The sequence below is a fragment of the Phalacrocorax aristotelis genome, chromosome 4 (genome assembly GCF_949628215.1).
Source record: "Phalacrocorax aristotelis chromosome 4, bGulAri2.1, whole genome shotgun sequence".
Classification (NCBI taxonomy): Eukaryota; Metazoa; Chordata; class Aves; order Suliformes; family Phalacrocoracidae; genus Phalacrocorax; species Phalacrocorax aristotelis.
The window spans coordinates 81,509,716-81,781,312 of NC_134279.1; the positions used below are offsets into that span (position 1 = coordinate 81,509,716).

Consider the following 271,597-nt stretch of genomic DNA (forward strand, 5'->3'; position numbering starts at 1 on the left):
GCATTGCTTGTAATGAAGATGTTATATAGTGCAATGGATCGTTGATCTGTACAAATACAGCATCCATCACATCCAAACAAGGGCTGCTGAGTGCTTTGTGTTGCTGTGTCTGGTCTTGTTTCACCTTCTCCCTGGATTTCTGGATCGATTTATCATTTAAAACTGAACAAAATAGGCCAATCTCAAATCTGCTGTCCCCATAGGTTGGTGGTTTTTAAGTCTGTGTAGTGGGAGTCACTGAGGTAAACTCCTTTGTGCAGAATATCTGTAAATGTTAGGAGAAATTGAGCAATCCAAATCCTTGGAAGAAACAGCAATAATTGAGAATTTGATCCAAACTTTGTCCTGAGTCCATTGTAAGGTGTGAAAAAGGCCAGGAATAGAACAATGAAGTAATTAAGCCTTAAAATAGTGCTCAGCAACAACCATGGGTATTAGCCTCATCTCTGGGGAAGGTTCCTATGACCACGTCTGCATGTTTGTAGGACTCACCTAAGTCAACATTAAACGCCTGGCGGGTAGATGCATCTGTCTGAGCTTCTGACCCTGAGCTCCCTCTGAGGTTGGTGGAGTGAAAAAGCTGCTGAAAGGACAGTTTGTTGGACTTATTCTAGACATGTTTCTTGCTGTGCCCAGGAAATGTGGATTTGCCTCTGTTGGCTGCGGAGTGAGGCAGCAGTGTCCAGCTGAAATGGAGACACCCATGCGGAAGATACTTGCAATGGGGCAAAGGGATCATGCCCACAGCAGCAGTGTCTCTGCCTGTGTTCCCAAACAGCTCTTGAGCCCCACATTTGAAGGAAGGGAAGTTATCTCAAAGCTATTTATTTTGCGCATGCTTCATGAAAAAAAAAAAAGACCAAAGAGAAACTTTAGTAATGTTTCCACTGAGGAGAGGGTGCAGATTGAGCTCAGCCATCCCAGATGCCCAGTAACTCCTATTGGGAGCACAGAAACACTTCACCCAGATCGCTCACCTCTTTCAAAAAGCAAACCCAATCATCCACGAACAGAAATCTAGAGGGAAAGCCAGTTTTTTTTCTTCATTGTGCACACAAAATGATGCATTTTCAACCTAAGAACCGATGAAGTATTTGCCGTCATAATTGCATCATGGCTGAAGAGCCCAGTGGGTGTGATCTTGTCCAGAAGAATAAAAGGTGAGGAAAAGAAGTGAGAACCCTGAATCCAGACTGGGGAAAGTCTGTGGTTCATTCCCACCTCTGTAAAAACAAAAATCAGTAGAGGGGTAAAAACCCAGCCACAGAGGTCTCTGGTTCTCTGAATGTAGGTGTTATAATGCCATTTGAGGTGACCTGGGGTACCTGAGCCTCTAAATGGGCAGCTACAACAGGGGATTTGTGGGAAACTCTCACCCTTTTTGAGATGTTGCTGGAGGTCAGCCGGGATAACGCAGAGCATTTCCCATGGCTCTGTGTTTAGAGAGCTGAACCCACTCTCAGTGACTGCTTGCTACTGGAGTTAACTTTCATGCTTATTTTTATGATTAGGTAGTGTAAGGCTCTGCAGGAACTGGAGATGGCATGATGTGATTGGCAGGGCGTGGGAGACGTGAATCCATAAATCTGTGCCTAGACATAATTGCTTGAGTGAGGTTTTATTTTCTTAGCTCCATCCCAATGAACATATATCACAGCATTTCTGGGTGGGCCCCCTGAGGACTTGAGAAAATCGCTTGCTGTGTACTGTGGGAAAACAGCACACAGGGACGAGGAATCATGCTGGAAATACTGATCCTTAGCTGGGGGGCAGAAACAATGTCCTGTGAGAGAATGAGCTGTACTGGGGCACACTAGGTATGGCTGCATCTTTTGGAGTGAACCTAAATGTAGGGGTTTGAGGTGAAGAACCCCCAGGTCAAAGGAGACAGACCCCTCTGGAGGGTGACTCTTCCCCTTTCTTCCCAGGGTTAATCTTTGGACGGTGTGAATATCCCCTGCAGGTCCCCACTTCTTCTGTGCTGGAGATGATGGTCTGCTCCCGCCGGGACCCGTGCTTGAAGCCTGTCCCTGGGTACCAGCAGGTTCCCTGCACCAACTCATGGCCTTGGCCATGACATGCCAACATTTACATGGGTCAAACTCCTCTGTGAACATGGCACCTCACCATTACCAGCCCCTACCAAATTGTCCTTCACCAGGAAGCTCTACCTCTAAAACAAATACCTGTGGAGGAGCGGGCAGGTCTAGGCTCAGTCCTGCTGTGGGCAACAGTGCAGAGCCTGCAGACTTATGAAACCTCTTGGTCTCATGTGACCGATGCAAAATAAATACTTGAAAATGTGCAAGATTGTAAGGTAAAACCATACAAATGCCAAACTGGGCCATGCTGAGGATCAGAATTGTCTATGATCTGGCAGTGACCAACAGCAGATGATTGAGGAGGAACATCAGCAAGTGGTATGAATAGAGGAGTCCTTCCTCAAAAACCCTTCAATCTTTGGCAGATTAAGTTAAAGGTTTCCTAAGGAAGGATAAGGCAAACTGGATCAAAGTTAAGGAAGCAAAAATGCATTTGCCCGTGTATTATTCCCACCTGCCCCACTCCATCCTCATCCTGTTCCCAGCACATGGCAGTGCAAGACCCGACAAGTAGCATTGCCAAAATGTAGCGACAGGGGACTGTCAAGAGACCTCTTCCATAAGTGGGGAGCTGTCATGGAGTTGCTCTTGCTTCTTGGATCGTAGGCTGGTTTTCAGTCTCCAAGAGTGTGTTTGAACACTGAGGTGAAGACATGAACTGTGGAGTAAGTCACTGTTCTTGAGCTCTCACTGTTGGGTAGAGACTTTGAATATTTGGCAAAGCTGATGTGGTTAGTCACAAAACATGAAGAAACATCTTACCAGCTGTTCTCAGCTTCCTTAGCTGGGCTCAAGACACAGCCTTGTCCTTGCACAGACATGGCAGAGCTATAAATAAATCTTTCTAGACAAGCAAAAAAAGGTTCCTTCCCCTATTTTTGATTTCCTCCCTGTAGCATTAGTTGTCTGAGATGCCGGTTGCTGCTTTGTTGTTGTTTTTGTTGGTTTTTTTTGTTTTCAGACCCAAATCCTCAGAGGCCAACTTTGCACTGTAACAAGCAAAATCCAGCTGACAGGTAAAGACAGGCCTGGAGAGGCAAGCTGGGTCATATGGGCTCATATGACTCATATTTTGAGAAGCAAAAAATCTTCCTCCCTCACTCCTTTCCCATCTCGTCCTTGTAACAAAACACACTCCATGACATCAAACCAGTCCAAGAAGTCTCTTGTCAGAGCCACTCATGGTAATAATGGATGTATTTCCCACTGGGTGGCCAAGCCTGTCTCAGCAGAGGTACTCTGAAAGGACAGAGCTCTACGGGCGGCGACACAAAGTGCTAGGAGATGTCTGAAGTGGCAGGAAGTGGCTGCCGCTGGAGATTTGTCTGGGTCCTGGTGATTAACGATGAGATGGGAGGAGAGACGAGGTCCCCGGAAAAACGTCGCACGTCTTCGTAAATACAGAGAGGGGCAAGGCTGTGGCACGGTAAAAGTGTGGGTATGGTTAACAGGGCAGCCCTTTGTGTCCACATTTTGGATGCCTACATGTCTGGGTCTGAGAGCTGTGTGACCCCGATTTCTACAGGTTTTTCCAGCTAAGGATTAATCTAAGTAACCCAACTTCCTCCCCTTCCTCTTCTTTCCCTGCAGATAATTTCAAATAGTTTGGATCCTGGGTGCCAGCTGTGGCTGAAATATGAATGTTGAATTCATATAATAGTCCTTTAGCCAAGTCGCATGGTCCCTGATGAAGATTGCTAGCTACTAAAGAGAAGTAATCACGCTAGCACCAGAGAAGCATCTCATATATCATCAAAAACATCTTTTCTGGCCTAAACTTCATCTGTCTTCCCACAAACTCCAAATTTACAGAACTTCACCAAGTAGTTTTAATGTAAACCACACATCTCACGTGTTTGTGATTTCCACAAGCAATGGGGACATTTCTTGGGCATTGGTTGAGTTGGATGAGCAATTGCAAACATCGCCCATCCAAAGAAAAGCAAATCTGGCGGCAGAAATAAGGCTGTGATGGCTGTGATGTGAAAGCTCTTCTCTCAGAGAATGGAGGTACCATTTGGGGTGAGATAGCTGAAGGAACAGGGGCCACCAAGCAGAGGGCAGGAATTGGAGAGGACAGGGAGCAGGGAGGGTGGTGGAGTTGGGATGCGTACGGCTGTGAAGGGAGCTGTGCACGTGGGAGAGAGCTCTTGGTTGGAAACGGGAGACCAGGAGGAGACCCAGCTTTAGCAGGACCCAGAGGAGGGAGAGAGGGGAAAAATTGGGGAAAAATGGAGGCTTGGAGCACTGATAGAAAAACCTGACTTTGTCCCAGCTCCTTCACAACCAGGGAAACATTTTCATCCCTATTTTGCTGCTGTGCAAATTTCTGAAAGACCTCTTCTAATAACTAATTTATCCCACTCCAGAGGAGACAGCAAGATCCTGAATATTGGCTAGGAGGGGCTACGATCCATGGCCAAGCTTGCAAGAGGGCTTGCAAAACTTTTCTTTGCAATATGCTTTGAGGTGCCTGGATGGAAAAGGCCAGGCTGAGGGAGACGCTAAATGTACCTGGCTGGCTGCTGATGTGGGGTATGAACTCAACTCTTGCTGTTGTAGCTGATTTGTTAGCGGAGGTTTCAACCCCAAAGCTTGGCTTTTTGCAGTCCTGTAAAGAGAATTCACTGTTGGCCACAACTTGTGGCCACGCCCTGTAAAACAGCAGAAACTTAAAGTAAGAATTTGGGCTTAAAAATTTCATAAATAGCTGCTCATAGACACAGATAAGCAGCCGGAATCTTGCTGAAGTAGCTCCAAAAATACATGGCTTCTTGCTCCTTCAGCTCAAGAGAAGATCAACAACTTGTATGGGTGAGTAAATTAATTTTTGCCACTTGCAAAGCCCATGTGGCGGATGATTGCATGTACGAAAGCAGCACCATTAACAGGATAAAGGGAGGGGTCTCCCCAGGCTTTTGGCCAAGCTTCCCATGCTGCCCATGTTTTTCTTAGCATTTCTGCTGGAGTTAAACTTCTCCAGCTGCTTTACTGGCAGCTTCCTCAAACCAGTGCTGCTGGGACAGTTTCCTGCTGTTGCCCATCACTGCCACATGCAATGCCCATTTCTCCAGTTCAGGGAGCCAGTGGCTGGGTGATCCTCAAGACATCTTTTTCCAGGTGCTGGTCCATCGCTGAGCCCTGGAGTCCCCATGGCTTCTCACCTCAGCAACAGAAAGGATCAAATCAGCCTGTACCCATGGGTGAAAGCCTTCATAGACCCTTATATGTGGCTCTGTCTGCTGCTCTTCAAAAGCTCATGAAGCCTAAGGCATGGTTATCCCAGGCAGACCCGACTGATCTAGCTCTCTCTAAGCCTCCTCTCTTCATGCTTGGCAGCACTCCTCTCTCTCAAAAAGGGAGGGAAATAAAGAAATGCAGAAAGTTAAGAGTTTTGGGAGCACCAAGCCAGCTGGATGTGGGTTCCCAGGGCTCTGCACCACACTCAGAGCAGCAAGGACCCTCTCTTCTGTGTTCCCACAGGGTCTGTGCTACCCAGGTCACCCCAGACCTGGACCCTGACTCAGTGCTCCTACATACGCTGCTTTTCATCTGCCAAAGCACAAACATCTGTCCTGCTCTGCAGCCGCCCCAAGCTGGCAGGGCCGTGGGACATCTCCTGTGGCTGATGGGTATTCATGCCCGATGTGGTGGAGGTGCTCATGAGGCCACGGCAACCTCATCCCACCATGACGAAGGGGACCATCCCTGCTCAGCCATGCTGCAGGACCCTTTAGCAAAACAGTGCCCTGCTGAATTATGCAGCGTCTGCTCTGGTGCCATCAAGGGCTCAGAAGGATGCGGTGATTTTCCCTTTCTGCCCAGCGTCACACCTTGGGGCCCAGGTTTAAAAAGTGCTGAGCATCTGCCCAGCCTATTAGTGTCAGCGGGGGTTGCTGGCACTTAGCCCCATCAAAAATTGTGCCCATTTAACATGACTCAGCTGAAATACAAAATTAGCCAGGAAGGTAGGGCTGATTTGGAAGATTCAAACTGTTCTGCCTTGATATTTGTTCTGGCCACACAAATCCTTGCAATGTTAGCAATGCTATTTTAAAGATTGTGGCAGGCAGAGACACATATGCATCTTGTTTTCACCGTAGTACAACAGGCAAAGGGAAAAGCTGGGTCATACTGTCCCCCAAAAGAAAAGGTTGGCTTCCAGATGACTCAGGAATGTCCTAGAGATCAGCTTTGTCTATTTATATATTTATTCCAGCTGGCATCCATGAATCACTGCTAATAGCAAAGGGTTGCATAATTGTAAGGAGGATGCTTTTGTGATGCCTCTGACCAGAGAAAATACATCTGTTTTGGCTTGTCTCTATGAATAGGTACTGCGCTCTGACTCCGTGCATTTGCAAACCACAGATACTACTGAAAATAAGATATGATTGGCAGGTACAACCTGATTAGCATATACAAATTGCTGTGGCCTTTCTCCAAGCAATCATTTGTACAAATTATTTCCTCTGTCTCCTATCTGAAAAGAAACAGAGCTATTGGGTAAGTTGAGACTTTAAAAGAGTCAGCACAAGGCTAATGCTCATGCCATCTCATTTCACACCCTTTTGAATGTTCAGCTTTTTCTGAACCGTGTCTTTTTTCCCTTCCTGAAGAAAAAGGCCAAAAACCATGGGCTTTGGGTGAAGAGGCGTTTTTTTCCCCCGAAGAAAATCCTTGCTTTTTTCTTTCTTTCACAGCTTTTTTTTTTTTTATTACAGTAACTGTTCCTAAAATATTTGCTCATTGTGGTTTTCAAACAGATGAAAAATTTCTATAACAGTTTAGATTATATATTTTTAAAATCACATCAAAATGGAAAAAGAGGCTTACAAGGGAAAAAAAACCTTGCCTGAAGAAAAGTGCTTCAGAGTGGGCTGGGATTATATCCCTCCCTCCATATTCAAGCCAGGAATAGGTCTTGTGGCATTTTTGGACTGAGTACATTACTGCAAGCTCCTCTTAAGATGTTTGATAGCACCAGTCATAGAGGTTCAAGCCATGAGTCAAATATGCCAAACAACTGAGGCTGGCTCCAAAGACGTGCAACCCCTCCCAGACCCAGGAATAATTTGGCTTTTTTCCTTTGCTTTGTGCACATTGGACCTGGAGATGGTGTTGCACGCTCCCTTGTAATCAAGAGCACTCAGCTGTTGTTATTTTCATGGTAGTGAAAGTTCCCATGACTCCAGGAGCCAGAAGCTTAAGACCTTCGAGACCTTCCTGATCTCTGTAGGCAACGCGAGGGTCAGCTGGAGAGTCAGTGGGTTACTGAGTCCTTTTGAGTGAGGACGTCGCTTCAGAAATTTTATCCTACCCAATTTAATTACAATAACAGCAGCACTTTGCAGAACAGCCCATCCAAATTTCATAGGCTTTTGAATCGATAATGAGGCATCTTAATGCCAGTTATGAATACCAGGCTGAGTTCTGGCTGCAACCGTAATTAAAAACATCTCACAGCAGGATAAATAAATAATTCCCTTTTAAGTCTGAGGCCATTTTGTACTTCAGACCCTGCTGGGCTGCAGGAGTGCTGGTGTGTGGAAGAGGCGTGATAGCTCTGCCTCGATGCGATAAGTGGTGGAGAGGCAGTATGAACCTTGCAATGCAGCCCTAACCACAACCCTTTCTGGGCTCTGCAAACCTTCTGGCCAGAATCGCTTTGCTTTTTCTACGCTGCCTCAGAGATAATTTATTTCTCTCCTGGGTTGTTCTCTGTGGGCTTAAATAAATAGCGTGTGAGTGGGTGGGTGGGTGAGAGGAGGAGGCAATGGTGAGAAGCCAAGCTGAGCGTGTCACTTGGTGCAGGAACGTTGCATGGTTCTGCCTGTCCAAAAATCACGGGTCATCCTCCAACCCCACACTACACGAGAAGGGATGGGTCATGCATTTGCTCCTTGGCTTCCTAGCCAAAATCAGTGCGGAGCTGATGCTGAAATAACACACGGACATTGCGGATCCCCCTGAAGGGCTCTTTCTGGCCATTACATTTTTGCCAATAACCCAGCCAACAATATAAAATCATTGACAGTGTTGTTTTCAGCTGAGAAAAAGATTACTGGTGTAATGTGTAATGAGGCAGGGCACATAATATCACAGTGAGTCACAGAGGTGAAGGTATTTTAGACTTTATTTTGGAAAGAAAAGAAGAGGGTTTAGAGACTTCGATTGCAAATGAGCTTGGAACCAACATGCGTATGTCAGTTCAGATCAAGCTGGGCAATGGAGGCAAAGCAGGAGCCCACACTGAGGTTCCTTAAGGAGCAGCGCTGAGAAATTCCAGTCAGTGAGACCATAAAAAGGTTTTCAAAATGCTTTACTGCATGTTGGAAGATCTTTGAAGATGGGTACCTGGGTGACAGGTCCAGACTTCACTGGACAAATCAGAGGTTTGGAAAGGTAATTGGGCATATAAGGAAGGTGGGGATAGGGGAAATAAGTGGTAGAGCCCAAGCGGAGATGGAGAAGGAACATATGGCCCAAATAAACACTCAGTGTAGTCTCTCTTTCTGAAACCTGGGGGAAATCTGGGTCATGAAATGGGAATTACTGATCTGAGGGTGAAAAGTCAACTCTGCTTGGGATGGATAAACCTGTTCTTGAGTGCGGAAACACCCCAAATCCGAGGCAGCATGGGAAATTGAATTAAAGTCAAACACAGGTTGGAGTATGGCTGGAGAACAGAACATAGCATCTCTAAGGCATGGAAGAAAATGATCCGTGCGGCTACAGGCCTGCTGGTCTGACTGTAGTGTCTCATGGAGAAGCAGTGTTCAGACTGGAAGAGGTGGTGGTGTTGGGAAGAGAGATGGAGAAGAGACCTCAGGAGAAGAAGCAACTCAGGCCCAGCTTTGGTCCAGCACAAGATGGGCTGAGCATGAGGAGGAAGACTTCCATCACTCATTGCTGGCAGTGCTGCCACCAGGCTGGTACGAAGCAGCCGAGTATTGGGTGCATACGCCACAGAGTCAGCAGTCTGTGGTTCCAGAAACCCGGTGCTGCAGTGAAAATGGTATTTGGACAAAACATCGTTCTTCTGCACGGAAGAGGAAAAGCCATGGTGACTTACCATGTGCTGCATGAAAAGAGAACAAATCAGCGTTGTTGCCACAGTCCAAGGGATGCCTTTTAGAGACAACATCTTGTTATCCTAGGAAGTCCACCCTTCCCTGTGCTATACCAGGAACCACAAGAGCCTTCCTGATCCCTGTGGAAGGCACATTCGACGGTGACTGATTAATGTTGGAGCTCTTGAGCAAGGTACACAAAGCAGGAGTGTAAATGAGGTTTTCCACAACTGCTGGGTGCACTCTTCTAACAGCCTCCCTTCATTAAAGTCATAATCAGTGGGCAAAAATGCACCTTTTCCTGCAGCCAAATGATGCGGTGAAGCATTAGTACAGGTCCAACGCAACGAACACAATCCACAAGTTGTGGTCAGGTTCCCTTTCAACCTCTTCTGGTGGGACCCACAGGTCTAACACTCAAAATCTCTGAAACCGCACAGGTTTTAGCTCCTGGCTCCATCAGCGTGGACTCCAGGACAAGGATGGTTGAGAAGTGCTGCAGACAGGAGCTTCCTGGTCCCTTGGGAGAAGGAGCAAAGCATGGTCCCTTGCTCGCCCGACCCATCCCTCTGACACCTTGCCATCTAGCTATAAAGCTAAGCAAAACTCTGAAGGAAGGCATTTCCACTCCTTCCGGTTCTTCCTTGCCCCTTGATTAATCATGGAGCATGGTATCTGTGTGGTTTGCTAGCCATGGGATCGGTGGGAGCAGGTCTCCTCCTCCCCAGCAGCCAGAGGGATTGGCAAAGGTTGGGAGCATGCGCACCGATGCTTTGTCCCCTAAAGGGACCAGTATCTTTTTAAGCCTTTCGTGTGGATTGGAAGCGCACGCTTATTCCCCTGTGATATTTGGTACCTTGCTATGGATCCTGAGGAATATCTGCCCGCTTGATCATTGTAATTAATAATAACACCGCACTGCAGGGAGAAAGACTTGTCTAAATGCTTTCAATTGTTAATGACTCAGACCTTAAGGTTTAATTCATCCTATTCCCTCCTTGTTAATTAAAGGCGCTCGGTCTCTCATTGTGTCAGCCAGATTAAGAAGAGGAGATGCAGAACAGTGGTTACTGCCGTGGCAGGGAAATTGCTGAAAAGTTATCTCAGCCTGGGACACCCTGGGAACAGGGATGGCTGCAGACAGTAGTTTGCTTCATCTGACAGCAAAGATGGAAAATGTGCAACGTGGTGATAAACTCCTTTCCCGAGCTTCTTAAGTCCTTTTCTTTACAACCCAGAGATTATGGCTATAGCTTGATTTCTGCTCCGATTCCTTGATAGCCAGGAATTATTTATTTTGCAGCTGTCAGACTGTATTTGCCACATGCGGTGCTTTTCTATTTCGTCTGTCTCGGATATCCTGGGGTTTTATACCTGGGTTTATGTTGTTTGTGGCTCTCCTAGAAATACAATGAAGCCAAAAATAATTGTGTTTATTACAACTCGTATTGAAGTTTTTCTGCCAGAAGGTAGCAGAGTTCAGGACCTGGCGGGATGTTTTCCAGGCAGAAAAAGGGTAAAGTGACAAAAATCAATAGATTTTGAAGCGTAGGTTATTTATTTGCAGCAGTGCTGGATCAGATCATAACTTCACAGATCTAGGAAGAATCCTTCCTGGGATCCATTCAAAATAGCAAAATTAATATTCATTAACTTATTTGGCAAGATGAGGGTGGAAAACAGAGTCACCTTCAGTTGACAGCAACCTCTCTGCCCCATTCAGTATAACCTTACACGTTTTTTTGTCCTCCCAACCTTGTAGTGGTTTTGTGCAGGAGCCAAGTGCTGTTGAGTAATGGAAAGCTTAGTCAATCCCCTCCAGGGTATACATGTAAATAGGGAAGGTTTGGCATGGGGACGAAATGATGGCGTGTTCCTTGGGCAGTGCACAGAAAAGAAAAAAAATCCCAATCAAATAATTTTTCTCTGCTTGAAAAAATAAGTGGTGCTTTCATGTTAGGCTGAAAATATCCTCCTGGTACTTTCATATCTCCAAAGTAGCTTGGAAATTAAAGCAGCTTTGCAGAAAGGGCGTCCGAGGAGAATTTGTAGCAGTCTGAATTATCTCCCTCGGTCCTGCCTGGATTCAGGCAAAATTTGGAATATTTTGCTGAAAAAGTTAAATTCTGCTCATGGATTTGAACCTGCCTCCCTCTCCCCTGACCCCTGCTGCCATGGGAGAACCACACACCCTTTCCCCTTTAATAGCAAAAAAAACCATACACACAAAAATCGATTCATCCTCTGCCACTTGGAGAATAAAGAGAAATTTAAAATCTCTGCACGTTTCACAAGATGCCACTTCTCCAGTGTTGCTTCCCTCCCTGCAGCAACTGCTGCTTACAACTAACTCAAAACAGCAAGAACCAAATTTTATCAGTGGTTAATCCTGTTAGAGTGGGCACGAGCTGAGGGATAAAGTGCATTTCTCTCCTCCACCAGCCACTGTGCCTGCCAAGCCCTGGGACACTGTCATCTGTAAGGCCCTTTTCTTTGTCTGCAGTTTTGTTGAAAACTTGGCGGTCCACCAGGTTCAAAAGTTCCAGAACAGATGGATGGACAGACATTTCACCCAAACTTCATGGCTTCATTTCATTTTGAAGGAGAAAGCAAGTAATGGTCAATATTTGCACTGGTTTGAGCTGGTCTGAGCACACACATCCGGAGTATTGCTTATACCTACAGCCAGCCGGTGCCTGCGAGTCCAGTTTGCTTTGCTTCAGGTTCATTATTCCATGTAAATAACTTTGGCTTGGAGAAGACCTTTCTTACCAGGAGCTCAACCATGATTTTATGCCATATACCACATTTTGAGTTCATGCCAGCCTTCAAAAATGTATGTTTTGGGTGAAATCTCATGAGTACAGTAGGGGTCTTTCAGTCCAAAATTTTGCAAATCATGTGCAAGGCAAATATGGAGATCCTTGAATCAAACAAGTTGGGAACGTAACCCAGGGGGAGATCTGGAGAGAGCAAGGAGTTCAACAGAGCTGCTATGGCAGAACACCAGGTAACTGGGAAAGTCAGAGTCCTGTTGAAGAACTTTTTAAATTGACCACAAGTCACAAAGAAGCCCTTTCTCTGGAGGCATAGAAATCCAGGAAGAAAATGAGAAAGATTTGGGGTTTTTTTAAGCTGTCTTTCCAGGATGACAACCTACTTGGCCTCAGCATTCCAAAAGAGAAGGAAAAAAATGAGAAAGCCTCCCCAGCCTAAACCTCCTCCAGAGTTAAGGGTTGGTGGCTTTTTAAGATGAAGGCAGGGGTGACTTACCCTGCACCCAAGTGTTTGGGACACTCTGGTGTGAGGGAAGGCTTTGCTGCCTGCTCATGTATGAGCTGTCTGCAGCTAAACGGGGTCTCCAGCCCTTTGAACCCCCAGTCCCACTGTCCCACCACATCCTCAGATCCCCCACATCCCAACAGATGATGCTTCTGGGGGGCTATAACAACATACCCACATGTGGCATGGGAGGACAAGTAGAAACCCACCTACAGCCCCAGACCCAACGGCGAGCTAAAGCAGCTTCTCTCTTCAGACTCATCAGTGCCTGCGCCTGTAACGTGCTGCTTGGCAATTCGTGCCCCATCTGGCATCACGCTGCGCACACGATTCATTGCCGGCGTTCATGTGTTTTTAGTGTGCCATGAAAGGCAGATGTTAAAATCAAATAGCCCCGCTAAAGCCCCCAAGACTTAAGTATCTGCAGTCTTTATAGCGCTAGGAATGCATTTTGCACAGCTGTTTTAGTTCGTTATAGGGTGGAAAAGAGATTGAGGAGAAAGGAGGATTTCTTTAAGGGGTTTTGGGTGCAGAATTTAAGAGACGAGCAAGCTGCATGCATCTGTGAGAGGGCTTCAGGAGGAAGCTGCCGTCATCACTTGGGCAATTTAATGTGATAGGGGACTTGATCCCATCAGCTCCCATGATGGAAAGAAGCCACCATGCCTGTCCTCAAGCACCGCAGCCTCTTTCTGCATTGCTCTGGGAATGCCCGTAACAGGGCGTGGGTGACCTTGCAGAATGGCCAGTGCTGTCCAGCATGGACGTTTGGGAGGAGGAAGAGGGTTGTGAAGCCTCTGTGAGAACTGCCTGGACTCGTGCTGGTGAGAAGAGGAACTGGGACATGATAATTTGGTGCTGAGCTGGTCCGCCTGCCTTGGACTAAGGATTGGTGAGCTGGGATGCAGCCTTGGAAGAGATTTGGGTCCCATGTAGGGATGCTAAGGAACAGAGCAGGACAGTTCAGATCCTGTGTAACGTTGCCAGAGGAGGCAACGCTACTGAGAAAAGGGAAAATATTCAATTTCTTAAATGAGTTCAGTAAGCTCTGGCTTGCTTTGCCACTGTGGTCCTGGGCTCCCAGCAATGTGGGAATGCCAAGGAAGGAAGGACAGGAGCAGTCTTGCCACATTACGCAATTGTCTTCTGCGTTCAGCTCATTCTCTCCACTGTAAATATTCCCAGGGAAAGGAAAAATGTCCTTCTTTAGGACAAACTCCCCTTGCAAGACAGCAAAGTGCTGCAGGGCAGGGAATCTGTTGGAGGAGCCAGGTGCTGTTGCAAAGGAGAGACAACTCTGCTACGCATCGATTTCAGGAACTGCCAAGCATCCTTTCCCCTTCGCTGCTCTTGTGAGGGTTGTCAGCAGCACAGGGTGGAGAGTGCAAGTTTTTGCTGGAAGTTCAGAGCAAGGTTTTGCTGTGGAAGGATGAAAAGTAAAAATTCCCCTGTGGAAAGAACATCTTGGGGAGAGGCCAGCTTGGAAATGCCTTTGAACTATTTTATTCTGACAGTGTCTAGCAACCAGGAACAGATATACCCTGATATAATAATACTGGCATCAAACGAGTAAGATAAAACCCAGAAGCAAGGAACTTCCAAGCAGGGGTTGTCCCTCATTTCATTTTATAGGGCCAAACGTTTCCAGGGAAAAGCCATCCTTTTTGATTTCCCTCCCCACAGTGAACATCAACAACATTTGCCCTGAAACAGTGATGAACCCAAACCATTCCCAAAGGGAAACCACTTCAGGAAATAGATTTTCAAGCAGCTTTAGCTAGGAAGGCCAATGAGCCGGCTCTGCTCCATCACATGCAGCCCCCAGCGCTCAAACACACCACGAGGTCCCAGCACTGGGTAATTAGGAGAACATATGCTGGAATCAAGCCCAGTGAAAGCAAACATGCGCTTCTTAAGTGTATTGACATATATTATGGTAAAACTGCCTTTTCTTGTCTCTTGGTCCTTTTTTCCACATTTTTGCTCCCCAGCGTGATGGCCTGGAGGCAGGAGGGGGTTGCTGAGGCGGTTACAGTTTTTTCAGCAAGTTGAAAGGAGGTGAGCTGTTATTTTATACATGAAGGTGCACATACTTGCTCTGCAGCCTAGGAGGAGAAGAGAAGCGGATGAAGATAAAAGTGGAAATAAGCCCTGCCAGAAACTTTACCGCTGTGACAGGAGAAGATTGTCTCAAGCATTTAACAGAAGCAAACAAAGGCAAGGCCTAGAGAAAATGGGGTCATTGGGCATTTCAGCAATTCCTGGACCTCTAGATTAGGTAGCTGGTCGCACCACCCATTCTGCAGGGCGGTCCTCTGGTCCACCAGCCTTCTCCTAAGTTACTGGCAGTGCTGATGTACACTTTAAATTATCTGGACATCTGCTGGTAAAACAGTCCAGGAGGACTGTGACAAAATCCTCCTTCCCAATCTCCAGGCCAAATGGCAGAGACGTGGTGGAGATATTTGGACTGGAGTCTGCTGGCTTCTTCTCCCACAAGGTGGAGGTGAGTGACCCAGTCTCTGCTATGAGACATGGAGGACGGCGACGGGCTGCACAATGAACAGGTCTTGGATGCAGTTTGGTGTCCAGACTGGGGCGCCTTCTATTGCCTTCCCTCCTGCCCTACTTCAATCCCAGCCATATGCAGTTTGTATAAGCTCGTGGGATCATCCTGCTGGGACATCCTTTAGACCCCTGACAGAGGTTCTGCTCTCCTCTGGTGGGCTGAACGTGGCAGGACACCAAATGCCCACCAAAGCTGCTCTATCACACCCCTTTTCAGTTGGACAGGGGAGAGAAAATATAATGAAAAACTCATGGGTCGAGATAAGGGCAGGGAGAGATCACTCAGCAATTACCATCATGGGCAAAACAGACTCAACTTGGGGAAATTAGTTTAATTTATTACCAATCAAATCAGAGTAGGGTCATGAGAAATTAAACCAAATCTTAAAACACCTTCACCCCACCCTTCCCTTCTTCCTGGGCTCAACTTCACTCCCGATTTCTCTCCCTCCTCCCCTCCAGCGGCGCAGGGGGATGGGGAATGGGGGCTGGGGTCAGTCCATCACACGCTGTCTCTGCTGCTCCTTCCTCCTCAGGGGCAGGACCCCTCACACTCCTCCCCTGCTCCAGCGTGGGGTCCCTCCCACGGGAGACAGCCCTCCATGAACTGCTCCAGCGTGGGTCCCTTCCGTAGCGTGCCATCCCCCAGGAACAGGCTGCTCCAGCGTGGGTCCCCGTGGGGTCACCAGTCCTGCCAGCAAACCTGCCCCAGCGTGGGCTCCTCTCCCCACGGGGCCACAGCTCCTGCCAGGAGCCTGCTCCGGCGTGGGCTGCCCACGGGGCCACAGCCTCCTTCGGGCACCCACCTGCTGTGGCGTGGGGTCCTCCAGGGGCTGCAGGGGGATATCTGCCCCACCGCTAACCTCCAGGGGCTGCAGGGGGATATCTGCTCCTCCGCTAACCTCCAGGGGCTGCAGGGGGGTATCTGCCCCACCGCTAACCTCCAGGGGCTGCAGGGGGATACCTGCCCCACCGCTAACCTCCAGGGGCTGCAGGGGGATATCTGCCCCACCGCTAACCTCCAGGGGCTGCAGGGGGGTATCTGCCCCACCGCTAACCTCCAGGGGCTGCAGGGGGGTATCTGCCCCACCGCTAACCTCCAGGGGCTGCAGGGGGATATCTGCCCCACCGCTAACCTCCAGGGGCTGCAGGGGGATATCTGCTCCCCCGCTAACCTCCAGGGGCTGCAGGGGGATATCTGCTCCTCCGCTAACCTCCAGGGGCTGCAGGGGGATATCTGCTCCCCCGCTAACCTCCAGGGGCTGCAGGGGGATATCTGCTCCCTCGCTACCGTCCAAGGGCTGCAGGGGCTCAGCCTGCCTCACCATGGTCTTCACCACAGGCTGCAAGGGAACCTCTGCTCTGGTGCCTGGAGCACCTCCTCCTTCTCTTCTTCCCTGACCCTCATGTCTGCAGGGTTGTTCCTCTTACATATTCTCACTCCTGTCTCTCTGGCTGCAGTTGTGTAGTGTCCGTGTCTGTCCCCCCTCTTCTTAAATCTGTTACCCCAGAGGCTCTACCACCACCGCTGATGGGCTCGGCCTTGGCCAGTGGCAGGTTCACCTTGGAGCCAGCCGGCATTGGCTCTGTCAGACATGGGGGAGGCTTCTAGTGACTGCTCACAGAAGCCACTCTCGTAGCTCCCCCACTACCAATCCCTTGCCATGCAGACCTAATACATCTCACCAGTCCTTCTCCTCTTGCTGGCAAAGCATTTACTGCCACCTCTGTCTCTGCCCATGCTATTAACCTCTGGAGGAGACTTCAGCCTTTTCCAGAGGACTTTGAACGGGCGCATCTTGTTAGTGACCAAGCCTTTCACATGATGCTAGTTTTGAGTAATATTGCTGTGGAGCCAAAATTACAGGACAAACTCCACTGGCTTTCATCTTGCAGAGGAACGTCTCCACCCCAGCAAGAAACCAGAGTGAACAGATGCCTCTTTTGGCCTGTCCAGATGGCTGAGTAGCTGCAAAAGGCATAAGAAGGATCATAGCCTACGGCAGCTTTGAAGTGGCCAAACTGATCTGAAATGAGCAACGACCTTCATAAACCCACTTAATGAAAAATACATCCTTGCAGCAGGGGGAAGAGGAGGAGGAATATCTTTCTCTGCATCTCTTATGCCACAGATATTTTAGCCTTGCAAACATTTTAAAGTGACACCAGCATGCAGTTAGCTCTCACCACTGGAAAATCCATTTTTCCAGCCCAGTTTTTTCGCTTTCTAGGCAGCTTGCCACTAGGTACCTTGCAGCCAGCTTGTGGGGTGCTGCTCCTAATCACATTAGAGGAAGAGCACTTCCTTGGGATGGAGGCAGACATTGCAAATAAAGGAGAATGTTGGCTGGTCTTGCTAATGGAGGTAAGCAAAAATCCCACCCAAAGTTAGACATGTGAAACTTATCACTGCAGGTATGGCATCTTTGGTGTCCAAATGCTTATTACGTTGAGTAAAAAGAGGGTCTTGAGACATTTAGAGAGATGGTGGATGAATGGGACCTCTGGAAGTCCTGAATCCAGCCTCCTGCTCAAGGCAGGACTATCCCCAATGCTCAATCGTGTTGATAATGGCTTTGTCTTTCCCAGTCTTAAAAACCCCCAAGGACTGAGTGCCCACCAACTTTCTTTTCCAAGCCTGCTCCACATCCATTCCTCTGTCCTGCTGTTTCTCCCATTAGGTGAGATTTTCTTGGAGCCTGGAGCTTTTCTGCCTTGCAGTGCTGCTGCAGAGGAGCTCCAGTCTTAGCTGGCTTGTTCGGGGTCTGGTGCTAGCACACAGCATAGCACAGTGTGGATGTTAACAGCGTTTGGAGGTTTTGATTCAGTGGCATGTTGTGTCATGAAATAATCCAAAAGGCTTTTAAAAAATACACACAAGCAGAGCTTGGGGGTCTCCTAAGTTGTGCGTTTAAATGTCTTCCATGTGAAATATTCCTTCTTAAAAAATCATTTCAAGTTGTTTCCTCTGGAAGCTTTTGAATGTAAGTTTTCTTTGATGTAAAGCAGCATTTTCTACGGGAAAAATCCAAGCATTTAAGTGAAAGATGTCCAGCCACCTCCCATGTCAAATCTCATCTGAATAGTTCATGTGCAATGAAGTGCACACTCATCTGCAGTGAAATGCATGTAACTGAATTAGCTTTTGCAGAAGAGAAAGGACTAGTTAACCACACTGACATTAGCTTAGCTTCTGTGAAGGACTCTTGACTATCAGAGTGGAGGTGCAGGGTAAAGTTGCTCTCAGGGAAACATCAAATGATTTTTTGCTGGGCTCCTAATCCAAGCAGGACAGGGCTCCTGGAGGTGAGTTAGGATTCTTACCACTGCAATGACTGAAGAGGTGCTGAAATGCAAAAGAGAAGACTGTCCTTTTTCAGAGAGGAGGGAAGAACCTCTTAAGGTCTGGGCTTGCACAGCTTACCAGTCGGAAGTGAAGCCACCGGATGAGTCTTATCTGATGTGAGCAGATTTGTCCTACTGCTGCACTTGAAAAGCAGATGGAAAAACCTTAGTCTGGTCACTCCTGTTTTAAATTATGCATCCTCCATCTGCTGACTCGAGCACAGACATGCTTGCAGTAACTGCCGCGCTTCTTAAAATAACCACCCTGCTGCAACGGCTACTTATCGAGAGGTTTTACCCATCCCTGACTTGCCTAGTCCAAGCTTTCTAAGCTTCTATCTCTTGTTGATGTCCCTGCAGGTGAAGGTTTGATGTTGCCTGGAGGGAAGTGAGTGGTACAGGTTTGGCCAGGCACAGGTCAGGCAGGCTAAGCTCCCATCATGCCGACGAAAACTGTTCCCCATGTCAACCCTCTTTCAACCCATTGTTAGGAACTTTACATCCTTTGCTTTGCTCCAAGAGACCTTGTCTGCACGGAGAGTGTCTACACATAATACCTGAAAACCTCCCTGAGGGACCAGAACCCAAGCTTGAGCTCTGGGTTGACTTTAATTTTGGAAAGTCCTAACCTCTGGACCACAGCACTCCTTATGACAGGTCTTGGCACCCTCAGGAGGCCACTGCAGCCAAGCCTGGTTTCCCACCAGTTCAGAGCAGCCCCAGGTGCAGGTACAAGCACGTTGGCCCAGCAGATCCCTGGAGGAGAGCCAGGGGTTCATTAGATGAGGACTCAATGCTGCCATGCTCCGGTCACTTCCAGACAGCGCTCGCATCCCTGCCAGACGTGCTCCACCACACCGAACATGTTGAATTCTTTGCCTCTTTCCTCAGAGTCTAAATCAATTCTGTCAGCTCCTTCATTATTTTAATTTTTCTTCATTCTACAAATCCCTCAAATATATTTTATATATAGGCTACAGGCTTAAAGAAGAAAGCTACCGCTGTGCCCTTGCCTCTGAAATATTACCAGAGAAATGTATGTATTTCATCTCTGCCTTTCATTTTTCCTGACATTTTTTTGCTTTGAAGAAGCTTGAAACAGTAATAGGCTGATGGCTACGCTCCAACTCTATTGATTAACAGTGAGTGGTCAAGCTCTTCAGTGCCTGAGAATATATCCACAAGCAGGGACAGGTGAATTATTGCATTTTCCTGCAGAGGGAGGAGGTGGGGGGAGGATAAAACCTACAATAGGGAGTTCAAAAGACCAGCCTACCCCATGTCCAAACCTCCATTGGCCTGAAGTCCTAATCTGAGGGAGAACCAATGATTATTTTAGTGGCTCAGTACAGCACAGGGCTAAATAATTTACAAATATTGTGACTCTAAATTGTCTCTACTTTAACAAGAGGAGAGCAGAGAAGAAAAGTGGGAACACTTTTTCACAGTTTTATGCATGAGGTCAGTGATGAGAACAGAAATCTCTTCCCAGCTATTACAGTCCTCACCAATGGTCTCACTCTCACTGCATTTTAGGAGAAAAGACGAAGAGTCCTCAAGACAAAGGAAGCATTGCAGGCTGCAAGATTTGAAGTCCAAGGGCTGCAAGATCTGAAGCCCAAGGGCTTCAGAGAGGTTGTCCTGATGGGCAAGGGGACAGAGGCCCCATGTCTGTACCTTCGACTTCCTCACAGGATGATTCCTCTTTACAACCTTGGAAGGTCCTGGAACCACTGGGCTACTCCTTAACAAGACCATAAGGTCATAACATCATAGGATCATAGGGTAACTCAGGTTGGAAGGAACTTCAGGAGGTGTCTAGTCCAACCTCCTGCTCAAACTAAGGTCAGCTGTGTGGCTGGACCAGATTGCTCAGGGCTTTATCTAGTCTGGTCTTGAAAACGTCCAATTTTGGAGATGGCACAAGTTCTCTGGGCAACATCTTCCATGTCTTGACTGTCCTCACGTGGGAAATGTTTCTTCTCCAATATGTAGTCTTAACTTTTATTTTTTGACACAAAGGAATCGCTGGTGGGTACAAATGCAAAGGGAATGCTATCAAAGCTGGACTTTTCAGAGAGGACAAACTTGGGAATGTTGTAGTCTCTCCAAAAAAGAGTCAGGTTTGGGATGGGTCACAGTCGATGGATTCCTCCCATCTTGAGGCAAAGAAGAGGAGCAAACCTTGGGTGCAAACAGAGCGTAGACCTCACTCTCAGGTTCCACCAACACATGCTCCCCTGTCCCTCCATCTCGTTCATCATCTGGGAGATGTGCGAGTTTGCATCAAACATCAGAGGACCTATTTTGCCTTCAAAAAGATGGGGAACATTTTTGAAAACACGACTTCTCCTGAGATGGGAAAGCATTTTCTTCTTATTTGATTTCAAGACCTGTCCCAAGACTGAAGAACAGGTGAAGGCAGATGCCATGGGTGATGATGAACAATAGATCGCTCTAGCTTGCAAGATGAGTCAGTGAGAATTGAGAAGAGTTTGCAGCTTCTCTGCTGTACCTGAAGCAGTGGTTGGTGCTGGGGAGTATTTTTGAACTGTCTTTCAACTGGACAGCCAAGAGAAGTTTTCACTTGTATGATACGTGCTGCAACGTCAGCTTTCTAGGCCACCCAGAGCATTACAAAACTGCCATTTCCAATCCTCATGCAGTTAATAGTGAGTGATGCTTGCTTTTCTGATATATATTATGAAACCTGGATCCTGACAGGATTAATGCACTGTAAAAAGACTCGAGCCCATCCGTGAGGCAGGGTGCTCTTTTAACACATCACTTTTATGAGCCCATTTGTGGCCAGTTTTGGAAGAATCAGAAATCATTCCGTGAAAAAATGCTTAGTGAAGAAAAATAGTAACAACAACAAAATGAGTAAGCAACTGTAGAAAGTAAGCTACGAAGAATTCTTTTTTCATCTGCAAATATGTTTAGGTCAATAGCTAGAGGAGAGGTACTAATATTAACACACATTTGAAAGCTGTGAAGTCCAAAGGAAAACAAATCTTTGGGTACAATAAACTAAAGGAGGTTGCTGTGATATGTATGTCCAGGCAACTAAAACGCTACAAGAAAACATAGAAGTAAAGGCACTGTCTTCTTCTTTCTACTTACCTTTTTATAGAATGAGATTTAACTTATATTATCCCCATTAAATTCAAGAGAATTTGCTGAAGGGGTTTCATCTGTTCTGCAGAGATCTAAACTACCGTTTCAAGGTATGACATTTCCCAAAGCCTTTTTGCAGTAGGAACAGGAGAGTGGGGATCTGAGCATCGTTGTGACAGAGGGCGATTCAGTCTGGCAGACTCTTCTGACCCCTCTCTCGCCTTGTTTTGCCTCAATCCTGTATTTTCACATCTCTTTTTTTTTTTTTTCTGCAGGTTTGAATTTAATAACTATTATTTTAAGAATTGTGAAAGGACTGTCTATTGAATAGCTGTAGTTTAAGTAGCTCTCCAGTAGCAAAACAGTTTAATTTTGTTAATATTGATAGCTATAAATATCAATATCTGCCATAGCTCTACATCATCTGCTTTGACTCTACACACCTCAGGAAAGCATCTGCTTGTTTTCCACATATACTAATATCACAGTGCAATCAGGAACTTAAATACTCGCCCAGGCGTGGGGTAACTCTCCTCTCTTCACTTCTGTCCATCAATTTCAACATGAGGTGCTCAAACCCCCATGAAGCCCTTGGGAATTCCTCATGACAGACCTAGGACTCGGATCATATTAAAACAGATTAAGGGTAAGCAATAAGTAATAATAGACTACAACCGTACAGCTTTAACGTCAGCAGTCGAGAAGCATCCCAGAGTACAAATTCATTGATTGTACTGGAATTATGTCATGCATTAATTTGAGCCAAAAACACAATATATATTTCAGTGCTTCTAAAACCTCTTTTGGAATTTATTCTCCCTTGGAGGTTCCATTAAAATAAAAAGATGCCAATTTTAGCCATTGATCAGAATATATTGTAACACATCTGAGCGGAGAGAATACAGAAGACTTCATAGAAGATTGACCTTTTGATATGTAGCAGAAAGATTGCTGGAAACAAGAGAACAATTGGAGAGTTATTTGCTGAGAGCACCCAGAGGCATTAAAATTACTGCATTATGGCAGGCTTGGACTGTTGCTGTGCCCTTTATATACAGCTGAGAGAGACTTGCAAAAGAAGCTCCTCTCAAGAAATAGATACAGTATTTTTGCAGCCGGTGACAAGAGAGCTTTGACAAATTTTAGATCAGCTCACTTGGAGGGAACAAAGGCTGCTGAAGTGAGTCAAGTTCACTTTTCAGTAGTCATGACAACACTTTCAAGAACTCACAGTTTAAGGAAGAAGTAAGGGAAATAAATACTGATTGGCAACACAAAGCCATCCATTATTGCTTGTACATTAGAGATAACCATCTGGACAGCTGAAGTTAAGAAACCAACGCTTGGTGGCATCCTGGAGGCCAGGCAAGATGCAGTAGTTCACAACCAATGTCAAAGCTCAAGCAAAGGTAGCGTCGCTGTGCTGCAGGCAGTGCAGAGGGCCCTGTGGTCAGAGCCCAGGATGCTGCAGACTCATCGTGCATGTCCCTGGGGAGCAGTGGAAGAAGTTAACACTAACTCCATCCAGCTCTTCATTTGGGCCTTTCTGGGAGACACTGTGGCTCCCCAGACTGCATCAGAGGAGCAAATTGGCCATCCTGAGATGCCTCGGGGCAAAGTCCAGGGGTAGGTTTGAGCTGCTGCAGGAGGCGGCTGAAGCAGAGCAGTCAGCCTTCATACTGAAGAGGATGATGGGACGTCCAGAGTGCTCCATCCTGCTGGCGCCTTGTCCAGCCATGGCATGGTTACAAACAGATAGAGGACAGGAATATCATAAATGGCTACAACTACTTGCTAAATGGAAGTGTATCTTAGTAAGTGCTTGCCTTGCAAGTCACATCTGCTCTTTGAAAGTCTATTTCCCTTCTTTCCATTCCCCCAGGAAGTTTGCTAGTGCTTTATTAGATTTTTTCTTTTCTTTTTTTTTTTTCTTCATCTTTTTGGATGTAATAGCTGCCCTCCAGCTATATCTCTTCTTTGCTTCTCATGCAAACAGCTTCTGCCACTGTGAATACCCATCTGGACTATAGGAAACCAGAACCCTCACTGGACAAGTAATGGGCCAGTGGAAGCTTCAGAGTCTCCACAGCAGGGGAAAAAGGGATTAGGATCAATAGTTGCTGTGCCCAGGCTCCCTTTGCAACTCCCATTTGGGCTCAACAGGGCAGGAGACAGGCCAATATGCCCTGAGCTCTCATGGAAATGTCTCTTATGCCAGCCAGAGGGGCAGGCACAGTAAAGCCATTATTCTCTTCTGGCCAGTTTCATTAAAGAAAAAAAAAAAAAGAATGGGAAGTGTGGGATTGCTGGGGACCACAGTGCAGCAATGACCGGCTCCTTAGGAGTGGAGCTGAAGGCATCCAAATCTGTTCCCAGAGCCTCCTGAGAGCCTCCTCAGATGGCAAGGTTCAAAGAGACCTCGAGGCTGAACCTCTTCCAAAGAGGTAAGAGATTTCATCCCTCATGACCAAGATTCATCAGGTAGATGGAAATACAGACATCCAGTAAGTGATGGAGCACGTCCTGAGAGAGCTTAGGCTGTTTGCCCACACAGATGTGTAGGGTACCACCACATGCAATGGGCTTGCAGATGTGACACCACCTCTGGGAGGGTGGCAAAGGGAGAAAAATAAAGCAGGAGAGTTACCCTAGAGCATCTGAAATGCTGCTTCTTGCTGCACATTTGCACAGCCCCAGGACTGGCTGCTCAGCCTGCGAGCATGGGTACCCACATCTTCTGTCCCTGGCCTCCTGCCAGGCCAGCGCTGCATGTCTTTGCATGCCAACCCACTGTCATAGGCCTTTGCATTTACACCTAAAAGCCTTGCTGGGGCCCTGGGTTTTGGGAGTAGAGTGGGCTGCCAACCCGTACAGGTAAATGCCTCCTTTACGTGCAAGCCAGCCTCCCTCTCACATCTTCTGGCAGCTCAGAGACCCAACGCTGACCCAAACCCCCAAACTCTGACATAGGTCACAAGGCCAACACCACCACATTAGTTTCCACAGAAACTTCTCCTCTCTTCTGCCCTGCCTCAGTGCAGTGCTGAAATGCCCTTTCCTTGCACTGGACACTCTCCAGATGTAACTGCAATTTCTGTAGACATAAATTGTATTTACTATTATATTGATCTAGAACACGAATTTTTCACTGATTTTAAAATATTTACTAGCACTGGCAAGCAAATGAAGCCCACCTCTCCTGAAGAGACAACAAGGATGGCTGTGCATGGAGGTAACTCTCATCACCACATCAAGCACTAAGGGGAGGATTAATCCCTTCAGCTGTGCAGGAATCTGCAATTTCAACAAGGAGTTTTGTTCCAGGTGGAACCAACTTTCCAAACTTACTCATGAACAAAAATGCAAGTTTTCTACAAGACCAATGAAAAATTCTTCCGCTTCACTGAAATGAAAGGTTTCATTTCAATTTCAGTCTTTTCATAATTTACTCTTTATCATATAGAAAGAAAATGGTAAGAGCACTGGTTTGCAGTTCTGTAGGGTTTAACATAATATGCAGCAATAAGAAAATAGCCTATTAAAGGAAAGGCAGCCTATTAAAGGAGAGGCATAGTTATAGGCATTATCATGTCTCTATTGACATCATAAAGGTCAAACACCTTCAGAACCACATTGTTTTCCAAGAAGTCGTGATTAATAGCTACTATGAGCACCACTGGAGAGTACAGCCATATCACACAGGGAGAGAAGGATGGGGAAAGCGTGTGAGTTTTAGGGCTGGTGCAATCACAAACACCCTCTGGGTAGCCTTCAGGTTCATTATCCCATCCACCGGCATTTGGAAGGCCTCCTAATGAGTCAAGCTTTCAGCAGATCATCCTGAGACATCCTGCAAATGCTTAAAGTTGAGTCACTTTGTCATCATGAAAAGCTTTTACCACCTGCCCCTGGAGTACCGAGAGGCTGGTGGGATGGCCTGACCTGCTCTCCAGCTCCACTGGTGGCACAGCCCCTCACCATCAGTGACCATCAGAGGCAGCTCAGCAGTGAGCTCACAAGTAGGCATCAACATGTAGGCCCACCTAAATGGAGTTTTTTTATAGCTTGACGTATCTCCCACTCATTCATATCTTGGCAAGCCTGAGAAAGAGATGGGCTTAAGTCCTGTGGATCAGTTGCCCAGAGGCCAGCTTCGCCAGCTCTGCTCAAGGGTTTCAGGCACTGGGGCTACAAGAGAGGTTTTGCACCCACTCCTATACCCAGAGATGCCTGAGGTGGTTTTACCTGGAAAGCGGCATAACTGGCATTTACCTCCACCGCCCCTAGAAACAATCCTAGTCCTGTATGTTAAATAACAACAAAAAAATAAGTGCACTATGTTTACTTATCAGTACAACTGCCCTTTGGCTATTTGCTTGGAGCCGTACAGCACATAGAGTGGACTCTGGGTCAGCTTCGTGGGACTGCTTATGTACAAAGCACCAACTAATGAAGAAAAGCCTTGATTTCCTTGAAACCAGCTTTTTGAGGGCAACAAGCCATTCCCCGCATTAGATATTTTCACACCTCTCCTTGACTTCCCACATGCTTAGACCACTGACAAAACTTGTTGAGGTGAACGTTCACCCCTACAGTGGTTTGGAAGAAGGAACATTTCTGGAGCCTTGACCTTTCTGATGCTTTTATTTAGGGAACTGGGCGAAACATTTAGAAGTGGAGCTAGCAGCCTAAAAACTGCCAGACTTCTCTGAAAAGAAATAACTGCTTTTCTCACAGCAATAACAAAGACCAGGCCAAAGCAAGAGTTAGCCCTGGTTGTTTCTTTTTCCCAAATATTGCAGCAGCCTTTTCCCTGCTTTCCTGTTCAATGTAAAATATGGTTAAAAGAGTGACTAGGAGATGGTTTCGACCCAGGGATACATATCCTTGTGTTTTCCCGTGTAAATTCTCTGGCCTTTCAGCCCGCCTGTGCCTTTGCTGCAGAATGACGAGGCAAAGGTTTGATTCGCACCGTGTCAAAACTCTGCAGAACGGAGCCACACAAAGCCAAGCCCCATGCATGTAACTCCCACGTGTGGGTCTCGTGCAGTGTGTACATAAAGCATTTCCACCTAGAGCAAGTGGTGAACAGGAAGACTTGATCCTTTTTAGCAACAACTGCTCATTATCTTATCTGCCTTCATTAAATCCTCTTGCCCAGCAGTCGTGGCTTCCAGCCTCAGATGTCTCCAATGCTTTCGGGTACCTTTTTATTGCTAGAATAACATAGCAGTGAGGCTCTGGGATCTGGCTGTGGGGCACCTCCTGTGTTTCAGAAACCATGACCCATCCACACTCTGTGGATTGGAAACCAGCTCTTTAAAGAAAGCACTCCCAATCCTTGAAATCCCTCCCGGTGCCCAGGGCTTTGCAAACCTTCACTTACTTTTGGCATCCATCTCCAGATTGTGTCACTTGCCAGCTTAGTTAAGAAGCTGATTTGAATAGTGTTTTATCACACTGTGCTTCACAGACAGCATTGAGTCAGCTTAAAACCAGCGCAGTGTGTACTGGCTCCCAGTTAATTATAGTCATAAAACATAATTTACTCCAGTGAAAGGAAATACTTTGAATCCGGAGGGCTTTTTACTGCAGACACCAGTTCCTGTGAAGGGTGTTTTTTCCCCCTGTTATCACAAGGGGCACGATGCTAGAGAGCGAGTTTTCTCATTGTGGGATTAGAAACCATTGAAGACCGCGTCCAGACTGCCCCCAGCACATGGGCGATCACAGTGAGGATGTTTTGCAGAAAATATTTTCCAAAAAGCATTAATAGAGCCCTTGGGAAAGAAAGCAAGAAACTGTACCCTTAGTAAATAACAGCCCGTCTCTTGCTTGGGATTTCTTTGGGGAGCACCAAGCTCCCCAGGTACCCATCCTCCCTTCAGCGGGACCTGGCTTGAGCCCTAGAGGAGTCCATTTGGTGGGTTGGTGTTTCCTCCCATTTCAGCTCCCCAGGCAGCAGACTAGCCACAGTGCTAATGCTCTAATTGGGAATTTGTTTTCCCAAAGGCCAGACACTCGCAGCGTGCCTCCCTGCAAGGAGCTGCACCCTGGTCATTGTCCTGGCCTCAATGTCGCAGAAAAAAGTTATCTCCATTGTAGGGACTTGATCACAGAATCATAGAATCATAGAATCATTAAGGTTGGAAAAGACCTCTGGGATCAGCAAGTCCAACCGTCAACCCAACACCCCCCGGCCTCCAAAACCATGTCCCCAAGTGCCACGTCTGCACGGTGTTTGAACCCCCCCAGGGACGGTGACGCCCCCACCTCTCTGGGCAGCCTGTGCCAGGGCCTGACCCCTCTGGCAGGGAAGGCATTTTCCCTCATCTCCAACCTAAACCTCCCCTGACGCAGCCTGAGGCCGTTCCCTCTCGCCCTGTCACTGGTGACTTGGGAGCAGAGACCGACCCCCCCCTCACTCCAGCCCCTCTCAGGCAGCTGCAGAGAGCGAGAAGGGCTCCCCTCAGCCCCCTCTTCTCCAGGCTAAACCCCCCCAGCTCCCTCAGCTGCCCCCCAGCACACTTGTGCTCCAGACCCTGCCCCAGCCCCGCTGCCCTTCTCTGGACACGCTCCAGCCCCTCAAGGCCCTTCTTGTCCCGAGGGGCCCAAACCTGAGCCCAGCATTCGAGGTGGGGCCTCCCCAGGGCCGAGCACGGGGGCCCCATCCCTGCCCGGCTCCTGCTGGCCACACCAGCGCTGACACAAGCCCGGGGGCTGGTGGCCTCCTTGGCCACCTGGGCACTGCTGGCTCATGCCCAGCCGGCTGTCAGCCAGCACCCCCGGGGCCTTCTCCGCCGGGCACTTCCCAGCCCCTCTACCCCAGGCCTGCGGCGTTGCCTGGGGTTGGTGTGACCCGAGGGCAGGACCCAGCTCTTGGCCTTGTTAAACCTCACACAACTGGCCTCGGCCCATGGATCCAGCCTGTCCAGGTCCCTCTGCAGAGCCTTCCTGCCCTCCAGCAGATCAACACTCCTGCCCAACTTGGTGTCATCTGCAAACTTACTGAGGGCGCACTTGATCCCTTCATCCAGATCATTGATAAAGATATTAAACAAGACTGGCCTCTGAAACACATCTACTAAATCCATCTTATTAAATAAATCCATCCCATTAGAACACATGATGGTCTGAGAGGTAGAGACGAGGGGAGATTGGGGCCCTCCTCACTGTAGATGTAGCTCTTGGATACATCCCAAGTACAGGACTGAGAGTTATTCTGGAAGCATGTGCATGTGTGAAAGTCTCTCTCCCATTGTCCAGGAGAAAGTTTCTGGCCAGAAACCAGGTCTGAAGTTTACACAAGAGGTTCAGGTTTGCACGGCTCAGCGTTTTCTTACCGAGGGGTTGCCTTGGATGAATGCCCAAATACAGAGAGGCAGCTGGGGAAGGAGCATGGCTGAGGACATACGGTGGAGCTGCAGAGACAGCAACTCACGCCCTCCTTCAAGCTGTCATGAGTGTTTAAAATTGGTGGGAGAAGAGCAGGCAGAAGCTGGAATATCTAGGGAAGGTTGTGGGAACAGCTCTTGCTGATGAGCACTGATAGGGCTAACCTTGGAGGGGACAACTTTGTTCCTAGCAGTGTTTGAGACATCTGGGAAGGGCAAGAGCAAGGTGGAAGTGTTTTGCTGACAGACTGGCACATAACCAAATCCCCTGCCCTCACCTCTTTCCTTGTTCCTCACTACTGAATGAAAAAGCATCTCGTCCACCTGTTTTTTAGCAGATCTGGCATGAAATTTATGTGCTCTCAGGTTTCTTCCCACCAAAGTACTCCCAAAGCAGTGGGGAGGGAGGCAAGTGGAAGATATGTTTTAATTTGTCTGGCCAGATGCTCTCCTTGACATTGTGATGGTGAACTTGATCCTATCTAAACATTTGTCCGGGTTTCCTCTTTAGTTTTGCCTCAGTACTGATGCAGGGGCAATGAGAGGGAAAGCAGCTCCCCTGGGTCTATCTGATAGATGGATACTGGGTACAAATGAGGGGCTGGTCTGAACTCCCAGCCGCCTTTTTGCCTCCCTTCAAGGCACTGTGCTGAAGTATGGAGGTGACACATCTTGGCCACATCTGACGGAGGGCATTGGAGGGTGCTTGGTGAGTCTGTGATATCCTGATACAGCTGTGCATGCCTTGCTCCTGCCTCCAGATCCCCTCCTCCCCTCCCCTCCTCATGATTAGATTGTTAATGATATAGAAAGGAAATAGGTGTATATACCATCAGAGGATGTGCCCAAAACTGACACCTCTGAAGAGTCAGACTCCCTGGGGAAGCTGAGGCACTGGGTGCCCTAGGGACGTGACCCCAAATCCCAGCAAACCCCTAAGAGGTCCCAAAGAGAAACCAGCACTTGTGGCTCCAGCAAGCACTGCCAGCCAGACACTCTCCTTTAGGTTTTAGTTAAGTGCTAACCAACCAGAAATATGGTCGTCTTCCTCCTCATCGACATGTGCCCGAGTCCCACAGCATCTCTCAGAGGAGACATCCTGTATCAGCACTGCCAGCAGGTCCCCTGGGGGTCTCCAGTCAACCTCACTGGGGACATGAGCGGCAGGACCAGCAGGGAAATAAAAGCACTTAGAAGAGCAATGTCCATCTCATTTGGTATTTTATCAGGCTTCCACTTCTCTTTTTAATGTACTGTTAGGAGTTGGGAAGTATTGCTCCAGCTTTGGGCAGGAAGGACCCTAAAGGGAAAGAAAAGTCGTCCACAAGCATTGGAGGCACTGGCAGATACACACAGAAACAAATCAGGGAAAAACCAAAAACACCCTTAAAATGTTTCATTTCTCTTCAGAGGAGTTTGAAGTTCTCTGTTTCCTGGGCGCGTTACAGGAGCAGCAGAGTTGAGACACAAGCTTTTAATGAAGTTTATGTAAATTTGGATATGTTTATATTTAGCAAAGCAGATTTAGGAGTACTAATAAAGCAGCAGATGAGGCGTAGAAAAGAGCTGGTACAGTTTTCCACCACTGTTATTTTTTAGCTTCCTCCCACCATTCCCAACAAAAAGAGTCTGTTTCTGTTGCCAGTTTCCCTTCAAAACAAGTGCTTTTGGAAACCCTTTTATCCCTAAGTGCTGCTGAAGCATCTCACCAAGTTGCAGTTCAGTTGCACCACATCACCTTTCTTCTGTGAGCAACAGGGAGCAATTTGGCCCATATTTGCTTTCCTTTACAGCAAATTAAATTTTCCCAACTCTGCTGACCAATCTTTGTTCACTGACACTGGAGCATTGAGACAGGCCAAAGCAAGGCCAGGCTTTTTGTTATTTCTAGTCGGACTGAAGCTGAAGCAGCTTTTTTCTTTGGAAGAAAGGTGAGGGTTGGTGCAGCGAGCCAGATGTGCCGGACTTGGATGCAGAGGTCTGCACTGTGGGTGCCAAGGATGCAGGGTGACTCTTAGCCCTCTATGGATGTGGGTGGAGGATGAGGCAGAGCTGGAAGTGCCCAGCGGTGGATGGTGACCCATCCTGTGCTTGTGGCTAAGAGGAGAAGAGCAGGGACCACTAACTGAGACCTGTGACCGTCGTCCCTTCTCGTGCACCTCCTGTCCCCTGAGAAAGCAGCAGGTCCATCTTTGAAGACCACGATGGAATGATACATAGAGAAGCAGGAAAATTTGTGGGTGACAAATGAGAACAGAGAGTGTGATGGGTCTCCAGGTCCTCATCTATTGTGTGGGAAGGTTAACCATGACTATTAAACTAAAAGCAGACATGCGGTGCATTACCCCATCCATTCGTACACAGCTGTGACCGGGCAAATGGTACTGACAGTGCTTTGATATTACAAAGCGAGTGTGCTTGGAAGGGGATGGATGAAGGAGGAATGCCGTCAGACCACAGCACCTGCAATGGCCTGGGCGCTGAGCCAGAGCTGTCCATCTGCATCCCAGAAACACCGCTGAGGGGGTCAGAGGGAAGTTGCTGGGATGGCGGGTTTCATCCTGCCTCTTACCTCAGCCAGCCGAGGCCTCTGCAGCCACACTTGGGTCTACCTGGACATCCCCTTACAGATGGACAAAGCCAAGGAGAAGACAGAAGCAACTCAGCAAGGCCTTGGAAAAAGATGCTTGGGAACCCCTCCTCTCCTGACACCCTGCTGCGACCTTTTTAAAATGTACTCTGCTCACTCCAGGAGTGTTTATATTAAGAAATAAGCCAGATTTGGGCCTTGTTGGCATTGCTATGGCAGTAACCTCCAATGCCACCCAGCAGTGTCTGTTCAGGATATTCCCTACCAGATCTAAACCACAGAGCTACTGAGCCCCCCTCAGCAGACCCCACCTAGGGTGGGTCTTCCAAGGAGGACAGGGTGGTCCCAGACCCTGTTTTGAGCAAACCTGTCCTTATCAGAAAAGAGCAGAAGTGCTTTGCACACGCAGGGCAGGTCACCTTGAGCATAGCTGCCAGTCATACATGTGAACCCAATGAGATTTAGAGGCTTATGCCTGTATCGGTGGGACGACTGATGCCCTTTAGGCTGCATCCAGCCTCTCTGAACCATTTATCCAGCCCTGTTGGTTCCTTTCCTGCCCCCAGGGTCCCTCGTTGTGACCATGAAACTGCTCCGTTTGGTGAAGAAGAGCAGTCTTTGATACCAGAGATTTCTATATTTGTCAGAGGTCAACATGAAACGGAAGGTAATGCAAATTATTACGAGCTACTAGGCAAAAGATGCTACAGAAATACCAAGAAATTTTCCTATTTATGCCACTTTTACGCTTCTCATTTCATTAACAAAAGGGACAGGATCTAAATTTAGGACTGAAGTGGTCAAAGCTAAAGTTTGAGATAGGGCTTCCCCACAACCCCACAGCCCCTCCCAGTGAAACAAAGCAAGGAGGTTCAGGTGGCGATAACAAAACAGCAAAACCCCCACACCATTCCCTGTCCACCTCTTACATGCCTGCAAGGCCAAACTCCTGCCAGACAGATGGAGAGCCAACAGATGGGGGTGTCACTTCTTGTCTGTGTGATTTAACGGGCAGCAGACACCCTGCATGAGAAAACCACAGCCACTTTCCTTCAACACAGTCTGGGTCTTAAGTTTTCCTCAGGGAGCCCATTTCTATGACACAAAGAGAATCCTGAAAAACATGAAAAACCCCATATCTTGGCAAGCACTCATGGTATTTATTTTTTTTTTTTACAGGAACCAACCACATGTTTTACCAACATCCACCGGTGCTTTAATGCACACCGGGGAAAAAGCTTGCAGAAGCTGTATGTTAGTAAATCAACACTGCCGAGCCGAGCATTGGATCCAGAATTTGGCTGCAAGGCTCTGACACGAGGAGCAAGGAAATGTGATCCACCAAGACCCATTAATTAAAAAGGCATGCTAATCAGGGAGGTTTGTTTCTGGCAGGGCTTTGGTTTGTGCCGTAGATGTCGGGGACATCCGAGACCATCTCCTCCCAGGGAGGACTTCACAGACCCAGTTCAGTGCTGCAGAAAAGTCCCATTAATGGTTTTTACCTGGTCATCTCCTTTTTGCCTCTGTTTTCCTCCAGCTCATCTGGGATGAACCAACAGTCCAGCTGGATCAGATGGGGCTGTCAGATACCCAGAAACCACCGTGAGCATCTCCAAGGCATCTTCCTTGCCACAAACATGGACTCATGGTATTTGCAGGCACCCCAGCTTCTGACCAGTGTTTCCCTGGAGAGGAAGGGACAGCCCAAAGGAGGCAGGTGGAGCTGGGGGGGGCATCTGGAGGGGAGATCTTGGAAATCTCTTTGGAGGAAATGGGCTTTTCCAGACCACCAGCACTCAAAGGCAGTCTCGGGTGCCCGAGTGATCCCATTGTGTGTGGTGACACAGGGATGACTGACGGATTCACAGTATTTTGACTAAGTGCTGAACCTCACTTGAATTTTCAGCTGCAGCTTCTTTTCCTCTTCAACCTGAAATGACTCTAATATCCCTAACTTAAGGTGCTGGAGGAGGAGGAGGACATATCTGGAAAAAAAAGTTTTCAGACCAGGAACCAGCTGTGATTGCTAAATTAGGGGATTTAGACACATTAAAAAAAAAAGGCAAAAAGACTGACTGAAAAGCTAAAAATACAGCCCGAAACATGGCGTCTGCCTAGGGGCTGCATTTTCACCCTGCTTTACTGTGGGCCCATCCAACCTAAGGAGGAAGGGCACTGCAACTAGACCCACAATGTTACTACCTACATGTATTTGATGTAAGACAGCAGGAGATAAGCCAGCCCAAAGCTCTTCCCGTAGGTATCACACCCGAGCTTTTGCAAAACTACAAGCTTGAGGAAGCCGTATCTGGGACAACGTGTGATTAGAAAATGCAAGCGAGGCTGAGCACAGCCGCTAGCTCCTGCTGTCTCATGGCTGCCCAGGGCCAGCCCTTACAACTGCCATATTAAAAGAGGCTGCTTGAGGTGCCCAAAGAAAATGTTATACTTTCCCTAAGGCAAGTACCAGAGGCACAGAAGGTGCTGCTCAGAAAGGAGCTGTTTTTCTGCTCTTCTGTTGGTCATCAGCCTCAGCACAAGTTGATTACCCTGCTAATTGCTGACCAGATATCAGTGTAATGCTGAGCTATAAAAATGCATGAGTCTCTTCAGGTGAGGGCTAGAGACATCCCACCTGGAGCCCTTTGCCAGCCAGCTGTGGTGGTCCAGAAGGGAAGGAGCTGGGGGAACTGGGGAGTGTATTGACCATGGGATGCTGTAGATTAACGCACCCAGCTCCTGATGTGTCGGGTGAGCCTTGTTAATCCAAGTTTACATTTTAAAAAGAGAATAGGAACTTCCAGGCAAGAGGATTTATACGCAAAGGCTTAACAGTTAAATTTATTCATGGCTAAATGGAGGAGCCCAGAGTTATTAAAGCATGAAATTGCGCCAGTCAATTAAAGTGTCAATCATAGCCAGCCTCATTTAGGAGAGCTGCTTTAATCCCAAGAAAGGAACATTTCTTTTGCCTAGTGAGAAAGCACACTGACTTGAAGTTGGTTTTAGTGAAACAGCTGTTCCTCAGTTACTGTTCAAAGATTTGCCAATTTTTTTTTTTCTTTTATTTATTTTCTGCTGTGCTCCTTCCAAGGTGACTTGTGTTATGCTCAGGTAGAGACACAGAGGCAAGTTGAGCTGGGGGTGGAATAACGCTGGTGGGATACACAGCAAACAAACAAACACAAAAACTGATCAATGAGACATTTAAACTGGCAAATATCACAGTTCTGGGACGTCTTTTCCTTTTAAGCATATAACGGATTCTCCTTTTGTTTTTTAGAACTCTGCAGTTAGATTATTCTCCTTGTCACTTCATGCAACATGTGTTTGTTTTATTTGCTTTTAAAGCCTTTTTTTCCTCTCTGGGCTGAAATCCCAGAATGCTTACTGCATTAGTGGTATGTTTTTAACAAATGATGACTGTCCTTTGGCCCTAGGTATAGCACAGCTATATAGAGCAAGTCACATACCCGAGCGTAGTGAATGTATAGTCGGGAGAAACACCTCTGGAGGTGGTTTACCTGGAGATGAATGTAAGCCTTGGTGCCCGATATGATCTTTTATTCCTTCTCCACCAAAGCTCATGAAACAGAGACAAATGACCAAAAAAGGTCTTGGGGTTGGCAGGGAAACAGGAGCACAGGGAGTCCAAACACTTGCCGAGGCTTGCACAATAAGTCATAGGTGGGGCTTGGTAGAGAGCCCAGGTGTCCTGCTGACCCACTGACACACTTCATTCCCATTGGTGACCAGCAGCAGGTATTTCACTTGAACTGGAGGTATTTTGGAGGTGGGGGCAGCTTTGGGTGTGCTTCCCAGCAGTGAAGTAGTGGTGCGAGAGTTGACAAGGTTTGTGGGAGGAGGAGGTGGCTGAGCTGCCTTTGCACCATTCCTATTCCTGCAGAAGGGCCCTTCCAATGCCAATCCTGGCTGTGACACAGGGAAAGGGAAAGCTTTAAGGGTGATTTAAGAAACAAAATTTTATGAAACGCAGGCTGTAAGGCAGCTCTGAACCCCTTTCTGTGGTGGATCACACAAGCTTTGTGGTTATTCCTGCACCAGCGCAGCTTCCTGTGGTGAGAGCCCTGGGTGCACCCTTATGTGGTAGGAGTGAGGCTACTCCCTGCAGGATGTGCTGGCTTAAACTTTGGGGCTTTAAACTAAAGTTGCCAGGGGAGGGGAACCTCAATCCATCCCACTCCTACCAGTTTGATGCCAGTGCCAGCAATAGATGCCCAGAGCCTGGAGAAGGATCACAGGTCAGCCGGAGAGCACCTGAAGAGCAGCACAAAGGGGTTCCAGCCAGTAAATCAGCTTCATCAGTGGTCCAACTTAAATACCTCTATGCAAACACACATAGCCTGGGGAATAAACAAGAGGTGTTAGAGACACGTGCACGCCTGCAGGGCTATGATCTTACTGGCATCACGGAGATGTGGTGGGATGGCTCCCATGACCAGAGTGTTGGAATGGAAGGATACAGGCTCTTTAGGAAGGACATGCAGGGGAGACGAGGAGGAGGCGTCCCCCTCTATGCCCATGACCATCTGGAGTGCATGGAGCTCTGCCTGGGGAGGGATGAGGAGCCAGCTGAGAGCTTATGGGTCAGGATTAAGGGGAGGGCAGGGACAGGTGACATTATAGCAGGGGTCTGCTACGGGCCACCTTGACCAGGAAGACAGAGCAGATGAGGCCCTCTGTAGACAGATAGGAGCAGCCTCACGTTCACAAGCCCTGGTCCTCATGGGAGATTTCAACCACCCCAATATCTGTTGGAAGGACAACACAGTGGGGGATAAGCAATCCGGGAGGTTCCTGGAAAGTGTTGATGATAGCTTCCTTTTCCAAATGATAGAGGAACCAACGAGGAGAGATGCTATGCTGGACCTTGTTCTCACCATCAAGGAGGGGTTGGTGGGGAATGTGAAGCTCAAGGGAAGCCTTGGCTGCAGTGACCATGAAATGGTGGAGTTCAAGTTCCTTGGGGCACCAAGGAGGGCACGCAGGAAGCTCACTACCCTGGACTTCAGGAGAGCAGACTTCGGCCTCTTCAGGGATCTGCTTGGTAGAGTGCCATGAGAGAAAGCTCTGTGGGGAAGAGGGGCCCAAGAAAGCTAATATGGTTAATATTCAAGGATCCTGGACAAATACAAACACAAAAAGGAAGCCTACAGAGGGTGGAAGCAAGGACAGGTAGCCTGGGAGGAATACAGATAAATTGTCCGAGCAGCCAGGGATCAGGGTGGGAAAGCTAAAGCCGTGATAGAATTAAATGTGGCCAGGGACGTCAAGGGCAACAAGAAAAGTTTCTATAGGTACGTCAGTGATAAAAGGAAGACTAGGGAAAATGTGGGCACTCTCTGGAAGGAAACAGGAGACCTGGGTACCAGGGATATGGAGAAGGCTGAGGTACTCAATGACTTTTTTGCCTCAGTCTTCACCAGCAGGTGCTCAAGCCATACCACCCATGTCACAGAAGGCAAAGGCAGGGACTGGGAGAATGAAGAATCACCCACTGCAGGAGAAGATCAGGTTTGAGACCATCTAAAGAATCTGAAGGTGCAAAGGTCCATGAGACCCTTTGAGATGCATCCATGGGTCCTGAGGGAACTGGCAGATCAAGTTGCTAAGCCGCTGTCCATCATATTTGAGAAGTCGTGGCAGTGCCATGAAGTTCCCGCTGACTGGAAAAGGGGAAACATAAACCCCATTTTTAAAAAGGGAAAAAAGGAAGACCCAGGGAACTACAGGCCACTCAGTCTCAGCCCTCTGCCTGGCAAGATCATGGAGCAGGTCCTCCTGGAAACTGTGCTAAGGCACATGGAAAATAAGGAGGTGGTTGGTGATAGCCAGTGTGCCTTCACTAAGGGCAAATCGTGCCTGACAAATTTGGTGGCCTTCTACTATGGGGTTACAGCATTGGTGGATAAGAGAAAAGCAACAGACGTCTTCTACCTGGACTTCTGCAAAGCATTTGATCTGTCCTGCACGACATCTTTGTCTCTAAATTGGTGAGACACAGATTTGACAGATGGAGCACTTGGTGGATAAGGAATTGGCTGGATGGTCACACTCAGAGTTGTGGTCAATGGCTCCATGTCCAAGTGGAGACCAGTGACAAGTGGTGTTCCTCAGGGGTCGGTATTGAGACTGGTGCGTTTAACATTTTTGTTGGCAACACGGACAGTGGGATCGAGCGCACCCTCAGCGAGTTTGCCAATGACACCAAGCTGTGTGGTGTGGTCAACACACTGGAGGGAAGGGGTGCCATCCGGAGGGACCTTGACAAGCTTGAGAGGTGGGCCTATGCAAACGTCATGAAGTTCAACAAGGCCAAGAGCAAGGTCCTGCACCTGGGTTGGGGCAATCCCAAGCATAACTGCAGGCTGGGCAGAGAATGGGTTAAGAGCAGCCCTGAGGAGAAGGACTTGGGGTGGTGTTTGATGAGAAGGTTAACATGACCCAGCAATATGTGCTTGCAGCCCAGGAACCCAACCGTATCCTGGGCTGCATCAAAAGAAGCGTGGCCAGCAGGGCGAGGGAGGTGGTTCTGTGCCTCTGCTCCGCTTTTGCGAGACCCAATCTGGATCAGCTCTGTGTTGAGCTCTGGGGCCCCCAACATAAGAAGGACATGGACCTGTCGGAGTGAGTCCAGAGGAGGGCCAGGAAGATGATCTGAGGGCTGGAGCCCCTCTGCTACGAGGCCAGGCTGGGAGAGTTGGGGTGGTTCAGCCTGGGGAAGAGAAGGCTGTGGGGAGACCTTATTGGGGGCTTCTAGTACCTGAAGGGTCCTACAAGAAAGCTGGAGAGGGACTTTTTACAAGGGCATGAAGTGACAGGACAAGGGATGATGGTTTGAAACTGAAAAAGGGCAGATTTAGACTGGATATGAGGAAGAAATTCTTCACTATGAGGGTGGTAAAACCCTGGCCCAGGTTGTCCCGAGAGGTGGTCGATGCCCCATCCCTGGAAACACCCAAGGCCAGGTTGGACGGGGCTCTGAGCAACCTGATCTGGTTGGGGGTGTCCCTGCTCACTGCAGGGGGTTGGGCTGGATGGCCTCTAAAGCTCCTTTCCAACCCAAACCATTCTGATTCTATGATGTTTAGCATGAGGCCAGCACACACAAATACCAGATACGCATTAAAGAGCTTTCACTTCACATTTGGGGGATTTAGGAATGGTCAAGAAGAGATTAGCCTCATGCGCTGTGGATATAAGCCCCTGTGTGCTGCTTTGCTGGGTGATTTGAGATGTCTTCCAGGAGCAGGCTTTAGCAGTACAGATGTAGCCTGAGTTTTCCCACCTGGGCAGGCACCTTGCCTTGCCCAGCCACCGTGAACCATCAGGGACAACCCGGATAATCAGGCTTTGTGTGTGAGCATTGGCTGGAAGCTCACATGAGAACATAGGTGCAAGTCCACACCTCTCTTTCCTCCCCTCCCTCCCCCCGCAGGTGGCATGCTTGGGGTCTTGGGAAGGGCATGTAAACTAGTGTCCTTGCTCTTCTGGTCACCTGTGTGCAGCAAATGGCTCAAACTGGAAGAGGTGAAGGGGAGAGGAACAAAGAGATTGTCTTATAAGAGGAGACAAAAAGATTTTTAGCATATCCCACCGAGACAGTGACAGCGAAGACATCACCTGATTGCTTGCTATAAATATCCTAAGCAGGGAGTGCAAAAGGTAAGCACTGGAAACAAAGAGCCATTTCATGGAAGGATCTTGCTGCCAAACTGGAAACTGCCCAGGCCTTGCGGTGAAGGGATCCAGGCTGGGATAGAGAGGGGAGATCTTGGGCATCGCAGTTGTTAGGGTCTGAAAAGCTCCTGAAAGGGAAAAACATGGGGGAGGTTATTCTTTAGATTGGCCTTGATACACCCGAGAAAGTGGCTGTGTAACAAGGTGTCTGTGAGGACCCAGGAGGACCCTCCAGTCCTCCGCCCCTGCCTCCGTAATGAAGATAATAGCACTTCATGCCTTGCAGGGGGATGAGAGACTGAGTACATTGCAGAGGAAGAACACTGAGGTGCAACAGTGATTGGAGCATTATATATACCCGAGACAGTTGCATCTAGCTGTAATTTGCAGTATTAAAACCAAGACTATTTAATTACTGGGTTGCAGACTATTTTTTCCTGTTCCCACCTGCCGTGAGATATTGTGAGGAAAAAAATAGCACATGTGCAAAGAAAGCCTTAATAAAAATTTCAGAGAACTGTAAGTGGGTCTCATCTCTGTAGGTATCAAGGTACCTTTTATTGGTACTAAGAAGAAATATTCCAAGGCTGGCTGATTTATTGTCCAGATCCTCAACTGGAACATTTCTGTCTTAGTTTTGGCAGTGAGAACAAAAGTACTAAGTGTAAGATATCCACATTGTTTTTCATTTTGCTGATGGATGTTTTGACAGCCGAGAAACTTGTTGTCATGATATATTTTTTTCTATCACTTATTTTTATAGGACATTGTGGGGTGGGGAGAGAACTGAACTTCCCATCAGCCAGTGGAATTGTGTCGGTCAATTTTTTTTTAAAATCCCAAATAATGTCTTCTCAGCTTTCTAAAAGCTGTGACAGTTTTGAAATATCACTGACTTAATTCTTGTGACATGCAAAGTGGGGTGTGTGTGTATTTTTAATCACTGACTTCTTTAAAAAGTTCACCCCCAGTTTAGGATGACCTTGTTTGAATCCGGCTGGACCCTTCTGGGTCAGCTTTGACCCTGATTTGTCAGGTTAGTGAGGCTGAGTAAGCTAAATTTGCCAGCAATGAGTCTTAAAAACCAAGCAGCCATGTCTTTTGGGCCAGTGCATCATCAATGGGGAAAGCTGACGTCCCACAGCCCCTCTGGGTGCTTTTACATGGCCAGCTAAGCATTTGTGCAGCTGTCACGTTTGAATTAAACCAATAAACTGCTCTAAATGGCCACTTCAGCCCAAGATCTTGAGCTGGGCAGAGGGGAGGGTGAAGCTCATGTGCTGGACCAAGCCACTCCCCGGGTATCTCAAAATACAGAAGTAGGTGGAGGTGCACCCATAGGAGACCCAGCAGTTGCCGGATGGATGCTATGGTCTAGTGCATCAGCTTCATCCCAGGTCTGGCCCTTCAAGAGTCTCCAACAAGCACTGAAGTACTCACAGTTTTCCCATCAAGGACCCGTCTTATTTCACTCTACTTCTCTGTGCTAGAAATTGCAAGATTTCTAACCCATTTTATGGTCTGATTTTAGTGGCATCACTGACACAGACCATGGCAGTCTCTGTACACGTGGGATTTCTGAGTCATCACCAGCCAATTATGCCAAGTGTTCTGACCCAGCTTTCCAAGTCATGGCTACAGCTCTGTTATACACAGACAGGCAGCATTCATCTATTCAAATGCAGATACTTCCAATGTAGACATCTGCTCTGAGCAAGTCCCTCTGGACTGGAAAGAAACAGTCAGTTTAGGGTGGAATTAATCTCATCCACAGCAGACATCCACATTGGGTCAAGAGAAAAACTTCCTAAAAGTGTTTATTTCTCCCCAGCAATGGCAATGGGAGCACTGACTACCTCAAAAGTAAGGGGGGATCCAAAATCAGGTGATATGAATTCACCTGTTTCCATGGTCCACAGAGAATTTTAAATTGAACCTCAATGAAGAGATGTGTTTTGGTGACTCTGGGTACCACAGAAGCCAATGGAGATAAGCTCTGTGTCTTGATACCGCAAGGATTTGGGAATCCATTGCTGGTAGGGCCTGTGAAATGTAAAAGAAAATAGTTTTCTAGCCAGTCAGGTTTATATTCTTTTGAAGTATTTCCTGAAAGAAATTCAAGGAAATGGCTAGTCTTTTATGTCTAGACATCATACCCTATAGAGTTCTGATCCCAAAGTGCTCTGCTGGGAATAGGCTCTAGGAAGAGACGGCTCCATCATGCTGTGCTGTGACCCAGAAGAAGAAAGGGAGTACAGCCTCTTCAAAGAACTGCAGCTCGTGCCCTTTAGCTCCTTTTTGCTCTGCTGAATTATTACTGCTGTGCTAACAAAGCCCATTTGGACTGCCTGAACTGCGTGCCTAAATTCCGCAATATGGGATGAGCTCAGCCACGAGAGCTGTGAGGTGAAGAGCAGGTTGTGACTGACACCTGGGCAAGCCATGGTATGAGAGGCACTAGCTCAGATGCACAATATGTGCGTGCCAGTTCTTGCATGGGGAGGTTGCCAGAAGAATCTCTCTCCGGGCTTGACACTCCCTAAATATTGTCTTGCAAAATTATCCATCAGAGCACGGGCTGTTTTGGGCAGCAACCCGCGTACGGCAGTGGCCATGCCCAAGGGTTTCTAGCCTTTAGATTTGAACACAACCTTTTAATTGTCACATTTGCGAAGTATTATTGGAGTAGGGGAAGGCACGGTTCCCCTCTCCTTGCCTCCTTTTGCAGCTGTATTTTGTGATTTAGGAGTCTTGGTGATAGAATTCAACCCTAATAATGGGATCATGTTGATGTATTGATTTACTCTACATCTGATGGTTGTACCGCTTTATTCTTCTCTGGGCTCAGTAGTATTACTAGTAGTTCATCTTTGTTGATGTGTCTTTCCTTGAAGCTTTTTAAAAAAATATATTAGTGAGTCTCATAAAATATGCGCTATATAAAAAAAATGAGGTGGAAAGGTGCTACATCACACTGATTTCAAAAAACGACACACATCCTGAATTATTTGCTTGATTTTCTTTCCCTGATCTCTGCTTCTTGCAGCATTTTCTCACAGCAATACCTTTGCTTTCTCTGTAACACCTCTCTTACTCCTGCTAATATTTTTCCAACCGCAGATGCACCCCTAGATTCATTCTGGAAAAGGTATTATACAGCATTGCTTATTAGAAAACAACCTTACATTGTAAACTAGTGGGGCAGGAAATGTCTGAATTAATTTTTGGAGGGTCTTTGGGCTAAAATCTTATTGTGCCAGGGATTTTGTGGTTAGGGCCAGTTTTTCAGAACTGTATTAGGTGTCCAAGGAAGAGAAAAACTTTTTCTTTCCAACATTCTTTAATGTTTTTTAGTGTTCCTGTTGTCAAACTGTAGCTGTACGCTTCTACGGGAGAACTTATCTTGGGCCGCGTATCTCCGGGACACAGGGCTCTACCCACCCTGGGGACAGTGATGCACAGATATCAATATGATGGATACAAAATGTCCGTTTATTTAGCTGCGTCACACGCTTATGTAGCTCTTGCGCTTCCTGTTCCTGCCACTCCTATGGGGAGGAGTCTATCTTTCCGTCACAGCCCGTGATCATCCGGTCGCCGATCCCTGTCTATTCCCCTACATCAAACAAAGGACTCCTCGTCATTAGACACTTTTAGTCAGTTTTCCCTTAATTGCCAGTGGAAAAACATAAAGAAGTGAGGATGAACAAGAAGACAAACTTTAGGAAATCTGCCTACTTAATGGGATTGGTAAGTAACCTGTTATTTTGGCATCTGGACACATACGTGGGTAGTAGGCAACACAGCCCATACCTCCCGGGGACAGATGCCTCTTTGTGACCGTACCAGAACCACTTTTCTTTCTCCCAGAGTGGCATGAGCAACTCCTTGCAGAGACGGGCATTGCCTGTAACAATCTACTTCCAGCTACTTTGAAGGCAATGTCATCCCTTGGTTTGATCCTGCAATCCCAAAGCCCATGCTAACTAGTCTTAATTTAGATGACGTGTTTGTTTGTTTATTTATAATGTTGCTGTGCAGATGCTACAGGCCTGGCTTTATGATGCGAAGGTTTGGCAGCCTTGAAGACTCAGAGGGTCTCTGCACCCCTCTCCCAGCAGTCTTCCACCGTACCAGGAGGACATTCTGTCCTGCCCTGGGTCTGAGAGCTGAGACAGCCCCAAATCTGATCCAAAGTCCTGTTTGAGCTCTTTCCCCAAGGACTGTTGTGCTGGCAGGACCACGGACACACGCACAGGTGGGCAGGAGGGGTGGGTGAGGTGCCGGTGGTCCCCAGCGTGCTGGGTATTGGGGCTGCACCGCAGGACCAACACGCCTGCAGGGACCGTTGAACGCATCAGTCTGCTCGCACGCTGGATTTGTTCTTGCTAAAGGCTGTTGGCATTTTGATGTCTTTTGAAGATATAACAGAGAAGTGAGTCCTGAGAACTGACAGCACTAAACTCTGATTAATGTCTCCAAGGAGCTAGATAGTCAACCAGAGCCGTTTTCTTTAAGCTGCATCAATTTCCATATGTAGCTCAGAAATGTGGTCCTTGGAAGAGGCATGGTTTATTGTGAGGAATATTTCTCCTTCGGCCTTTAAGAAGAGAGGTCCCAAAGCTCTGTTTAAAGATCCCAGAATATTAATTTCCATAATAATTAAGAGGTGACTGGCCCACACACTCCCATGCAACCCATGCCTGAGGGTTCAGGTCCTCAGCTAGGAGGTCTGCACACAGTCTTGTGTGAGATGGGAAGGAGTATGGCAAGGTGAAGTTAAATACTGGTGGAAACCACAGGTAACCCCCACGCAGCTTTGCTAAGACCATAGTCATGCCCTGTTATTGCTTCTTATTTACGGAGAGCATCTTCTAGAGATGTGGCTGCGGTTCATCTGGGTATGTTCACACCAGGCACATGATATAAACTGCTGCCCAAAGCTTCAGTGGGTGAGTTAAATGACTGAGGCATTTCACAATCTAAAAATGTACATTTGGTGTTCAGATTGTCTGCATTCGAACAGAAAAAAATCACAGGCTTAAAGCAGAGTCCTCGTGAGCTGTGCTAATGACTTACAAGCACACGGCTGTGTTGTCACGTACTGTCACCAAGTGCCTGGCATTTGGCCACCCTCTTCCTCCATTTTTTTCCTATTTGCTTCGTTAAGAGACCACTGACCATACTCAAAGGGCCAGAGATGTGAAGCTAGGAGTGGCAGAGAGGCTGAAAAAGTGGTTCCAGATAATGCAGTTTTTATACGTCCTTTCTCATCACCCCGAAAGAGTTAATTTTCATCGTCTTTTGCATGGGCTGGAGCAAGTATTGCAAATTTCCAGCTATCTACTCGCACTGTGCACACACATCGCACACACTCTGCAGCCTATAAAGATTTTGGGTTTTTTTAATTGCTAGAGCAGCTCTTTGGCAAGCTGTGCAGCAGCAGACGAGTCCTGCTGCTGCTGTCCAAGGTCCATGTGCTTGGTGGGGGGAAGAAGGAAAATGCACAGTGCGTGTAGGGTGCCCAGATCTGAGCCTGAGCTTATCTGAAATAGCCTGGGATGTGGCTGCCTTGGAGTGGGGGAGAGGTTCAGGGCTTAGGCTCAGCACTTTAATGGGTGAAACACCACAGGATTAGCATGTAAATCCTAGGGGCTGAGCTTGGTGTAATGGTGTGACTACATCCTGACTCTGTCAGTGTCCATGCCTCCAGGATAGCAGCTCTTTCTGCCTGCCCACCCAAGAGGCTTTCTGCCAGCCGTCAAAGGACATAGGGCTCAACCAAGTTTATGACTATCACCCTCCATCAGGTCGGATGTCAGTCCCTCTGTTGGTACGGGCTGCAGAGAGAGCTCCTCTTCCACTTAGAGTGGGAGACCATGCCATGCTGCACCTCCACCTTCTCCACGTCCCCTGCCCAGGGACCCTATTCACGTCCATCACCAGTGAACACTACCCTGGTCAAATTGCCACCATCTGTGAGCTGTTCCTTACGCCCTGGGGCTAGCTGCTTTTACAAGACCTCTTGGGTCCACATGCTCCATCATAGAGCCACAACACTGGGGTTATTTTTCCATCCACAGGAGATGCTGCCTTCCTCCCTCCTGCCCCCCTTTTGTTTCAAGTGATACTGTTGTCACAGGGAAGCAGTTGTCTCAAATAGGAAATGTGAAAACAACCCAGATGGGAATTTTTGTATGTTGTAAATGGGTGCCCACCTGGATGACCAAGGGGCCAAGTGCAAGGTTCACCTAGGGAGAAGTATTGAGGCAACAAAAGACAGCTAAAGAAAATTGTCTGTTTGCAAGATGTATTCAGCTCTTCACAGAATAAGGCATTTGTACAACATCATCTTCCAACTCCCACTTTCTTCTTGAGTTCTTCTGAAATTGTATATTTTATGTGAAAGATCTGGTACTCATTAAAAGGAAGGAACCGCCTGAGCAGAGCAGAGTCTGCTCCCTTCCCTGTGTGCCAGTGCTGAGAAGGGCTGGAAATAGCCACCTGCTGCCTTAATTACATGCCACAAGATGACTGTATAGCGGTGGCTTGCCCAGTTATTTGGTGTTATTGGGGTTTTGCTTAAGCTCTATCTCAGAGTGATGCCCAAGATGGAGAAAAGGAGTAGAGTGAGGCAACTGAAAATCTCGCATGGTGACTATGAAATGTGTCCAGATTAAAGTGTCAATAAAACAAAGGAAAACCATTTCTTACATAAGACCACATATGGAAAGTGTCGTGTGGCTGACTTTCAGTTTTATTAGCCATGCAACTGAAATGATACTAGAAGGTTCAAAACAGAAGGAGCTTTTTCACATGGCAGGTAGGAGATCTGTAGATTGTCTAGTTTCCCACTCAAGCTCCTGTAAATATTTATCATCCATATTTTCCGGCAAGACAAATCATCCAATTCATAGAATACTGAAGTCGGAAGGGAAACCTGGAGGTCACTGGACTGACATCGTGGTCAAAGCAAGCGCAACTTCAGCAGTAGATGGGGTTGCTCAAGGCCTGACCCAGTTGAAGTTTGAATATCTCCAAAGACAATTCCCCCACCTTTCTGGGTGAATCTGCCTCCATCTTCACTCTAATCCCCCTCAAGGCAGCGTCTGGCCACCGTTAGTCCCCCGCCTCACCCCTGCTCTGCCAGGTGCCCCAGCCCGGGCTGTTACATGGGGTTATCTGGTCCCACATGCAAGATTCAGCATTTGTCTGTGCAAAAGCAAAGGGTTACACTGAGGCTGGCACAGAAACCACATCTAAGCAGGGACTTGCCTGAACTAAACATGGTTGCATGCTTTAAAGAAGTGGAGTGTGGGAAGGCATATATCCAGACTGCCCTTGTTCTAATATTCTTCCCAAGGCATCTCCTTATCTCTACTGTTGGTGAAGGACTCAGGGGCTGGATAGAATTTTTTATTTCAAAGGGAATAATATGGTAGAGGTCTACAAAACCATAACTGGCCTGGAGAGAGTGAACAGGGACAATCACTCATTCGCCTTCCTAATGCAAGGATTAGCCAGAGCCTAATGAGCTCAGCAGATGGCACGTTCAGAATGAGTGAGAGGAGATAGTTCTTTACCCGAAAAGTAATTAAATTGTTGACCTCGTTGCCTCAAGATGACAAAGTAGGAAAAGCATAAGTAAGTTAGAAGAAAAGCACCAGTTATTAAACTCTACAAGAGCACTTCTGGCACAGCAAGTTGCTGCACCTTTAATTGCTGGGCCAAGGAAGGATGCACTAGAAATACCACAACAAATTTGCTGAGTTTTAGTCTATCTCTAAGAATCTGCCAGTGGTCTCTGCTCAGTGTAGGATCCTGGGCTAGATCAGCTTCCAGTCTGACATGGTGCAGCTGTCTTAGTATTACATCGTCATTGGGTGTTGGTAGAGATGGCAGGACCCAAGTGGAGATGAAGAACATGCTGGGTTTGCTGAGCTGTCCGTGCAAATCTCCAATGCTCATCTCCCTCAGCCAAACCCATCCATAAAAGGCTGACTTCAGAGAGCTGGGAGGTTTCACGCTCTTTGGGAAGAGACACGCAGTCTTTTACCGCCTTGGGCTTTTTGTTACGTCTCTAACTGATCTCGCCTGGCTTTGCTCAATGGCCTTATCAAAAACTTCCAGACTCCAGATGAGGTGGCCGTAGGGTTTGTCAAAAGTGTCTTTTCTCCCCAGATCGCTTCTGTGTGTGTATTTCCTCTGCACATGGAGTGGAATAAAAAGCTGACTTGAGACCTACTCATTTTATGCCTGAATTAGTTCAATTTTCTCTGCCCGAGGCTCCTCATTCTTCTCCATTGTGTTGCTGGGAGTCTGCTGGGACTCTCGTTGCCCACGAAAGTTTCTCTTATCCTCCTAAATTGACATTTTTCTCCACGAGCTCAGATTTTTACCTAAACATGGACTCTTACAGAGCTAATTTCTCTTAAATCTTATATAATTTGGTTAGGCACATGCCTGCGCACTGAAATAAGTTTCAAAATGGCTCAGATTTATTTTAAGCCTTTTTTTTTCAGATGCCAAATGCATTGACTCCTCTCTGATTAAAAAAAAAAACCCAGAACCACAGAGTATTTTCAGCGTGAGTTAGCAGCTCATCTACAAGGATCTTGACTGGCTTAACTAAATGGTTGGTGCTCACTCGTGTGTGTAAAAGGCCTTGGTGTCTTTGGATGCACATTATTTAGGTTAAATAATGTAAACACAATTTAATCTTGGAGCGTTAAAATGCAAGAGTTTAAGCTGATGTCTCACAGCTTGAGGCAGTAACTACTGGAAAAACCACGCAAGCTATCTCATTATTCTTCTGAGCAAAATATTTTGTTTCAGTGATGCTATTATGTTTAAACATTTTTGGGTGCAAACTTTTGGAATTGTTTCTGGGAACACAGCTTCTCTTTTAACACAACTACAGCTTAAAATGAAGCTATAAGGAAAAAAATAAAGTCAATCAGCTAAGCCTTGAGTGAAGCAAAACATTCAATTCCAAGTCAAAGAAAACATTGATTTTTAAGACAAATGAACCATTATGCTTGATTCCTTGCTTAGGAGAAGTTTGGGGTTTGTATCGTACAGAATCATATTCTTTCCCCTACTCTTTTTCCTCTGGAAGAACCATTAAATCAGGAAAAAACAGTATTTATATGACTTCATTTAAAAGGCTCCAACACTGTTTCATAGCTTGTCTGTAGAATACTTCCAAGCAGTGCTAGAAATACCATCAGAATAGGGATGTTCAGTGGAATTAAACAAGACTATGACTTTTGAAGCAAGTTTAAGAACCTGTAATACAGAAAATAAGTAAAACCATGCCACTGTGACCTTAGGCATATAAATATACCGCAGTAGAACAAACCAGACTCTTTTGTTATGTGCTGAATATGAAATGGACTGTCCTGAGGCTTTCACATCCTGACAAGGCAGTCTGAATTAGCAGCTGGTCAGTTTTAATCCAGACAGCCCTGTCAAAAGGGCACTGTTAGCTCCATGGCAGGGAAGGAGCTGGGGGAGCCCAGGGAGGAAATCAGACCCTGCAGCAACGTCATGTCCCCGTGACCAGCAGTGACCAGCTGCTGCTAAAAGATTGTGGCAGAGGAGACGATGGCCTAAACTGTTTTCTGGGAGGAAAGGGGTTGTTTTTGATAACCAGGTCCTGACACGGGCAGTCAGACCATACCCTAGAGACGTGGTGTGCAGGGACCTGTTGTATGGACTTGGGAGCAGAGGCATCGTGAGGCATCACAACCAGGCTGGGGAAGAGTGGTGAGTAGCAAGGGCAGCAAGGTGAACATACACCATCAAGGGAACGTAGCGAGGTCGTGGCAAGCTTTAGCACCAGTTCACGTGGCAGCAATGTGAAAGCAAGACAGTGAGGGCATGCTCATGCCTTCTCCTGCCTCATTGTGTCAGTGGGGTCTCTGGTTTGCATGAAAGAAGACCACAGGGCATCTCAGGGTCACCACTCACCTTTCCCTGGGCAATAGCATCTGTCTTTGGCAGAATGGTGGAGGACAGGTCCTTATGGCTGACATGGACCCTAGGCAGTTCAGCGAGGCTCAATTTTGTGTTAGTCCTGGATGGGAGTATGTGACTGTAGAGCTGCACAGCAACCTCTGAGCAGTAGGGGCTGGGATCTGAATGTGGCTGCAAGGCATGAAATGCTCTGCCTTCAGCAGACAGCCTGCTTCTGGCACAGGGGGCTCCGGCAGCCTTGCACGAGCCTAGCATGAACATACAAACCATGGGAGATAGATGGAAAACTGTTAATTGTCTTAGCAGCATCACTTGCTGGTCTACAAAGAGCTCCTGGGTAGGAGAGCAGGTCAACAGAGCTCCAGCTAAATCTTTGTGATCCCTCTTGACTAGGTCCTCCTTCAAATCTCTTTACTGTCTGACCTTTAAGCATGTCCGACTGGAGACCTATGCAACAGCTACGACAACCTCCCCTCATCCTATGTGCAATTCTGGCTCCAGCTGTGAGGACATGATCTTGGAGAACAACTGCACATCTTGGTGTTCCCGTGCCCAACCTCCTTCAGTCCTCAGACTTGAGCCAGTTTCTGTGCTGTGAATCCCCAGTCTAAACTGGAGACCTTGTTGGGTGTCACTAGAAAAAGCAAACGTAAAAAGAAACATCTGATAAAAACAGGGGAAGTGAGAACACAAAAGATTTCACAGGAAAAACTTTGCTAAGCCAAACCATGCCAGCAGTCAGCCAAGACATCCAACAGCCAACTTAGCTATGCATGGAAGCATCAAACTGCATGACATTGCAAGAGTTGCAAGCCCACCACCACTTATACGCTCTTGCTTGATAAGGAAAACCTCTCGTGAACGGAGGGCTAGAAGCCCTCTTCCCAAACTTCTGAACAGTCTGGATTTGAGAAGAAAACCCAGGCAGAAGATGTTCAAACAACTGACCCCATGGAGCAGATATCGTCTAGAAACCAGCAAGGGTTTATGGGGCTGCAAGGCAAGGTTGATGCACCAAGGCTGATCAAGAGCAAAGAGGACTACAGGAAGACAAGTCCCACCACCACATAAAGTAAAGGAACACTTTAAAGTCGAAGTGAGCAATCTACACCAAAATAAGGAAACCAGACCTCTTTTTTTTTTTTTCTTTTTTTTTTTTTAAAAAAAGCATACATCGATTGGTGGCTTGCTGGACATTGTACTGAAGCACCGTAAAGCTGTCAGAGAAATATACTTTTTTTCTGTTGTCAACCAAAGCGTGCTTTTATGGAGTCAATTAACCACAGGTTATGAACACACATCACTTTTCTGAGAATGAATTACAGTACAACCCAATAAACGTCACTGTCTTTGCTCACTGGTCATTGCCCTGATGAGGAGCCCATTGGACTTTTCTATCCAACCATAAAGGAAACTTCATGTTCATTTGTGTTTCGTTCTGCAAGTGTGCCTCTTTCAAGTGCTGCAGTGCTACAGTGTGAGGGGAAACGGGGTCATTGGCATTACTGCTCTGACGTGCATACCTGGACGTGAGCCTAGTGTGTAAAATGCAATTACATTGGTGTAAAGCGTCCGTGTAAGCTGCGATGTCATGAGTGCTTGGATCTACAACCGAGCCTGTAGCTGCTGTCATTTTTGATACAGAATTGCAGCCAATGTCATCTTTACATATTATATTGTGTGCCCTCCACAGACCTTAGAGCCCTTTTCAAAGATGGAGAGCCACAGTCTTACCAAGTTTTTAGGGTTGGGGTTTTTTTTGGGGGGGTTGGTCAGAAAGGTTGGTTTTTTTTTTTGGTTTTTTTTTTTTAAGAGATGGGGAAACTGAGGCACAGAAAGGTGTTGTGACTTGCCCACAATCGGTGGTAGACCTTGAACCTCCCGGTCTTGCTCACGGCTGCTCAGCTCCCACCTGGGACATGGTGAGAAGAAAGGGCTGCCCACTTGTTCCCAAGGTGAGGAGAACAACAGCTCCTTCGGGGGAGCAAGGGGGTGGGCGATATCTGGCAGGACGATGTCACGCATGGTTTCTGCCAGCCCCAAGAGGCAAAAGAAGCAAGGAGCCTGAAATGGAGAGGCAGGAGTTTGTTGGTCAGGCACTGAGCAAGAGGACGTGGCTCTACAGGATGCATTCGTGCCGCTCTGTGGCTTTCAGGGCCTCGTGCATGCTGGCGGCAGAGAGCCTCCTGTTGATGTTCCTGTACCTGCACCTCAGGAGGTTCCAGAAAGTAGTCCTCAGGTCTCGGTTAAAGAAAGCATAAATCAAGGGGTTGATGAGGGAGTTGGTGTATCCCAGCCAGAGCAGAGTCCTCTCCAGCCGCAGGGGCATGCAGCTGCAGCGGATGCCACAGATGAAAGGCCGAGCCGTTGACATCAGGAAGAATGGAAGCCAGCAAAATGTGAACGCTCCCACGATAATGCCGAGGGTCCTGGCTGCCTTTTGCTCCCGTTTGAAGATGGAAATATTCTTTCGGTCTTGCCGGAGCAGTTTGGAGAGCGTGGCACATTCCTCCACCGCTTTGGTACGCTTGGAGCTGCGGTGGCTCCGGCTGGAGGCCTCTAGGCAGTAGACGCCCTCCTCTTCATAATGCTTGGGGAAGTTCATGAAGCGGTGCTTCTCAGCACTGACCTTGGCAGCTTTGTAGATCCGGCTGTACATGACGAGCATGACCGCCATGGGGATGTAGAAGGCAACGCCTGTGGAGTAGACTGTGTACCCAAAGTCCTGGCTGATGAGACAGACTCTTTCCACAGTGACGTTCTTGGCCCAGCCAAAAAGAGGAGGAAGGGTGATGGAGGCAGACAGGAGCCAAACGATGAAGACCATCTTGGCCATCAGCTTCCCATTTTGTCTCACGGGGTATGTCAGTGGCCGAGTGATCCCCAGATACCTGGAAAAGAGAAGATTTGCAAAGGTTTCAGAGGGTTGTGAGGTGTGAATGATGCTGTTGGGTCGTTTTCATTCCTAATCAGGAAAATTTTGGCCCTGAGTGGGGACAAGATGTCAATTCCCCAAATGAAAGTGTTCCCAGAGACGTGCAGCTGCAGTATCTCCTGCGGCAAGCGTTTCACACCCCTTCAGCTCTCTTGCCTAAGCACCCTGTTCCCCGCTGCTTTCTTGCAACCACCCCATGCATGACACGAGATGTCATTTAACTGCTGAGTGCAGTCCGAGCTCCACATGGTTTCCTGGGGAGTAAAAATGCTTTAAAAAAAGCTTAGTTTTCCACCAGAACCAGTTTATACAGAGAACATGCAACAACTTCCAGCCGTGGCATCTAACCTACTCCAGACTGCCGCCCACCCAAGGAAACACCCAGGAGTGGGATGGGTGAGCCACAGAGTAGTACTTGCACCAGGGTATGTGAGGACTGACTCCGGATGACATTGATAGACTCATCCCAGTGTTTAATGGGAAGTGGGACAGAGAACATCTTTCTCCTATTTGTCCAGGCAACTTGGAACTCAAGGAGGAAAAACAACCTGCAGCTGAGATGCCCCTGAGGCAGCATGTGAGCAAGGAGCAATCTTGCCTTTGGGGAGGCTTAAGGATGTGTCTGGATGGGCACAGAGGGCAAAGCTAGCGATCGGGTGATGGACAGCAGCGCAAGACTGACAGCTGTTGACTTACACCACCTTTCAGCTCACGGAGTCTGTGTTTGCATCTTGCAGCACTGGCACCCATGGGAGACACTACTGTCAGCAGCACACCCCATCACTCCCCTCTCCATCTGGCCTGCAATATTAGGACAAACCTGCGGGGTTCCTGCAACTTCTACTGGAGATGACCGCTAGAAACCAAGACAGGAACAAGTGCCAGCTGCAAACAGCTGGAGCAGTCTGCTCCCTTGCACGGCCCATTGCCCTGAAGTGATGTCCAGCCCTCCCTGGGGAAGGAAATGAGAGGAGCTCCGAGTAGGAGACCCCCAAAGCATGTGGTGACCCACAGATTCACAAATCCTGATGCCTGGAGTTAGGAGTCACCTTGTTAGCTTGACTGAAAGGAGCTGGAGACCGCATCACCCATCAGCTCCTGCTTAGACTGCGGGGTATAATTTTGAACCACCCCGAGTCTTGATTGAGAGGGTTCTGGTGACTAAGAAATTGTGTCAACTGTCAGTAATTTGCAATTGTCAACTAATAAAACAGTAGGGAGCTGGCCACTGTCAGCCAATGTTCCCACTGAAAAACTTCTGCCTCCTATTCAGTCTCAATCAGTCCAGCAAAAGCCTCCAGCTGTCAAATGGATTTCTTTTATGAGAGCCTTTTTGATTCAAAGCCGCCCATTGCCAGAAATTTCTAGGTGTTTTTAGACAGGATCACATCACCTCTTAACTGTTTTGGTTAAGCTGCGTCAGTCCAGAGGGGCAGTGAGAACAGTAGCGGTACGGATACTTTTTGCTGAAAGCTTTTCTAGGGAAGAATGGGCTTTTCTGGCAAAAGCAAAATGTCTGCAGAGAATTTTACTTCTCTTGTATAATTATTTTTTCCTGACAATCAGTCTCATTGTAGGTATTAGGAGATTTTTTTTCTTCCCTGATTATTTCCCTTTTCCAGATCCTCTCCCAAGACTGGAAGAAGATGGAAATAAAACAAACAAACAAAAATCCAATTCCTCCTTCCCTCCTGACTGCTAAATAAATTCAAAGCCCAAAGTATTCTCCCCTGACTGCCTGATGAAATGAATTTTAATTCATTCACTGAGTTATTCTTTTCCTGTTTTACTCTGTATTTTTTTCAGCTGGCCTTAGTCACAAAAAACAAGGAAAACTCTCCACAACTACCTATGCTGCTTGAACACCCAAAAGTGGCACAGGCTGAAGGACGACTTTCACAGATGCAAAGGCCACACAACCTCTCGGGACAGGGCTTTTAACCCCATCACCCAATGGGGCCCTGTCTGTGGAGGAGGAGACCTGGTGAGGTGGACAACAGAGCTGGGTTTGGTGCTGTCCTTCCAAAACGTACCTTGATTGACTCCTTCCTGCCTGGGCTGAGCACAGCGAGAAGTGATGAGCTTGGCTGGAAGACCAGGACTCAGAGTGACGGGTGGGAGCAGGTTGGAGGGATGCTGCCAAATATCCCTCCTGCTGTAGGAAGGGGCTTTGGAGAGGGAGCAGACTTGATGTCCCCTAGGCTGGGAGAAAACCATGCCCTGCTGTTGCATCTCTAAATTCTGTACCCAAAAAAAAATCACTCCTCTGTATATCCAAGCCAAGAACTTTGCAAACTAATACATGCTGTGGTGTGTGATATCGTTTATTTTGCTATTACTGGGTTTTCTTCAGAAGCCGAACCACTTGGGATTTGCTGAAACTTCAAGGAATTTACACGCTAGCCAAGCAAAATGCACAGTGACAAGATTTTAAAAGCAGGCAAAGCTGACACATTTCATCTGCGGGTGCCTTGTGCAGTCGCTGCTAGAGGAAATGGGGCCATTTTGAGGTCTTTGCTTATAATTTTGATGAGAGCAGGAAGACCTCAAAATAGGGCAGCAATTACAGTAGTGCAGGAAGTGAAATTGCATGGACATGCAATGAAATTCAAATCTAATTCACTTGCTTTGATTCCTTTTGTGTGTGTGTTGTTGTTAATCAAGTTTAGTAGTAATCAGATAGCAAAAGCAAATTCCCCGAGCAGTGATTTACCGGAGGTTTGTGTGGATTTGCAGGACCCCCCACTGTGCAGCGCTGATTGTGCAGCCACTTGTTCCTTGTGCAATAAACTCCATCCACATCCTCGCTCCTGCGGATGCCTGGGCAGCCCGAGCCCTGGCTGTGGGGTACGAGGCCTGACCCAGGCTGGGCTCCTCCATCAACCCCGCAGACTAGCCAATTCAGTTCATTTTTTTCTATGCTTAATGGTAATCATTGAATCCTTGTGCTGGGGATTAAAGGATATAGAAAGCCAAAACCTCGCCAAGGTGCCTGTCTCCATTCTGCAGCTGGCAAACTGGGAAAGGACAAATCTCCGCTCACACAGGTTGGCTGAGCCCAAATTAGCCCAGAATTAGGGTTTCCCAGACCCCTCTGTTTTACCACAATCCTATGCCTCCTCTAGGCCAAATTTAAGCTCTGTACCTTGCGTCCAGGCTCACGCTGTGCCTGCCCCGACCTGCTGAAGGAGAGGAAACCTCCAGGCGGAGGATGCAAAGGGCAGCTGGAGGCTGCAGCTACCTGTGGCTTCATCTGCCCATGCCCTAAGCCAGGGCTGGTGGGAGCATCCCAGGGATGGATTCCAGCTCACTGGAGATACAGCGCAGAGACCCACCTGGCCTGGGACGTGTCCGGACGAAGGACACGGGAAAGGCAATCCAGCAAAAATCTGTGCAGGTTTAATCCCACTGACCCTTTCAGGAACCATCCTTTTTATTAAGAACAATGCCAACTCTGAGCATATAATCTGATTTTGGGTAGAAAATACCTGCCAGGGAGATGGGAGAGCCCCAGCAGGGCTGCCTGGGAAATGGATGGAGGCTTTTTCCTCTACTAGGAAATCCTGAAGTGATATGTGGGGTTTGGGGAACTTCTTTTGTCAGCTGCTTGGCATTTTTATGGAGAGCTTCATCAAAAGCTGAACAGCCCAAAGGCGTTTTTTGTTGTTGTTTTGTTTTTGGTTTGTGGCAATAAAGAATCCATAACGTTGGCAGGCTTTTATTTAAGAAAAATGTAAGAGAAAGATGGATGTTTCCAGCATTTTTTCTTTTTTGATTTAAAAGAAAATCAATCAAAACCCCTGTCAGACAAGATTAGTTCTACCAGCTTCAATCAAGAGGCTTTTAGAAAGCGCACTGCATTAATAATCAATAATAGCAGCCTCCATTCTAATAGAACTTATCATCTTGGGCAAACCAAGCATCTTTTATAGCTAAGCTAACCAAAATCCTGGACACTTCAGCCATCAATAAAAAACGCAACCTCCTCTTTCGCAGAAACAGGCACCTGCCTGACAGTGCTGACGTTCAGGACAGAACTGGAAGAGGTATTTATATTTCCAAGAAGCACCAGTGCTGTTCCTCATCTTTCTTGCAGGGCAGGAGGAACAGCTTGCCATCGTCACTGGTGAAAATTTCAGTTAACACCTCACTGAGATGACCAATATCTCTTTTGGAGCGGGTGTTTCAGGCTCTCTGCAAACTCAGCTATCATTTTGCTTTGTATCAGCACAGAAGCTGAAAAGCATGCTTGGAGATGTTTCCATTAGGAGCTCCACCAAAATTCCTGCCCACCCCATGGCTGAGGGGGAGGTGGCGATCCAGGCACGGTCCTGGGTCTGTGCTCTCCCTCAGTCCACCTCCACCAACTACCTTGTGTGAGCAACAAGGATGATGGGTTGACGCGGAGCAATGATGACTTACAGGATGCTCGAGATACGTCCATGGGGCAATCCACACAGCTCACAGCCTGATCCTGGGGACCATCGGGGCAGAAAGCAGCAGGACAGTGCCCTCATCACCTACTCCCCCTTCACGCATCAGAGGACATCCCAATTACTCCTGTTCCTTCCTCAAGCCCCCGTACAGACTGAGCCTGCCAGCCCCCATGCACTCTCACCATGCCCTTCCTCCCACCCAGAGCTGAGGTGGGCACTGCCAGGAGGGCTCTCCACACCCTTCCTTCTGCCCTGCCAGTCCTCCTTCCCCCCAAATTACAACCTTTGCTCTTTTTCTTTCTTCCCTGGCTCGAAAAGCATCTCGGGCAATCGCCCTCTCACCACTCAACTTCCCCATCAGGCATTTGGTGGGGAGGGATGAAGGTCTGGGAGCAAATGGTGATGCTGCTGACCAACTGAGCTCCCAGCATGGCATAAGCCCTGTGAAAACACACCAAAGAACAAGCCTGTTCCAGAAGACTCAGGCTCTGTGTCAGCCTCTTGTATCACACTTTTTTTTTTTTCCCCTCCATCACCCTACTGAGAGGTCTGAAGCACAGAAAGGTCAAGCCATTGTATAAATGCACCCTGCAACCTGCTCCCTCTGTCATTTGTTATGCTGCAACTCCCCTTTCCCCTCCAATATCCAAAAAGGACAGCGGGGTTTAGCTTGTCCAGCACTTGGAGATGTCGCAGGAGAGCTGAGCAGGTGCTTGAAAGCTGCATGAGATGAGGCAGGGGACCATGTGCCTATGGGGTGGGATGGTTTTCCCGCTCTGCAGCTCAGCGCTGGCAGCATGAGTTTTACAGCAAGGGCCTGAAGCTGCTTTGCTCTGGGGCTCCCCGGAGCCCTACCAGGTTCATCTGGGTGAGCTGGCCAGAGGTGCTCCCCCAGAGAGGTAGGGGGGACACAAAAATTATACCCACAAGTGCCTCCAGCAGCACCCAGTTAAAAGACATCCTCCTTGGCTGTGGGTACAACTTAGAGCAGCCTTGGGGCTGCTCTCCTTAATCCAGGGATTGCAGTTACACAGCGGCAACTCCTGCCCACCCTGCTTCCCCGGTGCCTTCCCTACGGCCCTCAGCACAGCCCAGGATTTGGCTTCAGCACATGTGGATCCCCCCCTCAACGCTGGTGTCCCACACCTCCCCAGAAACCTCCTGCCTGGTTCCATTCCAGCAGGGAAAGACAGACCAACATCAACCCCTGTGCAGCATCCTTGGATTTTGGTCTGCTCACGGGAGCGGTGACACCGGGCAAGAGAGATGCGGTGAACGAGCGGAATAAATTGCAATGGATTTTGTGGAAGGTCTGTCCTATTTTTATGCACGTTTGGAAGAGTGCTTCCCGAAGGAATGGGATGGGTGGGATCAGTGGGGAAGGGAAAGGGGAAAAGAGGAAGTTTTTTAAAGCAAAGGCTATCTGATTAGTGTGTAGCTGCTTCCCTGCTCCTCACTCACCAAGAGGCAGCACTGACATATTTCATTACCGTATTTATTCTCTTCCCTCTAACAGAGGCGGATTTCTATCAGCTCTAAATACACCTGCTTTTTTAGGAACAGGCTTTTTATTAAAACAAAGCAAGTTTGGCAGCAGAGCTGGACCTCGTCATGTGGTCTGGGAGTGATTTTGCTTTCTAACCAGCAGCCCTGAGCTGATCAGGGCCGGGAAGCAAAAGGCAGCTCACAGGGGAGCAGTGGCTGGCAGGGGTGAAGGTTTCAGAGCAGGAGTTGCTGTTTGCTTGCTGGGGAATAACATTAATCACCAGCAGCAGGATTTTCTCTGTCCTTTCTGCTTTGTCACCCAGTTTCACACCTGGGGAGGGCGGGAGGGTGCCCAGAGAGGTGGTTTAGCCGAAGGCACGCATCTCATCGGCTGTCTCCCTTCCCCGAGCTCCTTGTCACAAACCAGCCTGGCTCAGTGGTGCCAGCGTAAAGCCAAACCAACCCCTGATAAAGCCAGAGCGCGCGTCAGATCTGGATCCAGCCCACCAGCTCGTCAGCGCAATGTCCCTAATGACGCAGGCTGCTATAATTAGACCCATGGGGGTGCTGACTTGCCCGAGCCTTGCCAGTTTGCCAGGCAGGCTTAGCCTTTCTCTCCCGACCCCAGGTGTGGGAGCTGAAGCCAACAAATCCTCACCAATGCATGCACTGGGCTAAACCAGGGATTTTTGGGGACTTGGGATGGGGTGGGGGAGTTATCAACATCCTTAGCCAAGGCCAAAATCCAGGCAGCAGCAGAGGGTCCCATAGGACTAGGCTCCAGAAGCTCCGTAACCTGGATTTTCAAAGTGCATGTGGTTATTTCTTTTTTGTTTTGTTGTATCATTTTATGGTCCAGTCTCCTTCTGTGGGGAAGGCCAAGTCACGGGTCTATCCTCTAGGCTCTGTTCCTCAAGGCAAGGAAGAACAATGTGAAGCAGCTGCCTGGAGGAGGACGACTAAGCAAGTAACTTAGAGAAGTTACTTGAGAAAGCACCTTAAGCTCAGCTCCTCCAAAGACACCTAATTCATACAGAAAACCCTCAGCAACCCCGTGTACCTGGAGAGCACATGCAGGAGCACTAATCTAACTGGGAACGTGATTCTAGTTGCCCTCAACCTCCAGAGACTCCCCCATATTGGAGCCCACCTGAATATATGGCAGGTGACTCGACTTCCCTTACCTGTCCACACTGATGATGCACAAGGTCATGATGGAGGCGGTGCAGCACATCACGTCCATGGCGATAAACACATTGCAAAAAACCTTCCCAAAGAGCCACTCTCCCCCCACCAGGTCTGTGATGGTCACAAAGGGCATGACCGCAAAGGCCACCGACAGGTCTGCGGCTGCGAGGGACACCACCAGGTAGTTGGAGGGCTGCCGGAGCTTCTTGACGATGCACACGGAGATGATGACCAGACCGTTGCCGGCGATGGTCATGAGGATGATGATGGAGAGCACCACGCCGATGACGATCTTCTCAGTGTCCCCATAGAGCAGGATCTCCTCGCCGCAGTCTGTCGTGTTAGTGAGGTTGGAGGACAACAGGTCTGGCTCGGCTGGGACAGAGGATTCCTCAGTCATGAATGGGTTTGGGAGCGATTTCCGTGCCGGGTGCTGCTGCTCTGCGTTCTCCACAAAGAGAAGATGGTGCTCCAGAAACCGCCTGGGGCTGGCCCTTAGCAACATGCTCTGAGCTCACCGCAGCGGGCAATGGCACGAGTTTTCTCCCAGCAATGACACCTCCAGTGACAAACCAGAACATTTTATCACAAACAGGCTAAGAAAATAAAATATTCCCACCCCCACCCCATCTCTTGCCTCCCAAAGCTGCGGCTGGATCTCACGTGCTCAGCAAGAAGCCACTTCCTAAGTCTGCTTGAAGACACACAGTTTGCTGGAGGATGCTTAGAAAAAGCTCGTCCCCACTTCTAAAGAAGCACAAGCAGCCCAGTCCGCCTGCACTGGCTGCCTGATCATCTGTGTGCTTTTCCAGAAGGACAGATATAAGCAGCCGACCGTCACTGCCCATGTTATTATGGGTTACTGCCGAGCTGTGCGGCTGGTCTTGCACTTCTCTGGTGCATCTGTACATTTAAATCCCCTGCAACTACATGCATTTTCCTGCATGTGGATACAGCAGAGTATGAGATAACACAAATCACCCACCAACGTGGGTGTGCACATCGCCAGCTGTATCTCCTGCGTGCATTAACATGCAAACTTCAAAGCTGTGACTGTAAATCTGTGCACGCAGCATGGATTTACATGCGACCGTACATACACATAGAAGCACGGTGCAGAGATGCAGCTCACAGCGGGAGCACATCCATCGCATGCAACACCCCCAGGGTACCACGCACCGTCAGGGCATCCCAGCCCGTGCCCGGAGCCGTGAGCATCACCACCACCACACAAACAGAGACACCCGGAGAGCAGCTACCACGCTCCCACCCCCGGGTATTCACCCCGGGTAAGTATTTCCCAGCCATCGACAGGGAAACTTTAGGGTACAGTTTACCCCTATGCAGGGCTCCAAGCATCCCCACAACCTGCACCCTATTCTTTCTGTTTCAAAGCCCCATTTTGCCTCGAAGGGAGTTTTGTTTAAATCAAAGCAGGATTGCAACCCCCTCCTCCCCTTCGCAGCTGCCCCCCGACTGGGCCGATGGAGGTCCTGGAGTTACCTGTGCCGAGGAGGTGAGACATCCTCCAGGCGAGCCCCTGCGAGCTCCGGGCAGGCGAGAAAGCAAAGAGCCACCCCCGGAGCATCCTTCTCCCCTCCCCGCCTCAGCGGTCCCTCCTACCGCCCTCCCCTCGCCTCTCCCCGGGCAGGGACCCAGATGGTCCCTGGCTCCCTCTGAGCCCCAGGGAGGAGCAAAGAGCCAGAATAGGGGGGGGGTGTCCAGGCCGGATCCTGCACCCAGCCCAGCCCTGCGGAGATGGCGGGGCCGGGGAGCATGTAAAGACCTCAATGGAAAGGCTGGAAGTTGAGAAAAAGATGCCTTTGAAGGCGGTGGTGCAGCACAGCGAGGCAGACGCAGGCGGAGCAGCCTGAGACCCAGCAGGCAGGGTACAGAGCAGGGCTACAGGGAAAGGCTGTTTCCAGAGCACCCTTCCCCAGTTTGTTTTTAAATTTCTTTTACAGGAGAGGGTTTCTTTCCCTGCTCCATGCATTTTTCCACCCCTCCTGCTTGTAGGAGGTCCCATATTCATTCAGCTCTGCACTAAAGAGCAGTAAACAGCCAGGGAGAGGCAGATCCCTGAAGACAAGCCTTTCCCTCATCCTAGTAAAATTGAAACGGGGAGAATAAACAAAGCAGGCAAGAGCGTGCAGAGATCTACATTCATTTTCCTCTCCACCAAGTGTTTTTCAGGCGCTTTGGTGCTGGGATTGCTCTGGCCCTTCAACTCGGGGCATCAGGCAGCAGCCGTTCCCTCCTCCTGGGGTGAAGGATGCGGAGCAGAGTCATCTCCTGCACTGGTTGCTCCTAAAGGCAGTTCTCCCGGGAGCTCAGCCCACCTGCTGCCTCCCCAGGGGCTGGGCAGCGTGGGGCTTCTCCCCTTGCACAGGCCCCATCCTGCACCCCTCCAGGCGATGGCTGTTCAGCCAGGAGAGGTGCAGGCAAGCATCTTCGGAGCTGTTTACAGGCTTGGAAAGTGTTTCCCGCTGCCCTGGCCCATGCTAGGCACTTTGGGAGGGAGATGGGCACATCCATCCGTGGTGCCACGAGCTCCCCTGCCCACCCTGGGGCTGTGCAAACACCCTGGCACGCTCCAACCCTCCCAGGAACAGCATGGAGGGTTGATTATGGAAAAAACACCTTTAAATCTCCGAGATGCAGAGCACTGCGTTACCTCAGGTTAAAGCTGGCACCAAGCCCAAGAGATTTTTCGGGGCAGATGTTCCCTGCAAAAATACATCTGTAAGGAAAGCTCTGGCGAGATAAAACAGGGCTGTTAAGGCTGTACTTAACACTAGGGTTTCTCCTTTGCTGCTCAAGCACCACAGCGTGCGTGGGAGGCTGGCTAAAATAGCTTCCTCACCAGGGCAGGGTGTGCTGAAGCTCTGGCTTTCTTGCTCTTTGCGTTATATATGGGGTTTTTCAGCCACTCGAGAGCGATGACACGTCGAGGTGGGATGGCGCTGACAGACAAACCACCTGCAAAGCCCACTCCCTGCCTGACCTGGAGGACAAGGGCTGCTTCAGTGGCCAGCCTAAACTCACCAATACTTAGTAGAAAAAATACACCCTGTATTTCCAAAGAGAAAGGGGGATCTGCAGAACGCCCTGCTGCAGGACCAAAGGATTCTGCAGTCTCTAAACCCAGACAAATTCACCCAAGAATAAAACCACCCCCCAAGGACCGGCCGTTACATCCCGAGGCAGTCCGTCGCCAGCTGCCGGGAGAGTTTCAGGAAAACCATCTGCGCACGAGCTGCAAACTCCTGCTCTGCTTTCCACCTCTGGGACTGGGGTTTGGCAGGAAGGATACGGGGTGGGGGACGGGCAGGAGGGTTTTTTTCCAGCTTCCCTGGAGGTTGCCTTTGAGAGAGAGCAGCGCAGCGAGAGGCTCCTGTGCATTAGCAAGGAGAGACGGGGAGGGATTTTTCTTTTTCCTCTTGATGCACCGCTGGGAAGCGGCCGGCTTACGCACAGCGGTCAAGTTCACGTCCTGGCAGAGGAAGGAAGGAGAGAAGGTGCATACAAAGGTGATAAGCTTCATGGGCCCTTATACTGCTTATGGCAGAGCCCCAAAATCCTGGAATAGCTTCAAGGAGCAGAATTAACCTCCTCCTTTTCCATCCCCAGCACCATCTCTGTAGGACACAACCTGTAGCTTCACCCTTCCGAAAATCCCTGCAGGTCTGGAGACTCCAGAGGATGTTTTTTCCCCCCCTTTTCTAGAGGGAATAAGCTGCTCTGATAATTTGGGGAGCAGCAAAATCCCTGGAAAACCAAGGGCAGTGAGCCACTGGCCAGCTCACGGGACATGCACTGAGCGGCTGGAGGGCACGTTCTCTGCCTTGGCTGATTTTTGGGAGGACAGAAGGGAAAATGCCAATTTTTGTGTGAAAGAAGGATTAAAAATAATAATAATAATTCTTATTTTCCCTAAAACTCTCAGTGCAGCATTTCTCCAGCTGGAAGCCATGACGACCTTGTTAAGACACTTGCTCCCAGGGCACACTGGGAAGCACTAATTGCATTTAATGGCAATTAGGGGAGGAAATGTCCAGCACTCCTTAGCTTAGCTGCAAACCGTAGCTTTCTCCCCTTGGCTGAGGAGAGAGCACATGGTTTGGAGGAGCAGAGATGTTGCTGGAGTGAGATTAAAAAACCCCAAAGAAAACCGCCCTTGCACAATAAACCTGAGAAGTTAAAGACCCAAAATAGCCAAAGTTTTCCCCCCTCCATGTTCAGGCAGACAAGATGCAAAGTCCTCCCACCGTGTCACGAAGGGGGTGCCCAGATACGTTCTTCCATCTTCATGTACAAACGACCATTAAACCGGCTATTTTATTAACTATTAATTGCTAATATTATGCCCTATTAACTCTAATAGCAAGGTAATAGGCACAGTTATTAATATGCAAATTCTGAGAAATCTCATTAACTCCAAGGTCCTCAATCTCTCAACATTTTGAGGACTAGCATCCCAAAGCAATCTCCCCTGTATCACAGGTGTCATTTCTCCCTCCAAGCAGGCAGAGACTGCCCAGATAGTTAAAATTAATCGCTTGAGGCTAACAGCTTTCAAGGAGCATCACTAAGGATGGTCCTTGCCTCCAGAGAAGTTCCTGATGGACTGCTCTGGGGTATCTAAGCCCTCTCTGATTTGGAAACAGAGGAGCTTAACCCGCTTTCAGAGCAGGGTTGGCAATAACCCAACCGCATGCAGATACCGTGGTGCTTCTCCAGTGGCTATGGCCAGGAATGATGATGCCTGAGGCATTTCAAGGACCCAAAATGCTCAAAGCATCACCTCCTCTCCATGGACTTGTGCTCTGCTTTCCCTCCAGGACTTCCCACTCCCAAAGACAGCCCCCTCTCCTCCTGATGAACGCTGAAGCCCAACTCCCCAGAGGTGCTGACCCAGCAAACACCATCTCAATGTGGTGGGAATGTGGTACCCAAGAGAGCTGGGTCTCCCAGCCACAGACCCTCCAGACTCTGGGTCCAGCCCAGGGTGGCCGGTCTCAGCCCCTCAGTGCCTGCTAGAACAGGGCTGCCAGGGGTCTGTGGCAAACGCACTGGAGCCTGGGGGGAAACCGAGGCACTTGAAAGGCCCAAGAAGGCAGCAAAGCTCTGCCTGTAAACTTTCAAACCATACCTGCCCTTTAAAAATCAACCCACAATTTTAAAAAGGGCAAAACGTGTTTGAGGAAGAGTCACTAAATAAGGCACGATAGTGTTGAAGTAGAATAGTCTGGTTGGACCAGGACAAGATTTTCTCCCTGCCCCTCTTCCGAGGCACGAAGCCCTCAGCCCACCTGAGCATCCTCCCATCCCTTTTGTTTCCCTCTGCACCACAGCAGCAATGCAGGGAACTGTGTCCTTGCAGAAACCCACCTGCCGGGAAGGCAGCAAACAGCAGGGGCACAGAGAGGGGACGCTACTCAAAGTGCCCCGTGGGAACCAGGGGACCCATCCCATAGCCGACTCACTGGTAACCAAAGGATTTCAGCAGGGGGACCCAACCTGCAAAGGGCTTTTTGCCTAAAATCCTTTTTCCATGAAGGGAAAAGCCACTGCAGAATTGAGAAGTTAATGATCTGTGACTTAAAACTCTCAGAGTTTGGTCTTTGGTTTCTTTTTTCTTAGTGGATCTCCACAAAATAAAATAATATATAAAGAAGAAATCAAACAATTTTTCAGCTATTTATAAAGGCACCCCATACATTTTCCTGTTTGAGCAGATGGGGAGCAATCGGGAACATCGTGGGAAAACGCCATCCAAAGGAGACATCCAAATAGCTCATCTCAAAAAAAAAAAAAGCTGCATTTACTAAAGAGAAGCGGGTATTAATGCTGTCAGACACGACCACGCTCCCTCTGCTGGAATCTGCACAGACAGCAAGCAGCTTTTCATGTTTAAATCATCCACAATTTGGAAATTTTGATCAGCTGGGAGGGCTTTCAGACTGGCTTGTGTGCCTCAATGCAGCTGAAGCCGAGGCAAGCCGCGTGCTGGCTCATCCCGATCTCCTACAGAGGTGGGACTGCCCCAGGGGAGGATGGGGGCGACCTAGAGGGACATTTGCCGCGGGATAGGGATGAGGTGGAGGAAGAGGAGCCCCCAACATCAAACCTTTGGCCTGCGGTTCTACTTCATCCACCCTGAAGCCTACAGTGGGTGCTGAAAGGATTTCCAGGGGAGCTGGCGAAGCTAGCAGAGAACAATCAAAAAGCCTGAAATAAGAAAGGAAAGGGTAAATAAAGAATTATTTAGCTGAAGTTTCCAACACAAACCCTTCAGCTCTAGCTCACAGCTGTAGTTACCCATTTGCCAGACACTTATTAGTGAGTCGGTATCATTAGTGCTCATTATTTATTCAAAGTGATGGACACGCAGCGTTTCCACCTACTGCTCTCCCATCCACCATCTGCGAGGGTTTGGGCAGAGCCTGGTTTTAAGTATATGGAGGGAGGATTTAGGTTTTTGGGCTCAGAGAGTCATGCAGCACCAAACCAGCCCCCTCAGTGCTGGTGTTACACCTCGGAGCCATCCGAATTCAAGAGGGAGAGAAGTGAGTGATGCGGAGCAAGCGCTCCTGGCCAAACCTTTTCTAAAACCCAGCAGGGTACGGCCCTCTGGGGAGCAGCAAGGAGAGGGAAGGTTGCTTCAGGACACCACGGCAAATCCGGGGCTGGAAACCCGAGCTGCGTCTACAGCGAAGCAAGCTCATGGCGCTCTGGCTCGCTCATGGGAGCTCTGTACGCATAGAGCAAGCCACCAAAGCAAAACCCTGCAGGGGCTGCAGTGGTCCATGGGTTTGGGCACAAGTGCTGCAAAAAAGCAGATGCTTTCTGCTCCGGATTTAGGGCCAGCTGAGCTGGCACCCACCAGGTCCCCGTTTTGAGCCCGGCATTCTCCACATCGCTGCCCATTCAACCGGGAGAGCATCGCGGAGGTGGGCTGAGGCCCTTTCGAAGTTGCGGGTGGGAAAGTATCGCAGGTTTTAAAATGAAACCCCTCCTTGTCTTCTTTTGTCTGTCCCCTAGATGGCACCTGCTCTCAGCAGATTAAATCCCTGATGACAAACAACAACTTTTGGTGCCTGGGAAAGCTCAGGGCTGCAAACTGCTTGCTAGAAAAACAAACGAACGAAAACCCCACCCAAAACACTAAGATGATCTACAATTAATGGCTCTTTTAGCTTTTACAGCAAGAACTTGAGAGACCTGACCCCTTGTTGGCCACAACATTGTGCTGCTCTCCCTTCTGGTCCATCTCAGGGTCCTCAATGTCACCAAAATGCAGTGGACAAGGACTAACAAGCCCTTTCCCACCAGCTTTGCTGCAGTGGCAGATGCACGCCTGGGGGCAGTGACAGACCTTGATCACTCTGGGAAGATATTTCAGTCCTTTACAGGGCTGGGAAATGCAGGGAGGAATACGTCAACTCCCTTTTCAGTTTGAATCAAAGCAGAACAGTGAGAAGGGAAACATATCAACAAACTCCTTATGTCAGTTCAAGGAAAGTCCAGGTGCAGCCACCCTAAACAATCATTTTTCTGTGCCCTCCATACCAAGACATGGTACAGGGCAAAACTGCAGGTCACATCCCAGGAGCCTGGCTCTTATTTGAAGAGTTTATCCATGTAATTTTTGACCAACAAATATTTAACCCCCTCCTGCAAAACTCTGGGCAATGCATTGCATGTGCATCCTGGTGGGGAAGGAAGGACATGGTGAGGGGAAACATGCCCCCATCTGACCCTTTCCTTCCCAAGCTCAGATCTGCACCAAATGCAGCTGACATTTAAACCGACTATTATTAGACATCTGCTTTGTATGGGGACACTTTACACCTCGCAGGGTTACAGCCTTGCCAGGCTGCCCAGTTACAGGCCCATCAGCTAAAGCCCCGTGCAGTGACAGCCAGGAGGAGACAAACATGGCCTGCCAAGCCCCTCCTTGCTCCTCAGCACCCATCCTGAGGGGCTCACTGCACCCCCATGTGTTTATGATCCTGGTGTAGGACCGAGGCCTTTGTCACACCTCCCTTCAGCCTCCCTGGCTTCCAAAGCGACTCCTGGGCACCAAGCAGGGACCTGGGGGCTGCCCTGGCGAGAGACGCTCATGGGCTGGGGAAAGACAGCTGCCATGGAGATCACGGGCCTGGGTGACCCCATGGGTCCCAGGTGGTGTTCTTCACTGAGTGCGCAACCACTTAACAATTCTGTGGTCCCGTTCTTGGGATCTCTAGCCTGTCCAGGAGGGAGCAGTCTTGGCTAGGACCACATTCTCACGCTCCAGTCATCTTGGAAGGGGATCCCCACATCTTTGGGACGATCATCCCATGTATGCTGTCCTTTATCACAGACTGAGACCTCAAAAGGGAAAGACATTTGCTACATGCCCCACTCCCCTCCCACCCCAAGCTGCTTCTTGCTGCCAAAGACTTAGCCCTTGGACCAGTTTGAAGATCTCTGTATTTTTGCCTTTTGGAGGTCCCTTTTTGGACCTTGCTGTGAAGGCAGATGCCATCTACCTGCCTGAAGGCAACACCGAGCTGTGAAAGAGCTCGTGAGCCTCCCTGCACCCTGCCCCGCTTCACCTTGCGGCAGAAGAGGATGGTACAAGACCGGTGCAGCAAACAGCTGAGCACTCCTTCACTGCCCCAGGGACTGTCACAGCTCAGAGGTCCCCAAGGCAGCTCTGTGCTAGAGCAGCTCAGGTCCCACGAAACTGAGGCTTCCCACATGCTCGACAGCCCTCTGAAGCTACCACCACAAGGGCCATTTACCCCCTTTACCTGATAAACCTGTTCACACAGTTTATACATAGAATGTATATATATACACACACACGATCTACATGAAGTATATAGATATACTTAGAAAGGGTCACCAACCTCACTTCTAGGGCAGCGCATGCTGATGGAGACCAGAACTGGTCCTCTGCATGGAAGGGGTCCCAGAGGACCTGGAGAGATGCAGAGGCTGGAGGTAAGGAACAAGTTTGCAGCCTCTGGCTCCTCTCAGATAGCGCTACCAGAGCCACACAGCCACTCTCAGTCTTACCCTTACTTCAACCTCAGCTTGCATTGACATGCAAAAAGCCCCCCTTTCTGCAGAGTAAGATCCTCGGGGATCCTGATGAGCTAGGTAAAGCTGGAGGGCAGCTATCCAAGCCTGGATCCCATGGTAGGTAACCTCTGAATTTACTCTGTGGAGAAGCAGACCATTCTCAGACTCTCATACAACCTAAAATTCACTAGGTTTTGGGCTCATCTCTGGCTTGGATGATGCCAAGGAAATCAGAAGCACAAGTACAACGCTAGCCAAGTCCAGATGCTCTCAGTGCACCATATGAGGTAAAAGGTGCAGTTATTTCTTACACTTCCCCGTTAAGGCATGAAGGAATCCCATTTCTGGCTCCCCAGACTCCCACGGGTAAGACAATACATGTCCTTACATTCACAGTTGAGATGCTCAAATGCTACAAGTGCTGGGGATTACACAAGCATCTCAGCTGCAGGGATCCCCACCAGTCACCAGAGACGTACGTACATCGGCACTAGGAGAGAAGTCCAAGCAATGCTGGGAAGCTAAAGGTTAAATAAAGGACACTGATTAGGCACAAAGTAGAAATATATAAACAGCATATTTCTTTATTTTGTTTTTAAATACAGAGTTTCCTTATACAATAAAGGAATTCCCTCTCCCTCCCCCCCCAAGCAACTCTTATCAAAAGAAATCATTCACCGTAAAATCAACACTAGATAGAGGCATGCGCTTTAAGAGCATATTTAGCAAGTGCAATATCTATAGGCCATATCTCCCTAAACAGGAACATGTGCTTTCCCTCGCTTAAAATAGTTCCCTGGCAATCTGCGACGGGAACCTCCTGGTCACCAAATACAGAACCATTTAACCAGTTACATGCCATGTGACACATTGGAAAATAAATTCACCTCTGGCCTCCTCCCGGCACACTGCAGATTGCCCCAGCCAAGCCGCTCCGCTAGCGTTCACCTGTGTGGGAACGGGATGCAGCGTTTGAGATGAGCCAGCTCTGCCTCAGGAAGGTTTCTTCTCTTAAATCACCTCCTCGGTGCTTGGCCTGCATTTAGACTCCAAGGAAAGCAGGAGGGGAAAGGAGGGTGTTTAAGATACAGCCCCTTCTCCGGTCAGGCCAAGGGGAAGGGGGCTTGGTTTGCACTAACGTTCAGGAGCACATACTTTGTGGTAGTAAGGTTTTTGTCATCTTTACTAAGACAATTCCTGGGTTTTGGGTTAACGGCTGTGTGGGAATGAGGTACAGCTTCACATCAATAAAGAGGACAGGGAGAACAGAGGGGCTAAACACTTCCGAAAATAACAGAGCACTAAGCCACCTTATTTATTAAACCAGAGCAGCCCCAAACACAAGAGGCTAAAATCCTCAGAGGGTCAACAGCGCAATAAGCTTCTCGCTTTCCAGCAGCTGCTGTGTTTTGCAGCTGAATCATGCTTTCTCCCATGGGAATAAACCCACTTAGACCTGCTGGGCCCTTCAGACCACAGCCCAGCACCTGCCAGGGATGGACGCATCCAACACGCATCCCAGCAGCTTCCAGACGCTGGCACTTAAAACCAGGGTCCTCATTACGCTTTGGCATCAGAAGCCCTGGCGATGGGAAGTAGCTGCTAACACCTGGGCCGGTAAAGGATGCTCTGCAATAAAGACGTGAGTCACTGAAAAGCCTCTTTATGCAGACCAGGACTCTGCTGGAGAAGCAGCTTGAAGTCAGTGGCCCTGGTCTGGAATTTGAGTAGTTCAGAAATATGCGATGCTATAGATGTACGCTTCAAGTAATAGAAAGGTGGCTAACACAGCTCCCGAGGTAAGCATTTCAGAGAGAGGAGGGTACACTGCATGAGCTCTGTCATGTCACTCAGATGTCAATCAACCTGAAAAGAAATCACCGCAAAACTGGAGATGCCATCTCACAGCACCAGGGGCTGCATCTTCTGCTCCAGCCACATGTGGGAGGCACCAGCGTGGCCACGTTACCTTGCCATCACTCAGATGGTTTCCGCAAGTGCCCATATAAATCATCCAATCACGTGAAACTTATGTAAAGTCAATGCCTGGAAAAAAGCATGCTGAGACACCCCTTGTTGCTGACAGGTAGAGCGAGACCTGATCTCAGCCCTTCAGCGAGCCTCCCAGGCACCAAAACTGATACTCCAGCGGTTGAATTTGACATGCTGATTTTCTGCAAAATCCTGATCATATAACAAAAACTTTACTGCCAGAGAGTGTCTTTTTTTTTTTATTTTATTTTGCATTCCAAGAGCAAAAAGCCAGCATAGCCCAGGTCGAGAGGGAGACAATTTAATTGCAAACTGGTTTTTTTTTCAAACTCTTTACCATTTTGTTCACCTTTGGGACTCCCACCTGTAGCTAAATGAAGGATACTGATAGCTTTTGCAGCAGGAATCATTTGCCACACAGATGACCAACGGAGATGCCACGTGCATCCCCTCTTCTGCTTCAAGAGCAGACTTCAGCTCTCCAAGCAAGCAGCTCTTTGCAGCAGAGATGCAGATGGAGAGCAGAAGGCAGCATCTCCCCCAGGACAAACACTTAATATTTAATGCGACGTCACAACAGTGCCAAGTGATCCAAGCTCATGCAGAGTTTTCTACAAGGGAAAGAAAGACGCAGCCAAGGATTGTCTTAGTTTGAAAGGAAAACACACAAAAGCTGAAGAGGAAAGTGCTAATTTGTATTTCTAAAGCATGTACTCTGGCAACTCCCTCATCTGTCTGCTTTTTGCACAATATTGATGGTTTGCTCTTTGCAACCAGATCTGCAGCCAGTAGTGTAATGGACAGGGTTTGGTACTTAAACGCCTTAATTAGATATGAAAACAATTAGAGAAGACTATTCTCTTCTAACATCCACAGGCCCCAGCACAGATAGAAAATGGGGCAAACCCATCCCATTATGTCTATTTAAGTTGTTTTGGAAGCTTGACAGATGAGAGGACAGCCCAACTGGAATGCCGCACCATAAAGTAATCATCTGAAGAGATGCAGAAGACAGTGCAACTGTAGGACAATTACGAGTCCTTCATAATTGCCTGTTATGGCAAAGCGAGCCCCAGGGGAGCAGCTGCTGCCATGCTGCTGCGCAGACACAGGCTGTAGTTGCTCTGGAGAAAAATACCCACTCAGCACTTTGGCAGCATTTCCGTAGTTGGGATCCCAGAAACAACTTCCAGGGAAGGGCTGGGGAAGATAAGACCTGGGTCAGGAGACGACAGAGAAAATGGATTGCACTGAAGTTTTGGGGGGACAGACACAAGAGCTGAGCTTCAGCCAGCCCTGGTTCTGCCCGTTAACCTTCCAGGTATGTAGAAACAATACAAAGAGCAGATACAGAACACAATGAACAAGAAAAGCTTGATCAAGCACCAACAGAGAGGGTAGATACGTGCTTAGTAAGACAGACCAGAAAGCGGTAAGTGCTTTTGGTGACATGGCATGTCTCAGGTTCCTTTGTTGTTGCTGAGAACGCCACAAAACAAACCCTTCCCTCCCACCCTCAAGCGTTCTCCAGCTATATCCAAGAGCTTTGGCCAACTTCATGTTTCTTCAAAGAGAGTGTCCACAGAACACAGTTCAGCAGCAGTTTCTAAAGCAGCCAAATACAATATGCAAGAGTTTACACACAGTTTCAGTCTTTCAGTACAGCTGGGGATACGGACCTTTTGGGGAGAATTCTTTGACCTACAGTATGTGGAAACGTGACCATCTGCCATATTTGTTTTCAGAGCATCCCGGTTCACACAGGTCATCAGGAAGTGTATCACATCCCACAGTTGTTGGGCTCATCTTGAAGCATTTCACCAGATGGCAGCTCTGAAGCTCACCAGTTGAATTCATTTACTCCATCCTCATCCTTTTGCAGCAACGCACTGATGCATATCCAAGCAGAGCTTAACATTTATTAATAGCTTCAAATGTTGACACCAGAGAATTTGGGGATTGTTGCTAGTGAAGTTGTCAGATTCGCTTCCTAAGCAATCTAGAAAGTGCTACGCTGCCTGTTCAGCAGTCCATGTTTTCACCAGCTTTCCTTAATTTACATGGAGAAACGCATCGATTTCCATACATAGCATGTCAAGAGTATTTTGGAAGGCAACAAAGAGTCTCAGGCCAACAGAACCATTCAGGTATAAATCCAATTTTAATTATCAAGCTAACTTCTAGCTCCTACATTCAATGCAAAGATCAAAAACGACAAGTTGGAGAGTAGAAGTTTACTCCGTCCCCAGTCTCAGATCATTTTGGCATCTGTCAAAAGGTAAATTCCAGAATCCACTTGTTTCAGAAGCTTTTTACTACCTTGCGGTTCCAGGTGAACATCACTCTTAATAGCTCTCAACATCTTTCAAACCCAGTTCTTTGGCAACAGTTATACATAGCATTGTGCGTATATAAAGAGCTTATAATAAAACTTCTTTTACATTCTAATTGTCTCAACCTTCACAGAAGTATTAAAGTGCTCAATCAACTCTGAACAAACCCTCCTTCCCTAGTTAGCCTACTTCCTGGAAACGCCTGCACTTACATCAGCAAAACCAGAAGCAAACAAGAAAAGAAAAGGTACTTGTGTGGGAAAAAAAAAAATCCTCTGCAGGATCATTACAACCCAAGCCAAGAGGCCTCGAGTTTCACATCTCCCTTCCACCCACATATTGGGACATGGGTGCAAATGTTCAACCGGTCTAAGCCAGCACTACTTTTCCCGAGTTGTGCTGATTTCCCATCAGTTGATTCTTTGGCCCCTGACTTCTGTTGAAAGAAAACCCTACGAAACAGAATCCTATTGATACTACAAAGAAAGCACGAACACTGAAGCCATACTGCTAAAGCAACAGCAATAAAAGATATAAACAAGAGTTGTGAAGGATATTTAACACCCACCCACCCCGATCTTAAATCTAGATTTTAAGTGACCTCAGTTAGCGACATTTGACACTATCTGAAATTGGTGCTTTCAAAGAGGCTTTAAATAGGAATATTTTTGGTCCTTCTAAGTGTGGGGGATGGAGGGTATATCTCAAAACTATTTCCCCTGGCAAGACCTGCATGCCAGTTCGCCCCACCATGCTCTGTGCCAGAGGAAATTTCACCCACAACCTCTGCTTCTCCTCGGAGAGGGCCAGAACCACATTCCCTTGGGCACGTCCTCTCCTTCCTCCAGCCACAGCATCCACAGTATGATTTAAACCAGCCGACGGGGTGACTTCTTCCTTCCTGCCAAGAACTGAGACACCAGAAATGCAACCCCAGGACACGTGATGTCCTGTGGTTGAGTAAGCGATTAAACGCACTTTTCATTCTACCTTTGGTTAAATCTTTTGACATCCATGGGAAAAGCATGTTATTTCAGCATCATCAGGCCTCTGCACTCCCTGTCTTACAACAGCTACTGAACTGTTTGCTGTCACCTGCTCTTCTTCTGTTGACTGAAGAGCAGACATACTTTTACCACCTCCACCTTTGCACTGCCCCAAAATCCTGTTTGCTGACCGCCCCGTTTCCACACGTAGACCTTGGTAACGGCTATTAGTGATCTCACCATAAAAATGACCCAAAAGCTAAGAAATATTGACCAAGGTGGTCAGAAACCACACACGTATTTATTTCTGCTGTCACACCACCTATCAGACACAGCATGAGTTACCCCTGCTACCCCAGACAGACTGAAAGCCAAATGCATGGTGTTACCTGCTTTGATGTACTGGGGTGGTCATCCTGACCCTGAGAGTTCTCAGCAGTCCCACAAAAGCTGGCTGGTGCAACATGAAGGTCATGCGACGCTGTTTTGCTTGCCAAGCTGAGGGCTTTCTCCTGTGCTTGCTCTGGGAGATATTAGCCATGGTCGCGTTCTGGGGAACACTTACTGCTCCATCAAGTATCAATACAAAGACGAAGGGTTTCATAAGAAAATAATGAGTTTTTCATACATGTTTTAAAGCCATAGGCAGCTACATTAAGATGAAATACCATCTGATATTTAGTGCAAATACACCAAATCTTCACTGGCTTGAGTCTGGCTTAGTTTCATCATAGAAGCTTTTTACCCAATGCCTTCCTCCCTCATTACAGAGTCGGTCTTCCTCATCACGTAGAGGAACACCCAATCAGTAGGGCATGTGCTGATAACAACTCTGCACCATTTACTGGGCAAGCAACTGGAAAGAAACACTTCTCTGTGCTAATAATATATTTGCATTTCATTTTATATTACCCTTCTTCCCTCATTTCTGCTGTGTTGAAAGCTCATTCTCTTCAGAGGCCCACATTTTTAACACTTTACTTGTGATCTGTAGTGTGCGAAGGCCAAGCACTGAACTAAAGGGCAGCTTGTTTCACAGTACTCCAAATATGAAAACTGACCATAGTACAAGCAAAATCAAATATAAAAGACAGTAGAAGTTAGATTCATCCAGAAATATAATGTAATGTCTGGGAGTGGGGAAGACTGGAGATTAGTTACAAAACAGAAACAAGGAAATGACCAACAAATATTGATTAGGTGGAAGAGGAAAGCTTTCATTGCATGCTGTACATTAAAAATGAACGCAAAATTCACATGTTGGAGCATCAGGTCAGAATGATGAAGGTCTCAGGCCATGAGAAGAGGAAAGCAAGAGGAACACCTTGAATAAAGCAACACGAGCAAAATTAGTAACTGAGCCTCTTCAAAAGGAAAAGAGCGACCTTATCTCAAATGAGAAAAACAGCACTGAAGCAGAGGAGAAGAATATGGTCGAGACATCACAGGTAACACTGACTGCACAAAACACTTGATATTTTGAAAGAATCAGGCCCATTTGTATATCTATGCAAAATATATACACAAATCCATATGTATATATGTACACATAGGCACTACTGTACATATGTATATGCAATCATTAACACAACTGCCCTTTGACACGTTTCAGCATCTGACTCTGGGTGCAAGCGAGAATGTTGCAGTTGTGCAAAACGACACTTCTGTCATCTGATTACCAAGAAGTAATGGCAGAAAGATCTGAAATCATTCCCAAGTAGCTTAGACCCAGATGCTGTTTCATCCATATCAACATGTGAGCCAACCTCTGAACACTTCCAGCTCATTTATAGGAATTAAATATTCATCGAAACCCATCGATTGTATCAGTACAAATTATATCTGTGTCCAGCCTTGCTAATCTGAAGAAATTATCTTTCCTGACATCGATGGTTTAGCATGAGGCCATCCTACCCAGAATACCAATTTGGGAATACTGGATGCACAGGAAATGGAATTCAAAGGCCAGAACCGTACTGTCATTCTGTAAAAGAAGGGTCAGTTGCTGTACTTATAGTGTTTTGGAAGAAAGGGACACGGTGCATAAAAAAAGATTCCCCCCACCCCTCAAACAAGGAAACACACGGCAACTCTGAGAACGCGTGCTCCAACTGTACGGGCATGCTGATCTTTGGGGTTTCCAGTTTTGGAATGTGGAAAGTAGCATTTCCATAAAGCTTGCTTGCCTCACAGCTCCAGAGAGCAGCGACCTCCCAAGTCCAAGGCTGTTTTGGTCTGACACTTCTACGCTCAATTGGTCTTTGATATGTGCGCATTACCAACGCCATATTAGAGCAGAAAGAAAGTGGTGAAAGAAAGAACTGCAGATAGATTGTTCTACGCCTCGGCAAAGCTGCCTTTCAAGTCCAAGAGCTGTCCTCACTGCTCCACGTGCAGAGGACCCCGTTTAATGTTCTGCATCCATCGCATCCAAGTACTTGGCTTCGATGATCCTAGGGAGCAGGTTATACCTAAGATTGAAGCAGAGGTAACATTGGTTCCTGTTTATCATCATGTAACATTTTGTCTGTCCTAAGGCTCTCAGTTGAGCTTGTCCAGGGCCGTGAATACAACAGATTCATCCAGCTAAAGGGGAGATGAAGTGGGGGAAAGTAATTCTGCAGGTAATTAAGCTAACAACCAATTCTGCAAGAAAATACAGCATTTAAGAATAATAGTGTAGAGCTCCTCCTAGAAGCAGCCTCCTCATTTCAGTTGAAGAGGAAAGAGATAATCCTCGAGGAGAAAAAAAATCTCTTTCCTGGAGCTCTCTGCCACCACAAAGTCTTAAAGGTGCCAAAAATATACCATCTCACCTCACCACAGCTACGCCCCTGGTTTGTGCTGGGGAGGCAGGCAATAGCTTCCTACTGCCTTCGGTTTGCTAGTGGATAGGTTACTTTGTCAAGAATCACCATTTACTTCTAGTTTCTACTTTCTTCACCACTTTCCCTATAGTTTCCCAACACACAAACCCCACCTGATGCAACCTTACACTCCTTACAACACCCCCAACACCAGACGCTGGGCGCTCACGGGAGAAACCTTCCTCTAAATTTACACGACTCACTTGAAGACCTGCCTGAGGGTTATCCACCTTGCAACTTCCTCAGTTCTCATCTTTCAGCTCTCCCACAAAGATGCTTTAATAGGCAACCCAGAAGCTTTGGTCTTTAGAGAAGCACTCGGTCTATCAGCAAGACTTGAGACCATGGCAAGAGGCTAAGAAGGGCTGTGACATTCATTCCTCCAGCTGCTAGTGAGACTCCATCCCTACCTGGTGTCTAGATTCTCTATCAGATCATGGAGACAGATTACTTTTAGTTGTGGTTTGGGGTTTTTTTGTTTGTTTGCAAGAACATACTAACGAAATTAACCTATTTGGGTGAGAAAGGCGAGGCACTGTAACAATAAAGTATGAATTTGCTCTCATTAAATCCTACTGCATATTTAGTTTGACACTTCCCTTGCTTAACAAGGAAGCTATTCTTCAGCTGTTAAAATATGGCACAAAGCACAAGAAAGCCAGTTTAAGACCTAGAAAGGCCTTTTCAATAGCTATGCAAGAGATCCCAAACAGCACTTACTACTGAGAAGTGCCAGGATCTCCTTAAATAGACCTGTCATGAAATAAAATGCTTGAGAGCTGAGAGCACAGATAAGCATCACAGAGGACTTGGAAAGAAGATTCTTCCTCTCTGAGCAACCTTAACCTCAGTAGTCCTCAGGGCAGGGATTAAAGCATAACCGAAAACTAGTCATCCCAAGGTTTTGAATCAAAGCCGGGAACTGGGGATACCCAAAGAGATCGTTTTCTCCCAACAGGCTGTTCTCAGCTGCAACGATGAGAAGCCGTTGAAATCCATTATCTTTCACATTAACAATACACCAGAGGAAAAAGGTGGTCCCTCTCCACTGACAATGCAAATCGTGTTTAATGCTGTCGGACAGATGGAAATGTGGCTTTAAGAGACAAGCGACATGGCTGGTTTTCTGGATGGGACACTGAGCCATGACTCACTCATCTGGGTTTGATTCTTGGCTTTGACCCCTGGCTACTCTCTCATCTCCTCTTCCTCCCTTCACTCCTTAAAAAAAAATAAAGAGAAAAAGATTTCATTTCTTCTACTCTGTCTCATCTATTTAGAGTGCCAAATCTTTGTCAAAAACTCATGGTTGCCTACAGAGCTGCCTGGTGCTCATCATGGTGCTGCCTTCTCGGCTGGAGCCCACAGAAACTACACAAAGGCAAAAGAAAGCAGAGAAAGGAAAGCCAACAGTGAATTTCTGCATTGTGCCAAGTAGCACCACGTTCCCCTTAGCAGCAGGGCTGATTATCCGGCTACGAGAAAAAGCTGCTCTGGAAAGAGAAGCAAGTTCACATCAGAGCTAGTATAAGATGACAGTATCTTATTTACTCAAAAGAAGATATATTTGCATCACTGAATTATCTAGCTCTTACTACAAAGTGAGGTTCTTTGACACAGCACTTTCTCTACACTAATTTAGCTTATTACACCACGTCCAATACTTTAATGTTTGGTGAAGAGTGTCCCACGTTTTCTTTTCTGTACTGAGCTGTTCTGTACAGAGACTTGCAATTCCCACGGGAGTCAATCATCCAGCACTGCGCACAGCTGAAGTATCTACCAGCCACTAAACCAGTCATCCAAAGTGACGCCTTTGTGAAGGGTGGGTGGGAGACTTACAGTAGGAACAATAATTTCACTGTTTTCCAAGATTGTTTATCTTTAAAAATCCAGCCCAAATAGCTCTAACCTGATCCCATTGAAAGCCATGGTAGTTCTGACATTTGTTTTTGCTTTAGGAAGAACTGGACCCTTTTTCACACAAGAAAAACACCACAACAGCTGCCTTGGCACAATATCACATTGGGAGCCCTGAACTTTGAGATAAGACAGAAAATCTCTGACACTAGAAGCTCAAAGACAACCAGGTATCACTGGATGCCATGCTGGCCTAAAAATAATCAAGTGGACTGGAAACAGATCTGTTCCTTCCGAGGTCTTATTTATGACTTCTCATTACATCCAAGGGATGGAGACCATGAATGATTTAACTGGAGAATGAAGGGCAGTCACTGTTAATGAACATTAAGGAAGAAATTAAATTTCTCAGTGATTCTCTCTCAAGGCTGCAAGATATTGTGTGGTCCTCCCAGTTTTAAAGATACATTTTTAAGACTAAACGTGGACAGTTTGACCTAACCAATCATCGGCAATCACTTTCAGCAGTGCAGGAAGTCTGTAACATCACCACAGCACTGGATAAGAGATAAGGATTCCTCTTAGGAAAAGTTTCTAGCTCTGCTCTGGGCACAGGCCTTAGGAAATCAAATTGCAAAGCAGTAAGTAACATTATTAAATGCCTAGAGGGAAGGCTCAGACATCACACAGGCACTGAAAAAGGAGACTTATTTGCCTCTCTGCTAGCTGGAGGAGGAGTACCTGCCAGCCCAGAACCCTTTGCACAATACCCAGCATCAGCAAAATCACTGGCTCTCAGCGCTATTCCTTCTCAAGCCTGAGCAGTTGGTGAAGAAGAGGTCACCATCACCCACTTCCATGATCTGGCTACTCAGGAAAGTACAGGCTGCCCTTCTAGACCACTCAGAGTTCCTGCAGCCCAAGCCTGAAGACAAAAAGGCATCAGACACGGCGGGGGGGGGGGCAGGGGGGGAAGCAGTCAAGCCTCATACCTGATTGGGATCATCCCTATCATGATGAGCGGGAAGATCATCTTCATGTAGGGCAACGGTGACATGCCAAAACCACAGAGGATGAGGAGCTGCAGGACCTGCAGGCCTGTGAAATAGTGGATCTTCCTCTGGGGCACTCTGCGGATGTAATGTGTCGGAGGATAAGCGGTCTGGGAAGAGAAGAATTACACGTTAGACTGCAGCAACCTGGACTTGTGACTGCAGAACTTGGCACGGGCTTTTTGAACACAGAGTGCATCAACATCAGTCTTTAACGGGTTCAACAGCTGGACACAGGATTTGTAGGGTTAAAGCAAGTGCCTTAAACCACAGCCTTGGCAGCAACACACAGAAGATGACTGGGCACTAGAAACCTGAAGAGGAAAAGATGTACCGCACAGCTAAGATTGCCTTTGGGAGCATCTGGAGTGCAATAAAATATCTTGATAAGTACAGTAATGAGATTCCCCTGAGTAGGATTATCAGGGCTTTGCAGCAACATGTGAAGTGCCTGTGGGGGTGTGCAGGGGGGTGATGGTAAGCAGATGCATTTGGGTATTGTTACTGCTGGATTGTTTCTCCACCTGACACCCAGCTCCTCGTTATTTTATAGCTTTCTGTTCTCTGTTGATCAGACTCTGTGCTTGCCCCCGGTGGGGTGGTCCCATCTCTTGGCTTAACCCGAGTAGGGGAAGACCAAGAGATTAAACTGGCGAAGTGCAGGAAGAGGCTGTACTCAGACTGCGGTGATTTTTTCAACTCATATAAGCTATTCATTTTTTGAGCAAAAAGGGAAAAAAGTGACATTAATAGGCTAAATATCACTCTTGGTTTCATTTGACAGTTACTTGCTCATGTCTGAGCGCAAGCTTTGACTCACTGTCTATACATCAATGAAGAGTATGAGCGACTGTCTGCTGGCACTGATGCAGACTCAATGGATTTCAGATTGTGCCATGACTCATTAAAAGGTTTCAGAAAAAGGAGTTCTCCATATTTGAGAATACTTTTTAATTTTCCAAACCAAAGCTTGGAAAATTCCACACATAATTTGTACTAAACCCAGAAGTAATATTCCACGTACATCAGTAACTATTCAGTCCTCACTCAAAAATTGACATGACAAATGTAATCTTTACCCAGATTTCAGTTTTAACCTCTGGGATGCAACATTAAAGATCGAGATAGACTAGCAGAGGTGCAGAGCCAAATACTGGGCTTATTAAGCCCTTGACCCATGTTACAGGAGAGGCGAACTGGAGACGGCTTGTTGCTGTTACTGCCTACGCCGCAAGCTAACACCTTCTTAGCACGTGTAATAGAGATGGCTCGAAAACAGACCTTCCAGATTTGGTTTCATCCCACATCAGAAGGGTTTCAATAATGCAAGTAATTTAGTTTTGAGTTTAAAATCCTACCTCATCAAAAACGAGAGTGTAAAATACAGGAAAAAACTACCTGTTCTGAAGCCTTGTTGGGGAAATCAAAGATCACCATTTACTGACATTACGCATGTGCTTTTAAATATATTTTATTATTTTAAAATGCACGTACTCTGCGGCTGACAGACATCACAGTGGGTTTTTTCAGAGTTACAAACACTATGTTCTGTGAGCAACAGTTTGTGCAACTGTTGTTTTTTTTAAAAGGTGCTGTTCAAATGTATTTTTGGTTTGCACTCTACACAGCTCAGGGGGTGTCTTTGCTGGTAGCAGCTCTCCTGGCTCCATTCATGCACTCATTTTTGCTTTCTGGAGACAGGGCAATTCTCAGCAGTCTGAAAAGAGACGGACTATATCCGAGACATCGCTCTGAACAAGAAAGCTCAAATGCTTTTGTGGCAGGGAAACGCAGAGAGCAATTTATGCAGAATTTGAAAGACGGACAAGATGCAGCGCAATTCTGTGAACAATTCAGCTACCGCATTTCTTTTAACCCGACGACAACGATACCCCTTTTGTTGTTTGACACTGCATTATTCTCCCACTCATTTGTCTGCTTTAATGGAAGGAGACCTCTCTTGCCATTGCCGCAGTGGCAGCCATGCTAAACTAGCGACATCAAGTTTCACTCCCTCTTTGCAGAGAAAGGTGAAAGGGATATGCAAAGCGCAGGGTGGAGCTGGAAACCAGCCTCCTGAGAACTCGAGTTTTGGGGGTAGCCCCATTCCCAACACCGGCAGCTTCCCGTGTTAGCTCCCAGCACAGTTTGGTGCTAAGGCTGTAAACACAATTTCCCTCTCTGTTCCACCAGGCTGGTGCCCCAGTCTGCGTACCTGTTCTTTGAGCAGGAGAGCAACCCTTTCAAAGAGCTGGTTCCCATCAATGGAGGTCAACGCGATGTAGAGGAAGAGGCCATAGAGGACCGGCTTTGGGATCCACTGGAGAGGGAAAGGAAGGAGCAGGAGCGAGAGGCCAACCAAGAAGTTTGCCACTAGACATGTCAGCCGGGTCTCCTTCACGCTCACAATCCTGAAAGTAAGAAAACAGGGATTAGGGGAGTAGGATAATATCCCAGTATCCGTGTATGCTTATTGCTGGGGCTCACTTCTCTGCGTAGCTGCAGGACACGTGCCACTCGGGAAAGGGAAACTCATCTCCACTGCACTGATATCAGCACTTCTGGCCCCGTGCTGACACTGAGAAGGCAGAGCTCTGCTGGATCCAGGCCAGGCACTCAATCCACAGCTCAAACAGAGCAGCTGGAAAAATGCCAAATTCCCCTTCTGCACAGCTCCACAGATCCTACCCTGAACTAAATTGCCCTCTAAACTAATTCTGTTTAGCACACTGCAATAAAAAAAAAAGAAAAACACCACAACCCTAGGCTAGAATCCTCCTTCTGGGCAGTAATCCTTTCCTCGATTTACCCAGTGCATATGCAACTGGCTTTCATCCAAAAGAAAACCCATTGGCTTCTATGGGAACTAATGAAGCTATTGTGGAAAAAAAAAGTCTGCTCTCTTGACTGCGAGTCAGCATTTTTGATGTATATGAGGATCTCCTTGTTTATATGGAAGGGAAAGCTGAGAGCACTACGCAGGGAGCTAGAAATTTAATTCTGCTGTGGATAATAGCAGTTGTGCTGCAAATTGCTTATTACCATGCAAAACATGTAATTAATTAATGCAAATTTTCCAGAGCTGACAGACCACAGATTGCTATTTTAGGGGGGAAGCAGGGGAAGACTGACGGGAAGCATGCGGCAACTTTCAGACCATACCTGGGGAGCTGAGAGGAGGTGGCTTTGATTTTTTTTTACTGCAACTAAACCTGCTAGCATCTCCTCCTAGTTTGAAAGGAAAAAAGTTACCAGAAACAATAAGAGGAATGAAAACCCTCATTTTTCAGGACTACTTATAGAGAAAAGAGGGATTCTTGACGGAATTTGAGAAGATCAATCCACCAATTCAGTGGATAAGCTAGCAAGTAAATCCCCCTGTTATAAGGGGAAATTCCTGTCCATAGGTTGTTTTGGTGTCATCTAGTGGCCTCGTTCCCCAGATGTGAGACCTCATATTCCAAATTAACCTCGTACACAAAATACTCCGCAGGTTAACGCAAGAGCCAGCCACGAGATCTATCGAAACACATTTCCCTCTTTTACGTATGCACTGCTGGGACTTCGTAATCTCTTCTGCCCTAAAGAAGATTGCTTCCCAGCGAATTATTTCAATATTAAGTTTTTGAAAGTCTTGTTTATAAGTAAGGTCAGGTTGAACTTCAAATCTGTTTATGCATTCAAGAGTGTAATGAAGCTGTGGGGATGAAGAGGCCTTTCACACCCCTGTTTAGAGAGAAGAGGGAAAGGATAACAGCCTGTGACTTGCTCTCAGGATTTGGGTAACATGGCGGAATTAACACGAGCGGTCGTGAGACCTAAGGAACAACAGATAACAAACAGTACACAGAGTCCTGAGGACAACACTTGAATTCCTTGGTGAGTAACGGGGCAGATCATACATATTATTTAGAATTACCAAGAGAGGATGCACAGAAGAGCTGCAGGAGGTGCTAACCTCTAAGTAACCTCACCCCTCCCTCTGGCTGGGCTTATACAGCAGAAACCACAGCTTTCCTCCTTCCAAACAGATTTTGTTCAGACCCTTTTTGCAAGTCTCCGATGTCAAGAGGTCCTTGCCAATGCCTGGAGAAGCCAAGGGAGAGTAGAGCACTTCACTGTTGTCTGAAGCCTGCTCTTGCCAGCTCTGGGAGAACTGGGGCATCACTGAGGTGGATATAGTTTGGCAACCTTTTCGCTGCCTCCAGGTCTGGATCACCACAGAACAGAAGTCTTGGAGATGACAGAGCCAAACAAGCTTAAAGTGCAACTGTGACAGCTAATTCAGCGTAATTTGTCAGTCCTGTTAAGAGCGGTCAGACTACTTCAGAGCTACCAGAACAACCACAAGCCTCTCAGGCAGCCCAGTAAAGCAGGAGTGACAGGACGCACGAACTGATTTAGGCTCATCCAGGTACAGCAAGAGTTCCCCTGGCTTCACCATTGGGCAAGCTACGGAGGAAGCATTTCTGCTATTTCAGGCAAAGATCTAAGCCACTGCTGGGGACGCTCGTGACCGGCAGGCATCAGTCTCAGCACACGCAGGTCTGCTAGGTACCTTGCAAGTGAAGTTGTGCAAGCCAAAGAGCTCAGAATCAAAATTAGATATGAAGCCACTGCATTTCAATCAGATGCAAGTCTGCATGGACAAAACCAGCTCAGACTACCAGCCCTTTGGTAATGGATCTTTGAAGTTCATGAAATTTTCTGCCTGTCATCTCTTGGGGATGCAGCAATCGCAGCACTGAAGAGTTTTTGATCACATACAAGATACACTGCAACTACTGTCTTCAGCTCCTGCTAAGGCCACCTAAAGTAGTTTGGAATTTCTTATCAGTACATAGTTAAAATTGCTCAAAATTGACCAAACTTAATATCTTTAAAATTGAAGTTCCCAGCCTCAAATTGGTCTTTTGCCGATTTTTAGCACCTTCCTTACTTCCAGGGTAAGCATGGCAAGAACAATCACATTAAGTCAATAGAAGAAATCCATTAGTTTGCATGTGTTCAGAATCTGTTCTGGCCCTTGAGGAAGCAGCTCCAGAAAGCCTGTGCTGCAGTGGAAGTGCAGTAATTAATGGTGATTAAAGAGCATAATCCAGGCTCATTTCCCCAGAATCCTTTAAATACAGCTAGCATGGGATTAGCCATTCCCGACCTCCTCCACATGAGCAATGAGAGCCTATTTGCAGATTGCCACATGCCACTCAAGCGGTTACTCTACAGGGGAGAAGAAAGTTTTGCTTTCATTGTGACTGATCTTCATTCTTGTTTATATAATCATCCACACTGAGAACTTTGATTCGAGTGCAGGAAAGGAGCCTGCCAAGAGAGCCAGTGGTGAAAGAACCCCTGATTTTCTAATTGAGTTTCAGTATGTCTCCTCTTCAGCAGAGCTGGCTGAGAGAGAGGAGTAATAATAATAAAAAAAAGACAACATTGCTCAGAGCCTCCTGTTTATAGCTCAATGCTTGACAGAAAGCAAGAAGCTTCAAGTCTCAATGGAAATAAAAATAACCAGGAAATCCTAGTTCCCTTCTTCACTCCCAATATCCAGTTCACAGCGCTCATTGATGTACCGGTTTGCCTCTAGCAGAAGAGGGCCCTCCCATGGTCTTTCAAGCAGCTGGGTGAAGGAGCAGAGGACAAGGGCAGAAGGTAGTCCTTAATTTAGGAAGGGAACCGGACTTTTTGTCAGGGTGAAGCCAGAGTGCAGAATAAAGACAGTGGGTGGCAAAACAGGAAAAGAGCCACCAGGTATTAAAAATGACAGCCAACGACACAGGGAGGCTTGAGCACGTGGGTTTCAAAGTGTAAATTCTACATCTCACAAAGAAACAGAAAGCAAAGGTATCCCAGGGCAGATCACAGGCACCAGGAGCAAGAGCATGGATTAAAGCCCTACAGAATTCAAATTACAAAGCTGCTTCTTTTAAAATAGGGTTTAGCATTTGTTCAAGACAGATACAGTTGCGGCAACAACTAATACCAACACACACTAATGGGAATAGGAGCCCAAGGGAATAATTTCCCAGCAAATTTCTGTACAAGCGTTGCAAGGAGCAGCAGGACTCAGCAGTTTCCAGGTGTGGAAGGTGAAGTCTGTCCATCACTGGCCCAAAAAGCAGCTGTGCCAGGTTGGGCTGGCCCACCTAGCACCAAGAACAGCAGGAAGGTAAGACTGAAATTAAAAGGCAGACCCAACTCCATCCCCCAAAGTAAATGACCACTTAGCCTCACTTCTGATAAGTGGCAACTCTGAAAATGGACACCGAGACAGGATAATTAAAACTAATGGCATGTGAGTGGTAATTACCACTTCTGAGGTAAAAGCACTCAACTATAACGTACTGAGCTCAAACAGACCAGACAATTTCGAGTCTCCATCCCTGGAGGTATTTAGAAGAAGGGTAGATGTGGTGCTTGAGGCTATGGTTTAGTGGTGGGCTTGGCAGTGACAGGTTAGCGGTTGGACTCACTCTTAAGGGTCTTTTCCAACCTTAACAATTCTATGATTGTATGATCTCTATTCTGGAGCAGGTTTCATGAGAAATTAGGTGTGGTTTGGTTTTGGGTTGGGTTTTTTTTTTTTAAAATAGGTCTCTGATACGAGTGCATTGGACAACTCAGAACTGCAAAAATCTGGTCTGAAATAGAAAGCCATAACCCAGGCATGGCTTCACAGTTGCTTTTGCTGAAATAGGGATAATTTAATAAGCATCTCGCCTTCCCGAAACGTGGCAGAAGATGCTATGGGAGCTCTGAGATAATGCTGCATTTTTCCTACCCTTTGTAATAACCACTAGACAGGTTTCAGGCAATGAATCAGACTGGATTCTTTCTGGTGAAGGCATCTGGAAAGATCTGCACAAAACACCTCCTCAGCTTTCCACAAGGATAAACCTGAAAAGGCCTTGGCCGACTCTTCCAGAGGACAATTTGCACCGGCGTGGGTGGAATCCCTGCAGACTGCTGCCGGCCCCTGACAAGAGCATAAATTTGGGTCTGTCTTAAAACAAGCGCTTTGGTGAAGGGGGATGAAGCAGGGTCACGGGCCACGCTGGCTGAGGTGGCTTCTTTTGGTGCACCTCCCCTCCACCTTCACAGCTGTCATCTTGAAGACCTGCAAGATAACTCCCCCGCCACAGAACCCACTGTACCCAAAGGATTAGGAAACCACAAGTGAAACAAAAAAAATCCAAGACGGTTCTGCGGTTCCTACTTACGTCTCATAGATGTGTCCGTTTTCAACCCTCTCCTCCACATAGGCCAGGGCGCGGACGTGCATTGGGGAGTGAGGGAAGGCAGCGTGGATCCATGGGAGGCCGAAGACCGACAGCCCCGTGTTGATCAGCGCAACGAGAAGGAGGTCCCAGTGATAGGCTGTTCCCTTCACCAACCTGAAACGAGGTTTTTGTTGACAGCGGTTACACCTCGCGCAAACCGGCTGCTCTTGCCGAACCCGAGCTGGAACGCTAAACACCAAAGCGCGCTTCCATGCACGGAGCGATTTCACACGCCTGCTTTACAGCCTGCGTTACGTGAACGTGAAAGGTAATGAAACTTGATCGTTTGCTCCCAAAGCAGCCGTCTCCTGGAAAGAACAACGCTAAGCAGAAAGGCAACCCGCTAAAATAACAGCCCATGAAAATTTCATCAGCATTTTGCCACTACATTTATTGCAGAGTCCACTCAAAACATACACGTGTATCTGCTAGCAAAGTCCACACGGGGAGCAGTCAGAAACCTGGGCATGGGCTGCCAAACTACTGACACCGAAGTTTCCCACCTGTCTTGTTTTTAACCCTCATCTCCCTCCTTCCCCCCAGGCAAAACATATGCTCAGTATGCTGCAGTAATCCCCTAATTATGTAATTGGTAAGAAAATGGGACATGAAATCATCAAGCTTCAGCTCCTCCTTAGCAGTCAGTCAAGGAGATATTCTCTAAACTTTGGCGAACGCGGGTGAGCCTCCTCATTTTGTTTGTTAGGGGAGGGGAAGCTGGCAGCCCCCACACCGAGGAAGCTGACCACTTCCCATTCCCACTGCTGACACTGAACTCGCATCCAGTTTAACCTTGCTGTTTTTTGCAAGGTCTGTCCCTTTCCTGAATATACCCATCTGGTACCAACTGCTCAGATGCTATTAGAAAAAGGCTGGGGAAGGATTCAGCGCTCAGACTTTGATACCTAACTTAGAGGTCTGTAGCTGTGTTTCTGCCTGGGCATCAGAGCAGGCAGCAGTTGTCACCCTGACGCGACACAAGGGATCGGCTGGATTGCAATCCAGGCACCATCAACTGGAAAGGGAGCACCGTTTAGGTGTTTTAATGCCATCCAAACAAGCTCCGTTCAATACCTAACCAGTGACTTGGAGCCATCCGAGGTGTTTTAGGACATGAGGTGCATAGAACTAGTAGACATGACCCAGCACATGAAGATCTATGCCTAATGTCTCTCTCAAAGAGCAGACGATGCCATTGTTTGGGCAGCAGAAATCTTGGGTGGGGTTCGGTTTTGGAACAAAAAGACTCATCTCACTGGAAGCGCTCCCCTCTATTGATTGAGGAGGCCATGGCGTGACTAGATCAACTAGATGTCTACATTGCAATGCCTCTGAAGCTGGAAGGTGCTGGCAGGAAGGGTGGGATTGTAAACACACTTCCTATGTTGGCTCACACTTTGAAAGCACAGCCCCTGCTCATGTGCTGCTTTTCAGAGCAAAGGGCATCCCTAGCATCCCCAGGGTTATAACGTGATTGTCCTGTCTGGCCTTTTCAGAGGGATTTCTACATGCAAAGGCCGTATGTCTAACAGCAGCACCATTTTAGTCCCCTGTTAGGCACTGTTTGGTCCCAGCAGTCTTGCAGCACTGTGTGTGATATACAGCTGCTTTGACCAATGGGTAGGCTCCACCAAGCTCGTCTAGCTCAACATACGAAGATCTATGTGCCCTATCCTAGGTTATTCTTCACACTGCCAACCAGCCCAGTATTCCTTGGACTGTTCCATAAGCTGGCTGTGATTTTTGTTTACCAAAGCACTTCAGTGTGTTTTCAGGCAAGCGTCATCTTTCCCTGGTTTTTTTCCTACACGAAAAAATCACTGCATTTGGTAAGACACCAAAGAGCACATTCTCCATTTGGCTGCCATAGACAACAGCATTTTTATTCTGTGATGGTACCACAAACAGGGTGTCAAGTCCTATTTTTTCCATCTCTAAAAACCCATACCCTGATAACTGGTCAGCATAAGCTCAGCCCTGTAACAAGACATTATGAAAAACACTATGAAGAACTCCAAATAATATTTTGCATTCCTTAAAGACACCCTAGTGGAAAAAACAAGAAGTTTAGAAGAAACTCATATTAGTAAGGAGATGACCCACTTATATTAGATTTATGCAACACTAAGTAAAGGGATAGAATAAAGATAAGAGGAAATCAAGTGGTCAAAGAAAATCAAATTAGTGTAACTGAATGTACGCTTGTCTTCTCTCCCCTAATTCAGTGTCACTCCAGCTACAACATGGAGAATGCTAATATACGTTATGCAAGGAGAGAACCCTCCCACACACTACATTAGCAAAAAAGCCTCTGAGACATGGTGGTTTCCCTGGAAAAGGTCACACACACTCGTTCTTGATAGCATATCTGATTGCAGTTGGCACAAAAAGATCAGAGGGAATATTTTAATAGTGCAAAGTCTCGACTCAAGTTTGCACATAAATCAGACCTATCAGACGTTCTGTTCTACTTCACTTCCACATTTTCAACTGGAGACTAACAACTCCAAACACTTTTTTTCATGATGCTCAACTGCAGCACATCATGCTAGGACATTTGTGCAGGTCGTTGACTTTTAATTTTCAAAGAATTCTCTATGCTACAAGAGCAGCCCAAGTGTCCGTATGGGTCAGACACTCCCTAAATATCTGGAGGCACATCCACAAACCAAATAGCTGCGTAACATTCACACGTGGGCAAAGAAGAATCAGGCTGAGGTGATGAGTTCGTTGATGCTTTGCTTTTCTGACTCACTGCCACATCAGTGGGTTTTGGGGATGGTGAAGAGTTAAGCAGTAGTGTTACTTTCATCTGTGACAACAGAAGTTCTGAAGAACTTGTCCTGGCTGTCTTTTCTGATATTCAGACAAGCTTTGAGCAAGCAGTGCTGGGAAGAAACTCCAAACCATCCCTGCACAGAGGAAGAGGAGTATCAAAAGCATTACCTGTTCTCCGGTGCATTTGTGAGTGATGCCACGATGTTCTGCTCTATGAAGAAGAGCATTGACAGGAGGAACCCCAGCCCCATGGCGCTCATCACTGACCCGATGGAGAGGGACTGGACTGGGGCCAGCACGAACAAGCTCTCAGATGGATTGTAGTTAAATGTGGACACTGGAAAGAGGAGGGTAACAATGTTAGGAGGCACCTTCTTGTCTAACCATCCACATGGACTCAAGTCCTGTTTTATCCACACCACAAACTATGGGGAAACAATGCAGCGAGCCAGGCGTGATGCTTTGGCACGCAAGAGCTAGAAGGCCATAGAAGATGGGCTCATCTGGCTGTTTTAGTTTATTTTTCTTCCTCCATCCTCTTAGAACTTGGCTGCCATCCTGATTTGACATTTTACTGCTAGTTCTACCGAGGCATTACATACATTTGAGCAAAACAAAAGAAGGGAAACTCGTTTTCCAGAGATGCAAGGCATTTTTAGATTAAAACCCCCTTATTTCTAACTAGCAGTATACTTCTCCTGCTCAGTTAGTCAACTGACAGAGGTGGTTTGAAGCTTCCTTATAATCAGCAAGCTCTGCAAGGCATTTTAGTATATAAAATGCTCCTACTTTCCTGCCATTGGAAGAAATCCATGGCTAGGGATGAATCACACATGGCCACACATCATTTTACAATCCAACTGGATGGAATGGCCATCACAGAAAAAAAGCCATTTCTTATTTGTTTCCATACATTTCCTCACATCACCCACTCACGTCACCACAGGACAATGCAATTCCTGTCCCCATTATCGCTTCCTGATATGGAAAAGCTGATCTATTTAGCCAATGAATGGTGTCTCATTTTTAGATTTCCTTGTGTAACTTAGAACTGCCCAGATGCTCCACACCATTTCACCTAAATTAGGAAAACGTCAACTGGAGACAAAGAGGACAGATCGGGATCATCAACCCTACGTCTGTACAACTGGCAACAATCCTTCCTGCCTGTTAATTACTCTGCCCTTTGTTCTTTGCCAGAAATTGTTGATCATCTGTATTGTAAGAGATACATACTTTAAATTATGTTAAAAATAAAAGACACACTGAAATAATTTATCTAGAGAGAAAACTTCACTCTACCTTGTTTGATTAGGGTTTTGAATGAATTAAATCTAATAGCGAGGAAATCTGAGTTCTTACGGTTAAGCATAAAAATTTTGGGATTATAAGAACCTTCCTGGGATTTCATTTCTCTTTTCCTTACTCCCCTAAATAGCTTCCCCCAGTGTTTCAGAGAACAGAAATATAAACTTACTTTCTATTTCCTTGAAGATATAGGAACCCACAACAGAGAAAGTCAGTACTGAAATGGGTAAGGCACAGTCGGACAGAATTTCACGTACTCTTGCATGCAAATACGGGCTGCAATTTAAAGACAAAAAACTTTTATCAACACCATACACAGGGACGATTTCTCAATCCAGATACTGTTAATGCTTTGACAAGTGAAAATTCAGTCCAATCTTGCAATTCTAAAGAGATATTTGGAGTGAAGAATTAGTCTTTAATTCAGCCTTAAATCCTCTGGAGTCTATATGGCCTTTCAAGGTTGATGAATGCATAAGCAAAACCCATAAAGAAACAAGAAACTAAGATGCAGGCTAGGAAAAAAAGTCTTCTAAGCACCAATTTGCGTCTCATTTCCATTTTGGTTTCATTGCTTACTCAAGCATTTTAAATGAAGAGTTTTAAGTGCAATGGAAATAAAACCCATATTAGAGCTGGGCATTTGACTCCCAAGAGCACACTGAAGGTGCGTTCCCAGTGGACCTTCCAGCACCATCGGGTATTTTTGTCCCCCGAAACTGTTCAATGTCTATTTAGGGGGAGTTACAGGAGTTCCAACATTAAATAACATGGTTCACCCAAAGCTTTCTAAAAAGTCACTTACGACGCCAAACCAAATACGGAAGGGCATCATCCAGTGGCCGAACATTTTGTTGTGCTGCTAACATTTTCCAGGTGGCCAGCCAAGTTCATCTCTGGCTTTGGCTTCTACCCTCAATAATGGAAGAGTTCCACCTGATTTTTCTGGGTTACAAAATTAAAATCTAAACCGTTAACAATTCCTCACAAGTAATATGAAATTATCAGTAGTCTGAGCTCTAAGACTGAAGTAACTCACCTTTTCTTAAACTGATAGAGCGTATGACCAAGCCAAAGGGTACCCAACATCAACATGAGACTAAGGACGGCAGTTTCACGTCCATAATGCACATCATGCATGCCTGTTTGATTCTCTAGGGACATGGATCTGCTCACTGATGAATTCATCAAGAAGGTGGTATTGATGCCGAAGCTTGGAATAGCATCAGTTCGTGCTTTTTCCAAGTAACTGTCTCCTGTGCGCCCATGGTAGTAATATTTCTTAAAAACTGTACAAACAACCAACAGGCAAGCATTAGGATAGGTATGTGACAATCAAAGCAAGTAAAATAAAGTAGTTTGTTCTTGCTTGATCATGCAGTATTAACATTATGCTTCACCAGGTTTACAGCTCTACCCCTTAAACCAGTGAAAGGAAATCAGGAGAGCTGCTTCTCTTATAAAGACAGCAGGTTACAAATTGATTTTTCACATATTTTAACAGGTAAAAGTTAAATTTATCTAAAGCAACATGTTTGAACTGTAAGGACTCCCAGTGCTAATCATTGATGTAATTTTGTTCCTAGTACTGGAATCACCGCTCTTAAATATATGTCTATATAAACATATATATATGAAGACACCTACTTTCAGGAGCCTGGTGAACAAGTTTCATCAGGATTTCAGAAAAAAATTAAAAGCATCCAGGCAGCACAGATCCTTAAGTGGGCTACAAAATGTACAGTAATTACTTTTCCTGCAAGGCTGGTCCAGATTTTAAAGATAAGTGTTGATGATACGCAAAAACCTGGCAGAACATTTAAATTGACACTGCAAATTGAAATAGAGTTACAGAGCATCTGAAGTAAACCTGTACAAGTGAAACACCCAGAAATGCCTTTGGAACTGTCCATAAATGTATTAGGTTAGTTCAGAGGCATTCATATAAGTAATTAACAGTTGTAAATACACTCCTGTCCTTGAGCATTTAGACAGCTGTGTTCCCATTTCTACAGCGTTGGCTGGCTTCAAGCATATAAATGTGGTGTTGGGATGATTTCACCTCTTTTGGGAACAATGGCCTGAGGCGCCACAAGGAGCAAGTAAAACCAAAGATGGAGTTGGGCTTTGCAGCCTCGATACTCCCACATTACGTGATCAGATGGCAGCACCCACTCACCCCCACACCAATGGGAACATACAGGAGTACGGAAACCACCGTATCAGAGCTTTGCAGTCCCTCTACCTTTCTTCACTTTAGTCAAAATATTCCTTCAAGCTTTGCACGAGGAAACGCAAAAATTTAGGGTAAATCCATCCTCTTTAGGCAAAAATACAACCATCTGGAACTCAGGCTCTAATGCTCCTCACAACACTTTCCCCCACCCCCAAATACTAATCAAGCTTCTGAAAAACCCAAGCACCTCAGAGCTTTTCCGTCTGCAGCAGCTACAGGGAAAACAGGCAAAGCAAACTGTAATTCTAAATATTTGAAAACAAGCAAAAGAAGCTTCATACATTTTTGTAAAACACTGTTGGTATTTGAAACCACCTTGAATTTGGCCAGTGCAAACACAGTTTGTGTTACTGCTGGTTTGGAGCTCACCCCAATGTAAAATGCTCCGTGTTTAGCCATGCTGCCACTATAACAGCAGTAATAATTTTTCTTGTACCACCTTGAGGTGTTAAAAGAGCATTTGACAAGGGGATGGGGTCAGTAGAACACAAAGGTCACAAGAGAAAAGACCGGTTACTTCATATTCAATACTTCTCTATATAAATTTAAAGACAGTAAAAAGTTTACAGGTCAAGATTTAACCGCTCAGTTTGCACCCAGCAGCAGGCAGAAATTCGGAGATCATTGCACTTCTGAAGCACCAGAAAGCTACCCCAAGTAAGGAGCAATCTCACTGCGATCTCCGTTAGCACTGCGTGTTTCTGCGTTGCGTGCTACGGAAGAGGCTCTGCTACCATTTCCTCCCTCCATCCTCGCAGCCGTGTCCAGCCCAGGCAGGACACCCACGCCTCCTTTGCAAACAGGTAAACCGAGGCACGGAGCACCGCCGTGACCTGTCACCGGCACAGAAGAGGTTGTTGGAGGATTTATAATTTCTGGCTGTGAACATTAAAGGCCACTTTTGTCACAACAGAAATCATGGCAATATTTCCCGGGGATTAGCAGCTGGCCAGGGCTAAAAGCCTGTTCGCCATCTCAGCTGACTCTAAGCATTACTAAGTCCTAAAGACACACACAGTTACTGAGCAGACGATAACCCAACAGCACATACAACTCAGCAACCAAGCAGAATGCATTTGCGTGCCTCTGTACTTAGATCTGGACTCGAACGAATAAGAAACAAGTTCGTTTTTTGGGGATCTTGTGGATCTTCTCCATTTCCTACACTTGGCTATATTACAATAATACATTTAGGGCTGAGCACATCTTTGGTGCACCGCGTTCAGCCGGACTACATCTATGTACGCTACCTCAGGTTGCAGCTCAAGTTGCAGCCACCTCAAAACCGGGTAGGATTGCTCTACTAAATCCTGGATATAGGGGAAGGAACTTTGACTTTACTCTTGTATTTTCGTTAAAAGCAATGAGAACATGCCAAGATGGCTAGTGAAGGCCTTTGTCCTGCACCACGGACTTGCTATAAAGTATTTGATCCCTGAAGATTTGTAGTTTGTTTTTATAACAGAGCTAAGCGAATCTTGTTGCCCACAGAGAGAACAGCGAAGCAGGTGGTGCCCTCGCTGTAACAGAGCCATTCTCAAGCCTACCGCGCGCCCAAGTTCCCTCCAACAACATTAACTCGCTTTGTTTGCTTCAGCCAGTTCACCGCCGTTTCCTGCAGAGTGCAGATGTCAAGATCAAACAAACACAGCTTTGGTGGCTGGGCCACATGGCAAAAACAAAGCGTCACCGGGATAGCGTGAACGCACATGGCTCGATTCCTCTGTACAGTTTTACATCCCCCCACTTCTTTCCTGCACATCTATGAGTACCTAGCAAAAAAAAAAAAATAGCATCAAGGCTACGAGCAGACTGAGGAAAACATATCTGAGCAAGAACAGCATTATCCCCTAGTATTCAGGAAGCGCAAAGCCGCTGTCAGCTGGCTAGCCATTACCAGGGCACATTTAACAGCACGGAGAAGGTACCAGCTTTCCCTTCCTGCTTAACTGCTCAACCAAAGTTTTGAGTGGGAGGGGGAGATGGCAGCAGCAGCCATCACCTCCTGCTACAACACAGGAGTGGAAGAAGACAGACATTGGTGTCATGTGTTTAAATACGAGCACTGAGAAGGTTAAGGATAAAAATCAGTGCCTGCCAGCATCGGTGGCCTTCTGCATCTGTGAACGTGGCTGGACCATGGGGGTCCCATCTGTTGATGCACTGAACACTCCGCAGTGCAGCTCAAGCCAACAGGAGCTGGCAGATGAGCGGAGTGTTTGATTCTATTACCATTGTTCCTATAAACTCAGCCCTTCCCAAGTACAAGGGAGAATTACACTAATTCACTAATTACTCTAATTAGCTTCCAGGATCCTCTCTTGTCCCTGCTGCAATACTCTAAGGTATTGCTTGCATATTGCTGAAAGTCTGGCAGCCGAGACCAACGGATGCTTTCTGTGCCTCCAACCTGCACCTCGTTCCCTGCTATGGGAAATCAGCTCTCTACTACAAAAGCACTGTGAATATCTGCACTCCCTAATTTTTACAGAGCATTTGAATATTCTGTTGAGGAGCACCTTCGTCTCATGCCCTCAGAACAGGGCACCGACAGCACACCTTTAGCAAAGCTCACAGCTACATAGTGAGCAAGGAGACAGCAAAGTATCCCGGAACAGCTTCTCCTTCACCAAGCTTTGTCTAAGCAGAATATCTGAAAGATGCAGGTGTTCTGCAGAGACAAAAACAACCCCTCTGATTACACTATCAAAGCATATGCCCAAGGAGCCAAATTAAGGATTTCTAATGAAGTGAGGAAGTATCTCCTTTCAAATTGCTTTGCAATGTCAAACCTGCTCTTTGAAGGCGTTCTACTTGCATGCAAGATACCATAACGAGCCAAGCCTGAGAGTCTTGGAAACAAGGGATGTCCCCAGTGTGCTTAGGTATGTCCTGAAGGATTTCAAAGGATAGCCCAGACTTGGGGCTGTTGGACAAGAGGTCATAAAAACAAGGAATGCAGACCTGGCCAGCTCCTCACTGGGATGAGCAGAAAGGTTGCATTCACACGGCATTTCTGCTAACATCTTTCACCTCCACAAACACCTCCTGCAAATCCTGATCAGGAGGAAGAGCTGTGCCAGAGAAATTTGTTAAACCCCGAGGCTGCTCATGGTCACTCACCTAGAACTTAACCCAGAAATGGAAGCTGGAAAGGGCAGAAGAGCTTTAGGAGCGTGCTGGAAGACACTGCAGTCCTTATGTTGCCATTAAAGAAGGGTCTCAGCATTCATGTAAGAATGGGAAATCTCAACCCATCTTTCAACCTCCCTCCATGTAGTTTTACTAATGTGGCAGGGAAAGAGGTCTAGAGGCGCTGCATTTAAATTAGACTTTTTTTTTTGGCCAGGACCGATGAAACAAGTATCATGGGAAGACATACACAGCAGCATTAATATGGGTTCTCCATTTGTTAAGTTAAGACACTAATTTTATCTCAGCTGACTGAAATTTGATCTGATAGAAATTCTCCATATCTGTAAACTGCTGACACAGGGCTGCTTCAATCCCAAACACTTTTTTTTTTCCTCCCTGAAGACCCTGAACGAACATGGAACAAGCAAACATTGTGTATATTTGCAGCCTCATATTTCCCTTGACAAGGGAGAAAAGCAGACATCTACACTGAAACACACTGTTACAAGACTTACCTTTAATAATGCCTTTGAAGGCATCAAGCACAAACGTGATGGATATAAAAAGTGCAATTATTTCTTCTGTTGACCTGTGGAAAAATCCCAGGAATTAATATAGCCATTAGCAGAGGCTGCATTCAACTCCATTCAAAGGAAAATCAGCATATTCATGCATTTACATGAAAATATACCCATTTTAGACTCCAACTCAAGAAATAAAACCCAGTGAATCTTTAAAAGCTTCTTTCAAGCTGGAACAATAAGCTGAAATGATACTAGCCTGATCTCGCAAAATACATTTGGCCGTTAGTTTGTAATTAAGGAGCTTGTGGAATGTATAATTTTTCCATTTGCTGAATAACCTGATCAAAATATGACTTCTTGAAAATAGCTACCTTTTAAAGAGCTTCATCAGAAGACTGAAATTAAAGAGGGAGTACATCACAAGGAAAAAGCTGTTCCACAGTCCAATCCATGCATAGAAAGCACTGAAATCCAAGTTGTAGTCATCACAGATTCCTCGGATGACTGTAAAAATGAAGCATTCATGTGTCAGATTAAACTTTTGTCATTACCACCCTGTGATTCCCATCTGCTTGATGGCAAAAAACAATTCCAAGACTTCGCTCAGATGCAGTTATGGCAGATACCATTAAACCCCTGCTCTTACACTGCTGGATGAACAGTGGATCAAGCCAAACTGTTCTCCCCTTCCCCACCCCCTTCCTCCACTGGAAATGGGGAGAAGAGCTTGGAAAAATATTCTCCCACACTGCTCAAAGCATCTTTCCAAGGGATCAAGGCCACATAATCAGCCCTGGGAATTTGCTGACTGACATTTCGTGACACTGTTGAGTAAGGGATCTCATACCTGCTTTTGAGCCACGTTCACTCAGTCACTGTAATGTGGACAAAACCACCTGTCTTAAACCTTTCAGCTAGCTATAGCTCATCTGGTTGTTCCTATAGCTATCGAGTTTGCTCCTTTAGACCTCTGGCTCAGTAATATCAGCTTGCAGCTGTAACTGGAAAGCTATCGATCATACCTCAAAAGACCGATTCACAAAAACAAACCACAAAAAAAACTTTGTCCCAGGCTCTTAACCTGAAGTTGGTTAAATGCAGCCACATGAGAAAACCGTCAGATGAAAAGATTTCTTCTTCGAAGCAGAAATCTTTATTCTCAAAGTGTTTTTTCTATGCAAAACGATTCCTTTAGAAACCAACTTTAACTAAACCTGAATCAAATTCATCCCCTCTCCCTCAGCACCAGAAGCAGCCCATTAGCATTGATTTAAACAAATGCAGCTAAAGCTCTAACAGGATCGCCAGGTTCTCCTGCAAAGTCTCATTCCACCGGTCGCAAATCGCACCGGTCCCCTGACGGACAACTTTGACAGACTCACCGTTAATGTAGAGTGCTAAAGGAGCTGTAGTTAGGAGTACAACTAGAGGCTGCCCCGAGAAGAGCGCGTAAAGTAACCCTCCAATACACTGGCCGACGATTGTCTTCTGCACATCTGCGAGTAATGAGGAAGGACGGAAACAAACAGGGTTTAACCAACACCTCCCTGACCAAGGAGTGTTCACAGGGCATAGAAGCCAACCACTAATGAGTAGGAGGGTAGAGGGGTGAGACATGGTGAAAGCAAGAAGTGGCTCTTTGCCAGCAAACTTGTACCAATAATTTAGGAGGCCATTAGATCTCCAGATGTTGAACTATGAAAGTTAGGTTTTGGGTTTTTTTGTTTGGTTTGGGGTTTTTGTTTGGGTGGGAAGGTGGTGTGCTGTCTTTTGTTTGTGTTTAAAATTTAAATTAAAATAAAAAAGAATGTCTTGTATTTATTTTAAACATCTATAGAAACATAACCAGTGCTTGCAGAGCCGTTTAGGACAGGATTTCAGCTAATACTCCTACGAACTGTAATGGCAAGATGAACTGCTTCAGGGTCACAACTGGGATAGAGCAAAGCATCATCCTCTATACCAGAGGTTTGGATAACGGCAATCCAATTCAGACCAGAAGCACAGGAGCTTGTAGTTATCCACATATTTTTCTTAGTACATAGTTATAAAGTGAGCATCATTTAAAAAATACAGTAGCTTATATCTGTATCAATCAAGTCAGATGATACTACCCAAAGCAGTGTTCAACTTTTCTAGTCTTCTGAGGAAAATCATAAATGTAAATTAGAAAAACCTTCAGTGGTGGGTTTTTTTTCCAGCAAATAAAAACTATCAAAACTTTCTGTGACCAGAGCTACCCAGCTTGAATACGTAGGGTTCTATAACAGGTGTACAAAATGGATAAACTCACCAATAGCTCCTCGGGTATTTTCATCATTGAGCGACCCAAATGCAATGGATGGAAGAAGGCAGGCAAAATACAGAAAGATCATGGTCGTGATGTATTTTCCTATAGCTTTGTTGTTTCCAGTAACACCTAGTGTAAACCATAACAAAAGTCACATTAGTACTGCCCACTTGTAAAGCATTGAAACCCTCCTTGCATCAGCCAAACGTACCATTAGTGCTTTTAATGCTAAAAGGCAGGAGCAGAAATTCAGTCCACACTTTATCCTGAAATGTACAGATGGGTCTTTAACGTTTGCTTTTGCACAACCACGCTCTCTTATTCATCTGGGACCAGTAGAAGCACCAACATGCCACCAGACTGCTTCAACAGACATTTCTGGCATTGTCAAAACAGGAAATACTGGAAGCCTTTCGTTCATTTTTGCCAGCACCAAAAGCTTGGAAGAGGATCAAAGCAGAATCCATAAGTTTAGGTTCATAAACCCTCCACCCCGTGCATTTTTAATACCAATTTTATAGGTATTCTGGGCTGTGCCCCAATGAGCTTCACGATGATCACTCATCTTCGCAACTCGCGATGCTTTGGGCAGGAAAACATGAAGCACTTCATTTTTTTTCCCCTGAGCAGAAATCTGAGGTTATAGGCTTGAATCAATAATATGCTGTGCTGAGCCAATTAGCGCTAACAGACTTACAAAAACAAATAACACAAGAGGTCAGGAATGCGTACATTAAGAGTTTTGCTTTTAAAAAAAAGCTGTTCTGAAAGAATGGCTTCTTTCTTTTCCATCCACTCACCCCCTCTCATCTCCATCGGAAAAAACACACCAGGCCAAAACAAAAGCAGCCAGAAAGAGAATTAAAGTGTCATAATATGAATTTAAGGGCCTCTGAAGTAGCTTCCCTTCCCTTTCCTGTTTTCAGGCTGATGTCCATCCCCAGTGAGCTCATATCACACATGAGAAAGGATGAGAGATGACAACAGCTGATATTGCTCGAGGAGAACATAAGTGTTTCCACAGAACAGCCTCTTCGGAGAGGATACACCAGAGAGGACCTTGTCAAAGAAAACTTTCAAACAGCCATCAACCTGCCTGGGCCACCATCCTTGATGCTCCTGTTGTGAGACACTCGGACAAGCCTGGATTTGCCCAATTCCCCTTTCTGGAAACCTCTTGAGCAATGAACTCCCACAAAGGCATCTCCCCCGAAGCTCCCAAACACCCATCTGAGTCGGTGCTTGCACCAGTCCCTTGCTGGGGGAGCTACAAGCCAGTGAGTTGAACCAGAGAACGGAGGACTTGGCATTAGAGGCAGTTGGTGCAATGCTGAGAATATCTGGACATTGCCACAACAGACTAACTGTATCACTGGAATGAGGCAGGGGGTGGGAAATTGCTCAGTGACTTTGGGATCTTATCTACCTTCTCTTCTCAGCACCATTTGCGGTGCAGAGATAAGGACAGAAGGAGAATGCAAAAACCAAAGACGATGTGTAACAAACAGGCAGCCGCATGAATAAAGGACGCCTTGTGATGGTTCCTCTCTATAGACATTAGAGGAAGAGACATAAATAGGACTTCTGATGCTCAGCATCCTCAAAAAAGGGGAAGGGGCTGAAAATTGACAGTACACATCTCAAGCATGCAAATATGAGCCTGACCTTCCAGGATGGGACCAGCTGTTTCAAGGCAGATTCCTTTCAATTTATTGTGAAGATTCAGAAACCACAGACCACATTCCTGACCACTCTTGGCAACCAAAGGGCCTGAAATTTACTTCTTGCAGATGAAGCTTTCTCATGTGACCTCGAGTCCAGCTGCAGGCTCCTGCCTCACACTCCCAAGTGCCTGAGACCTTTGGAGAAAAGGAAAGACTTGGCAGGGCAAACAGTGGACCGAGTGGTAGTTTTATAAGCAGAGATGGTCACATCCTTGCTCAGAGGACTCTGTGCCGCTCCAAAACTCTGCTTTTTGGTCAAAGGAGTCTTTCCAACATGAAAGGTCAGAGGCAACAATGCCTGAAAGCTTTGAAATTATTCATAAAAGAGACAGGCAGCCAGGACCGGAGAAGGAACTTGTATTAAAGAGAGCTCATTTGCTGAGCAGAGGAAGGTAAATAAGTGATGAGGTGCTTTCTAAAAAACTTTCAGGTAGAGAAATCATAGTATGAGCGGGCAGAAGGGAGCAAGAAGCCTTGAAGTGCATCACAGAAGCACGTGCACAGCTTTTAGTTTCAGCTTCAATCCTTGCAAAGCAAGCAGCAGGAGTCTTGTTGATCATGGAGGTCCTTATGCCACATCATGGCTGGGTCCAAGACTTCAGTACAAAGAAGTACTTTTAGTCCATGATCAGCCAGATGAGATCCAAGGAGCAAAGAATGCTTGCTGGTGGGCAGCACAATTCACTTCATAATGGAGACAATGACTACATCAGATTAAACATACTCTTTCAAACATGAGTAATCACTCTTTAATTGCAGTTAAAATCATAAGCAAATACCGCCTCTTTGTGCAGATTCACCCGAGACAGGCACTAAAATTCAGCATTAACCACAATTTACGTTTTGCCTTTTTAAAGTCAGCATCTGGCTAAACATTTTCAGGGTCTATTTGCAACCCAGGGACTGACATTACTTCATTTAAGAGAAGGTGGGCTGCATTATGATGGCATTTCGTCTGCAGCAGGCTCATAAAGCCATTGAAAAATGTGTCACTCCAACTGCACGATGTAGATTTGTAGCCGAAAAATCAACTCTCAGTCCAGCTGTGAAATTTGAGTAGCTGACTATTACAGAAGCAATCCCTTGAAATTAAGGTACCTCTACACATTGAAATGGGAAGCAATTATGTTCATCAACATGACAGTTCTATTTTACTTGCTTGAATTTCTGAAATGTCATAGTTTCTAAAGGCAAGGGTAGAGTTTCACATAAAAACTGCAGCATTGCTGGCCTCACTTTGCGTGGTATTCTGCATCAATAAGTTAAGGACCAAGAGACCAGGACTAGAGCTCCTTAAGTCTACTAATTGTACATTTACTGAATCAAAATCGAGACAGATGGATACTTCAGAGAATGGGGAAGGAACATTGTCAGACATTTCATAGAACGTCCAATGCAAAAGCAGTTTAATTATACTGATCTGCAGCACAGCAGCAAGGATGTGTCTATTAAGCCCTGATGTTAAAAAACTAAAAATCACCTTTCAATGGCAAAAGGGCACAGTAAGGATCTCTGTTCATAGGTTTTGAGCTATAAAAAAGTCAAAGCATTACAAACTTGTGCTAATGCCCTCAAGCTGGGCTTTCGCTTATGTTAGTAGCTCTGGACTCTGCCCAATTTTCTGAACATGAACAGAAGATGAATCTTCTCTCAAGTCCTGTGAAGAGTAAATCACAGTACAAGTGAGACTAAGGCATTAGCTGGAAAAGGAAATCCACTCTTACTGATTTTGGAGCACAGAAGCCAAGCATATGTTAAGACTAGAGAAGTATGAAGAAACAAATCAAGGGCTACGAGCTTTCCCTTCTTCTCTCATTTCTTTCAGCCCGTTTCCCATGAAGTGCTAGTCTCTTGGCAGGAAACATCCACAGACAAACCAAGAAGCTTTTATGCAGCTTTAATGCCTTCCCATCCGCCACTGACACAAAGAGAGACTTCAAAAAACATCGTAGCTGCAAATCCAGGTCAAGATGCCCCAATGCATCCAACAAGCTTCAAACGGCCACTGAAGTTTTACACCCAAGTGATACTTACGATTGAAGGGCTGCAGAATGATGCGGGAGCTACCTCATCATCTAACCTACCCTTCATCATCTAACCTTCAGCAGAGGCACTGAAGAGAAAAAGCCTATCTACAATCCCATTATTTTTCCTCCTCCCTCAAGAACATAAACCTGCCAAACAAGGTGGCCAGTGCAACCAGGTGGGAGAGGTGAAGAACATTTGGCACATACCACAGCCAATCCACAGTCAACATTTTAGCAGGTTTAAGCTCTGTGTTTTCTTAAACCACCAGCAAGACAAAACTTCCCGTTCAAATCCCATTTTTCCAGTGCCTTCAAGCCTTCCTTCTAAGCATGCCTGCATTACAGAGAGCTTTGGACATCTCCCTCCTGCAAAACACCACCACCGAATCCCGAGGATGCTGCCAGCAGAAGCGCTCGCTTCACTCCCAGGAGCTGGTTGGGGACCCTCTGCAGGACCAAGGACAGGGAGGAATCCACACCTCCAGCTGAACTATCCACCCACCACGGCCACATGCCGAGGGCACAGGTCAAGGAAAACAGGGAGAAACAGAATCAATCTCAGCTCTCCTCTCCTCCCTTCACTCTCTCCCCAAGAGCAGAATACAGCCTTGAAGGTCACCATAAAAACCTCAGACACCTCAAATTTCTCCCCAGGCACTCCAGGTGCTAAATTGATAAGTGTTTATTCCTGCCTGTTGTCCCAGAAAATACACACTGAAAAATAAGGGTAGCAACTCTAAGGGGTTTCAGGAAACTTGTAGCTGAGTCCAGGCAGAATTCCCTCCTTCATTCAAACCGGCCTCAATATGAGAATTCAAGAAGCTCCTATGGTTCAACTGAGCAATAATATTAATACACGTGTTTTGAGCCCATTTGGCAAGATCACGATGAAGTTCTGTATAAACTTTTTAAAGAAAGCAGAATCCCATAAGCAAAGGTTATAGACATTAAGAGGACACTACATGCCAATCTGTGTTAATCCTAACTTCCTTCAAAGGAAAGTTACAGGTGTTCTTAGGCTCAGCATAATCCAATTGTTCTCTTCAGATGCTCCTGCTAGACGACACCTATTAGAAGCCACCTGTATCACTGGAGTCCTGGACCAAAAGTTTAGAAAAAACTTGTGTGTTCAGTAACATGCACAAGACTTCTACAATCCAAAGCAGATCTAAAGCTGAAAAATTCCTAATCTGGAGGAAGAGAGAAAGATGATTCCTTTCTTTCCTCTCCCAAATCATGACGGTTAAGGATAATTTAATGGCCAGACCTGCACAGCTTGTGAAGACAAATCCTGCAAAATTCCAACTGACAACATTTGCTGGCCCTACAAAAGCCTTATTATTTATCACCCTGCCCTCATTCGGTTTATCTGTCTAAACCAAAACCCCAGGATGCTTCTCAGATTGAGGACTTAGAGACTCCGACCATTCAAAAAAAGGCATCTTTGTAATTCAGAGGTCTTTGATGATGCACGTGTGGTTGTCTGGAGCACAGATACTTGGATTGCTCAAATCCCCAGTGTTCTGGTACACTGGTGCTTTGAGATGGTCCAGGAATTTCACATTCCTGATCACCTTCAGTCTTGGTGGTTTATGGCAGATACTTTATACTCCATCTGGTTTTCATTCCATGCAGACCCTTAAAGAATTCATCCTAATCTCTGGTTTCTGGGAAGAAATAGAGCATAATAATATATAGAGGGTTTTTTGTTTTTTGGTGTTTTTTTTTTTTTTAAAATATCCTCCTTTCCCCATAACCTATTCAAAAGAGCACAACTGCTCCTAAGGTGAGTACTTCACATTTGAGCTGCAGTAGGTCTTGAGCGTCACCTGGCTCATTTCTGCACCTTCCACTCTCCAGAAATTGTATAACAATTCACTGATGCTTTTTAAACATATATTTGCATTTTATACCAACACCATTTTTTCTGAAATATTTGTAGTGCTGGATTCTCGCTATGACAGTATTTCATCACTCAGGAAGATGCAACCAAGGGAAAAGTTCTTTCAATCTAGTCAGTCCCAGCACCTTGTTTAGGCCAAGCCTGACCTGCTATGTACATCAGCTCATGGAAAGCTTGCGGGCCTGGCTACAGCTGACAGCCCCAGGGCTGAGAGGCAGCACGCACAGGTTAATTTGGATGCGTGCAGAGCCAGAACATGGACCCTGGAATGGATTTCCAACTCTGCTGACAGCCAAAGTTTGCTGCAGGACCATCGTATGATGCTTTTGTGCCTGTGAACCTGCTGCACTCAGAACACTGACAGCCATAGCAGACACTGCTCTGTCTCGAGATGCACATGGGTACCCACAAGCTCCTTCTGCAGCATTTCCAAAAAGTGCTTCAGTATCAATTTATAATGAAAAGTCAGACTTTGACAACCCTACAAAGCAACAGCCAGAGAGGTGAAGTGTCCTAAACCCGCTCCAGAGGTGGCCGGGTTAGGAGCTGAGTTCCCCTGCCAGATCTAGTACCAGTGATGCACATGCCAAGAAATATTCTCTTCTGTCAGACTCATTGCTGCTACCCTGAAAATATTTTCTTGTCCACCACCTTCCTCAACATACACTCAACCCTCAGAGAACACCGCATTAGTGTGACTTTAAACGAGCCTGCCCTTTCACCCCAAGCCTGCTGAAAGTAGTTTAAGCCCAGCAGTTACAAAGCACCTGGCAAAAGCATCCAGCGCTCAACCACTGTGCTAAGCCAGCATCTCATCCCATGTTATCCTTCCCAGCAGAATGGATACCACTGACTGCAAAACGCCTCATGGTGGGTGAAGCATTCCTAGTCGGTAAAGCTGGATCTTTGTGGGAAGCAGCTACTTCGCAGCTCCGCCAGACACACGGCGCCTCCTTCAGCTGAGCTGCCGCCAGCCGTTCGCTATGTTCCTCTGCTGGTGGTGACTGTTCTTGTTGAAATGTAGTGGAGGACACACATCCCTACCCTGCCCATCCTTGCTCTCAAGCTTAAGCTGCTGCGGAAGGTGGCTTTGCACTAGAATACTTGTCTGCAAAGCGGGACTTGGGCATGCGTTTTCTTATGCCAACTCCAAGGGAGATGGCCCTCAGCAGAGGTGCCGTGGGAAAGGCTGTGGCACTGTGGCTTGAGCTAAGGAGGATTTAACAGCAGGAGGGTGTCTGATAAAGCCTCCAGGTTCTCCCTGCCTACACTCTACATCTCTATTTTATGCAAATTTTCTGGGTTTGGTATTTCAATATATTAACCAACTCCCCAATAAGCTGTAAGAAGCTGAACATATTTTGATGTCAGGCTGAGGCTCTGTAATCATAGTTTGCCCTGAAGACTTTTCTCAGCCTTTAAGAATCTCTGAAAGTGAAAGTCTGAAAGCGAAAAGAGAGAAAGTGATTCTTTAAACCAACAAAGCCATTGTGGGAACTGTATAAAGCCCCAAACCTGAAGCTCAGTATAAACACTGTATCCTGTTTTTAAAAGCACCGAGCTGAAGTTACTGCAGCTCAGATTTTGTTTAAGCGTTCTCAACTCCCACAGCACCACTGTAATTGCTATTGATGCTGGCTTGCAAAGACAGCAGAAAGGGCCTATTAGGCCAGTGCTGATTAATTAGGTTGCAATGAGTTGATCTGCATCTACACACAACAATAATCAATCCACTTAATTTTTATTAAGCAATGAGGTGATTAAAATCCTCATCCACATACAGCTAGCAGCTTCATTAAGGGACTACTGCAAGGTTCTCATCTATAGTGTGCCACGCTGCCTAACCACAGGCTTATGTCAAAAACAGTCTTTTAAATAAGAAATGAGAGTGCTATTACACATATCAAAGAACACATTCAGTGCACACTGTAAACAGGACATCACATCACAAAAAATTCAAAATCAAGCCAATGCTTTCATAAACATTGGCCAACATACCGTCAGTGAAGTCCAAAGCGTACACTGGAAGTCTTCGTGCAATGTCATCAGAAATCCCCTTGCCAACATTGAGAAACTCGTGCAACTAAAGAAAGGAAGGAAGTGCTGTGTCAGTTTAAAGGCTCATGTATTGTTAAAGAGATTAACCTCCTTATTCAATACTGATAGGAGCAAAATTGGTCATTTTGAATAGGGCATTCAGATCAGATTTTGTAATGATAATAAAAATAAACTCTTCGCACTTCAACTTATAGCCTCAAAAGCATTGTAAAAGAGAAAAATCCCCCATACCACCCCATTTTCCTCCCTTCCTTCCCTATTCCCCACCTCCCATTCACATCTGCATCCCTGTTTTGCAGGTGCGGGAGCTGATGCACACAGTGTAACCCACTGAAAGCACCCTGGCCGACAGCCGGATTAGACCTTGGGTACCCTGGGGTTAAACATCAAGTCAGAGATGCCTTTCCCATCCCTCTAGCCAACTTTTTCTTTAGATGCCACCACAAAAAAAAAAAAAAACACCTTCCCCCAAGTCCACACGAAGCCTCTGAAAGGGGATCCCCCACACATGCTCCTTCCGTGGCATTGCTATGGGAAAGGGAGACCTCAAAGAGACATAGTAAGGGAACTAAGACTGCCTACACCTCAAACTCCACCAAAAGGGAACAGGCTTGAGTAGCTTCACATAACCAAGCCATAATTTCTTCCCATTAAAAGGCAGTAAGATCATTGTGAAAGGGTTCAAAAAACCCAACGTGTTCCCTTTTATTTCTGGTTTGGGGGCCTGCAAGGTGCGGTATGGTTATTTATACAATCTGATGCTCAGCACAGGCAATAAGGAGCTTTTCAGAAATATGTGACAGCTGCTCTTGACTTACAGCCTCCCAATTCTCACAACTGCATCCTTACGGAAAGCACATGGAAAGCATCAGAGTAGGCAACACTTACAAACGAGGCACCTGTCACATTTATTCCCGTTATCCTCAGAGTGCTCATACTACTCTGAAAATCAAATGCACCTTTCTATAGCGCTAATTACCCCAGCTGTCTCATCTAAAACATTTCATATGTTGGTTGCAGAACTAGACAGAGAAGCCTTATAACCTCTGCTAAGGAGTGTTAGGCAGCAGAGATCTAAAATTTACACCAACAGATCATTTCAGAAATGCACAGATATCTTCCTTTGGCTGGTTTATGTGGAAACTGATAAAAAACACTGCTTTAGAAAGGACTTGGCATTACAGTGCTTGTTTAACAGACTACACACAACGTTGCCTTTTTTCATGGGACTCACCTGCTTTGCAGCAACTGGAAGATCAGAGCCAGAAGTGAAACACAACAAGAAAACCTCTCCTTTAGAAAGAACACACTGGCCATGGCAAGATACCTCAGAGGACCCGCTCCTTTATCAGTGACTCTGACATCTCATATTTCAGCTACTTAAGTCAAGTCTGTGCATTTTGCCAATACACCTGTATTCTTTAGGACAGTTTCAACTCTCTAACCTGAATAATTAGGATGAAAAGACAGCAGACACCAGCATAACATCTGCATTTTAAGCATTTCTGATAAAGCTATGAGCCTAAACTATATTTGGAGGCATATTTGGACATCAAAGCCGTATGCACTTGAAAAGCAATTTAATTTCACCCCCCCAGAAAGACATTCCTGAAGGCACGAGTCAGCCTGAGAATCACAATAGCTTTAATGACTGATGTGTTGACTCGTCTCACTGCAGTGAGTAGGGGGAAAACAATGCTTGGGGTATCTCATCTTCCAGGGAAGAAGCCACATGCTTGCTGCTGGCCGGGGGCTGAGCGTGGGGAGGGGAGGGAAGGCGCACTCATGCACGTTGCCTCTTTCTAGGCAGCAGTAAGTGTGCAGAAGAGAAAAGCACTGCCTAACTTGTCCTGCCAGGCACGTTGAGGCAAATTTGAGAGAAGAGGGAGCCAATGGGTTATGTTTGAGACCCCAGATTCCTCCACAGATTTATTCCTTGCACATATGCAAGTCTAGCCTAGAGTAGGGCATGGGGATGTCAAGCTAAACCTCATCAGTGGCTAAGTATGGGGAAAGCTGTTTCTTTCATATGGTTAATCCTCCTCTTAACCTTCCTTTCTGCTCTACTCACCTCGGGTTGCACTGAGGAGGTAAAAGACTGAGGATACTGTCCTCTGAAGTTACTGCCCTTTTGGGTTTTACTTTCATCTCCCAACCTATCCACCATGCATCTTCATTGTCTAGCTCTACTCCAGGCATGTTTCGGTCTAGCTTTTGCCTCCTACTATTTTCTGAGCTTGCGGCTTGTGAGGTTTCCAAAAGTTTTGGAAAGGACAGTGCTGACACTTCATTGTTGCCCCCTTTCCATCTGCTTCCTCATACACTTCAGTTCTAGGAACTTCTTGGGCTGCCATTCCCTACTTCTCTTCTTCAGTGGGTCAAGTTCAGCTGACCCATTGCCTTTCCTCTCCCGTTTGTGGTGGCATCTCTTTCATGTCCCTGCCATCGTTTTGATTTAACATCCTGATACTAGGTGGCCTTATCCAGGACGCCAGAGTTGCATCCCCCTCCAACACCAAGCTGAAATCTTACAAGCCTGAAGGCTTACTAGCCTTTAGGAACTACAGCTCAGGTACCCCGCACCAAATCCTTCTGTAGCCTCCTTACTCTCCTCTTCTGCAAGTCCTTTAGTGCTTTGCCCATGCTGCTCCTAATACACAAGGGAGGAAAGAGCAGCAAAAGCAACACAAACAAAAAAAGCCTAGATGAAGGTATTAAATGTTCCATTTTACAAATCCCTCCAAGACTCCTGCCATAAGCAACCATTGTTTGGGTTAGAGGAAGAGGCTAAGCCAGCACTTAACAGCAGTTACAAAGCCAGACAGAAAATATCTGCTCCAACACCGCCGACCTTTTCTCAGTCCTCCCCGCTAAAGTACTGGGGGGCTGCACAAGTCTTTCACACAGACTAGGGACACAGACTATCCTTCCTCCTGCTGATGCTGAGCAAGCATAGCCCAGCTGTCTCAGCAAAGCCACACAAGTATCAGACAAAAATCACAGCCAGAAAGCATCATAACTTTTAGGGGCTCCTCCATGGACAAAATCACATTTAGATGCCTCAGTAAACAAGAGGCTTTCAGGCTGACTTAATTATGACTGAGTATGCAGCCTTACCTAAATAACCCTCCGAGATGAGCCAAAGCAAACTGACTGCTCTTGGCACAGCATGGTATGCAACTGTCAGGTCCCCTTCAGTATTTTAGCAGAGGGCAAAACTAAGCACTTCCAAAAATCCCACTCACACACAGAGCATTTGAGGTCCATTTCTCCATCACTGCAGGACCAAGAGAAGAAGGGAGACAGGAGGCAGATTTTTATGGTACCAAAAGGCTTTACCCTCCCCCTCCTGAGGGCTCGCTTGTCATAATACAGTGGCTCTGGATTAAGGTATCCATTTCACTGGGGGTGGTTCACAGGTTGAAATTACACCCCTGGTCTCGCATGTTTGTGCTCATATGCTGCTTTTCTAGAAGGCTATCTCACAGGGCAGGTGAGGGGGTGGGGATGCTGCTGGAGATGGCTCTTACAGGAACTGAGGAATGTGGGCTACGATCTCAAATCAACCTCACTTCTCCAGCAAATCTTTGCTTGCCAGGAGAAGAAATCTCCATCCCGCTTCATAAGGTCTATGCTGGCAAGGCGGGGTGGGGGATGGCTTCTTCCATGACACACGAGAACACAGAGTTATTACTATACAGGCTGCATCTTATGAGAGCTGAAGGATAAATTTAAAAACCCAACTATTTACCAAATCCAGACCAAGAACAGTCAATGCCAAGAGCAAGCCCTAAAGAAATAAGCATCGCTATATACAGCATTGGCTCAGAGCTGTCAGAAGTCTGCCCGGCCAAGGCTGCTTGCCCAGCAAGGCAGGTAGGAACCATCGCTTCTCAGGGTCAATGTCTACAAGCTCAGTGATGCATCCCGCCCTCCTGCTCACCAAACCACAGAGCAGAAAATCCTCTACGGATGTTTAAAAAGTGGTAGCTTTAGCGGAAGACAGAGCCAGATGCTTCAAACTGCTCTACCAAAAATCACCTTTGAAAGGCCAAGTGCAAATAGTTAAATGTACTTCACCTAAATTCGATTACTGCAACTACTCCAACTACCACAACTCTGAATGACCTAGGTTTGATGAGGGTTTCAGGACTTGTTCTGCAAACTTAAGAGCAGGTATGGAGTCTAGCAAAGTTCAAAGCGCTACCTATAAGCAAGGGGATTCTGCAGGAAAAACATGAGCTTTGCTCATTTCCAGATGTGCAGATCAAACCCCTTAAGTCTATTCCAGGAAAAAAGAAAATGTGATAAGTTAAGCAGCTTCTGCGCTGTAGGCAACCCAAAGCTTTAAGGTTACTTAGCTTGCTGCTTCTGTCCCCGAGTTAGAGATGGCACAGTTTGTTTTTCAGGTATGCTGTCTGGTTACAAAATGAATTTCTGAACGGAAAAGAAAAGCAATGACCAATACACAGGAAATTCCAGAAAAGAAAGCTGAATTACAGCATTTCCCTCAAACTTTAAAGTACAAAGCAAGTAACATTTTACAGAGCTACAGATCAAACAGTGAGAAGTCAGGCCAAATACTGTCAGGCAACTTTTAAGTGAAATTACCATGCAGGGATGGCCAAGTAGTCTTTTGGCTGCAGGAAAGACAAGCAGCAGCTTCCTTCAGAGACTTCTGATTGTACGGATTAAGTACCTTGGATCAACAACACACAGTGATCCATTAATCCCACCCTTGACTAAGCATCTGGAATCAAAGTCCTGTAACCATTTCAACCCCCCACTGCTCTGCATCCCTTCAGCACCTGCCTCTTTGAAGTGGTTTTTCTTTTAGATTTACAGCAGGAGCTGAGGAGGGTGGACATACACACAGCAGCCGTACGTAGAAACCTCTGTGCTGAGAGCTTGCTAGGGCTCTGCAAGTGCTTCATCTCCTTACCCAAAACCCCTTGGATTTATACATTTGGACACCACTGAAGCAGGGACATGGCAGACGTTGACCAGCCTTACCTTGAGTGGCTTCGGACCATGTGACTTGTGCCCGTCACTCATTGCTGAGGGTCTCTGATTCACCACCGTCAACAAGTGGCGTTGGTGGACTAAGGCTTCCTTGAACTCCTCTTCGGTTTTGGTTTCTAGCAGTTTCTGCCGAAAGGTTATGTCTGAAAACATCGTGGCAAAAGTCCTGCCCACTTCTGTGGCAGTTTTGGTACTTTTCTGAGTGGGGGAACAAAAGAGACAGAAAAAAACTTGTAAAACTATTTTCTTTCACTTCTGAAAGGTAGAACTGCTGATTTGCCCCATTGGGCACCATCTGAAGAGCAAGCTGCCTGGCTTCCAGGACCTCAGAGACACCTGATGGTACATGTGGAAGCAGTACATGTTGCAGATGAGCACACCAACCATAGAGGATCCTGCTAAGGCACCAACACACAAGCCCTGACCAGAAACACTGATCAACTTTCCAGTATTCGATCCAAAGCTGAATCACGCTGAGCATGCATTTTAGCCCCAGTCTCCCTTCAAGGCTGGTAGGACTAAACAAATAAGAACCTCTGCTATCCTACAGCATCTCAGCATTACTGATATTGGGATGGAAAGATGCTGTAGTCAAGGTTCCTGCAGGTGGAAGTGTCCCAATCTCTCTCTTCTGGTAAGACCAAGATTATTGTGCACATCTGCTTCATCAGCTTCCAATTTTCTGGCATTAAAACTCAATAGAGTTGGCTTCTCTGGGGCCATTCTGACAGCACAAGAAGAGATTTAGAGCTCTCAGCTAAAGTAACTACTGGCACAGAGCAAAGCATAGGAAAGCAGCAGCCAAACACGTGCACAAGCAACACTATCTTCGTTAACTGCTTGGAAGGGGCAGGAGCCTTGCAAACATGAAAAAAAGAACAAGTGCCTATTTGCAGGCTTTAACGTTTCTGTGAGCCACAGGCCTGATCTTTGAAGGTCCAGCTTCAACAGTATCCAAGCCTGCTTTCATATTCCTCCAAGCATCTTGGAAATTAGATACAAAAGGAACAGTAAAGGAGACTGAGCTCCCTATCCCTCCACAAACCCAACAAATCCAAGATCTACAAACCCTGACCTGCTCAATGGCTCGTACCACTTTGCCTTAAGTATATTCTCTGTCCTGACTAAAGTTATGTAGAACCATAGCTCATTTAGAGCTCCTTTTGATGCAAAGTTTTAACACACCCGACTTAGCTACACTCAAGACGCAGCAACTGCTAGAGACACCCAAACAACCGCCCTCCTTTGGACAGCCTCCAAGCTCCTCGTGTTACTGTGAAAGTAATAGCAAGCATATGTGATTGATCTGAATTAGTTTTCACGATTCATAACATTGCAGACGAACAATTTCTTCATGAACACAACCAAGCAATTCAGTGTTGCTTGACGCAGAAGCATGGACATGTGGGTGGCACTGCACTAGTCCCAAAGTCATCGCTAACACTGTACTTGCTCCATCAGTCACATTGCCCTGCCTCCACCTCTCCTCCATCACAGGGAACATCCCTTCAGACATGGTTGCAAGACATGTTCAACTGAAGCTTCTAGGGAAGGGTTTGGATTTAATTGAAGATCATCTGCTCTGGGAGTTGCTTTCAAAGTTTGTAACCTTGGTCCTTTCAGACTGATCCAGCCTGGATTTGCCATCAAGGGAGGCTTCTCCTTTCACCTCTAAGCAGTGAGAGTAGTCCTTGGGCTGGATACTGCAAGGGGTTACCTTCAAGCTGCCCAATGCTGCTCCCTTTCTTTGCTTTCCCAGAGACACTAACAATTTAGAGGAAGAGCACAGAGACTTGCAAGGGAACAAGGATTTTTTTTCCATTCTCTATATTAGAAAAGGCCAAGGATCTGGATTCCTCAGCACAACAGATGCCCCTTTTCTGGGCTTTTTATTTTTCTCCCCGAGCAAGGCTCATTGAATCTGTTACTGTCAACAGGTTAATTATTTTAACTGCTGTACCAGAAATGCGTAGAGCTGGCTAGGTAAACTCATTTCAAATAAAAAGCGTATTGGCAACTGCAGCTCTGCTTGGCCCCCACTCCCTTTCCTTAATTTGATGCTGTCCATTGGAATTGCAAACTTTCAGGATACAAGCGGATGCAGAGCTGTTTGCCGGGTGCTTTGCACGTAGCTGGCCGGAGATAAGCGAACTACCATACAATAAAAGACAGATCAATGCAGTTGCACGCAGATTCAGTTGTTTGCCTGCTGCTGTTCAAAAGGAACATCAATATGTTTTCAGCTTGTTGGGTTTGATACCTATGCCAAAAGCATTGAACTGCTCAGTTGGGAAAGATCTGCCAGAAATCCTGGGAAATAAGGAAACACCAGTATTTCCATTTAAACAAAGGTGGTGGTGGAGGGGAGGAGGAGACAGACAGACCAGACTAGAAGGTCCCAAGGTCACACAGATAGCATTAAAGAGCAGGAAATTGAATCAGGATATGTCCTTTTCCAGACAAGGTCCCCAGCCTCTCCAGCACCTCCCAGAAACACAGACCTAGCAGCCCCAACGTGTAAACAGCCAGCTTAAGTGTGAAAAGGTCTTGAGCTCTGAACCGTTCAACCATTAGAAGAACATATCATCTTGATCAAGCCAGGGCTTTCTAGGAAGACAGGACAGTGAACCCCACTTGACCTTAATGCCCCCCGTGATTCTGCAGTAAATATGTACCACTATGTCATTTGTTGGCCTTGTCTACACCAAAGAACCAGTAAGTACACTTAAGCAAGCTTTAACCTCGCTGTTTCAAGTGCCAAGAGCTGTGAAACTACAACCTAAAAGACCTCAGCACAGTCTGACCTTAAGAGCACCCCAGTCCGCAGATAGTCTCACCCATACTGCAACAGAGCTCACAAAACTATATCTTCCTCTTGGTTACATCGGTCCATCTACAGCTGCTGCAACCACATCTTCAGCGTAATTGTCAGTCCCATCAAGAGAGTTTGCTGGGAACAACCCAGACCTTTGCAGTGGTGCATCAGCTGCAGACTCACAAGAGCCCTTCACAAGCGTGGCTTTAACCAGGAAGAGCGTTCCTTACCTCTAAAAAATTCCTTACCACTAAACTGGTAAAGCTGGAGTGGGGGGGAGTCTGGGGACTGTTACAAGCATCATGGAGATAGCTCTAGCAAAAAGTGTATGGGGACTACAGACACTTGATCCTCAGTGTTCTCCTCTCCCAGTCAGGCTAGAGGCCATTCTCCAGTATGAGTCGAGGATGCAGCCAAGTAATCTACACCTCACAGACACTTCGAATAAACCATCTTGACAACTGCTGAGATGATCTCAGGCCTTTTCACATCCCCTTGTGTTTTAAGGATAATACATTGACATTAACACTAGAAGACAACCAAGGAAAAGCAATCCTGGGAGAACCCTCCAAAGCACCAGAGCAAACAAGAGCAACACTCACCATTTTAGGAGGAGCCAGGACTAATATCACAAATCTCACTTCACAGGAGTTTTCACCCCAATTCTGAGGCCTCTCCAGGCGGCTGATGCAAACATGACGTCGCTGAAGGGACTTTATGGTGCAACTGTCAAGGAAGATGTCATTGTTATACATGGCACTGTGACACATGGCATGCGAGGTTTGTAATCTCACGCTTCAACTTTGAGAAATACAAGGTGTTGTTGGTTGTGAAAGGCTCACTTCTGAAGTCTGAAACAGTGACTTTAAGTTACTGTTAGCCCAATTCTGCTAGCTTTTCGTGGAATTTGAACAGACATGTTTTCATGGGGAATAACTCCCAATATTTTAAGGTGTGCTCTACCTCTTCCCCCGTTTGCTTCTTAATAGCCAAGAAATCAAGACAGAGAATGCAACGTACCTGGTACTTGCAGTGCTACAGAAGCTTCTACAAAAAAACCGCCAGCACCTAAATTACTGAAAAGCAGTTTAAGTTTAATTTCCTTTCACCCAATCTCCCAAAGTGCTTTTGGAAACATTAAGGCAAGATGCCAAACCAACGCATTTCCACTTCTTTTGCCCTGGGCAGATCTCTGTTTGAATGGCTTTCCCTAGTTGCTCTCAGCTGCTCTTTTAGCCCTTTCTGGTACAGGTGTGTTACAGAAACCAAGCTGACCTCCTTGCTCAAGATCTACAGAGGCTGTAGCAGGTTACTGCTTAGAGGTAAATGCTTGGCTGCAACCCAGCCACCCCTGCTGGGCATGCGATGGCTGTCCGAGTCCCACAACAAAGACTAGCAACAGGTTGTTTGAAATAAACACAGAGATCACTTGTGGAAGCCATGAAATACCAGGTCTGTCTCCACCCAGGGATATTTTAAAAAAGCTGTGATCTGAGTAGCCATCATTTTTCCTCTCCTGGGAAATCCTGACAGAGCAGCAAAGGGGCTCGGTGCGGCTGCAGGAAGAGGTTAACACTAGCCTGGACTGCAGATCTCCTGTTCCCATTAAAGCCACCTACTATTCAATTCTTCTGAAAAGCACTAATGAGATACATACATAGGTTTTGAGTATTGACACTGAAAGAAGTATGGAAGTGTGTTTTCCTACCTCAGGGTGATTCCCCCCTCCCCCCGGTTCAAAGTCGCTTAGACTGCTTTCTCCCATTTATTCATCTAGCAAGTGTCTACCACTGACCTTAAATCATCTCTCCTTTAACTTCTCTTCCATAATCCTAGCCCATTCCTTTCAACATGTATTCTCACACCCATGCACCCTGAATGTTGTCCCAGTAATGGCTTCTGAAGATCTTTGGCTGGACATAAGGTGCTCCCAACTAGTACATTTTCTATGAAGTTCTTAATAACTTGCATACAAAAAAATTGCACCACCAAGTATTTTCTTATTTAGTTTGACTTCCTGATCACAGATTGGAAGCAGCCGACTTACACAAGTTAATCTGACAAAGGCACTTCTCTGAGAGCAACTGAAGAGCTTAATTAGAGCAACACAGGCCATGAGTAAGATGAGTTTCATTTATTTCCTAACTCCCCTCCACCACAACCCCTTGTCCTTGTTCTACTCAAATCAGCTTTGGAAGGGAGAAAGATCAAGGCAGGTCCTAAAGTTAGGAATAAATCTCTTCTAAAGTAATTGAAAACAGAGTGCAAGCTATCTTCTCCACTAAACCCATCGTTCGGATTTGTAACAATCCTTGTCCTTCCCTCCCAAGTGATCAAACGAGCACAGACAACACTGGTTTTCACAAGCAAATCAAAGGCCTCAGTAGCAATCCTGCTGTGGCTAGACAGCATACAAGTCTCCTTGTGTTACAGTTTGGGAGGTTAATGGGTGAAATACATGAACTCTGGGCTTTAGACTAACAGTAGAACCTTCAAGTCGTCCAACACCTTCAGTTCTCTCACCTTCATCCACATGAACTGGTCACCGTTAGCAACAGTGACCCTTATTTTGTGCTTTGTTCTCAGTATTTTCATACCTCAGGTGTGGAGCTCACCAACTAATTCGTTCTGAAAAGGAAAGCCTTCTGGGCTTTTCGAACATCATGTCTATTCTGGAGATGGCCAGAAGCATCTATCAGATACCTATTGCTCACAGAGCTGTACTAATGTTTTCCAGGCATCCCTTTCCAATCATGTCTATCAGGCAGTACCTGACCTAGCAAGAACTACAGGAGCACAAAGCATGGCCAGAGAAGACTTGTTACAGGACAAGGGCTGATCGCACCAGCACATCCCTTGGAGCCTGAAGTGCAAGGCATGCACGTGAACCTAATTTTGCACGTGCTGTGGAGGTACAAGTTGCCAACCACCTCTTGGCAGTGCTGCTCATCAGTACCTGCTTGCCTGCTCCCATACCTCTGGACTAAATCCAAGAAACAGAAATATCGCAACCCCCCCCGAATTTCAGCTTGCTCCTACTCAAGGAAGGAAAGCCAACATAGAATCACCATAGAATCATTAAGATTGGAAAAGACCTCTAGGATCAGCAAGTCCAACCACCAACCCGACACTACCACGTCCCCAAGTGCCACGTCTGCACGGTGTTTGAACCCCCCCCAGGGACGGTGACTCCCCCACCTCTCTGGGCAGCCTGTGCCAGGGCCTGACCCCTCTGGCAGGGAAGGCATTTTCCCTCACATCCAACCTAAACCTCCCCTGACGCAGCCTGAGGCCGTTCCCTCTCGTCCTGTCACTGGTGACTTGGGAGCAGAGACCGACCCCCCCCTCACTCCAGCCCCTCTCAGGCAGCTGCAGAGAGCGAGAAGGGCTCCCCTCAGCCCCCTCTTCTCCAGGCTAAACCCCCCCAGCTCCCCCAGCCGCCCCCCAGCACACTTGTGCTCCAGACCCTGCCCCAGCCCCGCTGCCCTTCTCTGGACACGCTCCAGCCCCTCAAGGCCCTTCTTGTCCTGAGGGGCCCCTCACATGCAGGGCTCCTGCTCCCCTAGCAACAATATGTGAAGTCATGTAGCAATCTAGCAAGTTATTTGGCAAAATCTGTTATATAGTGCAAATTAAGCATGCCACACGTTCTTCTGTAGCTAGCGTTCTCCCTGAAGTGACAGTTATGTTTCAGCTCCAGTAAGTTGTCTCTAGGGCCGTGCTTTCCAGAGGTGACAGTCCTGCCAACAGTGCCAGTCCACAAGGCTACATCACTGGAGCTCAAGAGCTTCTTGGGTATGGAGGGGAAAACCTGACTCTAAAAGGCTGCTCTTTGTTCTTGGATTGCTTTCACATACAAGCTAGTCTTCCTGACAGCCATGCCACAACCTTGTTTCTCTAAATCAGAAGTCCACTGTTTCCTTACCTTGAGGGACAGGATAGCGTGCAACACGAGGATCTCCTAGTGCTTAGGCAGTAATGGAAGGTTTAGCAACACTGAGCACATTCAAGACACCAAGAAACCCACTGTCATCATAACCCACTTTTATCTGGAATTGTTTTATCCACAGAGCTGGAGTTTGGAACTTCTCACACCAAAAGACAGCCTTTTCCAACTCTTCCGTAAAGAGCTCTATTGGCACCGCCACCTGCACCTGAATACCAATATCGCTTACACCAGTAAAGTTGAGTGAAGAATTTCCAGCCTAGCTTAAATTGTGTCCATACATTGACCTAAGTCAGTAGTACCTTTACAAATCAGGCTGAGTTAGTTTAGTGAGGGTAAATCAGGGTGCCACCAGATTTAAACAGGTGCCACAGAGAAGGTCTGATGCACATGAGCATTGCTGCATGGAGGGGAGAGACAGTGCCCTTGTCCAGACTGCAGCCTCATCTACACCAAGCCTCATCTTGTTCTGTTATATCAATTTATTTGGGGGGGAAAAAACAAACCCTGTTGACTCAGTTCTTCTGGTGCAGGCCAAGTCACTTCTGCACATGCATCATTCAGCATCTCAAACTTGCCTTCAAATTTAAGCCAGTATTTAGCTGATTCAAATCCTATTCCCTGGTGTAGCACTTACAGATCCCACTTTTGTTTTAACTCCAGAATCCAGATACAGATATAATACAAACCAAAATTGCAGTCCCTGTTAGACTTGTGTAAATATTTGTAAAGGACAAAAAAAAAAAGGTTATTTCGCTCACATGGAGAAATCCCAAGTTATACAAGACCGCAGGTAAAACTCCGCATAGTTCAGGCCAAGAGGAGAACCACTTTCAAAGTGAAGCAACTTTTTTTCAAGTAGCACTTCAGTGAATTCCCACTAAAAATAAAAAAAATTCGGGAAGTCTAAATAGCCAAAGCCCCCAAAAAACTGAGAACTAGAAAGACCTTTTCAGCAGACTCTAAATCACGTCTGGTTTGGCCAAAGCCTCTAAGTTCCCTTTTGGTTTGGGTTGAGCTAAATTTGATTCTCCTTTGGTTTGGCCAACAATCTGAAAAATCTATTTTCACCCAGTATTAATCACACAAGGAAAAGCTGGGCTATGATTTAATGAGATGCTAGGTTGTATTCTCAGCAATTTTATCTTGATCCTCCAATAACTGAGCTCATAAAAAGGGCATTTAAATTATTGAACGCATTCCTGCTTCGCTGCCCTCCTCTTTCCAGGCTGCGTATCTAGTGGCATTGAGCATGGCGCTCGGATGGTGAGAACTGGCAACGCTCCACCAAAATCACTGATATACCGAGTCACACAGGCTGCAGGTCTGCCCCACGCCCAAGATGTTATCAGAGTAATAACACATTTCTCAAACAAATCATAAAAAGGGTCAAACTATGGAGACCCAAGAGAAACAGAAACCCTCTTTAAACAGGGCAAGAAAGGAAGTTAATTCAGAAACAAATTATCCCCTGCAGTAAGAAAAAGTGCCCAGCAGAGGTAATCAGCTAGCCAGCCTTTTCCTGTCCTGATGCAGAACAATGACACTTCTTGTTCTCATCCACTGCAAATAAATCTTCCTCCGCAGAGCAGCTCCAGGCACAAGCTTTCAGAAACCAGAATTTGCAAGTGAAGAATGAAGCTGTGACCAGCCAGCCAGCTCACCCGCTGCTTTGCGCAGAGTGGTTTCAGCCAAGTCGCTCTAAGCCGGGTACCTTTTTGGACTGGTAATGTACTCCGCTGGGCTCCAGAAAGACCCATCCTCCATAGCAAATAATCTCCCGAGGGGAAAGTATTTCCTATAGGTCAATGCATAAGGAGACACCTTCTCCCCCTCCCTGTAGAAATGCTACAGGCATTGAAACAAGTCATCCTTCTCTCCAACAGATCTCCTTTGGGGCTCAGATTCCTGATGAGGGTTTGAAATGGAGATCTCCTTTTCAGAACAGAGCACTTGCAAGGGTTTCAGCTTTCCAGCAGAACCCAGGACAGCCCAACAAGGGCAGCTACAGGTACTTAAAAGAAAATTAATCAATTCTTTGAACCCAAAGAACACTTGAGAGATGATAGTTATAGATTTTGGAGAAGAGGCTCCTGTTTACAAGATTCCAAATCTTGTAATCATTCCTCTAAAGGAGAAAATTGGTTTTAAACAGTTGAACTGTTTGATTTCCCACAGCATCCCATTTTGCTCTTTGAAAGAAGGAGCAATATTCTGAAGAATACCCAGTGACCGAAGCACCTCTATTTGAAATCTATTCAACAGCTACATCAGAAGCAACACGGCTTTTCTATAGACCCACAAACCTCTGGGTCTCAACGAATCCTTAAACACGTGAAATGGGCTTCGCGTTACTTTTGTTGAGAGATCCGTTAATAGCACGTTTCACAAAAACATCAGTTATATGTTAAACTTGAGACGTCACTACTCTTCAACTTTACTCTTATTTGAAGAGCAGTCTTGCTCGATATCCCAAATGACCTCACAATACCTGTTTTTGAAAGGCTACCTGGGTTTTTCCCGAGTTAAACTCCTCCACAGGAGCCATTGCAATGACACACTGTATCAGAGTAAGCAATTTTATAGTAACACTGAGCATACAAACCACTAAACCATTCTTTGCTTGCAGAGAGGTTTTTCTCTCTTTGCCTGTTAAAACAGCTTTAGCAAATCAGTTGAATGCACTGAAAATAAGTCCTTTGCCAATCCATGTGCCTTATCAATGCAGCCAAAGGAAATTGCTGTTCAACTACTCAATCCAGACTACGAAGCAGCTTGCTTTCATGGTTTTGTTGTTTTTTTCTGCAGATTCAGCTTTGGAAGAAAGCAATTATATCTATCTCCTGGCAAGAAGAACATAGCCTGGAAGTTGTGATGCCTGGGGAATTCCACTCAGCTCAGGCAGCATTTGTTCAATAACTCACACAGCTGGTGTTTCTCCTAGGAGGATGTCAAAGAGAGAGATCTACCAGCAGACAGTTAACAGTTACTTTAACATCCTTAGCATCAGGTATCATCCACTCCAAGGGGAAAAACAATTAAAGAAATAGGCATTTGCATCTCGATTTGTCAGAAAATAACGAACTGGGTGTGACAGGGCTTGGCTTGTGATGACAGCCACTTCTCCTTGTACATCCCATTGGATAAGAGAGGGGGAAGATGCACCTTCCCTAGGCTTTCTGATCCACAAAGCTGTGCAACACCAAAACCAATAGCTCTCACAGGGGCTTCTTCCCCATTTTTCCTGACCCAAAACATTCAAATCATCCAGTTTATCCCCCCCCTCAGGCTCTGGGTGGCTCACGGGGAACTCCAAGCACTCCCCTGCAGTACCTCTACCTGCTGCAGTCACTGCGTGCTGGAGGGGTAGCAGAGTAGCCCCCTAAGCTCCTACTAACAGCAAAGCTTCACAGTGAAGCAGCAAGAGATCGGCACGTCAGTGTCTTGCTGTTCTGGCAACTACTATAAATAGGGGAAAGTTGTGTCCATGGTTTCCTAGGTATGAGATCACATCCTTGACTGATGAAGCTGATCTGCAGCTCTGAAGATTTGCTTTCTCGTTAGAAAGCCATCACATGCACAGATACCTAGCAGACTTCATTCCTCTAGAGCTGAAGCTTGCCGGTTAGTGGAGCACGCAGCATTGTGCTACTCTCAGCTATGCAGACTACTTAAATGAAGGAGTCTCAAGGTTTCCGTGAGCTTATGTACCATGGTACAGCTTCAGCAAGATCAGGTTCTGGTCATTCTTGACAAAAGAGAAAAGCCCTAAAGCCTACTGTGAATCAGAAGCCAGTTGTTTTCCTGGACTTCAGTGGAACACTCAGACCTCAAGATCTTCAGTTCCCCAGTGGTTTGTTGTCACGTGGCGTTAGCCCCGGTCCGATGGTACATCGGACCTTGCTGGCAGTTCAATACACCTGAAACACCCAGGAAAGTATTGATTCCAGCAGCAGCAGAATAACTATTTCACCCTAAGTTTTTCCCATCACTCTTCCCAGTGAGGATAAGTCAGATGAGAGCAGCCCCCTCTAGCACAGAAGAGAGGGAACCAAGTTTTACTGTTAGAATGCTCTTCTGCAGCCAGGCTCCGCACAACTCAGTGAAAATCCTACAGAAGTTTTTTCTTTCTGACTAAGCTAATTTGGCTTTAATATTTCTCTCAAAGTCAATGCAGAATGAGCACTCCCAAAGCCATACCTCGCAACTGCTCTTCCTCATTAATATAATCCTATCATGATACTCCAGCCTATCTCATCCGCTAGGAATAAAGAGTTAAAGTGCACAAAACCCAGCAGCGCTAATAAAATTTAGCAAAGGGTACAGACTAAATGCAAGGATAAAGAGAAGAGCAGATATCTTAAAGGTTCTTCCCACTCACATGGACAATTTTTTCATCAATAAATTCCTTTTACTTCAGGGTTTTGGAAGTTGTTTTGCAACCCGACTTCAAGAAAAACGTAAGATCTAAAAATATGGTTCACAATCTGTTGCACAATAGCTACAGCAGAAATACAGTGCGATAATTATAGTTAATAACTCATCACACTGCTTTCCCACCACTTTCTTCTCCCTCTTCAGAGTAACAAAAGGAAGAGACAAGGAAAGTTTTGCACAAGACACCTTCAGGCTGTAAGCTTATTTTCCAAATCATGTCTTGTCATGGAAGCTAGTATTACTCACATGGATGCATTTAAAGCTTTGGCACACTTTCTGCATAAAGGCTGAACTTTTCATGGGTTGAAAGTCTGAACCCTTTTCAGCTTCGTGTATATAATCACAGCATTTGTGTCATGGCCTCTAGACATGCTTTGTCAAGTCAATGTTCTTCAAAGCCCTGTCAGATGCCATGGTAGAAACTTCTACCCTCTACCTTTCCTAGAGCAGGATGTACATATCCTTATTGCTGTCATCCTACCTATGGCATCCAAAGGGGAGGAAATGGCTCAAAAACCCTCTTAGTTGATCAGTACAGAAAGACCATTTTACTGTATGAATCTGTTTTCTTCTCCGTGCAAGCTGCTCTGTACGTGCCCAGCGTATGAGTGGAACTGACAGTAGCACACACAGCACAGACATTATCCGTTCATTTATTTTACAGAATAGAGCCCTGATATGCTGTAGTTTCATTTTTACACCTTTCTCTTTCGTAACAGATTAGAAAGAAGGCGGAGGGGGGGTGTTGGTGCTTGGTTCTTTAGGGGCTTTTTTTGCTTGTTTTAAATCATTTATTTCCAAGGCAGAATACTCTACATTTTTTCCAGCCATAAGCAGAGGGTAAGAGAAGAACTGTTAGTTGAAGGAAAGTTACTGTGACAGGTTTCGTAGCAAACCGGCTGTGGAGGCTAATACACATGCATGCACTCTGCAAGACTTTAAAGCACCTAATCAATACAACCTCATAATTTCTCTGGGAATTAACCTATTTCTTGACAACTTGATTTAGAGACTGCATACACATAAGGCAAAAGAAGTCAAATCTCATTGCTTTGGCTCGGTGACTCAGGTTCTGGCCTTCCCCTGCAAAGTGGCAGTTTGCCTCGCCCAATATGCTTGACTTTGAGACAACAAATTCAAAACCAACTTGGTCAAGTGGAAGCTGGGGAGAAGCCACTATATCTCAATTCCCAGGTGACAGTCCTTACTGTGTTAAGGGTCTGCTCCAGTGCTTAACAGTGTTGACAATTAATCAGTGCCTGAAATAATTGTCAAAGTAATCAGTGTCTAAATAGTGTCGGAATTTCTGACTTCAATTTACAGTTACAAAGTTCAGATGTTTTCAAAAAGACCCAAGAAATTCTTTTGGTTCAAGCTCCCAGACTTTGGCAGGCAAAGTAGTCCATGAACCAGTTTCCTTGCCCCTTTCAGAAGTTCTTCTCATTAACATTTCTCAGTAATAAACATTTTCTGGCTCAGATTTTTTTCAGCATTCTTAGCTTGTTAACACCAGATTCCAACAGAATCCAAGAGCTCAATGCCCTGTAGATACTGTAGTCATCTCTGCCCAGGCTACTGCCCGTCCATTTGCAAAGAGGAGCAGCCCAACGCCAAGACTGAGATCCCACAGGCCAAGATGGATGGAGAGGGCATCACCATCTTGGTTTACACGGACATTCTGAACTGCTATTCCTCCCAACAACAGGAAGAGTTACAAGTTTTGAGCAGCCAGTGGATTCTGCTAATATAATCCAGGTACTTACATGATACAGAGCCAGGACTGCTGATACTGCACCCCTGTGACTGTCGCTGTGACCCCTTGAATTGTATCTGATAAGAGGTGAACTAGGAAAAGAAGAGAGGGAAATGTTACAGGCTGTCCACGTTTGGTTTGCAACTGCAAATAACATTTCCTTTCAAATGGAAGCTGAGTACTAATACCAAGCATACTTATTGATCTGCACAGTGGATTGATGCAAGGGTGGGGGGTGACAGAGAAAGATGGAAACTTTTGTCCTGTTGCTTTTGAATTTTATTCTTAAGCTATTCACAGCTTGGAAAGGCAGCTGTTTTCTCCTCCCAACATCAACCTACTGCAATATTAGATTATTAGATTAGCATTATTCAACACACACGCAGACAGGACTGGAAGAGGTGTCATCTTCTGACTCCCCTGCCCTCTCTCTCCCACTTCCTAACTACTGTTCTCAGATTATTTTATGGCATTGCTTTTGTTTTTTCTATTGGCAGAAAGCCTAAATTAAAGATATTATAAATGCGAAGCTCTAAGACAGGTAGCAAGAAGTAACCAAAGCATGAACATGCTTACTACATGCTCAGGACTTGACATATCTTTTAAACAAATTCACTGAGGCTGTGACAGTTACATTTGAGGTGCGATGTACATGTTTGTATATTCATTCCTGTTGACTCTGAAACATCATGGGTGCCTACAGAAAAACAACGCTTAGTTAAGCTTCTTTACATCTTGGGCTAAAAGGTAGTGATTTAGACTATGCTATGACATTTGCTGATAGTTTAAGGTCACACATGAGCCAACGACGTTGGCCAGGGCTGCCCTAGTTGAGTTTTGGAGGAAAACAAAGCTCCTCTCATCCCTTCCATTGGGCTGGGAGCAACACGAAGGCTCAGCCCTCCCCAATCCGTTACTTGCCCAAAGCAGTCAAGCTTCCCCAGCCTGTATGAATTCAGATGGAGAATCACAAGGCAAAGGAGCCATTTCTGAAGAGACACCAGCAAATGTCTCTTTGCCAAAGAGCATCAGACACTTGTCTGAGGACAAGCACACCTAATGGGTCCAAACAGACAAGGCACTGCAGTGCTGTAGACTTCTCCCCCCAGAGGCCACCACAATGTGTCCTCTTAATGAAATAGGGGCAAGACTCCATCCAAAACAAAAAACCCTAAAGACATTACACCCTTCAGCCTGGGCGACATGGAAAATGAGCTCCCAGTGTCACATGCAAGTCTGGGGACCACGCAGTAGCGAGTGTTCTTTCCACCAATGGAAAGAATGACAACTTAACAGTAACACACAGGCAAAAGCAAATCAAAAGTTGATTACCGTTCCCTTCCCGTGGGGTCCCTGAATCTGTGAATAAAGTGCTCATGATTTTCTCGAAGTTGCAGCTTGGCTCCATGTTCTCAGGATCTTCAGCAAAGTGTTTCAGCATCTCTCGAAGAACATCATCCAAGGAGGTGGCTGTTTCATCAAGGATGATGCTGGCTCTGGCCAAGAACCCATCCAGGTCTCGGTGGGCTCTGACTTCCTCCTCAAAATTCTTTAATTTCAGGTACTGTGTTAAGAAGAGGTCAGTGTTAGACAGCTGTACACAATACTCAACAGCAAAGGACTGGGATTCATGTAGTTCACACGCAGACAGTTTTGTTGAGGTTATGTCACCAAACCAATGCTTCTGAAGTCGCTTTGACCATTCAGATCACACTATAGAAGAAAAGAAGTTTCATGTTATATTATTAAGGCATTGAAGGCTGGCATTTTCAAGGCTTATCCTAACAGTCACCACAGGTGACTGCCTAGGCACCATTTACACCCTGACATAGAAAGCAGAACTAAAAAAAATGCTTTTGTTGCCTAGGATAAAGCACAGAAGTCAGCCTAAAAGCCAAAATGTTTAAGGTAGCATTTAAAGCCCTCTTTATGTTGAAATAATTCAAGAATTTTGCAGAAACATGGGAAGTTATTTGTAAGAAATGGACTCTGAGCTCAGCAGCATGAAAAAGTTACCAGTACGCTTCTCTGCAACCTCATATTCAGTTGGAACTAACCCAGTTCTTATCAAACTGGGAACCATCTCTTCTCCCCAGTACTCCCATTAGGGAGCCTGAAGTGGGAGATAGGGAATGCCATCCAGCCCATCACCTTTTTTGACACTTCCTAAATTTCTATTGTTCCCACTCCCAAGGAAGTTAATTCCTTTGTGTGTAACACTTAGCTTTGAATCAATAAAAAAAAGACAGACAGCAAACAGAGGCTGAAACTGCCTCAGATCTGCTGCTTCCCTTTGCTGCCCAAGGCTTGTTGGCCTCGAGATGGAAGGAACAGCGATGCTTAGTACAGAACCTCAACTTATTTCTGTATTTGTCAGCTGAGAAGTTTGTTAACTGAGTAAAACCAAACTACAAGTGCATTGTTCCCATTTCGCAGTCCTTGGAAATCCACACACAGAGTTAGTTAGCACTCACAGTGCTGATCAGGAAGGACTGACAGTCCTGTCCTCTCCTTCAACAGCTTAAGATGGAGCGAGGAAGTGCGAATGGCACTTTGTTATATGGATCTTCCTTCTGACAGGAAACCAGCCAGGCTTGAATTCACGATGTTGAGGACTGGATTGTCAAGATACATTTAAGCCCTCAGTTGCCCTTAAGCTCAGTAAGAATCAAGCTCTGAATTGCTTTTAAGAGTCTGACGCCAAGTTGTCTCCACAACCAGGACCTTGGCACACACCCCCCAAGTTATGGGACCACCCCAGAGCCCGAGTAATGGATACCCTCTTCTCACACATACCCTCTCTACCTTTTCCATTTATAGCCTAGACACAGGGAAAAAAATGCTAATATCTCACAAATTACTGTAATTATGACAGCAACTATCAAGTTGTCAGTACAAATCCATTGCAATTAGCACTGTTTTACTTTGCATCAATCACTTCTTACACAGCATCTTTGAGAGGGAAGATTCTCTGAACGATTTCAGCTCCCACCCCCACAGCTTTGTTGCCATCTGCTCTTAGGAGAGGAGACAGTGACACAGCTACATTACAACTCCACCTAAGAGACCAAGTTAGTCTCACATTATCACTGCATGAGAGCAGGTTAAAACACCTATCACCGTCTGTAACACGTGTTCATGGGGCCGCAATATGACCAGCAACCACCTCCCCAAAGGTAACTCATTTCAGCTTGTCTGGCGCTCAGAGTCCAGCCTAGGATGTAGGTTCAAACAGCAAAGAGGCCAAATGACCTAGACAGGATTTAACAAAGTCGATGGCAGAGGAGGTACCCGTGGAGGTATGAGGAAGGTTAAGAGCATCAGGAGTGCCACGGTGCCAAAGAGCAGCCTGCAAAAAAGCAAGGCTGGCTTTGTGTCACCAGCTTCCCCCATGCATGAAAGAAGCCACCAGAAGCAGAACAGTGGAAGGAGGAAGTCGAGGGATAGCTGAAGAACAGCAGAAACTAATCAAAGGCATTCAGAAGAGGGCTATTATCTGCCCACATCCTCTCAAATCAACCCTGATCCTCCAGCGAGCTGTGCACGACAGCATTGTTTGTTTGTTGTGGCATATGCCACCATCAGCAGCTTACTGCTAGTCATAAGGATTCAGCTCCAGGTCTGCCACAGGCTTCAGGTAATGCCTTGGGTAAATAATTTTCCATGCCTCAGGACTGCTGTATTCCTCTGCTCCTTTGTAAGAAGTAGGAGCAATACCCATCCTTACTATCACTCCCGCAATGTTGGGGAACATATGCATGTTAAACATCACAAGGCAACTAGCCACCATGAAAGGATATAAATATATCGCTCCCTGAGACAAACCAAAGTCAAATTAGTGGAAGCACTGGTACAGCAAGTCCTCGGAGATAGCTCAAACAGAACTGTTCCAGTCAGGACACCCAGTGGTTTCACGAGCGATTAATGATTGCTCCTTCACAAATATTTTTAGCTAGATAGTCAAGTCACACCAGGATATTTCATGCTGGAAATTGCTTAGCCAGGAACTCAAGACAGCTACCCAATAGCCACGAGTATCGGTGATTGCAAAGCTGCACGTTGCATTGTGGCAAGAACAGAGGGTGTCGTGCCAAAGAAGGGGGAACACATTGAAACAGCCTCCCCCAACTTCAGGCAGGTCTCCTAGCCAAAGTCACACACTATCTGTGCAAAAAAAGAGCTCTCAACACTCATCAAGAAGGCCCAGCATGCAAATTCTCTGCTGGGTGGCTGGCTCTGGAGACCACCTCTGCTTACAGACGCTGTAAGAACCTTATGAGAAGGGCTGTCCAAAAAGCACGTTGTCCTGAGCAGACCTCTACCGGTGCTGTTGCCGTGGTCACTTGGGCCAATTCCCTCAGAAACACACAACGATGGTGATTAAATAGCTCAAACCCTGTTGAGGGGCTTCTCCTTATTTATGCCTACCAAGTGCCATGCCAGATAGCAACTTCCCTGAGACAGATTGCCCTTCCAGCACTCCTGAAGGGACACAAGAACCACAGGCTACCACCAGACACAGGGAACAACCTAGCAGGGAAACATCTCCAGACAAAGCTTCTGAGCTGACCACCTTTCTGCTAGCAATTCCCCCCTTCCCAGACACTTGAAGCCATCTCCTCCATGACACAGGTCCCAATTTCCTTGGCATTTGGAGCACAAAATTTCCACTCATCCTGCCTCAAGGCCAAAATTGGCAATACTATGTTTTCTCAAGCCCTGCTAACGCATGCTAACTCTCTGGTATTTGTTGCTCAACAGCACACCAAAATACTTGAGCATGAACTATAGGCCAGAAAAGCAGGAATCCTACAGCTCTGAAAAGGAAAAATAAAACAGAAGCGACAATTATGTGTTAGCAGTTTCCAACTATTTCTTATCAGAGACAGATCCTTCATTTGGGCTTAGAATTTGCACTTTAAGTGATTAAGTTCTTAGGTTACTTTCAGTCAAGTGTATCCAACTCAGAGAACCTTGGCACTAGCATTAGACAAGACAAATTATTGACAAAGACTTTTCCATTCCTGAGCACAGAAGAGCTTGTTTTAACTTCTATGACTTAATTTTAAACCATTTTTAATTTTTCTGATGGTAGTGGGTTTGTTTTGGGCTGTTTTTTTTTGTGGGGGTGATTTTTGTTTTGTTTGTTGTTTTGTTTGTTTTTTTTTTAAACTGCGGGGGAAGGTTTCTACTAAGTCAGACTGCTGAAACACCTTTTCAGGATTTGAGCTGTCTTAGAGGCCTGAAGTAAAGCAGAGTTAAAGAGCTTTCTGGGATTCCCTAAAAAAGCCCCCAAGGCTTTGGTACACAGATTTAAGAACCCAAGTTACAACCTTCAAAACCTGCAATATATGATTTACCGCCATTGGTGACGGTACAAGTTTTGATGCCGCCAGCCAGCCTCTCCAATCAGCACACAAGGCAAGAGTCAAGACAACTGAAAGCACCGTGAGCCATGCCTCAGCCCCAAAGACCCAGACTTCATGTGGTATTAAATATCACCCCATTTCCTCTTTGCATACTTTCTGTGTACTTTCATAGTCGGACGTTTGTAGTGATACAGCCTATACGAGGGTTTCTTGCATTTTCACCTTATCGTTATTGAGTTACTGTCTCAAGAGCAAGCGTAAACTAAGTGTTGTTTCCTAATCATCCTCCTAGACTGTGTGTTTCCAGGGAATTCACTCCTGCTGAACCTCGTGAAGGCAGATCTGATTAGCAGGAATAAACAGGAAACCAAACCACAGCAATGTCTATTGGGTGTTTCTGCTTTCGGCCCAAGAGGAGCTCAGCAGCCAGAATCTCTACGGTGTACACTTGGACCCTTTTGCAGGCAGCTGCAGAAGAGAAAGTGATGAATTATCATGTCAAGGAATTGTCTGGGCAAAAAGCTGTGAAACACTCAGAATTACAGATAAATTGTTTAGAGAACACGCAGCGCATGGCTTTTTAGGTTTAAGGACGGAGGAATTAAAGGAAAGAGGCATTAATATACCCCCCCTGTTTAGACCATTAAAACACACCTCTCCACCCCCAAGGAGCATTTCCAGATCCTTTTCTCTGCTTCTAGATAATGAAAAGAAATAATAAATTGATCACACAGCATCCCTACTTACCTTCCTTGATGTGTGCAGTAACACGCAGCCAGCACTTTCATTTTCAGCTGGAAAGGGGAGAAAAAATAAAGCAAAATCAGAGAAGTGTTACTATCACAGGTACCTGACAGGCAGCAGGAACCAAGCAGGAGGCTCAGAACAAGTATATCTCTCTTGGCAGAAGGTGATCCCTAAAGAAAAGCCGGGTATTCAACTTTTTCAACATTTCCCATTTTGAAAGCATAAACCAAGCATAGAAGCAGCCTTGGGGCATCATCTGATCAGTTGGGGTTTGTGTCTGGTAGCATTTTTTCCTGGTGTCCTCTGAGCCCCCACCCCCCCATTCCCTATGTATTTTTACTTCTCACTTCTCTCCCCACCCTCCACCTCCCCCCAAAACACCCTTAACTCTTAATCCTTTAGGTAATCATTTAATCCAATGCATCGTTGTTTGATAGATTGAGGCTAAGACTGCATGAGTCACGCTCGTTTGGAAACCATTCTTGTCCTTGTTAAAGAGTCAACAATAACACCCAGGCACTTCCAAGGGAGCAGGCTGCGAGAGATCACACGCAGTGACTCGAAGATGAGCACATTAATGTCCTGTCAACTCACCACGCTGCCTCCATAAATCTAAGCATAAAGCAACAGAGCTCTTGGGAAAGAAAACTGCTGTTCAGAGACTATTAAATATCACTTAGTATGTTACGTGGACAGGGATACCCAAGAAGTTCCCAGTTTAAACTCCCAAGCACCAAGCTTAACATCTTCTTCGGGTATCTGTGAAACAATGTTGGGGTATAGGCTAAAAACATAAAACCCAGGTATTTTTGCCACAAGGCCACTCCACACCGCTCGCATCCAAGGCAGTGTCTCTGTAGCATCGCTAGTACCACAGGTACTGTCTGTGCACCCTTCTCCTCCAAAACACCCCAACAAGGTTGACCCACTACCAAAATGCATGATACACATGAACAGTTTTCACTCAAGTAAGTGTAGTGACAGCATGGAAAAAACCCACTGCGGACCAAAAACTTTTCCAGAGGCCAAGCTGTGGAAAAGTACAGAGATGTAACGCAGAGTTACAGCTATTCAGATGAGATTCTTGCTTCCTTTCCAGATCTGGACCTCCAAGACTTCCAAATCCTAACCTGTTAGAACTGCTGCAACCCCATTTCACAGGCTGACCACACACAGAGGCACCTTCAAGCCCAGCCTTGCTACTCTCCAAAACCATACGTTGACTGAGGACGCAATTCACATGAAAACACCAGAACTCCAGAAGCAACAATTCTTTTTGGCACACAAAAAAAGCTGCTTTAAGCAAAACCATCTCTGATCAAGCAGGAGTTCAAGTCATGTCCACAGTGGGGTTAAAGCTCAGCAAAAACTGGGAGCAGAGTTGACTGCACCAGAGAAGAGGGAAAGGATTGCCTTCATCTCCCACTAAACAAAATAAGACAGTTCAGCAGCTTTGATTACGTCACCCAACTTCTCCTAAAGTTCACTTAGACACTGTTCATGTGATTAAAAGCATCACTTAACTAGACAAGTCTGCTGGTGCAACAGTCCCAGTTATTACTGCTTTTGACACATCTGGAAAACACAAGCTGTTTCATCTAAAAAATGCTATTTATTATTAAAAAGCAAGCACCCAAATAAACCAGAAACATCAAGCGTTTTCCCCAGACTCTTACATTGGTAGTTCTCCAGTGCTCACTTACTCAACTTAGAGCCTAATTACACATGCAAAACTATGCTGGAAGATTTGGAAGCCATAAATATTCATTGAGAAGAAAACATGTTTTGGTTTTTCTGCTCTTGCAAGAAATACTTTGAGAGAGACAAAAAATTCCCACAACCTTGAACAATAGCAGGCACGTACTAAAGAGATAGCTGCGTATCTGCAGTCTGTCCTTACAGGTGCACGCGAACGCAGCAGAAATTTGCGTTGTCCTTTTAGAATGGGGCAAACTCTTGGTTGTCCTTATCAGCTTCAAGCATGTATCAATCTTCTCCGCTGACAGCTCTCTCAGGTACTCATCTCAGATGAGCACCGAGTGCTGCTTTATCAACACAAGCGAAAACATCTAATTACATCTGTTGACCGGGGCCTTTCAAACTTCTCAAAAAAGCTGTTCTGGGTATGGAGGCGATGCTTTGGAAAGCCCAGAGCCCCATTCATCATTTCATCCAAGCAACACGCCACTCCAGCTTGATCCAGGGAAAGGAGACAGCTGGATATGGCCAGCCCAGTTACCTTAAAGGCCCACTGGAGTGCAATAACATTACTCAGGGACAGTAGCAAATCCACTGGAACATGAAAAATGGGGAGAAAAAATACGCACAGAGACTTCCCAAGTGCTTCCTCTGTCTGGCCTATGAACCACCTGCTTGCTTACTACAGGGGAACCCACTAGACAACGTGGGATAAAGCCCTGCATGGGGTTGCTCGTGACACATCCCTTGGGAAGTAGCTTGGCTAAAGCTCGAGACCAGTCACTACGAGCCCGCCACCCATTTCTCCTCCTCCATGGCACTGTCACTGCTTCCCTCTGGTTATGGAGGAGCTAAAAAGATGCAACACCCTTAACCTTGCACCTCCATGGAAGACCCCTTCATGGGGACAAAACGGGTACAGAAAACCATGGATTCACCCTCTACTGACAAGGGAGAAACTATCCATCGATCACCAGTTATGTCTCACTGCCAGGAATAATAACTAGATTTCACACTTGAATGTCAGGATTAAGCATACTTAAACAGAACAAAAGAGGTCAGGACCATGTAAAATTTTCACTTCTATTTTTGTGGTCGTCCTTGCTAGACAAAGCCGGCTGCACAATGATTTCAGACAAGCTAGTTAGTTACGGGCATTCTCGTCTCTGTCCTCACACACAGTTAAAGGAGAGCTGCCAGGGGTGGCCGACCTTATCTGTTAGGCTGCGCTCCAGGTTCTGCCCAGGGGAAAACCAAAAAGTCAGCAACGCATCTCCGACATCCCCTGGCAGCCACATCAAGGCAACACGCACATCCCGAATTTCTAGGACGCGTGCACACAAGCACGCAGCGTTACTGAATAGGCTACATGCAACTCGCTGGGAGCTCGCTTCAGTTTTATCAACGCTGATGAATTATCAACATTAGACTTACACTTGTGGCCTTGTGTTGCCACGTTCAGAGCGCTGCCAGGGCACCGTGTCACACCTCCATTTTTTATTTCTCACCATTTGCAGAAGGAACAGGACCCATCCAGCTTTGACATGAACAAGGAGATTTAATACTTGGAAGCGAGGAATGCACCAGGATATTTGCTATACTCCAAAGCGGTTTCATCCCAGCTGCCTTTTATATAACATCTCTGATAACAACCCAGGGAAATTAAATCCCCTAATTGCTTCTCCTCCACCCCTCGTTTATATAATGACATCTTCTGTGCAAAGACAACCCTGAAAACAAACCCATGAAAGTCATATGCCAAAGTTCAAGGCTTTTCACCTTTTGCCTTAAGAGATCTCCTTCCACCCGAGATCCCCTTGTACACATCCCCAGTGCTGCCCTTAACACCTGAGAAGACCCAGAGGTCTTTGGAGCAAAGCCACCACTGAATGTCTGCAGCATCCTAAGACCATATTCTTCTTTGGGATAAAGGAGTGGAAATTGGAGAGCAGGAACTTTCTGGCTGTGCAGGTGGCAGCGCACATTAGATCTACGTGCACTCCCCAGTGCCTCTGCGTGGTAAATAGGCTAATGAATCAGAGCAGAACACTACATTAGCACTTCCATGGTTTTCTCAGAAAAATATAAAGTATCTGGTATAAGTGGAAATACTTAAGGCTTGGGAGCTTTTATTATACAAAAAGGAAAAAGCTATTTTATCTGACCTTCCTTCAGGGGTCAGAGCAAACCTAAGCCTCAACCATATCGCAACCAAAAACTATTCTGCTTTTAGAATCTGTTGCCTTAAGAATTATAAATAAAAACACATCAGCACATGGCATGACAGGAGCTTGTTAGGAGCAGCGGAGACACCTCTAACTCATCCCTGGCAGTGAGGGATTGCACAAGCAGGATCTCAAGGGGATCCTTTGCTTTGCTGTCCTGCCATGACTGTGCCAAGTCTGGACTCATCCCCATCAGACTTGAGTAATTTCAGTTAAATATTGTTAGACAAGTAATTAAGCCCCACCCATCTCACATCCCCGTGGTGGGGTGGTGGGCTGAGCTGCAGCAGAAAGCTTCAGATCAGCTGGATTCATCCCTCTTAAACCAACACCCAGGTTAAAGGCAGGTGGGAATAAGTGCCTAGCTGCAAGTTTCTGGAGCAGGCAGGAAAACCTCACCCGAGTAATGCTCAGCACAGACATCACAGCGGCTGGGCAGGTGAAGGGCTATCGCCTCACACTCCTCTCCGGCCATTGCGGAGGAATTAGCAAGAGAGGCAGAGAGTGCAGACCACAGACAGCCTGACCAGGGCTCTTGTACAGAGCCAGGGACAAGGTAAGACTGCTGAGCACGGTGTCAGTTGTCACACCCCCAACTTCAGACATGCATGCGCTACAAAAGCAAACTTTATTCTTTTTTTTGGTAAGAAAAGCTTCAATAGGTTTTGTCATTAAGTTTGCAGCAGAGGAAAAAGGTGCATTTTCCCATGCCACCTGGAGGGACAGGGTGCTCAAAATCCCAGATGAAGCTGCCCCGAAGCAAACCCAAGGTGAAGCACCTCAAAGGGAGAGCGCCGCCTTCGCACAGAACCACCCGCGCTACCCGAACCCACCCACCCCCCCCTCACCTCCCTTGGCTTTGTAAGCACCGCTTTGAAAACACCCTCACATCAGGAAATTCGGAGGGAGGCCATCTCCCCCCTCCCCCACAACACAATCGGTGTATCCACTTTCCATTAGACTATAGGAAGCTTCGGGAGCCCAACATCCCACGCTGACATCAAACTGCTAAAACAGGAGTTATCAGATGGAACGCGTGGGTCAGCATTGTGCCTTGAGACATAAAAAGGACCTTGGTATTAATGTGAGGAAATGTGACTATTGTGTACAGAATGATACCCATTCAGGCCCAGACCACTTGTCTCTGGACGTTACTCTCTCTGGAATATCCTTGGCGCCGGCATCTAGCATTTCTCCTCATCCCCTTAAAGGGGAAAAAAGTCATCTGGGCAGGGGCTGGGCCATGAGTTAGCGCACCGTGTTTTGCTCATAGCGGCAGGCATGCACGTGCGTGCCTCTGGAGCAGATTACAGGAAGCTGTCGATTCTCTGTATCTAGAAGTGATCAATTGTCCAGAGGGTGGAACGGGCTTTAATTGCTCATGGAGCGTAAATCGTGTTCCGTTATTTCCCCCCCCACATCCTGCTTTCCACTGCCATCAGGCTTTTACCTTCTTCCCCCCCACCCCCCCACCCCCCAACTGCTTCAGGCACCTCTCAGCAGCTAAAATCACCCATATGAGCATCAGCTGTAAGCAGCAACACATACTGCAAAAGTTGAGCAGCAACAGCTCCACCGATCCCTGATAAATTATACCCAAGTTTAGGACAAAATCCCATGCAAACCCCTCTATTGCAATGTGGGAAAAGAAGAAAGTGAATTGTTTTGAAATGCCAAGATGCAGGAACAAGGTCCAAACGATGAAAATATTTGCCTGGCTGATTTAAGGGAGGTGCCAAGCAGATAAGAGCACTGACCGATGCCAAGGCTGTGGCCCCAGACACTTTGCCAACCCGCTGCAACAAATAAGGTTTGCATTGCCTGTCCGCCAACTTTAAGGCTCAGCCTATCCCAAATGGCTGTATTCATCTGCAAGGATTTATTTCCCAGCGTGCTGCAGATAAAGCAGCAAGTGGTTGAATCTTCTAGTTCAATGTATCTGGGACAGGCTGAAGGTACGTACACCTGCAGCCCAGGCTCCAGAGAGATTTCCTACATATAAAATACAGAGAGAGACAGTCAACTTCACATCCAGATGGAACCAAGATTGCTCCTGTAGTGGGGGCTCCCTCTCCGACCTCAGGCAAGGGTGTCAGGGAAAAGGGACTTCATTTGGACAGGAATGTAGCACTGACTCCTTCAAAAACACATGCAGCAGGGCACAGACCTAATGTTTTACTTGTACGTGTTTATTGCAGCTTCAGAACAAGTCTCAGTCTCTAAAAACCATCCTGACCTTCCACTAAAAATGCAGATCCCAGTCCAAAAGCATACAGCTTCAGATAAAGACCCACCTTTATGTTGGAGCTACTAGTATTTGCTGAAAACAAGTCTTGCCACCAAAACTTACTCTTTTCTACCTCTCACCCTTCCAGGTTAAGAGAAATCCAAACAAAACACACCACACATCAGCTACCACAAGGAAGCAATAAAACACCCAGGAGAAAGGACCCAAGTGCCTAAACTAAGAAGCAGTTTAGTGCTTAGGCATCTGCTCTGACTTGGGCTCAATATCCCATGCAACAGCAGCGCATATTAATTAAAAATGAGATAGGCCATACCTTAAACCCTGGATTTCTTCAAGCTATCCTCTTTTATGCACATCTACACGCACAGCCCAGCATTTTATGACAATGGTTAACTGCTGGAGTTTTATGGGCCATGCTATATATTGTTGGCTCAACGTTTAATCCCACGCAGCAATCTTTTTAAGACAGAATTATAGTAACGCACATCCAATTATGCTCATAGCAAGCTGTACATCCATCATACAGAGATTAAGAGCTTGACAGGATGATGGCAGAGCTGTCACCGCATCTGTAATTCCACTTACGTTGCCTGCCAGCATGCAGACCCTGGGGTACCAACTCATTCCCTTCCCCAGATGAGATTTTTGGCTCATTTAGCCCCACACAAAGGTGGGCAGCAACCTCACAGCAGCTTGCCAGAAAAGGTCTCCAGCAGGAGAGAATCTGGACACCACGTTCAGCTGAGAGACCAAACCATGACAACCAGAACATGCACACAGACTCACAGACATCACAGAGCAGCTATTTGTCTTGTTTCAAGTCACCTTAGAGGATTTTTCTGCTGGAGATGGAGCAAGTGTATTGAATGCAGCAAGTGCACCCGACACGAGGGAGCAAATCAACACAGGCAGCACTGGAGAGCCCTCTTTGCAGAAGATGGCCCGTGGTCAGTCCCTCTCCTGCCAGGCAGGAACTGCCTAAGCCCCAGCAAGTGTTGCAATGGGTTGCGTGACACAAGAGGGCAATATCGAGCCCTCTGGCACGAAGCTGCTTTTCAGCTCAAAGGTTTCGCCCAGAAAATGCGATGGGGACAGAAAGGTGTCATTGCCACCCTTGGTTTTCCACTGCATTTAAAGAGCACCAGAGGATCTTGTACGATCCTGGAGCACTAACTCCCTTGGAGAGTGGAAATCAGGGGGTTTGGGGGTGGGTCTTGCGTTGCCTGGACAAGACCTGCTTCCCCCCCCACCCCCTTTCTTTACAGCTTGTCTTGCTAGAGGCAAGCACTAAAGTGCCCAGCTCCACACTTCCAGAAACAAAGCCTGAGTATAAAACAAGACACCCAGAAAGCAGCAGCAGTGCAAGGGCATTTCTGAGAAGCATCCCCTTGCAGAGTTGAACAAGGAGCAGTACTCCCAGATACACCTCAGCAAGGGAACAGGCAAATCTCATTTCTGGAAAGAGCTTCGAAAGCTGGGGAAGAGGGTATTTTTTCCCAGCAGCTCAGGCTACTTTTATTAGCAGAAAAGCTTAAAGGGCTCGGCTCAGCCACTTTTAGCCACCTGAGAAGTCACTCTCCAGGAAGATCAGCTATGCCCTCTGTAGCCAGAGGCTGATTTAGTATATATAAAGTCAACTCTGGAAGGTGCTTCAGCAAAACCACTTCTAAGAGCTGACAGCTCAGATGACTTGAACACCTGGAGTCTGAGAAAAACTCTGCCTGAAGCTTCCAGAGATGAACCTGGATTTTGGCTGGACTGTTTTGATGCTGTCACGAGGGGGGGGAAAAAAAAAAGTGAAAAATAAGTCTCCCTTCACACCTGCCCTTATGGAAAGTCTGGACTTGAGTCTGCTTTAAGCCCATTTTGAAAACCTCCATCCTTGCTTTTGGAAAGGGGACTCCAGCACAAGAGAAGTCCATTTTTCCTTAACCCTAAACATTTTGGCTGAAGAAAAAGGATACAACTAATACTGCCATCAAACAGCAGTGCTTGAAGGAAATAAGGAAGCCTTTTTTGACCTCTTTTTGAATGGAAGAGCAAACACTTATAAAAAGCCCAGGAGGACACACAAGGAAAGTCAGCTTCTTCAGACACAGAAGAATCCACAGCACTTGCGTTCCTCATCCCGAACAATGCACCCCACGGCATTAAGCCCAGATTTGTCATAGTAGAGTACAGTTCCCCTTAAATCTTGGGATTAAGATGGCATTTGTAAAATTGCAGGCTTGAAAATGGCTAGATATTGTTCCTGAGTTAAAGTCACCACTCTGATTCAAAAAGTAGACCTTGAGATAGTCAAGCAGAGGTCCGGGCCCTGCCTATTCTTCATCACAGTTCCCAATAATTGCTCACTGTAGACCAATTGGGATTTGCTTGTAATCTAAAAATAACTTTGAACAAATTTAAAAGGACTCTCTGATACTCTGACGCCAAGTATAATCCAGAGCCATCGCATTTAATCTCCAAAAGAGCCAGTACCCACACAGGCAGGCTCCAGGCTGCCTCCAGCTGCTGGGATGAAACCCAGGTCACTGCCATGTCCCAGAGCTGCATTTTCCTGGGCACATAGCATGAAAGCCAAGTTTTGCCAGCCCTCCTTCTTCATCACTTAGTATGTACATTACAGAGGATGTTAAAGTGGTGCGCTAGAGGCAAAGGCAACCTCTAGAGCAATCTAGGGACTTTATTCCTCTATAGCAAGCGTTTTAGATATCTTCACAATTTGCATTAGCTAGGCTGTTTGGAAGTCCCCTCCACCTCGCTGCCCACGTTGGGCAGAGTTTTGTGTGCTCCCTGCCACGAAGAGCACAGTTTTGGGCAGGCATGTCCATCCGCAACCTGAGTGCACAGCCGCGTGGCTCCACGCTGACACCGTGGCTCCCCAAGGGAGGGGGAAGACCCAGGGGCGCTTTTCGCCGGCGGGTTCGACCCCAGCGCCGCAGGCATCGTTACCAGCAAACGCCATCCTCCTCCCCTGGGCGAAGCCGCCCACAAATCCCACTAAAGCCTATTTAGGGAAGCTTGGCACTTGGGCCCTCACCTGGAGCAAGTAATTTGTACTTAAAAACAGAGCGTGATGCACAGCAGCACTTGCCTATACTATAGGCATAGCTGCAGGGGCCTGACCTCCATCAGAGGTTTCTAACAGGCTGGTTTTCTCCTCATTTTTGCTGTCTGCCTCACCACAGCAGGTATAGGGATTGCTTGCCTCCAAGCCAGGATGAATAAACCTAAAAAGGTGTATGTTCAAACCCAGAAGTCCCTCCACACTCTTTCATTCCTTACCAGCTGCTGTGGGGAGCAGTGACTGACCTGAGAGATCCACGGCTCCAACTCACCTCCAGCACGTCAATGAAAACATGATCAAAAGAGCCCTCCAGACACAACCTTGAGAAGACCCAGACCCACATTAGAGTTATCTACAGGGACCACACATGCCAAAAATCCTTATTTCTCATTAGAAATAGCCCTCATCCAGTGACTAGGCCACAGCAGTGAAAGCAACAGCAAGGGCCCAGGCTCCAAACTTGAGGCCTTGCTTCAAAAAAATAGATAAAAAAAGGAAAGAGTTAGGATGCTTCATATGGATGGCTGAAGACCTGCTCAGCAGCCAGACCTTTATTTGGTTTTCCAAATAAACAGCTCCAAAATTCACAGCGAGGAGCAACGGCGCCTCACAGCCCCATGTTGGGGCGCAGCACTCACCGGCAGCATTCGGCGGCACGTCCAGGTTCACGTTGACGAAGAAGCGGATGCTGTCCCCCGAGACGATGGAGGAGTTCACCCCATCGAAGAGCTCCTCGCCTCCCGTCTCCTCCTTGGCCTCGCAGCCATCGTCCGTGTCGCATTTGAGGTACCCTGCCAACGACATGCAGAAGGCGGTTAGCAGGGCCGCGGGGTGGGTGGTGGTGTACCCACCGGTCATGGCCACCAAGGAACACAGCGGTGGCTGGGGCTTTGAGAGCAGCTTCTCTTATGCCGTCACCTGGTGAAGGCAGAAAATAAGCCACCAGCTGTGGCACGTATGGGATTGGCCTCAGGCGTGCGTCCGAAGGGCCGCTCCGGAGCGTGGCCGGGTGACAGCGCAGGCTTGGCACGCCAGCCTGCTCGCTAAGTCAATGGCACAAGTGGCAAATCTAGGGAGGTATACTTTGCTCCTCTCAGATCAAAACAAACCAGGATGAAAACTCAGGCTGGAAACCATAAAGATGCCCAGAAGCCAGAGCTGTGCCCCAGCCCACCCAAAGTGTTCATCAGGTCAAGCCACTGGCAGGAACTGAGATGGGGGGAACAAAGGGAAAAAAAAGGTATTTCCAAGGAGACACCTGATACAGACAGACCGACCTGCGGCTCCCCACGGGGCAGAGGAGCAGGTCACAGGAGGCAGCAGCACCAAGAGAGCGAGACAAGTTTCTTAATTACAGCAGACAACTCTGTAGCCTTTTGCAACGCTTCTAATTAGAGTTTAACCTAGCCTCATTCAACAGCAAGCTGGTTCACTGCAGCATTTTATTACGAAGCAGCTGGAGAACTCTTGTGGTGTGCTCGTGTATCATGTTTAATTAGGAGAATTAGGGACATTATAGAATGTCAATTTTTACATTACCAGGATTATTCAGCAGCTTCTACCCATCTCCTGACAAGTCTTTTATGCCTAATTTGAAGCAGGAGGGATATATTTCATTAGCTTGCTTTAGGCACTACAGCAAAATGAAAAGGGTGGGCTTCAAGGCAGAGGCTTGAATGGAAACTAAAATATTGATGGCTTTTTTTAAAGCCTCGTATAAGCAAACGTAGAGGCAGCAGCTGAAAGCAGCACGCACAGCCTTGGAGGGTTCTCAAGCCGACAGATCGCTACCGCAAAACACAAGCCCGGAGCAGGGATGCCAAACAGGAACTCAGCGACACAGGACAGGGGCTGCAGCGCTTCCTGCCGTGGGCGACGTGCCGACGGGTGCTCAGCATCTCCCCAGGACTCCGAGGATGCCAGGCTTTTAAGCCTTCAGGTAACTTCTGAGGCACAGGAAACTCAAAAACACGCCCCCTCAGATGAATCCCCCTCCCCATCTCTGCCTCCATCTACCTGCTTGACAAGAATAATGAATCAGTCCTATCGGAACATCTCTGAAGGCTTCAAAAAGCATCCAGGTTGCTGCTGTTCCCATCCAGCCTGCCAGAGAGCCAAACCGCACCAAGAGGGCTGACCTCCGCTACTGTTAAAGCTCAGGCGGCTGTTTCCATCCCTGCACGACTGAAGCTTGCCCAAAACATCCAGAAAGACACAAGGTGAGGAAAGCAGAGAAGACACCTGAACACAACGCCTGAAGTATCAGGGCACTGTGTGCACAAGCAGGTACAACACATCTGCACGAGGGCTGGCAGACATGCTGGGGTTGAGGGGGAGCCTGTGTCCTGGAGGGATGGACAAGAGCCAGGCAGGGTGTCAGCTGACATGGGAAGTACCACGAAACCCCATGCAAGCATTTAAATCCCAAAGTACCAAACCTGGGGTTTGGTTCCTCTGAAACACGTGATAAACACCTCTCCCTCGGCAAAGCAGAGCACCCACCAGTGCTGACAGCCCCCCTAATGCCAAGAGATCTTGGGCAGCCCTCAAAGCAAAAAGCAGCCTCAGAAATCAGGCTCAAATCCATGAGCCTGGCTTTTCTGTCTCAGCCATATCCAGGATTGCAGCCCCAGGGGTGTTGGCACAACAGGTCTGCACTTCTCCATCCTTCCCACTCCGTGAGTCAGATGGGAGGCACATGGGGGCAAGATGGTTTAAGGACACAGCTCAGAGAACATGGTTGAGTTTTTTCCCTGCTGCCCTAATGCAAATAAGACACAGATGGGTAAAAACCAGGCAAGGAAGACAATTCACTTCCCAATCCCACTGAGACTGGCTTGGTAGAGCACAGCAGCAGTGGACTCAAAGAATAGAGAGGGCTGGAGACAGAAGAGAAGCAGCACAGGAGCTGGAAGAAGGGCAAGGGTGGAGTAAGATCAGAGGGTTGGGCAGAGGTCAGCAAGGACTCTGGCAAGGGAAGCATCCTCAGTTCCTCCCTCTTTAGGGGAGGAAAGAGCCGAACAAAAGGCAGCCGAGCCTTGTGTCCCTTGGGCAAGGGACGGACAAAACACTCAGCTAGCAAATAGACCCAAACCTGGGCTGTACAGGAACTGCGCTCCCGGGCAGGTGTCTGCTTTGTCACTAAACCACCGCAAGGCTTCAGACCACTTTTGTTTTGAACCCTTCAGCCTATCAGTCCACCAGGCATTTTAAAACATGAGCAACTTATTCCTGTGAAACGCAGGGTCACTTTGAGGTGGAAAGATGAGCTGTGTACATGGCAGATGCGCCTTCCTCTCTGAGCTTGGCTCAATAGCTGCCTCCAGCCCTGGCAGCTGTTTTCCCCCCATCACCTGATGATTTCTGAATGCCACCCCTGTAGCTTGAAGGGCAGCAGCTGCCACAAGCAACAGCAGAAGCTGTTCAGCTCCTCTGAAAGTTTGATTGGTGTTTTACAGAAGTTCAGGGCAGGATCTGATGTGGTCATTGCACAATTTTGTGTAAATATCAATCAGGTTTCCACGTCGAAGCACAGTCTCAGTAACACTTTGTAGCCTATGCTCTGAGCAGGGGGGGTTGGACACCTTTGCATACTGCCTCAAATCAGCTCGGGAAGAGTTTAAGATCTCCAAAGTGGTGCCCTCCCCCCAGAGCTCTATCACTGCAGACTGCCACCTTCTCATGAAGGCAGCATTTGCTGAAGCGCCAGGAGCTACACGACAGGGTGAGTCAGACCTCTGAGCACAGGAAATGCCACTTCAGCCTGAAATGTGGTCTAAAAGCACTAGAGAAAAGAGATTTTGCTGAGTAGGAGGCCAGAGTCAGGAACATAGTGAGGCTAGTTGAAAACAGTGCAGCCCTCCTGTACCTTTAACACCATCTCTGTTACCAGGATGATTCCGTCCACCCTCCAGAACTCATCTCATAGCAAAGAGAAAGTAAAAGGTGCAAAAAGTGGGTGAGGCCAAGGACAGCAGGCACCATCCTTCAGTGCTGCAGGCATAAAGTGAACTCCTCACCCTCTGCAGCCATAATTAGTAGACGCCTTGACCCTAAATCCTTCTGTACCTCAGCCCATCATATGCAATGTGAAAATAAGCCACCCCCCCATTTTGTGCAGATGCTGGGAAGAAAAAGAGAAAATTACAGTTTCTCTAGCCATTCCCCTCTAAAGCATCACTCCTCCCCTCTGTAATTCATGCCTGACCCAGGCCTGCCTTGCTCCAATCTCTCAGTATCCATCCCCAGCCTTCTCTTCTTACTCGCATCGTCTTCTCAGATCCACTTCATTTCCCCAGTCCTGCTGCTATCCACCCCGTCAAAACTCTGACAAGGTGCTTGCCCTGCAGCTATTTTGCTTTTGAGCTGAGTTTTAAGAGCCCAGGTCTGTCAGGAAGAGCAGTGACTTGAGCTACAGCAACCAGAGGTGGCATCACCTCTCCCTCCACTCCCTTAGTGGCACCTGGCAGCTGCACCTGGGGTAATAAAATCTGCAAAGTAGCAGTTAGCAGGAAGTACAGCTTCAGCCACATCATGTACGTTCCCTAGAAAAGCTTAATTGCTCTGTGGGAGCAGCACTCGCAGCCCAGGGGCTGCAGACTTCTCCAAGAAAGCTGACATCTTAAACTCCGTTTCCTGGGAAAGAAGCAACTCTATTAACAACATCACCTCACGTCCCAGGTTATGAGGCTTATGCCAGACACACCCCCAGCGTAACCTCTCAGTGTGCCTCAGAGGAAACAAGGCCGGTCATGATATTTTAATCAACTTCTGCATCTGCAAGCATGCACACTAACCAGGAGATCCAGGGTGCAAATGCATCTACCCCACGCTTTGCTGGAGACTCAGTTTAGCACAGCAAGTCAGACAAAAAACATCTAAGAAAGAGGATTTTGAGGGAAATTGGGCATTTTTCCTTTCGGCATTACCCAGATGTTGCACAGTTCTGGGCATGTACGTGCTACACAAATATTTTTGTTTAGGCAGATATATAGCCCCTAGTGTTTTAGCAAAAGGTACGTGGATGAAATAAGGTACATATCCTTGTAGCTAGATGAGCAGGGTAAAATAGGAAAGCTAAACTTAAGAATTATCTACCTCTGCCAAGCCTCCGCAAAAATTGGTGCCTTTATTTCTGAAGGACAACATAAGCTACATTAACACTCTGAATACTCAAAACAGCTTTCTGGGAACTACTGATCTTTTCCCCCACCTTCCAAGGCAGTCTACGCTAGAAGTCTGGAAAAAATATTCTCACTGATATCCCCCGCGTTTGCACAGCAATGCCTGTTCCCTCAGCCAAATCCAAACCCCAGCTCCTAGAAACAACGTGGGGTGGCATCTGCTCCTCGGAAATGGTAATTGGCCCCTCCCATGAAATCTCTTCAGAAAGCTGAAGTTAAAAGGGTTCTTTCGAGCTCATACAATTGGCAATTCAACATGATCAGCTAGCCTTGTTAAAAGCCATCTCGGATTTCTCAAATGAATTTTTAGGCGCAGGAGGCAGCAAATTGCAGGACAGTCCTTTTTACTGGTTTTTGCAAAGCAGCACTTGTGGTCACCTGGTCAGAGAACAGGAGCAACGGTATGTGCTGTGCCCCTGCGATTCAGCCGCCCCAGACAATTCACCCTGGGAAAAGCAAAGCCTTTCCTTCTAGCATCACTACTTCAGATGTATTTTTTTGCTACTCATCTTGACCCATTCAGGACTGCAATCCAGCGGTTGGCCCCGCTCTTGGCATTTCAAGCCTTAAACCTCACACAGCCGAAGAGCCAGCTCTGCTGCCATCAGTCAAGTGCAGACTTCTGCAAGTTCTTGTTTTGAAAGAGCTCAAGATCTATTTGCATCCACTTTCACAGAAAAATTACAGGTCGAGTACAGAAGGACAACAGAAGCAATAACAACGTATATTCAAAAGCTTTTGAAGGTGAGGGGGGGCATCAACTGGGACACGGGCATTACCCTAAAATCAGATCTGGTTCTTTGAGCATCCCAGTGCCCGGCTGTAATATAGTGCTAAGGAACTCGAGAGAATTAAGCCCTGTATCTACCTAAAAACTAGCCATGACACAGCATTAAGTTAAAAAGTCAGCTTCATCTGCTGTTTTTTCCACTCCTATGGATTTTCAGCTTGCTCTAACCAACAATAGACACTAATTTTCAAGAAAGGCATGAAGTTTTAATTAACCTGAGCTGAAGTGATCAGCCTGAGCTTTCAGCTATCAGAGGGCTTGCTTTGTTCTCCGAGGCCTGCAGGCTTGCAGACTCACTGCGTCACTCCGAAAATACCCAAATTCCCAACATTGGGTGCAAAAGGAAACTCAATTAATAATGGAACCTCCACCTCCATTTTGACCTTTAGACTCTGCACGAAAACACAGAACTCATGTTGCCTCCAAAGGTTAGATAACCTTACAGTTAGTTAACATTGGCAGGGATAAAGCAATCGAAGGATTCAGGAGAGACTGGGAAGAACTTTGTGCAAGTGTTTTCAGTTCTCCAAACTGCACAGTACTCTAGGGGGGGGCGGGAAAAGTGGTTTAAATAGCATCCTGCTCTCATACACGCTAACCAAGACAAGCTTCTGGTCACACCTCATATTCCGATTTCGGCATAATCGCTGACTTAAAGGTAGCTCTCCTTTTTCATACAAAAAACAATTGTATGGGTAGGACAACAGCTTTTACTTAACTATTTGCCTCGATTTTACTTGCTCCTGCTAAGGTTACACTTCAAAATTTGGGGTTTACTTATTGTTTTGAATCACAAGAGTCAAAACCAGTCATGAAAAATCCCTTCCTTCTTAACAAATTACTCCATTTCAGATAAGAACGATTGCAGTGCTGTAGCCCCAGAGCAATACCCTCCGAAGGCTGCTATCAAGTCACATTTTGCAAAGCTGTCTCCCACAAAATTAAAAATTTAAGCCATGCTGATTAAATAAAATGGTTCTGCATACAGCTGGATGCTCGCTAGAATTGTAAGCTTTTCCTTTGGTTCACAGTTGAGAGATTCCCTGGCAAGGCTCACTGTTTTTGTCCTAAGGAGATTTACTCGTCACGCGGCAGGCAGCCACGTGGCCAGGATTTATGCCAGCCAAGGAGAAGACGACTGGAGGGGTAAGGGTTGTCCACAGGCTGCACTGCTGGACTGCCGAGGGTTTGCTGCTGACAACTTGGCGAGAGACGTCCGACAGCTTACCTCCCATGCTTTTGTTAGAAAGCCTCCTTTATTAAACCAAACATTATGGGTTGGCAGAGGTAGACTAATGACTTCTCTGGGTCATCTAGATGGGATTTTGACAAGTGTCCTCCAGTCCCAGCCCTTCTGTGGGTGGCTTGAGGGGCACAAGAGCTGGGGAAGGGGTGGGTGATGCTTCTTGGCTCTTAAGCAGTTACTGGAAGCTCAGACATGAGTTTGTGGCCTTTTGGAGTAACGGCCACCTGCTATGGAGATGTTAATCCATTACCTAAAGCTTTCAGAGGGCTTCAAGCCTACAGATTAAACCACAACATCCTCTTATTAAAAAAAAAAAAAGGTAGAACATGTCTAGCAGGTGAGTCACCAAGACCAGACCTGCATCCTTTAAGTAACAGATCCCTCCACCACTGGCCAGCCATAGCTTCAGTCGCATGTTTCCAACTCTACTTCAAGTCAGGCTTTTGTCATAAAGAGCCAGATGGAAACAAAGTTTCCCCTGCCGCTTCAGTGATAATTTGTAACAGAACTGAAAGAACTGATCTGCTACAAAAAAAAAGACCCAGGCACTTTTGAATTAATTCCAGTATTGTATTTTGCAGCCAGATTTCTAGGAAATGTTGTGAATAATCCAAGTAATTCAGTGGGGCTTTGTTTTTATTTTTTTGTTTTGTTTTTACAAAACACAACAGCACATGGAATTTCAGTTCTGTACCAGAACCCACAGAAATCAGGAGTGTTCGTTTCATTATGGGCCTCCTGATACACAGTTCTTAGAATTAAAAAAAAAAATCTGCGAGAGACCTGCAAGCCACTCCCCTCGGGCTCTCCATAGGTAGCAGTAGTGCATCTCCTGCTGGTAAACCCAGCATCTCCTCGGCGGGAAACCCATTGCGAAAGGATTTGTTTCACAAAGACATTTAGATTCATCTCCTAGTTAGGCAAACAATTCCAAGACAGATAAAGACAAGTTTTAAAAAAAGAAGAACCCACACCACACATACCAAACTGAACTGCAAACTGAAAAACAAAAACAAGCAGATAAAATATATCCAAACATCCCAAGCCAGACTTCGGATGTCAGGGCCTTGGGGCCCTTCAACACAACTGCAATTTATTGTGCCAGCAAAACCAATTAATAAGTCAGAGGAGACCAAGCAGCGAGGGATTTGCTCTGGAAGTCAAAAATTTGTGCTGCAGTATCTGTTGAAGCCCGCTTTAAAACCATGCAACGATTCAGATGTCCCCAGCACTATACTGGGACTCCTTCCTTTGGATTTTGCAAGAGGAACTAGAAAGCCTCTGGTTTTGTGTCTTATCAGGGAAAGTTCTTGGGTCAGTTAAAAAGCTCATCATACGTTCTCAGAATTTAATCTCTTGCAGCTAACAGCAATGCCTTTAGAGTTAATCCACTTGTAGCAGGCACTGGATACTCCACCACCACCACGGAGAGTGCAGGAGGCTGACAGCCAAGAGAATGAGGGGCTTGATGCGTTGTTATTCTGAACATTGATTGCCAGGTTGCATTTCATCAAGACACCAATTATGTTCAGGTCTGGATTGGGTCGACACAGTCATCTCATTAGTCACTTAAATTTACCGGGAAGAACACTCAGTTGACAAAGCCATCTCGATGAAGACTTAGGTGACTTAAACAGGCACAGCCTCCTCATGGGGCAGGTGGGGGGATGCCAAATATTACTGGGCTGTGCTGGATTTTGTTCATTTGCTTGTGTAAAAGGCTTGTTCCACAGACTCAAAACAAGCAAAGACATGGATTTTCATCAGTAAGATATGTCAGAGGACAACTATTAAAACTGACAAACATACATGGGTTGAAAACAGAATGTGGCCAACAGCTGCCATCAGAAACTTCTAAGTGGGCAGGCACAAACTTATCGCCTTATTTTCCCTCTTAATGTTGCCTCTACAGAGCAAGCTATTAAACAGTTCCTCCCCTCCCCACTCACATCACATGCATTTACCTTCTCAAACACACTAAAGGCCACAAAAGTGGCTTTCAGTCAAGTTCTTCCAGCAATAGGGGAAGAACAGAGTATGCTGGAAACTTGTAGCTAAAGACACAGGCTCCTTTGATTAACTGTCCAGGTTTTTAGCTAGTTAAGAAGTTATCAAATAGGTTGGTACATGATTGGGACCATAACAACCCTCTGAGCTTCCAGAATAGTCATATATTAACATTCATTCACTAGAAAATCCTTCCCAGCCTTTCCTCAGCTCCTCAGTAATTAACAGAGCTACAAGTTATTAAACATTTCAAGTTGTGTTCTTTTTTGTTTTGGGGTTGTTTTTTTTTGTTCTGTTTGTAAAAACAGTAAATATCCAGGAGACTCTTGCAAAGCACTGCTTTGGTGATGCAGCCAAGATTAGCCTCACTGCAACAGTTTAAACTGAAGTCCCAACTTCAGTTTTAACATTGCTACAGCTGCTCTTGAGAATACAACGAGGGTAAGAAAAAAGTTAGCTGGCAAAGACAGACACAGCCTCTGAACAGAGCCTCAGATATGGTCAGAAACAAAAACATCCTAATTACCAAGGATACAGAAAACTATATGTATAAGCAAGATTTCAGGAGGAGATAAGGAAAAAGCTTGACTGTACTAAGAGCATCAAAAGATGTTTCTCTACTGAGCTAAGTTAATCAAAGGAAAAGGTGGGGTTTTTTTCCTTTGCCCCCACTCCCCCACTACTCAGCCTAGGGGATTGGGTTTTTATTTAAAGGTGGGGCAGGAGCATCCCTTAGTCTCCATAATGAACTGGCAGATCCAAACAAGGGGTACCAACAGACAGCATAACGATTACATCGCATCGTTTCAAAACAAGCCGTTTTGAAACGATGGGAAAAGGTAACATCTATCTCTGTTGTTTCCTCTACCCCCGATTAAGTTTTTGGGTAAGTCCTCAAGAATCTGAGTGTGTGGAACTTCTATAAAGAGCAAGCCAAAGCGCTGCCTGGCAGAGGGATGTGACTATTCACACTGGCAAGCCCCAAGATGTGCTGTCCATATAATCTGCAGAGGAACACACAGTAGAAGATGACTCATCACTCAGCAGAAACTGAACCTTTAAAAAAAGGTCAGTTTGTAATAAGGAACAAGACTGACAGCAGATCTGAGTGTGAAATAGCCAAGAAATCCCCCATATTTCAGTCACAGTTAATACAGCATTCAATACTGCATGCAGGCTGAAAAGGAACTTGCAAACAGCCTTCCCTCCCTCCCAAACCATGCAGAAGTGTAACAGGAAAGAAACATGCACAGCTTCATGAAGTCCTTAATGGTAGCTCTAAGGTGCTCTTTAGGACAAAGGAGGAAGATGAGTAATAACACAAATAGGGCAGAAATAAATGCTCACTGCCATAGCACTGAGCTGACAAAAAAAAGCATCTCAGGAGAGCTTTACAAAGAGCATGCCGCAACTACAAATACGCACTCTAAATCCTCTGGGTATCTGCTTTTTTGTTTGAACAGTTGAGGAAGACAAGACATTGAGTCCTGGAAGAGGGCATGTGGAGCCTTTCCACATAAGATGCTAGGACAGACAGTCGTGCTTGTGTTCCCTGTGGCAGGAAAGCTGGGGATGAAATAGGTGGCTCCAGAAGACAGCCACCTGTGTCCTTCCTCCAAGTCACACAGCAGTATGTCTTACCAAGCCCTTAGGCTCCTCAGCCAGAAGCTGGATGCTTACTCATGTCTCCAGGTCCCAACCTGGAACCACCCTCTTACATTCACAGTCCTCAGGAAAGCACCAACCACATCCCAAGGGGCCACAAGCCAGCCAGGTAAGGTAGGAGCAGAGCTATCCAGATTTCATGCCCCACATGACCTTGGAAAACTTGCAAATACCAAAAAACAAACACCTCTCTGAGGCCTGGCATAACTTCTGCCCTTCTGCAACTCAATCCAGCCTTCAGAAGAGACCTCTTACTAGAAATTAGAGTACTTAATTCTAGTTTCATCCTTTTACTCTTAGAAATTGGCTCCACATAATGCTTTCAGAACAGGCAAGTGAGCCAGGGCCAAAGGAAGCACTGTCAACAGCGATGGTGGATCTACTGCAGCTGACATCTGGCGGACACTCAGCTTCGCCTTCCCAGATGTTCCAAGGGGCCAAGTCTTCGGTTAACAGGAAAGATGAGCCCTGTGACAGCTACTAGCATCTACAGGCCTAAATAACTGGAGCATTTTAGTCTTCTGCTCTCACCCTTTGGAAGTCCTGGATACTCTAAGCACTGCACCTTCTCAAGGGCAAGAAGTCCCAGACCTGTAAAGACTACATCCTGAAGAGGCTGGCCTTGACTTGAACTCTCCAGACAATATCTCCCTAACAACCCACACACACGCTATTTCTCCAAAGTCAGTAGAAGTTGGGAGTTCACTGCACTTCAAATTTGGTGGTACAAACCTTTGGCCCTTTATCAGTACAATATGTAAGTGCTCAGCCATCTTTGTTGAGGTAAATGATACAAGTTTCCGAACGTCACAACTTAATCTTGCTTCAAAGAAAAGTCTTAGAGAGTACTTTGCAGTAGAAGATGCATTCACTAGAGCCAGCCAACTCTTGCCTGATGCTCTTAGCAGGATGTCTCCAAAGGGATTTGACACCTACACATGATCTCCCCTCCAGAAAAAGACAAGAAGATACACCCGCCAGCCTGTATTACAACAAAACATCATGAAAGAACTTGATAAACAAGGAGCCACCCAGAATAGTCACTGATGACAACGTGAAGATGATTTACTGCTTTGAATATCTGGAACATCTACAGGATTTAAAAACGCAGAGTCTGCTTCCAATACAGGATTACACAACCACCATGCAAGACTGACTTTGATGCTGCTTAAGCTAAATGGCTTTTGTATCACCTGTTTCAAGTTCCCAGCTAACCCTGTAGTGCAGCTCTCCCTCCAATAAGGTGATACTATGTACGAAGAAGTCAAATAATACTTGCCACTCTCTTCAAAGAAGTATCCATTTCTTGACATCGCTGCTGGTGGAGATTCTAAAAAGACAAAAAAGAAAGGAAACATAAGAACCACCAAGATGCTGAATGTCTTCACCCTACTGTTAAACTCACTGTAAGCCTGGATTACAGCAGAAAGCCAGCCCCAAAGTACCGCAGGCACCAGATTTTCCTGAATGTGGCAACTTTAGCCTTTTGTTTATTGACTTTAGCATTTACCAGAATATTCTATACAGGCACTGCTTGGAAAAAAAAAAAGTTAAGCAGTCTCAGACATCCTCAGCTGAGACCACAAAACAGCAAGATGAGGCTCATCATCTCAGTGACCTATCAACCCTGAACAAGTGCACGCAGAAGTAATACAAGCTAAGCATCTATGAGGCTTTTGTAAAAAAATATACAAGCCGCAATGAAGCCCAGGCTGTATCTCACAATCGCATAAAAAGAGCCAGTTTATTTTAGAAGAAAACAATTCCGTTTAGATGAGAATGGGATTTCACATTCTATTCTGCTGCTCCTAATCGTTAGTATATCCCAAAACAGTGCTTGGCACTTGAGGATAAGCACCAGAACACGGTCGCCTTCCCTGGCCTGCTTCCTGAGCAGGGGTCCTGCAGCAAACCCCATCTGCACCGACAGGGTCTTGTGAGGAAGCCACAAATGGGAAATGACGCTCACCAAGAGCGAACCCACAAACACAGCAGCACTAGGACCAAATCCCCATGATTCATTATCAAACGTACTTTATTTGTCAGTGAGTCAGTTCTGCAATTAACTGCTGGCAAACTGGGTATTTACCATGCAAAGAGATGTTCAAACAGCACAGGAGCACCTGCTTTCAGGTGTCATCCAAGGTTGGTACCCAAGCTCAGCCTGGCTGTTTTTAATACTAACAGTATTTGACAGTTCAGTCTGCGTGGGCTGGAAGCACCAGCTTTCCTGTACAGGTGTATGCCCCGTTTTATGGTGAGCTAACAGTGCTCTATTTCAGACCTTGAGCAATAGTCACCCAAGCAGTCCCTTAGAAAGCTGCTACTAGATGCTGCCACTTTATATGCTTCTTCCCAGCCAAAATGCAATCAGAAAGAGGAATAGATTTGCTCTGTCTTTCCCCACTTCATTAGGCTAATCAAACATTACCTACGCAAGCCTGGGATGAATTTGGGCCAACAAGGAAAGAGGTTTTGCCTGCTTGATTGTTCTACAGATTAGGCTTCCTGCTTTTTGTTTGAGGTATGAGACTGTTTCCCAAAGACCCTTTCTCTACCCCATAACTTTTGGCTTACAGGTTAAGTAACTTCCCCCCAACCTTTTACAGTGTGCCACGTTTTCAAGCATCACATTTCATCCTGGTCCACTGAGACCTTCATGCACCAGATGGATACAGGTCACACCATTGACAGCAGCACCTTCCAGCCCTAACACTCATCACAGCCCAGCAGAGCTCAGACCTTTCAGTGCAGACAGCATTTGGCCACACAGGTTCCTGGAAGGACACCCTGATGACCATTTAAAAAAACCACACATAAACCCAAGGGCAATTCAAGTGTCTGGTCCAAGAGAGAAACACAATGTTCCAGTTTCATCCCAGAACAATGGGTTGGAAGAACAAATGCACCGTGGCCAAGGGGCACCCATTACACGAGTCAATTGTTTCCCTCCACCTGGAAGGGAAGGAGAAGATCCATCCAGACTGATTAGCATGCTAACGATCAAAGGAAAATTTTTTTAAAGAGGCTCTTATTGTGTAATGATTGCATTTACGTATTTCAGAGAAACAAACAAAATACGCCTAGGCAGACAGATTACCCAAGGAACTGACACATCCCCACCAGGATGGTATATCAATTTCTCATTTCTATTGTGGCTTCTGAGGGAGCCTGAAGCAACACGTTCATCCTTCACTAGGCAAAAAACGAGACACTGTTTGCTTTTCCTTTGACTGAACACACCTATTCCTATGGGTCGATAATGCCCACCGAGCTGGAGCTCAGATTTGGTTGCTTCCTTCATTAGAAACACCCTCTAACTGCAGCGTTGCCTGGGCTGACATCGCACCTTTCTGGGAGACTCTGGTTTTGTTGCTGCTTGGGCTAGACGTGAAAAGGGCAAGGCTGGGGTATTACAGCGGGCAGTGCCATTTCATTAGGTGGCACTCGTTCCTCTGAGTCACTAATGAGCAACAGTCCCCTAGGCAACATGCTCAGGCAATTATGTTGGAGGTGCTGTTTTTTCAGATGAGTCATAGAACAGAGGTCTTAACCTTATAATTAAAGATGCAATGGCACGTTTGGGAAAAAAAAAAAGTCAGGCGTTCACCCTACTATGTCCTGGCTAAAGTCCAGCCCTGGTAATTTGTCTTATCCCTACCTAATGCTGTCCCATAGCACCAATGGGATTCCGACTTCAGTCTCGTTGGAGCCTTTTGAGAAGATGTTACAACCCCCACGGAAGGGGCTACGCACATTAACGTCAGGAACGGTCTGTAACGTGCCCAGGAGGTAAAAGGCAATGGGGTGTTTACACAAGAGTCCAGGCACATGCATGGAGCTATGGAACTAACTTAAAGGTCAACGTGGTAGCAGAAGTGGAGGTAGGAAAGGTAAATTGGGGGCCGCATCATCTGCATCTCCGAGAATCTGGAGAAAGTGGTATCCCCTTAACTTTTTAACTGAGCACAAAGGAGACTGATTTTGGGGAGAGGACGACTAATCTCTTCCCTCCTTACAGATCAGCCTCCTTCTCATTTCCCCAATGAGTTTAGCACAAGCAAGCAGAGCTAACGTCCCATAAACATAAGATAAGGACAAGGCCAGCTAGGCTGTGCTTAAGTGCATACGCAGTAGCAGTCAGCAAGGCAAACGTATCAACAGGCTCCACACGCCTCTCCTTTCACAAGGCTCATGGGATTTTTATCATCCAAGGTCTCACTCCTTAGTCAGGTTTTGCTGAAGGCAGGAGCAATGTGTTCGAGTTGCACAGAACCGACAGCAAGGCAGAGTCCTTGCTCCTCTAGCAGGAAGGTACAAACCCACAGCCTGACGCACACACCCCAGCCTATATTTCTTCTCCCCATCTCACCTCCACTGTCGAAAGAGCTCAACCAAGGGGCAGTTATAAAACACTGCAGTAATCGGCGCAACTGTTTAGCTTAGGGAAGCCTGGGCAGGAATACAAGTTTCTAAATACATTAGAGATCAACATTGCAATGCTCCAGGGTTTGCCCGAAGTTGCAGAGGTTTCTGTGGAGTACAAATCAGCCCCTGCACTAGCCTTTGAGGGCTGGAGGGAGAGACCTACAGTCTGGAGGGCACTTTTACCACAGGGTGGGAGCTCCCCTTCTCCACACGAGCACACTACTTCCCTCAGATCCACCAAATCCATGTTGCTAGTTCCTTTCCCCCAGGTTTTCTTTCAGATTTCAGCAATCAAAATACAAACAAAGCAGTTTCAGCAAGACATAAGGTCAGGCTTCTAGAGACAGAAGCTGGAAAGCATTGCCCTGAGGAGCTGAGATACACAACAGAGCAAATTCACTCTCATACCTCTAGTATCTCTCACAGAGGGGCCTGTGTCCTCACTCAGAGTGTGCTTTCTCATCCAACACCCACGAGGACAACCAGACTCTCCAACTGCTTCCCCTGTCCAAAGGGGGGGCAAGATACCACCTTCCATTATCTGCCAAAAAGCACGTGGTATATTCTCTTGACAATTTAAGCAGTGCTCTTCATTTTTAAGAGTTAATTTATTCCAGCAAATAAGTTTCTACTGACACCCCACCTTATTTCCCTACAGGGATACCTATTAGATGAGACTAAATTGGACAGGTTTTAAGTGTCACCACTTAGTTGCTTTTTCAAAGAAAACCTATTGACTAGTTTCTCCTCCCTTTGCGAGGACTGAATTCAAAGGCAAAAGTGAAGAGCTGAAGCACAGAAGTGCTGCAAAATGGAAAACAAAGCCCATTTCTCCAGGCTCACAGATACAGCTTAAGGCTTCAGAAGTCACCGCCCTTGGACTTGAAGCTATTGCAGCGACTCCAAGAGCCACCAAGGGGGAAGAACATGAAGTTTACTTCTCAACTGGTCAAGTTTGCTGTAGTTTAAGGTGCTTGGTCTTAGGACTAGGACGAATCAAATGATCCACACAGTGGGAAGTATCAGACCAGAAGTGGGTATACTTCCTGATTTCTTACATTCTTACCATTTTTACATTTGCATTTAACAACAAACAGGCAAAACCCTACCATTCCATCCTCCATTATTAAATTCCTGTGGGAAACGCGTCTCAGATCTAAGAACCCATTTTAACCCTCTTGTTTTAAGGTTAGAAGCAAGTTCTCTTGAGCCTTGCAATATTAGCGGATTACAAGTAAAAACACATTCTCTGGATACTTTGGTAACTCAATTACCATGTTCTGCTGCTGGCATCTTCCAAATAAACAGCCAGCTGCAGCGCGAGTCTTATACTGAAGCACAACATAGCTCTCTAACAAGTTTTCTACAAGTGGTACTTATGGTCTTCGGCTTTTATGACTTCCCTCCAGTAAATCTCTCCAAGTTCTAGTGTCCTGATATTTAACTGACGTTTACTTTGAGACAACACCATTTTGAATGGGTTATTGGAAAGGTACTTTTTCATTTACAGGGCCTTTAATACTGGCTGCTCTGGAGTGGTCTCTGAACATAGGCAGCCTGTACATCTGGAGCTTTTAGTTATCCCATAAGTACTGATGGGAAGACGTTGAGTACCTTCATCTTTGACTCGGGGTGTGCTCCAATATCCCAATTTCCGCCACCTTTTTCAACACCACTTTACTGAAGCTGAGGATAAAATGCAACATCTTGCCTTAAAGTTGATAAAGCAAAACACCTGAGCCTTTAAGACAGAAGTTACAACAAAAAAAAAATCACCTGTTCAGCTGAAAAAGCCTTTAGACTTTCCCAATTTCCTCCCAGGAGGAATTACCAATTCTCAGCATGGCAGACTGAGCTGCCCAGTTATCTGGAAGGAAAAAAAATATCTACTTCCCAGAAGATATGTAGGGTTTTAGCTTTAGAAGCAAGGTTGTGGCCACTTCAAGCTGACTTCCAGGAATTTTTAGTCAATGTTAACAACATCCATCACTACCGTTAAATAGTTGGGCACCAGCTTCCCTGCACGATGGGCAGCATTGCAGTTGGTTGCAATTCCTCACACAGATCTGGGGCCAAGTCCAGCTTGAATAAGTATATTGTCTCATCTAAGGCTTAGATCTGGGGGAAGATAACAAAGCTAGGCCTATCGAAGGCTCCACTAAACCTGGCATTTAATATTAAACTGAGCTTGCTTCTCATTCTTTGTTCTCTCCACCCCACCATGAATTAACATCACAGGACAAGGGATTCTGCAGTTGGACAGGTGACCAGGGAGCTGCACACAAGTTCATGCAACCTGGGGCAAGGGGAGAGCCACAATTTACGTGCTTCACATACTTAATAACCAAATGATGCTGCTCCTCTCCTCCACCCAAAGTCAGCAGAAAATCAAACTTAAGAGAAAAGCTATACACGCAGGGAATTGTATCCCATGTAAAGCCTGCTGGAGAGGACTTTTTTTAAAGTTACGTGGAGCATCGACTGAAAGGAACTTACAACTGAGAGTCTAAAAATCTCTCTATGCTGCAAGACCTCAACAGCAGGAGGATGAGGAAGCCTCAAACTCTTTTCGTAACACAAAACTGCATCATCACAGAAAAATAGGAAGAGAGCTTGATGGGCAGGAAATCCGATCACACTGACTAGCTGATCGGGTCCAAATATATCAATATTGCAGGACTCTCCCATGTAGCATCGCTTGTGCTCATAAGACGGGAGATTTTGGCAGTTTTCAGGGAAGAACCAAGCAGCGAGGTCGCCTGGTGGAGACATTTGCTGCAAATCATTTAAAACTATTCAAGTCGGCAAGAATGAATGGACAGCAGCACGCAAAAAAGCTCTTGAGCCTTAAGGTATAGATAGAAATGAGAAGTGTTGTAACTTAAGCAGCTGATCCCTTCCCACAGCCCTGAATACTTCAGCTGGAAAATGCTGGTGAAAGCACAGCTCGTGTTAGCAGAGTCAGAGATGAGAAGCATGCCCCTGTGCTGCTGTTCTGACCAACAACAGTTGGCGCCCAGGGCAAGAACTTGAGATTTTACCTGTTTTTCTCTACACCTAGGCAAAAAACCAAAACAATACAGACAAGTCAGGGTTTCAAAACCGATCACTAATTCAAGGAAGTGTAAGATGAGTAAGGCATGCTTGTTAATACTTGGGCAGGAAAGTGCCCAGTAAATACAGAATACGAGCACTGCTGCCTGTGGCAAGCCCAAACACAGACCTTTCCCCGGAAAGCACCAGTTTGCATTGATAAAGGCAAAGGAAAACATGCTAGAAAAAAATCAAGATGAGTAGAGAGACCTTTTATAACTCATTTAATGGGAAACACCAGCACTCTGCTACCTTCCAGGGAGTTTTATCTGGAAGGGATAAGAGTCAAAATCAGCTAAAGGACTCTTCACTGCACACTTACAGCCGTGCTTCCCCTTGCGAGCACCACACGTGCCTTCGCGGTGCAGACACCCAGCCATCCGCACCTCATCCTGAGCAGAGACAGAGGGATAAACCCTTCGTTCATGACACACCAGAACCCTATCCCTCCTCAACTTGCCCTTCACTCATCTCAGCAGCATAGCTGCAGGGAAGGGCTAAGCAGAGCCTTATGACAAGCTACCAAGCTCCACAAAGGACCAGCTGTGTTCCTTTTCCCCCAGATTATATCCACATGCCCATCACACATGTCTAAATATCTTCCTAATACTGCTTTCTACAACACTATTTGACAAGTAAGGAGTTTGTAGCGTACCAGTCATCATGGTGAAAGCCTAAAGGCACACACCAGTCAGGAATCACAGCAAGGGCAGACTCCCCTCTGCCTACGTTCCCCTTCTGCACTGCTGCCCCCCACTTTCCTTCTCGGCTTATCCTCCTCCTCATGAAGCTGTCAAGCCTTTGACAAAACACAGCCAGACACTGAAGGATGGACAACGGACTCATCCCTACGTGGCATGCCTCGAGGTTTAACGCAGGCAGCGGTACGGTACACCAGCAGGCCTTGGCACCACTTTTGTTAAAGCAGGGTTTTTTTTTTTGTTGGAGACCTTTACCTAAATGGGTTGATTAAAACATCGTCTGCATGCAGGCACCTACAAGAAATCGACTTTTTAGGTCTTAAAAATAGTCTAAGACGACAGCCATGACCCAGGATGAATTAAATCTACTCCAGACCCCTCCACCTTGGTAAGCATTTAGAAGATAACGTATTGGCCAGAGCAGAGACCAAGAACAAAGGTGCTTTTAAGTAGCCCAATCTGGCAAATTGCTGCTTTAGCCAAGAGACTCAGACCTGCAGGGGCAGAAGCTTTGCCCTCCTTACGCGTAGACGTGGCCAAGCCCTCTAACAATCCTTACAGGAGAGGACGTTTCTGTTAGCAAAGAGCACTTTTTAAGAAGTTACATATGTTTAACATACTCTTCTTGCCACAGAATTGCATAGATGTGTCGCTTGTCTCCCTTATGCCCCTACTAGTAGGATTCCTAAAGGATTTTCACTACCTCTTTGCTTCCCACAAGGGCTTAATTCCCCGCCCCAAATCCCATTTTTACCACTAAGAGAGCTGGATTACCAAAACTGAACATCTCTAACACCCCGGGAAGTGTCCCATCTCTGATTTTTGGAGGGCGTGACACCAACCCTCTGACATTTCCTGGGTATCCCGTGGTGCACCAGTCAAAGCTTTGCTCCATGGATCTATCTAAACAGCATCCTCCATCACAACGTGGCTATGCCAGGATGCCAGTCCTGATCCAGACGGAACGCACAAGTTTATATCTTCGTGGCTCAGCAGGCACTAAAGTATCAAATCAGTGTTTATATGCAAGGAGCTGGATATTCTTCTGATGAAGGAAAATGGTGTGAGGTGGTCTTAAATCAGGCTACGGTCACTCCGGTAAACAAAACCCTAGAACTAATTTTCACAATCGCTGACTATGAAAATAGAAAGCATCATATTGAAAAGATAAAGCAGGAAGCATCCTCCTTGCCTGCTCACTCCCAAGCAAACACACCCACACACAAGCTCAGGGATCAGACATGTCTGCTTTCAAAGCATTTTCCTCACTGCATTGAGCGATTCCCCTCTCCATCCCCTCCCCAGCTTCCTCCGGAGCACCCATCATGATAGAGCCACCTAATAAATGATTGCTGGCTACAGCAGTGACAGCTACTAGAGTCCTCCCCCCCCAGAAAGAAAATAAAAACCCCACGCACGTGAAAGGTTGGTGTTAGCAGTGCTTGGGTTTACCAGCAGCACCAGGCTGTCCAGCTTGACTCATCACAATTTAGCCCACCAGAGCAATTAATATCCGAGGGTGCCTCCCAGAGGTGAGCTGCAAGAGGAAGCGACCCCGTAAATTGAGAGCCATGCAGCTGCTGTGCTCACGGGATACCTTTCCCCCCTCCTCCAGGTTCCTTGGCCAGCATTTCACAGGTGAGCAGGACAAGCTGAGAAGTGGGGGAGCGACGACACTTTGGGATTTGGCCGGCAGACAGAGAATTTGGGCTACTTGCCTTTTTTTCAGGTTGAAGGGGGAGGTTTCATTTTGTTGGGCCCTCTAAAAGAAGTGATTTAAGACTTGCAAGGATTTCTTGCATAAGTGCTACATGGAGAGGAGCGAAAGCAAATACCTCCAGAGATCCCACTAGCTGGCAAAGACCCAAGAACAGACCAGTTGAGGCTTTTCAGTAGACTTTTCCTGAAACATGTAAATAATTTAGAAAGCATTAACTCTTACTGACAGCTTTTCAGACAGCTCCTTCACTTGCAGGGCCTATCAAAAACCTCATAACTCTTAATTAAAAAAAGAAAGATACTGCAATGGCCCCAGACCTTGGTCAGGGTTGAATGTGGATTCAGGAAGGTGCCTGAAATGTTTTTCTTTGCTGAAATGCTTCCTTTGTATGGGCAGGTCTTCCAGAGGCCACCACCTGCCACTTATCTGCAGCGGTACTGTGTAAAACACGCAGAAATAGTTAAGAGACAGCCTATCAACATTTCACTTGCTTGGGGCTATTCAGAGGAAGGGAGCTGTTCCCTGCAGTCGTTCAACTGCTTAAAATACTGTAAAAATTAAGCAGCAGCAAGGTGTGAACTGGGAGCTATAAGACCCCTTCTTTGGGGTTAGGTGGAAGAGCTGCTCCGGCACCACCAGTTTCACAATCTAGTATCCCCCCAGGGTACCAGGATCATGGTTTGGAACAAAGTGCATTTCTATAAAGTTTTTATCCCCTATCTTATTGCCACCAGAAATAAAAACGGCTGCTAAAGAGGCAGCAGTGGCTGGGCCAAGCTTTGCAGCTGAATTATTCCTGCACCCCTTCCCACCACCACCACCCAAAAGGCGCCTGGATGAAACAAGAGACCAGCTCTTATTCATACAAAACCAGAAGTTCAGTCAAAAAACAAGATCTGTGTCTTTTTATGTCTCCAGTACAGAAGTACAGCAGTGAACCCAGCCACTTGATCAAACACAGGTTCAGTTGTGGTTCCAGGCAAGACACAGAAAGAAAAACCTCCCCCTACTATTAAAAGGGAAAACAGTCCAAAGGATACCCAAATGGCAGCCCAGCTGCCCTCCGCAGCCTCAACCACCCCCCCAGAAACAGGGTTTTCAAATCACAACATGCTTGGCAGCAAAGCACAAACCACCCCATGCAGTTTCTATGACTAGGAGTCACGAAACAACAGCAGCGATGACAACAGCAGCAGCAGCACGGGCAGGGGGAGAGCCAGCAGCACCAGGTCCGAATTTGCTGTCCATCATCGACTCACAATAAAAATGCCCCGGTCCAGTGGTGAAATAATTGCAGACTGACAATCCATGATAGAGTGTTATTCACTAGGACATTGTTTATGGTTCATCTACATGGCTTCCATGGCTACAGCAACAGGGATGATGTTTGCTAGCATTTTAGACAGATCACAGATAGGCATTTTGTTTTCACTCAGCACTGCACTTTCCCCACATGAAACGTCAGTATGTAAAGCTCCACAGACAGGCTGTTAGGATGTTTTAGCATTCATTAGAGAAAAACTAGAACTGGTAAGATCTCTTGTGCTCATCTCCCCTCATGCATCTCGAAACTAAATTCAAACCACGGATGACAGCGCTCTGGTTAATATATATTGAATTCAAAAGGTATTTCTCCATCCTTAAACACAACACCACAGACATTTGGCACAGGCAATAGATATCATCACTAAGTAGCAAAGCCCATTGAAAATACATCAAGTACTGCCTTACTTCAGTGAATTAAATAATTAAAGAGCTGGCAGAGCTAGTTTTCTAGATTTCCTGTCCAAATGCATCACCCAGCAACAGTACTACTTCAGTTTTGGTTTTGTTTTTAAGACCACAACTTACCTGCACTATTTCTTTAATAGAGATACTGTTCAAACAGCCTCCACTCCCCTCCTGGCTGCACCCTCCGAGCCACCACACTTGCTCCCAAATGCCACTTGCTCAGGTGGCCGAGGCAGCAACGGCTCGTGCTTTTTCAGTGGCTCCAATATTAATCCATCCAGAGCATCTTTCTCCTTCACTTCCAATTGGCAAGCGGCGAATGGGTGGAGTGAGAGCGCGACCCATTAGCTCCCAGATGGGCACCTCCAACCCAGCTCTCCCAACCGGAGCAGCGATGCTGACAAGCCGCTAACTTCATGCCTGCAAAGCACGGCTCTGCATGCCACCGCAGCCCCGGCCAAGGCTGGGCTTTGGGGTTATCTCCTCCAGCCACCCAGCTCCCGCTGCCTCTCACAGCTATTGCCTCTGGTAGCAAAGAGGAAAAAAAACCAGAATAATTAAAGTGACCCCACGCTTCGGAGCCGGTGGGTTTCGCTGGATGCTGTACGGAGAAAGCTCATGTGCCTCCTTAAAAAAAAAAAAAGCATTGTGGCAGTCAGGCTCAACTGAAGTGAGAAGATACTGTACCTTACAGACAGAAGTACAGGGAAAGCAAGAGGATGTGAAGATGCAGGAAGAAGAGAGGGAGGAAAAAAAACCTGCTGCTAAGAGGTAGATATAGCACAATTCTTAAAGATATAGCTGCTGTACCCTGCGAGCACAGTGCCTGCCCGATCGCGGGCCTGGGCTCCGATGTTTTTCTGCCACGCTACCCAGCATGACAGTTTGGCTGCGTGGGCGGCAGCAGCGCAAGGGTTAACGCACACATTCAATGAGGAGCCTGCATAAGGGAGCGAGAAACAGGGGAATAAGCCTGTGCTCCACCAGCAAGTTGCAGAAAATAGAGCTGAAGAGACCTCACCTCGTTTGAGGAGACTTCTATCCAAGCCTAGTGCTCAACTATGCAGTGCCTAAAAAGCTTTGGAGGGAAGATGCCACATCCTCCTCCCTCCAGCCTATTTACTGCTTCACTTTCTTTGCAATTCAAGATTTTCATAACAATGAGCCAAGTCTCCCCCAGCTGGATATTTAAAGCTGGGAGGAATGGTCTATGCTGGCCAAAAAAAAAAAAAAAGGAAAAAACTAACTCCCCAAAGCAGCATCAAGTAGCCTTAGAAAAGGTGGCACCCTAAAAAAACCAGATAGAAATAAACAGCAAGTTATCCAAATGCTGGCAAGACCGGGTCACTTCCATCTTCTGACTTACACTAACTCTGACAATTACTGTGACTTAAGTAAAAACTCCCCAGCGATCATATTTACCAGGAGGCAGCAAACGTTCCCCAGCGCAAGGCAAGGCACGGCATGGCTCGGGAAGAGACATTGCTTTTAGCGGAGAGATTCAGTCAGAGCTCCATACCCTCCCCCCCCCCCCCATTTTCAGTCCCTGCTACAGACTTGTTTCCGCTGCATGAAACCACAGGCAATGCATGTTTTTAAACACCTCCTACACATTTTCTCTGCCAAGACTGCTCATCCAGTCTCTTCCCTTTTTTTTTTTTTGCACGCCACCTGACAAGCTTTTCCAGGTAAGGTGCATCGTGTTCAGACTGTTAATAAGATGTAAAGGAAATATACCCTGGTTCATAAAGTACTTGAGGGTGGAAGAGACCCCTGGAGGTCTCCAGCCAGGACCACCTTCAAAGTTATGTCAGGCTGCTCAGACCTCATCTGATACCTTCCCCAAAAAAGTTTTACAGTGAAGACACCTGTCCTTTGGATCAGCACTTACAGCAGGGCTCAGCTCCTAAACCAGCAGAATTTACCGAGTTCCCCATTTAGAGTCTTTGCAGTAAAGCAACATGTAAAATTTTGAACCAAGCTGATACTTTTAAGGCAATTCCTTGTAACGAGACAAGTCTGCAATAGGGAATTATTAATACCTTCCTCTATACCTACACTTGATACCTTTAACAACAGTTTAAAGGACAGAGCTGACAGCATCGCAACCCTAAAGGTGGAACAAGCCCGCCTAGCCTCCAGCAGGTATTTCAGGTTTCAAACACTGCCCGATTCATTTCGGCAAGTGAACAAGCTTATGAAACAGAAGACTGGCCAAGATCTGTTTCTATGGTTTGGATTTTTTTATTGCCACGTGCTGGGGTTGTTTATCAGCTCTCCCTGGGCACGAGGTTGTATCAGGGACCAGAGCTGCTCCTTGGTGGAGACGACGGCAGCCAAGCGAGCACCACCAGGAAAGGTCTGAGAGGATACTACATCAGCAAAACCACACCGATGCGTCCACCAAATCCTACCTGCCTTGCCTCCCCTCCTTGTCCACCATCTCCAAAACCTCCCCAAATCTCAGTGGGCTTCTCTGCTAACCCCATACCACCCCCACTCCAGTCCCCAACCCTTTCACCCCTGGTCACGCACCGTCCACCGGCCCGCTCCACCTCTGAGGCACCAAACGTTGCGGCCACGGGGCCAAATCCTGCGAAGAGCCAGCACTTGCCCCAAACTGGCCGTAGGGCGAGCGGAGAAAGGTGAGCCGTGGGTAGCAAAAAGAAGCTGGCTCCATTAGGACAGAGAAGAGAGGAGAGCCAGGTACGAAGCAAACCGCGTCTCCCTTCACCTCCTTGAGCGGGTACTGTTGGGACATGCAGTCTCAGAGCCTTCTCCCCAAGAAGTTCCTTTTTGGAGAGGAATTAGTGCAAAGAAAAAAAAAATGCTGCTCAAGCAGCCCCGCTGCTGCTGTCACAGCCCAGCAGAGCACACTGGAAAGGCTGCGTCTCCAGCCTGTATTTAAACGCCCCTCTCAGAAAGCAGAGATGCAGCACAGGAAGAGACAAATTCCAGCTCTGTGTCGGGCTGATAAGCCAGGTTTATAATATTCAAGAAGTATTGGCATTACTACAATTCCTCCTCCTCCCCTCCCCCCCAATGAATATCTTGTGCAGTAGCTTGTTGTGCACAATAAGCAAAAAAGCCCAATCCCTAAAAAAAAAATCAGCCTGTTCCGGTGGGAACAGCCAACACGTTGAATAAAACAAACACACGCGTGTTAAACCCCGGGGACGCAATTAGGCTCGGAGCAGGGGGAAGCAGCATTTAACTCCTGGAGAAGATGACAGCGGGTGAGAGGAAAAGGAGAATAAACCTGACGCCCGACTGTATTCCATGGGGTGCTTTTTCTCCAGGAGGTGAGCCCAAGTGGCAGCTCCCACTGCTGCAGGGTGCCAGCACCTGCCTCAACTCCAAAAGGGGAGGAAGGCCACCTCATCCTCAGCCCCCAGACTGCCCCCCCCCCCCAATTTTCCACTCCTTATCTGCCCCCATGGGTGGGTAGCACCTAGCAATAACTCACTCCATCACTGTTGCTCTTCAAAACCCACTCACAGCATCTCGAGACAAAGCTTGCCCAGCTCCAAGCACCGACCAGCTGAGATCTTCTCACCACCAGCTTCAAATCTGAGTATTTTCTCCCCTGCCAGAGCCCCCATTACAACCGGTCTCCACCCATCCCACCATGGGGCAGCCGCAGCCCCACAAGCTCTTCTGCCACTGTTTGCATCAAGTCCTTCAAACTCAGAAAGTCAAAAAGCACCCATGGGGGAAGAAAGTTCCTTCCCAACACAAGCATCAAGTCAGCGTTACCCACTCCAGTGGCTTCTATCAGGTTTTCATGCTTTTCTCCCTGTCTTCTCACAGTTTCTCAGCAGGGCATTTATGCGGAATGAAAGTGGACTCTATTCCCTCTGTCCCCTACCCAAATCACAGCTCTCACTGGTCCAGAGCTTGCAGACTCTTCTTCAATGACAGAGTTAGATTGAAGCTCTTCGTACTGCCTTTTTTTAAATTGCAAGTGAGAGCCAGGGATTAATTTAGAACAGGGGAATAGAAAAGCCTATGGAGTTATATGGCAGCTAAGTGCTTTGATATCAAAGCCAGCACTGATAGACGCAGAAGCCTGCAGTGCTCTGCTCTGGGCCAGCATGTCACCATGCTCTGCAGAAAGGCTTTATGTGGATCCTGGATCTTATTTAGAAAGTTAAATTGCATTTAAAAACCATTTGTTTCACCAGGTCCCAGCACAAACTCCTGAAGGAGCCGCTTTGCAGACTTCACAATGACGAAACGCTGCTCAGACTCAAGTTAGGATGGACTTTAAGGAGTTGCCCTCAGCATTCCTAGTTTTTAACCGTACTGCACTGCATCCTCACAGCAGCCTCCCCGCCCCGCTTCGGCAGGGACAGCACCACGCCGTGCCTCAGCCGTTGCTAGCAGCGAAGGTAGGTTGGATTTAGCACATGCTGGATTATCTGCTGGCATGCTTGGCAGTAGTTTGCCTAGTGAGAGGGTAGACGACAGTTTCATGATGATGAATCATTAAAGAGTCCCAGAGTTGTTTACTCCCAGAAAAATCCTGCATAAGGAAACGGGACTTTTCTAGAAGTGGTTTTGCATCACGAAGATGCAACTTAGTGGTTTTGCGTTAGGAAGAGGTAACTCGAGTGCCACCCAAGCTGCAGCAATAGAAAGCTTTTGGATAGCAATCGCTGTGGCTTCCCAGAGACACCTGAATCACAGCACAGTACTGGAATTACTCACTGAAAAAAAGAACAGCTTTTCCCTCAGGTGATGTGATTTAGCACCTGTTTTTAGGCATAAAGTACATACACAGTGCATCACCATGGTTCTGCAAGGATGAGTTTGAGGTTTGAGTCTTCTACAGGCAAGTAGAACAGCACCAGACTCAGGCCAGTAACTCTGGACTAAAATCCAACTTCGCAGCTAACTTCAAGCTCCCTCCTGCAAGAAATATCCAACTTTTCACTGACGCTTTTTGTTTTAAAGGCAAGATAGAAAGCTTCCGTTCTGGATCCTTTTGCTTTTAAAGCCAAGGCATCTTTGTTTTCACATTAACATAAAGCTTTAACAACTGTTTTTACAGCCTTAAGTGATTTACTACAGCTTTACTCGAAGTCAAGGCGCTATGAGTTTCCATACAGATATCTTACGCCACTGGGGGAGTCAAAGGGGGGTGCATTTAAAAGCCCAACACTATTTCTAGCCTCATTCATTTTAACAAGCAGAAGCGTTCAAATTGCCAAGGAACAATACGAGAGCCAGAGAAGAACTTCCTCTGTGATACGTAGTTCTTACAGAGTGGCAACCGTATAAAACCCACAGATATTTCAAAACTAGAGGGCTCTGGCTGAGATGGATTAGCCAACGCGTCTCAGTTAGAGCAGGGAAACAGTGATACGCGGCTCACGGGGGTGGGTAGCAGCGACCGAGGTCACAGCGTAGACAGGACTAGAATGTGGCATCACTGTTTCCTTCCAGCCTCCAAAAACAACAACTAGACACAAAATCAACAGCAACCCAGGTGAGAAGGCTGAAACACCGCTGGATTTATGCAGCCCCGGGTCAAGCAGTTTATCCCATGCTTCAGCTACAGCTTTTTGAGGGACGAGGCTGTGCTCACACCTGGAGAGAGCCCACGTGAGAAGTCCTGCAAACGCTGCACGTTGCAACAGCTTGGGAAAGAGTTCTACGTTCCCCGCAGGTTGTTCACGCGCGTATTGCTGATGGATGGCCAGTCCACACCATCAGGTCTCAGGAGGAACAGCGACAGCCCTGGACATGAAAACCAGCAGCGCAGAAGAAAGCTTTGAGGAAGAACACCCGATCTGAAGCAAACTGTTTAGTTAAACCAGAAAGGGGAAAAAACAAGGGCACAATCCCCTCCAGAGGAAAAGATCCTCAAGAGAAGTTTGAGGATGAGCCTCCCGCTCGCTGCTTTGCGGGCTGCAAAGCTGTTGTGCCACCTACAGTTGCTTTTACTCCAGAACAAAACTTTCCTACGCTAACCCGAGTCCCTGTCATTTAATTTAGTGTCAAAGCAGCGCTAATGCAGCCATGCTGATTAAGGAAGTGCTTCCTTTGGTAAGGCTGGGGGGGAGGCACTTCAGAAAGTCACTTTTAAAGTTGAGCATAAATCAAAGTGCACTTCGAAGCGCGTTTAAATCCACCCTCTCCCTGCCTTTCGAAAACACACATGGCTTGGGCAGTTGTGTGCGTTGGCACAAACCCCAGCCCTTTACGTTAGTTCGGCTTGAGCTACATAAGTTTCACCTTTTTTTTTTTCCTCTTTTTATTGTGGTTTTTACACCATTACCAACGCGAAGTCAGGCAACCGCATCCGCGAGCAAAGCGCAGGAGCGGAGCTAAAAACCGCACCGTGCCCTCCTCCCCTAGTTAGGTATAAACAAGTACCAAAGGGGGGGGGGGGGGGGGAGGGAAGACACCCCCAGAACAAGCCACAACGTTCACATCACTTTATCCCCTGGTCCTTCTATCCACGACTGCATCCACGCTCCCGGGGCTGAAACACCCAGCTGCTGCCCAGGGAGCCCAGATTTGGGGGGTGTCACCACCTCCCCGCAAACAGCCACCGGCTCCTGAACAAAAGCAATGATGCGAAACGAGGATTTCCCAGATTTCTGCCACCCCCAGCACCCTTCCAAGAGGGGAAAAGCGGGATACACGTCCCCCCTCAGACCACCCTTCCCCATCGCATCCCATCCCCAACCCCTCCGGCTGCTGCAAAAGGCAAAAACCGGGGTAAAAAGAGGGGGAGACCCACCACCACCACCCCGCAAGCTACCGGCAAAACTCATCACACTTGTGCCCCCCGCTCCGGGCTCCAGCCAGCCCTGCCTCTCACCGCATGGCTGGAGGTGAAACACCCGTCTCGCTGCCATGGCTGCCTCGGTTTTTCCTCTCATCCCGTCTTCATCTCGACATTATTTTTTTTTTTTCGGGCTTTCTTGTGGTTTCGAGGGGTTTCTATTTATTTATTTATTTCCCTCCCCCTTCACCAAATAACAACAACAAAAAAAGACAGTGTAGCCACCAAAAAAAAAATATTAAATAAATAAAATAAGAAGTCCCGGTGGAGAAGTGCGGGCTGGAAGGGGAAGGGACGGAGCGGTGTCACACCCCCGGCCGGGTCCTAGCGCCCGCCCCGCAGCCCCAGCCCATCGCGGGGAGTCCGGCCCCGCAGCCTCGGCACAGCCCCGGGCGCGCTCGAAGGGGAAGATTTAAAGTCAGTTCTGACCCCCCTTCGACCCCATACCGAGGCTTGTCACTTCAACTGATTTAAGAAAAAAATATGCCACTTTCGCTTTTCTACGGGTGCGAGGCTACAAGAAGCGTCAGCAGGTGAGACGCTACCGATAACTTAAGAGCTGGGAAAAAGCATCGGGCTGACAAATCTTGCTTTTTACCATGAAGCATGCTGATGTGCGCCACGCCATCCCACCGTCCAGCTTGGTTTTCTCTGCCCCTTAAACTTCCTCTGAAATAACCTGGCAGAGGCACGTTCGAGTCAAAAACCAGCCAGCTGGGATTCAAAGTAAATCCCCGGGGCACAGCACAGCGATGCACCTCGAGTTGTTTTTATAAAAGCAAGCAGCAACAACAATAAAGTTTTTATAAACAGGTGCAGTGATGCTCCCCAACCTGCAGCCTTTGCTTTAAATAAGAACAGGCACATTTCTTAAGTTCTTACTCTTCACTGCTTTTTTTTTCTTGGGGGGGGGGGGGGGGGGGGGGCAGGTGAGATTTCCCAGCCACTGCTATCTTGTTTGCTCACAACCTGAGCAAGAGTTGGTGCTTTTTGCCTCCTCCCCCCCCTCAAAGCCCCTCTTCCCCCTCCCCATCCCCCCGTCCCCGCTCAAAGCCCCTCTCCCACGAGGAGGCAGGTGCCAACACCAGGAAAACTGAACACAAAGAAGTCGGAGGAGTGGTGAAAGAAGCTGAAATAGAAGCAAGGTAGCAGTTAGAGACTGGCAAGAAGACATTTGCCTTGCCTCCAGCGTTTACACAGTATCATATTAGGATAAACAGCTCTACTACCATCAAGGCTGGACTCGGACTGTTCTGTTCCTCCATTTCCTGATCTTGCAGCAAGCAATTCTGAAAACACAGAATTTAGTAGTGAAGGGGGTTTAAAGAAATCTTAGACATCTTAGCTTTTGATTGCTACAGGTCTCGGTTTCAAGGCAGCATATCCATAGCAAACCTTCCCCATCCTCTAAATCAGCAAACCACATCTAGAAAAACACCACCTAGAAAACCATTTGACACCATTTCAGCTGGAGGCAGGAAACCCCCTGCCAAAATTTGAAAGCTTAAGCTACTGTATAGATACTGGAGAGAAGTATTCATGCTTATTTAGCACCTAGATTAATTTCAAGGAATCGGCATTTTAAACTGGAAAGTGAGCTAAGTACCACTGCCTTCAACTCACAAGAAAAACTCATTCCCACCCAAAAAATCATCATAGGAAGAATGAGATCTAGTTTTAATCCAATTATGTTGGTTTGAGACAGATACGTTTTAAAGTAACAATTTGTGGTTTTGCTGAAGTCCTGCTGACATTGCAGAATAGTTGTTTTAATGGTTTAAACCCTACAAATTTAATACATTAAACTCCTTGCACAAGTTGAAGGCATGGCATCCAGTTACATCAGGGGATGGGAGCCCACTCTCCCAAGTGGTGACCTTGCCATCTCCTCCTGGAAAAAGGCAACCAGGAAGGACAGGACTATGGAATTGCATGCTCTTGCATGCAAGGACAACTTTGCAGGGCTGTATTTCATACAAGTCTCCTGGAGGGGTTTGTAGGATTCCTTCTAGACATCCTATGAGCACACAGCTAGCGGTAGAAAACCGGGGCCTATATTAATTTCCCTTTAGACCCCAAACCAAACCATATTTTCCTATGATGATGAATTATTATAGCAGTAGGCATCCCTTGCTAGAAATATTAACCCCACCACCAGTACAACCTTCTGGAAGGTATCAGCTTATCCAATATGATGCCGGGCACCGCAGAAGGTATCAGATACCTTCTGTCTGGCACTATCTGGTCTATCCCAGTGTCTCAAGACCTGCTTTTTGCAAGCAGTCTCCACCGGCCCAGCTAAACAGAGTCACCCAGAGGGAGCTGGAGCCAAGGAGCAGGAGTTACACCCTACCCTGAGCCCTTCAGCTTCTGAGGAGCCTCACCCAAGTATTCCCCCACAGCAAGTAACAAGCTTTACGCACAAAGACAGCCTCCCTTCAAAGGACACGTTATCCTCTCTTAGCAAGTTATTCCTTCCTGAGTGATTTGCATTAAGTAGCTGTTTGTACCTAAGCTGGTTTGGGGCTAGAAACCAACGGGAAGAGGATTTTTGCTTGCCTTCACAACCAGATCACACAGGACCTGACAGCCTGATCAGCCATGTACCTGAGCAGAAGATACTTGGGTTTCCTCCAAGCCAGCGACAGACATCAGGCACATTTGCTTTTTCATAGGATGCTTTTGCTAAGACTGGCTTTTCTGGTGGGCTAGCACTGGAGACTGAAAGAGTTTGGAGCCCAGAAGGAAACACTAGGTGGACCCAAGCATTGCAGAGAAACTCTGATCCAATACTCACGCGTGAAGCAGTGCTGGGATTCCCATGCCTGTGCCACAGCCAAGACTTGAAGCAACAAAGAAGTTGCTCATGGAGTAAGAAATTTATAAATATATTTAAGTACTACCATACCTGCAGAGTTGTTTCATTCTGTTTTAATCATGCCCTGAACTCCTTAAATCACCCCCCCCACACCCCCCACCTTCTGCTGCTTTGACTGCAACTCAAGCGAAACGTCTATTTGCTTCACAAGGCGAGCTCCTGTTGCACAGCCTGCTTTGCACCGTCAGCTGCAGGAGGTCAGCTCTGCTTGCAGGACAGTGCAATAAATGCTGCAGCACAGCAGAGGGAGCACAGTGTCCTGCTGGGAACCCCCCTCCGAGGGGGGAACCACCAGATAACAGCTCCTTTTTGAGTTCTTGTCATTTGGAAGGGTTTAAAGTGTTTATCCCATCATTGTCTGCCTCGATGCTCTTTGGTCTCACCCCTAGAGCTGAATCCCACAGGTCTCAACCACAGCACTAAGGATCCAGTTTTAGGACGCACATTTGGAGTTGCTCCGGCACGATGGTCTGCAGAGACCCAGCCTGGTTTGGGGCACCAGGTTTCTTAAGGAAATTCAGTATTAGAGGCCAAGGTCTTGTAGTTTGAGCAGTTGCAGCCTGCAGTTTGGGACATTGGGGTGAGTTTAGCAGCTATCACCTTTTAGGTGGTACCTGTCCTCCAGCCTACAGCAAAGGCACAAATAAACTGTAGATAGAACTGTATCAAATACAAGGGAGCACATCCCAAGTTACCCTTTAAGAGTTCTCCCCAGAAACTCATCCAGATAGGAGAGAGGGCCACAGAAACCATCATAAAAACTCCAAGAAAAGACACAACAGTCCCTTTAGCACAGGGGGGATCAGGGGAGTTTAAGAGGCAGCAGCACAAGGAGCTGACCCAGAAGCCTGCAGCTTTAAGGCAAAGACACAACGCTGCTTCTTCTTGCTCACATTCACAACTAAGGGGAGAGCCAGTCATATCTGACAAGTGGAGAAATTAGTTATATTTCATTAAAAGGTACATAAACACTCATTCCTTTGTCTCCCTCCTGGACATCTTTTTTCCCCCTACAGCTTCCCACAGCTCCTCAAGCACCTCTGCCTCACTCCTACAGACGCTTGGAGCTATGCAGGGCCAGCAAGGACCAGGGCTAGTGTTCAGACCGAGGGCCGCTGGAAAGGCCAGAGTCCTTTAGATGCAGATTGCACCCAGATGCCGATTTCCTCCTGGCACCGGTAGGAGTTGGGGAAGGCAGCCAGTTTCTCCATCGTGCTCTGCCAGAGCTAGAGGCAGAAACGCCCTGGCAAAAGTCACGCCAGCATGCAGGTTTTATTAGGCCAGGACCGTGCAAGCCAACTTGCGTCACCACCGACTAGAACAGGGAGATGCAAGAAGACCAAGTGCTCAAACATCTTAACTGTGTTTGCTGCACAGTCCTTACCCTGAACACAGCCCCCTCCCCATGCCCCAGCACACAATTTGTTTTTCCTGCAACAAAGGCACAGTCACCTCCAGGAGGTATTTAAGGATTCCTTGCAAGCACATAAGGGGAGCAGCTCTCACCCAGCCATTGCCTTCTTAGAGAGGAGCTGAATGACGACACAGGAGGGAACTGCAGCTTGGAGAGGATCTGACTGCAGAGTCCCTGCTCCAGCCCCCCTGAGGAACATGCATTTGGGGCAAAGGGATGGGGAAAGTTTGGAATAAACACAGAAAGCTATAACAGAATGGTAGGGGTTGGAAGGGACCTCTGGACATCATCTTGTCCAACCCCCAAAGCAGCAGGAACAAACCTTTTCCCTTTTTGGAGGAATTTTCCCAAGTATGTCTCACCGCTACAGGAGCGACAGGAGTAAGGACCTTGGAAAGCCTCGTAAGTATGAAGATCCCACCTGCCAGCAGAGCAGGAGCCAGCACAGCTGGACACCCACAATACTGAGCTGTGGTTCATGTGATGGACACCAATGCTGCCCAAGCTTATCTCTCCTGGCCACGTTGGTTAGCAGGCACTGAAGGAACCCTTTTCTCCTCATCTGGGGCCTTAAGGGCCAAACATTACACTAGAGGCTACTTGGCCATCCCTGGAAGCTGCCTAGACCACAGGGCGAGAAAGCCATACCCTTCCTGTGTGTCCACAACCAGGGGATGCTCAGGCCTTCCCCTCAGTAGGGACATTAAGAGAGTTGCTCCTCATCCAGCCATCTGTGGTCACAAGATATTTCACAAGCAATGTCTGAGATCAGGTAGCCCGAGACCGGCCAAACCCACACCTTACTAGAAAGGTGGGGTCGTAACACACTAAGACAAGACTTGGTCACACTTAGGTCCCCACTAGCTGGGCTTATCCTGGAGACAAAGGGAGCAAGATAGACATTTGGTGATCTGCTGAAAAGTTTAGTTAGCAGATTTGTCTTGAGATCTCTCCAGGCTGCAGCCAGCAAGCTGTAAGTTTAGCATAGACCTGTGGCCACTGAAAGCTGTCCCCTAGACAGCACAGCCCCTTGCACTCCTTTTGGCTGACTGGTTAAAGCATCCTGTACAGTACAGCCCATCACAGGGCCTCCCAGGCTCCCTGCAAGGCAGGTGTGGAAAGCAGGAGGAAGGGATTTCCCCAGGGAAGCGCCAACGCAAAGCCTAATCTAAATTTAGTCCAGACTTCGGAGTCCTACAACTCACCAAATGCCATCAAGTCTTTCCACCTCTTGTAAGAAAGCACAGGTGCATCACACCTGAACAGGGTAGGAGGCATGAAGAGAGCTAAGGGAGATCATGTATGCAGAGCAGCTCAGGAGAGGAGCAATAGCCCGTGGACTTCATTGCTCTTACATGTACAGTCTGTCCTCAGGCTCCTGATGACGCTCCACCTCAGGGCAGGATTTGAACTAGAGTTTGAAGGAATATTGCTGATCGTTGTTTTGATATAAAGGAAGAAGTTACTTCTAAGGGAATGTGACATTGAAACTTATCTCCCAAGAAGCAGCTTAAGCTCTAGCCTGCCACTTTAACACCCAAGTGTCAGTTTACCTTTCTGTAGTAATTAAACAGCAGGCATCTCCATGGAGCTTGTCAAAGCACATCTCCATTTCATGGCTCATTAACAATAGGACACCGTGTCTCCACCTGTATCATTGCTCCCTAGACCCCACAGCAGCAGTCAACCAAGGACCAGAGAGCCTGGCCTCCGTCTTCTTTCTGCCAGCGCACACCCGGGGACCAAAACATCTCGTCATGATGGGACACAGTATATACTGGTGCAGCAGGATTGCCGAGACCCAGCCGTGCCACCGAAGTCGCTTAAGAGGTGACATTCAGCAAGAGATTGTTTTCCATTGCTTTGGTTTCTACGTGGGTAAGATCATGGGAAAAACCAACCCTTAAATGATGTTACAGCTATACAGAGAGTCCTGCTCGCCTAATGAGTAGGTCGCAGGCAGAGATAAACACACAATGGATTTGCACAAAGCCACAGATGAATAGCTGACTTCAGCCTTAGTTTAGCCTCAGAGCATTAAGAGATTGTTGATTCCAGTAGAGAACACACTTGCCAGCCTTTTTTGTGCAAGAGTACAATTTAAAGAAAAAAAAACCTCAGTAACTAGTCCAGCCACTGGCAACCCAGCCCCTCTTCTGCAGTTAGCAGCGACTCAAACAATGTGAATATTTTCACTGCTGCTGGAGGCAATGTGCTGGCGATAAGGAATTTAGCATGGCGTTTGTTTAGTTATTTTCAGAACGCTAATGGATTTAGAAATAAATGATGGTCCTTACTCAAGACTCAGCTGAACATGTTATGAAGCTCAGAAAACAGACTAGAGCAGCAGATCCAGATGATGTCATGTAATAGAGCAATAAAGAATTACACAACTGAAGGCAATAGATAAAAAACAGGAACACTCAGCAACATCTAAAGATGTAATAAGGAATAACCTTAAATCTTAGCTATGCACTCTTGCAAAGCCCCTTGCCTAACACATCTAGTTAGCTCACACAGCATCCACGGATGTAAATATTTACCTGAAACCTTCATGACCAAGAAGAGGGCACCGGGCACCAGTGCAGTTTCATACCAAGCAAAAGCCCACGGGAAGCAGCGGAGATGAAAACGAGCCTAATGAAGACCAACATTTTTCTAGGCAAAGAATAATTTTTACTCAGACTCAGCAGCAGGTTCACTAGGACTTGCAGCACAAAGGAGCCGGTAGTTGGGAGCAACTGTAACTGTTTCAGACAAGCTAAAACCTCCACTTTTAACACAAAAAGGGATCATATGCGGTTGTGAAGATTCTTCGCACTTTGGGATGACGACTTTCATCTCACTGAGCAGATACAATTGCTGGCAGCAAATACACAAGAACAGGGAAAAAAAAGCCCCTCAAGTTCCACAACAAGCTTCAAAGCCCAACGGTGTTTTACTCAGCTAAAACAGCTTCACATTTTGCTATGCTTGTCCAGCTTACAGTTGCATGAAAAGCCTCTTGCTTTTCTCCCCTTGAAGTGCCGCCCTCCCCCAGCGATGGGCGAGTAGGGTTCAAGTAACAGGGATGCGCTGGTTTTTTAAGTGATTACAACCTGACACGTCTGGCTTTGACACTGCAGATTGGGATCAAAACTGGGTATTTGGTAAAAGGATGCAGTAGAAGAAGCATTTCAAGAAATGTACCAAGCCCGAGTAGGTAGCAAAGAGTTTGAGAGTGAGAAGTACAGCATCCCTGTTCAGGTCATCTTAGAGAAGGAGCGTTGCTACCTTCTGTGGATTCCCTGAGAGCAGAGGGGCTCCACACACCCGTGGGTTATCGCATCTGCTCAGATTTGAGCACCCATCGCTTCAAAAAGGCATCCATTTTAAAGAGACACCTGCCCTCCAAAAAAAAGTGGAGACAGTAAAAGCTAATGCAACAGCACAACCCAACAGTGGAATGACTTTGGGGCTCGGCGTCTGTTAGGAGGGGAATGTGGATGCCTGGTCTCTACAGGGACTGCAGGCACTCTTGGCCAGCCAGATACAGGAGTTTATGGTGAGCTGAAGGCCCCACCAGCAATAAAGTTATGTTAGGACTAAGCTTAGAAATAGATGCTCAGATTAAGCCAAGCCAATTGTCTCACCACTGGACTAAACAATTCATGTCTTCATGTCCCCACCATTAAGCACAGACACAACTTCCAGGCTGCAATAAGGAAGCAACAAGGGGATCTGTTCTCCCACTGTTCAGTAAAAGCCCACAGTAGTTCCCGATGCACCTCAATAGCACTGATAGGACAAGACCCTTTCAAACAGCTGTTTTGGGTTGGTAGGGTCACTAAGAGCTGCCTAGCTTGCAGTGTCCCACCCCCACTAGGCAACGGAGGGACACGCTTTTGTCATTTATAACACATATCTAAGGTGTTGGCCACTTTCATCAACTTTCTTGGTAAGAAACACTCCAGCACTAAGTGGCCAGGTAGCAGTTGCCTCCTTAAACAAAAAAATTACTGAAGTTTTGTAATTACAAAGGAGTTTTCCATCCTATTCCAGCCCTACAGATATAGAAGTTCTCCCATTTACAAGTGAGCCTTTCAGAGCTAATTAGAGCATGAGAACAGTAGCCTGGTATGCACATACTGAGGCACAGACCATTAAAATAGCATTCCCATTAATCAAAAACTCAATCAGCTGCTTGATGATCAGTGGCATAACAGACTGCAGGAGCCACTGCCTAAAGATACAGCCAGTTTTGCCTCATTTAATCACACAGGTAAGCAATGTGGTTGCAGAGGGACCATCACCTAGCGTGGTTTAGGATGACAGTACACAGACCCCAACGTCACCCCAGCATAAACACTAGTAGCACCTCTCAATTCAGGATTTTGTAATCCAGCACCCAGACAAGGAGTGTTACTGTCCCTACTGCCAGACAGGGCTCTTCTAATGCTAAAAGCCCAGCTTTATGCAAGCTATTAGCTAGCACTTGTTCTTTAAAAATAGTTTGAACTAGTAGCATTCCCACCACCTAGAGAAGTGGCTAAATAAAGCCCTCGATGCCATTACGAAGCAGCTCAGTACCTGTATATTTATATTTTTGCATTAAATACCATAGACTATTGATACTGTCAAGGGCTTACCTATTCCCTCTGCGAATAGTGACAGAGTATAAGGCCAGGCAGGAGAGAGTCTGAAAGCATTACAGAGCCACCTTCCTTGTTCAAGCGCACACTTGCATTTCTTTGTTAGTTAATGCAACGATTCATGCTGCAAAGCTCTATCTTACGCACACGTGGAGTTAACTCAAAGCTCAGGACCTTCCTTCTCAACCTTGCATTTCAGTCCACAATTCCACCATAAGCTATCGATGGCCTATGTTGAACCAGCCAGTTTTCATTCAGCCAAGAGCTTTCCTAAACCTTAAGTAATAGGCTTATTTCCAGCAAGGCCAAGCTCACCTTCAGAAGAGACCTTCTGCAGGAGCTCAGAGGGTCTGCAAACAGATCTGCCTAGCTGAGGCTGGACCATATCCACCTGCACCTTCCCCACCGCCAACCACCACCTCACTGCTTGGGTCTTTTTTCCCCGCTCCCTCTAACACCAGCTACAATCCTCCGTTTTCCATGGGAAGGAAGAAAGAATACAGAGTTGGACAAGCTACTCCTGAGATAGGATAGAATACTTGCAGTCAAATGGGACCTACAACAATCATTTAAGTCCAACTGTGAGATGATTAAGCCTGCTTTCTACAATCCTTTGTAATAGGGAGAAAGTGTTTCAGAGTGATCTGGAAGCTTTGAGCTTTCTTTCCAGTCTTTGCAAGGCAGAAAAGGAAACTCCTAAGTGTTTTGTACCCTAAGTATTTTGCCTGAAATCACCTGCCAGTCTACAAAAAGTTCAAGGAGAAACTGTTCCACAAACCCTTCCAGGTAGACTATAAGACTTCCATGTTTTACAGCTCCTGTTCTGTAGTTTGTATTTGTCCCATTCATATCCATAATCAAACAGCTTAGCATTAACAGTCGGTATGTTAATAATTCAGCTCCATTGCTTGGCATGACGCAATAGGCAGGTAGGCTTAAAGCCTGCAGTTGGAATCACTCACTCCAACACTGTTGGCAGAGCTAAAACAGGATCCTGAGAGCAAACAATAAAATGATTACGGTTTCTCAGAAACCTGACCGGCGAGGAAGGCAATTGTGGACAATCTTTGAGACAGAGGAACTGGAAAGGAACAGAACAAAACCAAGCAAGGTAATTTTGGCTGACTGGCAGGAAAGTTTTCAACTATTAAACCAATTAAACTGCAGTCTAGTCATCCTCTCCCAGGAGAGTATTAATCCTGCACAAGCTGGAAAACCCCAAAGGTTGCCATATAGTAAACAAGGGGTGGGGGGGGTGGGGGTGGGGGTTGGTTTTTTTTAATAGCAGAGATTTGGAAGAAAAAACAGGCTGTTCTTATCTCCAAATCCAGTGTCTTACCATCAGTCCTGTGCCAACAGAATATAAAATTACTTCCTTGTCACAGGAAAGATCCCTGCATGTAAAGGGATGCAAGATATCCAGTGTAGGATTCATTTCTGAAGCCCTGAAACTACACACAACTATATAACCACATTCAGATGTGCAGGCACCTCAAGACACAAAATCTATGTAAGAAGAGTTTGCAGGTAACCCATCCAGGTAGTTTCAACTCATACAGATGTGAATGGGCACCTTCAGCCTCAGTGCCCGACACGGAGCCCATGAAACATCCAGCCAAGCTTGAAAGCTACAATCTAATGTTTCTGGGACTCCACCACTTCATTTTTATTTAATTTTGAGATAGCTCAGTCATACTTCATGGATTCTCCCCTTACTACTTCTCTACCTGAGGCTGCAGAATTTTAAGTGTTTAAGTACTGCTGTTAGGAGCGCTCTTACCCCAAAAGTGAGTGAAAACAAGTTTTCTAGACCAAACTGGCAGAAACCAGACCTTATTTGCCAGTTTGAGAGCTGAGAGTTGTTCACCATGACAGACTTGTGTATGCCAAGCTACAGATCCTGTTCTGCAGACAGCTGCAATTACAACACCTACCCCTTGTCCTTCACATCTAGATTTTTTTGTGTGTCCCAGCTGAAGATAACAAGTAGACTTCAAAAAGCCACCTACAGAAGTGCTGGCACGCTATCATCCATTCAGATGGTTTCCTCTTGCAGACAGACTGGCTCCTGGCTAGGAATCCTGAGGAAGTAGGTAGAAAAGACTGAAATTAAAGCAGAGAGTAACTTGACAGTAAGTTCCTTCTCTGAGGAGCTCCCACATGCCCTACTCTTTTACCAACCTTCCAGTGATCAAGAAGGTGCTGAAGTCCTTGGACATGGCAAGTGATTACACCCAGAGACCAAGCCAGCCATGTCAGGAGCACAAATCCTTCATCACAACACTAGGGTTGTTTTTTTTTGGGGGGGTGGTGATGGTGGTCAAAGTCTGCAAGAGTTCAACCACTCTGAAGTATCCACAAGGATAGGTTTATAGAAGGACCCTCAATGCTATTTCTGTTCTCTCAACACCAGAGCAGCCAAAACTAGGGCTCCTTCTACTGAAGAGGAATATTCCCTTGCAGTGGTTTAACATCCACCGCAGAACAACCATTTGGCCTCTAAATGAAGGCAAAAATTCTGGGTAGTCTAAAGGCTTTGCTCACACCCCTGACAAAAGAGACTTCTGAGAGAAACCATTCCTTTTAAATCTTCTGAAAAACCTCTAGTGTCTGAGAAACTCCAACAGACTGATATGAAGAAAGGCAGAGAGATTCAGCTCAGACTGGTCTGCAATTGCTATTCCCACAAGAGAATATTTTTACACCCTGGTAGACTAGACAGAAGTTTGATTTTTGGGAACATTTTAGAGCTAGAAACAACTCCTCTATTCACAGCATTTTCTTTCCCCAAGACAGTGCCAGCCTCAGATCATTTTGTCTCTGAACATTGAGATCTTGAACTTGAGACCTGCTGGGAACCAGATAAGTAGATAGAATTGGAGTCAGAGTTGATGTTATTAAACCAACTAATGAACGATGCCGCCGAGTGGGGGATGTCCTTATGTGCTCAAGTTTACTGTAACTCCATACTGTTCTAAGCTTTAGGGGAAGAAAGGTCCAATAATACCTTTCCCAGAGCAACAATTCTGCAGAGCAGAAGGAGGTTGACCTTCCATCCCCTTCCAGGAACTGATACACAGATCCATAAGAAGATACCTTGTCAAAAACCAGCAAGCCTTGCAAGTATATTTGCCTTCATACATGAACATGCCAAGCAGTCCTGTCGTACATTGAGGAGTTGGCAATGCTCTTCCCTAAAACAATGCAACAACATTTAGGTAAGAAGTTGCATTGCATATACTTCATCTCCTTGGCCATGCAGCTATTTCAAAACAGTTGTCCATCTCCACCTACCCAGGTCACAGTTGATGTTAGCTTTATTCCTTCAAACATTTCTCTTGCTGTCAGACCAAGATAACAACAGGCTCTGTAGTGCTGTCAGCTGTCAAAAAGAGGGGAGCAAGTCAAGGCAGCAACTTAGGCAGACCGCTGCTCTCACACAGCTGTTTTCAGCCTGGATATACAAAGCAGATGCCCACAGTGTATTTGAATAGAGGGCTTACATGCTATTACAAGTATTTTATTGACTATGTACTGAGAACACCACAGCAGCTAACTGCCAGCCATCTTCTGTCAACATATGCTCAAGGACTCCCCTCTAGCTTAGGCTATTTTGATGATTGCTACCTGAACTGTCAGTCAAAACACTTTACTGAACTCTGAAACAATTCTACATGGATTACTAAGTGCTGAGAGCCAGTTGTGGCCGTATTGGTTGGAGTAATACTATCTTCTCAGGCCTTCTGTCACCTCCTCAGGATATAGGCATTCAATGCCCAACAGACTGGGAAGATGTCCACGCTGATAAATTAAGTGCTCATTAGTTTTAGCATATCTTCACTGCAGTTTTGACCTGAGCTTGTTACCCAGCTTTGCGTCTTCACCATGAGCAACCCTCCACCAGGCAGCCTGCCTAGACATCACGTCTCTGGTTTTGGTTCTCCTGCAGCAGACTGGAAAAGCAATTTGTGTCCTCACCAGAGGCAGGCTGGTTCTGTCTCAACACCAAAACCAATTCAGGTTTCAAGCTCTACCCCAAGCAACGTAAATGAGATCTGACAACCCTAGAGATGTTCAAGGCCTTATTCTTTATTGCCCAATGTACATGCTTCAGCTCAGAGTAGTTTAGCACAACTTGCAGCTTATTTCAGCCTATATCAAACTTATCATGGCCTAGATCTGGTTGTGTTGAGTCACCAAGCTGCTTTCAACCTCACTGATGAAAAAGGTTGAAGTCACTAACTAGCAGTGTCCCAATCCCACAAAGCATACTGAAGCACTGAGAGCACCACCCTGGCCAGGTTCAGGGTTATTATGCGACTTTCTGAAAGACTGAGAGGTTCACCTGGTACATTTCCTCTGTAGGAAGGGCTATGATCATCAACAAGCAATAGAAACAAGGGAAGAATTTAGCAAGTCCTATGAAACCTAAGGGACAGCTTAGTAAGACACGGGGAAGAGAGCAGGACGTAGACAGCTGAGGACACAGCCCATCTCCTTACAACATCCACACACAGAGCAAGTGTTTCTGGCCACACTTCCCACGCAAACATACCACTAAGGTTTTGGTCTTGCAGAGAAAGCTAAGGCCTGGAGCACTGTTGCTATCGGTACGTAAGCTTTGAACGTAGTGGGGATCACCGTGATGGGTATGGTGCAAAGCAAGAGCTTCAAGAGCTCAAGAACAAATCCTTCCACTAATCAACAAAATCTGCATCCAACCTAGCATCCTGGACTAGATAACAGCTACCAACAAATACCTAGACCAGAGCTTTAGCACCAGCCCAGCCTATAAGGAGGCTTCCTAGGGCATCCCCCAAGTCTGGAGACCAAGGACTTTGAGAATTAGAGGTGGGTCTCTGTGCTCCATAGCCCGCAGCACATGTCCCTTCCACAGGACTCGCTCATTCTTTGAGGTCACCTGCATTCCAGCATCTCCAAGACCCTGCAGCAGGGAGCTCCACAGCTTAGCATGCTGTCACAAGAACAGTTTCCTTTTGCTAGATTAAGCAAAAACCTGCAAAATGTGCCTTCGTTTCCTACCTTTGTCTATACTCTTCAGTCTTTCCTTGGTGACCTTTTCCAAGTTGGAGATAATCTAACTTTGTTATTTCTTTAACAGAAACTATTTTTGGCCTTGGCCCTCACTGTTGCCTTTCTGACCCTCCAGTGATGCCTAGTGCTGCTGGAGGGGTAGTGCAGGCACCTCTACATAGTGGAGCACTGCATTTTACAGTAAGACAAGCCAGGTTTAAAGGAAAAAGGGAGCAAAGACATGAGGACACCCCTCCTTAGCTACCAGAGGTCACGGTGCTTTTCCTCAATTATAGTCTGGGTAAGCCAGAAACTTCTCACTGCACTTCCAGTAAACAAGAGGCTTAAATCAAAGGAAGATCAGATCATATGTTGCCATTCTGATCTGCAGCAGGACAAACTGAATTAGCGGTAGCCTAGAGGAATACAACTTTGACAGACTATTTTAGGTAGGTTAAGGAAATTTGGCTCAGTAACACAAGTTTATGTTCCACTTCCTTCTGTGAATTATGCCCCAGCAATGAGAGTAGAGAGCAGCTTAACGAAGATGGAGTTGGTTAGGAGTGCAAAAAGAGCACCACAGAACCAAAGCCAGTAGTTAAATAATTGCCCAGGTGCTTTCCTTGCTTCTAACATAAGATTTCCAAAAGCTTTGGTGCTTGATGAAGCAGTAACACCTCTGCTCCAAAGTAAGGCGATTTTGCAGTGATTTCAGCCATCTGGAAGAGGTTTTTTTTGGAAGGCACAAAACATAGCAGCCCAGAAGAACAGAATGAAGGGCTCTGTGGGAAATAACTGAGATGCTTTGAAGCAGGTGTACTGCAGGTAAAGGCTTCCCTGTTAGAGGGAGAGATACACAGACATACTTCCAATCAACCATCCCTGAGAACAGGATGGTCAGGGAGTGGACTCAGGACAGGAGGAACAAGCCTTTCTGCACTGTACATTCCCTACACTTTACAGTAGGTACTTTCCTTTGCTGTGAGCAAAGGCAGTGCCCTCAGGGTGATATTCCCTGTACCAAACTACTATGCTGGTGGGAGATTGGTACTGGACTCCTGCTAAGTGGCTGGGGACACCACACCTGCCTAAGATGACGAGGTAGCCCCCAATATCCAGGAGACCCCAAGGCTAACAAAAGCTCCTCTTAACACCATCACAATCTTGGAACATGGTTTGTTGGCACTGGAAAACATGAAAGCAACTCTTCTCTACCTGTATCTTTTGGAGCCAGCTCCTCAGAGCTGGAAGATCTCCATAAGTTTAAGAACAGTAATTTCTGTGTGGGTTCCAAGTACTTTTCACGAACAGTTCCTGGCCAACCCAAATTCCCGAGAGTTGGTGAGGGCTGGGAATCCCAGTCATAGCCAGCTTGGGCTGCTGCCTGTGTACCTGCACTAGGAGCATGAACAAAGTTGCAGGACGAGATGCTGGAGCTGTACAGGGTATTCCCACAGCCACCCTCCTCCTCCATCCATCCTGCAGCTCTGTAGGGCTAAAAGACCTCATCCCCAGTGATGTGCCCTACCACGTAGCAAGCTGTCTGATCCACAGGACACTCACCATTCAGATATACACCTCATTTTCTAGTGTCTTTAGGACAAGAGGAAATGGCCTCAAGCTGTGCCAGGGGAAGTTTAGGTTGGATATTAGGAAAAACTTCTTCGCTGAAAGGGTTGTCAGGGATTGGCACAGGCTGCCCAGGGAGGTGGTGGAATCTCCATCCCTGGAGGTATTTAGAAGAAGGGTAGACGTGGTGCTTGAGAATATGGTTTAGTGGTGGGCTTGGCAGCGATAGAGTCCAACCACTAACCTATCTTAAGGGTCTTTTCCAACCTTAATGATTCTATGATTTTATGATCTTTGCCAGGCTAATAGTGAGTTTCAAAGCAACAAAAGCCCACTCACACTAGGACAAGTTCTCGACATCCACTTCACAGCCCGCTCAGGACCTCTAATCCCAAGGGGGAGGCAGAAAGACACAAGCTGAGCAGATTTTCTTGGGCTAGCCGTGCCTTCAGCCTCAGTGGCCAAAATCAGTGCTAGTTTTCAGCCCTGCCATCACCACCTCTACCAGGGCGAGGCAGACCATGGCCATAGGCCACTCCACCACCTTGCCTCCTGCAGACCCGCTGTTTCATCCCAAGCCAGAAGTGGTGGAGTGGGAAAAATCACAGCAGCCCAATGCTGGACCGATGCTGCAAGAGTTACACAGGGCTGTGCCGCATGGATCCTCCAAATATAGCCGGGAAAGGGCTGGCATCCCCATGCAGGAAGACCCCCTGCCTCCGGAAGGAGCTCTGAGGGGAAGCACTCACTCGGCAGCTTCCTGGCTCAGCCGGCCAGGGAAGCTGTTTGTGCTGGCAGCCCTGGCCAGGGGACGCCGCCGCATTTCATCTTGGCTTGAAACAATTACCCACATCCAGGGACAGCCCTGACGGCTGCGCTCAGGCATCAGAACAAAGCCACAACAGCAGATAATGGTGTCCAAAAGTAGCTTGTCCTTTCAGCATCTCCTGACGAGGTACCCCAGCTCCTGCATGGGCTTCTCCCTACCCCCAAGCTTCAAAGAAAAATGGCTTGCAGGAGAATGAGGCAGAGATAAAGCCACATGCCCAAGTTCAACAGGCAAATAGAGAAACAGGAGCAATATTTAAGTCTCTGGGTGATCCTTCCTCTTCTTAATGCCCTGTGGCTCATTCCTTGCTCAGATAAGCCCGACACCCCCATCCCTGTTCCTTTATTGCCCACAGAGGGGATGTTGCTTGGACAGAGGCTACCCCTACCATAAGCAGCAGGGAAGAAAGCTACAGCTGAGAACACCACATTCACTTTAAGTGTCCTGGCTCAGGGGGATGGGCAGAAAAAATAATAAGTTAAGAATCATGTGCAAAAAATGCTGTGTTTTATTACTGAACAAGTTTGTCTATAAGGCAGATCCCAATTAAGGATGTCACTTCTGAGTGTCACAATATTCTCAGCACAAACACTCTGCTCACAGCATTCGATTGTTAGAAATATTAAAGTAGGAGGCACAGGAGCAGACGACAGGCCTTCAAAGCTTGCTGTCTAGGTTTTTAGCTATCCAGAGGAAGCCAGAGGCAAACAAAACAGATCTGTTGCTTTTAAGCATGTATATCTGTAATAGACTTTAAGGTGTCAAAAAAAGTAGTCTGGGCAATCTCTGAGTGTTCCTTAGATCCAAAGGTCTAACCACGTGTAGTCAGAAGTAAGTGCTCTGCAGGAAGGCAACTACAGCTAGTTCACCTTCATTTAAAATTGCTCTCCAGATTTGCCCCAATTTCTGTAGTCTTTAACCCAGAATCACAACTCTAGCTGACCTTGGAGAATCCATGAGAGCTTTCTCCTCATCTCCTCCAGAGGAAGGGACACCAGAGCTACCAACACCTTTCTTGACTCCCAGTTACAGCCTTTACTCTGGATGGGTCTCATCCACCTCCACTGATGTTTCACCACTTCTCTAGCTGGAGCCAGGTAAACTGTCTGGATAATTTTCCCTAGGTAAGGTCTCCAAGGGAAACCAGAAGACTCTTAGAAACCCCAAGAGTGTTTTTTCTAGAAGTAGGAACCAACATGCAGTTTGTTTTCTCCCTCACTTTGTTAGTGACAAGTGTTTCACATCCAGCTCCCCCTGCCCACTCCATCCTGGCATGCACAGTCTTGCTCCTGGGGTAGCCAAAACCAAGCTGGTGACCACTACCATTTCAGGACGTAGATACACTTTAATGCAGCCTGTAGCAAGGTCACACACTATAAACATCCTGAATTTGTCAAAATAGACTTTGCTACATCTAAAGCACCCCCACAATAGTATGGAGTTTCTCTTTAGAGAAAGGCACTACGCAAAACCACCAAGAAAGCCACTATTTAGTAAATGGATTTCTATGTTTTACTCAATGCAGTCATTCTGCTGCGCCAGATTGTTTTTATGCTGTAAAGTTAACTCTTCCAGACAAAAGAGCGAACATTGAGTGGGTTATGACTTCCTTCTGTTAAGTCATTTAATAAGAAAGGAAACCCCAGCAGAATACACAGCACAGCGTGTCCTGCACATCTTCAGTCAAATTCAATTTAATTGCAGAGTTCTGCTTTTTTTCCTAAAAAGAATATTTTAGAGAGCTGACATCTCCCAGCATGAGAGCCTTTGAGTGTCAGAGGCTTTTCTGGGGATGTCATGTTTGTACAGCCAGAAGAGCCAAGGACAGCATGAGGAGGAACCCCAACCACCATGCTTTTGTAAGCCAACAAAATGAAGTCCAGAATAGGTACGTACGGTCTGCTCTGCTCAGTTCTGGCTAGCACCCCTCTTGGCCTTGCTATGACATCTGTTGTTTCATAGCAAAGTCTCCTGTGAGATTACACACATGATTTAGCCCTTGCAACCTTGCCAACCTCACACATCATTATCACAGCCACTTCTCATGCCGCCTCTACACCACCACCTTAGCCTACAGGCTTGCAGGATGATTTGGCCAAACCCATACGCAGGATTGCTTGACAAAAAGCCTTCTGAAGTGGGCCTGAACTCTTGCCCTTTTGGATTGCAGATGGATAAATTCTGAATTTGTTTTCACACACTCCAAGTTAAAAGTTTGTCAGATGTGAAACTGGACATTTAGCCAAAAAGAGTTGCTGGAGCCCCAGTTCAAAAGACTCTTAGATCTGCTATAAATTGCCAAGCTTTGTCTCAAGGGAGGGAGTCTGTAGGGATTAAACACTCAGTGCCTCAGAAGATAAATTAATTCTCCAGTTATAACATGGGGTGTTTACCCCAAGGGTAAATTTTAGATTTTTAATAGGCACAAATTATTTACATTTATTTTTCGGGGGGGGGGGGGGGGGGGGGGGGAGTTTGCAGACAGACTATCTTACAGTCCAGCATGACTCTTGCAGTGCTTTAAGCTCAAGAAACTTCAATTTCAAAGAGTTATTTTGCATTTCACCTCAAAGTACATTTGGATTGAAAGAAACACCACCAGAGAAGATGGAAGGAAAGCTTTAGGCTAACACATCCAGGTGCATTAATTGACTGAAGGTTCACCCAAGATATGTGACCACAGACAGCTCACCCCTCTTATATTCTGTAAAGGGGATGCCCCGTTACTGAAAAGTCTTAATGCAGTCATCCTCCCTCATTTTGCAGACAAGGAGCGATGGCCAGTAGAGCAGAGCATCCCAAAACCACACCAGCACTGCTGGAGATGTGCTAGTGGAGAGGACAACAGGGAACGCCACTAGTCCACATTACAGAGCTGTAGCCACAGTACTGATCCCTTCTCCCCAGCTTCCCCAGAAGACGAGGGACCAGAAGACCATGTACATTATTCAAGAGAAGGAAAGCCCCAGATGGAATTGAGGGGAAAGCAGATTTAAGTAGATCAGGCTGGTTTGGGTTAGCAGATTCTTGCTGCAATGACCCATGGGATGAGCCAAAGGCTCAGCTGCCCACAGAGAATTTCAGATACCCAAAAGAGGTTATTTTGAGTGTATGTAATAGATACATATGGCCGTACCCTGGGGGGACCCTTAAGCAAAATTTAATTTTAAGTGCTCAAATGATACCAGCGTTTCTATATTACAATAATGCCTGGTAATATAAGCAGGTATTAGAATGTTTTAAACGCCAACGCCTCATACTTTTCCACTGGCAAACACACTCATTAAGGTCATTGCTAGTGGTCCTTTAACACAAAACTTACTAACATCACAGTACCCCAGTAAGTCACCTCATGAGCAGACTTACTTCCTAATTTTGGAAACACAGTTGCCTCAGACATGAGTGACCAGAGCAACTAGAACGGTTTTACCTTTAGCCTTCTAAACCCACCCTTATGGAGGAACCAACAGGCAGTGACAGAGCTGGCTTTGGGCAGACAGACTGGCTGGTGGACTCTGACCTTTTCATGTTGCGGACATCCATGGACCTGCAGGTGAACGCTCCGGATTGTGCGTAGTTTGTGCACAAGTCAAAAAAGGTATTAGATGTATTAAAGGTGTTTTTTCTTCCCATCCACTCTTTATATGCGGTTAAGTGAATGCAAAAATGGTTCAGTCTACCACGCAGCAGTATTTAAGAGGTTTTCAGGCAAAATAGGGCAGGTGTTGACTTTTTTATCTCTTGCTCTGTTTTTGCTAGCACTTGGATAGGGAAGACCTATTGTATTTATTCATAGTAGACAGCATAAAATCCTATCGACTCATTTTTAAGCTGTTAGTGCCAGATTGGCTTACTTGGACTCTAGATGCAGCTAAAACAGCATGTATACAGTATATTTTATCTGAAGCTGTACCACCGATGTATTTCATGCTGCCCTTCGATGTGGTTGTCCAGCCTCATGTCAGGTAGAGGAGACCCATCACCCCATCTCAGAAGTAGCTCTGAAGAGCTGCTGGGTGGCTTGTAACCCTGGGACAAGGTTGCTGCTTCTCACCTGTCATGGTTTAACCCCAGCCAGCAACTAAGCTTCATGCTCTATCCCAGCCAAAACCAACACATGGAGGTAAAAGCAATACTCTTCGCTTTTGTACACTCAAGTAGCATCTGAGGCTTCAAAAACCTTGAAATCTGGTCAGAAGGGAAAAGCAAGTCCAAACTTGCAGTGCTGCTCCCCAGGACACTGTTTTCAAGGCTCCCCTCAGTTCTTCCACACAAGCGTGCTCCATATAACTAAGGTTGCAATCAAGAATCCAACAACCGAAGGCCTTGTAAGGGTTACATGGGATGTGCATACATAGTTGTGTTTTCATATCCAACCTTTAAAACCGAGCTCATTAAATAGGCAGAGACAGCATGCCCCACCCCACATCTGCCTGCCGTCACTGGAGCCATTCTATTAGTTGCTCTCCAAATTCATATTTCATGCTACAAGTGGTGGTTGAACAATCATCCAAGCAAGCAAATAAACTTGCATTCTTCTCCAAGACACACAACTACCCGCCTCCCTGGATGCATATTTAAATATCAAAGCAGTCTACCCTTTAAGACTCCTCCAAAAACATGTCATTCTCACATTCTCTCATCCACAAAGCTGGAGAGACTAAGTAACCATGGTGCATTCATGACATTTGAATACTCTCCAGATATTTTTTTATCTGTATGTGATCTTTGAGTCAGGGTCAGAATTACGCATGTAGACCTATTCTCCTCCAAGAGTCCTCGCGCTGCTGCACACAGAACCTACATCCACCATTTTTGGCAGAAGGCAACAATCCATCAAACCAGGGTCCATCTGACCATTCACACAGCATAGGATGACAGTCATTTTCTTCCAGGGCCCCCACAGCTTGCCAGCAGGCAGAACTCAGTTGGAATTTGCCTAGGGTTGAAGACACCCATCACCCAGACCAAGCCTTCGTATCTCTAGTAGAAGCTTTGCAAACATGTTTTGCTGAAGGACACCTCTTCCTCTGCCTCACGGGGAGATAATGTTGCACAGACCCCAATCCTCTAACAAGCTTCTGTTGAGCTTTAAATACACATCAATGACATGGGTGGTACCAAAGGCCCAGTTAAGATCAGCTAGTCAAGGAGTTGCAGGGTTGAGGCATTTGGATTCTTGACATTCTGTGCACAAACTGATTTATTTACAACAGAGATGTCACCTATTGCCTTTTGAAGGCAAAAGGCAAAGCTACTCCTGTTCCTAAGCAATTAGGCTGTCCTAAGAAGCCCAGCTTCCAACTGCTTTGTTTTCAGAGTCAAGTATCATTCCTGATGAACACTATCCCAGCTCTTAAAGGAAGCTCTTAACGGAATGGCTTACATCAGGGACATGATAATTAACCAGCCTCCCAGGTGAGGTACATCTATAGCAAGAAAGAAACACCATAAACAGATGCCTGAATATTAAAACACCCCTATCTAGATCAGTAAGCAACCCACCTTCTAGGACATAGAAGTCAGAGTGGACAAAGGCCATATCTTTGAGACAGTGAACAAGCTATGGGAGACACACAGCACATGGGAAACCCTGGAAGAGCTGAACAGGAGGATTTGGGCGTTTGGTGATGAAAAGAGTGCCACAAATGAAGATTAAGCTATGCCAAGCTCAGGTCGAAGATTAGCTTCACACATCAGAGGCAGACTCTTAGTTCTGCAGGGAAATGACAACTTACTGATGTATCTGCCAGCCTGAAGAGATGAATTCCTGCTTTCAACTAATAAGAGCTAGAGAAAAATCAGAGATGGACTTATGGTGCTATAGTACCTCCACAGAAACCAACAACAAGAATGGGCTACACTTGAGACGTGTAATTATGAGCCTAAAAATACAGCAAGAGTTAATGGTGAAACAGTTTATCAGCTTGCTAGAGGAGCCAGAACATGCAGCGTTTTCAAAAAGGGAAAGATAAACCAAGCTAGCAAGACATCACTATCGGCTGACAACAAAAGGTTAAAGTCATGGGGATGAAGAAAACAAAAACAAGGTGTGTGATCACTACTCATCTATCCTTCCCTCGGGAGAAGAGAGCTGTCACCCACAAGTACACGATACCAATGAACCGATGAGGATGCCAGTTAAGCTAAAACCCTTAAAGAAATATATTCTTCCCTTCTACCAAAGGAGGTTTGCTTAAGGAAAAAGGTTTTTGCTTATTTAAAAGCAGCTTGAACGAAACAGATAACATCCTCATACTGCCAAAATACAAAGAGACTAGCAATTCTGGTTATAAACCCTTATCTGCTGGGAGAAGAATCCACACCACAGTGTGGATACGTCCTTTCCCTGAAGTACATTTCTCAGTCTCTGGTACACCATGTACAATTAAATACGTCCACAAAGAAGAGTCTCAGACAAGAGCTACAGCTGAAAATTACTCAAGAAATAGCCAGTTTAATAGAAACCTGCCTCAGAGAATTAGCGCTCATCATTTCAAGCTTCCTGTGCCAGTCTGTATTAGTCTCCTCACTAGATACGTGTCACACTTGGGCTACACGACTGTCTGCCAGACCCCCATCTTTTACTATTTTAGGTAGTAGATGACTCAAATACAGAAGCATCACATTCATTTTCTGCCAATAGCCAGTTTTATTTCCTAATAATTATAGTAGAATTTAGTGCGCAGTCAGTACTTTTGAGATAAAGTGATATTTAAGTAACATAGTGAAGTACTAAAAAAAAGCCGTTTTAAGAAAAGCAAAGATAATTCAGAAAGGAGAAATAATTTAAGCTTCTCAAAGAAAGGGTTTCTCTTCCAAGTGCCTTTCCAGCAGACGTACCTTATCTGTACCATTTTCATCCCCTAATCATCAAGATGGGAGTCAGGCATGCATTTAAACAATACAGTGGGAGCAGTACTATGGCTTGTCATAGCTCTTCAGCCAGCCTAGATCTTTGTTACCAGAAACAAAAAAATCTTGCAGAAACAAGTATTTAATGCTTTGTCAGCAGTTTCCACCATTCAGGTTAATTGTTTCTCTACTCTGCCTGAACAAAATGACTAAATAAAATCAGCAACTAAATTCTGTTGTTGCTGATAGAAATTCAATGGGTAAAATTAACCCCCCCATGCCTGCATAGAGGACACTTAGTCCTTTCCTTGCCCCTCCCTCTCTCCCCATCCTCCTATGCAACAGGGAAATGTGGCCAGATGTACCATACTGGCTCCCCATGTGTCAGGCCCACCAAGGGGATGAATGATTTTCAGTTTCCCTTGCCACCAGCACCAAGCACTTGCGTCTGGGGCTTACTCTCAAATTTAAGCTAGAGCATTGCTCAGTACTGGGGAGTGACAGTAATTGCCTCTTTCAGACAGGTGCGGATTCCTAAGTTTAACACATGACGATGATAGAAACTGATGCCCAAAGCCCTCAGGCCGATCCTACACTGCTTACCCTGAACCCAGGACAAAGCCAGGCTCAAATTTCAGTACCTAAACTCCTTGGTTGCTGTGCCTTGTGGACCTACTTGTTTTTCCATTATATTCATACAAATCCGATATGCAATAGGTAAGAGATGAGCATGAGGACTCCTTTCCCTTGGGAGTGTTAAAGGCTGAAGCGATGCAACATTTCAGTTGCACTATTAGCAGAAAGCCTCTGAAGTCTGTGACCTAGAGACAGCTCTCGCGCTGCCCAGCCAGCTGAAGTCCTGGCCGGTTTCGAGGCAGTGAACAGCATTTTCAGTAGAAGAGAACAGTCTCCTCCAACCTGGAAGTATTCACCTTCAGGTAGAGGTTTGCCTATACGTAAGGGACATCCTCAACTCTTTCAGCACAGAAGTTAAAGCCTTTCTAGGTAAGCAACCCAATGGCACTAAAACACAAACCTGGGCTACTGAGAAACCAATTAGCTTCAGACTATAAGATGCACTGTTATTAGCATTTGAAAGTTAAATTTAAAAAGAAATCTCACCAACACCTGCCAGCTATTTCTACCCTGTAATGAGAAATGTAAACACTGTGGGCTGTGAGAAAATATGATTTCCTTATCCTTTGTCCTGCTTGCTCCCCATACCACACTAACAGCAAGCCCCTTCAGGTGGTTGTGCCGAAATCCAAACCAGCAGAGAGTGCATTTTTGTAGCTACTCTGAGTCCAAAGGTGGCCATTCCAGGTACTGTGGACATGAAATAGATGCCTATCACAGCACTCACAGCCTGCTCTTTCTTGCTCCCGTTCTGAACTTACTGTGGTTCCAGAGGAACCCTGCAGAGCAGACCTCAACCCCAGCCTAAGGGCATATTAGAACAAGACCTGCATTTCAGGTCCGCAAAGTGGTGGCAGTGGCTACTTCAGTTTGAACCCAGGTCACACCTGATCCCTGCAAATGCTCCTCCGGGTGCAAGGCTATTTTATAAGAGCTAACAAGCAGGAGAACCGGCTATTTTTCATGTTAATCCCATTGCTTGTTACCATAGAGCTCTATTGCAAGAACAGTGCTATTCGCCCACACCAAGCACCGAGGGACATTATTACAAGCAAGACCCTTCAAGGGCTTATCAGGCAGGTATTCAGCCTGCCCAAGATGCCAAGAGCAATTTAAGTTTCCATCAAGTGTAGCTTGAATTTGAAGTCACCAGTTAGCAGGGTGGAGGGGTGAGAATGGTGGTCAACCTCATCTCAAAGCATGGCACCCATGTTCATCCCAGGTCACAAATTAAACACTCAACTGCTTGTAAGGCTCAGAGTACGAGAAGCTTGCAAAGTACTGTGGAAGGCAAAAAATACACTGACGCACTTAGGAGGAGATGTAGGGCTTCAGTTTTAAGGACAGTAGTAGTATGCAACGATACCCTGACTACCATACCAGGCAGCCAAACCCTCAGGGAACATTGAGGGACAGTTCTTCTGATAAGGATGGAAGCAGCTGAACTGACAGGAAAAAAAAGCCATTTTAGCAGACACAGATCACCCCCACTACAGTTCTTCATCTCTGTTCCAAAACCCAACACCCTGTTGGCTGCACCACGCCTCGCTTTCCAGCGGCCACCAGCATAATTCAGGCCTGGGAAAAGGAGATGAGAGGTGTTGTACAGAAAGGATTACTCATGTGGCAGCCCCTTCTAGCAAGGAAACAGAAGAGCAACAAGTCCAAGCATAGAGAAAGGATGTGGGCAGAGGTCCCTTGTGCTCTAGTATTATACCTGTGGCATTCAAAAAGCAGCAAGGGTAGAAGAGGAACTCCTAGTATGGGGGACACCATTTGAGCATCACAACTGCTGTTTTATCTCTTCATTCTTCCCCCTTTTCCATCTAGGCTGAGGGATAGCAAGGAGCCTCCAGTGCCTGTGGGGAGTCTGGACTGCAGAAGTTACCAACATGCTACAACCTTTACATAAGATGTCAGAAAGATAAAAAATCCCCCCCAAAAAATTAAGCAACAAAACACCTTCAAAAGCATCCTCTCAAATCCCGCTGTGAAACACCAGGCAATACACCACATCCCCCTACGTTGGCAGCCAGACAGCAAAAGCCCCAGAGCACTCTGCATCTCTTCTCCTCAGCCCCCAAAACTGGGGCAATCCCCTCCCTGCAACAGAACACACACGCATTCATGCTCGCTACCGCGGAGCTCACGCACCGATGGCAGACTAGACAAACGCCACTGACCTCTCGCAGGAAACATCTCCATCGCAAGGCGCTCGCTTGAATAGGTCAGACAAACACACTGCGAGACTGCCGGTAATAGAGAGGCCAAGGAGCAAGTCTCGAGACCCCAGACACTAGTATAACATTGATAAAAATACATTCAAAACAGCAAAGTCGGCCAACTCCAGCCTTCCATTTAAAGAATCACTAGATCAACACCAGGCTTATTCCTTAAGATACAGACAGTAGGAGATGAAGTTTTTTAAGGAGTTGTTGAATCACACCCATTCTTAAAAATAAATCAACTATTAAAAGACACACTGCTTTAGAGATACGTATTCCTCATTGTCCTAATTACAAAGTTGGCTGGACGCAGCTCTTTGAAAAATGAAACACGGCTGTTGTCATGCTGTTTCAGCAGGGTGGTGTGTCAGAGGAAGTTCTCTAGCAGACAATGTTCCTTCAGGGTCTGATTGTATATCTAAGGGAGGGCCACATTGCCCATGACCCCTGAAATGCATCCATTAAAGAAAATACAAGCACACAATCGCTTCCATTTGTCTTTTGTGCTATTGTGGTAGACTCAAGAATACTGGGCTATTTAAACAGGAATGATGCGGGGTCTGTGGAGGTCTGCGCAAGAGTGTGGCAAGTCTGAATTAAATCCTTCGTGTTCTTAGGGGAATTCAACAGGGCTTTTTTTTGTTTTGTTATTTTTTTTTAAAGGAGACTTTTTAAAGAGATAATCTTCCTTCCAAGACTGCATCTTTGGACAGTATTATTAAGGCTGCCTAACCCTTCCCAGTCCTGTTTTCAGTTGCATATAAATTCACCAAGTCCTGGCTGTTCAAGATAGGAGTTTGCATGCTAGCTGGGTCTGCCTCAGGCAGAGTTGTTTTGGAACATGTGAATTCAACTGCTTCTCAGAAAGCAGCATGGGAATAAACACATTGTTTTGTTCAATTTCTGGTGACTTTTTTTTGAAAAGCCTTGAACCCATGATTTAGAACTGGGACTTTAATGAGCAGGGGATAGCTTTTTGTGTCACATTTAATTTTTGTCATCGCCAAAAATCTAGGCAAATTATAAGCCTTTTGAGGGGAGGAGAAAAAGCAACTAAATTGCATATGCTCAACAGCCCTCAGACTTTAGAATTTAAGACTTGAGGGTTTTGGCTTTGCTGAGTAAAATTGGAAGCAGGTATGGGGCAAGCAGGAGGTAATGAGGAATAGGAGCCAGTAAAAATAAGAAAAAAAGGAAGAGGAAATATGCAGCAGCAGGAGATATACCAAGAGAACTGGTGATTGAAGGAGATTGAAAACCCAGGTGTGAAACCAGTAGGCCAGAGTAGCAGCTTGGGAAGACCAAAGAGTTGTAGCAAGTATCAAGGCAGACATAGCAAGAAATCCTCTATGGGTTTCATCATAGAACACATCTTTCTATATCACAACAGGGATCCTCATTTCACCTACTCTTCTTGTCAGGAGAGCTGAGCTGGCCAAAGCTTATTTTGCATCTCTAGCACTGCTCCACTGGAAAAAGCCCTTTCTGTTGGAGGCTGTTGTTTTAAGGAGCAGAGTCTGCCCAGCAGCTCTGGGAATGCAAACCTGCTGCTAGACAGCAGTGAGAAGCACACCAAGAAACACTTTCACGTTACCAGGCAGGAATTGCCTTTTGCAAGTTTTATTTAGCGAAGGAGAGTAAGTCCATCTTTAATTATTCAGCCAGAAGACATACAGGATTAGTCCCATTATTCTGTGCTTTAGAGCTCTGCTTTTGTAGCCTGTGCATTTTTAACAATTTGGCATGAAGTTGGGCATTATGCTCAAGGGAAACAGACCTGAAACCATGGTGTTTACCAAGCCTTATTCAACATTTGTATAACCTTGTGCCTGATTATTATTCAGTTTGCCTTCATGTTTTAAGATAGAAAAGCATGAGCTATGGTCACTCTTTGTGCAGGAAGTCAATGACAGGTGATTCTACCACCATTGCTCCAGAGATTTCCAGCTCTAGCAGGGGGGTCTACACAGTACCGAAAGACCTAAATCAGTTGTAAGCCAGCCATGCAGGGTGCAAAGTTATAAGTACACCTACCCAGTTAGGTGCCTGGCCATCTGATACCTAGAGCATTCAGATGACAGAGGTGTCTCCAATCCTAAGCCTATATCAACATCAACGAGGTACGCACATGTTTCAAAGCAGTCTATTACTTGCGTGGTAGAGACTGTATGAAGAGTCAGAACTCTGATCTCATCTTCCTTCAGAAGAAGCTTTGAATTGAGTCTGGTAACACCTAACTGTGGCATTTCGTGCTTACAATGAAACTCTGCTAGTGCAGCTCCAAAGGCTTAATTGCAGTATTTGAGAATTTCACCATTTGTTGGTGAACGCCAAGTATACCTGCTTTTAGCCAATGACATAGCAGATCTTTAAGGCGGAAAATCTACCCACCTCTTTCGGCAGGGACTAGGTTTCCTCAGTTTATTCAATCTCACTTTGGGGCTGAAGAAGAATTTTGTCAAGAGTTTTGAGGTTTATTTTAGAAGTGTACGCAACTAGAGGTGCACATTATGCAAACTTAACCTCAGTTCTGACCCAGGCAGCTCTTTTTTCCCCTCTTCCATGAGCCTACACTCTTAACAAAGTCAATTTTATATGCTTTCATCTTGTTTCTCCAGCCCTTGCCAGCTTTCCATCCACACAAAGTTTTTCATACCTTATTCAGGGTATAATAAAAGCATATGATATCATCTGAAAATGAGGCAGAAATGGATCTGTTACACTGCTTTATTAAATTAATGGCTTGCAGAAAGGTAATGAAGCCTGTCCAGGAGTCTACCCCTAAATGTTACCCCTTGCAGTTCAATTTCACCATTTGCAAGTTCAAGGCACTTAGTGTCTATTTACTGAGACTGAAAAACTTGTTTACAATAGGATTGCTTTCATAAATGAGTTTTTTTTGGATCCTCAATCTAGGTAGAGTCCTCATTAGCAATTCTGTAATCCTACTGTGCTTTAAACAGCTGTGCTTGTAGTATAAGATAGGTTGAACGGTCATTCTCCCAAGCTCTGCCAAGCCAAGTGCTTGTTAGTGGTCTCAGCTGAGACCCAAATACGTCAAAAAACTTTGACTTGTTCTGCAAGATCATCCTTATAACTGCTGGGCACAGCAAACGCCTTTTAAAAGCTTACCTTGTAAATTTAAAGTTAATAACAGCAAGACCAGCAGGAAGGTTAAGACACCCTGTGAACCCAATGACATCAAGCCAGATGTTACATTGCATCCAGTTAAAATGGTCTTTTGGCTTTCCAACCACTGAGAGTAGTTGGGATAATGCTCTCACTCCACAGGGTGTTTCCTCAGGAGATACCGAAACTTTATTAGCTGTGTTTAGTCTCATTAACCAAGTTTGAACTGCAGAGGTTTCTGAAAAGGTGTGCTAAACTACACTATCCCTTCCCCTGTGCTTGTGCAGTAAACCCCTAAAGGCACATTGTCTTACAGGATAGAGAGTTGCAGAGCTCTTCCTTTGCTTTCTTGTTTCTTAGAAGCGCACTGCTGCCCATCTTAGCATCCTAATTATAGGAAGTTATCTCAGCATTGATAACCTCACCCACTTCCACTTTCTCCTTACACAAACTGATATTGCCCTAACCAGTTGAGAAACTAGTCAACACCAGTATTGGGGAAGGTTCAACTCCCAGCTCAGCCACATGCTGTTTCTGGTTTTACATGTACCTACGTGCCCACAAAGACTTTCCTTCAGGAGGCTTCAGCCAGCCCTTTCAAACCTGGGCAGTCTCTTGGGCTCATCCATCTACTCTCAGGTCTTAAATAACCTGCATGTATTCTGTTTTCATGAAGCAACAGGAACACGGCTGTGCGTTCACCAAGATATCCCTCTTCCAAATCGCTTGTTTTTCTGCAAGCCAGTATCCTTAAACCCAATTTCACAACTGCTCTGTGCACATGCTCCAAGATCAGAGTGAACAAGCGGACAGGGGGGATTGCATCCACTCCCAGCATAGCTTGCTGCCCACCTCATCAACTCATGCTGTGTTGTGAGCAGGTTCTGCTACCCTGTCATGTACCATCATTCATGGTGAAATGCACCAGCCGAGGGAAAAAGGTTCAGCCATACAGAATTGAGCAGTTTGTCAAAGTTTAGTAGAGCCACCCTCCCTCCAGCAAGCAATGCCTAATGAGACTGCAATGCTCTGAACACTGAAACGGTGGCCTCCAACCCTCCCCTCCATCAAGGGACTGGGGGTTGGGGGGTGGGCTAGAACTGGCTACGTAATCCAAGTTGGACAGGACTTTAGTATTTGAGACTAGCGCTGGATAAACAAGTGTTTCCTTGAGAAGCAGAACAGAAGTCTACGTCACCAATTTATCCCCAGATTCAAAATCACAGGTGGATTCCTCAGCATCCATTAGAGTAGAAGGAAACTCCTTTTGTAGGGATGCTAGTTAGTTGCTTCCCACTGTGTACCCCTTTCCTTTTAGTCTTGTCAAAGGCTTTGAGATCACCTGTCAAGTTTGGCTGTAGCTGGTTGTTAGGGGAAGGACACACGTGGTACCATTACATAAAACCTAGCTTCCTTTAGGGGGAAAAGCAGCTAAGAGCACCTCCTACGTAGTTATTAGCCTACTTCAATACCCAGTGCAGAGACTACAATAGATCTCAGAGTGACAAGATCTGGATGCAGACAGCGCTGGGGGCTCAATCAAGTTTGATTCTTCAAGGACTGTGACAGCTCATGGCACACACAAATCCAGGGGAACATTTCTGAGGACGAAGTGCCTCATTCAGTCACAACAACAGCTTGCAAAGACTTTGACATTTATTTTTATTTCAGTTCAAAATAAAAGGCATCCCTAGGCTGAGCAAGCTGTCAGCTACAAGCCTCCAGCACACAAAGCAGCCGTTTCATCTCTGCTGCGCAGGGCATCGCTGTGCTGCTTTGTTATTACAAACTCACTCCTTAATTGCCTCATCTTGGGGTGGGGGATGCCAGTGGGGCTGATGGGGCCTGAACAGCCGAACCCTCCTATTCATAGGAGATATGTTCCTGCTTTTCAAGAGAAGAATGGTTATTTTGAAAGGAAGCTATAACTGCAAGAACACAACAATCCAGAGATTAATAAACCACCAGCCTCTAGGATTAGTCCAAGGATCATTTTGCACAAGCAGACATGTAAAGGTATCGATGTACAAGCTTGTTTGTATAGATGCACAGCAGCTCTGACTATTCATTTGTCAGACTCCAATTCAAGACCTTACTGTAAACAGATATTGTCATCAACACCAGCAGGACCAGACATGTTGGTGGGGGGGGGGTGACCGGTATCTCCCACCACTTCTGCCCCAGGGACCAGCTGCAGTGCCCTGCCCCATTCCCAGGAGCAGAGGGAAAACTGCAGCTGAACCCATCAGTGAGGGACAGGAAAAGGAAATTTTGGGGCTGTAGCAGTGTTATGGACAAACTTCATATGCTAGAAAAAAGGAAAATCCCATCACTCGCTTATTTTACCTTTGGCTGCTAGTTTAGCAAGATGACTTTGCTATCCAGCTTGTTATAAAACCAACCAAAAAAACCCAACAAACCAAACAGTCCTGAGGACAGCTTCAGCAGACGTACAGCCGTGTCCAACTGTTCTGATCTAGGGTATGTTCCTCAGCATGCAATAAAACAGCCATCCCAGACCCATTTTGAACCACCACTGAATATAGGCAAATATGTCAACGCCTGAACCGCTCCTATCAGAACAGGGCTGGACCTGGAGCAAGAAGTATACAAGTGTGATTTGCTAACAAAAAATAAGCACAGACAAACTTTAATAGTCATGGGATCACCCATCTTGGTAGGACAATAACAAACATTTACATAATACTGTTGAAATCCTAATGAGACGTCAGATATGGACTCTCGTACTTGAAAGAAACCTCTATCATGCCAAAGTTACCACCAGATTAGCAAACAAGGCAGCGCCAAGGCAGAGTTGCCACATTAACAGGCCCGGCCACACACAAAAGAATCCAGGAAATCACCTGAGTCGTCCTCTAGTCTCACTGTGTGTAGGTGAAAGCCTTCAACTCAAGAGTCAACAGGCCGATTGCCCACAGAAGCCTATTGTTTTACTGCCAAAGCAGCAGCTGGTGCTTAAGTTTTACGCCTTTCAATGATGACTAATTTGAGAGCCGATACCAAGCTACAGCTTGTTTGCTGTAGACTTAAACCCTTTATCACCTTAATGCAAGGCAAGAATGAGCCTGAGCATCACTTCACCTCTCTCGCAAGTAAGTGTGTCATCTCTCCTGAAGGAACAGAGGAAGCAGCGAGTTATTTGGGGAAATACCAATATTTAAAACTATTGAAGGAGCATACTGGTGCCAGAGATGTGGGGTGGTTATTGTTGTTCTTGAAGTATCTTGGAGGATGCCGTCACTCACTCTTGGTCTGGCAAGATCCAGAGAAACAGCTAAAGCTGCGGGTTTGCTTGTCATTGATGAGGGGTGTCTCAGTGGAACATCTCCTTTTGACACAGACACACATGAACCAGGTTGCAGTAGAGGCACCCTTTCCTTTCAGACAACCAAGAGGCCGTGGTGTTTATCTCTTGGTCAAGGCAAAGTATGTCACTACCTTTCCTGTAGATTCATAGGAAGATTTAAGCTCTTGTCTGACCTTATGCTATTTTGTGTTCTGCAAAATCTAGAGCAGGAGGAACTTTTGAAGAGATGACCACCCAGTAAAGATACACTCCCCTTTTACAGTGCTGCAAGGCTTTTAAACACTGTCTTAAAGCAAGAAGCTCTAACAGTCATTAGAGGTCAACACAGAGCCAAATTCAGATTTGCCGCTTGACAACATACAACATGTTAAACAGCAGTCCTGACCTCAGGAAGCAGCGGGCTTCCCCCTTGCGTCTTCAGCCATGGCACTGTCTGTCAGGCATCACAGCTGTAGAAGTTCTTCTATAACTTTCTGGCAATTCCTCCCCTCTGTTTAGCACTGTGAGACCATATCGGGAGTGCTGCAGCTACTGGTCTCTCCAGCTCAGGAGAAACTGAAGTGAAACCAGCAGTGAAATACCACTACAACCAGGGACTGGTTGATACAGTGCGAGGAGTGGGAGAAATGGACCTGTTCAGCTTGCAGAAATGGCTAAGGAGGCATCTCATTGCTGCATAGACCTACCTAGCACAAGGCAACAGAGGAGATAGGTTTCAGAGGTGCACAGTAACCAATGCCAGCTGTAGAAATGGAAATGCCAACTCTAACATTGCCGGTTCTTTTGTTTCTTTAGTGACAGTGTTTCAGCAATGGATCAGGATCTCAGGAAGGTGGGAGAGTCTCCCATCCTTGGAAGTACTCACAGCTTGAGTGGTCAGAGCTCTTAGAAACCTGACCTAGCTTTCAAAGCCACCGATCTTGGAGCAAAAGGTTGGACTGCAGACCTCCAGACCTCTTCTCCAGACTCATGTATTCTAAAATTCAAATTTAAGTTTCCACTACTGTAAGACTGCCAATCTTTTTGCTCAAGAAATTAAAAGCACTTTCCTCTCAGGACTGTAGCCATACAGGTAAAGTACAAATCCACTCCGGATTTCTCTATCCTGTACAGATTAAGAACAATCACATTGTAAGAAACACTGCCTATTTCTGCCATTGTTGCTGCTGAAAGCACCAGCGAGTCGTGTCGCAGAACGAGACCAAACAACAGTTCCTTCCCCTGAAGGATACTTAAACTTTCAGGCCTGTTTTTACCTGGAGTGACCTCGAAACAAGTACTTTTACACAGAACAGGGCTAGAGGGATGCTGTTGCCGGGGTTTTGCCTTTCAGTTACAAGAAGGCCAAGGCAAAGATCTCACATGCTTACTCCCTCAGCGCGGGTACTACAGTAAAGCTGGCCTGAGGTGGGTAGTTCTTGAGATGAGACTGGAATAAAGCATTGCATCTACCTGGACTTGTGCAAAGCATTGGACACTGTCCCGGGTGACATCCTTCTCCCCAAACTGAGATGCAGATTTGACAGATGGACCACTCGGTGGATAACTGGCTGGATGGTTGCACTCAGAGTTGTGGTCAATGGCTCCATGTCCAAGCAGAGACCAGCGACAAGTGGCATTCCTCAGGGGTCAGTATTGGGACTGGCACTATTTAGCATCTTTGTTGGTGACACAGACAGTGGGATCGAGCGCACCCTCAGCAGTCTGCTGACCACACCAAGCTGTGTTGTGCTGTCAGCACGCTGGAGGGAAGGGGTGCCATCCAAAGGAACCTTGACAAGCTTGAGAGGTGGGCCTATGCAAACGTCATGAAGTTCAACAAGGCCAAGAGCAAGGTCCTGCACCTGAGTCGGGGCAATCCCAAGCATAACTGCAGGCTGGGCAGAGAATGGGTTAAAAGCAGCCTCAAGAAGGACTTGGGGGCATTGGTCGATGAGGAGCTCAACATGACCCAGCAATGTGTGCTTGCAGCCCAGAAAGCCAACCGTATCCTGGGCTGCATCAAGAGGAGCATGGCCAGCTGTTTGAGGGAGGTGATTCTGCCCATCTTCTCCACTCTGGTGAGACCCCACCTGCAGTGCTGTGTCCACCTCTGCGGTCCCCAACATAAGAAGGACATGGACTTGTTGGAGTGAGTCCAGACAAGGGCCACAAAGATGACTGAGGGCTGGAGCATCTCTGCTATGAAGACAGGCTGAGACAGTTGGGGTTGTTCAGCCTGGAGAAGAGAAGGCTGCCAGGAGATCTTACAGCAGCCTTCCAGTACCTGAAGGGGGCCTGGAAGAAAGCTAGAGAGGGACTTGAAGGGCATGAAGTGACAGGACTAGAGGCGATGGTTTTAAACTGCAAGAGGGTAGATTTAGATTATTTATAAGGAAGGAATTCTTCACTATGAGGGTGGTGAGACACTCTTCCAGGTTGCCCAGAGAAGCTGTGGATGCCCCATTCCTGGAAGCGTTCAAGACCAGGTTGGATGGGGCTTTGAGCAGCCTTGTCTAGTAGATGGCATCCCTTCCCATGGCAGGGCAGGTGGAACTAGACGATCTTTAAGGTCCCTTCCAACCCACACCATTCTACAGTTCTATGGTCTTGGGGAAGCAATCATTCAAGCACCACAGAGGTCATCAGGTGAAGCATTACTGGAGCAGAGGATTGCTTGTGTGCAGATTGCTCCTGCCAGTCTTCAGAACAGCTTTCCTGTCCCACAGAGCATGAACACCATGTTGCTTGCACATGCTGGCTGTCCTCTGGACAGTCTTAGCTATGAAGATGCATGGCACACCACAATTTGGAGGGTTTAGATCCCATCAGGGCCACTACTGACTCACTGTTGTCCAACTCACAGCCCCAGTAATGTGTTGCAGGAGAGACCTGGTGTCAGCATGCGCAGAAAGGGGGATGAAGAGACCCCTAGTGCAGCACCACCTTAGCTTTCTCAGCCTGGATCAGCATGAGCTGCTCTTAGTGATTCACAGGCTTCACATTTCTCCCACAACATACATTAACATCTCACCCCTTAGAGCAATAGCTGGTCCCACACAGAAAGCAGTTATGCTACATGGCTGAAAGGAATATATATAGTTTCTACCAAAGGTCTACCAAATACCCTCTGTTTGGTCTTATTCATGTCTTCCTAGCCTTTCTCTTTGGAGAGCTGCAAACAGACACAGCAGGGCTCACACACCCTCCCATGCCAGCTTCTCTACCTCTGAGCACCTGGGCTTGAAGCAAGTGGCATTTCTGACAGCTGCAGATCACAAGCTTTCCTAGCAGAATTATGGTTTCTAAATGCAGTCAAATCAAAGGAAAGCCTGACTTGCCTGCCAGGGGACAGCGATCAGAGGCAGACAATACACAGTCCTCCAGGAGAGGAAGAGGAAGAAAATACAGTCCATTTGCAGAGAACACAGCAGAGTTGTGGGGTGGTTTGTTAGTTTTGGATTTAGTGGTGGGTTTTTTTGGTTAGTTGGATTTTTTTCACTCCAGGATGCAAACTCTGTTTACAAGGTGCATTACAAGACACAAGCCTCCAACAAGCAATATTTGTTAGTCTGCTAAGGTTAAGAAACTTCAGGGATAGGCAAGCACCACTGAAAGAAATATTCATCTGAAATAGTGGCCTTTGCTCACCCAAGTACCTCAATCCAAGGTAGACCATGCAAACAGACTGGCTACACAGCCATGGCTTCCTAGAAAGGATTGAGAAGTATTTGAACAGCTTCCCTTGCCATATTAATGCCTTATCCAAAGCATACTGGCAAAACAGTTACTTGCCTACTTGCCACCATGGCCATACTTTTTCCACCCAGAGCATTCTGTCTCACCTCAGGGCTTTTAACAAGCGAGAAAGACTTCAAATACAGCCCCAAAACACTAATGAAAACCAGACAGGTCTTTCAAAGAAAGCTACACCCAAGTTTGTATTTTCCTTTGAACTGTCTTTTTATGACCTACACTTCAGAGCCCGCAGCCACCAAGTTCAGCAGCAGTGACAAGGACTAGCACCCCACAAAACAAAACAAGTAATTCAGTTGAGGTTTCACCAGCCTTCTCAGGCAAGAGGAGAGCTGGCCTCTGAAGATGTGCATGGTCATACTGGGAGCATCACAGCTTCAGATCAAAGATCAAACAGCAGGCCAACGGCAGGCTGCTGCGAACGCAGACATGAAACAGAAAAGTGTTAACCAAGGCTAGACTGTGGCTTGTTTTCTGTCCTGGAGCCACACTTGGCTGGTCTCTCGGGCATTAGTTTATAGCACTGCAGTTTGCAAACTGGATGCCAGCAGGAGCAGCTAGCTAGGACTTGCTGTAGGGTTTCTGGAGCCTACCTCCCAGATCTTATCACCTGAAGGCGTCAGGGGAGACAGCCAGATGAAGCATTAAGCACATCAGCTTAAGTCCCTCCTTCAGGTGGGAAAGGGACCAAGACATTTCTCCACTGTCATTCAAGCCATTTAAAGAAAAAAGCAACAGCAGATTGTATCTGCACTGAGACCGAGAGCCATTGAAAAGCAAGTCCTCTTCAGCCTCCAGCTATCACCCATCCCTGGTTCCTTCAGAGCGGGAGCTGATGAGATGGGAGTTGTGAAACACTGTCTCTGTTGTCAATGTGACCTCACCACATCCAAATGGGTATCAGATTCTATCTTTTCAGACTCACCATGGCTGCACACAACTATCCTGGCAAGGGATGGGATGCTGTCAGCACCTCCTATCTCCAGGCTTCCTCATGTGCCCTTCAGAGATAGGGAGCTGTCGCCAACTAATTTGAGAGGCTATTGAGCAGATATCCTCTGAACCGAGAGCGCCCAGCCCAATTCAAGTTCAGATTTGCATAAGCTAGCAAGCAGTTATGTGTGCACAGTAATATCATCGACAGCTCCGTCTCCAAGAGCGTTGCTGCCTTGTCTATTCACAGCTTGTTCGCTTTTACAAGATACAGTGCATTCAAAGTGGAAGGCATTATCTAAGTCTGTCCCTTAATCTTAACTATAATGGCACAAAGGACCTTTAAAGCAATAAAACAGCATCTATGCTAGGGGCTACTTGTGAAATTCAGCTCAGCTCACTCTCCTACAGGGGCAAAACACAGAGGTCATTACCTGCGTGGTCTCATCAGTGTAACCTTTGTAACTGAACAGCAGGGGCTCTCCAGCAAGAGATAAAGGGTGTCCGATGGAGTAGTCTACTAAAGGAGCAGCTGAGGGACAGGAGGAAGAATTAAAGGGCATGGGAGAACTAGATTTTGCCCTAAGTAACCTTTTCAAGCAAAACTGCATCAGCATTCCAGGCTAAAATAGGAGCACAAGAGGTTCAGTTTCAGTTTCCAAGGTTTAGGTAGAAAAAGAAAAATAATCTGGAGGAAGAATAAATTTGTCTTTTCAAGTCACTAAATTAATAACTAATATCCGGGCTTCAGGCAGCTGTGAAGCTGGAGTTCTTTTTAACCTTATGCAAAGATGCAGGCCAAATTAAAATTGGAATTCTGGAAATCGGGACTGAAGCTGCACAGAATAGAGCAGCTTCATGAGGCACAGGTAGGGAAGGTGACCATCTCCCAACTTGTTTAGCACAAGGGGTGGTTTTCACTTCAGTGGGGGCATAACTCAACATGCCACCTCTGTGAGGGCTCGCAAAAATGAGGGTATCACCAGTAAGCCCCCTGGAAGTGAGGCATAACTTTTTCCATTGCGTTTATTGTACTAAAGAGATTCAGTTTTTAGCACTTCCACCCAAGAGCACATCACAATTCCCGTTATTTACGGTTGTGGCTAAGCTTCTTCTCAGAAAGGAAGAGCAGAGGGTCTCTGGAAACTGATACCTCCTGCAACCCCACACTGCTCTGATACCCTGAACTACAGGTAAGCTGGTCTTTCCATCTTGGGGAAGGCTGAGAGGTGGCCCTCAGCAGCAAGCCAGATGCTGCACTATTACTGTCAAACTTATTCCAGAGGATCAGACAGTTTGAAAATAATTGCCGTCATCCTAAGACATGATACAGACATACTCACAACCATTGTAAAAAAAAAGAATATCAGTATTTTCCTTCACAGGCTGTGTTAGCTGCACTCTTCAGGTGACATTTCACCTGATAGAGCAGAGCAAGAGTCTAAATAACATCTCCCACAGGAGCCATTGCCTTCAATAGAGGAAGGAAAGCACTGTAGAGCTCTGGGGACAAGGAAAAGGGGTGTGTATATATACGATTTATATATAAAAAGCAGAGCAAACTCAAAGCCCAATACCTGCTAGGCACTTGCCGACAGCTCATGCATAAGGAAGAACACAGACAAGGTTACGAGGTGCACCACAGTCATGTGTATTTGCACCCACCTTATCCACCCTGTGGACTGCCTTGGCCAAGTGCAGACAGATGCTGGCAGCAAGCAGCCCTTGCCAATGTCACACAGATGCAGACCACAAGCCTGTGTCCACTGTAGCTCTGCAGTGCCGTGCAAAACAGGAATCTGCCTACCTTTTATTCTATAACAGAAATGCTTGCCACAGTCTGCAATATTAAAATTCCAGCCACGATAAACACGAATCAACATCGGCGGCAGAGCAAACAGGACTGAAAAGCACGTATTTTTCAGCCCTCTCAAATTCAACAACTGCTCTCAGTTTACACAGCAATTATTCAAATTTCATTTGTCACACTGAAAAGCAGCAAGAAAGAAACAAGCTGGGTGCTCATTCTCCACACTAGGTGCGGACCAGCTTTCCCCATGAGCCTTCCCATCAGGATTTGAAGCTCAGCTGGCTCCGAAAGCCAATTTCAGAGCAATTTCATTATGCTACATTACTGTATAATCTGTGCAGCATCATTAAGAGGAAGGCGAAAGTTTATTTTCTCTTTAAGTTGGGATATTTTTTCCTACTAGATGAGTTTTGATATCATGCTTAGCAGGGAACCACAGATAAGCTGTGTGCTGGGTGAGAGATCTGATGTTTTTATAAAGCATCTTTCATAAGGCAGCAAGGCAGACGTTAAACAGGAAGTGTTTATTGACTTTATACTCACTTCATAAAACATTTACATGGATAAGAGGAGAAACAGGAGCTCCCAACAGCCCAGCCTGGATTTCAGTTAGAACAAAGATGAGTTCATGCATTGTTCTAGCACTCAAGTGATCTCAAACGCTGAGCAGTCTGAGCTTTAAAGCTGCAAAATGCTCCTGGCAAAAGTAAGACAAACGGAGCTATCCCAGTCAGGGCTTCTCACTACTCAGCAACTAAAGGGTAGTTATCTGCCATTATCCTTTCCATAACTTAAATTAGCATGGAAAAAGCCTGTGCCATTTTGACAGTGTTGAAGTGCTATGTAAACATTACAAAATGAGTGCACGGAGGGAGGGGGGAAAAAAAGGAGCTGCTGGTGCAGGTGAACTGAGAAGCAGCAAGGCAGGTCCCTGCAGATCTGCCCATGTGCAGCCCCCCAGGCTCCGATCACACCAGCCTCTCATCCCTGCATCATGTAGAGGAGTCACGCTGCCAGCAGCGCCCCGCAACTTGCGGCTCTGTACTGGGCAATCACGACAGGCATTTATTGCAGGTACTTGCTCTACCATCCTCAGAGGACCAGCATCCCCCAGCCCCACATCAGGAGCCATCAAGCACAAGAGTGCTAGGGAAGCAACGCTTGGAACAGTTTTATGAAGAATCCACATCCAGTTAAGCATTTGCATGTGTCATTGCGCCAACTTCAGTTCAAAACAGGTTCACGCAAGTTCAATTTCGGCTCATATTTAACGATTCGGGAAAGCCAGCACAGATCACAGCTCACACGAGTTCAGGCTAGCGGGACAGATACACCACATCCACCAGTAACACGTTTGCCAACCGCAAGAAAGTTGAGTCGCTCAGCTCAAGCCTCTCATCCATCAACAAGATGTTACTCCGGTACAAGAGCAGCATTTCTCTTGCTGTGACAGAACTCCCCATTCACTTGGGGCTTTTCAAAGCCTTTTGAGGGAAGCTAAAGCTTCAGTTTTCTTTCTGCCCTACAACAAAACCAAGAAGGCAATTGAAGCCAGCTGTGTTGCGGTTCAGTACTGGATCAGCACCACATTCAACCAGCAGAAGTTGGATTCTCAACTGGCCTTCACCAGCAGGACTTCACCAACCAGGATATTAATGTTTTTCACCCTCTTTACATCACTGGCTCCCATATCAGTCAACAATCTGGGTAGGAAAATCATCCTCTCCTCCTCAAAATGCCTCTTAATGCATTTGCAGTAGCCTTGTGCAATTATTGTATTGTACCAATTTTAAATGTAGTATCGTGTTTTCAGGAAGATACCATGGAACCAGCTATGAATACAGAAGGCCTGGCCAGGTAATTTTTTTTAAAACAACTTTTTTCTTTATGAACTTGACAAAGGAGATATTCCTTACTGGCATCAAGCCCAGCAACCCACTCCCAGTCTGGTGAGGAAGTGTGGAAATATCCAAACCTAATTAAAGGCATTTCCCATGAAATATGACATTCTAGGAAATACTTCAAATGCTCTTGCCTACCACACGAATTGCATCCCTACCTCCTTCTGAGGTTGCTGACAGATGCCACATATCAGATCCCTCTTTGTTCCAATTAAATTAAGCAATGAGCTTGATTTGATTAGCATGAGGAAGCTAGCAATCAAGATGTTCTCACAGCAGGAGCGGTGGGTCCTGACCAGTCCTTCAGCTAACAGGCTTCAGCACACATTGCATTGCCATCACAGAGGCAAGGGTACAACAGCACAAGTACCACCCGCAGAAGGAGAGTTTACCATCAGCAAAGATGTTCTGCACATGCTGAGAAAGGATGTTTAAGATGGAATACCTATAGGCTATTTTAGATTGGTCTTACAGCCACCACTCGTAGCTACCATGTGTTATTAATATACCCCTTGCCTAGATGGATACAGCCACAAGCCCTAACACACCCATGTCAACATGCATTATGTTTTTAAAAACACATTCATTTCTTTATAACCCAGTGCAGATTTCTGCATTTTGTTCTATTCATTAGCTGCAAATTGTTAAGGAAGGGTTCCTATAGTCAAATGGAGATAAAAACCCAATGCGTGACATCTGGAGCCTTTGGCCTTAATTCCATTTATGGGAACAGCTGATGTAATTTTTTTGTTCTGGGAACATACATCCATTAGTTCCAACTGCACAGATCTTTTAGAAAAAGCCACACAGAGATCAGAAAACCCTAGACACGAGAATGACTCAGCCCCTTGCTAGGGCTTAGAGTGGGGAGATAGTCAAAGGGCTCTCTCCAAGCTCCAGAAGACCTTTCAGTCTGCCCTGCCATAGAATTTACATGGCAGATTCAATTCCCCAAAGCACTCCATCATCTTGTCTACACACCAAGTGTGTGGCTGCAGGCTCCCACACTCGCATAGCTTCCTCACTGAGGAGGAACCCAAGCAGCACTGGTGCTGCTGAGCCACAATGCCAAGTCCCTCCATCCCCACTCAGTAGGTTGGTGGGGGGCAGCAGGTGCCAGTTGCAACAACCTACAACAGAGGAACCTTCCCTTCCATGAAGGAATATCTTCCTCCCTGGGAATACCCCACTTTAACAGACCAAAAAAAAAAACCACGCAAAGAAAAAAATTTGTGAACTCACTTCTCTTAATGATAAGCGGCAGGATGTGGCTTGTTTTTCCCCAAGACCGCCACCCTCCATTTGTATCCAGACAGCCCACCAACCAGAGGCTATTAAGTTTTTCTCACTCTTATCCCATAAGGCAAAACATCCTGTCCCAGTTTCCCCCAAGCTGATATCAAGATACCGCACATCAATCCAAGGGATAACACTGGAGATGTCAAGCAGGCATGAGGAGATAAGAGTCAGTCACAGGCACTGTTTCCACATGATGGGAGCCCCCCCCGTCCTCTGTATTATGCAATTCCATCCCCTACCCTGACCAGGAGAAGCCTTTGGCTAAGCTGGAGTTCATCCCATCCCTCAGTCTCCTACGTTAGCATATGTAATTGTATGATTGATGATATCAGCATGTCCCTTACCTCAATTTCTGCCACAAGCATGCAGCTGGGATAATTATGTTATACTCTACTTCACCTGCTTTTGACCCTGAGCTCTGCTGGGAGAGCAAAACTTGAACAGTCAGCTCTACATCAATACCAGTAAATTATGGGACTGAAGAAGGGCTTGGCAAAGGGCAGTCACTCCATCTCTCTCCAGGCAAGGCTTTAGCCAAGTTGTATGTGAAGCAAAAGCTTTTGGCAGGTGCCTGTAGCTGCTGAATCCTCTAAGGCACCATCTGGCTAAGGAGCTGTATGTTGTGTTGGTCACTGGGATGAAGGGTTGAAAGCCCAATTGCATGGTAATGCAGACAAAGAGGTTTGCAGCATCCACCCTTGGTTCTGCCAGAGGAAGTCCCTTCCTGGGTTTGCAATCCAGAAAGTAATTGAGAAGCCAGCTCCGCACTTCCCCCTTTGCTGACAGCTCTTGGGGACAAAAGTTTCCCACTTTACCAGAAATATTCCAACCACTTCTGTAATTATTAACTCATCACTGGGTATGGTGGAACCTGAATACCTCTGAGCCATCTACCCCTATCAAATACTGTCAAGACTGGGCAGTGGGTTAAATAACAGAGGATTTGGTGTTTGGTTTTTTGGGGGTAGTTGACAGATAGCAACCAGGAAAACAGGAGTGGAACTTGCCGACAAAGATGATGCACAGGCCTTATCCTGTCAAGGCAGCAAGGATTGTTTTAAGGTCCGAGTTGCATTTCCAGTATGTTTTTTTTTAAAAAAAAGAAAAGTTTGCAGTAGACTAGGATTCTAGTTAAGGTCACTCTCAAAATACCAGACAACTGAAGTTCAGAGTTGAAAGCCACCCTTTGAACCAAGGCTCTTCCAGGAAGGAGAGTCCAGCTGGACTCTCCTAATTAGACGATTCCCAGCCACTGCTTCCCTAAAGCGAGCTCCTCTATTATGACCAATTAACTTATGAAAGGGTAAACGTTTTCTCTGCTCCCCAGAGCCTCTCTAGGGGCTCTCCCATGTGAGTCCCCAATGCCCCCCCCACCCCAACTCCATCTGCAGGGACAGCACACAGCATCACACAGGACATTCATCAGGAGGGAGCATCCCTCACTGGAGATAACAGGAACCTTCGACTTTTGAACTGTAGCTCTTATTTACTGCAGGGCAGGGAGGCAATTTAATATTCTGGGTCAGTTCCCTATCTCACAGCTGTTCAGCAAATTAGATTATTGCTTTGAAGATTAAACCATAGGGAAGTTTAGTTTCACATTTTCTCCAGAACAATGCAGAGAGAAGTTCCCCCGCTCCTGGGAGGAGGGAGAAGACAGTTTGCTCCTCTGTAGCCTCTCCCCAGCATAGCAGAGGACACAGGGATAGATCAAGGTCCCCTGGGAAGAAGATGAAGTGCCTCTCTTTACAGCAGTTACCTGTGAATCAGGTCCTAAACAGCAGAAGCGAGTATTGGATGGCTGGTTTGCAGGATGTATCTGAACTCCAGAACAGGAGCGACACACAGGTGGGCGCAGCAAGTAACAACATTACCTGCTATTTGATAAAACACACCTCAGCCTCTCCCGAACAGCAGTCCACCAGCCACAACACATCCTTTTATATAGGAGAGCACTCCACATCACCAGCAGCCTCAGGGGTTGGATTTTTTTTTCCCTGGACATCTATTGCACGCCTGGGAACATCTTCCATTGATCTTACCTCAGCTGCCTGTACCCCAGACCTAATGCACTGTTTGAGAAGGGACAAAACATTTGATCCCCTTCACGTCTCCTACATACAGGTTCCCACATGGTGGCTACCCACCTCCCTCGTTCCTTCTCTTTACAAAGAACCTGGTCCATCAAGATCTATTCAGAAGAAACAGCGAGTAAAGGAAGAGAAATAGCTCGTGGAACAACAAGTCTCACCACTGCCCCACCACCAGCATTCATTTACAGGTGGCTCTTTAGCCAGAGGTAACAGGCACAGCCCAAAGGCTGCTCTCAGAAGCAAATGGAGGAATAAACCATTGCACAGGGTCTGTCCCCATGGTTCCTTCATCCCTCACACCATCTCCCGAGGCAGCTGCGCCAGGTCACTCAATGCAGCCTTAACGCAGGCTGTGGCCTCACCCCCAGTGAGAGGGGGCTCGCAGGTCCTTTCACACTCAGTTAGCTTCACCCCCTTCCAGCCCAGCCTCACACTGGGAATTGGGTAAATATCCCCAGGCACTGTCATTGCCTAGCCTCCTACTCATATGCTTAGCTTCTCCTGGGGAGGACAATCTTGCTGCATTAGCCCAAATAGCTCATACATCACCCTGTCCACAAGCTTAGGCTACCACAGGAGGCACAAGGAGCTTTCTTGGCTGTTCCTTTGAACACAACAAGGAAATTTCTTCCCGGCAGCTATTGGCAGTAAGTGCCTTTTCTCCTGAAGAGCACAGCTAGATATGCCACTGCTTAAGGAAGAGGAGGTGTAACCTTTCCTCACCTTGGCTTCCCCACTACCCAGGCTGTGGTGCAGTCTCTTTGCCAATATCTTTTTTACTAGCCAAAAGTACAAGTTAGTAGAGGGATGCATAACAGGGTAGGTTTTTTTTAATAAAAACTTAATATTAGAAGACCTTTCAAGCAATACTCACCCCTACATCAGCCTTTGCATTCAAGGGGAAAAACTATTTCTCACCTCAGCCCCTTTTATTGTTTCACATCATCCACAGCTTTGCCCATTCACCCTCCTCCCTTTACTGGGAGGTCTCTACAGTCATCATCACTGAGCATTGTTTTTTCTGGGAAAAGTATAACAGACAGACAGGATTCCTCAAGAACAGATTAAAAAAAAATAAGGAAACCCAAATCAATAAAAAACCTCACCAAATTAAAAACCAGAAGCACACAAACACACAAAAAATCAAACCATCAGAAACCAGATACCTTCTAACCAAGCCCTTCAACAGCTTTCCACTTTGCTTGCTTTACTAGCCCCACACAAAGCCCAGCCACTTACTGCATTACCTACATTGTCTCCCCTCAGTTCAGACACAAAAAGCCAAGAAAGCAGCAAAACAAAAATCATAACTTACCTTGCTGGACAGAAAAATCATCTTCATTATTCAGGACTTCCTCTGACTCAGTTTTCATCCTCCCAGGGCTCAGAGGATGGAGGGCACAACCCCCTCCCTCTTCTCCCTCTTCTCCCTGTCTGCTGGCTCCCAGAGGAGTCACCCCATTCATCACCCTTGCCACAAGCCCAGAAGAAGCAGTGTCTCTCCACCACAAGAGAAGAAGACACACAGTAAGGAGGCCAGGTCCTCTAATAAGGGTGGGGAGGAAGGCAACCTCCCCGCCCACCCTAGCCTTTACCCTCAGCTATTTCCTATAAACTTGTTTACACTTTGTGGTGGGGGAAGCTCCTCAGCTCACCGGGTTAAAGCCCAGTAGCCCAACAACCAAGGCTTGACCTGCCAGGGAAGGCTGATACTCAAGTACTTAGAGCACCAGGCAATATTTCTCCTCCAGGCAGGGAGATGGGTCAATGAGGAGCAGCTAGAGACATTCAGCTCAGTGGTCTGTTGGTGTGGCAGTGGTGATCGTTTAACTGCTGCTTCCCAGAATCTTCCTGGGGTTTGAAAACACAGCTGGCGCTGGGGTGGGATGGAGGTTGCACAGGTGATGTTGGGCAGCCTGATGGGGAAAATTGGTTCACCTGGAGACAGAGGAGGGAAAGAGCTCTTCCCCAAAAGTTCCTCCCGGTGGCATCTCCTAGGGACTGGGGAAGCTTAGAGAAGCCAGGGTGAGTGATAAGTAAGGTGGCAGATCTCCAAAAGATTTTGGGTTTGTGTCTGTGAGATGTTTTGGGCACTACCTGATAGGGAGAGCTTAGACCACATGGCTAAGTTTGCTTTTACTTCTCACTTGTTTCACTGTTTTTTCAGTATTTTTCCCAAGGTATGTTTCTGCAGGTTGTACCTAGGGTTTCTGATACAATCCCATGCTCCTGGTACTTCTTCAGACTAACCACTTGTCCTGGTATCAGAGCACTTTTCTTTGTACTTTGTCTCACAGCTCTGGACTGCAGATAACAAAAATGGAAAATGTCAAGGAACCATATTAAAAAAATTTAAAAATTAACTGGTCAGTATCATTACAGGCTCTATATCTCTGGGAGAGGCTTTAATCCCAGTTTCTGAGAAGAATAAAAATATACACCCAAGGACCTACTCAATGACAGTAAATGACACACCATCTCATTCTTTTGTATTATATGACCTAGGGCTGTGTCATGCAGCCCTCATGTTACCAGGTGCAAATATTCACCACTTGCTCCTTCTATCAGGTCTGAAAAAATAATCAAAGAACTTCATTAAAGTTGCAAAGTTATGAGCTTTACCAGACCTGTATTTTACTGTTTCTTCACTTTGATCTGCTCAATTACAGATATTAGGGGTTCCTCCTCCCATCAGTGTCTTTCACTGGAAGGGAAGTTATTTACTCTTTCTTTATATCCTCCATCTGCGGTGTGAAGCTGTTGGTTTGTCCTGGTTTTGGCTGGGATAAAGTTAATTTTCCTCCTCCTATACCTAGCTGGTATAGTTCTGTGTTTTGGATTTAGTATGAGAATAACATTGACAACACACTGGTGTTTTAGTTGTTGCTAAGCAGTGCTTGCGCTAGTCAAGGACTTTTCAGCTCCCTATGCTCTGCCAGGTGCAGGAGAAGCTGGGAGGGGACACGGCTGGGATTGTGACCCCAACTGGCCAAAGGGATATTCCATACCATATCACGCCCGGCTCAGTATATAAACTGTGTGGTGCTTAGCTGCTGGCTGGGGTTAAATCAGGATATGGTTTTAAAGCCCATCATCCAAATTTTGCTCTGAAGATGGCATGACTTTTCTTGGAGAACAAACTCCATCTTGGTTTTTATACAGAGGTACATACGGACTTGCAAAAAGCTCTGAAATGGGGGGATAACGTTGTTGACCCCTCTGTACAGCTGCTGCAGTGAGCCTGGGAGATTAGAGGGAGGTGTTCGGTTTGAGCCTCTGTTTTCTGCAAGTGACTCCATTTTGTGGCAAGTTGCTGCAGGGACCGATCCCTGCCTTGACAGGCACGGTGCCCTGACCGTACCTCTCTACCACACCGCCCAGGAATGGGGAGGAGATATCCTGCAACCCATTTGCTTTGCAAAATAACTTGTAATTAATGAAATGCAAGAATTCCACTGTGAAAATAGTTTCCACCCAGCATGGAAATTACCTCAGCTCTCAAACATGTTGTCCCTGACAGCTAGGTTATACTATACATCACAACTGGTGCCAGCATTTTGCAGCAGTGCGATTGGGCTCAAATCAGAGATCAGGTCACCCATCATGAGGGATTTCCTCTGGCTGGTCTCATTTGCAAGGGCTAATTGGGATCTGTCTTGCAATTTTCCATAGTAACATCAATAACTTCATGGAAGTGGTGTTAGTGTGAAAGACGGAGCATCTTTCATTCAAGAGCCTCTTTAATGAGGACATGTTATGTCTCAAGAAGGCAGGATGACACCATCACACACGTCTCAGTAACTGAGTACCTGAGGTGCTCCTGTGTGAGCACTTACATCCATAGTGCTATGGATGTAAGTCTGGCATCCTTAATCCCACTTTGTCACATAAAATCAGATTGAAAAACAAATAGTTGTGGCAGTAACTGAACACAGCTGTCTGCTTTCCTACAGGTTTGGGGGGGTGAGGGGTGTTGCTGTCCTCATGGACATGAGAATTGTTGTGGGAGGAGGGTGGATATGAGATTTCTGAGGTCTTTCAACTCTGCTTAGTTATTTGTTTTCATGAAACTAGCAGGAAATCAGTAGTTTTGTGGCTCTGTCAGGTTTGGTTGCAATTGGCCAAAGGGCTAAAAAGTAACACCAGGGAGAAGAGGGATAGGAATAACATCTACATTCACACGTGATGCTCCTATATACCCCATTGTATTAGAAAAGTAGGCTAATAATATTTCCTACTTTTCATTTTTGACACCAGAAACATGATTGTCTCCTGCCAGAGAAGCCTAGAAACTACTGTTATTTGCTTCTGTGGTGCAGAGGAGAAATGCCGTTGCAGCAGAGATGTGAGAGCTGGGGACATCCTCTTTAACAAGGCCTGCTGTGACAGGTCAAGGGGTGATGGTTTGAAACTAGAGGAGGGCAGATTTAGGCTGGATCTAAGGAAGAAATGTTTTACAGAGAGGATGGTGAAACCCTGGCCCAGGCTGCCCCGAGAGGTGGTCGATGCCCCATCCCTGGGAACACCCAAGGCCAGGCTGGACGGGGCTCTGAGCGACCTGGTCTGGGTGGAGATGTCCCTGCTCAGTGCAGGGGGTTGGGCTGGTTGGCCTCTAGAGGTCCCTCCCAACCCAAACCATTCCACGATTCTATGATTTGCTCCTGTAGTGCAGAGGAGAAATGCCTTTGCAGCAGAGACGTGACAGTTAGCTGGAGGCACGCTTGGCACCTTCAGCAGTCGCCCTTACAGACACAGGTGAACCCCAGCTCTAGTCCAGCCCTGCTCTCTGCAGGGACTTTGCCTTCATGCAGCACGTTCTGCTGAGACTGGTATCATCCTCGCAGTGATTTAATCCAAAAGTAAAGCAGGCTTTATATTTATTATTATTTTTTTTTATTTTGGGGGACTCCAATGGATTTATTTGGTTCAGCTCAAATCCATGATCAGGGAAACACTACATTGGATTTTATTATCAAGGAAGGAGAGAAACAGGCAGAGGATTTTTCTTTTCCCTAGAAGCCAATTTCCTAAGGAAATGAGGCCTGTTCCATTAAGCTGTGTGTGGAGGGGAAGGTCAGACAGTCACACTATTAGGGAGTGCCGCCTGCTCAATATGCCACATTTTTGAGGTGAAGTTTGGGAGCATGGGGTCAAAATCTGAGGATGAGAACAGACAGGACTCACTTTCTCTCCTCTGCAACTGAGGACTTGTGGGACAGAGCCTGAGGGTATGGAGCCAAAGTTGCCTGAAACTTGTAGGTTTCAAAAACAGAAGATTCCTTTCAGACAAATAGGGGTGAACATGATGTTGAGGAGTTCAACCCTTTTATAGACACTCGAGATGCCACACAGAGCAATGATATTGTCAATCACAGGAAGGGCATCCACTGGATCTCTTGTGTGGTTAGACGTGAGAACTCAGCCATGAGACATTAATGCATATGACGAGGACAGGACTTAATCTTTCTGTTGTTCCCTGAACTCATCATTTTCTTCTTCAGTTTCACCATACTGCCCTGGAATGGATAAATTCAGGGAGCTAACAGAAGGATAGGCGCTCGAGCACTTAAGAGCAATGCGCACTTACAATAACTGAATCATATAATAGCAACCCATGCATCCAGAACCATAATCTCAAATGGCAGCAGCAGAAGACAAGTTAATAATAGTCATTGTTACATGATTAAATTAGGTAGACAGGAATAATTTTTGGAGGATTCATAATGGTTTTAATGATATTATTTAGCTACCAAGAACAATATATCTTCTCTATTCATGAGTTCCTGGAAATCAAGGGTGTTGAGCTGTAAAATACGTTTTTAAGGACAGAGTTGTGAGCTACAGCCTCTCTGAAAGTTAGTTATTTACTAGATTGCAGTCCTACAGCTCTTGAATTGTCCTTATCCAGTAAGCAGGGGCAAGGCTTGAATGGGAACCGTGGGCCTCTGCATGACATTTTTGGGCAAGTTTGGGTTTTGAGCCAGGAGCCAGACTCCATGGAGGGGTTTCAGTTTGGTCCAAAGCCTGGAGACCACTTGCGTCCACCTTGCTGTCACTGCTTTAGAGGAAGCGGTACCATCAAAGTACCATTTGATACGGATATCCTGCTTTATGGCTGCACTGTATCCTCGACCCATCCAGCAGCTGAGCAGCCCCACTTGAGTCTCTCACAAGATAGTGTGGTTGCGTGGCTATCGGGATAACCTGCATGACATTTCACCTTGGCTGATGTGGTGGCAAGATGGGGTCAAGGCTAGAAGTGAGAGAGGAGCACGATGAACAGAAACTGGGCTTGCTTAGGACCACAACAATTGGGATGTGCTGAGTACACTGCACCATATAAAACATTTTGTTCTTGTGAATTGTCAACAGAGACATTTTCCTAGAAAGTATTTTCAGTTTTGTAGTGTGCATTCTGTATGAACCACATAAAACACACAGAAAATCTCCAGCTGTAGTGACGCTGCTCTGTCACAGCGCTGGCATTTGTCAATGTCTTCACACTGGCGGGAATTATTTCACAGGGTAGTTTGCTGTGCAAATGCAAACTGAAATCAGGGTGGCCTACGACCACAATAAATGGACATGGAATCCTATCAAACCAGACCTGATAGCTTTTCCCTCTCGCTGCTCCCATTGAGAGCCACCTGAATTCATGGTTGGCTTGAGCTGGACTGCACCAGCAGGCACACAGTGTGTTGGTTGCTCCACCAGTATGAGCCCAGGGGGGTGAGAGCCAAGGAAAAGCAATTGGGAAGCAGAACAGAGAGTCTGGAAGAGCAGCTCACCATGTCCCCCCCAGCATGGGACCAACCCACATCCCGTGATAAGACAACCAACTCAGTGCTGAGACCTAACTTCACTGATGCTATCAAGAGGCCAAGAAGACATTTGTGCTGAAAGACTAAGAATGTGCAGGTAGATTTGCCAAAGCAGATCTATTTAAGCAGCTGAATATCTATCCTTGAAAAGAACAGCAGGAAGGAAGCAAAAGCTACAAGGCTAACGATTGGCAGGGAGCATGGGAGACACGCGCCCTGACTTTGGAGTAAAGAACATCTCTCCATGTGGTTTGGAGAAACAGTGAATGAAAGAGAAACATTTGTGGTTCCCAAACTCTTCCTTTCATCACCTTCTAGTAAAACTACTTTTTGACAACATTTGTCCCAGTTAACAGCCTGGTCAAGGCTGAGTGTGAAGCTTCAGGGCTTCCAGCTCTTCATGTAAATTCATACCTTCTCCCAAGTGTAAAACCAAATCACTTTTGTTATATTAACCCAAAGAGACAATCTCTCATGGAGCAAGGCTGCTGACTGAATGTGTCAGTGTGGATATCTTCTCCTGCCAGCCTTCACTGGCATAATGAAAGAAGGTTGTATAAAGTTGTATGTAGATTTGTCATCGGCCTTTAATTAGGATAACTGTTTTCCTAATTTCATGACTAGATTTAAGCATATAAATCCAAAGCTGCTTACAATAGGAGAAAAAAAAAATCAAAGAGAGGAAGCTGCAATGAAAATGTTCTTGACATTTGCAGATGTCTGTTACACAGGGGGGAATAATCCTCTTCTGGTGTCACCTGCAGAAGTTCCTGAAGCAAAGGATGAGTTCCCGTCTGCAGCAGTTTGCAAACTAAAGGTGCCTGAACACCATTAATTGATTGTCTGTCAAGCTTACAACACAAAGTGTGGGGTTTTTTTTTCTGAATTCAGCCAAAAATTCTTCAAGTTCTCAACAGCCAAGAGAAAAAGAGAAGTAGCTGCAGTCATCACCTGCTAAGTTCACCGTAGTCCACACTGAGCAATTTCAGCTGTGTTTATTTTTGACTGAATACCATTACTTAACTTTAAGTCCTTCCCCTTTTCCCAACAAGGATGGAGCCCCCAGTTTCACCAGATAATATGCAATTTTAGAGAAGACACTATCGGTCACAAGGAGACAACAGTCAATAGGTGCTGGTCGGAGTAGTCCTGTGCTAACTCTGCCCTTGAGTTCACTGGGGCTGTTTGAAATGTCAGTACTGGAGAAGGCACTGAAAAGGTGAAAGCTCTCCACACAGAGAGGGTTCACAGGGCAGATGTTGCAGGCAAAAACGGGAAAGTTGCGTGAACTTCACAGGCATCTTGTCCCACCATGCTTGCCCCGTGCTGGCATGAATCAGGGACACAGCCGGAGCTGAACTTCTAACCTGAACTCTGCAGCTGCGAGCTCTGCATGCCTGATTCCTCCCTCATGCTGAATGGATGCTATCGTGCATCAGGTTGATTAAGCATTATTAAAAGAAACCACTTATCCCTAGAAAAAAAAATAAACAGAATAAAGAAGAATTTGTCAAGCATATTTGGGTCTGCCATTGCAGCCCCTACTTGAGAAAAGCTTGAAGAGGCAGCTAGAAACCCTTCAGGTGTTGATGACAAGAGCTCTTTTGTGAGGTCCCAGAAAGCAGTGACCACAAAAAATGTCACATAAAGTTTAGAAATCTGACAGCTTTTCTGTTCGATGGTCTATTAATCTTCCTGCAAACAATAATCACATTCCATTTCTCTCTACTGCTTTTCTGTCCGTATCAAGACTCTTACTATGACCTTCTTATCTTTTCTCTTCATTTGTGAAATCACATATATCAATCTGATAAGCAAATAAAAGCAAGTGTTATCCTGGCAGGGATGAAAGAAAGCAGTGAACACTTCCAGCATATGCTCCAGTAATCTCCTAACAGGTTAACACAGCCAGGTCTAACATCTACTGGCCTCCACAAGGTCTTTTCATAGACTGCAGAGAGCTTTGGGTGAGGCCTTAGCCTTGAGACAAGGAAATATAACTGCCCAGCAATATGAGGATCACTCAGCTACAGTAGGTCAGAGAAGTAAAAGCATTTTTTTAGGCCAAAACTCACAGTCTAACTTTGCTTTACACAGTCAAGAATCATGGCAGTAAATGCTGTGCTGCATTTTGGGTTATGTTTTAAATCCCCATCTGAACTAAGCTGGAGCAAACAGACCTTGTGACCATACTCTGATCTTGGGTAAATCTAGAGCTTTCTCACTGGTTTTATCATAGAATCATAGAATCATGAAGGTTGGAAAAGACCTCTAGGATCATCAAGTCCAACTGTCAACCCAACACTACCACGTCTCCTAAACCATGTCCTGAAGTGCCATGTCTGCATGTCTTTTAAATACCCCCAGGGACGGTGACTCCCCCACCTCTCTGGGCAGCCTGTGCCAGGGCCTGACCGCTCTGGCAGGGAAGACATTTTCCCTCATCTCCAACCTAAACCTCCCCTGATGCAGCTTGAGGCCATTTCCCTTGTTCTATCGCTTGTAACTTGGGAGTCGAGACAAACCCCCACCTCTCTACAGCCTCCTTTTAAGTCTACTCGACTTAAGTAATTTTCTGGAGTTTGGTGCCCATCAGACAGGGATTGGACATCAGCTTAAAGTTGTGGCTTTCTGTGCCAGACCTTTTCTTGGCCAATGAACAGGGTTGTTGTGATGCTCACTTCTGTGCTGACGTTAAAGCATGTTTTGTTGACATCAGCTTTTGCCTTGATCTTTTGCTTGATCTGTACTAGCTCTGGTAGGAAACATCTAGGAGAAAAGAGCCGACTCCCTTACCTCCCAGTAACAGGACCTAAGAAGACCAAAAGCAACTTAAGTTAAAGGGAAACTACTTTACTTTGCACCACATACTGTCCCTTCAAACTGGGGCTTTCCTGTTGTTCGTAGGGCACTTGCATCTCCCCTTTCTGGCATTCAAGAAGAGCCAAGGACAGGCTGTTGTTCAACTCCAACCCACCAAAACATCTTCTTGTACCTTCCCACCCCTTCACAACTTGCTTCATGGCCATCATGAGCTTGGCCTTCTTTCATGCAGGGTGAAGCTCTCCTCTCGAGACAGAGGAGAGTAATTTCTGTCATGACTCACATTGTAGTTGGAGGTCAGTGTCTGATGCAGTTCCCACCCCACTGCCTCTGAAACACAGCAGGAAACACGCTGTGTCTAGGAAATAACATCTCCACCCCCTAATTCTGAGGCCATCTCAGATGGAAAATCACAAACACCATAATGAGGGCTGAGGAAACTTCACAGCAGAGGCAGGCTCCACTGCTTGTTAATTAGTCCAATCATTAGGGTGAATTTAATGCTGTTTCTGAAATTCTGTTCCCTGGTACTCCCAGCTTTGTTTAAGTGAGAGCTCAAGAAGTCATGCTTCTCCAGCTGAAGAAGCTGAGATCGGGCTTCCTTGCAAAGAAGTTTCCTATGTGCTAATGATGCTTTTTTGTGCTGATGGCCTTTACAAGAGTTTTCTCACTTGGGGCAATTCCAAATGTGGATGCAGGCTGGGTGATGAGTGGACTGAGAGCAGCCCTGTGGAGAAGGACTTGGGGGTGCTGGGGGTGAAGAGCTGGGCACGAGCCGGCGATGTGCGCTCGCAGCCCAGACACCCAACCGTGCCCTGGGCCGCATCCCCAGCAGCGCGGGCAGCAGGGCGAGGGAGGGGGTCCTGCCCCTCTGCCCCGCTCTGTGAGACCCCCCTGCAGCGCCGCCTCCAGCTCGGGGCTCCTCAGCACGGGAAGGGCATGGGGCTGTTGGAGCATGAAACTGCTGAGAGGGCTGGAACACCTCTGCTATAAGGACAGGCTGAGACAGCTGGGGTTGTTTAGCCTGGAGAAGAGAAGGGAGACTTTCTAGCAGCCTTCCAGTACCTAAAGGGGACCTACAGGGAAGATAAGGAGGGACTCCTTATCAGGGAGTGTACGGACAGGATGAGGGGTAATGGCTTTAAACTGGAAGAGGGTGGAAATCTACCCCTAAGATGAGATATTAGGAAGAACTTCTTCACTATGACGGTGGTGAGACACTGTTCCAGGTTGCCCAGAGAAGCGGTGGATGCCCCATTCCTGGAATTGTTCCAGGCCAGGTTGGACGGGGCTTTGAGCAACCTGGTCTAGTGGAAGGTGTCCCTGTCCATGGCAGGGGGTTGGACTAGATGATCTTTAAGGTCACTTCCAACCCAAACTGTGCGATGACTCTATGGTTCTATGATTTTTCAGGTCTTCTCCTGTGAGCATGGTGAGAGCCAGCACGGCAGGGCACGGTGGCACAGAGCACCATGACTTGTGCTGGGAGTTGAACAGAGAAAGGGGGATTTTCTGGGGCTATGTGGGTTACTTTGGTATTCTCTCAGCAGTAACTAAAGCCAGATAAAGTGGAATGGGAAATGAAGTCCCACTTTTTCACAGTGGAAGTGAAATTCTCCGAGGGTAGTGGAGTCCTCTCCTGCTTCACTTCTTGCGTTCAAAGCTAAATGTCTTTCCACAGGAGATGCCCTGGACAAACACAAGCTATCAGTCTCTTTATAGGGCTAACAGGGTGAAATGAAAAGGTTTGTTCTATACAGGAGTTCAGGTCTTAATTTAATAGTCTTGTCTAGCCTTAACAATTATCACTTTATTGATTTAAAGAAGGTAGCAAAGAACACGTTAGCAGCTTGCTTATTTCCTGACACTCTCCCATAAATCAGTTATAAAGTTAATTTTCGTTCATTGAAAACTTCATCTTTAAAGAGAAATAAAATAATAATAATAAAAAAGTAAATCAGGAATAGGGTAAAGCCAGGAAAGGCTATTTTTTTGCATTGAGGCTCACATTGGGCTCTGGTGATATACTTGTTGCCTTTCAGACCTTATTTGTACAGATTTGGACAAGGTTTCCTGGTGACCACGTAGCTCAGGAGCAAGGCTGTAGGCACGAGGCTCTGGAAAACAAGGCAAAACACCAAAGTCCTGTCAAAAGGAACCTGACCTCTTCCAATCCCAAAGGTTTTGCCTACTAAGATATTGGAGCTGCAGCTCCTCCCAAGGTAAACATCAGATGAGAAGAAGTGAAATGATGACAAAACTTACCCTCAGGCTCATAAGGGAGAGTTTGAGAAAGAGTCGTTCATAAGTTTGCTGATGATTTCCTCCACCACAACAGCCTCAGAGGAACAGTGTGAACTGAAAAGGTCATCACCGCAGGCTTGATAAAAAAGTACAAACTAGGGCCTGTTTGTGGGAAACACTGGAGGACACAAGCTGTAGCAGTCAAAAGGGGACATAAAGGTCTCTCTGCATCACACAGTAAAGTGCAATGCAGGTTCATCATGCAGAAACTAGCCTGGAGCTCAGATTAGTCCAGTTTGCCATCACAAAACTCCATCCAAGGAAATAAGCTTTGAGGTAGGAGCTGAGATTTCAGGTGACAAGAAGCCTCCTGGGAGAATAAGCAGAGGCGCTGGGATTACTTTTCTTTGGTGGGGTGAGATTAAGCAGATGAGTAGAACTAATGTCAATGTTTGCAAGAAATCCTGCCTACCTCCAGCCCTCCTCAGGCTGGCCTCTAGGGAAAGGTTGAGAAGGTTGAAAAGAGAAGAAGCCATCTAAACTCCTCAGGAAGGAAGGAGAGGCAGAGTTTGGGCACAAGGAGGCAGAAGAGTAGTTAGCAGGTCCACTGTGAGGCGGGAAATGAACAGAGGTGTTAGATTTCAAAGGAGTCAGCTGAGGACTCACATCACAGCTGTGTTTAGAATAGAATAGAATAGAATAGAATAGAATAGAATAGAATAGAATAGAATAGAATAGAATAGAATAGAATAGAATAGAATAGAATAGAATAGAATAGAATAGAATAGAAAAGAAAAGAAAAAAGGTTGCCAGTTTAGGTTTTTCTGTTGGAAATAGATGCATAATGGACAACCCTCAAAGGACCTGGGCAGCATTACAACGGAGTTTTAGAAATTAATGGAATCAGATGAATTTCACAGCAAAAGATCAGGGAGAGTTCAGGTGAGAGCACAGTTTCTCAGAGAAAACATACCACTTCCCTTGTTTATCCACTACCTCCACTAACAGCGAACAGAGACCTGATGAAGGGGGTTACAAGACCCCCTGCTGATGGTGCTTGCTGTTGAGTCACTTTGATTTCCTAATGCCTTAGCAGCGCCGGCCAGCAATATCAAGCAGCTGACGCTGCTAGGGCTGCATGCTCTCGCTGGTCAACATCTCCTTGGCCATACAGGAAGGGCAGCTGCTGCCCACTGTTCAGAGGTCAGGGGGTTGGACAGTCAGAAATTGGTGCAACCTCCTGATTTTGCCCAAAGAAAACACTCAGGTGAAAGAAAAACTCAACTGTGCTGAAGCCGCACTGGTTTTGTCATCAGGGGCAAAACTCTTGCATCTCTGTAAGACGTTTTAAGTCCTCTCCATGGAGGACCATAGGTACCCCGGGACTTTGTTCTCATTGTCCCAGTGTACAGCACGGATGACAAGAAATCTCTGCCCAGCAGCATCTGATCAAATGTTTGGTATCGTCATCTTTCACTTGGGTCTCAGCAACCTGTTTCACATCCCTTGCGCCTAGTCTGACCCTGTCTGCCCTCCAGCCACTGTGTTTTGCAATGGTTTTTTTATTTATACTGAGGAGACTTCTGCTGTCAGATCCCTCTTTGCTACATCACGGTGGCATTTATAGATAGGATCAAATTGCATCTTACAGTCATAGAACCATTTAGGTTGGAAAACACTCTTAAGGTCAACGAGTCCAACCATTAACCCAACACTGCCAAGTCCACCACTAAACCGTGTCCCTAAGTGCCACATCTACATGGCTTTTAAATACCTGCAGGGACGGTGACTCCACCACCTCTCTGGGCAGCCGGTGCCAGGGCTCGACACACCCTTAGGTGAAGAAATTTTTCCTAATATCCAACCTAAACCTCCCCTGGTGCAACTTGAGCGTGTTTCCTCTCATCCTATTGCTTGTTACTTGAGAAAAGAGACAGACATCCACCTTGCTACAACCTCCTTTCAGGTAGTTGTAAAGAGCAATAAGGTCTCCCCTCACCCTCCTCTTCTCCAGGCTAAACTGGAGTTCCCTCACCTGCTCCGCAAAAGACATGTTCTCTGGACCTTTCACCAGCTTTGTTGCTCATCTTGGGATGAAGGAGCCATTCCTATTGCCTAAATTTAGGAACAACTCTGAAATAGCTAAGCAGGAGGCTCAGACCCTCTACAGTCAGCATACAAAGCAGGGATTGGTATAGAGTCCATATAGTGGCCCCCATTTTCTGAATGCCTGAAGTGCCCAGAGCATTAAAATGCCCTGTTTGTTCATTCAAAGTTGAAATCGTGCAGTGACTGTAAGGCACGTCTCCCTTCCATGAATCATCCCACGACTCTATCAGCCATTTCCAGTTGCCAACACTTTTCACAAGCAGCAGCTCCCTGAACTGCAGACCGTCCTCCAGTGCTAGTTTCAGGAGGTCTCAGCCCATGGAAAGCACAGTCTTCCCAGTCCTACCTTACGTTTCCATACCACTGCTTCATACTACAGTTACATTTGTCCTCTGGTCACCAAGCAGCAGTGGGAGCCCAGATTCATGTGATTCCCACCGCACCCCCAAACTCCCAAAGCCCATGGATCGCTCCTGTCTACCTGCGTACTTGGCCGTGTTCAAATGCATCCTCATTGCGTGGCAATAAAAGAACCTAAATGTTTTTGTATTGCAGAATTCCTTCCTTCGTCGTTTACGACTTCCTTGCTCTTTGGGTCATCTGAAAGGTTTTATTAGCAGCAAATGTATGTTTTCTTCAGGTCATTAATTCAAATGTTAAATGGAATGGAAATGCTTTCTGCCCAACCCAGTGGAAACACGGTCACTACATTTATTACTCCATTTACAATTACCCTTTGAATCCTATTAATTAGCTGGTTTGCAAGCTATTTAATATCTTCCGCACGCATTGCGTACCATTCTAACTCTAATTCACACTAAAACCAGGGTGAACTTGCAGCACTACTTTCTGTGACTTTCTGAGCTAAACCTATAAGATCAAGCCAGTTACAATTCTGTAAAAATTGGAAATCTTATTTAAGAAAGGTACCAAATTCACTTGACGGCATTACTAGTCGGCCTTAGTTTTGCTACCCTCCTTTAATTTCCTTCCTCTGTTAATTATCTTCCCTTAATTTATTGCGTCCTGTGTGAGATTCTGTATTATTTTGCCTGGGACTGATGCCAGACTAACGGACTTACACTTTCCTAGGATATCCCATTTACCTTTTGAAAAACATAGTTACAACATTAGCCGGACTCTCATCTTTCAGAACCACCCAAAGCAAGTGAAAAAACCCATCATTAATGTTCCAGAGACCTCCTCAGGCGGCTGTTTTAAAACTCTTGGGTGCAGTTATCTAGGCCCAGCCGTGTCAGGAATTAATAGCTGCTGCCCAAACCCCCCTTAGGGGGTTACTGTTGGAATGGAAAGCATTTCACCATCTAGGCTGTGATTACATTATCTGACTATTCCCAGCTACAGAACAGAAATATTTAGGGAACTTTTCTGCCTTCATCATTATCAACCCTTTTTTCCATTTCAGTCTGGTAATGGCTCAATACCATTGTGAAAATTTCTTTTGCTTTTAATGTCATTTTAAGACTCCCCATTGTCCTCAGCCCTCCTGGCCACAGATCCGTCCTTGCATCCTTTCTCTCTGTGACTGTGGGGCTTCCCCAGTTCACCATACACTTGCCAACAGCAAGAACAACGTGCAAGATGGGTAAGCGGCGTAAGGGCCCCCGTGAGGCTGTGCTGGGGTCCACAACAGAGGGGATGCTGATTTGCTCCCACCACAGGCACACACTGCACTTCTCAAACACGTGCCCTTGTGGGGCACATCCTTGCCATAAGAGCAGAAAAGGTTACTCAAGCTCCAGAAGCAATTGGGCAGCTCAGTGGGAGAAGCTCCCTTATACATTATTAATCACAAAGACATAATCTCCGGACAAAGAAGTTAGTTGCAAGGCATTGACGGCAGGAGAGCCGTATCTGCCCGTGGTGGTCCTGCTCAGATGGACGCACCTCCCTGAACATCTGCTATGGAGCGGTGTTACCAGCTGGAGCACTGGCCTTGCTTGGTGCTTGCTCTGATCCCATGGAGCTGGTGTATGCCTAGACCCAGAGCGTATGTCCAGAGTAAATATCCTCCAGCGATCACTTTTTTACACTCTCATTTGGAAAGTGATATATCAGAAAGAAATCCAAATGCTGTACTGGGAAAAAATGGAACGGCTTCACACACAGTGTTCAACCATTAAGTAGGTGCACTACGAGTAAAGAAGGTGAGACCATAGATGTTAAGAGGAAGGCTTTATTTGTGTTCAGGTAATATTTGATCAAACCAGCAACCAATTTTACTTCAAAGGCCTTGGAAGGATTTGAAGTAAAAAATCTTTTTTATATGTGGCCACTGTTCTCAAACAATAACTGCTGTGAATAAACAGAATAGCTGCACTGAGACCACCTCTTTTTTAAAAATAAGATATAATAGAAAATGTTATCTTAATTATTATTATTATAGATAATATGTGGAAAGCCCAATTCTTGGTTTATATTAGAACTCCTAATTTATATTAGAACTCCTTAAAACTCTCATGATATTCTTTTAAGGGAAAAAATGCTATAACCTGTTGTTTCAAACCCTCTTTTGTCTTGTGTTTTTTTTCCTGAGCCCTTTAAACTCAGGTAATGTAGGTGGAGCTGTCTCGCCTGTTGCACAACCCTTCAGCCTCTAGTCCCCTCTCTGGCTTGCATTAAAGTAGTCTAAAGCCTCCCCTTGCAGCATCTCTCACCCAATGCTTTTACTAACATAAAGGAAAGAGATGCTAAATGAACGGAGAACAAAACAATGGCCAAAGACAGTGTCACGCATAGCACTAAGAGCTCTGGAGAGGTCACTTGGCTGAAGCAGCTGCCAAAATATTCCCTCCAACCCTCGAGCTAACTGGCACGCAGGGAACTTCAGCTGGGTGAGAAAACAACCCTACGCACTTGGGAAAAAAAAGAAAGGGTAGGCAGTGTTTAATTCCTTTTCTAATCAATTTGGATGTATATAATGTATTTCAAGTTTTTCTAAGATTTTCTACATTTTGTTGCACTTGCTGCTCTTGCTATTACTAATATGCAGTGCAGGGCTTCTCAGCCTTGGTTTTTTGCCATAGTTTCTTGCAACTAGGACAGCTGTGAAATCAGAACTAAAACACGACTGAAACGGCGATAAACAGAAGCGAGAAGCAATTTCTATTCAGAGTATTTATAAACCTTTGTTTCAGCTAAGTCTTCATTTGCTCAGAAGTCTCCTTTAGGAGAAAGAAGGGTTTTTTGGTAACGTAACATAGTTCTCCTTTCACCTTAGGGACTGGAGAACTTTTAGTTCATGTGGAAGCTAGAAAATGTGACTAGAAATGTATATTGCTCTTGTTTCTAATGCTTTTCCCTTTCTAAAATGAGGGAAAAAGAAGTGTATGATACACAAACAATAGAGAACGTCAGTCACAGTACTAACACAATACAAATACTGAACAACACAAAATGCAAAACTTTAGTCTTTGACTAAATAAGCAGAAGGGAAAATGCAGAAGGGGAGGGAAGGCTTCAGCTCACCTGTCTCTAGGTCTTTGCAAGCTACTTCTAATGTACTTGAAGAAGCACAGACCTAGTCCCTGCACGCAAGAGCAGCCACAGCAGCTCAGAGTCGTGGTCCAAGTAACCCCATGTCCTATCTTCTGGCAGCGGTGACAGCAGCCTAAGCCTAAGGATGAGCATAAGAAAAGGGGCAGTATGTAGCAATACTTCCCCACAATACTCTGTCAGTCTGCAATTTGCAGCTCAGAGACTTCCTGAGCCAAAAGTGAGGTCTTTGTGTGTAAGTCTTCAATGGATTTTTTTTTTTCTTCTATTAATTTGCCTGGTTGTTTTTCCCCCACAAAAAAAGCTACAGGGCAAGTTATGGAGATGGGGCACCCTGCCAGGACCTCTTGCTGATGGGGAGAAACTGACTGACAAACAGACGGGAAAGTTTCTCACTGGGAGGAGGTAAGTCAAGGAAAAGATTTCCGCCGGCTGGCACGGTCATAGCTGCAAATCCCGAAGGGGTGTTTGGTGGGGAGTTGGCTGAATGTGTCCGGGCGAGCCAGGCAGCAGGGAGGAGAAGAGATGAAGTGGGCATCCCTACAAAAGGCATATCTTGCTTTGTCTGTGGAGCCAGGCTGCAAAATAGACAGTCTGACACAGGGAGAGACTACCTGATGGAGCGGACTGACCCAGTGACTCCTGCCCTCAGCCAGCTACAGCATGTGTTTGCCTCTGGGTGAACTAGACCCACATTTGGCCCTTCCTTTGACAGGGCAGGAAAGCCCGGCAAGCGCAAGGGGAAGGATTCAGGGGTTCAAAGAGTGTGTGCGACCAGCACGTCTGCTGAGGGTTGTGGAGGAATCTCCATCTGGTTTAACTCCCTGATCCAGGGTGTGGGTGCTTTGTGGGTCCAGGAGGACTGTGTTGAAGGGGAGCAGTATCCTCTTATGCTTATTCTCCTGTCTTTCCTAAAAGGAGTGGTCAAAGAATTGAGAACAAGAAGGATGTCTCAGGCAGATGGGTGAGGATTCGGCACTTGGTGGGCACAAGATCTATCTACAAAGCTTTTCTAATGTGTAAACAAATACCAGTCTGGTAAGAAACCCACGGTACAGAGCAAGCTCTTCCTCCTTTTGACCTTCCCATCAAAGAAGCTCAAAGAGTAAAACAAAACCACAGGCGTGCAGGTGTTTGCTCCTTTTTTAGCATGCAAAGGTGAAAGAGACAGTGAGGTTGGAAACACAATGCTCAGCAATGAGCTGGTTGCTTGGCACAATATGCAAAACAAGGAGACCTTACACACATGTGGCTACCAGCCCAAAGAACAAAGAAAACATCTAGATAAACGCCAGCCTCGGAAAATGGAGAGCTGATGTACTGGGTGTTTTCCATGGCAATTGCTCCATGATATATCACTTACCCACTCACTGCAAAGGAATGGCTGGGCTTGAAATGGATGGAAAGGAAACGAATGCTCAAACCCCTTTGCAGTCCTGGACTGCCACCCTCTCTCCAAACCTCATCATGGACTGGACTCTGAAACCCCTTGTCAAGCCAAGCAACACTTAAACTGTACCAATTATGCATTTAAAGACTGGGAAAGGCCAAAAGAAACTCAGAAGACCTACTTTTTCTCTGCCTCGTACCACGAGGATCATTGGCAGGGCTGGAGCTCATTCCACCTCTGCTGCAGAGAGGGCTAGATGGCAGGGCAATTTCTTTTCCTCCATTGAGACTCTAAATCTTGGTTTTCCTGCACTGCCCTCTCTGGATTTGAAACCCCCTGTGTTTGTGGATGTTCTGGGAAAGTGGCAAAAGACATCTATTCACAATAGGATTGCTGGAGACAGCTGAGGGACTATTTCCTGGAATGATGGAAAAGGCTTCTTTGTGGATATCTGGCTGGACTGTTTCTATTTGAGTGATGACTTGATTGCTCCTGGGGTTTTGCTGAAATACTAGTTATATATTAAGACATGCTGACCCTCGTATGAACATGTTTTTAGCATTATTTGAATAGAAAGAATCTGGTGAATACTTACGCTGAATAAAGGCACCAATGTGTGGCTGAAGGCAAGTATATTTGGGTTGGGGAAGGGCCCAGATCAGAGGTATCCAGTCATTCCTTTTAATGGTTGAGTTTTGAAGCTACATCCCAGGGTGTTGCTACAGCACTGTGGGTTAGAGATATTGTTTCTGGGGTGAGATGGAAAAAGCACCCTAGGCTTCCCTGTGGGACATGTAGGCAGAGCCATACCCACCGGCAGGTGCTCTGCGTGTGTCGATACTGGCTGTGGTCTGGGCATTAGGGTTTCTCTCATCCTACAGAGAGTTTCAAGCAGGCTAATTGAAGCAGTAAAACTAAAGCCTTGCTGTGTCTGAAACTGGGGAATTTTCCTGCTTGTGGGGAAGAGAGGAGACTCAGGTGCTCAACTGTAAACTTTCCCATGTCACCTGCTCCCCACCCTTTATCTTCCTTCCCTCACCCTGTCTTTTGCTCGTCTCATCTTCAAACACAAGCAAGTCAACCCTCTCTGCTGCAAGCGGGTCTTGCACCACCCTGTCCTCCACCTCACTTTGTGGTGAGCAGTTCAACCATCAGGTCAGGCCCAGAACAACCAAACCCAAGCTCAGCAGGGCCAGCCACCTCCCTGCAACCTGAGGTCACCACCCCAGCATCACACTAGACTCTCTGCAACTTGAGGTCACCACCCCAGCATCACCCTAGACCCAATCCCCTCCTCTGAACCACCCACTCAAGCTCTGTCCCAATCTTACCACTGCTATTTCTCACTACTTAAAAAAAAAAAAAAAAAATCAGACTTCTCTTTTTTTGCTTGAGGAAGCAGTCAGGGGCCTTACTGCAGCCCTTCTCATCCTCTACCTCAGCTACTAGGAGTTGCCTCTTGTCTGGCCTCGATGGCAATGTCTTGCTCTTCTCCAGTTGGTGTTTCCAGGAACATCCTCTTGGCTCAACCCTACCACTCACTGTTTGTGGCCCTCCACGGACCTCCTAAGCTCACACTCCTTGCCTGAGATGACAAGAGCAACTGCTGTCCATGTAAGGTTGGCCAAGCTTCAAGCTGTTCAGCTCTTTTCTGCCAAAGACACCAGATTTGGGCATCATCCCCTCACTTGACCATCTCTGTCCTCCCCTCCTCCCTCCCCCACCACCTCATCCACCAGGATCTAGCAAACAGACAAACAACCAGTTTATGAAAGCAAAGAGGGAAAGCCAACAGCAGCTGCTTTAAATCTGTTGTAATGCTGGCGGCAATTGCATAAGGCAGAGGTTTTGTTGATGTCCCCACCCCATTCCTGAGAAATATTTAATTTATTTTAGTGTCACTGTGCCCGCTGCCCATGCCCTCAGCACATTCACAGTGCAGGAACCACCCGTCCACATTTGCAGCACGCTGCCAGCAAGTGGCAGCATCAAAGACCATCTCTGGATTCACTTCTCCCCTGACGCAATCCCACAAGAAAGAGGCAAGATTCAAAACAGCCTCCTCAACCCAACCCAGCCAAGTTCCTTGTCATGCCCTGGACATGCAGAGCTCAGTAAACAGATGGGTCTCACCATGCCCAGGGGATCGGTGGCTCTAGGACTTGACAGAGCAGCAAGTTTCAAATTAAATGACCCTTCAGCAACAGGCACCAGCCCCCAGCAGTGATCGTCTGCAAGCAAGATGCATCGCTCAGCCCGAGGCATGGCAGAGCGTGGACCTGTCCTGCAGCTCTGGTTTGCATTAAATATTTCGGAACCAAATATGCCCCGATTCGAAGGTCCTGCCTTGACCACAAAGTCAGGTCTCACATCTCCAGCCCTGGCAGCTGAGATCTGCTGCCTCAAAGACAAGCTTATGTGTTCACTTGCTCTCGGCAGGCTGGAGCGTGATCGAGATGCTCTCCCCGATGCGGCGCCTGGGCTCAGTCATGGCATCCCTCCATGAAGAGCAGGAAAGAGCTAGCCATGTCACAGCGGGAGAGCACTCAGATTTTCCTTTTCTATCCAACTTTTCAGGTCATCTTTCTGCCCAAGAACATTTTTCCAGTATGAAAAATCCATCACCATAAAAAATGGTGGTAGTATATAGAGCCCATCTGCTATTTCTGCAGTGTGAGCTGCAGGGCTGATCTTGTGCATGCCCATCCTACAACTAAGTGTAACTTCCCCTTTGGTCTGCAAACCATCTGGGGAGAGGTAGGACCCATATTCCTGAGACATCACTGCAGGGAAAATCCTGCAGTTTTAGAGGAAAGAATAGTTTGTAATTTTTGAGCTGGAAGTTATGATACCTGCAGGAATCACAGAAGGAAGTCAACAAAGTCCTCCCCCTCTGCTCTGCTCTAGTGAGACAACACTTGGAGCTGCGTCCAGGTCTGGGCTCCCCAGTGCAAGAAGGACAGGGAACTGCTCGAGCAAGCCCAGCGCAGAGCTGCCAAGGGGATCAGGGGCTGGAGCATCTCCCTTGTGAGGAAAGGCTGAGAGACCTGGGCTTGTTCAGCCTGGAGAAGAGAAGGCTGAGGGGGGATCTCATCAATGCCTATAAATATCTGAAGGGCGGGTGTCAGGAGGATGGGCCGGACTCTTTCCAGCGGTGCCCAACGCCAGGCCAAGGGGCCACGGGCACAAGCTGGAACACGGGAAGTTCCCCCTGAACATGAGGAGAAACCCCTTTGCTGTGCGGGTGCCAGAGCAGGGGCACAGGCTGCCCAGAGAGGCTGTGGGGCCCCTTCCCTGGAGACATTCACCCCCCGCCTGGACGCGGCCCTGTGCCCCTGCTCTGGGGGTGCCTGCTCCAGCAGGGGGTGGGACGGGGTGAGCTCCAGAGGGCCCTTCCAGCCCCCCCAGTCTGGGATTCTGTGAAAGTCACAAAAAGCTAAAAACCCCTATATATCTAAAGCAAAAAGACTCCCAAGATTTCCTATGTTACAAACCCCATTATCACTGCAGGGCAAAAATCTCTCCCAGCATCTCAGGTCTCTGTGCACAAACAAATTATACACATCTTACCATTTTGCCCTCCCCTGTGCATCGTAAGGGGACTGGAAGGGGGGGGGGGGTTCAGGAAAGGGTTGCCATCTTAGAACAGATGAGGAATATTGAATGAGAAAACCTGGTACACTCAAAATCTGGTGTTCCCATATGGATGTTTCCCCTTGGCCTTCCTTCCCGTCTCTTTGGGGACTTCAGACCCATCGTAGGCAGTAAACACCTCAAAAAGGGGTAATGAAGCGCTCAGGACTGTGATATTTAAATCCGTGGTAGGATTTATTTCCAAATGTCTAGTTCAGAGCTACAGAAGGGATTTGTAATCCTGCCAGGAAATAAATCCACATTCCCTGAGCCCCAATAAGTTTTCTTAACCATTATATAACTCATCCTGTCTCCCAATAGGGAAATTTGGAGGTTTTAGTCTGAGCTTCCCGGGCAAGAGGGATTTTTGCTTCTCAAAAAAAAATTAAAAACTCTAACAAAAAATCTATCAAAATATATTAAAAAGTCTGTGAAATCTCTCATGGAGTTTATTTTTTTGATCTCATCAACTACTCGGATTTAAGAAAAATTTTTATTTTAATTTCACAACACCTTGCTTCATCCTGTTTTGACTCAGTTTAGCCCAGAAGTCAAAATAAAATGGGATAATGAAGTCTGAATGCAACTTCCTTCTCTATCCTCCATCTTTCAGAGGAAAAAGCTGAAAGAAAAGGTTTTGTCTTCCTCCTTGGCAAAGGCGATTGAAACTGGTGCACCCCCACGAAAGCACTCCCCTTCCTGCAAAACTCCTCCTGGAGCTGCAAGCCCTCTGCTGAAGCACAGATCAGATATTTCCTCTGGCTCTTCCCAGCCTTCACGTCACTTATGAGAAAGGTGGATTTTTCTGCCTGTGCTTCAAAAGGATTTCAGATCAGCAAATAGAGGGAGGCTTTCTCTTGCCTTGGGGGTTCACAGCTCGTTGAGGGGGGAGGGAGAAGAGGTAACATGCAGGAAAGCATAAAATGATGGATGGTTCTGAGAGAGCAGGCTGGGAATCCCTTACTTCACTGTTTTCATCATATCTAGAAAAAAACCCAAAGAAACCCACCCAACTCAGTTAAAAGGCTAATAGAGCACCTCATGAATTTAAAATATGTTATTACAATGCTTAATTAAGCTGTGGAACTCATCACCAAGAGCTGTTATGCAAGCTCAGGGGTTAGAAAGATTGAAAAATAAAAGAAAAGAAGAAAATAAATTGAAAGAAATAGACATTTATCTGGCTATTGGAGCATCTGCAGCTATGTTAGATTGGTCTGAAAATGGACAGCAGTCCCTGTACTGCAGAGCACAAACGAGCTACCAACAGCCCGTTAGGATGAAACTTCCCCTGTGGGAAAATTGTATAATTTATCAAGCCCAATGTTTCTAACATCTTTCTCTGAAACAGCTGGAAATTATTAATGTCAAAAACAAGATCTGGAGTAAGGCTGGCCACTGGTTCTGGCACGCTCTGGTCATTTCTGTGTCACTGAATAATTAAAGCTCAGAGAAGATTACCTGTCCAGGACAGATTTAAATCATTCTCCTATAATTTAAGGACTACCCACCTGGGTGCAGAAAGGAAAATTGCCTTCTCCAAAGACTTTTCCCTAGAAAAACATGCCGTCCTATGGAAGCAAATTGGAGGCAGTTTTACAAAGCGTTTCAGAGCCAAAAGGCAAAGCTAAAGCTATGTGCGGATTCCCAAAGCGGATGCTAAGGTTGCCTTGGTGACACAACGATGTGGTGATTACATCTCAAGAGGATTTTAACCCAAGGGAGCAATCTGACAGCAGAAGAGAGAGCTTGCTCTTAGTCATAAATATAAGGAGCTGTGACAATCTTTGTGTTTTCCGGGCCGTAACAGCCCTATAAATTGGATAAAAGAACCCGTGACATTCACCAACAAAGGTGCCAACCCCATTATCAGTGGCAGCAGTCAGGAACCTTCCTGGAAAACCATTTTAGTGTTGTCTTGCCCATCAGTTGCAAGTAATTTGGGACAGGGACTGTCTTTCCATCCTGTACGCTGCATTTAGCATGGCTCTAGCTGGGTCCACAACTGGTACTTTTGAGTTTCTACAGTAATATGAATAATAAAACTGGACAAAAGAAAATAGCAACTTTCTTTTTCCCCCCATTTCCTCAGAAAAGTATTTTACTTCTCCTTGAAAGGTCCTCAGCTGGATAAAAGACTCCCTGAGGCACCACGGCCACAGAACCTCATCATGCACCCTGAGGCGACCTAGCATGGCATGGGAAAAACCCCGAGCCCTTGCAGTTGAATGGTACGGAAGGCCCACAAAGGGACTTTCAGTGATATTTCCAAAACTCGTGATTTTTCTCTATTAAAATTTTTATTTTTATGTTTTTAATGGAAAAAAATCAAGTTTTCCATGGAGAAAAAGTGATACACTAAGACATGAACAAGAAACTCCTGCCCTTGTTGCAGCTGTTTTTGTGAAAACTGATGTACACATGGACTAAAGCTCCCTGCTGTAGTTATAGATTCCAGTTGTCACAAACCTACATCTCATGGAATTGATCTTTTTCTCACTTACATGTAAGTGAGAACATAGATCAGGAGAAACACAGGAGATTCACTGCCAGAGCTGCAATGGATGTAGAAATCCATACAAAATTGCAGTCCTCAACTGTGAACCAGTGTCATAAGGGGAAAACACATGGAGATGTACTCAGTTCTGGGACCACGATGACAAAAATAAAACAGTAAGTACCGAGATCCTTCCAGAAGCGTAAGAGCACCCTCGTAGTGTTACAGGGGATCAGTAGGCCTCCTCAAACGACAAGTTGTCACCAGAAGCCATCCATCCAAGATGTAAGCCCGTGGCAAGGTGGCCAGATGCTGGTTTAATTTAATTCAAAGATGCCAAAGGCGCAGCACGGAGCAAACAGACACAAGCGAGTACTATTTTCCCATAAATGGTGCTGCACTCTGGTGGAACCCAATGGCTTGGAAATGGAGGAGGGCAAGATTATCAATAGGGTCCTGGCGGATTACCAAATTTCGGGAGGATAGCTCTACCACTGGCAATGAAATTTGGTGTTCCAGCTGTCACCTCTGGCCTGGGAGCTCTAATCTGCTGATTGCTGCGAGCCTGGAGGGTGCAGCCAGGGATGGGCCACTGGACTTGTCATCTTTCTCCTGCTGTTTATCTAATCATCCCCTCCTTGCCTCTTGGGGACAGTGTACTGTGCTAGATGGACCTTGGCATGACCAAATTTCGACGTCATTTTGTCCCTGACTGTTGTTTGGTGCTAGCCAAGAATTTCTCAGGTGTAGTAAGTACTTTTTTTCACATCAGGTCAGGGTCTGTTTGCTTTTTGACCTTGTTGCAACCTCCCCTAGACACTGAGTTATTCCTTCCAGTTCTCCCTGAAACTTTGACATAAAGCCAAGTGTCACGAGCTTGCTGAAACCCCTGTCCTCTTCTACAGCATTTCAGTTTGTCAGAGCTAGCACTGCTTCTTGAATGGAAAGGCAAAGCCGCATGAAAGCCCTACGTGAAAGACCACTTGGACATGAAATTCTGGACTCCTCAGCAAGGGGTCACTCCAAGGAGCCTTCTCCTGCCCAAGACCCCATGCTCAGAAATATTAAATGCAGCTGACTGCACTAATAATGCTAGCATGGGTACCTACGCCAGCTAAATAGGACACTTAATTCCCATTAATGCTGAACTAATTAGAGCATGGTGAAAAACAAAAGAGAAAACACAATCTTTGTATCTGTGTAAAACTGTTCATGATCTCCCATGCAAAATATAGGCCATCCTTTCCTTCCTCAAGCTCAGAGGAGGGTGTATATTCATTGTGTAGAACAACCAGCAGCAATCTTCACAATTCCATCTTTCATCTTTCCTTCAGGGATAAATTTATCTACAAAGAAAAATCTGTAGATATTCACGAAAGCAGGCAAAGACAGTCACATTAGTCAAAAAGCCTGCATTGCTAAATACAGTATGTGCACTGAGAGTGACCTAAATATCGGTAAAATTACCCTGCCTAATTTCAAGCAAGAAAAAGCTACCCAGAATTACTTTAATTAGCTTAAAAGGATGCTGTCAGCCACTTTCTCGAAGCAGATTTAATGTTCTATGTTATTCGTTGTATACATGGCATCCTATGGTAGGAAAACAAAATACTTGTCTACTCATCATTGTTAATATTACCGTTATTTATTCTTATCCAGATCTCCTTAGGAAATGCAGTTTGTGCTCCATAGTGTGCTCCATCTGTTTGCCCCCCAATGTGTTTCAAGGCCACTTGTCAATTCTAAGAAACTGGAGGAGAGCTAGCACTTATTAAATTCCACATTATCTTCTAGAAAAGTCTGGATCCTCTTGACTGCTAATGGTGGATTAGACCTCAGCATCCCAAGCTGTGCTCACTGGAGGCAAGAATCCATGGGTGAAGTTTGGGGTGACTTTCCCAACAGCACTGAGGAAACCTATGGCAGACGTAGGGGCAGAACTTGCATCTCCAGCTGAATACTGCCAGTGCTTTGCATGCATTCAAAATGTAATGGGAGGAGTTCAGGGAAGAAAAAGGCGTTGCAGGATGTTAAACATAAAGAGGCCTAGGGTTCAGGAAGACCCAAAGGATGTTGTTAGAGTTGGGAGAGTGTCTGGGGAAGTATCACTACAACCTTCCTATATTTTGACTGTTGTCCACTGGCAGAGAATGGGCAAAGCGACATTTTAGTCCAGGACAAATGACCATTTTTATGTCCTTATTTTCAAACAGTTCCTCTTTCGTGTATTAATAACATTGCAATAGACTAGAGCTGGACCTCACAGGGGTGCCAACCATTTTATTAAGATGGATGTCTGGGATCAAACCCAGCAGCTTTTCCTCAGAGAAATCCCTCAAGGAGGTGGCAGGTATTTCAGCAGCTCCCAGCCTGTGGTCTGCAGCCACAACGATCTTGAAGCTCAGCCTTGATAGCTGTGGGCAGACAGAGGGAACCTCTGCCCAGCCATGAAGTGTCATTTCTAGTTCAAGGATGCCACAGGTCAGTTAGAAGTCTCTTCATTTTTGAGTTCAGGAAGGAGAAGGGATGACATGTCCTCCTTTCCCCTCTGGCTAAGGAAAGGATCAGAGAAATTCCTGAAGTGCATTTGGTGGGGGAGGAGTGATGTCACACTGATCAACAGCAAACTGGAAAAGGCTGGAAAAACAAACCAGCTTCAAAGAGAAACATAGCCTTCAGTGCTCAGAGATTTGGAGCATCCTTCCTGTCTTGGGTTTTTTTCCTGAAGTGCAGTGTGGTGACGAAGGCCAGGCAAATGGACTTGGAGCACATAAGGCAGCAGAGAGACTGAGGAGGTGCAGATGCTGCCGAAAACAGCAGAAGTAATCTCGGCAGAGCCTCCCTCTTTGTCACCAGAGCTGCATTTCAGCCAAAAAAAACAGGAGAAACCCAGACCACAGACTCCACCAACCTGGACAGCCCACTGGGACACCACAGGGGAAGAAGAACTTCATCTCATTAATCACTCCCAATTGTGAAAGACAGGCTAAGGGCAGGCACCTCACCAAGGCATCGCCAGGTTTCCCAACCTGATCCTCTTCTCCCCACTCTTTGCTCCCTGCTGCCTCCCTCCTGCCTCGGGTTCAGACGCAACAATGCCCAAAATCAGACCTTGTGAACAGGAGCAGATTTTGACCCCCAGAAATATCCCCACCAGAGGCCATCCTGGCCAGGACTTGAGATAACATGTCCCTCAAGCTTTCTGAAGATGCTTGCTGGCAATTTAACCTCCCCAGAGCTGTTGTTAGGGGTACACAACCCAATCAGTGCTGCGGGCACCACTCATGGTGAGGAGATGGAAGCAGGGCACTAAGATCATCAGGTGATGCACAGATAGAGGAGAGAGAGCCCCCGTCTCAATAATAATATATGAAACACCAGGTTGGCATGCCCTGTCTGGGAGGATGATGGACTCCTATCTCTGAGGGCATACCAGACTGCTGATTTCCTATTCTACTTTAAGGACTGGAGTGCAATATAATGGGAAATAATCAACTTATGTGGCTAAGGACGTTGCTGTAACGCAGTGTGAATTTAAATATTGCCTATCCCCATCACCTGCTGAGCCCTGGAGCTGGCTCAGTTCCTCTCCCATTTCCAAAATTTGGCTAATGGCTCGGGAAATAAGAGAGGAGCTGTGAAATGCGAGCGGGACCAGAGACCAAGAGAGCCTCCGTGTGCCCATAACACCCCTTCACTTAAGGTCTAAACCTGATTAGGGGTCCTTTCAGGAAAATAAGAGTAATAAGTAAAAACTGACATTTACAAATCAAAGCCCCTCACTCACTAAGACCGACACATGCTTTCCCTCTCACACCTGGACCCCCAAGCATCCCTTTGACTTCACAGGAACATCTGGCAGAGCTGGCACACCAAATGGGTCTGGGGTATTTCTCCCCACTTGTGAAAGTGAGTTTGCCGTAACTCAAGCACAACGCCTCTCTCGGGAGGGTTTTGGGGAATGACCCAATCCACTACCAGTGCCCCTCACCTTTTGCTTTCCTTGCAATGCCCCCTGCACCCTCCAGAATTAGGAAACCTTCCTTCCTTAGAAAATGTAAAGAATGTAGATGGATGTCTTCTCTCAGACATGAATTATGTGACTCCTGTGGCTGTCTCTCCAAGACTATTTGTGCTGAACTTGACTGTTGCAATAATTAATTTCCAATCAAGAAAATTTGCGTAAATCTTCCCTTTAGAAATCTGCCTTAAATCAAGGGTTTAGGCACCACATTCCAGCTTGGTTTCATTAAAAATAGATTGCTATTGAAAGCTGCCAGCACTGTAAATACAGGCACCACGCCACCCTGCAGGACGGCTTGGATACACACTTTCCACATAATGAAAACCTGCCTTAAAAGCCATCTCTGCAGCAAATGTCCCCTGTAGCTGGGGGTTGCTGGGTTCCTATCAGCAGCCCTGACAGCCTTCTCTTGTTGACATAACTAGTCTTGCAAGGATGGTTTTGAAGCAACCAGGATAAGTGGGCCAAGAGCTCTGGGAGAAGGAGAGTTCTTGTCAACTTGAGAAATCTTCTCAGAGATATCTTGTGTGCAACCCACAAGCCAGAGAGCAGTCTCTGCTGCTCCAGAGAAGACGAGGAATCATAGAATAATAGAATTACTTGGGTTGGAAGGGACCTTTAGAGGCCACCCAGCCCAACCCCCTGCAGTGAGCAGGGACACCCCCAACCAGATCAGGTCGCTCAGAGCCCCGTCCAGCCTGGCCTTGGGTGTTTCCAGGGATGGGGCATCGACAACCTCTCGGGGCAGCCTGGGCCAGGGTTTCACCACCCTCTTCGTAAAAAATTTGTTCCTTAGCTCTAGACTGAATCTGCCTTCTTCTGGTTTAAAATCATTACCTTTTGTCCTATCACTACAGTCCCTGCTAAGACATCTGTCCCTCTCTATAGCACATGAACAGCATCGTGAAGGTCAAGCAATTACATACTTTGCAAGCAATGACAGAGGCTGAGAGACGAGAGACAGAGCGATAAAGCTACAGCCCTCCAAAGCAGTGTGATTTGCAGAGGGTAAGGAGTCATGGCCGCCCAGCATTGGGAGGAAAGGGGTGGAAACCAGCACTCCTGCGACCTATGTTGGGCTTGCAGCACCATCCATCCCATGAGGGTGCAGGTGGGGAATGCTGTGCCCTTGGGAAGGGATGGGTGGAAACTTTCTCTTTCCTCCCCATGTCTTACCCTCCTGTCCCAAATGCCCAGCTTTACCTCTAAGCCCTTCTCTTGGAAGAAGTAATTCCACAGACGGGAAGGTGCCACTGACCACCTCTGGTGCCTTTAAAGGGCTGTGGGCATTCACATGACATAAAATTGCCCTAGCAATGTAGCGAGTCCATCCCAGCCAACTCTGGAGACTGAGGTTTGGCTCATTAAAAGATCAGTCCCATGACATGCCAGGCCAGGCCAGCTGCTTTTAGGAGTGCTGAACTTTTCATAGGACTAGGCTGTGTTATATAGAAATTCAGAAAAATTCCCTGGAAAATAGAAATTCTTTCTCTTATTGCTGTCCAAGTCTTCACCCAAGTTTTAGAGATGAGGTCTTCTCCTTCATGCCAACACTGAGGTCCTCATCTGTGATTTGTCTCCAACTAGCTCTGAGGACCTTAGGAGGGTTGTTGTCTGTGATTGGTGGTGGTGTTTTTTTAAAGGAAGAGGTTTCTGCAGGAAAAGAGCAGGAAGATTTAGAGCTGGGCAGAAGAATATCTAGTAATCCTGATTTTCAGCTTCCTCAGCCACTAAAACCGCAGGGAGGAATAAAAACTTGACAGTACAAGCCTGCCCGGTGGTTGAAGCACGCCGTGTATCCTGGGCCTGTGAATGAATGAGAAGTCTCCCAGAGAAACTGGTGTCTCAACATGCTGTTCTGAGACTTACCACTGGTGTTTTGTCAAGGGAAAGAATCCGTCATCTTTTATCAACAGCAGGATACGGGAGAGGAACTAGCTTGTTTCTGGAAGGGCCCTTTTTCTTCTTTTTTTTTTTCTTTTTTTTTTTTTTGAGATCTTGTGCATAGATTTTCTTGTACTTTTGTTTATGAATGATTCATTTGCTTCTGTTTTAAAAAAAGGGAAAAAAGAAATCAGATATACCTGTTCTGCACCCCTTGCTCACCGCAGTCTCCCACCCTTCTCAGACGCCCAGAGGCAGAGGACAAAAAGCCAACCTGCTTCGTCTCCTTTCTGCTATTGTGAGATGCTGATTTCAGCAATGGGGCAAGACACAGAAAATATTCCAAATGCATTGGGCTTTGGGGCTGGTATGTCTTCAGCGCCCCAGACTAAACACTCAGAGGAGCCCTATTCAGTGGATAGCAGGAAGACTTTATGAAGAGTTCTTGTATTTCCCTTTGCTAATGCTCTCCAAACAGTATGTGTATAACAGAATCCACCACTTCAGGCTGCTGGTTGGCTGATCTTGGATAAAGACTAAGTACTAAGAGCAATATCTTGGATAAGGACTAAGTACATCCCTTCCAGTGTGTTTGTGGTGCCCCACTTAGTCCGGAATACAGCCTAAGGGTCTGACTGGTGCCGGCCTTCCCATCCACAGCAGAGAGGGTGCCAGGATCAGACTTCAGCCCAGCTACACCGTGAGTCCAGGGTTGCTCCCTGATGTTCCCAGGGCCTGAGGGGAGACAGATGCTCCTCTTATCTCTGCCTTTCTCCAGCTTTCTCTCTTCCTCCACCCCCAGACCAGGACAGAGGTGGTACCTACAAACCAAGACTGATCCTACTCTGCTAAAGCCTTGTGCAGGTGGTCCCCCATTCCACCTCTGCACTGCCATCAGCTCCAGTGCTGATGGTGTGAACTGGATCCAGCTGGAGGAAAGCAAGTGACCCCTTCTTCAGGCTAGGTGTCTGTGAGAGCTTTCTGCTATGTCTAACACTTTCGCATTCATCATAGCCTGAATTTGGGCAGGCAGAGAAGATACTATTTCTGAGTCTTAGTGGGAGACTTTGAAGATTTTTATCTTTAAAGTGTTTTTAACACTGATAAAAGCTGTCTTGAGAAGCTTGGCAGAGCCACTGTGGGGCAGCTGCAATGCCACCTCAGTCTATTATTACCCCACGTACCACGGCGGAAGGTAGCAAACCCAGTGAGGAAGAGCATCTCTGGGTGTGGGATACAGAACCCATACATAGCTTCCTTGCCCAGAGATGACAGAAAGATCTCACTTGACCAAAGAGAAACAGGACAGCAGTGGCAGAGCAGAGGACAGAGCCCAGCCCCCCTGACTCCTTGTTCAGCAAGGTCTGCTAGAGCCATCCCTCTTCTCCACTACAACTGAGGCATAAAGACCTCCCTGGGGGGAAGCCTGGGCAAGCATGGACTGATTGCACACCAGGCAAGGGCTAAGTTATGGAGGTGTGAAGTCATGTTCTGTCCTGCCACAGAGAAGACAAATTATGCTCTCTAGTCACCACAGCATTTCTGCTCAGGCTGCTGAGAGAGGGGAATGGAGAAGTTGGGGAGAAAGCATCAGGAAAGGGAAGGGGGTCCTGGAAGAGTTTGTTTTCCCAAAGCTATTCACCACATTTGATACTTCCCCTGAAGCTGCGCTGCTCCTAAGAGCTATTTAAATCACTGTGCTGAGAACTGGGACTTCTCTGCCATGTGCTGCTCTAAACCCACTGTTAATAAATAAAGGAAATGTATACTGAAGGCATTCCTGCTGTTAATCACGAGCAAACCCACAACCCCAGTAAGTGCATTGATAGCACATCTACAGTCCAATTTCTCTTTCAAGATACTTTTAAAAAATCAAACTATAAGGTTTCTTATTTTTCTGGCTTCTGCCTGACTGGCTGGGTTAGGGGATGTTTAAGAGACTGCTGCAAAATTACTTTCATCAGCTACTGTGCAGTTGGTCTCAGAATCTATTTTCCAGACTCCACAGCAAAATTACAGTCATTCAATATTAAAGTATTTGCAGAGTGGCATTAAGCAGGGGGTGCTGCTGTATTATTTACCATGGCAACTCAGGATGCTAATTTATCTTTTCCCTAAATGTGGAAGAGCCAAGACACTCGGAAATACTCCGTCCTTAATGTGACACAACGCATTTGTGTTGCATAAAGCATTTTACCTGACCAGAGGAGCCTCTCTGTTACGCCAGGACAGGCAGAGCTGGGGATGGGAAGGGTGTCTGTCCACTGATTAGATGACACGGAATTGCCTGAAGGAATCAGGCCATTTCATTATCTTCCCACTAGGACTGGGTGGAGAGGCCTCCCCAATGATCTGGATATCTCCTGCAGAAAAACATGAGTCACTTCTGCAGGGAACCTCTCCCTGGGTTTTGCTTCAAACTGGGTCATTTTGAGTGTTTTGCAGTGCGTGTTCTCATACTCATGATGTTTTTATGAGTTCTCCTCAGCTCAGGAACAACACGCTCCAATGCCTAAATTTCTTTTAATTTGATTTAGCTCTGCCACCTTTCAATTGCATCAAGTGATCCGTTGCTTTCCACAACGGCTGCCATCACTTGTGGTGCACAGCAGTACTTGTGCACATTGAAAGGCTGACAATATCGCTGAAGGATGAAGTGATGACCCTGTTCTACTAAGTGGCATGATGTGAAATGATTTGTTCAAGTTTGCATAAAGAAACTTTCTCGGAGCCTCTGCAGCCCAGCCTGATAGATGAACAAGCCTTGTGTTGTTTAAATATAATTTACCATTGGCCCATGCATTGTTTTGGACCCAACAAGCTTCCCATTATTTCTTCACCCTAATTAGTCTTAATATCTCCAGCATCTTCCCATGATGGGCTTTTCCCTACTCTTGTTATTCTCACTGTCTACCTTACAGGATAGGAGAATCTCCCTGCCATGTCCCAGGCGTCCTTTAGGGTATGCCCTAGGTCCTTCTCCTAACAAACCCCACTGGAGGATAAACTGCAGTGCACTGCATCTCATTCCATACCTCCACACCAAGATCTCCCTTAGAAACTCATCTGGAGAAGGCCCTGTCATGTGACACAGAGTCAAAACATGGCCAAAATGTACTGAGGAGCCTGGGGACTTCCATGGACCACTGCTGCACCATGGAGTCAATTGAGTTTCTGTTCACCCCTCCCAAGGAGGGCGGTTGGGACAGCCTGTTCTGCAGGAAAGAAACATATTTTGCAAAAAATGGCATGATAATATGTGATTATTAGCAGAGATCTTGTCCACTCTAAATATTGGATGTGGTTTGTGTGGTGTTCTCCTGCCCTTGGCCATTGGTGTCTGTGGATTAGGCTGACATGCTATTCTTAGCCTAATTCAACATTTACTTTGGATTTTCATTGTTTATTCAATGCACAGAGAGACATATGTCCACAGCCCAACACCTCATGGCACTGAACCTTGCATGTTCCTCTGACAAAGCCTGTGCCAATTTCTCAGCCCTCCCTTGCTGGTTCAGCCCAACATCATCATTCTCTGCTCTGTGAGCCAACCACCACCACCATCTCCACCATCTTGCAGCCTTCTGACCAGGAGCAAGACACACAGTAGCTGCCAGATCACACCAGATTCATCCAATCTTGGACTTTCTCTTCAGCCAGGGCCAACCACAGATCCCTGACTGAAAGGCAGTCCTTTGCCACTCCTGCAAAGTCGGTGGAGTTCCTTGTGACCGTGAGTACCCTGGGCTCATTACACAGTCATCTGAAACTTATCACTATCCATCAACATAAAACTCAATCTCCTAGTAGTTATTCAGCCGATTCCCTATTACCTGTCATCAGCATTAACCCAGACACCTTATTCTTTCCCCAGCGTCTTCACAATTTTGAGGTATTAAAAAAAAGAATGAGCCTGGGCTTTACTTGTTCTGCACACACACACATGGGGTCTGAAGGGTGAGCGAGGTATGGGTTTGGGCAGGTAAGTGCCAAACAATTCAAGAGTCCATTCGCATTCTCCTGGCTTTGAAGGAAGTCTTCAGTAGAGGGAAAAAGTAGGGTTGGTGTGGTTGGAGGGTCTGCTATGCACCAGAGCAACTGCTGTAGGGCTAAGCAGAAAGGACAAGCCCTGCCCCAAGGGTGCAGGACAGCTCTCTCCAGTTCTGCAGGAGGGACAGTATGGGTGCACCATGTCCACAGCACTTCTGCAGCGTTCAGCCCATCCCTTCTCCGTATATCTTGTCCCATGCTGGTCATGTCAAACACACATCCTTCTTCAGATCCCTCCTCTTCCCATTTTCCCTTTCCACCTCCTGCAACAAACAGCCCTGACTGTTCCTCATCACTTCTCCTCTGGTGTCCACATTCATCTCTCATCCATCCTCTCTCCCCTTCTTTAAAGGCCTTTGCCTCAAATCCCTTCACCTGCCTCTCTCCTCTTCGCTATAACACCTGTCACTTTGACGCCACAGCCTCTCTCAAACCCTTCTCCTCTCGCCTCTCATCCTCTCTGGATCTCGACTCAGCTTTTCTCACTCATTCCTCTTCATTTAACAAGCGGCCCTCCTTCTGCTCTGCCTTTCATCATTTCATTCAAGAGCTTGTGCCCTCCCCCTCTCCAGCTATCTCCATCAGAGTCCATCTTGGTCACACCTGGGGGCTGAGTTGCCGGCTAAACCACAACAGCACATTAATGACATCTCCCCCACCACACACCTGAGCCTTTGCTCCTTTGATATCTTCAAGCATCACAATCATCTACTCAACCAGCCCTGGCTGACACACCGTGTCCATCTCTCTGCTATTGCCACCATTCCATCCATACAGCCTTAATCCTGCCACCAGGATGGCTTTCTTCTCAGCAAATCCATCTTCCTCCAGCTCTTCCACATTCCTAATTAGACTGCTCCGTTTCCAAAATTTCTTTTTCACAAGGCACACCACAGCCCCACGCTTCCTCACCAGCCTAAATAGCGACCACCTTTGCACTGCTCCCCCTCTGCTGCCTCGTCTGTACCGTGCACCCACCGCACCCCTGCCCTTTTCAGTCTCAGCTGGAGCATTCCTGCTGACAAGCAACACAAAGCCCTTTTACATCACTCCATGTGGTGGCCAGGAGGGACTTGCTTGGGAGAAAGGCAACAAAGTCCTTCTTTATGGGATCTGCATACACATGGCCCTCACAGCACTGCCAAGCGAGTGATCTGAATGGAGATGCCCCTCGCTGAATTACAACGGCACTACCAACCCCAACCCACAATGTGTAATGTAGTATAAATGTAATCGTCTCTGCAGAATGAAAGGCACGTTGCCAGGCCACACATGGCTTGGCCCTGGACAATAAAGACATAATTATGGCTTCAGTGGGTTTGCTTTGCTTTGAGGTTTCCACCAGTGGTGAAATGTTGTTCCATCCTAACCTTAGGGAAGCGGATGATCTCATGAGCTGAAACTGCACAGGCCACGCTTACCAGAGAGCCTATCGAAATTGGAGAGCTGGTAGCTCCAGTCCCCTTCCAGTGGGCTGGAGCAAGGCAGCCTCACTCTGTGCTATGCCTTGACCTCTGGAGGAGCCTGCTTAGTCCTGGATTTATTTGCTAAGGTGCAGACTTCTGGCTCTGGGTTTTTATTTTCCCCTAACCTGGGACATCACAAAGTCAACTTCCACTCTGCAAGGGAATAAAACCAGAGGATGGTTGCAGTTCGCCAGCGCTGTCGTTGCAAGATATCGCTTCAAACCTGTGTGCATTCACATAACAGTGGTCCCTGAGCATGGCAGCACTGTGTTCCACCAGACGACGTCTCCATTAAGCAGCAGGTCCATGCTCACACTGAGCTCGGCGCCCTCTTCTTGTCTCCAATTGCCCAGTACAGCTCCCTTCAGGTTTCTGTGCCCAGGTTTCCCTTCTAAAAAATTCAGCACAGAAGGAAAGGAAACACAGTCAGGATGCACCAGGAGCCAATCGTCATCTCCCAGGTTAAACAAAGACTTGCTGCTTAAAGTCAAAGCCTGCTGACCAGCGTAGGATGAGGAATGGCGCTGCAAAACTTTTCCCTTTGGAGGGAAACCCAGGAGGTAGCAGGGCTGGCATGCACGCCTCCATCCACTCGAGCTCTTTCCAGCCAACACTGAGATCAGCAGCCTGTTCACCACCTCATGGTTGTGGTGTTAAAAAGCCACCTTCTAAACCTCATCCAAAATTTATTCCTCCACAGTTCATACTACGAGTGTTTGTGCAGACAGTCTATTACCTTCCATAAGTCTTCTTCCCTGTTATTCACCCCAAACATAACCTCTCGGTTCAACCAAGCTCTATAAAAACAACGTGTTAGGCAAGGGCAAAATGTTGATTAGCAAATTAAAGAGGGCCAAGGCCTCTTCTCTGGCCTTGTCCAGACACATGGAGCAGCATGGCTGGTGATCATAGTCTTCCCCTTTACTGCAAAATAGGATAGTTTTTCCGTATTTCCCACAGGTGACATCCCCCGACTCTTGCTGTCCCCTGCAATGTTTCCAGGCTTTGTTAGGAAGAACACTAGTTGGCGCAGACCAGACCAAAACCTACTGGGGAGATGAAACCATTTGGATGATCATTTGACGCATTCTCCATCCTATTTTACTGCACCATTATGTCTACTCAGTGGCACAGCACACCCTGTAGACCAGCCAGCTGCTGGGATCTCTCTCTTGGCTTTCTGTTGGCCAGAAAAGACTCTCATCTTTTTTTTTTTTTTATGTTGTTTTTTTTTTTTGTTTGGGTGTTTTTGTAGAATAGGCTCGCTTTAGTGTCATCCTATTACTTCCCCTCTGTGCCTCTTCCCATTTCATTTCATCTTCCTTGAACAGGGAGAGGAGGAAGAAAAAGGAAGAAGCCAAAGTTGATGATCTGTCTAGATGAAAGTCCTCCGGGGCCTTGCCAGCTACCTGGCTCGGCCTGGCCAGCTATCACCGTCACTTACCTGCTGGTAATTATTTATGATGAATTGCTACTCTCTGCAGACCTTCTGATGTTTCAGTGAGTCCTAACCTTTTTTCCCTGTGCCTTCCCTTAGGTCTGCGAAGGGAGTAGGTATGAACCGATGGCTTGGAGAGCTGTGAATTATGTGTCTCTACCTCAGCCCAGGCTAAGTTTTGCGCTGTCTCAACACGCCATGGGAGTCAGCTGAGCTTGGCTTCACCATATCACTGACACGGTCTGCTTTCCAACTTTGCAGCTGCTGTGACCGGCCTGCAGTGGCCTCTTGTTTTCCCTACGGGAAAAATTGGAGAAATTAGTTGGATTATATTGCCTGATCCCTAAGGTATTGCATGGAGCCAGGGTTTTGGGTCCAGTTTCCTCTGCTGTGTAAGGGTCCTGAAAAGCAGGATGGTGAGACATGCTGCTTGATAAAAGTCATGGTTTTGTAACCCAATCCAAGCAACTCCAGCTTGTTTCGAGGCTCTCCATTAATTTTCAACTCTGCCCTAAAAGACATGTTTTGTTGTAAAGTTTTTTCTTTATATGACATTCAGGGATTTTAAGAGACTACAATTAAACCCAGCTTTTACCAACAACAAACTATTTCCAACAGCACATTCATATACTCCAGCAAACACTCCCCAGCTCCAGTCCCCCTCTCTGGCTGCTTAAATTTACTCTGAAAACAATGTATTTGTCATGGTAAACCATCCCCAAGCTCTTCCCTTTCCACAGATTTCAGTACTCAAAAAACCCCAAAATAACAGCGTTAAAACCCCCAAACACAGAGTGGGCTGAACAGAACAGTTTAAGACCATCACTCTAATGAGTACATTTCCCAACAAGAAAATGCTTGCTTTTTATTTTTTTTTTTTTTTCACAATCCCAAACTTCACATCTAAACTACCTAGGTTGGTGAGGAAGAAACCATGGTAACTGCACATTTTAATTGGATGTTTGTTGGCTAGAGAGAATGGGAAAGATTGCATAATTGGTGCTTGGGAGTCTACATAAACATGACATGGTTTGGAGAGCCGAATGATTCTGCTAAAGGGGAATGTGATAGAGCACATCTGGTACTGGGGTGTATCTACTTTATGTAACGCAAAATCAGAGGGTGTCAGGAGCTCTGCACAGCTCCTGTGAAACAGCACAGTGCCTGATGAGCCAGCCATCCCTCACCGCTCCATCAGTGGTCTGATCAGGCTGACCAGACTGGGAAATAAAAAGCAGCGGCTTCTCCCAGGTCCTCCCCTCTCGGAGCCCTGCTCACTTCCCAGCAAGGAGGGACGGTGTGTTGGGCAGCCCCAGCACGCAAAACACAGCTGCCTGGGAGTTGGATCTGAGTGTGGCTAACAGACCTCAAATTTCCCACCCGTGCAAGATGAAGTGACAAGCTTCGAGCTGGCTTCGCGCTCTGCCCTTGCTTCCTCTAAATTTCTTCTTTCCCCTCTGTTTCCTTCTGTTCAAAATACAGGCTTCAGCCCCTATTTCTTAGATCTCCCCACTGAAAAATATCTTATTGCCCATTTGGTTGACATACAGTGTTTACATCACTGTAACATTTCTGCTACAATTCCTCAGCTTTTTGTACACCACTGTCTCATTTGCAGCTCACGCCAATAAAGAGGGCATGGACTTCAGCTTGATCTTCACCTCTAAGTTGTTATTTAAGCCTTGTAGATTAACCCTGCGTAAAAGGTCTTAAAGATTATGTCTGCAGTGCTGGTTGGGCCATAAGTCCTAATGCACTTACTGAGAAGCCGGTAGCTCTGCACAGAAGATGTCCCAATCTAAAAGGGCATCCGGGACTTATTTAGGCAGTGAGCAGGTGAAGTGCAGCAATAACAGCTCCTATTACTCATCGTCTGGATGCTGTGTCCCTTCTTCCCATAGCTGATAAAAACCCACGAGGAGGAACGAGGGTGTTTCCAAGCGGGGCGCTGCTGCCGGAACAAGCAGCACAGCAAGGGTGGCTTTGGTGCACCGCTCCGACTAACGTACAGCAGGAGACAGCAACGTCTCCAGCTCATAATGGATGAACGTGATCCATCCGAGCTGATCCTAGATATCAGTGTAGATCTCAGAGCTACAGCCTTTCATCTCCACCTTCACAACGTGAATTGCCGTATGGGCTCTCAGGGTCTTTACTACAACATTTAGGTTGGACAAATGCAACCTGGTGTTGCTGGTAGACCCAGGAAAGGTAGAGGGAAGACCAAAATGAAATGAGGGTTACACGAGTCAACAGACATCTCCAAAATCATGAGTGAACTGAGAAAGGGGAGATGATCACACCAAGAACAACTACAGCACGCCCTTGACCTTGACAGAAGAATCAAGCCTGATCTTGTTCCAGGATATCCCGCAGGTACTCAGCCACCCTTTAGCCCATTTGTGACTCTCCCACGGCGCCTGCTGTGCTCAAGGAGCCGTTGGAAAAGAGCTGGCGTGCTCGTAGCCAAGCCTTGCGTGTTTGGGGAGTGAGCAAACCCTGCTAAGTGGAATCTGGCTGTGCTGTTTGTGTTGCTAAAGAGCAGCACATGGGCATGGATTCACTCGGCTCCGCCAGTTGGTGAGGAAAGGCTGGAACCCAGCTGCATTTCGAAACACGAGACGTAAACAATGATTTGCCAAAGAGAGTAAAAGTAACTGCCTCTCAGCAGACGCTATAAACAGTCTTGCACATTGTATCCGGAACCGTAGGGCCATTAGCCTTGCTATCAATACCCCAATAATGTGAACTGGGGAGGAATTACTGCCAAATTGCTCTCCTCCGCGGCTGTCCTTGTACATCCCTCTCTTGTAAAGGCCGCTCTTCTCTTCCTTGCCATGGGCAGAAATTGCCTTTTTCTGCTTTCTCTGGTGCCTGGGGTTGGCTTCTCCAATGCAGTTAAAACCTCATTGCAAGGTCTTATTAGATACAAACTGAAACTGAACTGAGCGGAGGCACCCGATATCTGTCAGTGGAGGATCTGTCCTATATTGGAGGGGGCTGAACCCTTCCACAGTACAGCAGATTTTAAGACAAATTCTAGCCTTGCAAGCATGGCCAGGTGCCTCCTGGCTTTCCTGCAGCACTCAGGCTTGAATCCCCGCACTGCAGCCTTATTTAGTCTTGTACTTGGCTGTACAGGACAGATGGGCTTCCCAAGATTCATCAGTCTGTCCACGAGGGTGACAGCACAGGAGGGATTTCACAATCAGGCATTTGCCTCCACGCCAAGCCCATGTGCTGGAACTGAGGATGACCCTGGGCTAAAGGGAGTTGCTGACCAGCCCTGATTCCTAACAGCTCCCCTTTTGTTGGCCTCTCCTTCTCTGTTGAGCCCTAGATCCTCCCATCCAAGTATGGAAGCATCCTCCCTGCTCCTCACCTCTGCCTCCTTGTCAGTCTTTCTGCCTCATTTCATTACTTACCCTTGGCATGTGGCCCCATGCTTCTAGGCAGGGTGGGGAGCAAAGAGGCAAGGGCTGCTGACAATGAGATGTTCTGCTGATGGGAGACCACCAGCATGGTGCACCTCAAGGGATGCTGCTGTCCACCTCCCACTCTCTCTTCAGCAGGTTCTCCATGAGCACTGGTGCATTTCCAAGCCTGGCAGAGAACACAACGAAAGCGAGGACTGCAGATACATTTAGGAGACAGACGAGCAAAGACCAAATTTCTAATAAAGCAGCTCAGTACAGACAGACACACATCAGTAAATCCCAGAGCTCTGCACAGCTCCAAAAGGGGTGGGTAAAGCTTGCAAAAATTTTCTTATGAGCAAGTGTATCCCTTAAAAAAAGTTTGCTTTTAATTCTTTATAGCAGCGCTTCAATTAAAGAAGAAAGAAAAGTAAACAACAAACCAGAAATGCCTGAGTTTTATCATTTGAGAAGAGGGAGACCTGCACGAATGCTTCCCATCACTGCAGGATGTAAGACTCTCTCTTACCTAGCTTAGAGGGCAAAACAGGTTACAGAGAAAGCCACCCGTTTCCTGTGAGAGTAAGGCACTTACCCCTTGCTGGAATCCCATGGGGTTTGGTTGTCTCCGTCCCTTTGTGTCTTCTTTAAAGTCCCGTGTAGCAACACAACATTAACATTGCATCAACTCTGAAAGTATAGGCCCTGCATTTGCTTGGAATTTGTAAGTCCAAAAGAAGCTAACACAACTGTTGCGCTCACAGCTGATACCCCAGGGAGATATGGGCTGCATCTGCATGGGATGAAAAGAGTGGCCTTGAAGGTACCTCTAGATAGAAGTTACTTTCTGTCTACATTACCTGGTCTATCCCACAGACCTGGCTTGAAACATCCATGTCATTCCTAGGAAGCTGTTGGGATGCCTGTGGAAGGTGCAGAGAAGGCTGACAGTGAGGGCCACATACATGAGAGTGGCCTACAGAGATGGTTCTTCACATCTGAGCCATGTATCTTCTTACCACAGGATCGTGTGGATGCTGACAGCTTATGTAGGCTCACAGGGAGACCAGACAAATTAACAGAGGAGAAATTAACTGAGAATTGTGAAATGCACAGAGGCCACATTCAGCTCAGCAAGTGTCTGAGACAACATGCCTGAGGGCTGGGAGGATATTGCTCGGACACAAGCAGCCCACTTTGCTCTTCTGCCCTTCTCTAGGATCCTGCTTTTGGCCGTGGTCAGACACAAGGCATGGGCTTAGATGGATGTCCCATCTGACCCAGCACTGCCCCTCTCATGCTCCTGGGTTACATAGTCCTGCCCCCATCCAGATGGCTCAGGCAGGATAAATGAAAGCACAGATCCACTTGGGCTTTGCTTCTACAAAGGACTTCAGAGATTATAATGCAGATAACGAATAGCAAGACAGAGTGGGCTTGGAGCTGTGTTTAGCCAGCAGCACAAACACAACCCCTGGGATTATGGTACTGAGAGGCCTCGGAGGCAAAAGGCAATTGCAAACGATCAGTCTTAGGCTGCTTGTCAGGAAGCAAAGCATTTGCCAGTCAGTGAAGGCAGGAGCAAGCTCGGTGCAGAGCACTCTTTGCCTGACAGATAGTTTGCAGTTAGCAGCAGCTGGGTCCAGGGAGAAGAGTAAGGCAAGAGGTTGCTTTGGAAGGTGTTGGAGGTTGCCATCAGAATCCACACCCAAAGAGAAAGCAGTTCATTTGTAGGGTTACCTCTGTATCCACATCACAGGACACCGCTTGTCCCCTCTCTTGCCCCGACACACTCCTTGCTTCTGCTCTCCCAGCTGCTGTCTCCCTGCAGAGCCACGGTCCTGACTTTGGGCAGTGGGTTTGGGTCTGCAGATCAAGAGGAGAAGCCTTTAAAAAAAGGTGATGCATCTGAAAATTGCATTTTCAGATCTCCATTTCTTGAAGCGAGGATGACTCTAGTGACTTTAGGTCACCAACCTGATCCCACCTTCCCACCTGAGCTGCCCCACCTCACATGTACTTTGCCATTTTTTGGGGTCATAGCATCACATTGGGCACTGAGACTCAACAGGTCAACCCCCACATCCTTTTCAGTCACTGCTTCCCATGCAGCATTCCCCACCATACAAGTATGGCTTACCTGATATTTTCCTTGACATCCAACATCACAACTGACGGTGCAGAAATGAACATATTTCAGTCACGAGCTTGTATTTCAGCAGCTTTTCTGAGGTCTCTCAGAGCAATCTTCTGCGCAATGTCATGTGCTGCTTTGCAGGACACCAAACGCTGTCGAAGAAACTTGTTTTGCTCTCTTTGTAGCATGCACCTTCTTGGACTGGCACAGGAACCTCTTGGGAGTAGTAGGGCCACTACGCAGATGCTATGGAAGTCCAAAATGTCTCATCATTATTGTATATTTCTTCTGATTCTTTCCTTCTGGGGTAGAAGTAAAGGAGAAAGAACAAGATAGAGATATGCTTTTCAAATGGAAGAATTTGGTGAATTAAGGGTTGTTTAAAAAATAAAAAGTCAAACACAAGTACCAATTGCTACTTTTACACCTAAGCTCAGATTATCCTCCATACATATAGAGCACATGCTCACATTTCCTTCCCCTTCCATGTGTTTTCTCTTTGCCCATCCCTTAGCAGATGTACCTCCTGCTCAGCAAGGGCCAAGCAAAGGGTTTTCAGTCCCCAAAACATGCAGCAAGAGATTTCCCCAAAGCCACATGTGTTCACAGCAAAGCTCTGTGTCTCCTGCTGACAGCAGGCTTCTATTGCCAAACCCTGGGAGATGCTGCCCATTTTCAATGAAACCCACCCTGACTCTTGGGCTCAGCTCATTTCAGTACCCCAGAAGAGTGAAAGGATTGCGCAAGGAATGACGATCGGGGAAAATCCATTCATTTATTTCTTCATCTGAAGTATTCAAACCTCCGTGGCAGCCAGGGTTGCAGGACCTCACAGGAAAGGGAGAACTTCAAGTTCCATTTGCTGGAATTTTTAATCGTTTGTTCACAGAAAAAAAAAAATTAAAATAAAAAATGTTATTTTCTTGCAAGTGCTCAGCCTGAATAATTACAGCTCTGGTGTGTGCACAAGCCCATCTGTCCTGGGTGGAGGCCATGGGGGCATCCTGCCCTGGATTTTATTTTTTTTTTCTTTAGAAATATCCATTGCTTTGTGATATTTTGGAGTAGCAAAAATGCTCTGCCTTCGTGGATGGATACGGACCCTGGGGACCGCTTGCTCTGTAGCACGGATGTTGCGGAAACGCTCTGTCCTCCACCTCCTGCTGACAGCAGGTGCCCAGGAGAGCGCTAACACCCTGCCGATAGTGGCACAAATTCATCAGCAGTCTGTTAATTAACTGACAACCAGCCAAACTCATTCCCTTATCTCGCAGCACACAAATGAGGCTGGTGAGGCAATTCTGCCTGGGAGTGGGCTTCATTAGTGCAATGCTAAGAAGCCAGCCCCGGAAGGAAAGCATCCAAGGAAATAGAAAATATAAATGCTTACCCTGGTGTCTGCATCCTTTCCACCTAGGGTGACAAAACACACCTCAGCCTGTGTTTGAAAGATTTTATAGTACCAGAGATCAGAGATTTAGGAAAGTTCCTCAGTCCTGGGGGCCCTCACAAACATGTCAGCATAGAGAAAATGTCAATTAAATAAAATTCAGCGCTCTGAGAAATTTAGGAATTCTTCCCTAATTCTCCTCTCACCTTTAGCAAGAGGTTTCTGACCCTATAAACAGGTTCATTCCCCAGCGAACATTTTACCTGCGTTTGACACACACACATTCAATATTTTCTTCTTTTTCTGGGACTACAGAGCTTTGTGGGAGAGTTTATCTGAGGCCTTAGTGTAAGTGTAGAACTGCAGTAGAAAGACAGAGGCAACACGCAGCTGCAAACATGGAAATGCTGTGGGGATGCAGAAAAGCATAAAACTGCAGTGCACATTTTATAGGCATTATGTTCATTTATAATAGGCGTCAATAAAGCCTGCAGGGTTTTTAGCTCCCTCATTCAGAAGAGACCGGATGAAGAATCTGAAGAACAGGATGATACAATTAATTCTCCTAACCAATAAAATGGGAATTGGTTCATGTGAAAAAAATGCCAAGGTTACAGAGAAGGCTGAGCTTGGATAAGGATAGTGACACTGGATGGGCTGGGCTGTGAATTTCTCTGTCTGTAACCTCACAATATTCGTATCTTTGGCTGTTTCAGTTCTACATTTTATTTGTTGAGCCCCCTCTTAGGGCTAACCGGACACGGAGTCAAACCTGCGAGCTCGTGCATACCTTACAGATGGAGATGCGCTGTGCTGGCCATCTCCCATCTCATGCCCTGCCAATACGTAATGACTCACAGGTCCTTGCACGATTCTGGGGACTGGGTTTCTTGGAGGTTATTAAGTCATCTTTAAAATGTTCACATGCCAAAATAGTAGTCTGGAGCAGTTCTTCCCAGCAGCTGCAGCTTTTGGGCTTGTGGTGCAGGGGATAGATTAATCTCTGGCGTGGCATCAATAAAATCAGCAAGCAACACAGTGGGTCCAGACGTGGGCCCTCAAAGACTTTGCTCTTGGAAGAGCTCTGAAAAGATGGATATCCTGGGGCTCATGGTCAGGTCTGCTGTGCAAAGCCAGGCTAGAAGTCTTCTGGGGAGGAAGGTGGTTTCTACAGGAGGTTGAGATTCGCAAGCTAATCACAAGATTAAAGTTTATCATGACATTTCTTCCTTGCATGCAGCTCATCAGACCTACAGTTGCTCACCAGTACCTGCTCTCCCTCCCGAACACGAGGGATTTGAGGTGACTACATTGGATCTTGTGTCCTCACCGTAGACATCAAAAACCAGGGAGGATGGACCCCAGTTGTTGTCGTAGGAAATCAGCTGTTACTCAAGATGAGCATGTGTTACCTGACAGCGGGAGCTGCCGTCGCTGCTTTTCTCTTATACCTCCTTCCCTAATTCGTTGCCAAAACCCAGCATTTTGCTAGAAAAGTGAAATATGAGAGGTCTTCTGCCTGAGAACCTCAGTGATCTGTTTGCTGACATGGTGCCTGGCATCTTATTTGTTCAGCAATGTCCTGAAAAAGAGGATTAGTTTGGAATCTGTGAAGATGAGTCAGCACCAAGCTGAGGGCAGGGTGCAGACATCACCAGGTTTTGATGGGAGGGGAACCTATGGATGGGAATAAAGTTTCTAATGGAGTTAAAAGGTGAGACATTGGGCCCCTTTTTTTAAAAAAAATATGTTTTCAGTAATAGTTTTGACTAAAGGAAGAGCAGGGAGCTAGTGACTGCTGTGCGTACAGAGATAAAGACTCTGCAGAGGGAAGAATTGGAAATTATCATAAAAGACAAAATGCCTGAGCCTGAAACCTAAAAAAGGTGGAATTTATTAAGGTAGGAGTGTGTGTACTGAGGGGATCAAACAAAAAATTGACTTAAAAGGAAAAAATTAAAGTTTGGAAATAATGGAAGAGGAGAAATTGTGGAGATATGGGATATTTATAACCTAAGTAATTGAGGCATCTGTGAAAAAACGTCATCGTAGGATGTACTGGGCAAGTAAATGCTGGTATGGAAACCTTAATGTCATTGTATCAGACACTTGTAAGACCACAACCGAAGCGTCCTGAATAGTTCTGATTATACTTTTTAAAAGGCTGAACCCAAACTGTCATGCTTGGAGGAAAGAGATGCTAGAGTCATACTAGAGTGAGCAGGAAAAGCTAGGGGACTTGGAGGGGCCTAAAAATGTCCTCCCTCCACCCCAGAGTGTCTGGCATCCAGGTACGTGCCGCTGGAAGAGAAGTGAAGCGCACTGCATGGGAGAGGCTGCAAAGCGTCAGGCCGGGCTCCCAGCCTGGATGACCACGGGTCATCCCAAGCTTCCCAAACAAAAACTCAGAAAGGACTGGTTTTTTTCTCAAAACCACACAGGGAAGCAGTTCTGTGTCAGCTAGGGTGAAGTCTTGTTTCGCTGGGGGCGGGCGGGAGTGCAGTATGCTAGCAGGATGGGAAGCTGCTCAAGGGTTGAACATAGGCAGGAATTTAATTGGCATTAATTTAATTGGCAGGAATTTAATTGGGCTCTTACATCGAGAGGAGTGAGGAGCCTTAGCCGGCGTCCAAGCTCAGTGACTGTGGCATGACCTGAGTTGCTTCCAGCTATGGCATGATGACTTTCAGTTTGTCCAGCACATTTATCTATGACAGCAGGGTCTCATCCAGACCTACATAATCCGGTGGTTCCCGTGTCAGGGCACGGATGTGGGATTGCTCCCTGCTGCCTTGGATTGCAAAGCCGTCACATCGGCGTGGCGCTGCACCCGTTGCCTCCGTTGCCTGCCTTGCTCACAGCCCTAAAGGGCAGTAATGGCTTCTTTCTAGGACTTCATCTACTCTGCAGATGGTTTGTGGGGATAGTTCCTGTAACAAGGCTTTGCAGCGACGCGTTGCAGAGGCCTATCCTCATTCCCATACAACCAGCCCTGTTTCTAGCTCCTGTGTCTGTCTCCACCACAACAAGACTTTTTCCTCTGTACAAGGGTATGATTTTTGCAAACCAATGAAATGGAAGTGCAGCCCAAGCCTCAGCGCCTGAGCAAGGTGCTGGTAGCAAAGGTTAAGCAGTACCAAACTCCATAATTTAGGCAGGGCTTTTTTCCAGCGCAGGTGAGATCTACTGAAGAGGATGTGTTCTGGGACACAGACATCTCTGAGCACGTAGCAGCTGGTGAAGGGTCAGCAAGAAGACAGACCGTTGAGAAAGTGGTAATGCTGCGCAAGCTGAGCTTTTGCAGGAGAGGAGCTGCCGGGTCACCCCAACTCACAAACCAGACAGAAACTGGAGATTAGTGTTTTTCCTCCTGCCATGAAAGACAGATGCGCAGAAGGAGTACCCTGTAGAAACCCCTGAGAAGAGCTGGTCAAAGCTTAAATAATCCTTTTGGGCAGCAGTTCCCACAGGCAGAACCAGAGCAGAGGACTCCACAGGAAAGGCAACAAGATAGCTCCCTAGGAGTGGCAGGGAAGAGAGATTACAGATATTTCCTCTGTTTGTTACTCAAACAATATAAAGAGACTTGGTTTCGCTCCTAGCAGCAATGCACAACTGCCCTCTGTTTATGTGCAATGTGCACCCCGCTGTCCTGGGGTCCCTGGCTGTGCCGGGGGGACACCACCGAGCAGGGATGAAGATGGCTGTAGTGGTTGCATGGTGACTTACAGCCGCTGCCGATTCAGCAGAGAGGGGCCCCAGAGCCCTCCGGCGATCACAGCTGCCCCTCAGACACCAGCACTCGTGGGTTAAGCATCCTACAGCAAACCTGTGTACGTCTGTCAGACCCGGAGGAGCTGTAAAAAAAACCCACTCAAGGGAGGTAGGAAAACTCCTCACCTCCTACAGGGGAGAGCTCTCCAGCTGGCTTCCCAGCGTCTCCTATAACTTCCAGCCAAGTAAAACACATCTGTGCTGCTTCCTCCTACCTTTTCTTCACCCAATCTGTGGTGCTAAAAGGACCCTCCGAGCCTTGCTGCCCACATCACCTGCACAAGCGGGTAGAAACTGTCACAGGTTGGGGCAGATCAGAAATCCCTCAAATAACTTTTTGTCAGAAAACCTCAATTTGTCAAAAAAAAAAAAAAAATTAGCTAGGAAAGTATGGTGCTGAGCAGAAAGGTTGTCGGGCTGTGGGAGCGTTTCTGATCCATGGCAAAGGTCCACCCTCGCTCTCCCAACTCAACCCATGGCCACGACCGATGGCTGGAGCAGTCACTCGACACCAGGGTTCAAGTCCCATCTCCAGAGCAGAGCAGACGTCCAGGTCCGCCTTAGCAAACACACACTTAAATTTTCATGTTTCAACATTGCCCGTAAGGAATGATGCTGCTTTGTACATAAATTGCTCTTTTTTTAAACCCTATGTTTAAATTGAACTGGGAATTTTTTTGGAGTATGGCTTGTCCTCGTTGAATATTTAGAAAGCTCGTGCTCCATAGCAGGAACTGCACCTCCTACAAGCCAGTGATTAAACATGGATGAAGGTTTGGACTAAGTCGCACCTGGCTTGTTTCTCTGTCCGTAAAATGGGCAGAAAAGCAGATTGTCCTACCCATCTCCTGGGGGTCTGCAGAGGAGCCACGTTGTTCTTCACTGCAAACAGAGTTTCCCCGGTGGCTGAAGATTTATCAGGACTGCAGCTGCTCAGCAAAATGAAGTTTTGGCAAGACTTGAAATTTTATCTTCGAAATCAATCAATTTTCCAGGAAAAGAAAAAAAAAAAAAAAGAAAAAGAAAAAAAAAATGCACCTAATGGTCTGTCTGGGAGAACAGCTGGGTGCTGCCTTCATCTAGGATTTCTCCTGCCTGCCTGCCAGTCCAGCTCCATATTTTTCTGCTTTTATTTTAGCCTGCGATCAGTTTTCCATGGTATTGAAAGCAGCTACTGCTGTAATGAAACATCTTATCTGCTTGTCTGAGGTGTGTCTTGCTGCTGGAAGGGAATTGCTTGACATTTTGAATTAGATGGTAAAAGAAGCTGCTTCACTCAATACTAATTAGAGCAGCAGCTGGTTTGTGGGTTTTTTTCTAACATAACACTAAGAGTAAATTAAAAGAAAAAGAGAGGCTAATCTCTCAACAAGCAAGACAGAAGCTCAACACGCAGACACATTTCAAAATAGCTGAGAAAGAGGATTTCTGAACTTTTATTTCTATTTTCCTAAGAGTTAGTAATTCTGAATCACTATTTTCCAAAGAATTGGACTTCCCAGCAAAAAGGAATTTCTGAGTTTTGCCCGGTGTTAATTGTAATGCATAGGCACTGCTATTAATTTTCATGTACTCCAGGGATCCTACAGATTACAATGGGGATTAATGGGTCCGTGGAGATCCATGAAGAACAAGAGTTATGATTACAGTGCTGCTTGTTACACCAGCAACAATAATTAGCCCAATGAAAATAGTCCTGGGGTGTCTATATTGGATCCCTGGCTGATGCCAGCTGGAATCAGCCTATTGCCTTTAAGCACAAAGTACACACATAGCCCTTCTAACAGAGGCAAAACCCCTGGAAAAACTAAGCAGCATCCATGGATCCCCACAAACCCTGCGTGACCCAAGAAGAAAAGAGGAAGGCACTACAATAAACTGAACTGTAGCGGATGTATGAACAATAATAGCATCCTTCTGCTCAGCTTGTTGGCCAGGAGTTCTCTGTCCCAGATCTCCTGGACACTGACGGGACGATCAGGAGAACATTACTTTGGACACACCTCAGCCCTACAACTCAGTCCCACAACGTCAGTGGCACATGTGCTGTCCTTGGTCACCAAACCAGGAGAGGAGCAAGTCTCTCGTTTCAGATCAAACAACAGCCCCACAGCTGCAGAGCGGAACCAGCCAGGCATGGCCTTTGCTCTTCTCCTTTGCCCAGATACAGCGTCAGCAAACCACTTGCTGCTAAGAAATTACTCCATTTTGTTGCTCTGTTCCCCAAAAGGATGTGACTGAGATGATGTTTACATTGAGCGTCCCATACCACGGACTGTAGCTTTGCCTTATTGCTGTACGACAGAGACAACGCACTTTATTACCCACCTGCTCCAGATAGAAGTGTATTTCTGAGCCTGTTTTGGCTGTTTGTTGTGGTGCATCACCCATGCAAATGTCTTCTCCCTTCCTACACCTATCCAACAGATGGCATCCAAGGCCCCTTTTCTTTTGGGACCACCGGGCCACGAAGGAAACTGTAAATCAGCATCAGAGTCCAAGCACAGCCAGTGCCTGCCACATTGATGGCCAAGCTCCTGAGGAAGGTGAACCTCTCCTCATAACTCTTGGAAAAGGGCTGGCTACTTGTGTCAGAGCTTTATTCTGCCTGGAGGTTGTGCCAGGGACTAGAAGGTGTCCATTTTTCTTGCAAAGTCACCTCTGAGCCCAATCAAGGCCTAAAATCCAAGCTTGCTGGTTTTCAAGTGCAATTTTGCATTAAAATATTGTTTATTTTCTCCCTCCCTGTCCATCTGTAAGGACAGCTTATTTGTTCTTCCCACACACTCCATCCTTGCAAAGCAGGGATGAATAAAAATAAACAGCAGCAGCATATTTCTGGGAGTGCATCTCTTGTAACAGCCCGCTCTGTCTGCTCTGACTCAGACATGACCCAAGGCGGATGAAAAGGAGACGAGAGCCGGTGCAAAACCAGAAGGCACGACATGGTGAACATTGCTAGTACAAGCTGGGAGATGTACTCATCATTACACACCTGGTGGCATCGCGTGGCCTCTTCCCCTGACAGATTTGCTGCTGGTGGTGTGAGCGGGGTTTTTTGCAGAGTGTCACAGCCCAACAAAATGTCTGGAAACCTTCTGCGGGGTCCACATGGACCCCATGGACTCTCTGACTTTGTCTCGGAGGTTTAGTCCATATTTTTCCCCACCTTTTACCCAAGACTCACATTTGAAAATTTTCCCAGCACTGAGAGGCTTCCTAATACCCAGAACATCTTATGTCTTTTGGGATTCTCTGCAAGCAGGAAGGCTTTCATGGTGTCCCAGTTCCTGACTGGGACCTGCAACCAGAGGTGAAGGACAGTCATTCTCCCTGGCAGACCTTAGCATGCCCCTGTGCATCAGCTGAGGACTTTTTACATCACCTATGCATCAGCAGGTGACTTTTTACATCACCAGGCCAATGACCACGGGCAAAAACGACCTTGCTGCTCTGTGTATTACCAGGCTGCTGGGAAACCCCACGGGTCATCGTGCGCTCTGTATGATAAGACATGTGATAGAGTAGCAAAGCATGGCAATGCACCAGGGAGCTTGTATGCTCTAATCCTTGGCTGTGCTTCCCCATTACTCCAGCCTCTTCTAAACAAAAAGGTCACTTACATTGTTCCTTCACTTTGTCTGCAGCAGCCTGACAGCGTCAGAACGATGATGCCGGGCCAGCTCAGTGATGTCAATTAAATACTTGTCCAAGCTTCAAAGATTTTAGTGTCAGATTGGTGCCAGGAGGTGGGCTTCGGGAGGGGACGGCTCTTTGCGGCGTTATTAGGAGTTCATCAAACACATTGTCGTCGTGAGATGCCAGCGCCGTGAGTTCAGAAAGCAGAATGTGCCCAGGCTCTGCGGGATATTTTGTGCTTTTGATCAAAAAAAAAAAAAAAAAAGAAGAAAAAGAGTTGACTCATTTCTGGTTCAAGAAGTCACCTGAAAGAAATAACAAAACAAAACAAAAGGAAAGGAAAGGAAAGAAAACTATGACAGAAGGGAACTGTCAAAAGCCCTGTGTTCTTCCTCAGTCTGCGAAAAATAACTATTCATTAAGAGAAAGCACTTGAAAAAGGTCATCAAAGACAGTGATGCATAAGATGAAGCAACTCGGTGACAGACGTGTCTGATGCATTATTTCCAGTATTGTTCCTTAAAACATACCTTTGCACCACAGCAGCTCCAGCTCCCCGCTGCAGATGGGTGAGCTCTGCCAAGCAGGAGATCTCTCCCACTAAGGCTTTTCACAACACTGTAAGTCTCTTGCCTTGGCTGCAGCGGTGGGAAAAGGTCCCACCGAAGAGCAGGGCCCCGTGTGCCGGGCGGTCAAAGGCACAGGCAGAGCAGGAGCTCACAAGCCCGAGTCCCTGCAAGCGTGCAGCGAGAGCGGCTGAAAAGCACGGGCATTTTCACCGGTGCTCCTTGTTTAATTAGGAGACACCAAGTCTCTGTGGTTTGTCTTTCAGCTCCAGATGAGGAGGCAGGAATCCTAGTTTTCAATGTATTTTTTCCCACCTCCTAATCTCTTACTTTCATGAATACTGTAAAATAACATTTAAAATACAGCGTTAGAGAGACCTTTAAATCAGAAAACATGCTGAAGCATCACCTGTTTATCTCCTTTTTGTTTGTTTTTCAAATCTCATGCTTTCAAAGGCCACCCCAGAACACAAACCACAGAATCAAAGAGTGCCCTGAGCTGGGAGGGACCCACAAGGCCCATCGAGCCCAGCTCCCGTCCCTGCACAGGACACCCCAAATTCACACCATGGCTCTGAGGCCTTGGCCAAGTGCTGCTGGAACATCGCCAGGCTGGTGCTGTGATGCCTCCCTGGGGAGCCTGTGCCAGGGCTCCACCACCCTCTGGGGGAAGGACCTTCTCCTATTGCCCAGCCTAACCCTCCCCTGGCACATCTCCCTGCCCTTCCCTCGGGTCCTGGCGTTGGTCACCAGAGAGCAGAGACCAGCACCTGCCCCTCCTCCTGCCCTTGGGAGGGAGCTGCAGAGCGCCATGAGGGCTGCCCTCGGCCTCCTCTGCTCCAGGCAAATTGTTCCTCACTGGGATGGCTGTAGACTTAGACACAAGCAGTATCACTTAGACACTAACCCCAACCCAGGAGGTCTTGTACAAACAGAACAACAAGGTGGCCCCAACCAAAGGGTGCACATTTTGGCCAATGGCTTTTGAATCAAGCAGATGGATGGGTAACCAGCAGCTGTCCCTTGTAGACTGGAAAATTACAGACTCCAAACAAATCAGGGTTTTTTAGCAGCAAGAACAGCACAGTGTTAGTTTCTGAGCGGCTGGGGTCAGCTCAGCCCCTCCTGGTTGCTTTGATTTGAGTTAGGGGTCCCTCCTGAAAGACATATGACTGTTCTAACAGAGCTCATTGCTGGTTTCAAAACCAGCTGTGGATTCCCCTGCCTTCTCTGGGCTTAGGATCTGCCAGGCTAGGAAGGCTGCTGGCTTGAAAAGCCAACCCAGACCTACGTTAGGTGAAGGTGCTTGTCTGGAGGATTTTAAAATATTGCCTTTGCTTTATTTCCATGTATTCGTCCCCTCTTTCCAGGGAAATAATCTGGAAAAGCGGCTCGCTGCCAATATCGGAAGAGTGAGCAATTCTCTCTCGTCTCTTAAATTCTGGATTCCTGCTGAGTGCTTTATAAAAAAAAACCAAAAAATAACCCAAAAACCAGCTCCCGGCTCTCGAGCCAAGAGGCTCCCTGAGTCTGGAAGGCTTCACAAGTAAAATAAAAGATTACAATGAAAATTACTTTCTCAACCACGCTCTGTATGAGAAGGCTGCAGAACTGCTGCCACTATCCGTACGCCTTGGTCGGGAGCCCACAGCCGGTCCCTCTCGGAGGCACCACGCTGGATTCCAGTCCTGCAAATCCCAAGCTGCTCACGGCTCTGCGGCGATGAAGCAAACAGCATCAGACCAGTCCCGGTTTAAAGATAGGTACTTGTCTGTCTGAAATTTCTCCTTGCTCTGGAATATTAGCAATGCCATGGCCCAGGGGTGGGTATGGCCTGGGGGCTGCATCCCACCCAACGGGGCAGTTTTATCTGCTCTCCACCATGCCATGCAACCAAGGTGGGGACAGCACAACTATATCTATCTTGGCCTGATCTGCAAACACCCACCTGCAGCTACAACTGAATATAGAAATTGGCCTTTTCTGCCATACATGGATAATTAGGATCAAATCTGTAGCTGCCTTAGTTGGTGTGGGCAGTTTTTCTTACCTCGCTGGAGCCTGCACCCCTCCCACCCGGCATTTCAAAGCAGTGCCCTCCGCTGCCCACCCACACAACCCACCAGCTCATCAAGGCCTTTGTCTCCGCACAGGGTTACTGACACAGCCTCTCGACTGGGCTCATCTGATGCAAATTTGCCTTCATTGCACATGCAAAATACCTCACTGCAAGAGTATTTTTAGCTCCTTGCCTTGGTCAGGTCAATTGTTTCTGTATCCTGATTCTCTTTCTACCATTTCCCACTGTAGGAGGGAATAAGTGATTTGCCTTTGTTATCTAAGGCCTCTGTGCCCCCGCCTGTCTCATCTCGGATCCCAACCCCATCTCCAGGCTCACCTGGTCCATCCTCTACTAGCTGCTGACTCTCCAGGCAAGCAATCATGTGCTATTTTCCCTGTGTGTCTCACACTGAGAAAAGCCCCCAAATACAATGACAGCAACGCCTCATCCCTCGGCTTCAAACCCTCCCACCAAGCTCACTGTTTCCCGCAACACCTGCAAACACCCTTTGCCTCTGTTAGATGGTCAGTAGAGCTGCCCAGCCATGGTGGCTCATATTGGCTCAACACTTCTTGGTGAATCCCTTTGTCTGGTGCGGGTTTTTTCCTTCTATTTAAATTGCAAAAGCTTTAGTTCACCGTTTGGACATCATCTAGCAAAGGAGTCCCACAGCAAGGACACTGACAACTTGGTGTGCATCAGAGACTAAAGTTCAACCTCACCTTAGTTGTCTCATTGGTGAGCATAGATGAGCTGAATCCATTTCTGTAGCCAGCAGAAGGATGTGGCTAGCACCCAGGTGAGATGTCACTGATTTCCCAGACTAAAGAACCAGGGTCCCATTGACAGAGAGCTCCACCGTGGCCAGACAGCTGTCCATTGGTCTGCCTAGAGGCTTGAACTCACACCTTGGCTCCAAAGCTACATTAGCCAGGGGGCTGTAATGCCTTTTGCAGTGTTTCGGTAGGTCTCTGGATTGGGTAGAGACCAGCGCAGGATCACTAATTGCAAAGCAGATCCATTAATGGCCACACGTAACTGGAAACACCTTTGGGCTATAGGATTTCGTGCTCTCTGCCCAAAGACCCAGGACTTTCCTTTCCCAGCCTCCTTTTGCTAAAACCCACTGGCTATGAAAACTTCATTTTGACACAAATTTCTACAAATTAGGAAGGTCTCATTGCTGGGACCCAAATGACAGGTTGTGCTCTCCCGCAGCTGGGTGTGGTGTTTGCTGCATCCAGAACAGAGCCAGCCCCGCACCGAGAGGGGAGGCAGGGAGAACCTGCGGCATCGGGGGCTGTGGTTTCCAAACTCGGGGTAAAGGGAGTGAGCCTGGAGGGCTAAGATCTGGGGGGAGTTTAAACGACATGTTTCTCCTCTTTTCCAAAGTAATCATCTTCTCTTTTTTTCCCCCTCACCACTTTCAGCCAAAAACTGGGAAAAATTCTTCTAAAAATACATTTCCATTCAGTTGGCAAAGATTTTTCCTCCCTTATTATTTTCTGTCTGTTTGGTGAAGAAAATTTTCAATATTTGGAGACAGAGTTAAGATGAGTGAACAGAAACAAGGGATATGATGCCACTTAGTGGAACATGGTTAGATAATAATAGAGAACAATATTCCAACAACCATGTTTCAAATTTTTGGTCGCCTCTCTGAGATGATATTCTCAATCCTCATGTGCACTGGGGCGTTAAAAGGGTACCAAGCTAAAGACAAGGGCTGCAAAGCAGCCAGTGCTCTGCAAAGCCAGAATAAACAGTCCCCTCCAATCCTGCAGGTGCAACCCGATGGCACAGGGAATTTTGCAGAAGAGTGGGAAAATCAGGGGTGCAATGAGTTCAGGGCAGATGCAAATGATTGTGAAGGTGTTGTGAATTGCTCCATGAGCATCTCGCAAGACAATAAGACCTTTCCAAGCAGTGCTAACGCGCAGAGGCGGAGAGAGTACGAACCCACCAGCTCGCTGGATAACTCTGCCCTTGGCTTTCCCCAGCCCCCTGCCAGCACAAAGCCAGGATGGAGAAATTCAAAGCACTATAAGAATGCAGTGAAAGGTGCCCAGGAAAAAAAAAAAACCAAGGCAGAAGCAACCCTTCAGAAACACCCAAACGGATAGGCTGCACTACCTCCCGCAGGCAGCTGCCCTCCCCGTGCAGGGGGGACGGACACGAGCCAGCCGGGCAGAGCCAGCCCCTGCTGCCCTGCCAAAGCCTGGCTGCTGATAAGGGGAAGCCTCTTATCTCTCCCCTCTCCCTCCTGTAAATACACCCTAGCCCCCACTCTCTGCAGAAGTGCTAGGCCAGAGCCTTTGGTGGGCAGCAGCAATGTTAGCTTGTTCGACGGCACTTCATGGTATTTTTAGCTCTCCTGACATTAGCGAGGTGCTAAAAAAAAAGGCAGTCCTGCTTTGACACATGTATAAAAGGGATGGGGGCCCCCGGGAGTTGCCTGCCTTTTGCAAATGGTGGGGAGCCACGGCTGTGTCGCGAGCAGGGTGAGTAGGAACAACCCCCTTTTTCAAAGGCTTTGCTGGCTCTGCTGTTAACCGCTGTGCACGCACTGCTCTGGGTCTCTCCAGGGACACCCACCACTGCACAGATCCACTGGAGATCATTTCCCTGAGCTTTGTCACCCTTCTGCATTTATTCCCTCAGCTCCATCCATTTCCTTGTCCGTACTATAGCAGGACAAAGTGCCACGTCCCCATGTGGGGTGGCTGGGGTCCAGCACGGCTCTGCTTTGGTGGCTTCTTTACACCCCCCTCATCTCCTGATGACCTCCACCTTCTGCACCCCAAACCCTCCGCACCCCAACAGCTCTTTTGCAAACTCAGTGGTCCCCATGGCTTTCCCTTCCCCTCTCTGTCCCCTGCTGGGCTTGTTACCATGGGAGGGATGCTGCAGAGATGTCAGACAGGCTCCCTCTGCTCATCTTGTGGAGGTTTTCCATTTGACCCATTACACCTCTAAGCTGCTGCTGTTACAGCTCGTAGAGGCAAAGCAATTCCCATACTCCCAACATTGAAACTGCAGAGAGTTGCTGGTTATACTATTGCCCAGGGTCCTTTAAAATTGCATTTACCTGCTTGGAA

General features: G+C 46.6%; 2 protein-coding genes across 4 annotated transcripts; both read right to left on the bottom strand.

Annotated features, from left to right (window-relative positions):
• Nucleotides 1-50,914: 50,914 nt before the first annotated feature.
• Nucleotides 50,915-59,756, bottom strand: LOC142056789 (5-hydroxytryptamine receptor 7-like). The gene is made up of 2 exons (XM_075092229.1): nt 59,194-59,756; nt 50,915-52,044 (listed from the first exon to the last, which is right to left on the bottom strand). Exons 1-2 carry the CDS (start codon nt 59,700-59,702, stop codon nt 51,273-51,275), a joined length of 1,281 nt encoding a protein of 426 aa, XP_074948330.1. The 5' UTR covers nt 59,703-59,756; the 3' UTR covers nt 50,915-51,272.
• Nucleotides 59,757-72,406: 12,650 nt separating this feature from the next.
• SLC4A11 (solute carrier family 4 member 11) lies at nt 72,407-165,412 on the bottom strand. Of its 3 annotated transcripts, none has more exons than XM_075092230.1 (21): nt 165,061-165,412; nt 152,132-152,182; nt 140,600-140,752; nt 130,721-130,767; nt 125,937-126,168; nt 125,239-125,301; nt 124,615-124,696; nt 115,071-115,194; nt 111,645-111,851; nt 106,572-106,656; nt 98,923-99,048; nt 98,012-98,125; nt 97,001-97,133; nt 96,621-96,694; nt 91,774-92,023; nt 90,904-91,010; nt 89,595-89,763; nt 86,589-86,762; nt 81,578-81,773; nt 79,303-79,472; nt 72,407-76,054 (listed from the first exon to the last, which is right to left on the bottom strand). In XM_075092230.1, the coding sequence occupies exons 1-21, from the start codon at nt 165,284-165,286 to the stop codon at nt 75,991-75,993; spliced, it is 2,847 nt and encodes a 948-aa protein (XP_074948331.1). In that variant the 5' UTR covers nt 165,287-165,412; the 3' UTR covers nt 72,407-75,990. The 3 variants fall into 3 exon arrangements, with proteins under 3 accessions (XP_074948331.1, XP_074948333.1, XP_074948332.1); XM_075092232.1 differs by lacking the exon at nt 165,061-165,412 and adding an exon at nt 162,646-162,948; XM_075092231.1 differs by lacking the exon at nt 125,239-125,301.
• Nucleotides 165,413-271,597: the final 106,185 nt, after the last annotated feature.

Excerpts from the sequence above, each read along its gene's own strand:
- LOC142056789 (XM_075092229.1), bottom strand. The coding sequence starts at position 59,702 with ATGTTGCTAAGGGCCAGCCCCAGGCGGTTTCTGGAGCACCATCTTCTC. Across the intron at positions 52,045-59,193 it reads TGCATCATCAGTGTGGACAG|GTATCTGGGGATCACTCGGC; the intron begins GTAAGGGAAGTC and ends TCTCTTTTCCAG.
- SLC4A11 (XM_075092230.1), bottom strand. The coding sequence starts at position 165,286 with ATGTCCCAACAGTACCCGCTCAAGGAGGTGAAGGGAGACGCGGTTTGC. Across the intron at positions 98,126-98,922 it reads AAATACCCGAGGAGCTATTG|ATGTGCAGAAGACAATCGTC; the intron begins GTGAGTTTATCC and ends CATTACTCGCAG. Across the intron at positions 97,134-98,011 it reads TTTAGCACTCTACATTAACG|TCATCCGAGGAATCTGTGAT; the intron begins GTGAGTCTGTCA and ends TCATTTTTACAG.